Raw genomic sequence first — 288358 nt, forward strand, 5'->3', positions numbered from 1 at the left:
ATGTATTAATGAAATGTCAAACTTCGGTGAAAAAGGACATACGGTGAAACCCTGGTTATAGTAAAAAGATCAGGGTGCTAGGTCATGACACTAACACCACCCAAATTCGATAAAAAAAAAAAAAAAGAAAACGAGAAACAAAAACAAAACCCACAAAATACCTTGAAAATCGAGTTAAAACTATGAAAAATCAAATCTGTACATAAAATTTACAAAAAGAAAAAAAAAAAAAAAAAAAGGTGGGCGGGGGGGACAGAAAATTTAAAATAACCAAATCTATATAAATACATGAATCATGCTAACACGATGGCAGGACTGATTTGTTCCATATTTCAACACAGACAGACGAAGACCGTTGGGACGTGACACGGCCGCGGGCAGGGCAGCTCTCCCGGGCAGGACAGTGGGCTAGGACAGACGCGGGCGAGGGGCGCGGGGCGCGGGCGCGGGGCCGCTGCGCCCCCTGCCGGCACCGAAGCGCGGAGCACGCTGCAGGGGACGGCGCGCCACCTACAGACCCTCTGGGTTCGCTGGAGTCCAGGCACTTGGGGGGCTGGAGCGTCAGACTTCCGTGTGCTGCTGGGAATCTAGCGGAGGGATCGTCACCTCCTCGAAGTGGCCTTCGTCTCCGCTCTCGTAGTCACTCAGCATGACCTCCGACTCCGCTCCGCAGCAGGCCGACACGTCGGAGCAGGAGGCCGCGGCGTACACGGACAGGGGCAGGTGCTCCCCGGCGGGGGCGGCACAGTTTCTCGGATACCCGGGCGGGTACGGGGCATAGGGTTCTCTACACGGAACGCTCTCCCCGGTGCCTGCTTTCTGAGGTTCAGACATGTCGACGGGATAGAAATTGGGCAGATACTGGTTCAAGTTGAACCGCTGCCGGTTTCTCGAGGAAGAGCCCAAACTACCTGTCGCAGGCATGTCTCTGGGAGGGTGTATGGATTCGAACTGATCACTGAACTCGGGGGGCAGCGGTGGCAGCTCGTCAGGCGCGGGGAAGTCTTCCGGTGGGGGTGGAAAATCACTTTCAATGTCGTAACCTCCGGGGTAATAGTCTGTGTCGATAGAATTTGGATCGGCTGAGTACAGGGGCGTCTGCTCATCGATAACCTCGTAATTGGGGAATTCCTGTATATCTGGCAGAGGAACGGTTGGCATCCAGTCCGATGTATCCCAGTGGTAGCCTGGGTGGAAGAGAAAACAGATTTCAATGTGTTTCCTCCCAAGACTGTGCCACGGAGAAAGTGCTCAGTGCAAAGGCCTCACACACGTGAGCCCACCGTTTGGAAACCCCTGGGCTTTGCTTTGAAGACACCCTCGGCCCCAGCCCACTACTGAGACCCTCGAAGAACTAGGCTCACTGTCTAAAGCGTGGACTTGCAGTTTTATGCAAGTACCTAACATTCAAGGAAACAGTTCTAACAGAGGCAGTGGGCGAGCATCTAACACATGCACTTTCCTACCAGTGAGTCCAGCCCCCGGGCTTCCCTTCTGTGACGCAGAACCCACTGCTCTATGTAAAAAGGAGGGTTTAGCTCCATCTCAGGGTTTCAGCACAGAAGTCTTGTCCTTTCAGAAAGAGGTCTCCATGCAGTAAAATACCAACTGTCACTTGACCTGCACTAACTACTTGTCATTAAAAAATACTTATTAATGCAACTCTTTAAAATGTCAAAGTAATCTTTAACATGCTAGCATTAAAAAAACAAATATCCTGTATAATAATGTAATAACCTCAATATTTTAAAAGTTACACTATTTTTCATTAGCCCTAAGGAAAGCTAGAATCATTCACGAACTAATACAGGCGTGTATCAAAGCATGCTTCCAACCAAGCAGAACGCAATCAAGCACCAAAACAGCACATTTTTGACAGCCCTCATCCATCAATGTGTTACGTCTACAGATTATTTTAGACGGCATAAAAGTATTATTCTTTTCTTTAAACCCTCCCAATGTGGGAATAGATTTGTTCTCCTCTGGGAGCTGAAACCCTCTGGCAGACAGGGAAGGGGGGCAGTGGCCTTTGGGTCAGGGCACAGACAAGGGGTACTTGGTTACTGCGGCATCCACCAAGCGAGCGAGTGAAACAAGCCAGCGCTGGGTCAGCTCTTGACCACTGTTTTAGTGAGTATCAATGAACAACTGGCATGCATAAGTCACCTCTTGATTTGCTGAGGTCAGGAGCAGCCAAAGACTCTTTTGGTGGCAGAGTAGAGAGAAAAGAAAACATGTATAATTAAAACAGAAAGACGGCTAAAAAGGCAATAAAGATTAAGTACATAACACAATGCAAACTGTTTATAAAGGCCCCTCAGCTATGTACCATGCCTTTAAGCCATTAGCTATGAAAAGTCCAAACGGCTGGGAAATTTATGTAGCACAAATATAATGGGACATGAGAATGGAGAAAAAAAGATGACCGACGATGAACTACCAACTTTGCCCAAATACTCAAACATTATTTTACTTTCTTTTCCTTGTTTCTGGCAACCTAAACCTGAAAGTACAGAATTTTGTTAGGCTGCAATAAAAGACTGATTAAAAAAATTAGGAATAATTAAAGTATATAGGCTGTAATAAAAGATCGATTAAAAAATTGAAATTATACCTTCATGTTACCAAAAATACTATGAAATCATTTTTGTCTAATATCAGGTAGCATCAAGTTACTTAGATGATGACCCAAATACACATAAAGCTACATAATACTTAATAGAAACATTATACACTTCAAATGTATATTCAAGTCAGAACCATTCACGAATGAACTTAGGTATCTATAAGTAACTGGAAGAAAATCTAAACCTGCCCCCACTGTGAGTACGATTTTATATTAACATTGTTCACCTTTCCTTGGAGGGACCATTAGCTACATCTGCTCAAGCCGCCCAGATCTGTAACTACACTTGCTCTCTCCACTCTCAGAACCCCGCGTGGGAGAGAAAGCAGCTGTAAATCACAGACCCAGGGCGGGCTGCGTGCTCCAGCCGAAGCTCAGGCTCCTGGGTTTGAAGTGAGGGGAACCTCTGGCGTTACTACCAGGATTACGATAAGGCAGGTCCAGCTCTAACTGCGGCTACCACCGTGATTCTTATTACTGTGAAAGTTGTAATCATGGTAGAGGGGTGGTTACCTTAGTGATTTTCTAAATGCTTTCTATGCCTTCTACTATGTTCTTGAAAACCCATGTAATGAATTTGGGAAAAATCAGATTTGACTGATGGTTCTCTTCTAGGAATTTAAATAAAAAACAAAAAAGAATGTGGTGGTCCTAAAAAGTGAATAAGCCACTATTTCGTTGACATGTATCTACAGAATTCTGTCAAAAGTCTACTAAGAATGCAGTAATGCCTTTTTATAAAGAGGATTCACAACCTTTGTTAACAGACACTCCATAATTCTTAAAATTTAAGCTAGCTTTCCATTTTAAATTCAATTTATATTTCTAAATATGCCAAAAAATATTTTCCAATAAGAAGGTTGCAGTGAAAAAAAAAATTTCAATTCTGCTTCTTTAAACTCCATCAATATTAAAAATATCAGAATCTCAACATGCTAAAATGTAAACTCACTAGGAAAAAACACAGATTACTTTTTTATTTATTTTTTGTTAATCCTCACCCGAGGATATTTTTCCATAGATTTTTAGATAGAGTGCAAGGGAGGAAGGGAGAGAGAGAGAAACATCAATGTGAGAGAGACACACTGATCGGTTGCCTCCCACAAGACCCCGACTGGGGTCCCTGGGGATCAAACCTGCAACCCAGGTCCATGCCCTTATACGCCCTTGACTGGGAATCAAACCCAAGACCTTTTGGTCCATGGGGTGACACTTTAACTACTGAGCCAAATCGTCCAGGGCCAGGTTATTTTCCGATTCACCAAACAAAAGCTCGTTATTTCTCAGGAAAATAAGTGTAAGCCTCATCAGTACTGTGATCAGCACCACTCAGACCTCACACCTGCCCTACACTGTCAAGTGTGGCAAAGAACATCCTTCCTCTCCCTCAATCCTGACAACTGACGTGTCCCAGGAAAGCAGGTCCTCTTAAGCTTATGTACTCCTGGTGGGCCATGCCTCTGGTTCTCAAAGTGACCCTAGACCAGTAACATCAGAGTTAACTGGGCACTTGTTAGAAATGCAAATTCGAGGCCAGCTCAGGCCCACTCAATCTGAAATGCTGGTGCTGGACCCAGCCCTTAGGCGGGCTTTCGACAGGCCCTCCAGGGGGTCTGATTTAAAAACTACAGCCAGTGCAATGCGCGTGATTACTCAAACTTCGGTACACTAAGAAAGGACTGATCTAGCTTAAAATAATTTTAGGGGAGGTGGTTAATGCCCTTTATTATAATTTTGGACAGATACATGAAAACCTACCTTCTGCTATGTTCAACCATTTTCCTTGCTCACGCATGGGGAAAATCCAAAAATGAAGAGTCAGCTATAGGGAAGTATAGACGCTGTGTGTTATCTGATTCCTATTCACATGAACAGGAATATTTTATATTAAAATTGTTTTTAGGTAGTCAGTATTATTTCTAAGCTTCTAACCATACAAAGGCAAGTGGTCAGGATCCTCTGGGTCACCTCTGATGTGGAAATTCACTACAAATGACAAAAGGTAACCAAAAGACAAAACACAACACAAAGATGTATCTGCAATGGATCTGGACTGAGAATATACACACCTGGACAAAACAAAAGCCCCAGCCCCCTCAAAACCACAAATGATGGTTTCTAACACGGCAAGAGGTGGAAGCACATGACTGAAGCGACGGTCACTATGACATGAACACACGCACACGCATCAGGACTGTACCTTCGTTAGTCACCGTGTCAACCACGGCGCTGACAAGGTGTATTACAGTCACTATGGAAGCTTGTAAAAAGGCACAAAGGGAGTAAATTAGGACAATCTGCAATTTGTTAATAATAAGCACATTAAATACAGGATGTCTTTATGTAATTTCCACCTTGTAGTTTTAAAATGTGACACGAATACTTCAACATAACTACACCATATAATTCTGCATGACTCCTGCCAGCTCTCTTCCTGTTAGCTTGCTATCTCAGAGTTTTCTAATCAAGCTATATATTTGTTACTATTCATCAAAGAAATAAAGTAACCATATCATATTATAATTTAGGAAAAACTATTTAGCTGTAAATTTTTTCACGATTATGGATCAAGTCAGGACAAAACAATCCCTATTTTAACATCACACAGGTGAAAGACTTCACATTCAAAGAATATGATATTTGCTAAGACAATTTTCCAGGTCCTTTTAATGAACCCATACACTGTTCCAGGAAAAGAAATTTAACATAATAAGGTAAAATATGCAATATAAATACAAAGGTGGGGGTTGTCTCCATTCTGTGTACTCCCAGCCCAAATTTCTGGTCTTTTTGTAGACAAGTTAACAGCTGGTAAGCTAACACACCAGCAGACAAAGGCAGACTGTCTGCCTGGCTGTGTCCTATGTACATTTCATGTCATCTGGACATGAGATTGTTTTACAGCATTTATGAGTGAGTATGTGTGGTAGGGAGAAGATGCTCTCGGTGTCCACATCCCAACCCTGGGAACCTGTGCCTATGTTACCATCCACGGCAAGAGAGACTTGGCTGATCCAATCATGCTCCAGATGTTGTGATGGGGAGATTTTCCCAAACGATCAGTGTGAGCCCAATATGCTCACGCGGGTGCTCACAGTGCAGAGCTGCCCAGCGGCGCGGGGAGGCACAGTGTCCTTGAGTTTGCAAGGCAGAGGGAGGAGCCATGGGCGGGCAGCTTCCAGACACTGGGGCTGGACGCCGCCCCTGCACTCTCCAGAAAGGAAGCCACAGGTGGCCCCCCCGAGCTCGACTTCTCGACCTCAACCGCAAGGTAAATAAATGTACCCTGTTTTGTGCCACTATGTTTGTGGTCATCTGTTACAACAGCCTTAGGAAACTAGAAAGATAATTTAAGTATAGACTCAATACAGACTTAAATTTATAACTGATAATGATAAAAATTGTGATAAAGATTAAAATACAAACTCCTGGATATAACTTTTTCCTCCCTCACATTGTATCATCTGGCAATTAATTTTTATAGCTATCTTGATCATATTTAGGAGTGTTAAAAAGAAAGATGTTTCAAGGAAAAGAATTAGAAACTACTGAAATGTATTTACAAAGAGCATTTAGGGATCAACATATAAAGTATTACATAAACTGGCAGCTATAACATTTCAGAATTAGAAATAATGAAAAATTAATTCTATCTTGTTGTGGTTGGTTTAATAAGCAAAGCTATGTTCATCTACTGTATCACTAAATAATAAACACAGATATGCTTTTTTTTTTATCCTCACCTGAGGACATTTTTTTGTTTTTTTGTTCAGATAGAGTGGGAGGCAGAGAGAGAGAGAGAGAGAGAAACATCGATGTGAAAGGGACACATCGAGTGGCTGCCACCCGCACGGCCCAACCAGGGCCAGGGACAAACTGCAACCGAGGTACGTGCCCTTAGCGGGAACCAAACCCAGGTCTCTCTGGACCGCAGGCCGATGCTCTAACTGCTGAGCCAAACCAGCCAGGTCAACACAGATATACTTTGATATCATACATAACATGCTTGAAATCAGAAATGAATGAAACATACTATGGTCATCCTTAGTTTGGAACAGTTTAGTTTGCAATATATTATAGGCTATATGTCACTCTGGATTTAGAAACAAATAATTATTAGTGGGTTACTTCTTTCCACCAATAAAATATCTGAAATGTGTAAACACATTACATTTTATGTACAAAAAAAAAAAAAGTACAGTTAACCGTACTAATTTTGGGATTTGAAAATTTCCACTATAAAGTCGCTATTGTGCAACTGAATATTGACCATTTTCTCTACTGGTGTGTGTTATCACAGTGAAGCTGGCCATCCACGCAAGGTACCCGGGGAAATCAGATACACACGCCTGCATCTCAGAACCACTGTGAAACTTCCTTCAGGAGAAAGATAAGCAAACTGCTAGAAGCTCTTACACTGTGCTCAGTCAGTGCGCTCTGATCCAAGTGGGCGCAGGGCCGCAGGGTATCGGGAAGAAACAAACAAATCCTTGTAACACCGAAGGTGCTACTGAAGTTCCCACTGCAGAACATCGCTACTCTCAGAGGGTGGGGGGGGGAGGAGCGAACGAGGGAGGGGGTGCTGCATGCTCAAGAAAGTTGTTATTAGGGGTTTTTTTACAAACCCACCAAACTTCTAACATTTTCTGTTGGGGAAAGAAAGTCAATACCAGGTTGGCTGTATTTCTGTCCCGTTCAAATACCAACCCATGACAAACGTTTCACGTCTTCCCCTGCAGGTGCTCGTGCAAGTGTGTGGTGGGTGCTAACAGTGGGCCCAGTGCCACGTGGAAACGCCGAGCCTTCCCGAGGGCCCTGCGGGCTCCCACGATGGTACCTGAGGCGTGAGGGTCAGCGCTGGGCAACGGGCAAGCGGCCACGGGTCCTGCGCACTCACCATTGTCGTCGCACGACTCCGACTGGAAGGAGCTGAGGGACTGCACCTCCGACAGGCTCTCCCGGGCACTGTAGGGGTGAGAGGGCTTCTCCTCCAGAGGCTTCTTCGAGAGACAAGGATCAAGATCCACGACTTTGGCTGCGGAAAGAAAGGACCCACGGGAGCTCGTGAGGGCACGCCTGCGTTCTGTTCACGCTGCACCCCACGCAGCCAGCCCTGCCAAGACGGTCTGAGATCCATTAGTGAAAGAACGGTAAAAAGAAAGAAACATCTGGGGAAAAAACACGGAAAATCCAAACCAAACAACCTACAGCATTCTTGCAGATTCACAGAATAGAAATTCTCAAAAAACCTGCCATGGATCTCATTAGACAACACGGGGGACGAAAATTTTGTTTTAAAATGGTACATAAAGCTTTTTTTTTTTTAATTTTAATTTTTTTTTTTCTCTTAGCTTTATTTATTTATTTTAATTTTATTTTTGTTACAGATGTTTCTCCTTTTTTACCCCATTGGCACCCTCCTCCCGAGGATATGTTTTTATTGATTTGGGGGGGAATTGGAGAGAAACATCATGTGAGAGAGAAACATGGTCCACTGCCTCCCATAAGCACCCTGACCAGGGGTCGAATCTGCAACCTGGTTATGTGCCCTGCAGGGAATCGAACCTCACACCAGCCAGGGCCACGGAGCTTTCATTTAAAGCATCAGATATATGTTAGGCCACTGATACAGAGGGGTGAGCAGAAGCATGTTTACAGCCGTGTGACATTCTTCCGCATGAATCAGGCTGCTGTAATACCAGACCTGCAGGTGTTTTCCATACAAACTGTAACCTGCTCTGCCCACCTCTGTTCTGCCACTTTTTCTGGCCATGGTTTTTTTTTATAAATCCTGTGACACAAATGCCCTCCTGATCTTTTTAAATCATAAAAGCCCTGCCCGGCTGCTGTGGCTCAGCAGTTAGGGCGTTAGCTCACGGACCAATGAGTCGCGGGTTTGATTCTGGCCAAGGGCACTCACCGCGGTTGCGGGAGGCAACCAACTGATGTGTCCCTCTCATGTTGATGTTTCTCTCTCTCTCCCTCCCACTCTAGCTGAAGATAAACAGAAAAATACCCTCGAGTGAGGATAAAAAAAAAAAAAATCATAAAAGCCCCCCAAAATTATAGCTGAGAACCTGTATCAATTACGGAAATAAAATGATCTTTCCAGATTAACTGGAACATGACCCGATTCAATTCCATAATGAAAACACTATCATAGCCCTGGCCAGTTTGGCTCAGCGGTTAGAGCGTCGGCCTGCGGTCCGGAGAGACCCGGGTTCGGTTCCCGCTAAGGGCACGTACTTCGGTTGCAAGTTTGTCCCCGGCCCTGGTTGGTCGTGCGGGTGGCAGCCACTCGATGTGTCTCTTCACGTCGATGTTTCTCTCTCTCTCTCCCTTTCTCTCTCTCCCTCCCACTCTATCTGTACAAAAAAATGGAAAAATATCCTCAGGTAAGGATAAAAAGAAAAAAACAAAACAACAAAAAAAACCACTATCATAGCCACAATGCTCAGCCAGGGCTCAAGGCATTGGGAAAAGCTTTTTAAATCTTCACCAGGTCTACGGAGCATATTTATCACTAACAAAGACTCCACATTTGGACTCCGAAGACCAGCAGCTCCGGCAGAACCCGCAACCTCGCTGCTCATCTGAGCCAGGTTCCCCGAGCGGGAACCGGGGTTCTCACCGTCGTAGTCGAAGTCCCAGCTGGGCTTCTGGATGGAGTCGCTGTCAGACGGAGAGTTGGACGGGGGCGGGGGCGGCAAGTTCGGGGCGACGCTGCAGACGGCCACTGCCTTCCGGTGTCCGTGCACAGACTCTGGGTTAAAGGTGCTGAACTCGGGGTGCTCTGGGATCGCAGATCCTTCGAAGGAATTCCGGTCCAGATTGTTCCGGGAGTCGCTTGGGATGCTTGGAGTGTAGGAGATAGGGCGGACAGGCACCTGGGGTGGTATGTCTGAGTAAATGTTTTTATTTAGTTTTGAGTCAAAATACGGTCTCTGCATGAAGGCGGTGGTGGGCGCCAGGTGCTTGTCTTCCGGCGTGGCCTGCGGCTGCCTCCTCCGGCCGACCATCTTGCGGCAGAGCACGAACACCAGCACCAGCAGGAAAGTCCCGACGACAAAGACCACGATGCCGACCCCCTCGGCCAGCCCGATGTTCCAGGGGCTGGACACGTACAGGTTGGGGGCCGCGTCCTCGCAGTGCTTCCCTCGGAACTGGCGGCTGCAGTTGCAGTGGTAGGAGCCGTGCGTGTTCTCGCACTGGGCCCCGTTCCGGCACGGGCTCCCCGCACACTCGTCGATGTCGCTCTGACACCTGCCGAGAGACCAAGCATGAGGAGGGACCTCTGTCAGCCCTGTACTTCCTCCTTGTTTCTTTCAATGTTTTTATTGATTTTTTTTTTTTTAGCAAGAGGGGAAGGGAGAAAGACATAGAAACACCAATGTTGTGAGAGAGAAACATCGACTGGCTGCCTCCTGCACGCCCCCTCCGGGGACTGGGCCCGCACCCCGGGCATGTGCCCTGACGGCGCATCAAACCAGGACCTCTCAGTCCCTGGGACGATGCTGGGCCTGTAATTCTTACAGACAAAAGACCAGTCTAATCCCTTCTTAGCGTATTTCAAAACAAAAGCAAATAGATAACCAAAAACACCCTATTCACAATGATAACTATAAGAAATCTGTGGAGTAATTAATCATTTGTTTTCATACTTGATGCATTTGGGAGATAAACATGAGGTCAAACCAATTATAACTGCCATTTTTCTAGGATTCAACAATAGGCTCACTGGCAGGCTGAACGCCAGCTGTTTCTAAGGCTGGTCCAGAAACGGATAATGTGCTTTCTGCTGAATGGTATGCTGTAAACTGCTCTAAGAGGCTAAACTTCTAAGGAAATCTTCCACAGGGAATTGTGACAGCTCCACGAAGTCTGTGAGACCCTAGAAGACGCTGTCTTCCATGTTAAATTGTTTCTCTCTGGAAATCCTCCCGCAGCTCCTCACCTTACAGAATGTTCACCGGCAAGTCCCCTCCCTCTGCCTTTCCACATGGGCGTCTACCAGACACTTCTCAAACCCCTGCCCCTCAACGTGTTTCCACGTACTGCCCCCGTACTGACCTGATATTAACATTTTGATCACTGAGACATGTTTGTCCATTATATTAAGTACTAATGGGTTAGAATTAGGAAAGTCAACTGATGAACCAAGACCATGAGACTGGTGGCAAAATTCAAGACTACAACCAGGCTGGAGCAAAGCCACGTGGGAATACCCACACGCCGGTCCCACAGGGCCTCCTAACAAGGCTGAGCGTCAGGGATCATCGAAATGCCCAGCACTAGGCATTTACGAAGAACATCCATGGAGCTATTTTTCAAAACTGAACTGGTAAAAAATCTAAGGTGAATGGCATCTGGAACAAAATCTACTCTTTCGAGGTCTACCACCGGCACCTTAGTGCCTCATTTTTCTGCCCTGCAAAATAATGATCACTTCTTAGGATATGGTAAGGGTTACAGAAGATAATGAGAACTGGAAAAGGATTGTAGATGCTATAGAAGTGTTAGTTACAGCACATCATGAACAAAATGTTATCGTCAATGTCAAAGACAGCAGACCATAGGTGTGCGCTTTAAAAAAACATCATCATCTCACTCATTCACAAACATTTGTTTCCTGCAAAACCCACAGAGTCTTTGTTCACACAAAGTATCTTGAAAGTACAGAAGTAGGTTTTTTTCAAGCATTATAATATTTATCCATCTGCTCTTTTTTTATTTTTTTTTATTTTAAAGAGCAAAAAGAAAATTTGTATGAGGAGCTAATATGAGGATTATCAAATCCTGAAGCCACGTTGTCCAAATTACTGACGTTCCGTTGCATCTGTTTATCCCCGTGGCATTACAGAGGTGGACATAAAGTCATGAAAGAAGCCAGCTACCTTTCTCCCCTGAAACCGGAATCACACTGACACACGGCACCGTCCAGGCTGTCAAAGCACGTCCCACCGTTTTTGCAGGGTTCGTCCTTGCAGTACGGACTCAGCTGGCACCTGGGAATAAGGAAGAGGCATCAACCTAATACTGCTACTGCAGTACACACAGCAACACAGAAAACATTCACGATGAATCACAGAAAACATTCACGATGAATATAGATGTTCTACATACAAGATTACCTTTAAAAACGTCAAATACCATAATTCATTATAAAAGAAAGAAAACGATACATACCTCTGGCCAGTGTACAGCCCTCTACACTGGCAAACGAAGTCTCCACTGTCCACGAGGCAGGTGCCTCCGTAAAGGCAGGGATTGGAGGAACACGGGTTGACGCTCACCTCACAGTATGTCCCTACGTATAAGGCATTGCATTTGCAGTAATAACCTAAATTAGCAAAAGGGAACAAAAAGTCCTATCACTCAATAACTCAAAGTATAAGTCTTAGGCAATTGGTTTTTACTTTCACGTTCAGGTGAAGATTTCATTCTCTAAGACCTGAAAGCTAGGAAGATTCCCACTCCGTCCAGATAAAAAAGCTGTCTGTACCCACAAGCCACTGCTGGTATAACCAGAACGCAAAGCACTGGAGAGAGACCTCGGTAGCTTTAACTCATCACCATCTGCGTGAGCTCACTGCGCCCAGCACGCAGAACAGGGAGAGGCCGTCCTTCACCGGAGCGACCCATGGGCTGCCAACACCTAGGGCTTAACCTCTCAATTGATTTGCGGCTCACAAACTTTTAAGGATTAAATGAAATCGTAATAAACGGAAAAGCTTTGAAAACCATAAATTATCCTGTTAAGAAAGGTGATCTGCGAATCTATATAAAGGAGCCAAAGAAAAGTCAGACTCTTCATTTTGAAAAGACGGTGCCGGTCGGGTACCGCGGAGACCACCGGTCTTCAGGGAGGACAGGGACTGCACCGCACCCACGTCCACTCGTGGGATGTTCTCTGGCCACAGCTTTAGAAGCCACGTGTGGTCTCCATGCCCTCCTCCCCCTGCCTCTCTCGGTCCCAGCCCTGATGACACGAGGACAGCCTCCTTGGACATGTGACTGGAGCACAATACACACTTGTGTTCAGAGTACCTCTGTGGGGATAACCTGTGGGGATACTCTTTGCCTCTGGAATGCACAGACTCGTTCTAAAGACAACAACAGAAAACCAGGTCTTGGAAATCCCACTTAATTGAAGGGTAATTTTGATTTTTGCTCTATTCATTACACAAAGCTCTATTTATCGGGCACCACGACTGTCATTTTCATAACGGTGCTCTACGACTCCTCAGCGGACAAACGGTCCAGGATGCAGAAGCCAGAGTCCTCCCCAGTGCTGGGGACGCAAGGCAGGTGTGCCAGCGCTTCGGGAGGGGCCTGAAGCCTCCTGGGAAACCAATACTCCCTTCTACACTTAGCAAAACCAGGAGTCCTCTGCGCTGGGCCGCTGGGCAAAGGGGCACAAAGAAGAACCAAGGGGCACCAGTTCTAAACCCTGCAGGGCCGGTATCTGTTTGGCAGAAAGGCTCAGCATCAGCTGTGGTTGGCCCGTGGTACTTGGTGCTCTTCCAGGCCTACAGGAGCACAGGACTCAACACTGCTGGGACCCCCGACGACAGGGCTGAATGAAGGGGAAAACACACACTCGGGGGTGCCCTCCCAAGTGCACAGGTGTCACCTGCAGAAACTGCTGACGCCATGAAGCCTACCTCCGGCAGGTGACAGGCTGCACATGCCTCCGTTCTGGCAGGGATTACTGGAGCAGTCCTCCGTGGCCATTAGCAAGCACCCGGGAGACACGTCCACGGACTCCTCAATGTGCGCATAGCTTCTGGGTTTGTTATTTAAAGGGAGCTCCTGCCCGTTCAGATAAATGGAGTCCATACAACCCCTGAAGCCATTACCAACTTGGGGGCTTCTTCCATGCCTTGCGCCTTGCTGACGGATGTGGCCACCGAAAAACACATGGTTGTCCAGGTTTAGGGTTTTCAGAGTCCCCGGAGCTGTGCCCGACGCCGTGTGGACTTGGTCGAGAACCAGCCTCGCGTAGTTGCCATTCACTTCGAGAGACACGGCATGCCACAGCCCGTCGTTGACCTGGATGCTCTGAACAGACACAATGCCAGGCCCGCTGCCACAGTCGAACTTGTACTGCAGTCTTCCGTTATGGATCTACGACAGAAACAGTGACGGTTCCCATCACTCTGACAGAACCTGACTGCAGACCCCGATCAAAAACCCGAAGGAGATACATCAGGTCGCCGAAGGCAGGAAGTTCGCAGAGCCGTGCATATAAGTACTACAGACCACAGGCCATCTGCTCACTGGTCAGATATGACGGACCTCGGGGTAGAAAGTTCAAGTGCGAACTGCACGTCCGGAAAGCATCACGGAAGCGACTAATAAGGAACCATTAACTGAACCAAAAATACCATCCAGTAATGTCCAAAGTCAAAAGAGAATCAGGCTTAAAAAAGTTAAAAGGCAGGCAAGATAATTATCACTTCAAGCTTCCGTTGGCTCTCTGCAAAATTTGTGAGCTACAATCTCACTTAGAGTCTAAACGTTAACGGTCACTTGTCCCTAAAAATGTTTGTGGCAAACAGAGCAAATCGGAGTTCCCGCACAGCGAAAAGACTCCATCTCACAGCTGAGCACCTGCACAGGCATCAGTGAACTATTTACATGAGGAATGCAACCATTTTACTTAATTTTTTTCAAAAATGGCCAACCTGCACATGAAGTGAAATTAACATTTTTAGAGTGTTCCATGACCCGAGGCACAGAAACAAACCTCCAAGATGCTGTAGTCGGTCCCTCGCGCGTACATCACAACTGCATGAGCAGAATACGTTCTGAGCCTCATGGTCAGCTTCATCTCCAACTTGTTTTCATTTTCCTTTAGACGGTATTTCACAAAGCTGTTCCCAGTAAATGTTACAGATGAACTCCCTGTGAATCACAGAGAGGAAAAAATGAATCAGAACCACGTTGAAGCATTTTTTTTCTTTTTAATCCTCACCCAAGGACATTTTTGCATTTACCTTCAGATAAAGCGGGAGGGAGAGAGGGGGGAAGAAAGGGGGGAGAGAAACACACACAGCCCCAACCGGGCTAACTGAAAATGTTCAATGTAACATGATTACAAGGCGCTGTAGGAAAGTATTTATGTATCCTCAGGGTAGTTTGGGAAACCTTCTGAAAGGAGATATAAAACAGTCTGGATTCTCCAAAATGATGAAAATATTATCAATCTCCAGAGGTGGAAACTGTTATGTAAAATTATGCAGAGCTGACCTAACAGAAATCACATTTCAAAGTACAGGAGATACTAAAACAGCTCAGAAGACCACACCACACACAGCAGAGCAGACAGTGCTGCACCATAGCACACCCAGAGCTGCGCGTGTGAGAGGAAGAGACAGGCGAAATACCCAGACAACCGTGCACAGAGCGTGAACAGGCCGGAAGGAAAACCAACAGGCAATGAACAAAGGAAAAGACAACTTTCACAAGTAGCCAGAGAAATGCAAAAGGAAATAACTAGATAATCATTTCATGCCCACTGCTTGGGAGTTTCTACTTTTCAACCGAAAACCTTCAATATTGGCAAGAGAATGGAGACTGAATCCGCCGCACAGGACCAGGAGAAACAGGAACTGGTCTAAATGCTTGGGAAACTAACATAACATATATTTAAAAATTAAAGATGCAGTTAGTCTTTGATGTACACACATAAGGGCTCTTTCCTTTCAGCAGAAGGAAACGTTTCGAGCACCGGAGTCTCGGTACACCAGGAAAACGCTGATAGAACAGCGGCACAGCCCTGCTAGGGAACCCCGCACGGTTAGCGTCAGGCTACACGCATCACCTCGCAAGATGCCCAGACCAGGCTGTCAAGCAGGAAAAGGCAAGCGGTAGAGGACTGTGTGAGATACAACTTTTTAGTTTCCGTTTTAGAAAGAGAGGATGTGAGAGAGGAAGGACAATAAATCGGTACATATGGGACTACATTGTTACGTGAACACAAGTAAAGAAGGAAACACATCAAACTACTAACGCAGGTGACTTATAACAGGAAGGAAAACTTACTAGTGATGTTTTATTCATCTCTATGTTTGACAGGTTATAACAAACATAATTTTACAAAACACACTGAAAGTGACTTTTTAAAGTTAAAGTACGCCTCATGCCTGGACTCTCACCTGGGCACTGACCAAACTTGCCACCTGGACAGACACAGGTGTACTTCTCCTCCCTGGGATCAGCGATGCATTCTGATCCCTCGGGGCACGGACTGTCCTCGCAGCCTCGACTGACAGGTGGGCATTTCCCATCTTCAAAAAACAGAGGGGAGGAGAGCGAGCTGTTAATAGGGATTTCAAGAACACGATCTTGAATGTGCAGCCGTCAAAGACTGCATGACGTCACGTGTACTCCTATTTTCACAGACTCACGCGTGTTACCTCTGCAGAGACACACAGCTGTCCTTCGGTGGCGGGGAGTCACGAAGCTCAGCCTGGCCGTGCTGTGTGTTGACATCACACTTTCATCCAAAGACACCTTTTCGTCACAGAATTTCCGCGGGCACTCCAGCCCTGCACAGAGCTTCTGGAAGACATCCAGTATCCTGACACCGATGATTTCCTCGATGTCTGTCACGGAAGCATTGATCCTGTGCAGAAGCTGTCTTGAAGACACAGGGGCACCACCTGATTTCTCTATAAAGAGTAAGACCTCCAGGTGGGGGAGGGGATCGGAGGGCTGCAAGCTCACGATCTGGATGTCACTCCTCCGCACCCCCAAGACGTTCCGCAAGGCGCGCTGGAAGTTGCGCCAGAAGTCGCCGACAAACTCTTCCGGCGTGAGGTTGGCGAAGCGGATGGCGAGGGTGTGGTTCAACATCTCCTGCGTCACCTGTCGGACGTGCACGGTGATGTCGGCCACGGTTGTGAATCTCCCATCTGTGACGCTGACGTTGAGCAGGTACTGCCCCAGATCCAGCTTCTTGTGTGCAATGAGCTTGCCTCCCGTGCTGGAAACGGAGAAGAGGTTGTCCATCTGGGGATCGAGGCTGTAGGTCAGAGTGTCGTACACGTCTTGGTCTGTGGCGTGGATCTTCCCAATGACACCGCCTGAGTATTCCTCCCCGAAAGCCGTAATGAAAATCTCCAGGGGTAAAATTGCAGGAGGGTAGATACTCTCTTCGATGACCATGACGTCAATGTAGGTCAAGGACGACAACTGAGGCTTCCCGTTATCGGCCACCTAGGAGGAGAGAAACAAACCACCACTGTCTATGTCACTGTTGACCACGTCTTAGAAAAGATGCATTCACACTGTGCAAGTTCTTAAATATGACCACCAGGTCCTTATTTCCCCACAATAGAAACATACCCACAACTATGGCAAAGTAACCGCATGACTCAAAAGCAGCCCCCAAAGTGCAGTGCAATAAAAAAGAAGGCATGGCAAAACACAAAAAAGATCACAATTCTACCCGTTTTTGTTTTCTCACGAAATGTAAGCTGCTCACGTCCAAGAAAACAACCACCAAAGCAGCTCTCCTCTAGAACCCACCATCAAACCAGAGAGAGAGACGTCAGTACCTTAACGCGCAGGAAGTAGCGGTCCTTCACCTTCCGCTCCAGGGCAGCTGCCGTCTGGAGGACCCCTTGCTGGTTCACTTCAAAGGCGTTGTCATCATTCCCACTCTCGATAGTGAAGAAGAAAGGGGGACCGTTATGAGACGAGTCCTGGTCTGTGACCACCAGCTGCAGCACACTGAAACCCACAGGCTTATTTTCCTGCACAGGATAAAAAGCAAAATCAAACACATGTAACTTTCAACAAAACCAGATCTTTATGGGAAGAGGCACACGCGAGTTTTCTATCATCTGAAATACATGGAAAGCAAAGCCTGACCGTGGGTCATTTGAAAGGAAGGTCGAGGAGAGGGGGAGAAGGGGAGGGGTGAAGAGGGACGAGGGGCTGGAGGGCAGAGGGTGCTGTGGCATGGGAGAGGGGTGAAGAAGAGAAGTGGAAGAGGAGGAAAACGGGAGGTGGGGTGTTTGCAGCAGGAGTGGAGGGAGAAGGAAGGTCAAGAAGGGGAAGGAGGGACATCAGGGACAGAAGATTAAGAATCAGGCTAAAACCGAAGCACAAAAAAGAGGTAAGAGCTTGGCTGCATCTTCACCTTTTAACATCGATAACGACCCTTCTAATTTTACTCATTTCATTTTTCTAAACATAGTCTTTGGAAAAGGAAGACACTTCAGACAAATAACCGAGGCCAATGAAAGAGCTCGTTTCAAAAGGACCGGGTGCGGTGAACCTCCGGGCGCCAGATTACCTGGATGATGACACTGTAGTTTCCCTTGGAGAAGACGGGAGCATTGTCGTTGACGTCAGACACATCGATGTTCACTGTGGTGGTGTTGACTCTGGGTGGACTGCCGTTGTCAGCCGCCTGAACGGTGAGCGTGTAACCTGAAATCTTTTCGGGGATAAGACAGACAGATGGCATGTCTCCCTCCACAAGGCCCAAGAACTGGTTTAATCAGAAATGGACACCTGAGCCCTGGCCGGTTTGGCTCAGCGGTTAGAGCGTCGGCCTGCGGTCCTGGGAGACCCGGGTTCAGTTCCCGCTAAGGGCATGTACCTCGGTTGCAGTTTGTCCCCGGCCCTGGTTGGTTGTGCGGGTGGCAGCCACTCGATGTGTCCCTTTCACGTCGATGTTTCTCTCTCTCTCTCTCTCTCCCCCTCCCACTCTACCTGAACAAAAAATGGAAAAATGTCCTCGGGTGAGGATTAAAAAAAAAAAAAAGAAATGGACACCTGAGAACCTGGAAGGACAGATCTGAATACCTGTCCTCATTTGCATGTGGGCCCCTCACTAACCTACAGCAAGCACATTGCCAATAATGTAGCCCCAAATGGACTTTATCTGCTCAACAGAGGACACCAACAGCGACTAGATCCTCTGATGCCTCTCAGGTGTGTACTCATCCTGTTAAAGTGCTCAAACTTGAAAAACGTATGGATCTATTTACACAAATTAAGACAGAGAAGTAATTTAAATGATGAGAAAAGAATTTAAGGCTGCAAGCGACAAGGCAGGCACCCCTCCCGAATGCTCCTCAGCCAGCAGACAGACGTTAAGTCGGTTCCCACCTTTGAAGTGCTTATTAATTTTCAACACCTCAGAACCCTCCACATCACCCTCTCCCATCAATTCCACACCTGGACTGCACTCGACTCTCTACACCTCCCGAGATGACCCCTTCATGACTCCCTATGTGAAGTAAAGAGGGTCAGGGACGGCGGTTTCTTCTCCAGGGCAGATCCTGCTGGGCGCTCCCTCCGGAATGAGCGGCGGAAGGAGCTGGACGCTGCTAAGTCCCAGGGTATGTTCTGCCGCTCTTCTCATACCCGTGGTTTCCAAACGTCTGCCAGTATTTAAAACCCAGCTTCTGGCTCCATGATGCGCCTCAACCCACTGGAGCCAGCAGTAATTTCTTCCCGACTACAGACTTTTATCATCTACACGTTATGGGAGCGTGAAGCACATCTCTTATATTTTACTGCCTTTCCATGCTGACTGCTTTTCAAGTATTTAGATCTGCTGGTCAGTTCCCACCATGCCGGTGGGTGGGACTACAAGGTGCTTCTATTGACTGATCTGGTCACTTGTGAACAGTGTCAGGCAAACTTTCCACTTACGGTTTCCCGGTCTAGGAGCCTGGTCACCTTCACCTCTCCCCTGGCGGGGTCAATTGTGAATGGATTTCCCTGATTGCCATCTATAATTGAATAGTGGATGTGGCTGTTTAAAGGTCCATCAGCATCGTCAGCCAGAACCTAGAAAATACGGCACCTGTTCAGGAGCTGGCGAAGGCAGGGACAGACATCTTTAAGCACATTTCTGGCATCGACAGCTGGTTGTTATAGGCAATTACTTACGATAGAGTCAGTAAGTGGCCAAACAAAAGACATTTCCATATCTTCAAGATTTTTTCAAATGAAGCCACCACAAAAAGCTGGGTCAGTCTTACTAAAACAAACACCTCTCGTGGGGATCCAGGAGAAAACCGCAGGGAAAAAATACACACCGTAACGACGGGCTGCTCGAGGACGGCGTCTTCGCTGATCACGGCTGTGTAGGTCTCCTGGCTGAACAGCGGGGTGTTGTCGTTGACATCGGTCACATTCACGTTCACAGTCGCCACGTCACTCAGCGAAGGCGTGCCGCCATCGGTGGCTTCCACCGTCAGGTAGTACTCGTGAGAGCTCTCGTAATCCAGGCTCTCGATGATAAATATGGCCCCTGCGCGGAGAAACAGAGTTACTCCCAGCACTGGGAAATGCCACCGCGTTCTCGTGACCGAAACACACGCCTGGAAATAAAGTAAATGTTCGCTTCTGAAGTTTACTTACTGTGTATGTGTGTTTTCTAATTTCTTGACAACGAAAAAGTATGAACTTGCCCATCCTCAATCCTTATTTATTACTATTTTCCTGAGAGTCTTTGTGACATTTAAATTGCTTTCCCAATCAGTACCATCAACATCCTTGCTACAAAAATGACTACATTTCTTATCTCTCCTTAATCAGAGACTTCACTCTAATAAAATAAAAGCATAAAAATCCTCCTCTTTGGCTTTCAGTTTCCTCTTCCTTCTTATGCTTTTTCTTTTATAGAAGTATGCATCCTTATTTTAAAATCTCTAGATTTTATGTCTCATTATTAAAAAATATCCCTTTATGATTTAACAACCATTTAACATCTGTCCTTTTCACCTCCTTATTGTCCTTGCTTCTTAAAGGGCCCGGAAAGCAGGTTTTATGACATGTTAAAAATAAATTTAAAAATAGCATCCCCAACACTCTTCATCTAAAGTAGTTACGACAGAATTAAATACCGTTTGAATGGAGCAACTATGTGCAATGTTCTAAGACTTACAGCTATTTGGACCACAGGTTAACAAGACTAGGAAAGTATTTATGCAGCAAGAATCTCAGCTCCTATGACTTCTGACCTTGGTGGCAGTCATCCAGGCAGTGGGATTCGCAGTATTACAACTGTTACATATCACTAGCATAATAAAAAAGTCAGAGGACAATTATCAGCTGTCCCCATAGAAACTAACATCAAAGGGATGGAAACTACTGTTTCACTTGGGAAGCTTCTTCCCAGGAGTTCTACTTGGGGGGGGGGGCACTGCAGAAGGTCTTCTATTATCGCCCAGTCTTTATCTTCACTAATGTATTGCATCTTAATGTCTTTACTAAATCACTAGCATGCGGTGCTTTAGTTTTCTATTTAAAGTTAATTTGAGTATAGTTATAATGAATACACTGAGAACACATTTTATTATGTAGAACCACAGTTTAAAGTCTTTAAAACCACTTTCAATCCCACTTAAAATTAGACAAAGAAAACGTGAGTTTTATCTTTCTAGAGTTATCTCCTAACAGTTTATGACCAGTCACTCTGTATCAGGTCAAAGTGCTGAGCAATCCACCCTTTTTGGCGAAATCAACGGCATCTGCTGTTCGGTGGTCAATTACCTGTTTTAGAATCTATGCTGAATTTCCCATGCTCGTTTCCACTGATGATGGAGTAGGTGATGTCCGCATTGGCTTCGATGTCCCGACTGGCTGCATACACCTGGAGGACTTCGGTCCCAGTAACGACGTCCTCGGACACCGAGGCCCCATATTCACGGTATTCGAACACGGGTGGGTTGTCGTTTATGTCCAAAACGGACACAACCACAGTGCCGGTGGCTGTCAACTGCCTCGGCAAGCCCTGGTCTACAGCTTTCACAGTGAGGGGGTAGACGGCCTGCAGCTCTCTGTCCAGAGGCTTCTCCAACCGAATGATCCCCGATAATTCATTAATGGAGAACTGCCCATCAGCGGAGTGGATCAGAGAGTAGGCTATCTTCCGATTCAACCCTGTGGAGAGACGGCCTCGCGTCAGAATGTTTTATGTCAAAGAATTTAAAGAAATTGTGTTTTTGAAAAGCCATGTAGCATACATACAGAAAAGAAAAAATGCCAGCACACATTACTTTTCAAATCCTTATGACTATGATCTTAAAAAAGTAAACTTTCAGATACCGAGGTATGTGGTGTGACAGCAACCTTTCTGGGGTGTGGGGCGATGCTCCCACAAATGGAGCCACCTTGCCAGGGATCCCAGCAGCTCTTTTAAAATCTGTTTTTTATTCACCTTCAGTCACTACCCAGAATTTTCACGACACCACAGATACCTGACCACAGCAAGTTCAGGGGGCATGATTCTGGACTGCAAATACTCATTAAAAGCAATTTCATTCCATCTGTAATGCTCCGGAATGGAAATAGCCCAACGATGACGAGACCGTCGAGGCAGAAGAACTGAACAGAGCAGCCCGAAGACAAAGCGCCGCGCCGGCGGTACCTGCGTCCGCATCTGTGGCCTGCACTCTGGTCAGCGGCGTCCCGGGCTCTGTGTTTTCGAACACGGTGATGGTGTAAGGGTCGGCGGAGAACTCGGGCGCATTGTCATTCACATCTTCCAAGGTGAGCACGATGTCAGCTTGACAGAACCGTCCCCCGCCGTCTGTGGCCTTGACTAGGAGGCTGTACACTGCCTGCTCCTCGCGATCGAGGGGGGCTAACGTTTTCAGCTCACCTGGAACGAACATAAATGGTCGCACTTGAAATGTAGCATGTGAACTGCAATACCAAACCTCACATGCTCCCCTTTTCTTTTCAATGACAAAACCTGAGCAACAGCCTTCCTCTGGAGGAGTTTACCAACGACAGAGCCGGCAGCTGCGGGTACAGGGAGCCCCGGTGCACAGGCCCTGCCAGGTGCGAGCTCTTCCAGGCCCACAGATCTGGGCGCCAGGGCCCCTGCATGTACAGAGTGTCACGAAAGCAAAATCGCTACCTCATTTGCCAAATCTAAAGTTTTTAAAATAACTCATAATATTAAATTCATATGTTCATAATTAGTTTTTGGTAGGAGACAGCTTAATAAAAAACTATTACTTGACTCCAATTTTAACAAAATACAAATAAGAGGAAAACGATCTTAGCAATTTAAAGATGAGTGACATACCATGAATTACTTTAATGACTATGTGACATTATAAATTTACGGTCACAAATTTATGAAAACAAGCTACGTATAAAACAATTAAAGTGAAAGTTTGAAATATACTTTAGCTTCTGAGTCTGTTATGTTTTTTTGTGTTTTTTTTTGTTTTTTTTAGTGACATAAACAACTTAATCTTTGGTGGCTGACTTTATCTTACCCCAAATTTTACACATTAAATTGCTGTTTAGATTTCTAAAAGATGATAATTTATAGCATCCGAATACATTTTACAAGAACAAAATGAAATGTTAAATTTTGTTGAGTGACCTGAAGCCACCCATGTGCACGATTTTGTTGGAACACAGTTACTTTTGCCCCACACTCTATCATTACCTGTGTCTGGATTCAATTTGAATTTTTCTGCTCCTGGACCAAAGAGCGTGTAAGTGATTTCGGCGTTGGAACGGATGTCTGCGTCCGTAGCCGAGACCTGCATGATCAGCTTCCCAGGAAAGGTGTCCTCTGGGATCGTGTCTGAGTACAAAGTCTACGAGGTTGAAACAACACTGTTAACACAGCACCGCACAGCAACACACTGCCAAGGGGGTGCACGCAACCGATCACTTAACTTTGGCCACAGAAGCCATGGAGACGACCAGCACTAAAATCCAAGGAGCTTTCAAAACCGTTTTTCTTATAAAACGAGGAGCAGCCATGGAACAGTCAGTGCTCGGCTCCGCGCTGACAGTCTGACCTGACGTCTCACCCACGGGGTTCTGAACACACTGCTTTGTGTCTCTCCCGTGGCTGCATGTTTCGTTTACACTCTTAGGGGAAGATGTCAGCAGTGCTCCACATTCACCTAACGGCTGGGGAGACCAGGTGCCTGTCGTACCTTAGCTAGAGTTCCACTACGGAAATGTACTGTTTGCAGTCGCTCTGAACACAGATCCGAGTACACGCTGCCGAGAAAGACACGACCTTCCTGTCGGGAGCAAGCCAGACGCCCCAGGGCCACGCTGGGGGTGCCGCTCCGGCCAGGCTCTTCCATTACGTGCTCTGACCTCTCTCCCCTCCAACCTGACTCTTACATGACGGGCTGTTTCCCGTTCCAACTATTTAGAAATCCATGCCCAAAACCAAAACCTAAGACAGATAAGATTTTGTTAAATTTATTTCCTTAACTTGAACTCAATTAGGTGAACTCCATTTTATGACTCATGAAACAGAGTATTTTATAGCACTGATGATTTCAAATGACCTAGGGTCCTAATTTTATTATTCCAAAATTTGATAGGATATTACATTGAAATAATATGAAAATGTTTAAAAACAACAGAACACACATTTCAGTTCTGTAAGATATAAGTATATATGACCCCCACCCTCACCCCTGGAAAAGACCATCACCAAATGTCCACCCGTGGACTGGACCTCCTCACTCCCCAGGCCCCCTCAACCCCCGTTCCTGAGAACAGTTCGGTTCCTCTCCAGTGTCTCATGCTCACTGTGGCCTTCTCCAACCCCTGGTCCCTCTTCCAAATCACTTCCCCTCCACCCAGCCTTCCCACACCCGCCACACCCTCCTCCCCTGTCCCCCCTTCCTCCGCACTAGTGCTCACTGTCTAACCTCAAGCCATCCTGACGCTGAGACCGCCATCCGGAGCCAGTCACAGCCCGGTGGCCACCCGCCTGCTCAACACGCCCCCTCCTTCGCCCTCAGTAGTCCACTGACAGCAGTCCTACCGGAAGATTCCAGGAAGCAATGTGAGCCCGGCTGGTGTGACTCAGTGGCTGAGCATTGACCCATGTACTGAGAGGTTGTCGGTTCGATTCCCAGTCAGGCACATGCCCAGGTTGTGGGCCCCAATCCCCAGTTGTGGGGCGTGCAGGAGGCGGCCAATTGATGTTCTCTCTCATCGATGTTTCCATCTCTCTCTCCCTCTCCCTGCCTCCCTCTCTAAAATCGATAAAGAAAAAAGAAAGAAACCTGAATTCGTAATCTGGACATCTAAAGAAGGAGTAGTTTACCTTTTCACAGACTGGGCTGTTGTCATTGGCGTCAAGAACTTTCACCTCGACGGTGGCCTTCGACGCAAAGGTCCCATCGGCCGCGGTGATGGTCAGAAGGTAGCTGTCCCTTTGTTCCCTATCCAGAGGCTTCTTCACGTAGACCTTCCATTCACTCTGTATGTTTTCAACTGCGAACTGCCCCAGAGGATCGCCCCCTATGAAATCAACGCAGGAAGAGGTAAGTGTGTTAGAGAAAGAAATAAGTAACAGGAGAAATAAATTATACAATAGGCACAGAACGTTCCAGTTTAAAAGAATTAAGGTGATTTTCAAAAAAACAATTACATTTGAATTTGCTATATTAGCGTTCCCATTAAAATCTGTATTTAAACACATTAAGCCAAATAAAATATAAAGACTACTAAATAATGCTTTAGCCTACACGGAAACTATAACTTTTCTTTTTAATTATAATACACTTACTATACACTAAGCATAAAGTGCAACAGAAGAATAAGTCATGAAAACAGAAGCCGTCGAACGAACTGTTTCCTTTGCTCAGGCAAAGACGTTGAAATGCAGCTTAATAGATGCTACTGAGACTCGTTTCAGGTATCTAACTAAAGTCACCCCTTTATCTTCCAATTCACATAAAATATGTATGTCAGGATTTATGCTTCGAATATGCTTAATTTTAAATGAAACCATTTAGTTGACATTTTTTACCTGTTATGTAATATGTAACCTGTCTGTTAATCTCTTCAGAATCAGCATCTGTGGTGCTTAAAATGGCAATCACACCGCCTGGGGGGTCATCTTCGCTCACAGTCCCTTTGTAAATCTCCGCCGTGAATCTCGGGGGACTGTCGTTGACGTCGGTGACAGTAACGTGCACAATAGCCGTGGAGGACAGCTGGACCTTTTCACCATGATCTGAGGCAACCACTTTAATCTGGTAATTGTCTCTCTTCTCATGGTCAAGCTCCTTTAGGGTTGTAATCCAGCCCGTTTCCATGTTAACAGCAAAGGACTCTATGATTTCGACACTTTGTGACTGATCCAGACTATACATAATTTGGCCATTGGTTCCCGAGTCCAGATCGGACGCCCTGACCTGGATGACCCGACTTCCCCCTGGCTGGTTTTCAACGACGAATGCTTCGTAGGGGTTAGACTCCAACACGGGGCTGTTGTCATTTGCATCTTTCACTTGGACGCTAACATCCACGGAAGCCACCACCTCATGGTCATCCTGAGGGCACCTGGCTAGTATGGAAAACTGATACCACTTAGTGGTCTCGTGGTCAAGACTCTTCTCCAGTTTCAGCCTTCCGCTCTGTCTGTCGATCACAAAGACCTCATCCCTGTTACTTTCAGGGGTGTTCCCTTTGACGAGGCTGTAAAGAACAATCCCGCTATGTTCCGCTCGGATGAGATCGATCTCTGTTCCAATCGGCAGGTCTTCTGAAACCGTGTAGGTGTAAAACGGTTCTGAAAATTTTGGAAGCTGAATTTCTGGGGGGAGTATCTTAACGTAGACGGGAACGACAGACACCTTAGGTGGAGACCCATGATCCACAGCTCTCACAAAGAAAGTGAACAACTCGTTCTCCAGGCCAATTAAGCTTTCCTTTGTAGTGATGATGCCAGACAGTTTGTCGATCTCCAAATTCTCTTTGACACTTTCAGAGTCGGCCTCAATGGCATAGGAGACATCGGCATTGGACCCCTCATCAGCGTCACTTGCGAGGACTTTAATGACAGGTGTCCCTTTGGGAGCACTGGACCCGATGTTGACTTCATACCTGGTTGCTCGGAACTGTGGGGCGTTATCATTGTCATCGGTGAGGATGACATTAATGGTGCAGAAAGCAACTTTCCCTCCAGCATCCTTCGCCATTAGACGAACGGCAATGACTTTCTCCGCTGGGATTTCCCGATCTAGTTTTTCCAAAGTAAAGACCTGTCCTCTCTCATTTGTGTAAAATCTGTCTTTGGCAAAGTCGTTCACAATGTGGTACGTAACGTGGCCATAAATGCCAGCATCCCCGTCGGTTGCTTGGACCTCCACCACCAGGGTGTGCACGGGGGCGTTTTCGGCCAGCTCCACCTCGTACTCGTTCTGCAGGAAGGCAGGGCTGTGCAGATTGCCTCCAATCACCGTCACCTGGACCTGCGCCGAGCTTCGAAACACGCCGTCCGAAACGGAAACGTTGAGGCTGTAGAACGGCCTCAGGGTGTGCCGGCGGAGGTTTGAGAGCGTGACGATCCCCGTTTCACCGTCGATGACAAAGTTCTTATGATCATTGCCAGACAGGATGGAATATTCCAGCTTGTCTATATCTGAGCTGTCCGCATCATGGGCTTTCACGCAGGTCACAAAATGCCCATGCGTGGCGTGCTCGCTAATTTTGGCCTCGTACACTTGCTGGTCGAAGAGCGGCGGGTTGTCATTGAGGTCAGTGACGTCCACGGTGACAATCACCTCACTGCTCAGTGGGGGCATGCCACCATCCATAGCCCTCACAAAAATCTTGTGCTGATGGGACTGCTCATAATCCAAAGTTCTGACCAGTGAAATGAGACCAGTGCTGCTATCGATGTGAAAATGATCATGATTCTTGCTGTGATTCCCAATCAGATGGTAGGAGATGCCCCTGTTCGGTTCTGAGTCGGAGTCCGTCGCCCGAACCTGAACCACAGCCGTGCCGATGACGGATGCCTCAGACAGCGTGGCAGCGTAAGACGGCTGGGCGAACACGGGAGGGTTATCGTTGATGTCTTCCACCACGATGTCCACAAACACGTCGGCATGAGCGCCCGTCAAGGAGTCAGTTGCCCGTATGCTCAGTTTATACGCTGGGTGGGACTCGAAGTCCAGGGGAGCGACGACATTGATCACGCCGGTGTTGAAGTCGATGGTGAACTGGCTGAAAGGGTCGCCCTCGGTGATGCCGTAGAGCACCTTCAGCCCCTCCGGGCTGCTGGCCTGGACGTGCACCACGGGGCTGTGCAGCTGGATGTTCTCCGGGACCTCGGCGCTGTAGAAAGGCTTTTCGAACACAGGCATGGCTTTATTCATCACGGTGATGGGCACTATGACCTCGGCCGAGAAGGCTGGGTTCCCTCCATCTTTTGCAACCACTGTGACGAGATACTGTTTGTTTAAGGTTTCAGGCTCGAATTGCTTTTTCAGGGAGATGTCACCTGCGGGTCCGATCTGGAAGTGCTCGTGATGCTCCTTGAGGTAGTAATGCACCTGCCCGTTTCTGCCACTGTCTCTGTCCACGGCAGTCACGGAGCGGATGGTGTGGCCCACCATGGTGTCCACCTTCACAACAGCATAGTAAGGGAGGTTGACAAACACTGGCGCATTGTCGTTCTGGTCTTCAACGATGACCTTCACGACGACATGGGCCACTGCTGCAGGCTTGTGTTCTTGTGTCACCTCGACGACCACGTCAAACGCCTCCTGCTGCTCACGGTCAAAGGGTATGCCAGTGGTGGACAGGACGCCGGACGTGCGGCTTATTCTGAACCTGCGATCCGGGTTGAGGATGTGATAGAACAGAGGCTCATTGATGGGATTCCCAACAGCCGTGATGACAGCTAACGTCCTGGCATCGGTGGAGTTCTCTTTCACCACCGCAGAGTAGAAATCTTGGGTGAACTTGAGCTGACTTTCTTTGCTTTCTTTCACGTTGATTTTCACAGAGGAGAAGCTTGCAAATCTGCCATCAGAAGCGCGGACGGTTAACTCGTAGCGGCTTCTTAACTGAGTTGTGTTCTGCACCGTAACGGAACCAGTCCTGTAGTCCATGAGAAACTTCTCCCCGATGTTGCCTTCCGTGATGGAGTACATTAACCGTGAGAAGGCGCTTGAGTCGGCATCTGTTGCATTTACTGTGATGACTTTCACTCCTTTGTATGTGGGCAACAAGAGAGACGCTTCATACAGCGACTGGGAGAACACGGGAGGGCAGTCATTGATGTCAATCACATGTATAGTCACGTTCGCTGCATATTCAGCAAATAAACGTGGGGTTCCCATGTCATGCACCTGCACAGTAAAGTGAAAAGTGCTTCTTTCTTCGTAGTCCAAACTCAGCACTGTATGGATAGCCCCAGTGCTAGAATCAATGGCGAAATATTTGTGTACAGATGGTTCAACAATGTGATAAACAAGCAAAGCATTCGACTCTCTATCAGCATCGGTTGCTCGGATCACTAATGGGACGTTCTTGTCGGTCAGGACCACGCTGTTGATGGAAGCCGACTCGCTGATGAGCCCTGTGTACTCTGCCTGCACGAACACCGGCCAGTTGTCATTTTCATCCTGCAGGTGCACGAGAACCGTTGTATTCGTAGACAAGCCAGCCATGTTCGTCCCTTGCACGGTCACCGTGTACACGGGCAGCGTTTCAAAATCCAGGGCTTTCTGAGTGGTGATACTTCCAGAGTGGGGGTTGATATCGAAAGCATCAGCGACATTCCCATGCTTTATTTCATACACCACTGAGGACTGACTGTGCGCTGTGACCATGCCGACAAAACTCCCGACGCCGATGGTTTCACTGATTTCCACAGAATATTCTTTAGATGTAAACTTGGGAGACGCATTGTCAGCAATTGTGACAACGACACGCACAGAAGTTATCTCACTCAGTGGCGGCCTGCCTTTATCTGTAGCTTTCACCATTAAATCATACTCCACTTGGCTGCTTCGATCCAATTCTTTGGCAGTTTTGATGGAGCCCATGATGGGATCAATTGTAAAAGAATTTCCAATATTTCCTGGGAGGGGAAAAAAAAAAAAAAGGATGTCAGAAAAAGCTACAGAGATCAATAGAAGTAGTATTTGGAAATAAAGAAGCAAATTTAAAAATTATATTCTCAAATTAAAAAGGAAATTCGGGGACTACCACCATTTGCATAGAGTTTGCTTCATTTTTAGCCACCTAAAATAAGGCAGAATTTTCAGAGTTCGGTCCATAAATTATGAAAAGCAAGAAACAGAGGAAATACCAGTCTGTATCTAACACCAAACTCACTCTCTTTGCCTGAACCCGGAGCGTCTATGGAAGGACTCAGCGAGCAGCTGAGCTTCACATTCTGAGTGCCTCAGAAACCCTTTGGAACATACTTATACGCTTAGCATTTATCATTTGAAAATGCTCTAGGCTCTTATTTATCACAAAAGGAAAGACTTTAATTCATTAAGAAAACGTAACAAATTTGAAGAGAATTATTCCTCATAAATAAGCTTGTGTATAACTTGTCCCACTCATAGGTTTTGAGGTGAAATTTCAGCAATATTCTCTTCTTAATCTTTTTCAGGTCAATTTATTGTCTAGGTCAGTGGTTCTCAAGTGGGGGGGTCCTGCCCGGAAGGGGACAGTCAACAATGTCTGGACACATATTGGTGGTCACTCCTTGGGGGGTGGGCAGGGACCGGGGATGCTGCGGACGCCCTGCAATCCACAGGACGGTCCCCGCAGCAGAGTGGCTCACAAGCTCAGCAGGGCTCGGGCTGAGAAACTCCTGCAGCACAGTCTTTCCAGTGGCTTTTCACTGGCCATTCCCACCGCACTGTGCACATATTCTCGGCCGCAAATGCGACTCCACGGTGCTCCACTGTTGTGCACCATCCACGGAAGTCTTTCTGACGAACACCGGCAGTTAACTGTGGTCTAGCAGTTAACTGTCTTTTTGAATAGATCAAGGCAGTGTGAGGGTTCGACCCATCCACGAATCCATCATCCCTTTTCTGTTTTATAAACAGGAGTCCAAGTCCATTTTCCTAGACACAGAACTAAATCTACTTTTTCCGAATGAACAACTGCACTTGCCTACAACAAGCCTGGCTTGTCGCTGAGCTGCTCTCTCAAATCGTTCTCTAGGTTTGCAATCGAGCGTGGCGCTTCCCAGAACGGCGTCACTCAGTGTGATGGGCAAACCAGGGGATCAACCAAGCACGTCCTTCTCCACATCATCACTGGGAAGCACATCCTCCACAGCCCTCGTTTCCTTCCCTCGACACATTTTCCAAAAACCCACGGTAATTTCTCTGAGGCCAGAGCCAGTCTGGTTTTCATTAAGCCTGGCTGCGCATCCAGATCCCACGGCCGTGCCTCAGTCGGCAACAGGGCAGCAGAGGCCCGGGCTTTCTGCGGGCTCCGAGGCTCTGAGCTAGGCCCTGGCCTGTGAACAGGGTCGTGCTGCCTCTGCCGGGCCTTGCAGACCCTGCCTCTGGCCTGCCTGTGAGTCAACGATCCCAGATTCTCTCTCAGCCATGAAGGTCCTTCCTCATCCTACCTGTGCATCAGCCCACCTTCCAAACCTGCCGGGCTGCCTGGACCACGGAGGAGACTGCGAAAACCTTCGGATAACTGTCTTCATCCCCGTCCCCTGGACTTCCCTCTGTCTGTCCTGAAAAAGGCAGCTTACCTACCGTATTGTATATCAATTCACCCATGTGCATCTCTCTCTTACCACGGACAGTGAAATCTTAACACTCAAACCTGCAAGGCATCCATTCCCAGTGCCTAGAGGATAAAGACAGCGCGGACCCTGGCGCTGATGACAAGAAGGTGAACAGGAACCCAGCTAGTCAATTAATGCATGGATCCCACATGGCAGAACCCATGGCAGAAAGCCCGAGATCTGCAGAAGGGACAGCAACGTGGTGTGTATGTGGAAAAACAGGGAGGACTGCCCAATGGCTTGAACACGCCCGCCTGGCCCCGAAACAGGCGCGCTCACCCAATGCTGAAATGCACGCACGGCTCTTGTGAGCGAATTCGCAGGGAGTGGGAGAAGTCTGTACTCGGCTGGGGCTTAGTCTCCTTAGCTGGAGAGACGGATGATTTCTAAACAGCTTAAACGGGTCTGTTTTTCCAGTGGAACAAGGCCATCATCTGGACAAACGTGCACGTGTGTGCTCATCAGATACGACAGTGTTACACACGACAGCCACAGGGCACGTCAGAGAGCTGTGCACAGGAAACTGTCTTCCCACGGTGGACATGCTGTGGATGCTGACTGCCTGTCGGTACGGCAACCTATAAAGCTTCAAGCGCAATCACATTTAAGCTAAGTTTGGGGACGAAAACCAATTCCCATCAACGAGCATATTGATTGTCTTCTAATTTCCAGGTGTTACAACGGTTTTGAAGTTACAATAATTTACTTTAAAAAAAAATAAAGAGAACATCATGCTGCCCAGAATATGCAGTCAATATGTCTTCAAGCAGATAACTCGATTGTTATTGAAAATATCCTTTAATTGCCCTGGCTGGTTTGGCTCAGCGGTTGGAGCGTTGGCCTGCGGTCCAGAGAGACCCGGGTTTGGTTCCCGCTAAGGGCACGTACCTCGGTTGCAGTTTGTCCCCAGCCCTGGTTGGGGTTGCGTGGGAGACAGCCACTCAATGTGTCCCTTTCATATCGATGTTTCTCTCTCTCTCTCTCTCCTTCCCTCCCACTGTATCTGAACAAAAAATGGAAAAATGTCGAGGATTAAAAAAAAAAAAAAAAAATCATTTAATTCCTTTTCCCCTAAAGACTCCTAATCAGACCCAACCTTTTGCTCAATAAATTGCTGCTAATTAAACATGCAGTGTTATGGCCTGACTTCATAACTAATCTTTTGAACTTTATGAAATATAATCTGGCAGAAATTAGAAGCAGGTGATTATGAATAAACTGTAAGTAAGGCTGCATGACCATTTTATAGCTCCTGCTTCTAACAGCTTCACACACACCTAATTCTACAGCATTGAAAGGGAGTCGTTTCCTGCAAAGTAATTACGGAGCAGAATTTTTATATTACCAAATCGAAAAAACATATCTTCTGAAAAATCCAAGCTCTATGTCAGAATAGACCCTTGGTATTATGTATTCTCTGAGTGGAGATACAGTTCCATTCTTGGGATACCAAATTACTAATTCCATCAGTCATTACAAGCACTTAAGGAATGTACATGCCTTCAGCCAGGCACCGACAATCATATTTTAACCACCCAGTTGTTGAAAATTATGTGAAAGCTAAGGGAAAGTTTTACATTCTCTCCTACACAGACCCAGCCAGTTTGTCTCTGAGAAAGTTATTTTATTGGAGTGCTCAGGCATGCACAGACGGAATGCACTGTTTGCTTAATGGCTAAACTTCTGAACCGGTGGGAAACCTTCATCTGCAGGCAACGCCTAACTACACTAAAACACATTGTTACGCTGCAACCGTGGGCAGTACGTGAGGTCTTATTTGTGAATAATAGACACAACCAGGTCACTTTTCAGAAAAATAAATGAAACTTCAAATATATGCATAAATAAAAATAGTTTAACCACTTATAACATCAACTAAGTTGTTTTTTAAAAATTACTCTCCATTTGCTTGGCTTTTGATGAAATGAACTATAGCTAATTTATACCTCTTCCGTCTCTAATGCTTATGCTGGATACAATTTCTAAATATGTAAAGGTGTGGACTTACAAAAACAAGTGAAGTGGGTGATCTCAATACTCTAAAATCATTAGAAAAACACAACAATGACACTGCACTAACAATGACACTGAGAAAGATGGAAAAATAAAGTTGCCTTCTTAATATTTAACCACTTACTTGTACTATTTGGCATGAATCCCAAAGCAAGGTCATTTCTGACTGCACAAATCATATGCTCTAAAGCAGACCGACCCGTTTCAAGCAAGGGCAGATCTCTTCTGCAAGAACATACACGCGTGGACCCATGGTAACACTTGCAAGAACATACATGCGTGGACCCATGGTAACACTTGCAAGAACATACACGCGTGGACCCATGGTAACACTTGCAAGAACATACATGCGTGGACCCATGGTAACACTTGCAAGAACATACACGCGTGGACCCATGGTAACACTTGCAAGAACATACACACGTGGACCCATGGTAACACTTGCAAGAACATACACGCGTGGACCCATGGTAACACTTGCAAGGACATACACATGTGGACCCATGGTAACACTTGCATCTATCAAGTTCAAGTGTGAATGTGCCTAGCATGACACCTGGCACATAAAATGAACTTCATGAGTCCGTAAGATGAATAAATGAATGACTGAACAGCAGCATAAAACAGAACCGAGAACAAAAACATTCTGCTCCGCCACAAGTGCTTCTTGGTGAACCTCCTTCTAATGACCCCCAGCAAGACTCTGATCTCCAGCCTTATCATCCCTAGAACTGGCCACACTTCCAGCTGCCTCCCTGCCCTTGTTGCCTCTGGCCCAGCTCCAGCCCCTTAAAGTTTTCAACATTTCTGAGTCCAAATCCCACCCCTAGGACCTACTGCAACCACCCACGAATGACATGGAACTGTTCAAACGGCACGGGGCACCGGCAGCAGCCACAGCCCTCTCCGAGCTCGGCCTCAGTGCGAACTAGGAGTCCGACTCCGTCATGCAACGTCCTGCTCTGCCCAAGAGAAGACACTCTCATGTTCACAGACCAGCACTGTCCTAAGAGCATTGCCTAGCCTCAGAAGGAAATGATTGTGGGGCTAAAACAAGCTTAAAATATCAAACTGATGGAATGAAGCTTTCTTTATGGCAGGATTTCTCAGGCCGGAACTATGCTAATATTGTGGGGCTCCAAGAACCCGACCCTAACTTAGTTAGAACTCCTTATCCCAGCTTCCTGAAGTTAAAACATTAAAAAAAAAAGGTTTCTCCTTTCTCCTAACATGTAAGGGTCCATAGAAGCCAGTTTTACAGTGATACACAGAAATGTTGTAACGCCCAGAACTAATTTTAGAAAAGAACATACTTTTTAACAAGTACAAAGGTAGAAGCCCACTGAGTGCTCCCCAAATACCTGATTCGATCGAGTACAGCACTTCAGCATTTCTCCCTTTGTCCTTGTCCAGCGCTGTGACCTGCAACACCACTGAGCCGACCGCTGCCGATTCGTAAACCCGTCCTTCATAGGAGGAACTTGTGAACCAGGGGGCATGGTCATTCGTGTCGCTGACATTCACAACGATCCTCGCGAAGTTGCGCTTTACAGGGACATCCTGATCTCGTACCTGAAAGAATCAACACACCATCAATCCCGGTGGAGTTTTCTTCCTGATTTAAAGTCACTGTCCAATGCACAAAACCCTTCAGAAACCCAGTCAGCAGGAGGAGCAGGCGCCGTACCATGACTGTGAGAACGTGCTGGTGAGTGGCTTCGTGATCGAGGGTCTCAGAAGTGTAGAGAGAGCCGGTTGCAGGATCGAGACGAAATTTCTTGAGACTCAGTGGATCGACACTACTCTGCAGGGTGTAGATTAGTTTGTTTTTTTCATCCTTATCCACCGCACTGATTTGCAAAATTTCTGTTTCTGGAACTGTGTCCTCAGGAATAATGACTTCATACTTTGATGTAGAAAACTGAGGACGATGGTCATTGGTGTCTATTACTTTGATGAATACCTGTAATGACAAAATGACTCACATAACAATATTCCTAATTATGGTATTTCAATAAATAATCATGGAAAAGTCAGATGCACACTGAAAAATATAGATTCTTTAGCAAAATGAAATACACATGAGAAAAGCACCGAAAATCTAGATTTAAAATATCTTTGCTATTTTTTTTTATCCTCACCCGAGGACATTTTTTCATTTTTTGTTCACAAGGAGTGGGAGGGAGAGAGAAGAAGAGAGAGAGAGAGAGAAACACCGACATGAAAGGGACACATAGAGTGGTTGCCACCCACACGACCCAACCAGGGCCGGGGACAAACTGCAACCGAGGTACATGCCCTTAGCAGGATCCGAACCCGGGTCTCTCTGAACCGCAGGCCGTCGCTCTAACTGCTGAGCCAAACCGGCCAGGGCTAAAATATCTTTACATTTTTCATGAATATATTACCTCTCTAAATCTAAATGGACACGGTAACAAGGACCTTTCTAAATTCTTGAGATTAACTTTGGAGAATGTAGCACCTCTCACACATTTCTTTGTGAAATGCAGAAGAGATATTTCTAGATGACTCGTAACGCTAACAGATAACTTACTTGACCAGGATTTACCGGAGGCTAATTTCACGTATCAGCCTGAATCTGTAACTATTACGCTATTGAGGTGAGGATCTACTAGACTACCACAGTCTCTACATTTCTTGTTCTAATCTCTGGGACTCCAAATTCCTATTGACACAGTTCTTTTTATATTTATTTTAAAAAATTAGAACTGTGCTTTAAAATTCTTATAGTTTTATTATAAAACCTACGTATAAATAGTCAACACACTTATTTCCTAAAAGCAATTTAAGTACAATGAAAAGATAAACTGTTAATATGTCAACATAGAGTAACCTTGAGGGAAAATGCTGATGTGAAAGGCTCAGGCCCCAGGAAAAGGCTCTTCCCGGACAGGAGGATTAATTTTCAGACTGAGAGGTGTGCGTGGATAAGGCCCGCGGAAATCCCTGCCCACCACACACGAGGGCTCCCGGCTAGGACTGGCACACGGAGCAAGGAGTTCGCTGGTCCAGATGGCAAGAGGCCAAAGTCACGGGAACGCGGAGCTGGAGCTCTTGACCACACCGTAGGTGTGTGTGAGCTAGAGGCCTTTGCAAGAAGACGCGCCGGGCTCCTCACAGAACACTCACACCAGGGACGGGTCGGGACAGCCAACTTCGTAGGAAAGCGAAATGCAGCCAGCGAAGCACAGAAAGGTTCTGTGAAAGTTACGTAAATATTTAACCCTGCCGCTGTCTCTCTCTCAATGTCAGTGAGGGTCCAGAAGGGATGACTACACAGGTGACGTCTATAAATTAAATCATTATGCATTTATTTCCAGTATAAATTTAACAAGTATTTTTCTCGTGGAGTGTAAGCAGAAACAGTTCTCTCTTGTTCCAAGATCCACTAACCACAAGTCACCAGGACGAGCTAAAGTAAAAACAGCCATTTCTGATAAGGTCATTGGAGGGAAATATTTACTGGCCACTTACATGCTCAGCACTGATTGTGTAAAATAAATGTGACTGCCCCTGTCCTCGTGAAGCCTTCAACCTTGTGGGCAAAGTGTTGTACATACGAAGTCTAACGTGGCTTCACGCCGTCAAGTAGAAAGAGTCCAGACCCAGGCTGGGGCGTTCAGAAAGCTGTTCAGGAGGAAATAAAGCTTTGCTTGTATAGGACTGGGGTTGGTAGATGAATGGTAATGTGTTGGGGTAGGAGGAAGAGCTCAGGCACAGAGCTGAAGGCCAGAGGTGGAACAGACCCCCTAACTCTTAGAGATTGAGGAGAAGGACCTGGAATTGGGACAACACGTGAACACGCAGGGAGAAGGCGGGGGCGAGCATGCGGAGCCTGCCTCCTGGAGAGGCTGGAGGGTTTCGTGTCCTGTGTGCCCGGAACCTTCTGATGAGACGAAATTCACCTTTACCCTTCCTCCCCGTCGGTCAGACCACGGAGGTAGCAGAGGGTACAAGATGAATTGCAGAGACACAGAATGGAGACAGAGAGGTGATGCAAGTGTCAGTGGGGGACCAGAGCCCGCACCAGTGCTCATGTGCAACAGGAACACTTGGTGAGCGCTGACTGGTGACAGGGTCTGCGGGCTGTAAGAGCAAGCCCCCATGTCATCTCACTCAACCCGCACAAGAACTCAGACGACAGATGGGCACACACGGTGGACAGAGCCACTTGCCCACGGAGCAAGAGGCAGAGCTGAGCTCCGAGCCAATGCCTGCTCCGGAGGGTGCAGGGCTGACGCTCCAGAGAAACAGAATGGAACCGTGAAAGCAAAGCTGTTCCAAAGAGGAAAAAATGGGAACTGGGTTTGGTAAGTTACGTTGAGGTACCAGATAAAGCAAAGTTACTTGAATTAACATCGGTCAGCATCCTAAGCAGAAAAGAGCAGGACAGAAAAGCCAGGAGAGTGGTTTCAGCAGACACTGGTGCCCACTGCCCCTCAGGGGAGGACACACCCTGGCGCAGCCTGACAAGCTCTGCAATCCTCCAATCTAACACCTGCTGCCACTGACCCGGTGTAGCAAACCTGCTCTGCTGGTTCCTGAGCTGTGCCTACAGACTGGACTCTCCCTTTCGAGCTCCAGTGCCTATCACCCCAGTGTGACCCGTGCCCCTCCGCAGGTGTGACCCGTGACCCTCCACAGGTGTTACCCGTGCCCCTCCGCAGATGTGACCCGTGACCCTTCACAGGTGTGACCCGTGTCCCTCCGCAGGTGCCACCTGCTACTCCGCTCCTAACCCGACCGCCAGCTCCCCACTCTCAGACCCAGATGGAAATCCAAGCCCATGCACTGACTGTGCCCTTTGCCCTGCACCTTAACAGGTCAGCCCAGGCTCGGTCGCCATCCTCCAGCATTCTGACCAGCTATTCACTGGGATAGGGCCCTCTCTTAAAAGATTCAAAATCAGTTATAGAAGTTTAAAAGAAGCATTGAGCTTAAGATACTCTGTGTTCCTGGATTTTACAGGAATTCTAGTCAATCAACACCATATTTCATACCAAGCTGTTAACTGGACTAAAACTACAATTACTGGGAATGGGGAGGGGGGAGGCATTACTAACCACTCGCTGATGTAGTATAAGTGATAAATACTACAGGGACATATATATAATCTTTGTTAATGAGAATGCTTGGCACAGAGGGTCATTTCTATTGCTTATTAAGTTCCTTTTGCTAAATTTCTGGTTAACTGATTACTCGAACCAGTCTACACACTGCTATAATCTTTAAACCTTTCAGATCTGTCCTGTTAAATTCATTATAATTCTTGATGTTGTACCATTCTCTTTTTCACACCCTATAGTCTAACTTCTACAATGAGAATGATCACCAACAAAACTGAAAATGTAATACTGTACTAGAACTTTTTTTTTTCTTGGTATGTGCCCCAGCAGGAACTGAACCCGGGGCTCTCTGGTCCGCAGGCCAATGCTCCAATAGCTGAGCCAAACTGGCCAGGGCTGTACTAGAACTTTTTTTTTTTTTTTATCCTCACCCGAGGACATTTTTCCATTTTTTGTACAGATAGAGTAGGAGGAAGGGAGAGAGAGAGAGAGAAACATCAATGTGAAAGGGACACATCGAGTGGCTGTCACCCGCACGACCAACCAGGGCCGGGGACAAACTGCAACCGAAGTACGTGCCCTTAGCGGAAACCGAACCCAGGTCTCTCCGGACCGCAGGCCGACGCTCTAACCGCTGAGCCAAACTGGCCAGGGCTGTACTAGAACTTTTATATGACGAACCCAAAATAAAGCCAAGGCATGGTACCTATATCCATTTTAAGATCTTTAAAAGATCACAAACATTTGGAAAAAGGGATAAAACCTTTTCATAATTGGTTTTAAATGATCTACTCGTTTTTAATTGAAAAGCCATCACAGACTATAATTTTTATTCTTCAGTGCAACTACCTGATTAAGCAGATGATCTATCTACCCCATGTAAGATTTAAAACAGTGTGACTGAAGCCAGAAAGTTGGGGCTTCAGAAGCATTCTATCTTCTAACACGTAACTTCTTCCTTTTGCTTCTCGGCAGGCAGCCTCCGGCCTCCGGCTTGCACGGCCTGCGGCTTGCACGGCCTCCGGCTTGCACCGGCCTCCGGTTTGCACGGCCTGCGGCTTGCACTGGCCTCGGGCTTGCACGGCCTCCGGCTTGCACGGCCTGCGGCTTGCATGGCCTCCGGCTTGCATGGCCTCGGGCCTCCACCGGCCTCCGGCTTGCACGGCCTCCAGCTTGCACAGGCCTCCGGCTTGCACGGCCTGTGGCTTGCATGGCCTCGGGCCTCCACCGGCCTCCGGCTTGCACGGCCTCCGGCTTGCACCTACTTCAAGCTCCAGGGAGGCAAGCTTTTGCTTCCTGCATTCAGCTTCTAGAACGATGCCTGGCCCATAGCTAGTGTTCAACAAATTCTCAAAACAACCCACACTGAGACTCAAGGATAATTAATAGAACGGAATTTAAATGTAATTTACAGGGTTTTAAGATTTAAGTTTGAAATCCCAGTATCTGGCAGTCTCTTAATCATCAGGAACAAATAAAGATGTTAAAGGAATTATGAGAACAACATTATCAGTTATTTTACAAGGCCCTACCTAAGGCAGCCAAGACTTAACCAACTTCAATGCAAATGACTTGGACAATTCATCCTCAGCAGGGATACACTTTATACTAATGCAGATGAAAAGGAGTGAAATAGGAAAAGGTCTTGATGACATAACCATGTGGTTTTCTTAAGTCTTACAAAAATTTCAGAACTGGTTAATTACATGCAAAACCTAAATCGAGATGTGCAGTTAATTTTCCTTCCCTAAATGAAAGTCCTTGGTGTGCATAGGTGTTAGCTGTATCAACATAGTAACTTCGGATCCGGGAACCTCAGGTGGCAGAATTCACTGTTCATGTGGCCTGCAGACCCTGAGATCAGAATGTTCTGTGAACCCTCCTCTGCCAAACACACGCCTCATAATTCACTGACCTGAGTAAGGATAGTGCTGGTTCCATCTGTAGCCTCGACTGTGAGGTTATAGCTTGATTTCTGTTCTGCATCAAGAGGTTTGGCAACAATGATGGTTCCGGTACCCTTGTCCACGTCAAAGTGACTGTCATAGTTGCCACCTGGTTTAAATGAGGACAAATCAAAAAGTAAAATCAGGTAACAGGATGAAAACCTGCCAATTATTTTGTGGCTTTCTAATTCCTAATGGTAGTAAAAAAAATAGTCTGATATATTAATCAATATTGATCAAGGGGATTCCAAGGAGCTTTCATTGTGAAGACAAGGAAAGAAGAAATTGGAAAGATAGCTTTTCGTATCGCCAAGCGGAGCCCTAACTGTCCAGAAGCAACCAAGTGAAAGGAAGCAAGAAAGCAGCTCTGAATAAAGAAAAACATCGCCAATACTGCCAATGAGTTACTGCCCATTTGCTTTCCCAGGGGTTCTAAGTATCTCTTTAATTTATATCTCAGTAGTTATCTAAGATATCATTTAGTAACCAAGGTTGGCCATTTAAAAGTTTATTTTTATTTTTTTTACTGGTGACATGTTGGACATACTGCCCTAATAAAATACCTATTAAAAACAAATGTTAACTTGGGAAAAAAACAGTGGGAGTTAACAAGAGTTAGTCACGAGTCTTATAAAATATTTGAAATTTTTTCCATTATTGTCGAACAAAACATGATGAAGCAAAAATTTCTGTGTTGCTTACATTACCCAATTTACATTCTAAATAAAACTCTCTTTTCAAATCCATCGAACTTGAGATACTTACATCAATGAAATGGAACGAAACATGTCCTTAATGTCACAATGAAGTTCTATCACTAAATCGTACCGAAAAGCAAAACCACACACACACAAAACAAAGTCTTCAGCTAAGGATCTGGGGATGGACGAGAAGTCGGTATGTTTGCAGTGAAGATGGGTGACCGAGTGCACACGATGCAGAGAAAATGCAATGAAAGGTAGTCCCTGGCAATGAGACAGTTCTAAAATGATGAGTTTATGGTAGATCTCATAATCTGAGGCAAATTATGTGATCTCAGCAGATACCTTCTGTCCGAGAGCCTGGGAACTGGCACCAGGCAAACTGCTCAGCCGTTACCTCGCTTACCCAACCTAAACTCCCTCCCTGTTTCAGGAACTGTTTGCCCCAAACTCATAGATCAACTCCTGTCCCATTCTCCTGTCCTAGTCCAGGAACTGTTCGCTCCGGGACAATAGACTCACATTCCAGGGGCCCCCATGCGTAGCCCCTCAGGACCTAACCTAACAACAAGTTCCCTCTGCCACAGGCGCAGATATAAAAATCACAAACCCCAGCATCGGGCGCGGCTTCTCGGACTCAACCCCCCGAGTCTGTGAACCCGCCCGGAGTGTACCCAATAAAGCCTGATTTCTGCTTATTCGGCTGTTTGGCTCTCTGGTTTCTTCCCACCTCCCACCGGCGGCACCTGGCTACCTTACATCTGGTGCCGAAACCCGGGAGAGGGGTTTTGCGACCCGCCTCAGTCCCTGCAGGCTGAGGCGAGAGTCCCCCCTCTCTCTCTCCCTGCCTCGTGCCGCCCTCCACCGCTTTGAATTCGGAGCTCCCTGCAGATACGGCTTGCAACCGTAAGTAATTGGATCCCTTTCCCTTCCTGCCGGACCCCTGTGTCCCCGCCGGGGTCTCTCGTCCTAGACTTGGCCAAGCCGAGAGCCCTCCCCTCACGACTCCTGGAGTCTATATAGGGGGACTGATTGAACGGGACGCCTTTCAGTCACCCCTCTATCTCTATCCGGAGACGGGTATCTGGAAGGGACGCCTCCCTCATACCCTTTCTCCTCCGACACTTAGGGTTCCGGAAGGCCACTAAATTATGGGAAACTCCGAATCCAAAATAGACCCTAAGACTCCTTTGGGATGTCTTCTTATAAATTTCTCCAAATTGGGATACTCTCAGACCCTCCACAAGAAGAAACTCATCTTCTTGTCCCAGGTCGCTTGGCCTCAATACACCCTAGACAACCAGTCTCACTGGCCACCTACAGGTACTTTCGACTTTAATGTCCTCCGGGACCTGGCCAATTTTTGCCGGCGGACCAGAAAGGACTCTGAGATCCCATACATTCAGGCTTTTTGGGACCTCCGCTCCCGCCCTGACCTTTGCTCACACTGCTCTACTCTCCAGATTCTCCTAGCCCAGACTTCCCCTCCTCCAAAGGCACCTCCTATAGACCCCCCTCCTTACTCTCTGCCTGATGACCTCCCTGATCACCTATCGCCTCCCCCAACCCTCCTCAGAGAAGACCCCCCTGGTCCTGACCCGGCTCTGGCTGCCCCACCTCCCGCTGACCCCCTCGACTCTCCCATAGCAGCCCATACCCGATCTCGCACTCCCCAACCCCCGCCTGCTGTCCTGGCCCCTCTCCGCGAGGTGGCTGGGGCAGAAGGACTGGTGCGGGTGCATGTCCCCTTCTCCCTCCAGGACCTCTCTCAGATTGAAAAGAGGTTAGGATCCTTCTCAGCTGACCCCTCAACCTACATCAGAGAGTTCCGATACCTGTCCCAGACTTATGACCTGACATGGCATGACATCAAAGTAATCTGCACCTCCACTCTCACCCCTGAGGAACATGAGCGTATCCTCTCTGCCGCCAGGCAGCAGGCAGATAGAGACCACCTAATAGACAATACAGTCCCCCTCGGCAATGAAGCAGTTCCCCAGGACGATCCTGCATGGAACTATCAGGCCGGCCCTGGATCTAATATTCCGCGCCGGAACCTCATGCTCCAATACCTCCTTCGGGGTATGGACGCAGTCTCCAATAAAATAGTTAACTATGACAAATTGAGAGAAATTACCCAGCTCCCCGAAGAGAACCCGGCCCTTTTTCTCAACCGCCTGCAGGAGGCCCTGGTTCGCTACACCCGCCTAGACCCAGGGTCCCGCAACGGGGCCACAATCCTAGCCTCCCATTTTATCTCTCAGTCCGCCCCAGATATCAGGAAAAAACTAAAAAAGGCTGAAGAGGGCCCTGAGACTCCCATCCGAGACCTGGTAAAAATGGCTTTTAAAGTTTTTAACGCCCGGGAGGAGACGGCTGAAGCAGCCCGGCAGGCGCGGCTGCAACAGAAAGTTAGCCTCCAGACCCAAGCCTTGGTAGCGGCCCTCCGGCCGGCAGGGGAACCGGCAAAAAGACTGACCTCCAAAGGAGGACAGCGCACGCCCCCAGGCGCCTGTTTCAAATGCGGAAAGGAAGGCCACTGGGCGAAGGCCTGTCCGCAGCCTAGGCCCCCCACCAAGCCTTGCCCTCAATGCAAACAAATGGGCCACTGGAAGTCGGACTGCCCGACCCTGGCTCAGCCCTCGGCACCTCAGTGCAGGGGGACTGAGAACCAGACGTTCCCGGCCCTAGAACTGCTGGGGCTAATGGACGACTGAGGGGGCCCTGGCTCTTCGACTCCAGTTACCCTCGCTGAGCCCAGGGTCACGCTCCAGGTAGCGGGTAAGTCTGTCTCCTTTTTGGTAGACACGGGGGCTACCTACTCTGTCCTTCCCTCTCATTCGGGCATTACAGTTCCTTCCCAGGTCTCGGTCATGGGAATTGACGGATCACCCTCAACCCCACAACGAACGACCCTCCTTAACTGCCTATTTGAGGGTCACCCGTTCTCCCACTCCTTCCTAGTCATGCCCTCATGTCCAGTCCCCCTCCTGGGGAGAGACATTCTGTCCAAACTCCAGGCAAGCATCTCATTCTCCCCGAAACAGACCTTCTTGCTGGCACTGGTGCCAGGCCCCGACCTTGAGCCTGACCCAGACCCCAACGTCCAGCTCCTACCTGGAGTCCACCCCAAGGTCTGGGACACGGATACCCTCACCATTGCTTCCCACCACACTCCTGTTTTAATTAAACTCAAAGACCCATCTTCTTTTCCTAACCGCCCGCAATTCCCCATCTCACACGCTCATAGGATGGGACTCCTGCCCATCATCACCAGGCTTAAGACACAAGGCCTCCTGATCCCCACCAATTCACCTTGTAATACTCCCATTCTCCCCGTTAAAAAGGCCTCGGGACAGTACCGCCTTGTTCAGGACCTCCGCATCATCAACGCGGCGGTCGTCCCCATTTCCCCAGTAGTCCCTAATCCCTACACCCTTCTCTCTCACATTCCCCCTACCACCACCCATTTTTCGGTCCTTGACCTCAAGGATGCCTTCTTCACTATACCCCTCCACCCGGATTCCCACTTCCTATTTGCCTTTACCTGGGAGGACCCTGTTTCCAACACCGCTCAACAACTGACCTGGACGGTCCTCCCCCAAGGATTCCGGGACAGTCCTCACCTATTTGGACAAGCATTAGCTGCAGACCTACTTGCTTGCAATTTAACTCCCTCCACCCTTTTACAATATGTAGACGATCTTCTGATCTGTTCACCAACCAAGGCCGATTGCCTCACGGCCACCACCCTCCTACTGAATTTCCTTTGCAGCAAGGGATATCGGGTATCCTCCAAGAAGGCACAAATAGCCACCTCGTCTGTCACTTACCTTGGCCTCCTAGTCACCCCAACCCATCGAGCCATTACCACCGACAGGCTACAGGCTCTTCGGGGCCTGCAGCCCCCTAACTCGGCGGCTGAAATCCAGTCATTTCTGGGACTGGTAGGCTTCTTTCGCCACTGGGTCCCAGGCTTTGCCCTTCTAGCCAAACCCCTCTATCTGGCAGCCAAAGAAACGCCCGAGGGGCCCTTGACATCCCCCGAAGTTGTTCGCCAGGCCTTCTCGGCCCTCCTGAAGGCCCTCTGCTCAGCCTCGGCCCTGGCCTTACCTAATCCCTCACGACCTTTTGTCCTATATACTGAGGAGAGACACCACTTAGCTCTCGGAGTCTTAGCCCAACCGATAGGTCCAACTCTGGTCCCGGTAGCCTATCTCTCCAGACAGCTGGACCCCACGGTTCACGGATGGCAACCCTGTCTCCGAGCTCTTGCAGCTGCAGCCGATCTCACCACCGAGGCTCTGAAAATCAACCTCCAACAACCATTACAGGTCTTCTCTCCCCATCGCCTTACAGACCTTCTCTCACACCGGGCTCTGGCCCATCTTGGGCTCTCCCGACTCCAGCTGTACCACCTCCTCTTTATAGAAAACCCCTCTATCACCCTCTCGACCCCCTTAGGATCCCACTCTTCTCTGCCTGCCTGTCACCCTAACCCCCCAACTCATGGTCTACACACCTGCCGAATTCCAACAAAAATACATATATTACAACCCGAAACAAAAGCGGGCAATCTTTTTCCCCCTTTTAGTGGGACTCTCCCTCTCAGCCTCGGCTGTTGCTGCTGGACTGGGAGGGGGTGCCCTAGCACACTCCTTAGTCACCTCAGAACGCTTAGAATCTCAATTTCAGATTGCTATTGATAGCTCGGCTGAGTCCCTAGCTTCTCTCCAGAGGCAGATCACCTCCCTGGCCCAGCTGCCGATGCAGAATCGAAGGGCCCTGGACCTCCTCACAGCGGAACACGGAGGAACCTGTCTCTTTCTTGGGGAAGAATGTTGCTATTATATCAACGAATCAGGTTTAGTAGAAACCCACATTGAAACCCTCCACCAACTAAGTTCAGAACTAAAAAAACAAAAGTTCTCAGTAGATGCCTCCTCCTGGTGGAATTCCTCCATGTACTCCTTACTCCTCCCCCTCCTTGGCCCAACCATCATCATAATAATTATACTGCTAATTGCCCCCTGTTTTCTCCGTTTCATCCAGGACCGATTCACACAGCTCACACGGACAATAGAGGTCCACCAAATGATGCTACAACATTACCAGCCTTTGACCAGTCCCCGGGACTCGGACCACACCGACTCGGCACCCCTCCCCTGACGCCGCCCCCGTCCAGCAGGAAGTAGTCAGAAAGACGACCTGGCCCCTGTTCCTATATCACAGAGTCGGGAATGTCCGAGAGCCTGGGAACTGGCACCAGGCAAACTGCTCAGCCGTTACCTCGCTTACCCAACCTAAACTCCCTCCCTGTTTCAGGAACTGTTTGCCCCAAACTCATAGATCAACTCCTGTCCCATTCTCCTGTCCTAGTCCAGGAACTGTTCGCTCCGGGACAATAGACTCACATTCCAGGGGCCCCCATGCGTAGCCCCTCAGGACCTAACCTAACAACAAGTTCCCTCTGCCACAGGCGCAGATATAAAAATCACAAACCCCAGCATCGGGCGCGGCTTCTCGGACTCAACCCCCCGAGTCTGTGAACCCGCCCGGAGTGTACCCAATAAAGCCTGATTTCTGCTTATTCGGCTGTTTGGCTCTCTGGTTTCTTCCCACCTCCCACCGGCGGCACCTGGCTACCTTACACCTTCTGCTGTACAGTTCAGGTCACAAGTCATCTGAAAGATGTAAAAGACTTCTCTAGCAAGAGTGTCTCCTGGCACAGCCCCACAGAAGCAAGCAAGCATGGAAGAGAGCAGAGAACAGGCAGAGCCGTCAGTCCGAGGGTCCCGGAGGCAGGCGGGATCAAACGTGACGTGAGACGCCGCGCAGGGGCGGCCTGCCATCCGGAACTGTGACAGCAATTCAGACAGCAAACAAACGGTTCTGATTGTGGTTGAGTATGAAAATAATCTCCCCCTTTTTTTTTTCCTTTAAAACTAACCTGTAATGGTTTCATAGGTGTTGATGACATCCGCAACTTCATACACTGACCAAAACTATGAAAGTAGCCTGCCGGCCTGGTGTGAAAGTTCAAGAGGAAAAGCCTGTGCCCACGCACCCGTGGTCCCTCAGCCTATGTCCTACCAGGCTCCACGTGCTCAAACAGCATTTGGGAGGACAGTGGTTGAGGACAGATGACGGAAAAGGGACATGAAGGTCCAGTTAGAGATGAATTGCAATATATGCTTTTGATCTTAAGTATCCTTATAATTAAAATCATGTAAAGAAAGAGAATTTAAAAAGTGAAGATTTCAGCCTGCCCGGTGTGGCTCAGTTGGTGGAGCATCATCTCATGTACCGAGAGGTCATCAGTTCGATTACTGGTCAGGAGGGCACATGCCAGGGCTGTGGGCTCCATTCCCAGTAGGGGGCATACAGGAGGCAGGTGATAGATGTTTCTCTCTCATCAATGTTTCAATTTCTCTCTCCCTCTCTCTCTAAAATCAATAAAAACATATTAAAAACGAACAAAACAAGATGCCAAAGTCTAATGTAAACTCTTTTATAGTATGTTGGAATAGGGTATTGCATTCTATGTCTAAGCTGAATTAAATGACAAAAACTGGCTTAGGCGTGTAATTTTTATCACAGAGAAATTTAATCTAGTGAACCCTGCTTCCTACTGAATGAGGTAGATAAAACTTAAAATGTCACAGTTGGCACTATTGTTTTTAAGTTATAAAATTAAAAAAATTAAGCTTCTTCCCTGTAAAATACTTATGTGTGACAATCACGTAGGCATACTTAAACATTTTAAATCATATCCACTGAAAATGGTAATCATATTCACTGAAAACATGTTATGTATCAAGAAGGAAAAATTAAAAAGCTGTACTTTTGGACAAACATGGTTAGATTTCTCTGTAACTCCCTGAAGTACTTTTAAAAACCTTGGATAAACCACAGAACTTATATGCATGTGTGCATAACCAATGGACATACAAAGCTGGGGATGGGGTGGGGGTGGGGGGTGTCAATGAGGAAAAAAGGAGAAACATCGGTAACAAAAACAAATTCATAAAAATAATTTTTAAAAAAATCTTATTTTACATACAAAGCCCCTGTTTTAAACAAGTTTAATACGTGTTGGGTATGGTGATAAATTCTGCAATCAAAATGCTGCAATTTAAAACAAATTGGCCTTATTCCCAATTTTAAATTCTGAGACGCGGACAAAAATCAGAACAGCATCAACAGGTCCTCCTCGGCGGAGCCGGTGCAAGGACAATGATGAGGAATGCTTACCAATGATGTCAAACCAAAGAGGTGTTCCAGGAGGCTCAACAGAGATCACGCCAATCATGTGAGCAACTGGATCGCTTTCCATTACAGTGAAGGTGAAAAACGATTCTTCAAAAGCAATTGGCTCCGGGGATGGTTTGGGTTTGGAGATCCATTCAATATGGAGTCGAGTGGTTGACCACTTTTGGGGGCGACCATTGTCAACTGCCTTAATCTATAAAATATGGGCACAGGGGATTCAAACAGCCAATCAGGAGAAGTAACATCCCATAACTGAAACATAGATTGGCTCGGTCTTAGCCAATTTCAAACATTCAATATCTGCATTTGCATATTCATTCCAAGTGTTTAATGTGTGATAAAAAGAGCGACCTCTTCATGCCCCACTCAACAAATAATGATGGAGTGACCGCTGGAAAGAGAAAAATAAACCCACACTCACATCGTCATATGGAGGCCATGAACTGAATCAAGTTACAAGAGAAAGAGACGTAAGACTAGATTAATAATCAGCGTATAGGAGGTCAAGGCCTAGACCTTACTCACTGAGAGAATATCGTACTCCCCAGCTGCAGAGAACTTCTTGGATGACACGAGTCCAGTTTTCGGCTCAATGAAGAATTTGCCGTGCTCGTTCCCCTCCTCGATGCTGTAGGAGATTTCCGCGTTGGCGCCCCCATCTCTGTCCGTGGCTATGACCCGGTACACGGGCTCACGCCTGGCACCCCGTTCTCGCTCTGGCTTCTCCCGCTCTGGGAGGCGGATTTTGTAGAACTTTTGCAGGAACTGAGGTTTGTTGTCATTTTCATCAAGGATTTTCACAATCACTCTTGCAACCGTTGATTTGGGGGGACTACCATTGTCTGTCACGGTAACCTGGTTTTTAAAGGGGAGAGATCAACAAATGTTTCTAAAATACACTGTATACAAAGGGAACGTCTTCCTCCTATGATCATCAGCATCTGTGGAAACCTCCAGGGTTCACACAGCTTGGACACAGACCATCTCTCTCGTTCTGATAACAGCCCTGTGAGGAGGCAGGACAAGCTCTCTCGTTTCCAGACAGAAACTCAGGGAGGGGGGCAAGGGCAAGAGAGAGCTGGCTGTGAGCCCCACCCTCTCCTTACCAGGCACCTCTCTCCTTCACGCTACCGTATTTTCAGTATTGATTTGTGAGAGAGGAAGGGGAGAGAAAGAGATAGATAGATATATAGACAGACAGACAGATACAGAGAGAGAGAGATTTGCTGTTCCATTTATTTATGCACTCACTGGTTGATTCTTGCATGTATCCTGACCTGGGATTGAACCAAAAACTTGGTGTATCAGGATGATGCTCTAACCAACTGAGCTACCCGGCCAGGGGCCCTCACACAAGCATTACCATAGTGTGAACGTCACCAAAATGTTAAGCTATCCAAAACTTAATATTTTTAAGCCAAGGAAGAAATACATGAAGATTTTGCTTTAAATATCTAAAGAGTCCTCTTAAAATATATATATACACACACACTGCATATACTTAAAATGATCATTTTTAAGCTTCATCAATAAAATAAGCTGAAGGATCCATTTAAAACCTGTGTTAAACAGCTCATCTTTTAATACTAGTAATCATTATTCTATTCTGTTTGGCTCTTGTAGAGAAGTTTTCCATGTTTAGGAGGATGAACATAAACATTTAAATTTAAGACCAATTTATGAAATAAAATTTTCAGTAAAAGAAATGTAAAATAACTTTTATTCTAAGTAAATGATTCCTGTAATCAGTTTAGGAATAAAAACCAGGGATTCTTGAGGACGCCCTGGTGCACACTTCTAGACACGTTATGAAACGATTTCACCTTAAATCAAAGGCTCATTTTTACTTCAGTGTGTACATTAAAAGTAATGACCTTGCTAACAGTTATTCTCCCCTCACCCGCATCCTCCCCAAATCATTACTGAAATACTGAAAACTGGAGCAGACTGAAGTTTCTCATGGAACTGCTTTCTGTTTGAGGCTGGGTAGGTGCACACCCTGCTATTTGCACAAGCGGGACCGTATTCTGACAGTACCTGTCAGGAGGACTGAAGTAAAGTGGTTAATTTACTTCCAAGTACACAATTTACCTTCCCAAACTCTCAAAATAAAACAAAGTTAAAATTACTATTGTAATTTTAATGTCTCAAAATATTTCCTTTGGACTAGTTTTCAGACGGTATTTGGGGAAAAAAGAAAAACTGAAAAGAAATGCAAGCAAGGACTATGCTTTCATGGTCTTCATCATCAACTGTTCCCGGGCTTGGATTCAATACCCAATAGTCAGCAGCACAGTTTTTAACGTGTGACTGAAGAAACCGCGTTTCTTTGAGACTGTCAAGAATCGATGCCAGCACGGGCCGGGATGTACACCACGGAAGGACAGAAACCGTCTAAGCTGTGACAACGCACCACTGCGAAGTCTCATTCCCCGTCGATGTAGTTACAGTACCCTCGAAGCCTAGTCTCTGAGACCCACTCCCGCCCGCTGACCGTCGCTGAGAAGCGGGCTCCCCGGGGCGGCCGCGGGGCTGGGGTGCGCCCCGCTCTGGCCAGGGCAGGGGCAGGTGCCAGCGTGGACCTGCTGCTCCGGACGGTTCGCCACCGCTGGTTTCCCCGGCCTCCCCTGTCAATCACACGAGTGACTGAATGAAAATGAAAAACTCTTCTGTATCACACAGAAAAGTGATTTCGAGGGAACTACACAAGCACTAACTACACAGTGAGAGGTAACCCACGAAGAAGTCACTAACTGTAATTGTGGTTGTGAACCCACCTTTCCTAGATAGGATATTCATTCACACACCCTATATATAGCTACAGAATGAAATGCTTTACTGAGAAGTTAGAAAAGTTTGACTAAGCATGAAATAAAATTAAGCAGGTGGCATTAGCAACGGCCATAATGTAAAGAGGAGACAAAAAACATCGTAGTTTAGAGTTTCCTCGATCACGCACACGGAAGGGAAGAACAGCTGTGCCGGTAATCCAGCTAAACCGAAGCGCTGGTCTGGCTCCAACGCTCCACACCGGCCTTGAACTTGTGACAGGGACACCTGAGCAGGTAACGGGACTGTTCCGCTCGGACTCCCTCCTTGCGGCCTCTCCCGGGTTTACAGGCAGCGGCAGCCGCAGGCGCATCTGACTGAGGCTACCTTCCCCTCCGACCTCCTCCGATCCTGACCCTGCAGTGTGTTTCCTGTCCACCAGAAACAGCGCAGGCAGCAAAAGATAAGTGGTGTTTCTCTTGCCAAGGACTAGAGGCATTTTAAATACACCACAAAGATGAGATGCCTTACTAGAAAGCCCATCATAGACTTTCAATCTGCTTTTATTTTAGAAACTTTTAAAAGCATAAACTTTACATAATTCAGTTCAAAATGCATAAACAATGCAATTGTTTAAGAGTAAGGAAGACTGGAAACAAGCTAACTACAGCTGGAAAAGCTGAATTAGATCTATTGGTATAACTATATCTCAAAAGCATCAGACTGAAGAAAAAGACGTAGGAGACATACAAAAAAAAATTACTTCTGTAAATGAAAATAAAATTCAAAGGACTGGTTTCAGTTGTTTCCTGTGTGTGTGTGCATGTAAATTAGAACGGAACTTACGACCGGGGTCTTGTATTCTGGGACAGAAAGGGATGTAAAGAAGACATAAAATATGTTCACAATGTTTTATTTTCCCTTTTTATTAATGACAGGAAGCTAATAGAGCAAAATATTAACAGCTATGAACACTAATGTGAACGAGACTGCTCTTTCCCATGATAATGACTATATTTTTTTAGTAAAAGTGAAGAGATGCTTACTTCTAATATGTGTTCATCTTGCTGTTCTCGGTCCAGTTTCCTTGAGGTAGTTGTGATGAGACCTGTAAAAGGATAACAGTCATTAATCCTCACGACAAAATAAACCATAACCTCACATAACCATGCTCTGTATGTAAAAGTCTGAGCAAGTCTCTAATTTATTCTCAAGGGAAAAAAATGATTAATACAAGAACAGTTAATCATTTTATGTTAACACACTTTACACACTCTCTTTTTAATAATTCTTAAACACAATAGGTATATTACAGAAGTACAAAGAAAGTGAAAAAACTCAAACCTGTTACTTTTTTTGTGTAGCAGACTCAATATGCATGGTCAGAAAAGATTTTTAAAACATGAGATAAAATCTATTCAGAATTTCAACTTCATTCATATCTCCTTCAACTGATGCAGTGTGTGTGTGTGTGTGTGTGTGTGTGTGTGTGTGTGCACGCACCTGAAAATTAACAGAAAACATATCCCCGGGTGAGGATTAAAAAAAAAGAATTGACAGAAGTAACCTCTATAACTCTAATGAAAGGGTCACTGGAAAATAGGACGTTGACTATGCGTCATTACCTTTGCATCATCTCCTCTCAAAAATGAAGAATTATAGAAACAAATGTGATTTTTCCAGGTAATGCTGCTCAAATAACAATCATTTAATTCCCAGTAAAAGAAGAAAACAAATGGTCCTCAAAGAAATATCCTTATTTCTTTGATTTTTCTAGCAAACTACAACATATACTTTCTACCTCTCTCCAGAACTGTGATAACTGTCTGGTAAATTGTCAACATGTGTTGGTACCTAGAAGATCATTAAAATTGATTCAATTTATTCTAGTACTTCACAGAAAATACAAACAAAAGTCCCAGACACTACAACACCCTCCACAGCCTCTGCTGGTACGGGACAGGCCTTGCGGGCTCCAACATTCTCCAGGTCAGGGACACTGTAGCTGGAAAGACAGCTGCTAGGGCTGAGCCCCTCCTCCCGGCTTCCTGTGCGTTCTCTGCAGGGGACTATTTCAAATAACTCATGTTTAAGAACAGATTTTATTACTCTAGTTGATTTTCTCTATTATCCTATTTTCACAAGTCTACCAATTAAAGGGTATTCAAAAATGTTTCTCTAAATTTATAAATGAAAGATTTGTGTTTCCATGTCATTTGAAGGTGTTTTTTTCCCCTTAAATAGTCACTAAGAATCTAAATCAACATTCTCTTCCCCACACTTCAAGGAACAAGGCTCTCTTTTTAATAAGAACAACAAAAGCCTATTTTGTAAGTCAGAATATGAGGTTTTTCTCAAAGCATACTTACAGATTTTTAGAGGTTCAAGGAAAATGTTTCACAATGCTTGACATGGTGTGAAAATGTTGCTTTGGCACACGTGTGATTTTCATTCATTAAAAACCTTTTCAAGTTCTTTTTTTTTCTCTTTCCTATCAAAAGTTCACCACCCTTTGCTTGTGGTCTGAAATAGTCTGAGTGACAGGACATCACCATGAGTCCCACTTAATCGTCCCAATGAGCCCAACAAAGAGCTGTCATGGGAGCTAACCCCACGCGGCCACGGCTGGGTGTTCTCAGCCAAGGAGCACTCTGCCTCCATAGAGGACGGTCCACTGCACGCGTGCCCGTCGCAATACGTCCCCACAGCAAACACTGTCTGTTAGCACAGGGAAGTTCCCGCTTCACAGTTTACGTACAGCACACCCGACTGCTAATCCGATGTACCCACATCCACGCTGCCAGCTCACTGTGGACAGAGACCGGACCACCTCCGAGGTCTGGAATTATCTGCACGCTCTAACAGGCTTCAGATGAGCTCTCCTCGGTGAGCCCAAATGGAACCTTAGTTCCAGTCAAATGCAATGAATTGTCCCTTGTCATCCATGTTAGCCTAGCTACTCCTGTGCACTCGACCTCAGCTTCAATATGGTCCCGAGGCCTGGCCTGGGGTCCCACGGCTGGGTTCTCCGAGCTCTTACGTTTCCCCACAGTATGACAGCCGCTCAGTTAAGTCTTCTGTTGTGTGCTGCAAAGCCCATGAGAACAGAGACTTTGTCTTTCGTGTACATCTTGATTACACTGTTATACCTCTATTACTCTAAAACATACTTAAATGTGTGAGCACATGAATTTCTTAAAACTATAAAAGAGCTGAATTTAAAGTACGTGTCAGAGGAAGACAGACACAGCTACGCTGAACTTGGCAATAGTGATACCCAGGTACAGCATGCATCTGTGAGCTGAAAGAACCGCTTCACGTGTACTCAGAGCCCTGTGTCAGGCACTGTGACACGAGGCAGGGAAGGGGTGTGAGGCCCACGGACAGACTGGGGTGCACGAGCACAGAGGAGAGTCTGAAGAACCAGGAGAACAGCAGGCCCACCACGAAGTAAGGAAACGGTGGGCCAGTCTTATGAAGGTAAAGGCCACCCGTGTTTACAAAGCCCGGAGTAGCCTGTGCAGCAGTGGCTGGGACAGACCCGTGTGTCCCAGAAGCCAGGGGCAGAGAATTTCAAAGAGGAAACCCCTCCTCCAAAGACCTCGGGGAAGTAGGAGCCAGGGAGGCGACCTCAGGGAGACCAGCAGGGTGCTCCTTCCGCACAGAGGAGCCGGCTTCCCTGCTAACCAACAGCGGATGGGACGAGCCCCTGCAAAGCCGAGAACAGAGGACCTCGACCTGGGCCAGCTCACAGGGCAGCCACCAGCCTCCTGTGGCCGCTGACACTGACATGACATGAGCTAGCTCACCAAGGCGTAAGGTACTCCAGGCTGACAAAAGGCCTTTCTTTCTAGATTCACACTCCACCGAAGGAATCCCGTCAGATGCCACAGGCTTTCTCTGCCCGAACGCCATCACCAGGGACAGGCTGTGCCTCCTCCACGGCTGGCATGAGGTCGTGAACACCAAGAGACGCAGGAAATCGGGGAGCTCAAGGTCGCAAGACACTGTCCGAACACCCCACACTCCAGGCACGTGGATTTGGTGAAGAATTCATCATGCGTTCACATTTATTTTCATCTCTGTAACCCTGCTCATCAACCCTGGTCGTCGGCCCCCACCTGCTGCCTCTGTGACAAAACACATATTTCAAAAACAAACTCGGTGTATACCTTCTCTATCTACCGAGGTCATGTTATTAACTTTGCAGGTATTAAATAGCCTAAAAAGGGCATCCATTTCTCTCATTTTAAACATCCATGCTCATCTTAATGTTTATTACAAAATCCCAGAAAGACACATGCTTAATAGAAACAGTATAATATTTTCACACTGCAGAGAAACCTTTCAGAGGCTCATGAGCCTGAGCCAACGAGAAGCTAAACTGTTCCAAGGTCATCGTAAGTCATCCTCAAAGCCAGGATTAGAGTCGGGTTTTCCTGAGGCCGGGAAGAGACGGTTTCGTTGTTGGTTCCCCCTCCCCGTTACACCACGCGCTGCATAATTTATTGCATTATGGTGTTTCAACGCTTCATAAACTCTGAACTGTGACTTATATAAAAGTTAAGGGGGAAAAAAATGGCAACAGTTAATCATTATTCATTTAACAGGTCCAAAAATGCAAGTTAGAAGATGAAACAGTGGAAAGCGGAAAAATGCACACCCAAGTGCTGGCCTCTTTGACTCTGTGCTTTATCTGTCTTTTCTGCGGAGCACTGTTAAATTAAAAACAGAAAGGAAAAGACAAAAACTTGCTTTCCTTGGCCTAGAAAAACATCCCATTCTGTACACCAGCAATTTTCAACCTTTTTCATCTCGTGGCACTCATAAACTCATTCCGAAAATTCTGTGACACACAAAAAATATTATACCTTTTGCTGACATGACAAAAAATAGTTATAATGTCGATTCATTCACAGCGGACGGCTACTGTTGTGTTGGCCGTTGTCCTTTTTTCCTTTGACAGTTCAGTGCCCTGACTCAATAGTCAGGTGCTGCATGTTGTAAACATTGTGCAGCCCTGGGTTGCAGACCAATGCTACTCTCAATGCAGGTGAGCTGAGAAAACAGACACTGGATCTTCTCACCACTCAGCCGTTCAAATTTACCCCATACATGTGTGTAAAACTAAGAAACCAAACTTTCCTACGTTTTAATGAACATCATTGCAAACTATTCTGAATGCCACCCCCAGACATTCAGAGAAGAGTTCATTTAACAAGAGAGAGAATGGCGGACTAACGAATGCCTTACTACAAAATTTTATTCTTTGACATTTCTTACAAATCAATACCAAAAAACATCAACAAACTGCTCAGTTTAAGAGATGACACAGATGTCACAAAGTAAAACGCACAAACAGGTGAGTATTGAAGGATTAGCAGGTAAAGACGATGTGAGACAGGCCCCACCGGGAAGCTACTCCCTTTCTGCATTCACTCAGCTCCTTTGTGCTGGCCACCAAGGGAGCACGTGACTGAGACAGAGCCTTGTTGAGGAGACCAGGAGGCAGGGCAGAAGGCAAAGACTCGCTCGGAGAAGCGGTAAGACAGCCTCGCGTGCAGGGCGCACGGAAGACGGGATGGAAAGCAAGGGCTGTTGTTGAGGACTCTGGATTCCAAGGAGGTTTGAACCTAGGTGAGGAGTCATGTGGCCTAGTCGACCCCACTGTTTCCAGATAACCGACCACCCCATGTGCAAGTGGGGCTGCCAGGACCAGCCGGCCTCAAGTCCACTGGCCGAGTGACCACCATGCCTGAGAGATCAGCCAAGCCCGGGCAAGACTGGAACTGCCCACACAACCCTAACTACCCCGTGGCGGTGGTTTTAAGCCACTGAGTTTCGGGATGGCTTGCTATAAAGCAAAAGCTAATACATCAAACCACCTCAACTCGAAGTGTTACTAAAAAGCCAAGGTATTGTGCTATGGGCTTTAAATACTACATTATCTCATTTAATCCCTATGTATATATGTGGCAACACCTATACCGTGATCAATGAATTACTGTTTTTACAGGCTCAGAGCGGTGACGCTGCTCCGAACATCCCTAGGAAGGCGGCGGGGAGTTCAGTCGCCTGAAGCCGCAGGTCTACAGACACCTGAGGGAAGCGGGGACTCAGGGCTCTGAGCCGGGGGGAAGTGGCTGAAACATCAGCACTGCAGAAGCAGCGAGATGGCAGCTGGAAAAGGGGAAGAAGGATTTCTTTTTTTTTATTTTTTATCCTCACCCGAGGACATTTTTGCATTTATCTCCAGGTAGAGTGGGAGGGAGAGAGGGAGGAAGAGAGAGAGAGAAAATCGATGTGAGAGAGACACACTGATTGGTCGCCACCCACACGACCCCAACAGGGCAGGGGACAAACCGCAACCCAGGTACCTGCCCTTAGCAGGAACTGAACCCAGGCCTCTCCGGTCCGCGGGCTGACGCTCTCACCACTGAGCAAACCAGCCAGACCAGGAAAAAGGATTTCTGAACTTAATTACGGTCCAGCCACAGTGAGATCAAGTATCTGGGATCTGTAGCAGGAGTTTTCTAACCAGAACTGGAAAAGAAAAGGTCCCGGCTCCAAAGAAAAAATACTTGTTTGGCAGGAAATTTACTTTGAACCATTTTCCAATTTTTCTACTTGAGAATAAGTAGAGGGAAGTGAAAAGATAGGGGAAGAAATAAATGTCTGCTCACCTAACCAATGCTCCATTCCTCCGAACATTTCCTCTGTCCCCTACACTACTCGGGCGTTCTGACCCTCTGCACCCGGCAATGACCACAGACGCACACCAGCTGCACTTCCTGTGGCCACAGAATGTCCCACCCTGCCCTGTCCAGCACGCCCGCCCCCAGCGTGTGACCACTAAGCACCTTGGCAAGTGTGACTCAAGACCGAACTTTCAATTTAATGTAAATAATTTAAAGTCACCAGTCATCTCTGCTCCTTCAAAGTCTCCTATTTCAAATTACACCAAGAACTTTAACATGGACAACATCTGAAATCTTTCACTCTGGTTAAAATTTGAAGCAAGAATAGTGAAAAAAGCAAAGATTCTGACTGTGCCAACGGCTCTGTAATGAATGCCCCAGTGACCAGTCTCCAGCTCACTGGACTTGGCTGCAACAGAAAAACCTGTTTTGTTGTTGTTAGTTTATTTATTTATTTATTTTTTACTATTATTACTTTTTTATCCTCACCTGAGGACATTTTTCCATTTTTTGTTCAGACAGAGTGGGAGGGGGAGGGAGGGAGGGGGGGAGGGAGAGAGAGAGAGAGAGAGAGAGAGAGAGAAACATCGATGTGAAAGGGTCACATTGAGTGGCTGCCACCCGCACGACCCAACCAGGGCCGGGGACAAACTGCAACCGAGGTACGTGCCCTTAGCAGGAACCGAACCCAGGTCTCTCTGTACCGCAGGCTGACGCTCTAACCCCCAGCCAGGGCTGTTGTTGTTAGTTTACAGCTTCATCTCAACACCTAAAACTCCAAAGTCTGTATTTCACAGTGACTTTTGAAAAATCATTATCTACCTGTTTATATTTTTTGCCTCTGATGCTCTCTTGCTAATGACTAAATATTAATCAATGAAATGTATGTTCACAAGCAGTCATGATGTCATAAAGCTTACTAGCTGGTCAGCCTGTATTGTCATTCAACTTACTTTTCAGAATGTCTTCCCCAAATATTTCACTCTAAGTGCACGACAAGGCCCCTGTCCTCGACGACGTGCCATTTATTTAAGGAGACTCAGCCCTTACACCTACCTAACAGGGCAAGATGAGTATTAAACTACTCCCTCTTATTGTGCATTTCAGTCGACACTAACTGTGGTCCCCAGGATGTGGGCTAAGCATTTCACGTGCCTTGTTCCCAGGGAAGAATCACAGCACTTCTCTATGGCAGCGACCAATAGATGATCTTCATTTTAAAGGTATTTGATTGAGGCTTTGAGAGGCCAAGTCACAAAGCCAGTAAATGGCAAAGCTGAGATTTGACCCTAGTCTAATTCCAGAACCCGAGCTCTTAACTCACATAAATAACGGTGAGTGTACAAATTACAGTTATATATTCAATATATAAGGATCACACAACAAAATTATGCAGGGAAAACACACGAGCTTCTCCCCTTACTGCAGGGCTGGAACGTTCTCTCCACGAAGCCTGGCTCCTTCTGGCATCCTCAGGACCCCCGTCCTGGTCACCACGTTGTACTAACCACAGCACTGTTGTGACTAACTCTTGACCACAGACATGCACTCTAGCTACACCATTTTCCCCACTGACTTTTTAAAATTGATTTTAGAGGGGCTAGGTGGGAGAAAGATCAGCTGCTTCCCACTGCCTCCCGCAGACGCCCCAACTGGGGTCCACTGGAAACCTACGCATGTGCCCTGACCAAGGATCGAACTCTGCAACCTAGGTGTGTGCCCTGACAGGACCTGAATCCGCAACCCTTTGGTCTGCCGGACAGTGCCCCGCCCGACCGGCTGAGCCGTACACTGCCAAGGCCTCCTCACTGATTTTTCTGAAAGACTTTACTGTAGCCTGCCCCTCGTTAAGCTTAGGGACTTTAAGTGCGGCCATCTGGTGAGAGGGGTGTTTGTAAGCCTTGGGCATCTTCAGAGCAGACAAGGTAACTTCTGCAGTAGATGCTACTACCAGAATCTGGAAATGTGGTTTCTACCCTCCTACTTTTAACTCCTACTTTAGCAGGACACTTGATATGCTTTAAGAATTAGCCACAATTACAATAAAACAATTGTAATACCTCGATGAGTAGACTATAAAACTTAACGTTGCTCAAGCAACTTTTACACAAAGCATACTACAAAAACCAAAATGGCAATCTATATGACATGTAGTATGTGTACACACCTTCATGAAAGGTCAAACCCCTGTGGTTAGTCCTGGGAAATGGAACAGGTGGGTCAAAGGAAGAGAGAAAAGGGCACTTTCAAGTTTTACTTTACATATTTATTTATTGTGGTAATGTGTAACTTTTAACAGGTGTATTATTTAAAGAAATTTAAACATTAAACTATATAGAAATATATATTGCTTGAAAATTAATCATAGCTTGGACAGTCTCAAATAAATTATTTTTTTAGATCCTCAAATATGTGGTCATGTATGTAAAGAAGTGAAAACTTGTTAGAAATATCACAGTGGCTTATCTCTTACAATTTTTTTCTAATGTTTTTGAAGCAAAATTTTAATGAAATGTATCACACACTCTAAAATGTCCTCTTACTGTAAAACTAAATTGGCTAGAGCCAGAGGGTCTTTTATTTTTATTTATTTAAAAATTTTTTTTCATTGTTTATGTTAGAGAGAGAGCGAGAGGAAGAGAGAGGGAGAAAAAAATAGAAACATCAATGAGAGAGAACACTGACTGGTCACCTCCTGCACACCCCTCTCCGGGGATCTGGCCCACAACCTGAGCATGTTCCCGGACTGGGAATTGAACCCTGAACCTCTTGGTGCATGGGTTGACGGCTCAACCACTGAGCCACACGGGCCAGGCCAGAGGGTCTTTTAAAATAGTTCAGCCTAAATCCTACACTTTGAAAACAAAGAAGTGAGGTTCAGGAATATAAAATTAATTCCTGGAAGTCAAGAGTTAGCAGCGGAGTTGGAGCCAGAGTTGAACTCTTACCAAAAAAAATGTTTAGAAGTTTCTGTTACTCCAGCTCACTGCACCCAGAGGTGTGCATCAGAAGCAAGAGAAATGATGGGCGAACCACTTCCTTCCCTACCCCAAATCAGATCTCCGTGCACGAAGACCTGCCTGGTTCCGGTTCATGAGGTGCCCAGGTGACCTGGTGATCCATCCCATGTCAAACATCTTGGCCAAAAGCTTAAAGAAGTTGAAAAAATGCCATGCCCTCTTATTTAGACAGTTTCCTAAACACAGAATTGTTTTTAGTCGCTTTAATTATCACTATGGGCCATATTCAGGAACAAAGTATCTCAAAATACCATTTGAGACACAGAGAAATGTAACAGGACCACAGTGTCAGGAGACAGACAGTACTTAAGAACCAGATTTAACTCTGCAGACGTCACATCCAGAGACATGGGCAGGAGAGGACCCCAACTGCTGCAGGCTACTTCAGACCATCTCCCAGAATCTTCCCGACACATCGGCAACTGCTGACCCGCTGACCCGCGTCATTAAACCCTGTTAGAATGTGAGTCCGATGAAACGCAGTCTCTCCGAGACAAAAGGAAACAGCAACCTAACTGGCTGTATCGATTTTCATTGAACAGCATGTTTTCCTTCTCTTTGGAAACAGCTTTTGTAGTACATTGAATGGTGGCCTGTCCCCAAAAGCTGTGTCCAACTAAAACCTGTGACAACTATGACATTATTTCGAGGAAAAAAAACAGTCTTGTAAGACTTAATTAAGCATGTGCTTGTGATGGTGCGGATTTTACGGTGGGTCCTAAACTCAACAAGTGTCCTCTGGAGAGAACAGCAGAGAACGACACAGGAAAGAAGGCCAAGCGAAGACGGGAGCAGAGATGAATGACACTGTCCCAAGCCAACAACTCCAAGGGCCAAGAGCCACCAGAAGCTGGGCAAGGCGAGGGAGGACCGTGCCCTGCCAGCGTCTGCCATTTCAGACTCCTGGCCTCCAGAAGTGTGAGAATAAACTTCTTTCGTTCTAAACCACCCAGTTTGCGGACATTTGTTACAGTAGCCTTACATATTTAACACACCTTTTTATTTTGGGCATCAAACAAGAAGCACTGAAGGGGCCTCACGGTATAATAAGATTAATAAAAAATAATTTTCAAGAATACTATACCCAATACAATCTTCTGCTTAATCAGAAAATACTTACCTGTGCTTGCCTGACATTTGCCCAACCTATCCTTTCTATTTTAGCCACCACGACTTCTCAGCCTTCTGATAGACAGGTCAAGAAAACAACAGTACCATGCCTACGACCAGGAAAGATCAACATAAACTCTAAAATAAATATAAAAGATATGACAGGTTAGAAACTAAAAGTGTTTTAGAACTTCGAGATAGATACTGGATTCCTGAGGTTTGTTTTTCTTTTAATTTTCATGGTATACTACTGAACTGTAACATGCTTTGAATTAGTTACCGAAAAACTACAGGGACTACTCAAATGTATGGAAAATAAAGGAAGCAATACAGTTGGTAACTATTCTTTTTTTTTATCCTCACCTGAGGACATTTCTGCATTTTTTGTTCAGATAGAGTGGGAGGGAGGGAGAGAGAGAAAGAAACATCGATGTGAAAGGGACACATCCAGTGGTTGCTGCACGACCCAACCAGGGCCGGGGACAAACTGCAACCGAGGTACGTGCCCCTAGCGCGAACTGAACCCGGGTCTCTCCGGACCACAGGCCAACGCTCCAACCGCTGAGCCAAACCGGCCAGGGCCAGCTGATATCTATTCTAATGTTTAAAGTACATTATTAAAGCAAGTGCAGCACAGTGAAGCAGGGGAACAGGAGACGGTAACTACACATTCCATGCAGCACAAGACTGTCACTCTGTCCACACTTCACCCTCTACAGATCTGTACCCAACCACCTTCAATAAAGTAAAAATGTTCTCGAAACAAGGCTGTTTACTGCAGTTTACAAAGATCACAGCTGAAGTCCGCCCAGTAGGTGTACAGAGGGCACCCCCAGGCAGGAGAGGCAGAAACTAAACCAGGGACAGCTTTTTCCTGTTAAATTTTTTAAACCCTCTCTTCCAACAGTTGAAAAGGAAATCATGTCAATTTCCCTAAGTTTTAAAATCTGTATCAACCAACTGGAAAGTAAGTACTAAGCCAGCAAACCACACATTCGGTATCATGTTTGGGTCTATGGTAGCTGCAGCAAATGAATCCCGGGGGGTCCTGGCCCTCAGCACCCGAGCCAGGACTGGATCCCCACCACGCACAGGCAAGAGCAGCACCCACCCTGGAAATAAAGGCAGAGCAGACATGCAAAGACAGGCAGGGAGGCTGGGCATCGCTGCCGTTAGCCCCGTTCTAAAAATACAGATGGCCTAGCGGGACAAAAGCGAATGTTCCATCTTTCCTACGGTTATCACTCGACATCCGTCCCCTTGGAGCCTCAGGCCACGAGCCCAGACACTGCACAGCACCCGCTGCGTTCACGGAGGTGCTGTTCTGAGACGCATCTCCCTCAGCCTGTCTGGAGCTCTCTGGCAGCTGTGGCCATCTGAGCAGCTACTGTTTGTCACTGCAGTCCTGGTGCCGGCGGGATTAGGCTTGGAGCCAAAAGTGGAATTCTATTCCCAGACTGTCCAGTCTGGCAAGGAGCTCGGATCTCATGTAGATCAAACTTTCAGTCTCAGAGAAAAGGCTAATAAAATAGATCGAATGACGGAAGTCACACAAGCAGTGGCTGAGCGGGAATGACTCCCAGAAATCTCCACACTTCTCTTTTGGTTTTAATTTATCTCAGTCGCGGTTTCTCGTTGGAAACGGATGGCATTAAAACTAAGATACACGTAAGATCAGACGCCACATGTGATTTATTGGACACTGCCTTCATCATCCCTATAAATGTCAGCAGCAGCAGAGATACGGAGGGGAAGACGCCCGACACACTGTCCATGGTTCGGGCTAACCCTGTGTTGACGAGAAAAGGCTAAGTGCACCCAAGCACTTAAATGCAAAACCTTAATATACTGGTCTTTAAATAATTTCAGCAAATGATACTTAGCAACATGTTTTAAAAAACAGAAGACCACTTGCATCCTGAGGATTCAGTATTCGTAGATTTTAAAAGAAAAGCCTATCATCGTTTCAACATGTGTAGAGAAACTGGACTTCTTTCAGACTTTCAGGATAACACACTTCACTGTAAGATTTAAAATAAGCAGAACAGTTAAGAAGAGCCTACAGGTTCTTCCTTCTACTACTTGCATATCTTTGGGGAAAGACTACAGACAGGTAATCTATGCTTTTGTCCTGAATTCCTGCCATTGTGCAGCGGCTGGCCCTTGGCCTCCTTCCCCCGCAGCGATCAAATGCTGCCGGAAGCCCCGGAAGTAGTTTGCAGCTGTAGCCATTTCCTATTGCATTTTGTCCTGCCTCCCTCCCAGCCACAGTAAAATGCCACTTCCTCTGCTGGAGGAAACAGTTGCCACGTGATACTGGACCCATCAGCTATATAGAGCATTCTACGGCTTCACCATGCTTTAGGAAATACAACATACAAACTATGTGTATGTAAGTCACCAAATCTGTCTGTAATCAGATAATATTTCTTATATTGAACATAAAATAATTCTATATTCAATACTCTACCCTACATGTAAACAAATAAGCAAAAAACAGGCCACTGTATAAAGTTGTCCTCTACAAAGCATAGAAAGTTAGAACTTAGTAATTTCAGCATTAATATCTCGACTCAGAATAAGGGAATGAAAAATGGAGAAAATGGTAAAAACCAGGCAAGTCTACATATAGCCAACTGTGAGAGCTGAAATATTATTAACAGGACACACCAGCACAAAGAAGTATGAAAAATCTCAATTTTTATCTTCTAATGAGAAATAGTTATTTCTCAAAGTGAAATCTGACTAATGTCTATCATCAACTTGCTCAATCTCTGAGATTTTAACTTTGATAACTAATAGTCTACCTGGTCAGTCCTGCAGGCTCTCCCTGGGCTGGTTTCTACTATTCTGTAAAGAATCACTTTCATATGCTGAAGAAGCAAAACACAGATCATTTTTTCTAAGTATTCAGTGCTAAAAACATGGGGAATTTTTTCAGTTTTTACTTCAGGACTATCAAGTGGTCCACTCCTCCGAAAAAAATCAACAATTTAGTTCCATTAGTAACTACATCAACTTGTCGGGGATCAGGAGACCTCTGCCGGGCTGTTCTTGTATGGTGTGCAAGCTAAGAACGGCGTTCACCTTCTTAAAAGGTTGGAAAAAATCAACAGAATAATGTACTGTGAAACACGAACATGTAAAGTGCATGAAATTCAACTTCCAGTGTCAAAACAAGTTTTGTTGGAACATGGCCTCGACTACTCATTTCCGTAGTGTCCACGATTGCTTTTGCTCCACTGTGACAGAGACAATGTACTTGCACAGCCTAAGATGTTACTACCTGGCCCTTCAGTGATCCAGGCAGCACACGGTTAATATAACTGAGTTGACACATCTAATGTTCTTTTGAAGCACTGCTTTTTGGAGTCCAAAGATACCACAGAAATAAGATCAGCCTAAGAAATAATCATTACATAACACAGGCTCCTAACACAGAGAACAGAAGGCCGGGCTTCCAAACCACATCTGCACCCCAAGCCCAGAGGCACAGAGAGGGAATCTGGGAAGGCGCACCCCGAGAAGCAGTTAGGAAATCCCGTCTTGCTGGCTACCACCTCCAGGAAGCCTCGACCTCTCTGAAGCACAATCTGTAACACGGGGAAGACAGCAGTCTTGGTATCGGCAGGGCTTCTTGTGAGGCTGCTGGTAACACGCAGGGCGCGAAACACAGAAGCCACACTTCTCACTGCCCCGCCTCCTAGTGAAGGTTCCGGCCCAGCCTCATCGAAGTGAGGTCGCGGGACTGTAAGAGGAGCTCAGGAGAGATGGGAGGATAAGACAGAAGGCAACAAAAAAGGAACTGAGATTTGCTGGGTTTTCTTGGGCTGTCTCCTTCGAGGCCTCGGAGGTGACAGGGATCAGACACCCACTGGAAACCAGCCGAGGGAGAGCCAGCAGGACTGACCAGGGCTAGGAGGCCCTGTGCTGCAGATCCCGCAGTGAAGAGAGATTCAGAGACCAGCCTCCAAAACACGTGGAATTTTAACTCTACAGAATTGAAAAGACTGAAAACAGTAAGCTGAAACAGCCTCAGAATCGTTTGCAAACCATTTAAAGGTTCTGTCAAGTAGACAGAAATAGACCAATGACTGTCACAGAGCCTCAACCCTGTAAAGGTGCACATGCTGACATACACACACACACGCGCGCACGCGCGTGCGCGCACACACGCCGGCAAAATGATGCCTCTACTACTACTTAACATACGCTGCTGCTAAGTTTATCTTTAACTGTAAAAAAACCTTTTTGTTGGTGTATCTGTTCCCAAACAGGAAGCTGTAATCAAGAAATGAGAAGATATAACAAAATAATAATACATTGACAAGACAGTGTAAAGTCAGTGGATCAGTGAACAGATGCTGAAAGGTACATGGACATGCGCATCCATTTCTATTACAATGTGGCCAGTCCATCAGTGACAGTAAGAAAGTCCTTTGCTGCAGCACAGCATCTAGTGATGCCGGGGAAGCTAGCCCATCACTGTCTACTGTGCTGCCACCTGTGTTAAAAATGTTAAAAATGGCCCTGGCCGGTTTGGCACAGCAGTTAGAGTGTCCGCCAGTGGACCAAGGAGTCGTGGGTTCAATTCCCGTCAGGGGCACATACCTCAGTTGCAGTTGGTCCCCAGCCCTGGTAGGGTCGTGCAGGAGGCAACCAGTCCACGTGTCCCTCTCATGTTGATGTTTCTCTCTCTCTCCCTTTCTCTCCCTCTCCTTCCCACTCTATCTAAAGATAAATAGAAGAAGAAAAATATATCCTTGGGTGAGGATTAAAAAAAATTTTTTTTAAATGTATTTTCACTCACTTGTACATGAGTGGAAGAAACTGCAGACCCTAGTTTCTTCCAGGTGTTTTGCAATGTAGGCTTCATTATTATTCAGGTATGGTGAGGCCAACAGGTCAGGAGACAACCGTCCCTGAAAAGACACTTTGTCACTCCCAGTTCCCAAGGGGAGGGCGGCCCGGCCAACCTGGGCCCCAGTAGGCTGCACCGGTCGCTCGGTCAGAGGCAGGGGGCCTTCAGTGAGATTCACACAGAAAACACTGCCGGGGTATCTCCGGGGCTCTGGAGCTCAGGGGCTGCCCCTAGTCAGCTGGTCCCCGGCCCTGGGATGACAGGGGGCAGTGGTCTGACAAAGGGTGGTCCTAAGGATGGGGTGTGGACTGGCCAGTGGACACAGGCAAGGTGAGTTGTCTGCTGTCTGTACGAATCTTCGAGCCTGGCAGTCAGCGAGGTTCCAGAGACGAGCGTCATGAATACAGAGAGTAAAACAGAGCTGACATATTCGGGAAGAAAACTGAGTGTCTAGGGAACTGGATGGGAGCAAACATTTTCATGGAAATCTTTTTTGTACGTTTTGAATTTCGTACTATGTGAACACATTGCCTATTTCTAACAAGTAATATAATTTATGACGTTAACACACACACACACACACACACACGCCCTCAAACACCCATCTACTTTCTGGTCTTGGTGAGTAGAACATGACGACAATGAACGGCATTTTCAGGAAGGAGGACCAGCCAGAAATGGAGGATCACCACTGTGGGCTTTAGATACAATTTTGCAGATGAAAGTGCCCAATGATCCCTATTTCTACAAACTCTGGGAACATACCCAGGATGTTGCTAAGTGTCCATTTAAAATAAATCTAGAAATTCAATTTTTACTCCTTAAAAACACAAAAAAGCGTTGGTTAAAAAGATTCATATTATTTACTAAATGATGGTTTAACAGTGTACACATATCCGTGGCAGTTCTAAAATTAAATAGGCTTTTTTTCCATATAAAAAGCAAGAGTTGAACCCCCACTTCTCGCCAGGGGATGAGATGCACCCTCCAACATGAAACGGACAGAAAACCAGACAGAATAAGTGAGACGGTGGTTTGCGGGACACCAGAGAAATGCGGCGAGAACTGCGGCGAGTCCTGAGACGGGAGACGGAGGAGGGGAGACCGAGGAGGGGAGACCTACTGCCTTGAGACAGTCTCCGCAGTAACTCACTCCAAGCTGCAATCCGGAGGAACAGAAGTTTCTGTTCACAGAGACGCCCCTCAAATGCTCACGGCAGCTTTATCTGTAACAGCCACACTGGCCGCAGCACTAATGCCCATCAACAGGTAGCTGCGTGATCCGACTGCAGAACCTCTACACGAGACCCAGCAGGGCAGGGAGCCTCCGGCCACGGTCCTCACCACCACCGGCGTGCAACCTGAGTCTCAGAGCAAACACCCGAGTGCGAGAAGCCCGGTCACGAGCGTCCACGCCGTGTGTGTCCATCCATCTACACTTTTAGAAAATGCAGCACACACGGGGACAGAAGGCAGATCGAGGTGGCCTGGGGACGGCAGAGAGAAGGGACCGGTGAGCATGTTTGCTGCCGGGCCGTGGTAACAGTGTCACAGCTTTACAGCTATGTCGACACGTATCAAACTGCAGACTTCAAACGTGCAATTTACTGTGGGTCAAGTATACTCCAATAAAACTTTGCAAAAATGAAAAACATACTTGCTTTCTGTCCTAAACATGGAAAAGACCAAACATACAGATAAGAGAATAAAACAATGGTCTTTTCTGAAGTAACACTTCAAAACTGCCCATTATAAGTTGCAGATCACTCCTCAAACGTTCACATTGAAAACACCGGCTAAGACGACGCTTTTCGGGGGTCATTTCAGTTCCCTGAGGTTACTGGTGGACAATGCAACTCGGGAAGCACACTGGTCCCCATTGTTCGGGACGCCCCTCCTTCGCCGACCTTGACATACCACGAAGGAAGCTGTGCCCGTTTGTCTGCAGGGGCTGGGGCGGTGGAGGCTCAGACAATCTAACCTTCTACACTCTTATCTGTCTCCCACCCTGAGCAACTGCACAATTTATATTAAAAGAGGCAAATTCACCCTAACTGATATTGGACAAAATCAAACAGAGAAAGGTTATAAAAAATTCTGGTGTCAACAAAATTCTGTGTGTGTATCAGGAAAGAGAAATGGATCAAGTCCCTTTTGACTATACACCCTGGGGAAAAAAAACACCCCACCACCTTACTTATAAACAATATAATAAGAACCATCTGAGATAAAGAAAGACAGTTCCTGGTACTACAATCAAGCACAAAAACTTTGGCTAAGAGATGAAAAAAAAAAATTCAAAAATGTTCATTCAAACTTAGAATGAACCCAAAATTCAGATGATTAAAGCCAGTCCTAGGAAGATGTTCTGGTTTTGTTTTACTACTTTGCCACGTTATGACAAAAGGAGAAAAGGGGACTGTGGAAATGTTTCTCTCCTCTCCAAAATGACTTCGTGCGGCCACTGGATTTATGTTTACACAAAATGTTCCAAGGGGTTGCATGGAGACTCTCGAAAATAGGTCAGTTTATAAAAATCGCATAAATATGCCCCTTTAACCCTTGCTCTGGTAGTTCAGCTTCCCCACGGAGAGTAGCCATCTCCCGTATGTTCCTCTAACGTCATCCCTTGGTCTGTAACTCAGCGCCCCTTCCACGTGCCCCCACCGTGACGCGCGCCCCGCGCCCCGCTTCCTGCAGAGGGGTGCACAGCCGCCCGCTTCGCTCCGCTCCTTCGCCCACACAGACCGACAACTTCAGAGCATCTCTTAACAAACACACTGCCCAGGGCGGGGCTCAGTACACACTCCACGCATAAACCAACACGCAGCCTCTCTCCAGCCTGCCGGCCAAGCCCCAGGGTCCTCCGTTGACCTGCACCAGTGAAGAGCAATTTCACTTCACCAAAGCTGTTTATCCAACGCACAAGTACGCGATCCTCCGCACAGTCAACAGAGCAAACGTGTGCGAGTGAGGGCGCTGCGGCCCTGCCCCGGCGGGCTCCTGTGCGCCCTGCTCTGCACACCGGGCCTCACCCACCCGCGTGCACAGTGCCAGGGCCTGGAGGCCAGTGTTCCCAGGCTCCGGAGGTGGACCTCACCATCGCCCAGACCTCTTGGTTTCCAGCCCAGTAACTTTCTCACTCAGCCAGCAATGATTAAGGAACATGACTCAGGATCTCCAGGTGGGGTTCTGGGTCGTGAATCGCGGGAACCTTCTCCATCAGACTGTCACTCATCGGCTTCCCCAATCTGGCCTCCCCTCGCAGTGACCCACCACCACTAAAATCAGTCTGCTCTGCAGGTTCTGAGGAAGAAGTGCACTTGGAAGCATTGCATGTTGCCCAAGGGTCATGCCCGGATTTTTTGCTGAGTTGAGAGAATAAAGTCATCTAGAGACAGACAGACCTGGTGAAGCTCTATGTTTATCATATTCTTTTTTTTTTAATTTTTTTTTTCTTTATTGATATTAGAGAGAGAGAGAGAGAGAGAGAGAGAAATGTAGATGAGAGAGAATATCGACTGGCTACCTCCTGCACGACCCCACTGGGGATCATGCCCACAACCTGGGCATGTGCCCTGACCAGGAATCAAACCTGCGACCTCTTGGTGCAGGGGTCGACGCTCCACCACTGAGCCACACCGGCCGGGCTACCATATCCTTTAAAGATGCGCATGTCAACGTATGGTTACTTCTCGACCTGAAGAGACCTTAGGTGACTCAAGGAGTGATCAGTCTTCCTTACTAACCGTCCGGTCTACACCACACTTCACAACAAATACCCCTGTGTACCAACTGTAGTTATTCCCACTGTCATCTGCCTTCCACCCAGGGGAAACCAACGCTCTGTGACCCTCCATCTCCTGCTGTCCTGGTAGCAGGGCGCCTGCGCTTCAGCCCGGGGCTCTGGGGACTTACTCTCCGGGACCATGGGAAGAGGCCGGGGCAGACACCTCTTCCTAAGAGCTGTCAGGACAGGGACTGACAGGAGATGGCGATGCCACACCAATCACGTTTCATAACCACCGCAGTGATACCACTGTCTCAGCGCCCAGGGACCGCCAAGGTTTCGGGCCCCACAGCAGCTCTAACACAGAATTTCCTTAGTGTCTTTCCTCTCTGGTTCTCAAACACGCACGTCCAGACCTATCTGCGCTCGGACACTCAAAAGGCCATTTACGACGTCCCTGTCTGTCTCTTCAACAGGGAAGTTAACCTAATCTAAAAGACAACGTAAGAAAAACGAAAACGTTTGCAAGCCTAATTCTCCAAACAGTTTTTTAAAGGGGGCAGTTACGTTCAAGCTCTTGAATTACCTCTCAGGGCTTGACCTCCAGACTTCTCCAGGCCACACACACCCCTCACTGTGAGGCAAATATCCTCCTTCAAAAATCATATACACCCCTAACTTCTTCTGTTACATCGCTAGCGCTGTCTGCTCTCTTGGCCCTTAGTTTCCTTTCGGTGGACGTGACGAGAAGACTGAAGGCAGTTCCCACTGGTGCAGCAGAGTCCGCACGGCGCTGCGACGGATCACCTCGAGAGGCTGTGTCAAGGCTTCCTGTTCCCGAGTAATCGCTTCATTCCAGCCCTTTTCTGAAGCTTGGGGTCCTGTGTCATTCCCCTAATGCTTCCAAAAGAAAGGCCTCTCGGATCTCATTTCTCTCCCCTATAATTAAATCCTTATATGGCTCAATCCTTCTTAATAACCAACTGCTGGTTTTCTACGACTCCGAACTCCCTCCTGTGCTCCCTCAGAATGTGGCCAAACAGGGGACATTGCTGCTTCCTCAAAACAAAGGTAAACCCTGACACGTTCGAAACCCACCTTGAACTTATGTTCGCTTTTAACTCTCAAGAAAGACAGTCTCTGTGACTGCTGACAAGAGGTTCAACACTAACATTTTAACATGCCTTTTAAGAGACAAAATCTCCCCCCACACACACACAGAGTCTCTCTCTGTCAGGTATCTTTCTACAGACATCTGAGTATGCAAATGCTGAACTCAACCTTCTTTCCACTGTAAGGATTGCTTCCTTTTAAGTTCAACAAAGGGAATTATGAAATAAAAATGGTACATAAAAGGGACGACAAAGATTGCTAAGGAAGCTGAGAAAGCCTCTTTAATTCTGGGTTTTGTGTATTATTTCCTTGACACACGTGTCAGACAACCCAGTCCCTGAACAGGCCAGCTCCCCTGGAATAAGGAAAGCCATAATAAGCAAAAACATGACAGAGATATGCAAATTACAGTACATCTCCTTCTTCAGAATTCATAATTAGATTCTACAGGAAAGTACTGAATCACTGACCCGTCTGGGCTCACAGGCCAGTGGTCTATTTGATGAGAAGTTTCATTTTCCTGCAGATAAACTGTCCCCTCATGGCGGTTCTGGTTTCGCTCCCATCACGCAGCCGGAGCGTGGGACTCTGCCTGTGAAGGTTCCAAAGCATAAATGACACAAATGACAGCCAGCTGCCAGGACACCAGCGCCAGCCAGGCTGAACCTCTTTTTTAGGCGAAATAATAAAACAAACAAACCAAGGACTAAGAAGAGAGTAGATGCGCTGTTCAATGTAAGAGAACAAAGATTAGAAGTTGGCGAGGACCTTGGAAGCGGAGTCTGGAGCCAAGGAGCTTTCTGCTTCGAAGCAGGGGTCAGACACGGAGAGAAGATGGGAGGGCAACTCGAGATACCATTTAAGAAAGTCTGCAGCCTGCAAACAGTCTCACCCTGATCCTACGGCCTGCAGAGACTCAGCACTGTGCTGTGGAAAAAATTCCACACAACAGAACAACAACAACAAACCCACTGTGAATCGTGAAATAAATGCCTTTGCTATTCTTCATAAAAAGTAGTTAAGGAAATTGGGATACTTAGCAGCAGTAGGTTTTGCAGGAAGTTTAAGATATATCACTCACTTAGGAGTTATTACTGAAACAATATTTTCTTTTTAACCTGCAAGTGAAAACTCATGAGCAAAATCATAAAGGAACTTTACAAAAGCAAATTCAAAGGAAAAACATATCTGGAGTAATTTTTCATCTGGCAATACACTTGTCTTGGATAACTCACAAGGAAACCAACGTGTTACACACTAAAGAACAGCGGGACGTGCATGCTTGCATGTGCCCCCATCAGGAGAGTATAAACAAGAGCTGTTCACGCGGCAGTGCTAACACATACCTGTTTTTGGGTGGATTGCAAAGAACCCTTGTGGATTCCCACTCGTGACCTTGTACGTCAGCTTGTCATTAGAGCTGGAATCAGGGTCAAATGCCTCGACCTGGACCACAGACACGTCCTTGGGGGAATTCTCCACGACCTCCGGGTAGTAGACGGGCTCCGAGGTCCGCGGGGCGTTGTCGTTGACGTCCTCCACCTCCACGTAGACCTGCACGAACGACGAGAGAGGCACTACGCCCTGGTCGGCGGCGTAGACCGTCAGCCAGTAATGGGAGGCCGACTCGCGGTCCAGCCGGTCCGACGTCTCTATGACACCTGGAGAGAAAGAAGGAAAACACGAAACAGCTTGTCAGCAACAAGGAAGACTGCCACCCTGGGAAAGGGTCAACCTCGGTCACGGCTCTGATGTCTGAGGGCTCATGGGTCGAAGCTCTAAAGCCTCAGTTTCCTCTCGGATATCATGGAGATGATGAGGTACGTCCCTCCGAGGGGGACTGAATGAACGCACACACACATAAAGATTAGAACAGGACTTCGTACAAAACACTGGCTAGCAAAGAATTTGTCATTATTAGTATTGGGTGCCAGGTACTAGGTAAAGCACTTTACAAATGTTAGCTCATTTAAGTCTCAAAACAACCCCATGACACTGGCGGGAACTGAGAGGTTATCTAATGGCCCTACACTTTGCTTTTCCATGGATGAAATTCATGATTGGTTAAGATTTGTTGACTTTTCTAGATTTAATCAGGGAGCCAGAGACATGGCCCAAGCCTGAGTCCCCACAGTCTAGCACCCCTGCTCCCCACGATGCACTCATGTGACCCCCCCACTGCAGTTTGGAGGAAGAGGCTGGAGCAACACTCCCCTGCACGTCTTAGTTTGGTAGACACACCCTGCACCCTACACGGTGGCTGAGAGACACAGAGCACACACAGCCTTTCGAAGAATAAGGGACTGCTCAGATCTCTTGTGTACTGAAACCTTTCATTGCTTTTAATCACTTTAAGCAAATGGCAAGACAAACAGTGTGCTAAACGTATACCTTCTCCCACTTACACCGTAAGCTTCAAAAGGACAGAGGCCACGTTTCTCAGATATTAGTACACCCAGCACCTTACCCAAAGCTCAATAACTATTCCCTAAATGAACAAAAATGAAGAGATTCCTTAACTGGAGTTGGTACAGAAAAGTCCTCAATTAAGACCCAAATTTGGACACATATCTCATTAAGCCGACTAGTAAAAGACGGAGCTATATAATTACACAGACGAGGGTCAGAGGGTATTGTTTCAGCGTGGCCACTGAAATTAGTCGAAACCTCACTTGATCCCAGGATTAACCTCTTCTCAGGATGATGAACAGAGAAAAGATCCATTTCTCTTAGAAAAACTCAATGCCGTAATCATGTCCTCTGGCTTTCCCCAAATACATCACTGCAGTTTTCATTGTGCATTAACCATTCCGAACCAGTGCTACTTTTAGGGTTCAACACCATGGTCCTGGTTGGACTATAGAAATTCTACAACTCTTGAATCATGGAAATTTCCCATTTAATGCAATTCTGTTTTGAAAGTTTGTCAGGAATTAATGAAGAGACAGAAGTTATAATGCTTCTGAATAGCAATAAATATTCACTTTATGATCATTTATTTCACATTTTAATATTTAGCTAAGTTTACTTATTTTTAAGTTGTAACCCCTTTCGGGAGTGTTAGATATTATCCGATATGCAAAATAAATGAGATTTTGCTATTAATTACCTCAAACGGGCAAATATTTAAATCTGTAAGTGGACCTGGAACACTACTCAGAACTCCTAAATAAATCGAGCTAAGTGGTAGCGCCATGCAGCAGAGACCACTGTGAGATAAACTCAAACGTGTTTTCCTTTTTCTCTGGTCCAAACATAGTCTATGCACTCTAGTCACTAAATTCGTAACATAATATATTTCTAGATCCAAAGGAGAGTCCTCCTGGTAACCAAGAGAAAATAGTTTCTTCCAGTTTCAACGTGTCATCGCTCCCATCAACAGACGCAGGCAGCCAGAGAACCAGAGCAGAGCGCTCTCCCCCCAGGATTACAGAGGACAGCGAAGGCACCACGCTCCTCCTGTGCTCTGCCATTTCGTTCAACTAGAACATAATCCGCCTGACCGGTGAAACGCTATTAGAACATTTCAAGAGGACAGGTACACGGTGCTTATGTTCACCTCTCTCCAGCTCTAATCCTCAAGTAGTCCCTGCCGCTATCATCCACTTTTGTAAATTGTGTCCCTCGAACTGTGATTTGCAGGCGTTTAACGACAACAATAATTATGGATACAAATTTGTTCAGTTCACCGTATGCCAAGCACTATGCGAACTGTCTCACGGGCATTATCCTATTTAATCCTAACATCCAACCTGCCTACATAGGCGGTGTTATTATCCTCACATCATGGATGCAAACTGAGATGAACAGAGCCGAGGACTGTCCCCTGGGTCACAGTAAACGGCAGAGCTGGATTCAGACCCCATGGATCTCTGACTGCAGGACCAGGAAATCCCATCAGTCCTGGTGCGCATACGACGAAAGTGCAGTACACAAAATTTCACGTGAAAACTCTGAAAAATCAAGTTGAACCCTGTATTCTGTCCATTTTTTAACATGTCAGTATGCAGAAGGAGTGTATTTAAATGTTCATTCATGTATAATAGCTTTCTCTAGTGTCTGGGTGGAAAAAAATGTAAAATGAAAGTATAGTATGAAGTTTAAACCACAGGCAAAGTCAGCTATTTATTCTCCATCAAATTCCAGGTTGGAGTCTGGTCTGTGAGTGTCCAGACTGCACTGTACAATTATGGGATGCCTTCTAGGGGGAAGGGGAGGGGGAGGCAATCACAGCCTTCTCTGCATGACCTCCTTGATCCCCCGAGGGGGAAATGTTTTCAAATTTCGGGTAATCTCTGGACATTAATGAAGGTTAAAAGGGAGGCAGCAGCCCTGGCCGGTTTGACTCAGTGGTTAGAGCGTCGGCCTGTGGACCAGAGAGACCTGGGTTCAGTTCCGGCTAAGGGCACGTACCTCGGCTGCAGTTTGTCCCTGGCCCTGGTCGGTCGTGCGGATGTCAGCTACTTAATGTGTCCCTTTCACGTCGATGTTTCTCTCTCTCTCTGTTCCTCTCTCTCCCTCCCACTCTACCTGAACAAAAAATGGAAAATGTCCTCGGGTGAGGATAAAAAAAAAGTGAGACAGCAAAGTGGCTTTACTCAAATACGGAAGAAACCTAAGACTGCATTATTTAGCAATTTAAATATTAAATATGCATAGTGAGATACTCAGAGGTTCATATTTCATTAATTCCTGGACTATATCATAGAGTCATTTCTAAGATAGTAATGTTTTGATATGTTTTAATTACTATATCCTCATAAAAGAATAAAATTATTTAATACAGCTTATATGTAATTATAAAATAAAGTGAATTTTGACTATCAAAGGGGGAATGAGGGCACACTGAATAACCTCTTCTAACCAAAATGCTCAAATTTCATATTAATACAAGTATATTTACCATATAATTTAGCAATACAAATATTTATTGTATGCCAAGGACTTCATTAGGTGCTTTACATGCATTAAGTCATTTAAAGAACACAAAAGTTGTATGATTTTCATCCCAGCTTCAAGAACGAGGAAGCAGAGGCTTAGGTAAGTGACGCTTTAGAGCATAAGAAACGAAGCCACGGTCCAGTTACTTGGTAGAACTGGGGTCCGAGTCCGTCTGACTCCAGAACTCAGGCTCTTCACCATCCGGCTAGACCAGCGATGTCACCCCTTTTCATCTCATAGCACCCATAAACCAATTACTAAAATCCTGTGCCACACCAAAATCTGACAAAAAAAAAAAAGTACAATTTTGATTCATTCACACTGGATGGCTATTGATGTTGGCTGTGTCTTTTTTTTTTTTTGACAATCTAAGGGAATAAGAGGTCAGTGCCCCTGACTAAAGAGTCAGATGCTGCATGTTTTAAAAATTCCTGTGGCACACCAGTTGAAAACCGCTGGGCTAGACTGCCATCATTAGCCACAGCATCACCGTCATATACCCCACAGCACCAAGGATGCTGAGGACCATGGGGGAGGGGAGGCAATGGTCATGAGAGGCTACTGCTGAAATAAGGGTCCTCCCCACACTTAAAGGACAACAAAGGAGAGAAGATTTAAGGACTCTGCTTGGCCACAGAGGTTCCGAGTCTGCTGCCTCGGCATTATTCTAACTGTAGTCTAATTCTAAGCACTACACTAAAGTCATAAAGTAGGTGGGGCAGTTATTTGTGTTCTGCTTTTCAATTTTGCTGTTCAGTCACAAGATACACCCCCCATTCCCACTCTGACCCCCGGCCATGACCCCCGGGCACAGACTGAAGCCCTCCACTGAGCTCCTATCTGGAATCCGGGAGGAGAGAAAAGTTCAGGAAAGGCTAGAAACAGTCGACATAATCTGCAAGGAAAGACCAGTAGACCGAGCCTGAGCACCTCAGCATCAAGAACTGTAGACTGGCGACCTATTAGAAATCCTCAGTGCTACTCCTGTTTTTAAAGAAAGTTGAAAGGATGCGACCAACTTCAGGAAGCGGAGAGATTTCAGACTCCAGAGGAGACACCTCCTTGATCACAGCTCATCAGAATCCCAACCGTTGTCCACAGGGTCCTGGTTTCTGAGATAACCAGCATACCAGCCATCTAGGGAACTGGCCAGAAGCAGTGTATTCTTTCCGTCACACTTCAGTCCCCAGTCCCTCCTAACGCCACCACTAGCATTTATAGATGGGTTTCTTCCTTAACTTCAGCAGTCACCTGAATTTATAAAAGGGAAACAATTTTTCAAAATTATATTATGAAGACTTCTAATTAGTACCTTTAAAATAGAAACAAAACAATAACTGGACTCCTAGCCCTCATGGAAGTGAATCATCAACCCACTGGGTTCATTCTCCAAACTCTCCCTCACTGCTATTTCACTCAGTCCGTGATCACCTGCCATCCAACTTTCAGTAACTACTTTTTTGCACACTGGGTTATAAATTCCCTTTTCCAGAAACAATTCTCCAAGAAACCAACCAAAGTTTTACATATCTAAGCTCCAATTTTCAATATATTTCCCTTTAACACGTAGCACAATGATACTGCATCGCATTCGGCACGTATATACACCCATATGCTAACCCCGTGGTCTCCTTCCTGCCTTCAGATAGCTTCCCTTCTTTCTCCGCCATTCCAGCTCCTACTCTGCATTTTTTCTTTTACTCTCTGAAGCAACAAGATGCAACTAGATACCAAGCAAGCCCAGGCTTTCCAGGGAACTCCCTCCAGCTGCACAAGAAGAGTATCGATGTTGCAAGAGAAAAAGGAGAAGGCAGAAATGACACCTTTCTCAGCATGGGCTCCTGTGCGCAGGCTGCAGGCAGGGGCGGCGGCCGCATGACTCGACACTGTTTTACTCTGAGCAGAGACTCCACAAGTTCACACCATCTTGTTAGACCCCCTCCCCGGCCTGTTCAACGGAACCATGTCTTTGCGTCGGTGAAATATTACGAAGTGAATGCCTAGCTTTCCAATCTTACGAATACAATGCAGACATTCTCCAGAGAAGTTGTTAATAAGATGAAAAAAATGGAAAGAAGCTGAAATTTGGAGCTATATAAGTAAAAATGTTTATCATTCCAAACATACTCTCTAGAATTCCAAAGCCACCACCAGATGTCACTATGGAAACTGATTTTAAATGTGAATACAGTGGAAAAACTGGACAGAAGAGAAAACACAATGTTAAAAGAGCTTGGCCAAGGTAGCTGAAAATCGAGCTTGTGACAAAATCTCTTTCTAAAAGGATACACTGATGTTCATATACTGAATTAAATAGGTACTGATGTTGTCTTCCTATAGAGTGATTGTTCAAAGGTTATAAGATACACTATTAGGTGCTCCAGCAAGTGGTCCAAAAAGTACAGAGAGGTTTCAACGAATAACTCATTTCTGCTACCCACCACTGTCTACCGTTGCTGTTAACTCAAACTGTCCTTGGACAGGAAAAGCCAGCACCCACCTCCAACCGCCACGGGTGGAGCAAGATGCTTTCAACATAGTAATTTCTAGGGCAAAAATAAAGTTATATGTAGCCACTTCTCTGCCAAAAATAATTTAACGGACTCAAATTTCCATGGCCACAGAACTACCTTTCTTCTTGGAATTTTCCTATTTTCTTTGTTTAATAGGCCTTGGCCACCTCTCAAGTTCTAGCACCAAAGCTTTCAACAAAATGTTACTATTTCGGATTCTTCAGCTACTCCAACCCCAAAATACTTATAATCAGCAGCAACCTGGCAACTTAAATTTGCTTTAAGCTCTACCCACCTTTCTTTTTTTTTTTTAATCCTCACTCGAGGACATTTTTCCATCTTTTGTTCAGATAGAGTAGGAGGGAGAGAGAGGAAGAGAGAGAGAAACATCAACGTGAAAGGGACACATCGAGTGGCTGCCATGCACACAACCCAATCAGGGCCGGGGACAAACTGCAACCAAGGTACACGCCCTTAGCGGGAACCGAACCTGGGTCTCTCTGGACCACAGGTTGATGCTCTAACCGCTGAGCCAAACCAGCCAGGGCCCACCTTTCTGATATACCCTGCAACATACAGTTTTTGTGAGTAAGGCAAAGATTGGATGAAAAGCTTCTTTGGTCAATCACGAGATCAACTTACACATAAAATATAATTTTTGATGATATGTCCCTGTAGGCAACAGGAAACTGACTGCTCTTCTCTCCAATTCCACAGTCTCAACATAAACAGAATAACTGTTTTGGAAATAAGTATTTCCCAAATATAAAGGAACAAAGGTATCTCCTACATACTAGAGATATAATACCTGTTTTTGCAACTAATCCATAAATGGTTACACAAATTTTTTATAATTATAGAAAAAAATCATAAGTCCCACAATTGTTATATTAAATATTAGTCTACTATAAGACATTCTTTCTTCCTTGAAATTAAATTTTAAGAGTAGACTGTAAGTTCCCTGCTGAAACGCAAGCCCCGCAAGGGCATGGGTTTGCTGTGTTTGGTTCAGGGGCTGGTAAACAGGGGGTGCTTATAAGCAAATGTGGAAAAGGATGTATATCAAAACACAAGTATGAGAAATGGTCACAGCCAAGAGGACCCTAAGAAAACGTGACTGCTAAACAAAATGCAGGATCCTGGGTAGGATTCTGGACCAGAAACAGCACACCGAAGAAACTATGGGCTTCGGTTCATAAGAATGTATCAATACTGGCTCATTAACTATAACAAATAGACATATTAATACAATGTTAATAATAGGAGAAAGCATGTGTGGGGTGGGGGCAACATGGGAACTCTACAATCTCTGTAATTTTCCTGTATATCTACTTAAAATTTCTAAAAGGATATCCTGCAAAACTCATTATATGTAGATTCATTTGTTTCCTTCAACTGACAAAATTTTTTATTTATCTCATTTTCACTAACTACTAGATGTGACTGAAAATACAGTTAATGTTTCAACATCTTGAAGATACCTTCAGCAATCCTAATATGTACATAAAAATTCTTATATGTTAGGGCTAAAGATTTAAATAGCAATCCAATTATATCTGTTTACATTTAACGTCTAAATTTACTGCAAATTTAAGATAGATTTATTACTTTGTTTAGTCTTCATAGTATCAATGTGCAAAAATTAATAAAATAAGATTCTTAATATATAAAGCGAGTTTTCTGAAATTAACAACTTTTTAAATGACTACGTTAACTTGACATGCAATATTATCTAATATATCAATACCCTTTAATTCCTTAGGAAACATAAGTAGAGTAAAATACAATATATATATATGTACTGTGCCTACCAGCTTCTGCCATGAGTTGGCAAAACTGTGTTGCTACTGTTGACTAAGACAGAGGAACAAATGAGATAAGGGTCTGTTAAGTTGACGGCATTTACGATTCTGCAATGGCTATCAGTCCACATAGAAAATGAAAAGAGGAATGCTTTCAGCACTCAAATAAAAACTTTATACTTCCTTTGACCTCAAGTATATGAGACATTACTAGTTCCTTGACTGGTGCTAATAATCATAAAACATAAGGGAAACACAGAGTCATGTTTAATGGTTTATTTTGCAGAGAAAAATCCTCTGTAAAAAATTCTAGTACTTTCAAAAATAGAATGAAATACACAATTTTTAAATGCCTGATGTAGATATAATTAAAATTTTAAATGCTTGAGACCTCAAACAAGGTAACTATGCTATGTTTTTGTTTTTTCCTTTATTGATTTTAGAGAGAGAGCAAGTGAGAGGGGGAGACAGAAACATCGACGAGAGAGAACACCAACTGGCCGCCTCCTGCATGCCCCCCACTGGGGATCAGGACCACAACCTGGGCACGTGCCCTGACCAGGAATCAAACCGGTGACCTCTTGGTGCAGGGGTCGATGCTCAACCGCTGAGCCACACCAGCCAGACTATCCTATGTTTTTGATAATTTTGAAGAAGATCAAAATATGTAAAATGAAGTCAACTAAGAAGCATCCGTCATGGGCTAATAAGCGAACAACTTGGCAGTCTACGCATATACTGCACAGTTCAACAAACATCTCTGCCCTCTTACAGCCGAAACCAAGTAAACTGTGTTGCATAATCATCTCTCCAGTTCAAAGATATGGTACCAACTACTACCGTGAGCCAACCTTTCAAAACCAAGCAATTCCCATGAGTGTCATTTAGAGAGAAATATCTGGGATTAGGAACATAGCAACCCAGTGAAAAGGTGGTGGTAATAATGTTATCAAACAGCAAATACGTTTATGGGCTCAAAATGTGCCAGACATTATCTTAAGCACCTCTCAAATATTAACTCATTTAACCTTTACAGCAACTCTAAGAAATAATGTTTCATCCTGGTTTTACAACCAAGAAAGCAGTTCGACCACCTGGCCAGCGTCACACAGCTCGTCAGTGGTGGACTGCGATTCAACCCCGAAGAGACTGCTCCATCCAGACATCCGCTGGGACACCTCCAAGTCTCTGGCTGGGTCTTCTCTTTGGCGAGGAACATGAGAGCAACTGAACACAAACAGCAGTTTCCAGAGAAAGGTCCTGGCTTCAGTGGAATGTAAAACTGGAGTCACCAGATGGAAAAAACTGGTTTGGTTGTTTCCCAACATTCGGGGATCTGGGTCAAGTATCTGATGTTGCAAAAACCGTGCGGGTCTGTGCCATCAGGGCACTAAGCACATTCCATGGCGTCCAGAGAAAAGGGGACTGCTTTACTGTAAATGGCACCTATGATACAGCTGTGAAATAATGTGTGTATGACATGGAAGAATGTCAGTGACACACAAATTGAATGAAAAATGTAAATCCTTATAGAAGTGCCCAAGGTACAACCATGATTCTGTTTAGTTCCATTCAAAATTTTAAAAACTACTCAAACACACAGAGGGTTTTTTAAAACGGTCTAGAATACACAAGGTGATGAAGGGACAATAAAGATAATCAACCTAGTAAATTAAATTTTCTTTAATCTGTAGATTTCTATAACAATAAATTTTAAGCCATACTAAAATGGATACAATAAAAAGCCAAATAAAACATATCATCAAGTCCCTCAGTTTTGTTAGTACAACCTTCCTGTTTTATTTCCCCTTTGTATCTCAGATACAGATGCATTTCCAAGCATGTATCTGTTTCGCTGAATCTGAGTAGATGTTTAACAATGGATATTCTGACAGCTTTGACAATCTAATGTTTCAAAAGTATTTACATATCAAACTACTTACAAAGTTTTGGGTCTAGAAAATTCTATAATTCTAATGCTCAGAATTAGGCCATACATTATTATTAAAAGAAAGTTTTTTTGTTGTTTTTTTTTTAAATAGCAACTGTCAATCCATTTTTCATTATTCAGATGCCTGTTAAATTATTTTAATTAAAACGTAGATCTGTCAACTCTTTCGATTAAAATCATCGCAATAACTTTAAAATTAGCTGAGAAAGCTTTTTCAGTTATAAACTTGCTAGAACTTAACATTAATTAAGTTCATAATCAGATTTTAAGCATCATGTTTCAAGTCCAGGGATTTCTTGAGCTTTGCAAAAAGTCATCCCCACGGCAAGCTCAGCTAAACAGGGTTTTCATGCTTTGTTGAGAAATGATTCCAAGTTCTGATTTCCATGTCAGAACAATTAATACTGTTAATGGGGGCGTTGCTGGATAAGCTCTCTTGAAGAGGATCATCCTTGGGTATCAAAAATATCATCTGAACACGTATTAATTGGATAAAGCTACATACACAAGATAGTCTGTGGAGACATTAAAAATCAAAGGAAACATTTCACATGCCAATGGCAATGTTTCTAGCAGTTTGTTCGATAGTTTAGAAACTCATGCTCATTACTTTTTCTGTCTTGAATGCACTGGCTACACACTCAGCAAGTGCAACATATATGCCTACTGTTTAATCCCCACCATTATTTCTGTAAACTCGGTGGGTCTTCTCCCGTTTTCCATACGTGAATGCACAGGTTTACAGCTGAAAAATCACTGGTCTAAAGTCACTTACTCATCATTACAACAGTAATAAATCAGTTAGCAAATTAAATACTGCATTCCCTTACCAGTTAGCCACCAAAGTGCTTTACATTTACTAACTCATTTAAGACTCAAAAGTTAAGTAAGTTGCCATAAGTTACCCAACTAGTTACACAGAAGCAAGATGCAAAACACTCCACAGTCCAAACTCATAGCTCCCGGGAGGGGACGCTGCTTTTCCTAGCCCTATGGACTGGCGTGGCAGCGTGTGATTCAACAGTCATGTCTGACGCTCAGTCCCTGGCTCTTTCCTTGTAAGCCCATACGTAAATCCAATACTGTTAATGAAAAAAAAAAATCAAACACATCAACAAAAATTTACCAGCACTGGCCCACGGTGGGAGGAATAACGTGACTTAAAGTATAAGCCCAACTAACTGTGGGTCAATCAGATCCTTGCACAGAGTTCAAGAACCCAGGTGACCAAGTACACTTAGAATGAAAAAGAAAAAAGAATATGCAGTAAAATAGAATCTAACATTGTTTAATACTCAGGAGGTTGGCATATTTATCATACCACCTTAATGTAAAAATATAGACTACATTTATGTTAAATGAAACATAATACTGAAATCACGGGAAGATAATCTAAATCAAGCTGTGAATGCAGTCACTATTAACTTTAAAACACTGAGGGTGGATGGCAGACCCAGAGTTCTCAATCACAAGCCGGTTGTAACAGTTCTGTGTCAGATAAAAACGAATGTCTTAAGGAATATTCCTCTTGAGAAAGGAAATCTGGTGACTTTCTAATCTAGTGCCCAATACTTAAATAAGATTTTTTTTTTAAAAACCGTACCCTGTAGTAGCCCCTTCATTGAAAAAGGATTGAGTACTGTTGTAGTGGCCTCGATCTTGCTAGAAATTAATCTGGAACCTGGCATGGATTTGCACCTTGTTTAATTCATTCAAGAAGCACACGGTTCCTACTCTCCGCCAGGCATGGGGCAAGGTGCTAAAGAATCTAAGAAAAACAAAACCGGGTGTTACAGGAAAGACAGGTAGATAACAAGTAATTTATTCCCTGGAGCAGCAGGGAGAGAGGAGGAAAGCACACGTGTTCCAGAAGGGCAGCCGGATATTTCGACAAGCAGTTACATTAATAATTACTTCTCGTTTATTTTATAAGTATCTCTTACACGAAGGTCAAATAAACCCTTCTTAGGTGATAAGTCCCTGTCTGAATTTTTTGATGCAACATGTAATTATGTGATTTTAAAAAATAAGTTATAATTCCATTTTGTGAGAAAGACAGAGAGAAGATGCGTCTATACACTAAAAGTGGTGGATTACAGGGATGAATGAATGTTTTTTCTTTGTGTCAACATTGCCTAATTTTCTACAAGAAATACATATGCACTGCATAAAAATATTTTAAAAACCTACATGTATAAAGGATTAATCCAAAGTGTATTAACAGAACTTCAGAAATTTCAGAAATGTAAAAGCAACCTTTAAAGGTTAAGAAGTGACCTACAGGTTTCCATAAGCTGAGTAACAACTGCCTGAAACATTTGTATTGCAAAGTATGTCCTAGCATGAAGACAAGGCACTATTCAGTTATTAAAATGTCAGTTGAAATGACTAAGCCTCATGCCAAACTCCTTAAAGCACTCCCTTGCTAAAGAAGGAATGGAATGAGATTCCTCCCGCTACAGTCCTATCTCACACTGGTCATTGCATAAACACGCTTTTTCTAAAAGAGACAGTGTCTCCAGAGTCCTCGAAAGCACAAGGCGGGTGGACGAGCAGGTTGTCCTTTTTCTAAGGCTTGTTTAGGCTTCTGTCAAACAGATTCTAAATCCAGAAAATGCAAGTCGTACTTCTTTTCCTTAAAATAAAACCTAAGACACACATGCAGTCAGCTACGCAAAAAAGAAGGTGTGTTTTACATGAACTGAATACCAGCTGAAGCAAATAAAAATCCCATTTTCTTTTTGGAGCCTGTGGTAATGAATCGGTATAAATCTCCCCATCCCTTTCTTATCTACTCCCAAGGGGCAGTGTTCTTTAACTTCTGATTAAGTTAAAAAATAAAAATAAAAAAACTGGTTTCTCTATAAAATTCTATTTAACCATAAAGCAATTTTTAAATTTTAAAATCCAAATTACTTTACAAATTGAAAAGGTGTAATTTAGAGACAATATTCAATTACTTTTAATATTCAATTTGCTGCCAACCCGATACCTGAAGAACTCAGAAACTTGAGTTCGGTTGGCTAACCTAGTTGTAAACTGATTTGCTGACTCTAATAACTCAGGAGAAACTTCAGGAATACCATGTTTCATGTGAACCAACACTTCCAATTAAATCCAACACCTATAAATAATGACCCAAAAGCATGGCAAGATTTAACTATTTAAACCTTACTAAGAGTCTCTGTCAAGTCAAGGCAAAACATCAATTTGTAAATACATATCATGCCTTAATTTACCTTTCTCAATTCATGCTTTTTTAAAACTTCTCACCCAAGGATATTTTTCCATTTATTTACAGACAGAGTGTGAGGGAGGGGAGAGAGAGAGAGACAGAGACAGAGACACAGACACAGACACATCAATTGACTGCCTCCCGCAGGACCCTGACCAGGACCAGGAACGAACCACAATCGAGGTACATGCCCTTGACCAGAATCAAACCTGCAACTCGTTGGTCCAGGGACCAATGCTCTAACCGCTGAGCCAAACCAGCCAGGGCCACACCTTTTTTTTTTAACGGGATGACAGGTGTGAGTGACAGACTTGAATGTAGCTGAGGGTTACAAAATTGATACATTTTTAAAAATCACAAAGGCGGGGCACACCTATATTTATCAGTGGATTCTAAAATGAGAGGGAAACAGTCAAGACTGAACAAATCTAGACAATCCAGCATACACTCACAGTCAGAACAATCACAGCCAAGATTTCCCAGCAGAACTGTGATGCATACACTGGAATGTGTACAATCTGCACTCTTTCAAGCAATCAGGAAACATTTAATGGAGGACGTACTTTGAAACACTGAATCAAGGCACCTGGAGAAAGATTCTTGCTAATTCATCAGTTTAGAGACTATGGAGACAATTCTGGGCTATATCAAGAATAACTATTACACGTCTACATTAAAAAACTAAAGCAGTCCTGGCCGGTTAGAGCATCGGCCTGCGGTCCAGAGAGACCCGAGTTCGGTTCCCTCTAAGGGCACGTACCTCGGTTGCAGTTTGTCCCCGGCCCTGGCTGGGTCATGTGGGTGGCAGCCACTCGATGTGACTCTTTCACGTCGATGTCTCTCTCTCTCTCTTCCTCCTTCCCTCCCTCCCTCTCTCCCTCCCACTCTATCTGAACAAAAAATGGAAAGATGTCCTCAAGTGAGGATTAAAAAAAAAAACTAAAGCAAAGAACTGAATTGGAAGAAAATTAAATATACAGAATAAATAACTGCAATAGTTCTTCTTTCACCCTTGTTATTAATCCCCTCTATTGAGGCCAAAGTAGTTCTTTAATAAAGTTGTTCTTTAACAAAGTAACAATAAACATTTCACTTAAAAGTGAAAGCTTTTCTTCTCTAATTCTCCCAATCACTAATAAAATGAGGTGGTAATAGAAGATACAGAACATGAGAATAATTGCAGGGACATCATGTCGGCAGGCATATATATTAGAAATGTGTATATAATCAAACTATCCATTAGAAATTTAATAAAAAATACACAATGAATTTCAGCATATCAGTTATAATTAATTAGTGAAACAGTTACTAAAATATAGATTATATAAAAATATAAAAAAGTAAAAATAAAATCTTGATTAAAGGTATAATTGGTTTAAAGTACAAAACACTAAAAATATGTATCTTCCTTATTCATAGGTAAATGGCAAGTCAATAAAATGGATATATATGTTCAAAGGAAAGAGGCCAGATGTTGTTATCAGGTCTGATCGTCATTATTAAAGTAAATACTTAGCCTGGCCAGTGTGGCTCAGTGGTTGAGCGTCTGCGCATCACCAAGAGGTCACCAGCTCGATTCCCAGTCAGGACACACGCCCAGGTTGTGGGCCAGATCCCCAGTGGGGAGCATGCAGGAGGCGGCCAATCGATGTTCTCTCTCATCGATGTTTCTATCTCTTTCTCCCTCTCCCTTCCTCTCTAAAATCAATAAAGAAAAAAAGTTTTTAAATTAAAAAATAAAAATAGAAAGGATTCAATCCTAAACTCCTGGATGAACCTGCCTCTTCATCCAACCATTTACAAAAGAGGCAGCAAAGAACATATTTTTTCTAGTTATTTTACTACTTCTGCTGGTTTGCGGTAAAAGGCTATTTGTTAAAATCTGAAACTTAAAAAAATTTTTTTTCATTTAAAGGATCACTTTAGAGCCCTTGTTGGGTGGCTCAGTAGGTGGGAGCATCGTCCTGAACACCAAAAGGTCATGGGTTTAATTCCAGGTCAGAGCACATACCTAGGTTATGGGTTCCATCCCTGGTCGGGGCATGTAGGGGAGGCAATCGATCAATGTTTCTCTCTCACACTGGTGTTTCTTTCTTTTTTTCTTTCATTCCTTCCTTCCTCTTTCTCTCTCCCTCTCTTCCTCCCTCTCTCCCTCCCTCTCCCTTCTTCTCACTAAAAATCAGTAAAAACATATTATTGGGTGAGGATGAAATATTAAAAAAAAAAAAAAAAAAGACTTTAAATGACTGCTTTATAATTTGGTAAATTCTCAACCAACCATACTCGTAGATCCGATAAACTTACCCATTTAGTACCAACTATACCCATTAACAAAAGAAAATACGTAAAAGTTTCCCAAATGGTCTCAGGACGTGATTTTTTAAATTATGTTTATAAATTAAGTCTCAATTTAACCAAATACTTAGGAAACTTTAAAAATGTTCACTTCAGCAACACATTTTGAAGTAATTCTGGTATATCTGTGGCTTTAATCACTGTCTTTGAAAAGACACACAGTCCAACAGACTGACCTAACCTGACCAAAAGAAATGTGCAAGGGGTGGGTCGTAATCATGGCAAAGACAGCACTGATATTCTTAACAGTACTGATGCTCTCTAATAAGGTAAAAATAACTTATTCAAAGAGTCAAAGAATGGGACACACAACATATCCTTGAAATCTGTGTATGACTGGACTCACATTTGTAACTACTGATGACACCACCATCAACACCTTTACAAAGGCAACATATTTTATAAAGTTTCAAAATAAGGGAAGATCTAAAGCAAGGTATTTAGTTATCTTAAATGATCAAACCAAAGAAGCAGATAAAATTAAGAATTAAGAGAGAGCAATAAAAGTCATCTAGTCCTACCCTCTAATTTTACAGGTGAGGAAGCCAAGGTCTAGAGGGTAAGTGACTTGTCATTATGCTGCAGAGCCTGAATCAAAGCCAGGGCTGGAACCCCAGTCACCTGAAACCCCAATCCACCTAATAGAGACGTGAGATGGTGTCTGAATCCAAACCCCCATCGGAGTGAAATGTGGTTTTCCAATGATGTGAGAGCAACGACTGACGGCCGGAAAAACAAGCTCAGTGATGAGATCGCAGTGACTTGGAACAAAATTGTAACAAAGCTGACAAAGTACTCCTGACCCCACCTCCCTATGGTATCAATGACTCTGACTTAATCACACCTTCCAATCACTACCCAAGAGTATTATTTATTTCAGAAATAGGGAAACTGAATTTTCAGAGAACGAAAGTTTTATTCCTTCCACGTGTTACTTCAAAGTGCTAGTCTTTAAAAGCAATATAATCAATTACTCTTAAGTATTCTTGTTAACTGTCCCAACTCTGCATTTTAATAAATATGTGACCTTTGGCAATTTATTCCTCTCTATACTTCAGTTTGGGGAGGGGGAAGAGGTAGGTAGCTGTATTATAAGGATTAAATGATTGGTATAAAAATAAAGGTAATTAGTACTACTAAGTCTATTTTGATGCTAGAGACATGGGAGCAAAGTCAAGATTTAGAAAGACTCTTAAAGAGGTATGACACCTGAGTCCCCAACCTCTGTCCTGACAGGGATATTAACCATTACTCCAGAGGGAACTTGCTCACAGAAACCACACTGTTACAAAGGAGTGTTTGAAACGCAACTACTGGAATAGCTTGAAGACCAGGTAACTAAAATAATCCTAGTGCTCTGAACTGAGTATCACAGAGCAAAAAAACTTTACAACACTGCGGGAGCATTTTCAGTAGAGACATAGGAAGTTACAAGTGACAGGATGAAAAGTCTGTTACATGTGCACAGCACACATCCAACTGCTCAAGTGGCCAATGAGGTCTGTCAACACCTTCCTCCAAATCCCAGCAAACAGAGTGACTTTTATAGGACACTCTAAAGTCTCATTTCAAATATGACATGATCATCAAAACCAGGAAGAACTAAATTAGAAATTTCTGGAGCAAAGAAAGTACAGTATGTCCCTCTTTGCCAAGATACTAGCTCCTTATTTGCATCAAATTTCCAGGAGTTGTTACAGATTTACAAGTTAAAATAACCAAGTTCAATAGAAGACATTCCTAAAATATACCACAACTAAGAAAATTTAAAGCAGAAACGTTATCCCTGTATAACAGATCATCTTCAGTCACCTGATGTATGAAGTTATGAACATTATGTGGAGATAAGGAATGCTGAAGCACCCCCTTATCTAAGACTTGGGGAGAAAACCTAGGTCCCCATCCAGGTGCAGAAATAGAAGTTATACACCTCTCAAGGTTCTTTTCAGAGTATTAACCTACTTTCTGTCTCTAACACAAAATTTTCTAATGACATATATGCATATCATTATATGCATATAACGCTTCTGAGAAAAAACAACTTGCTTTTAATGATTTATTTTTTAGGGTTAAAACAGCTAGCGGATTTCAAGGGGTTAAACCCAAAAGAGAGTCTACCACCAAGGAGGAAAAGTGGTTTGGAAAACCATCAAAAATGAACAAGGCAGACAGATGGACAGAAGAGCATTTTGCTCCTTTTCTCCTTGTCACTGATCATCACCAGCGATCGCGGAGGTCCCCAGGGAGCCAGGCGTAAAGCTTGAACTGGGATAAAATTCAAAACAGGACTTCTGGGACAGCAGGCAGGCAGCAGCAGGAAGAAGAGGTGCACCTATCACAAAAGCAGAGGACAGGGCGACTCCTTTCTCTGGGACTGTCCTGTGTGCCCACCACTCACCTTCAGTCACAGCCCGAAAGCCACACATGACCTGGCCCCTGCACCTACCTCCTTCTCGGACGTCCACCATTATGAGCCTGTTTGTATTCTGGGGTCACTATTCCCTCTGATCAAAACCTGTCTTCACGTGCCCAGCACACACTTCCTCCTTAGAAGTCCTTCTCCGACCTGGCATTTCAGAGGCCATCCCCGCCCTGCCAACCACCACCGTCCCCTGGCCCAGGCCGTTCCCCCGCAGCACAGCTGAGCCAGAGGCAGGGCTCATCACATGTGCGGGTGCCACTAGCTTCTCATCCCAGAGAGACGGCTCCATGAAGACCACAGCACTGCGTATCTCCGCAATGAAGCACCCTCAGCACCGAGGACAGATGCGGCAGGTCGGAGTGACAGAAAGAACTCTTCACCAAGGCCTTGCTTTAGCCTTTCTGCCCTTGCCGCTGCGCAATCCTCCCAGAGCTCCCCTCTCAAATCCTCCCGCTTCGGGGACCAGGCAGACCGCGGGCAGCTGACACACAGACTCCCCGGCACACATTCCACCCCTGCCCCCAAGCTCCTTCCCAGAACGTCCTCCCAAGCCGCTGGACAGTCCAACAAACTGGTTCTTCTCCCTACGGGCAGACACAGACCCGCCAAGGATCACCAGGCTTGCTGCTTGGTTCTTCATCCCTTTGAAAAGGGTTAGAATCCCCACAGTGACCCCCAAAATGTTCACAACAAATTAAAACAACAAAAAAAATCACAAGATAATTTAATAAAACTGAGCTTTCCAGTAGTTCTCAAGAGTTATGTCATAGAAAGATGACTATATCATTAATTCCACTGTGCCAACACATTACCGGCACTAGACTCACTTAGGCAAAGAATTAAATAAGCAAATCAATCGTTTAGATAGAACTATGGACATAAGCTAGAATTTGTCATGTTTATTTATTTATTAATTTTTATTTTTAAAGTCCAAATAAGAGCCGTTTATTAGCCAGCCGGCGTCTGATCCCAAATACCCCTGTGACAGTCTTTGGAATCAGCCTTGTCATGTTTATTGTAGTTAAGAACATAGTCTGTAAGAAACTGCTTGTCATAGGAGCCTTACCGACTGCGCTCCATGCGGTCATTATGAACTACGTGTATTTGACATAATAAACAATATCTTCTTTTTAAAAAAATGTTTTAAAATTTTTTAAAAATTACACAAGTGTTTTTTGTTTTGTTTTTTAATCCTCACCCGAAGGCACTTTTCCATATTTCGTTCAGAAAGAGTGGGAAGGAGAGAGAGAGAGAGAGAGAGAGAGAGAAACATCGACATGAAAGGGACACATTAAGTGTCTACCACCCGCATGACCCAACCAGGGCTGGGGACAAACTGCAACCGAGGTAGGTGCCCTTAGTGGGAACCAAACCTGGGTCTCTCTGGACCGCAGGCCGATGCTCTAACCGCTGAGCCAAACCGGCCAGGGCTACACAAGTGTTTTAAAAAGTGTGATCTAGACTGACCCTCTCCTCCAACTCCAGCCCACCCAATGCAGACTGAGGTTCTACTGCCCGACCCATCGGTGCTGCCGAGCTGGACCGGTGGCTTCAGGGCCAGGCTGCGCCCTGAGCCGGTGCCTTGTGCATTTCCGGTTGGCTGGCACACAAGCCTCACCAGCCCCTGCTAACTGGGCTTCCTCCCCAGGACAATGTGCCTGCCTTCCGCACCTGAACATTCCAGGGCACAAAAAGTGGAACCGACACTTGGCCCACTTTCAACAGAACGAAATAACGAGCAAACTTCTTTAGGAAACTTTAAATAATTACCATGTATTTTTCCAAAGCAATCAACATTCCTTTCACAATTGAATGACCACATGTTAATCATTAACTTTGTGGGGTAACAGGAAAAAAAAAAAAATCCAGGTCCTTTAACCTACCAGTCAGTAGTGAAACATTTTCAGACAAATAATCTGAATAGTGTTAATAACAAAACTAAACACAAATTCAACAAATCTAAACAAGGGTAACTTTTGGATAGGATAACCTATTAAACAAAAGCAGTATAGTTTTCCTTTACTATTCTGAGTTCGATTTCAACTAACTAAAAATGTCATAATCTCTTATTATTTTTGGCAACTTCTTGTATGTCCCCAATCAAGGCGTGAATTTTAGGAATTCGGCGGGCCAGCCCATCTGTGCAAGAAACGCTGTATCTGAAAGGAAGTCGACCAGTGCCTCCTCCCTTAGGCAAAAAAGGTACAAGGGGTGCACAGCCAAGTCTCAAAGCCAGAAATGATAGAGAAGTAACCAAGGAGCGCATTCCTGTCTTATCTGGCCTGACTCTGAGTCCTCTCGCCTTTCTTTCATTACGGAAGGGGACTCCAAGGGCATCACCCTCCGACCAAACAAAGCATTCCAGCCGGCAAAGGCACTGACATGAATCCCTTCTCCCAGAGAAAGAACAAGCTTTCCATTTCATGAATGAATAAGCTGTAATGAAGCATTTCTGTGTCCTTCAATACAATTTCAAATAGCCGATGCTATAGGAAAGTGCAATCGGAGAACGTTAAATGACTGCAATGAGAGAGAAAGTTAATAAGAAACTTCCTTAGTTTTTAGGAAGAACATAAAATATATGAAGGCCTAAAAATTCCAGCTTCAAAGGAAAAATCTTCATGAAGATGTTCTGAAAACCACAGATCTTCAGCCCAGCAAACAGTGGGGCTGCTTTAGTGCCTCCAGTCATTCCGTAGGTAGGGATTATGCGTTCAACATATTATTTACTCCAGTTAAGTTCTCCTTTTAATACATCGCAGACGTTCCTTTCTTTAATGTTCTGAAGCTTTTAGCCAGTCATTTTCAACCTGTAAAATGCTTTCTATATATGGGAGCCTGCATTTAAAACAGAACTCAGCTTTCCACAGGGCCGGCATTTATCTGGTGACTGTGAAAAAGTGCAGATTTTTGCACTACAACAGATTATTTTATTTCCTTCAATGTAAGGAGCATTATTCTAGCTACTAAAAAGAACATACTGGCCGGCCCTGAATTCTCTGTTCTGTTCAGTGGGCTGTACTGTAACATATGAAAGTTTTGCTTGTGTATTTGTAGATGAGTTGATTTCTAAGCACCCAAGTTGTGGTAATCGGCTACAAAGAAATCTACTTCCCTTAAACAGTGTGATTGCAATGTCAGAAAATCTAACAAATTTAATCAACCTCAGATCCCTACTCTAAATTCTTTGACTCAACTCAGTTATGACAATCCATAAAGCTGGAATTTAAATATATACAGGAAGTCGGCAGTGGGAAATAAAGCCCTGAAGAAATGTAATCAACCAACTGTTCCACAGAAACAGACAACCACTGTCTGGTTTAGAGAAATAATGGAATTCCTACTTCCACATGATTAAAGATGTATCCAGTCAGTACTGTGCCTTTAGAATTAGTCCCCCGTGGCACGGTAAGGCAGAAAGTTTGTGTACCAATAATTATTTGTGAATTGTTTTCACCCAAACTCTCTAAAAACCTGTAGGAGATTTTTTTCCTGCATACTTCTTCCCACCTTTATCATTTTATTGGTAAATTAGACTCTAAAATGGAGTTTTTATGAGTTACTACAAACACAAGCACGAAACATAAAGGTAACAAAGAATAAAACATTCGTCAGTTTGTAAACGAGTGTTTTATCCAAGGGCTCAACCAAATCACCTCAGTATATTTAAATCACTGTATTAGCCTCCAACACCTGGGCCTAATCCATTTCCGTGCAGCACTCTGCCTCAATACAAACCTAATTTCCATATCTGATTCTTAGCTCTACTGCATAAGTAATTAACTTAGCCCGGGCCAGTTTTGTTCAGGGGTTAGAGTGTCGGTCCACGGAACGAAACGTCCCAGGGTCAATTCCCAGTCAGGGGCACATACCTGGGTTGCAGGTTCGATCCCTGGCCCTGGTTAGGGTTGTGTAGGAGGAAACCAATTGATGTGTCTCTCTCACATCATATTTGTATCTCCATATCTCTCTCTCTCTCTCTCCCTCCCTCCCCCCCTTCCCTTCTTCCCTCCTTCCCTGCTTTCCCTTCCACTCTATCTAAAAATCAATGAAAAAATATCCTCGGATGAGGATTAAGGAAAAAAAATGATCACTTTGCTCTTTTTAAAAAAAAACGGCCCTGGCTGGTTTGGCTCAGTGGTTAGAGCGTCCACCTGCGGTCCGGAGAGACCCGGGTTCGGTTCCCGCTAAGGGCACGTACGTCGGTTGCAGTTTGTCCCCGGCCCTGGTTGGTCGTGCGGGTGGCAGCCACTCGATGTGTCCCTTTCACATCGATGTTTCCCTCTCTCTTTCTCTTCCTCTCTCTCCCTCCCACTCTATCTGTGCAAAAAATGGAAAAATGTCCTCAGGTGAGGATTAAAACAAAACAAAAGAAAAAAAAAAACAAACGGTTCTTTGCCCAATGGTTTTGAACAGAAACATGTCTTTCATTTGGTTCAGTCTTTCCCAATTACTTGAGTTAATATCTAGCAAGGAATTGCTTATTGCCTAATAACAGATCTTTGATAATCTCTTATCAAATCACCCCATGAAAAAGATAATTTGTTTTAATTCATTCACACTATACTTCTATTAGTTATGAACATGGTGAATTAATTTACACTGATCACTATATTCTTAGTTTTAACAATAAAAACTTATTTTTTTATCTGAAAAGCCTCACAGAAGCTAAAATTAGAAATTTATACTGTGGATCCTGAGAAAGAAGATACCTCCTAAGAAGGGCTCTTGGCAGCTAACTGGGCTAAAATTCTAAAAACAGAGCCTAGCCCAGCCAGTGTGGCTCAGTGGTTGAGCATCGACCATGCTCTAAGAGGTCGCAGGTTTGATTCCCAGTCAGGGCACCTGCCCAGGCTGTGGGCCAATCCCCAGTGGGGGCATGCAGGAGGCAGCTAATCAATGTTCCCTCTCATCGATGTTTCTCTCTCTCCCTCTCCCTTCCTCACTCTCTAAAAAATAAATAGCCCTGGCCGGTTTGGCCCAGCGGTTAGAGCGTTGGCCTGCGGTCCAGAGAGACCCGGGTTCGGTTCCCACTAAGGGCATATACCTCGGTTGCAGTTTGTCCCCGGCCCTGGTTGGGTTGTGAGGGTGGCAACGATGTGTCCCTTTCACATCGATGTTTCTATCTTCCTCTCTTTCCCTCCCACTCTATCTGAACAACAACAACAACAAAAATGGAAAATGTCCTCGGGTGAGGATAAAAAATTTAAAAAAAAAAAAGGAAAAGAAAAAATAAATAAATAAAAACGGAGCCTAGCAGCCGTTTCTACACTTGGGCCTCTAATGCAAACCTCACTTCAGGGAGAAGCTAGCCCTACACTGCCAACAGGACTAAAGCTTTCCCAGCCAACGGTAGCCACAGAGCTGTATCCCCATCAACATCTTCACCGACATATCAGAGTAGCTCCATTCTGACCAATCAGGACAGAGTCTTTTGGACCAATCAAACTGTGAGGGTTTAGACTCCTCATCTGCATGAGGATGGCCCAATCAGGACCAGGGATGGGGACTTCTACCCCTGTCAGTCAGTCCCCTCGGCTGGAGAGTCCATGTTCCCTCTCCACCTGTGGCTAAAGGCTCCACTTCCCAGCTGCACCTGAAGCAATGCCGGCTCATCTGAAAGGGGCGTTCCGGCAGGGGCGGGCGAGCTGGCAGCTGGGGGCCGGGCCCTGTACCGCCTCACAGCTGTGCTGTTCCACAGCTGGGTCGAGAATGAACACCGTCTCCTTCTTCACTGCACCCCCAATTTGGGGATTTCTGTGACGCCAACAGCCATCAGGTGACAATACTAAATGAGCTTTTATAGAGTAAGCAGCAGCTAATCAAGTGAAATAAAAAGCCCCCATTTTGGTTATATTTGTCAAAGGACCTTTACCTGGTATATAAGGAGACACTCATTAAAAATAAGTAATTAATTAACAAAAAGAAATCAGTCTTGCCCGGCCTGTGTGGCTCCGTGGATTGAGTTCTCCCATGGACTGAGAGGTCCTGGTTTGATTCAAGGTCAGGGCACATGCCCGGGTTGGGGACTCGGTCTCCAGTGGGGGGCATGCAGGAGGCAGCCGATCGATGTATCTCTCTCACATTGATGTCTCTCTCTCTCTCTCTCTCTCTCTCTTCCTCTCTAAAAAATAAGAAAGAAATCAATAAAAAAAATGTTTTAAAAAAGAAGCCTTAAGATGCCAATGGGGACAAAGATCTGAAAAAGCATGTTAAATCAGAGTATTGTCTCAAAAGTTGGTTTATAAAAATAAGAATTTTCTCAACACAGAACCAGAACTACAGACACAAAATTAACAGTCATTGTTTTGATTAGGATAGTTCCCTGAAGGGGATCATCTTTCACCAACAATATTGGAACCTTTCTGGTTTTTGCTTTTAAATCCAAATATTCAGTTGCAGCCAAGAATGCAGAGATGAGTCCTCTCCAACTGCTGAGTCTGTTTCTTGATAAAAATGTGGTAATCTGTTTTGTATCAAAAAGCTTCCATTTTTATTTCCTTTAATCCACTAATTCCACTCTGTGGAATTTATGCTTGGGTGACAGCAAAATATACCGACAAGAAAATAATTTAAATATTAAAAAATTAGTTATTGTACATGTTACAGTTTATCTCTGTGATGGCATACCATGTTCTCTAAGTAATTCAAGAATCGTCAAAGGCTCTGGATATATTAAAAGGCAGTCAACAAATCAATATGTGCACTATATGTTTCCTTTTATTTTTAATCCAGCACCAAGAGCTTCAGAGAGAGGGGTGTGTGGGTGTCTGTACGTGTGCACACAAATATTGTGGAAATTTTCAATGTGCTCTAAGCAGTAGAGCTTTATGTTTCTTTTTTCTTTATAATAGTCAACATTTTCCCAGACTTCTACAATAGTTATATTTTTTTCATTGAAAAATAAAGCTCATTTTTTAAATGAGGTTAAGTCTCTGCCAATTTTGCCCAAATGCAATGGAAAGTCAACTCTTCAAAGAAAAGAATCAACATTAAGTACTCATTTTCAAACTCTCCTTCCAAGACCTCAAAGGGGATTTTTAAAGCTAACATGCCCCGGCTGATAATAAATTTGCAACTGAACGGATGCACCCACAGAGATAAGGCAAGATCCATCTTCAAGGGCTTTGGCAACAATTTCCTCTTATTATCCCTCCACTACCAAGTGCTTTTCAATTCACCCAGACGCCTAAAGAAGTTAATGGGTCCTAAATATGCACTCTGCTGCCTGAAGGGACTGCCCTTCATAAGGTAATAGTGAGACCCCATGTGGCCCTTTCACAGGGGCTTTAACAGATCCCCCCCACAGGGAGGTGGCCCCAGGGCAGCTCTGCTGTCCGCTGACCAGGCCATAACCTAATCAACAGGGTTCCAAGCAAGACAATCCCTCCATTCAACAGTCCTGAGAAATGAAGGGGAGAAGACAAGGGGAGAGAACAGGCTTTACTGAGGAATGCCATCTACCTGTCACAGTGATGATTCACCCAGCAGAGCTTACAAAACATCTCAAGCTGCTTCAACAGATTCCCAGCCAGCAGCAGGCCCAAAACAAACATATTTACTTAGGCTTCATTCACAACTTTTGATGTGAAACTGTTGAAGCCCAAAAGGAAACAGGTAGATTCCTGAGCTACTAACAGAGGTTGTATGGTTTTACCAGTCTGTGTTCATTTAAATGCCATGAAAATTATCCTGTGCATGTCCCAAAATTTACACAAAGAATTCCCGTATCTGAAATGTGACCACTGACTCAACATAAAGGCAAGTTTACAGAAGAGGGGCTACTTTATCGTCCTTAATTCCAAAGTGAAGTATGAAAAATGTGGGTTTTGAATGAATTACACAGGTTAACAATTTTGCAAGCCAACAGGAATTTGTTAATTACCCCAGGCTTTGTTTCACTTGGATATGGTGGGTCTCATCTAATCAAATCTTTTGGGAAATTACTCTGTAAAACAATGTCTTAAAAAGAGGTTTTCAACCAGTATGCTGCAAGAGTTTTTAAAACACGCAATATCTGACTATTTAGTCAGGGGCACTGACCTCTTTTCCCTTAGACTGTCAAAAAAATAAATAAATAAATAACAACAGCCAACACAACAACAGATGTCCAGTGTGAATGAATCAAAATTACCTATTTTTTTGTCAGATCGGCAAAAAATATATTTTTTGGTGTGCCGCTGAATTTTTGTAACTGGTTTATGTGTGCCAGGAGATGAAAAAGGTTGAAAATCACTGTCTGAAGACATCACATACTTTTTTTTTAATCCTCACCCAAGGACATTTTTTTCCCGATATTTTGTTCAGATAGAATGGGAAGGAGAGAGAGAGAGAAACATCAACGTGAAAGGGACACATCGAGTGGCCGCCACCCACACGACCCAACCAGGGCCGGGGACAAACTGCACCCAAGGTACGTGCCCTCAGCGGGAACCGAACCCGGGTCTCTCCAGACTGCAGGCCCACTCTCTAACCGCTGAGCCAAACCGGCCAGGGCTCACATACTTTCACATGAAGAAGATTCATGTCTCATTAGTAAAATAAATTTCTAATTTTTGGATTAGGATTATGCTACAAACCCTAAATAGGCCCCCAAAAAGCAATGTGAATGGGACTAGTAATAACCAATGTTTACCCTGAAGAACATAAAAATGAAAAAGACTCTTGATTCACTCAGAATTTTACAAAAGCTATCAGTGGACACTATTTAACTGAAAACACAGTTCTAATTTGAAATGAACTGTTCGGTTGTTCTGCGACATCCATTAACATAAAGCAAGAGAGCACCCAAGTGAAATGACTGCAAAATGAGTTTCCATCGAGCTCTGACACTAGTTTAAATCACAGGAATCGCTTCCGGGCAGTATTTCAAAAGCCATGCCAGGATCTACGCCATCGGCCTGTTTGACAGAGAAATTTTCTGCAACACCAGCGGAATGGGTTTTTATGGTCCTCACTGGATGTCCCTAGAAGAGGGTATCTGGCTACTACATAATACTCAACTCAACATGCACCCCTTTTAACTCTTCCCACCTCCCCTTCCCATAGGGTGTGCCAACCAATTATGGAGGAACAGACCATGGGGCATCACCTCAACCAGGTGACTGAGACTTGCTTTACATGGATAAAGATTCTTTAAAGTAGCTAAACTCTACATCGATCTCTGAACCTGTGCTGTGGAAATGGGCAGATGACATGTGCCAGAACACAGATGACCCTGCTTCATGACTAGTGCCAGAACAGAGAGCTTAGGCTGTTATTCCCGCAGATAACATGATCTTCTGTATACTACATCAAGACTCACTATTAAAATATCAGATTTTAGGTCAGCATCAGTTTCTAATGAAACCTGAACTAAACTTGTGTTACAGAACCTTGTATACCCCCTTGTATCTCTGGTTAATCTCACCCCATGAATTGTATTAGAAACAAGACCATTCATTTTTATATTTAATGAGCCCTGAATTCTTCTCAAGCAATAAAAAAACCCAACAGCCCTGCCAGTGTGGCTCAGTGGTTGAGCATCAACCCATGCACCAAGAGGTCGTGTGGGTTTGATTCCCAGTCAGAGCAGATGCCCAGGTTGTGGGTCCGATTCCCAGTATAGGGTATGCAGGAGATGGCCAATCAATGTTCTCGCTCATAGATGTTTCTATGTCTCTCTCCCTTCCTCTCTCTAAAATCAATAAAGAAAAATTAATTAATTAATTAAAAATTTACACTTTACCAAGGCCATTTATTTTTTTCATCTCAAATGTTGATTATTTTTTACTTCCTTATTTTTCTAATCTGTTTGAGGAAAATAATACAACCAGGGGTTTACTTACATCTTCTCTAAACACCCTGTTAAAGATAGCCCAAGTTTCCTGTTCCACAGTGTTCAAAGACACTGACTTCCAAAATGTCCACACAAAAACACCAGGATGCTTGGTGAATCAGCAGGGTTATGATTCTTTGTTTCAAATCCTAAAACTTCTATTTTAACTTCTCATGGGGCATTTTCCTGGTTACTCTGTTGCATACATGTCCCGTAACTCCAATACAAGCTAAACTTAATATAATACTAAGTGGCATTGAAATATATCTTTAGGTTATTTTTAATACCTTTCCATTTAAGCTGAAACTTGAGCAGAGCTATCAGGGATGTGTATGAAGTCTAAAGATACCAAAGCAACACTATTTTCTCCTGATTTCAGTTTCTATTTTCATGTCCCCCATGTCTTCCATCCACTTCCCATTCCATCTCCCAAATCTTCCATCGGCTAGAGCAAGCAATAGGCAAATGAAATCATTTGAGACAAATTAATTAGCAAGAAAAATGATGCTGAGAAGTAAAAGTAACATCTGAAAGCCAAAGGCAACTGTGGTGAACTCTTTGTGGTCTTTCACCATTCGGTATCTCTTCCTTTGGTATTAAAATGCTCTTCAAAAACTGGGATTCTCAATCTTCCTTGGGGGCAAGAAAACAGAAATCTTGCCTGTGAAAGGAACTGAAATAGAAAAGGAACAGAGAACTATTCCTTTGTTATCTTTAGACATCATGAATACTCCTTGCATCTCTGGTTAAATTCTAGCATAAATGGAAATATACTAAAAATAATGAAATATTTTAACACCATGAAACGTTTTAACAGTATTTTAAAACCTTATATATAGCTTACTATGTAAGATAAAACTTTTTAAAGACATCATAGATATTTTCACAGCCTTAAAATTCGTATGCACATTTAATATCCAAAGAAATTTCCTCAAAGGAAAAAAATCAGAGGAGTGTCTCTGTGGTACACTGAAAAGGCATGCAATACTTTGCAGCTCCTCCCATCAAGAGGTGATGTCTATTTTCCTACTTGCTGAATCACCTTATTCAGCCAATAGAATGGAGAAGAGACAATGCATGAGTTCTGAGAACAGGCCTCAAGAGATCTTGCTGCTTCTGTTCTCTACCTTTTGGAACCTTGAGATTGTCATATGAACAAGTCTAGGCCAGGATGCTGAAAAAGGAGACACACAGGGCCTAGAACCCCCCTGCACCCAGCCAACTCCCAGAAGCAGAGCCACAAGACAGATCAACAGCAGACCCAACACAGCAGGAGCCCAGCTGAAACTAGCAAAGGAAACACCCAGAGGAGCCCAGACCAAATCAACAACCTACTGAACTGTGACCTAAATGAATGGTGGTTGGTTGACGCCACTAAGATCTAGGGTGGTTTGTTTCCCAACAAAAGGCTAAATCACAATCTCTGTGAGCCCTTCGCGGTAGTTTATATCAGCCGAAAGGTAATAAAAAGTCAGTTCAGCTTTGGATCTGTCAACATTTACTCCACTGAGTCTTCTAACCTTCTTCATGGAACAAACTTAACCTAGCCATCATCTCATTTCTTACTGGTGAGCAGACCTCTACCCAAACACGTCCTTTCATTCTCCTGGAGTCACTGAAAAGCAAGTTCACTGGAGCGGTAACTGTCTAGTCTGAACGGTAAAGAATCAGATGCTCTAGGAAGCAAGAAAAGTAGACAAAGAACAAATAAGAGTTTGATTCTTTTAAAAATTTAGATAAAGTCACTAAAATAAGGAAAATATTTTAGTTTTGCACACATTCTCCTTAAAATAGTCTTGTCGTTGAATTTCCCTTCGTTCAACAAGGCTTTAAAAGAAGGGTCTGCTCCTACGTAAACAGTTCCCATTAACAAATAACCAAGATGTTTACAATACACAGCAAATGGTATTTTTTAAAGGTACATTTAGATGTGCTCAATGTAACCCAGGAAACTGACAGTTTCCAAAATACTCTGTGAAACACTTCTGTGGAACTCCAGAAGTGATTCTTTTAAACCTTTAGGAGATTCATTCATAAGGACACTAGCAAATAAAAATACACCCTACAAATCTGAAAGTCTTTCAAAGTCAAAAATGTACAATCTATGTGGATATTCATTTCTTTTATACTTAAAACAGAAGACAGATGTTTTTGTTTTTTTAAATCCAGAAGGTGATACGGGCAAAGTGGCCATTCCCTAGCCTAAGAAAACAGAGCCCAGCCCAGGTAAATCCTGTGAATTTAGGGTTCTAATTCTAGGTTTTTGTACTCAATGAGGTCGTTCTAGGAAAAGCAAAATACAAACAAAAGGAATCAATCGGCAGTGCTGCTGCCGTTCTGTCGTGGCCGCTGTTCTAAGGCTTTGTGGTCAGCGAGCCCGGGGTGTGGGGAAGGGAACTTTCAGCAGAAGAGCGGCTGTAACTGCACTGGAGGGCAGGCTGACAGACGTGGGCACAGCGCACCCCACGCCCACTTAGAATGTTCCCCCGATGTACTCAATAGAACACATTTAAAAGGCCTTTCCCGACCATAGTTCCTTAGATATAGGCTTCCCTTTATAACTCTGTAATAATCTATTTCCATTTGAAATCGTCCTCATCCATCAAGTGCTAGCGGGATGCCTACAATGTGCGGGCGCAGCTCTAGGGCGGAACGAAGCAAAGCCCCCGTCCCCATCCAGCTTTTATTGTGGTGGCAGTAAAATGAGAAAGCAGCTTTGTTTTATGACGTTAAGAGAAGTATGCACTATATGCAAAACTCATATTTTTTAAATCACAGGCCTAAAATTATAAAACTCTGTATTCTGCACATGTGATACTCAGTTTGACTTTTTTCTAAAACCAACGTCACTGAGCAAATTAAAACCAAACATGAATATCATTTGTGTTCATGCCTTCCTAATCAGCTTTCATCTACATGAGTTTATCACTCAAGAAAAAATACTGTAAAAAAATTTTTAGATCTTTTCAAAGTAACTGATTTCCATTCTGATGTTTCAACTGAGAAACTAACTTGGTGTTTACATGAACAACTCACTTTTTTTTTTTTTCATTTAAAAATGTAAACACCTTCATCTGAGAAACAAATTACAAAAAAGGACATCATGTGACAAACACTGTTTATCAAAAGATGAACATTACTGAGCAAGTATTTGCTAAGCACCAACAGGGCCCCGCAAGGAGATGAGAGAAATAAAGATGTTTGAATCACCTCTCTCTCAAGCCGCTTTAAGAGTAAGTAGCCAAGTAAAAAACTTAATGAAGAGCCAAAAGCAATAGATTTTAGAGAATCTTTTAAGTAAGAACTTACAGTGGAACTGCTTTAAAGTCATCTTCCAAAAAGCTGTTTTCAACTAAGAAAATGTCCTCAACTTGTGATAAAGAAAACATGTTATTTCAAGAAAGATTCCAAAATCAGTTTATTTTTTAAAACTGACCTTCTCAGAGGTCAAAAAACATATTGACTGAAAGTGATAAGAAAGTAATGCCCATAAATCACAGATCAGAAAATTTCACCACATACGCATGTATTTCATCTTTTACTGTAAAGTTGTTTGATGTTCTCTTTACAATGAACAGTAACCTTTAAAATTAGACATTATTTACCTTTTTTTTTCTTTGGTACTGAATAGGGGACTATTTAGAAAACTAAAAACGGTTTATTAAATCCCAAATGCTCTGATTTTTAAGTTCATTTAAATAAAAATGCAGTCAGTCAGGAAAGTTAACTTTTTTTTTTTTATCCTCACCCAAGGACATTTTTTTGGATATTTTGTTCAGATAGAGTGGGAGGGAGGGAGAGAGAGAGAGAGAAACATCGATGTGAAAGGGACACATCGAGTGGCTGCCACCCACACGACCCAACCAGGGCCGGGGACAAACTGCAACCAAGGTACGTGCCCTTAGCGGGAACCGAACCCGGGTCTCTCTGTACCGCAGGCCGACGCTCTAACCGCTGAGCCAAACCGGCCAGGGCAGGAAAGTTAACTTTATTATTGGAGCTCTCTGGCAGATTATTTCACCTCTGCTGGTAGTGGAGTAAAGCAGGGTTTCCGTGGGAAGCTGGCAACACTAGAGATCAAATCCTGGCCTGGAGGGCTGCTTAACTAAGAAATAGATATGTTTATTGTACCAGTTTAATTAGAACTGTTCGTCTTGTGAACCTCGGCAGAGACGCGATGTGATGATGCCGGTCTGTGAAGAACTGCAGGTTGTCTAATTTGAAGACAACCTTGACTGACAGTTTCTCCTGACTCACTTTGAGCACCCATATAAATCTATTGAAAAGCAATTTCTATTTGTTCCTTATAAAGTATTTATAACTACCTTACTTATAAACTAGAAATGAAGCCCCCTGTATAATAAGCACGTGTTAGACTAAGTGCCATAAAACATGCAGAACTACTTGCAGGCTTTAGCGAATTATTCAAATGCTCGTCTTGACCACTGCCACATCATCGTCCTCTTCATCGTCATGACCTTCTCCCCCCGCTCTGCTTGCCCTTTGCGAGAACGTCTGAGGGCTAGCAGCCCTGGAACCTTTGGAACAGAGAACTGAACACCAGGGGTCCAAGGACACAGAGCCCAAGGACCAGCACTGTTGGAGCCCTCGGTATTGTAACCAAATCACTGCATTGCTGAAGACAAAACATCTCAAAAGTGTCTTTGATGTCAAAAACATGAAGGACCCTTGTTTTGGAGACCTAGAAACAGGTACCAGACGGTGCAAGAAAGGCTTCACTCAGCCCTCATCAACGCCATTGTATAAGCTACAATCGGACTGTTTGTTGAACAAGGGCTACATCAGCCACTGTGCTCAGGAGAGGACAGAAAAGTGAGTGAGACTGTGCTCTGTCCTTGAGTCCTGGGAGACAAACATGAAGGAGGCAGACAAACAATACCCTGAGTCAGACATGATGACAGAAGAACATAGAGAGAGAACCGCTGAAACAAGAAGCAAAGGTTAAGTCCCTGGGTCTCGGGAAGGATTCTCAGGAGAGTCATCAACAGCTATCTGGCCAGCCTACCAAATACCTATTGAGTGCCTGCTATTTGAGTCCAGGAGTAAAAGATTTAGACTCTGTCCCCACAAGAAACTGGCAATTTAGAGGAAAAAGACATATACATAAAATTACACTCAACTGATACTTTAAATGTTTTTTAAAGTACATATAAGAAAAGAAGAATTAGCTCCATATGGAGAAGAAAGATGCATGAGGAAGCGTTAGGGATCACAAGAGCCAGTCAAGTGGTCAATGTGTTCCCCAAAGGCAGGAGACAAGAAATGAGGGCACAGAGGAGCTGAGGGCTACACAGGGAGGGCTGGCCCCGCTCGGCTCAAGCACAGGGATGAGTGGGAGCCTAGGGGAGGCGCGCACAGTTCACTGGGAAGGGAGGCAGGTTTATTAGGGTATCGTCGGCTACTGGCAACACAGAAAGGTTCGGAGGAGGAGGATTCCATAAGAAACGGAACAGCTCTGCTCGAGAATCAATTATATTCTCAGAATAGCCTCAAATGTGTCACACTTTAGCCCTGGCCAGTTTGGCTCAGCGGTTAGAGCGTCGGCCTGCGGTCTGGAGAGACCCAGGTTCGGTTCCCACTAAGGGCACGTACTTTGGTTGCAGTTTGTCCCCGGCCCTGGTTGGTCGTGCGTGTGGCAGCCACTCGATGTGTCCCTTCACGTCGATGTTTCTGTCTGTCTCTCCCTTCCTCTCTCTCCCTCCCACTCTATCTGTACAAAAAATGGAAAAATATCCTCGGGTGAGGATAAAAAAAAAAAAAAATGTGTCACACTTTAAACCACACCAATTTCTATTACATTACTTAATTTAAAACATTTTCAAAATCACACAAGGTCAGTATATCTCTTAATCCCCATGATCTGTCACTGTCTTTATAATTTAATGTAGGTCCTACATGAACAGAGTGTATTAGCATCTAATTTCACTCAGGAATTACTGTGACTGTCTAATGAGACAGTCCATGCAAAGGGCTTAGAACAGAGCTCATACACAGTAGGCATTCAATAAGCATGAACCAGAGTTATATACCAACAATGATAAAGGAGAAAATTCACCAGTGGTAAGAAAATATAACATGGTTAAATGACCACAAATTAGAAGGCAGTCTTAAGAAACTACAGAAATAGCTGGGTAACTTTTATCAAAAAAAGAAAAAGAAAAAAATCAATTAGGCTAAAACTTAAAAAAAAACACAAAACTACACAGACTTTCCCAGCATCAAACAAATAGACACATCTAAAGCATCTCTTTGAACATGTCAGTTCACTGGCCCCTTGGAGGCCGAGCAAAGAAACAGGTTCAATACAGTATCAGATCATCTTACGGGAGATGGTGTAAGCTGCAAGGCCAGTGAAGGATACATGTGAACAGCTTCCCAGACTTACTATCACTGCTATTAAACTGGATAACAGCCAATTCAACACATACAAACGTGTGCCCTTGACCGGCAGTCTTCCCAAGTCCATGTGTTCCCAGTAACAAGGCAGGAAAGACTGCGCTTCGTCGCCATTATGTCCTACACAGTGAGCATGCACTGTTTCTAACCAACAGGTTTAATTAAAAAAAAAAAAAAAAAAAAAAAGTGCCTTAAACGTAATGCAAAGTAACACACTGTGCAAAATACAAGCTAATAGATAATAAAAACTTTATAGGCCCAGCCTTCTGATCTGAAATAATCCATAAAGTCAAAACAACAGGAACTAAGTGGGTAAGAAAAGAATCCAACATGGATAAACACCTAAAGTTGAACATCGACTCACTTCTCGTAATTCGGCAAGGTGGGTGACACAGAAAGAAACAGACCAGATATTAACTGAGCATTAACTCTCTATACACAAGGCCACTCAAAGTTGTGAACACAGGTCTTGAACACTCTTAGAACATAAAAATGGTCCCCTGCCAAAGAGGGCTGAGGAGAGCATGTGCTCTCACATTCATGCCACATACCAGATGGCTGGGGAGCCAGCTGCCAAAGCCAGGGCACGGAGGCGGATGATCACAGTAACGTGCTTCCAAGGGGCAATGCAGACTGAGTTAACATCAGCTACCTGGTGGGTTCATTTGGTCCCAAAGGTGACCTAGAACCCTTAACAACCTAAAACTATGTTTTGATGAAGACTCCCAACTGACATGTGTACCTTTCAGACACGTAGTGTTTTTATGAGATCATACCTTCAGAACTGAAAACACAGGTAAGATGCCTGTCCACCTCCACTAGAGCGTGATTCACGCGCTACTAATCACTCCACTGCAGTAAGCTTACATTGTTCAAATGCCACCCCTTTGTAACTCTAAAATCCTGTTCTCCTAAATGTGGTAAAAGAGAGCTATCATTCTGAGAAAAAATGATGGAAGAAGATTCTTAGACTCTATACTTCAAGGCCAAGCCTCAAATCTAGGGTTCAAGTCTTCAGCCCAGCCCGACCCAGTCCAGCCCAGAGCCCTCAAGATCGTTCTAAGTGAGAAGCAGCAGGAGGCCGTGTCTGCACACAAGGCTCCGAGTTCCGCCACTTGGTACCCAAGTGTCTCGGGCCAGTTACTTAGCTTCTCTGTGAATGTTTCCTCTATCTGGTAGGTGTGAGGATTAAATAAATTAACGTATATAAAGTGCTTGGAACAACACCTGATTATAACAGTGTCTGTGGTTTATTACACTGACGTCCATCATCATTACTATCGTTATCACTGAAGGCATGAGGCCAGAGAGACCAGACTTGAGGCCGTCCCTACCCTGTTCTGGCCCTTACACACCTTTCAGGGTTATAAAAAAGCACTGCACAGCCTCACACATTCCACTTCACAACATGAAACCACCATGCATCCCAGTCCACGCAGCTTCACCACCCAGCTCCCCCGGTCAGTACGCCATCAGTGCTGGAAGCATCAACCTGTCGAATATTACGCAAAGAACTAAAGAAAAGCTGATCCTCTGTTGTCTCTGCAAACAAAATGGAATTTCCTGAGGATTGCTAATTAGACCCTCCTAACACCGAAACACCCTTCTGCTTCAGAGGAGGATCCTCTTCCCCAGCAGAAAGTATCACCATGCCCGGCCTTGACTCGGAACCACACAGGCAAAAGAGCAGATTTTCACTCCCAGGCACGGCCACAACACATGATCCTAACCGAGTCTCTGTCCAAGCCTGATTTTCAAGCTCACTGTGGCTAGGAAATCGGTTTATTTCCTCTTCTACTCTGCTAGGAGGACAAAACGTTGCAAACAGGACCAGCTGCAGCCACTTAGGAGGAGCCAGCCCTACAAAAGCCCTTTCTCAGCACATTTCCGAACTCCCTCCAGGGGCCTCCCACCAGTATCTACCCAGCCCCTGCTGCCAGGAACTCCAGGCCGGCTCCAGCACAGGTGACTGGTCCACCACGGGAGACCGCACCGCCAAGGGCCACTCTTACACGCCGTTTCGTCATGGTGCGTGAGCCCACTGATACCTCCACGTTCTCTTTCCTGTCGTGAGAGCACAGGCCTAGGAAAAACCCGGGGTCCCTGCTCACGTGCAGAGCATCCTTTTAGTGGAGAAAGGTGGTTTTAAAAACTTGAGTAAGTAATTAAAACAACGCAGAGTTCTGCCAAACCAGACAGAAGCCCCAGAAACCTTTTCCCTCGCTGGAATGCCTGCTCCCACTACGCAAACGCGCTCATGCCGTGGCCCGAATGAAGGCAGAGCAGGGGCCAGTCGCCAAGTGGGTAATCTCCCAGTGGGCAACACAGGAACGGCACGGCACACTCCCCCACAGCGAGAACGAGGCCAGATTCTCTCAAGAAAAATGGAGTCCTGATCCCCTCCCACATGTCACCAATGGTGATTTATCTTGTTGCAACAGCTGCACTTCCATATTAATTCATTCCAAGTCTTTTCATCAAAATGTCAGTTTCAATCCTGAAACCCCGACGAGGATGCTAAAAGTAACACAGCATTAGTAAGTATAGAATTTGCTCTTATCTTAATGAAAAACATGGTCTCCCCAAATAAGTTGTCAGAGGGGAAGACCCTCTTATTGGGCTGCATTATAAAAACAGCCAAACACCGAACCAAAGTACTCCGGACTGAAGGGAGAACATTCCATTATAATACATACATCAGTGGAACAGATCTACACAAGTTTCTATTAACAATCTGAAAAATCTTTGGCCAACCATAGTCCTAGACCTAGCCTTAGTTTTAATAATTAGCAAAAAGCTGCAACTTTTTATTGGTGCTCAAGTTATAATGAACGTGGATGGGTACCCATCAGCCAGGAACACTAAGCTGAATTGATTCCACAAATCTAAGGACCGAGGCTCAAGATTCTCTTCTGCTCAACTTTGAAGCTTACAACAAAGAAACCAGGAATGTATCTGAAGTGAAAATGGGGTGAATGCGGAGAAGTATAAAGTCGGGCAAATCAGAACGTAAATGTGAAATCACATATGCTTCAAAGATCCGTGCTGAACTCACACTCCTGTTAAATCTGCTTTATAATCATCACTGTAGATGTCGAGACAAAAAAGGGGAGAATCTTAATGACAGCACCGGAGATTGGCTCTCTAACAAGACTGACTTTCCAAATCATTTTCCACATCACACTCTACCCTTCAAAACCTCAAATGGACGAGCAATCGTGTGGGCATGGTTTGCCAGAACAATTCACTGACACCCACCCAGAGGCCTCTCCAGGAAAAACACATGATACAGGGAGAGATTATCAGATGAGTCAACCGCCACCCCCACACAGCAATTACCAGCTACCTCCCTGCAAAGCCAGCTAGCAAAATCCAGGCCTGACAGGACTATTCATATTTTAGGGAGTCCATAGAATTTCTATTTCTAAAAAAACAAAACTATTTTTCAGGGGATGCTTCAAATGTAAATTTGTTTTGTTTTTTAAAGAAAAGAAAGGATCTTAAAAATAGTAAGAACTAAATTCAGATTTCTTAATACATTCTCTGTTCTTTGAAAAGCATGCACATGATACACACATTTGACAATGTTGAAATAGGTAGAACATCCCCAAAACCTGGTTGTTACTCAGCCAACAGTATGGTTTCAAGTTAAGTCAAAGGCAAGAAGCAAACAGGTAGGTGGCAAGTTCTTGGTCTCCGGAGGCAAAGCCCTCCTGCCCAGGCCGCGTCAGACAGCCCGGCCGGGAGGCATGACCAGGAGGGAAGCTTGGCAGAAGCGGGCAATGAGCAGCCTCTGAAGTTCGAGGCAGGTGCCAATATCCCTGCCTCGGGCCAGGCCAACTCGTTCCACGCCCTGTTGGTGCTGGTCCTTTGCGGTCCCCACTGGTGTTCCTGGACTGCTCCTCCTTTTCCCCATCTGACAGGCACCTCAATGCACTTCCAGCCTGTCCTAGAAACTAGTCAGGCAAACCTCAGATGAAGAAATCAGCATATCTAATTTTAGTAATTCTACTGCACAAAACCTACTGACTTTCCCTGAAGGAATTCTACTTGATGATATCAGTTCACTTGCTAGGATTCTCTAAAATAACTTGGGCTGATAATTCTACTGCCAAAAATACATCTTGTAATGTGTACCAGGCCAATGTATGAATATTACTATATCACTTTTATTTAATTTCAAAAAGCATATATAAACATAAATCTACTGTACATTACATATTTTGCTCTGTAAAGCAAGGATTATGGTACAGGTGACCTAGAAACTGCCAACTTTTCTCTCACCTCTAAATCTCAATATTTACACAAATGCAGAACCGTTTCGTATATACTTCCCAACCCCACTGCCCATAATCCCTGGCCTCCCACGAAGCTGCCCCTGAAAGAGCCGGGCACTCACTGAACTTGAAAACTGCGGGAGATCGTGTTTGGTGAGTTGTTTCCTTTATTTTTTATCCTCACCTGAGGACATTTTTGCATTTATCTACAGATAGAATGGGAGGGAGAGAGGAAGGGAGAGAGAGAAATATCAACGTGAGAGAGACACATCGACTAGTTGCCACCCACACGACCCCAACCGGGGCCGGGGACAAACCGCAACCGAGGTAGGTGCCCTTAGTGGGAACCAAACCCGGGACTCTCTGGTCTGCAGGCCAACGTTCTAACCGCTGAGCCAAACTGGTCAGGGCCCTTTATTTTTCTTTCTTGGTAGTAAATTGATTTCTTCAATTTATAGGTGAAAAATATTTGTTTCTAAATGTCTTTAAAAAGCAACAAAAATAGTCTTTTCACTGGAAAGAAAAAACCGAAAAGGCAGTGCTCCTATAATTTAAGTCATCAAAGAAATGTAAATTAAGGTTTTGGTTCTATTTTCTGTCTGAACTTGAACTTACAACAGTTCTTTATAGGCTTGCAAAACCCACTTTAGAAAAGGAGAAAAAAGTGGGAATAACTGTCCTGAGGAAATTACAAACACTTCATAGTTTCAACTTCAGTTACTAACTTTTGGGTATTTTTCTGTTGACATTGTACCTGAAAATTCTAATTTACGTTGGAGAATATGACCCCCCCCCCAAAAAATCTATTCTTCTCTTCAGGTTAGTGATTACTAATAGCTGTTGATCATGCTATTTATTTTGAGCATTTTATGTTGGGTAATTAGATGAGTGGTATAATAGGGGATGTGTGTAAAAAATATTAATACATGCCAGTAGTATTAAATTCATTAGAAAAAGAATCTCTTGAATAAACTAGAGCACATTAAAAATATTACAGCATCTAAAATAACTTCTGGAAGAATAATTGTATTTTCATATGCTATATACCTATTTGATATGGGAGTGGGTACTGGCTTATGTATTGACTGAATATCCAGTGGTATTACTAAATATAAAAAAAGGTTTAATGGCCCTGGCCAGTTTGGTTCAGCGGTTAGAGCGTCAGCCTATGGTCCGGAGAGACCCGGGTTCGGTTCCCGCTAAGGGCACGTACCTCAGTTGCAGTTTGTCCCCGGCCCTGGTTGGTCATGCGGGTGGCAACCACTCGATGTGTCCCTTTCACGTCGATGTTTCTCTCTCTCGCCCTCTCACTCTATCTGAACAAAATATCAACAAATGTCCTCGGGTGAGGATTAAAAAAAAAGTTTTAATGTAATAAGAAAGCATCCTTTGTCGAGTAGAATTATCAGTAAAGGAAACATCCATGAGATGAGTAAACTGAGCTCCATCTATGGCTGATGAATGCGGACTGCCCAGTTTCCTTCTATTTCCACTATTCTCAGAGGGCAAGACATTCAAAGCCAAAATAATTAATTTAATCAGTCAGTCTTTTAACATTTAATGAACAGCTTCTACATGACGGCACCTTTGGCTACATGCTCAGGATAGAAAATGTATGCGCTAAAAACCTTCCCTTAAAGGTGGTTTGGGGGTAAATTATAACACCTCAAATTCATGTGTTGAAGTCCTAATCCTCGGTGCCTCAGAACGTGACTGTACTAGGAGACAGGACCTTAATACAGATAAATGTTAAAATGAGGTTATTAGCCTGGTCCCTACTCCAATACAAATGGTGTCCTCATAAGAAGAGATGAGGACACAGACATTCAGAGAAAGTCACGTGAAGACTTTCTCCAAAAGACATCCACCTATACCGGCCAAGCAGAGAGAGTGCAGAAGAAACCCGCCATGACAACACCTTGACCTTGGACTTCCAGACTCCAGAACAGTATCTGTTGTTTAAGCCACTCAGACTGTGGTACTTTGTTAGGGCAGCCCCAGCAAAGTATCAAGGCTCACATTCCACCAGAGGAGAATGACACACAACTATAGGAAAGAGATATGAAAAGCAGCTAAATCAAGACATACGTACCAAGTGCAAAACAATACCCACTCCAGCAGAAATCAGCTGTCTGGGATGCTCTGGTTGGGGACCTTTGTTGGGTGGAAGAATATCCTGACAAAGCACCACTATCACCTCCAAAACATTAACAGACTCTAACACATGCTAGGAAGCTTTCTCATGTTATTTCACTTTATCCTCACATCAATCTTGCAGTAATTTTGAGTGTGCCCACCTTATAGATAATAAAGTCAGTTTGAAGAAGATAATCAACTTGTCCAAGATCACCCAATTAACAACGGAAAGAACCAAAACTCCAAGCCAGGTCCTCTCAGCTCAACATTCTCGATCTGCCTCTCCAACAAGAGACGGCGCTAAGCAAAGGCGATCACGTGACAGAAGTTTCAGTAGGGTCTTCTCTCTGTGCACTGCACAGCTCTGCAGGTCTGCTCTAAAAGGCATGCTAGGGGGTGGGAGTGACTGTTCTAAGTCTGCAAACACACTAGCTGGAAAAACTGCACAGGCTTCAAGTTACAGCAAAACCACAATGATGCTTCTGGAAAAGCTCAAACTTAGAGATCAGTATCAGTGGTCATGATTTTGATGCTTCCTCATTTTTCACTCATTTTTTGGCAGCGCATCCAGATTCCTTTGGTTCCATCTTCACGACTATCTAATACACATACAGACACCTGCAGCAGGACAAGCAGCATGCACACGGGCTTCCCTCCTGAGCCCAACCGGCCAACAGGAAACTGTGGAGGAGCTAGCACAGGGCAGACATTTGCTGCAGAAAAAACGGGGAGGGAGATCAAACAGAGAAATAAAAACATATTTACCTGTTTCTTCATCTATTTTGAAAACACCAACACCAGAACCATCTCTAATGGAATAACGGACCTCCCCATCTCTTCCTGTGTCCTCGTCATGAGCTGATACTGTCATTACTGATGATCCAATAGGGACATCTTCTTTCACTACACCCTTTTCCACAAAACTGGAAAACACTGGTGGGTGTAAGTTCTCATTCACATCAATTACCTCAACTTCAACGTAGCAAGTGGACGACAGAGAGACTGGCTTCCCTTTGTCTTTGGCCCTCACTGTGAGATTGTATAGCTGCTTCTTCTCAAAGTCCAACTGCTGTACGATTCTAACTGCTCCGCTGAGTTTATCCACATCAAAGTTTCCTTCTCCATGGTCCATGAGACTGTATCTCACCTGACTAGACTGACCTAGGTCGGGGTCATAGGCCTCTAACCACATGATTATGGTTCCTTCGGGAAGGTCCTCTCGAACTTTCACGTGGTAATTAGGTGGAATGAACTTTGGGGGATTGTCATTAACATCCTCTACTGAGACCTTCAAAAGTACCGTGGAAAACAACTGGGGTTCTTCTGTGGCTTGATCTCTGGCTTCAATCTTTAAGTAATGCACATGCTGCACCTCAGGATCCAGAGGCCGCACAACCTGAACGACACCAGTCATGCTGTCGATTGAAAATGCGTCGGTGTCTGTGACGATAGAGTACGTCACCTGTCCATTTGGCCCTAGATCTTTATCTGTGGCTTCAACCTGGATGATTTCACTATTTACCTCCTTGTCTTCACTCACCTCAACGAAATAGCTCTCCTGTAAGAACTCAGGTGGATTATCATTGGCATCCAGAACCCTGACATCCAGAAGGTGCCAAGCGGACTTCTGCGGTATACCAAGGTCAAACACTGTAATGTTCAGGATATACTTGTCTGCTGTTTCCCGGTCAAGGGGAGACAGAATTTTTAGCATCCCAGTGTCCATGTCGATAATGAAGCAACTATCCTCATTCCCTCCAGAGATGGAGTAGACCAGCTTTCCGTTGAAGCCAGTGTCAAGGTCAGTAGCATTCACGAGAACGATGCTGGAACCCACGGGCTGGCTTTCCTTCACCTCAACAGCAGCTGGAAGACTACTTCTGAACTGTGGTGCGTGCGCATTGACGGAGTGGGAGTCGAAGTAAACGTCCTCGCCCTCCCCCTGGCTGTGCAATTTATTCGCCTGCAGGAGCTTCTCTGCCAGCATCTTGGCCACGCCGGTCTCTTCGCACTGCAAGTGTACTGGCTTGCGGCCGGCAGTCACAGTTACGTTGATATATGATGGCGTAGCGAAATTTTCTCCATCTGTAGCTGTAATTCTCAGACTGTGAAACACCATCTTTGCACCTAAACCATCCATTAGTGATTGCTTTAATGACAATACCCCGGAGCTGGGATTTAAGCTAAACAAATCCAGTTCATTTCCAGCTTCGATCTGATAGCGGACCAACTGAAGTTCATCAGCATCGATGGCAGACACAGTGGTGATCTGCTCCCCCACCCCTAGATCCCTGGGAATCGTGCCTTCACAATTTATTTTCTCAAACAAGGGCGTGTTGTCATTCAAGTTATTGAGAGTAATGGTAGCAAGGACTTCAACTTCCCGGCGGTAGGGCAAGCCCCAGTCCGACGCGCGGATCCGCAGAGTATACACCCGAGGCATCAGCTCATAGTCCAAGCTTTCTGAAGTACTCACAGCACCAGTGAAATGGTTGATCACAAATGGCACAGGGTTTAAGTTCGCGATGCTGTAAGTCACGTACCCATTCTCCCCCTCATCGGGGTCTACCGCACTCACACTCATGACAGTGGTGCCGATGGGCACATTCTCATCAAAAGATGCTTTGTATGATGTCTGGGTGAACTCAGGAGGATTGCTGTTGGCACTTACGACTTTCACCAAGACCCTGGTGGAGGCTTTTCTGTCACTTGTTGTTACTTCAAGTTCAAAATGGGATGCCTGCTGTCTTTTAATTGGTTCCAAAATAGAAATGAGACCAGTGTTGTGATTTAAACTGAATTTAGCTTTTCCAGGTGCACTTTTAAAAACATACCTCAAATGAGAATAACTAGGCGTGGCTTTTACCATGACCACAGGTGTGTTGGAAGGAGCCAATTCACTTATTTCTGCCCTGTAAACATCCTTTTCAAACCTGGCTGGCCCAGCTTTGAACTGTGGGGAAGTCACGTGAATTACTTTCACAGAGGAGAACTGGGGAGGAGTTCCTTTATCTTTAGCCTGAAGTGTCAGATTGTAGCCAAAAGGATGACTGTCCCAATCAACGTCCCCGACTGCTTTGACTTTATATTCTTTACTCCCTGGAGAGGACCTCACTGTTCTGAACCGCTGATGGACGTCACCTGCCACGATGCTTAAAGATGCCACTTCCCCATTGGCGCCCTGATCACAGTCCTCCACTGTTATGACTGCGTATGTTGGGTCCCTGTCCAGTTCCGACGGTGATAATGTCACCGCTGTTATCACAGGAGCACATTCGTTGGCCTGTTCTACATGAACTGTTAGTTTGGCCATGCTGCTGATACCACTGCTGCCATACAGTTTCATTCCACGGTCCACGGCAAGAATTTCCATCTCATAGAGCTGGGTCTCTGCGTAATCAAGTCTACCAGTTAAAACGACTACACCGCTTGTTGGGTGAATGGCAAACATGTCTGTTCGGTCTTTAAAGCTGTAGTAAAATTCTCCATTGGTTCCTATGTCTGCATCTGTGGCACTGACTCTGGCAATACTGGTCCTGATGGCTGTGCTTTCAGGTAGAGAAACACTGTACGAGGTGGGCGAGAACAACGGTCTCAAGTCATTTGTATCCAGCACTTGCACCCTGACCACTGTCCGTGCTTCAGCATTCGTGTTTTTTTCAACTGCTTTGACTATCAACGTGTAATGGTCTTTCACTTCTCTATTAAGAATAGCTGTGTTTCCTCCTTTGGTCCTTATTCTTAGAAAGCAAAAGTCTCCAAGAATGTACTCTTCAGCTTTGAATAGATTTTCATTGTCTCCAGAGACAATTTTGTACCTTAATTCCCACGATGGATTTGTAATGTAAATGCCCATCTTTACAGGATGCCCAACGTAGGTTTTGGCTGCAGAGTTCTCGTGCACAGTGACATCGTAATGGGGCTGTGTAAACTGCAGAGGATTCTGTCCAACTGTCTGGCTCCCAGCACTGTCTCCAAAATGCTGCAGGAGGAGGAGCAGGAGCACGGCCAAGAGTCTCCCCATTGCTCCACGCTCAGGGACCTAAAACAGGAGAAACAATAATCATTACTCCGGGGAAATAAAACCAAAACGTGTACATTGTTTTCTTACAGTTTGTTTCACACCTTACATTTTCATAAAGCATTTTCCATCTTTGTGCAATATGAAAAAAGGCAGTGGCTTTAGATTTTTTTTCTGTTTTCCAATATAAGTGTCAACGCTTTTTATTTGTTTGGGGATACTAAGTTTAAGAACACTCTTTTTTCATATTTTAATGACTCCAGTTAAAGAATCCTAATGAGCATCAGATGAAAGACTGCCAACTGTAACAACTAAAGTGTATTCTTTTTTTTCCCTCACCTGAGGACATTTTTCCATTTTTTGTTCAGGTAGAGTGGGAGGGAGAGAGAGAAACATCGACGTGAAAGGAACACATCGAGTAGCCACCTGCACGACCAACCAGGGCCGGGGACAAACTGCAACCGAGGTACGTGATCTTAGCGGGAACCGAACCCAGGTCTCTCAGGACCACAGGCCGACGCTCTAACCACTGAACCAAACCGGCCAGGGCACTAAAGTGTATTCTTATACTTAAATCTTCAAGGCAAATATAAGCAATTGTTAAACAAGGTGAGTACGTACATTGTTTACATTTCCTTACTTACAATAAATGCTCAAAAGCTCACAAACTTAATGCTGCTGCAGTATCCTGAGCATGAGAAGCTTCGAACAATTAATTTAAAACAACAAAAATACTTGACGGTGGTTTTATATGACCTCCCATAATGACAGATTGTAATCTCATTTCAAAATTATTCTGAAATTATTCCTTTATATGATTAAGTTCACTCCCTACATAATGTCAGCATTTACTGTCTCAGTGCTATGTAACAACTTAAGTGTATTAAAATAATTGTATCACTTAAGTGTGATAATGCGGTCATTTCTGAACTACGAGTGCCCCCCCAAAAAAAGTCTGTTTACCAAAGGAAACCCCACAACCTGATGACGAACAGAACTATCCCTCTCTAAGTCAGGGAAGCACATCTCACCAACCACGGCAATGTCCTATCACCACTCCTGTCAACAACCAGTGCTCACAGAGTGCCCACTGTCGCTGGGGCTCTGCACAACCTGTCACCGGAACACAACATACACATAGAGCCAAATCACCTAAGCCAACGCAGGGGGAGGGCCAGTGACTGCAACAAGGCGGGAGGCACAGCAGGCCAGAGGGAGAAGTTGGGAAGGGCGGCGGTCCATGGGGCTGGGAAGCAGAACCCTTATTTCCAGACCAACTGCTCCCCTACATGCCAACAAACTCGCCTAACTCAATGTAGCCTCACAAAACGTCCCAGCACTGAGAGGAGAGGACAGCACCGTACCGTTGGCAAAGTGACTCTCAAAGGAACACGCACCAGCGTGAATGCTCCCACGGGTGAGGGGAACACAGACTGGGGGCTGGTTTAGCAGCCAGGCTGGAAGTAGGGGGGCAACGTTAATTTACGGTATCTTAGCTCGCAACTGCCAACTCTGCCCCATTACTCATGTCACTAGGGAAAAAAGACCTGATACGCTGAAAGCAATTAGAAGCTTAATTGATACTGAAGCAGGTTCAAGTTTGGCGCCCTAACTTGTTCTTCAGGTATCATATCTTCGGCTCAGTAGCCGAAATTAGACAGGTTTCTGGCCTCTAGAAGAACTGTCTCTTAAACAAAATAACAAAACAGTTTCCTCCCAGAACTATTTATTAATTTGTTCAACAGTTCTAAAACTTAAGGAAATTTAAGTATATTGTAATGATGCAGTAATTTCATTAAAACAAATAACAACTTCAATTAAATTCCACATCCACGTACTGAAACTTGCTATGGGACAGACCATGCAAGGTACATGGAGTTAAAGATTATTTTAAAAGACAGAGATTCCCATCTCAAGGCATTTACAAACCAGGACTAAACATACACACATATATAAAATGCTTTAAAGAACACTTAGAAAGATGATATTAAACAAGCCCTGCCTTTGTTTCGGGAAACTTATCACTATTATCCACTTCATGACAAAGTATTATACCGGGATTCTGTTGGAGGCAATTAAAGTATTTTTACCTAATTCTACCTATAAAATACTAAGCAATAAAAAGATTATGGCAGCCCTCTATATGTTGGTATGTACAGATGTCCAGATACATTAACTGGAAAAACTAAACTGATCCTATTTATGTTTGTAAAAAATAGAAGGGGAGATAAATTGTATACAGAGTACATGAATGTGCTTAATAATGAACAGAAAAATTCTGGAAACAGATAAAAAAATAAGTTGCTAACAGTGGTAACTTCTGGAGAACAGGCAACTTGAGAAATGTATACATTTTCAATGGACTACCTGATTTTTTTTTTTTGCATATGTTAATCTTTATCATTCATTCCCTCCCTTCATCAATTATCTCATTCAGTCAGCACATATTTAATGAGCGCTTACCATCTTACCATGTGCTGGGAATAATTGTAGATGCTGGGGATATGAAAGTGAACCAAACAACCTACCAACAAATCCTCCTGGTGGTATATTTCCTGGTGACAAATAGAGTGTATCAGATGCTGACGATTAAGTGCTAAGGAGAAAAATAAAGAAAGCAAGGCAAGAGAGAGTAACCTGAAGGGAAAGAGAACCCGAAATGTAAAAGGACCAGGGTTTCTCAGCCTCAGCACTACTGGCATTTTGGAATTTTGGGGGGGAGAGGAGAGGTTTAGAGAGCTGTTCTTGGCATTATAGAATATGTAGTATTATTCTTGGTTTCCACCCATGAAAAGCCTATAGCGTCACCTCTCTATCAGCTAAAAATGTCTCCAGATATTGCCAAATGTCTCCTGGGGCTCAGAATGCCCTCCAGGAGAGAAGCCTCCTTAGAGAAACAACAAGGGGACCTGTAGCTAGGGCACATGGGTGAGGGGAGGGCAGGAAGGGGACCCTTCTTAAATATAATCTTGTAATTTTAGAATAGTTTCAGATTTAAAGAAAAGTTAGGAAGACAGTTTCCCTACGGTTAACATCTCACATTATTATGGTACCTTTGTCATGACTGATGAATTAATTTGATACACTGTTATTAACTATTTAAATCCTAATGCCCCTTTTCTGTCCCAGGATCCTATCCACCAGCACACTACACTGTCATCATATCTCCTATTCCTCTGGATTGTCACAGTTGCTCGAATTTTCCTTGTTTTTAATGACCTTGACAGTTTTGAGAAGCGCTGGTCATGTATTTTGAGAATCTAAGTGGAATCTGCTGATGTTCTTCTCATGATTACATGTGTTAGGGGGCAGAAATAAGGTTCGGGGGAGGAGGTAACGTGCCATTTCCATCACATCCTATCACCATGACTTCTCCACGCTGGTGTTGACCTCGTTCGCGTGGCTGACACAGTGCTGATCAGGCTTCTTCCCGGTGGCGTTGCTCTCCCCCCTTTCTGCACGGGGGGGCCGTCCCGATGCCCCGCCCACACTGCAGGGCAGAGTGTTTCACCAATTACTCAGCATCCCTCCACAGGGGAGCGTGTCCTCCGCACCAGCATGAACACGTGCTGGGGGGTGATGTAAGGACTGTGAATCTCACTTGCGGATGTGAACAGGGAGTGACACGGCTCCGGCCCCTGTGCGGGACAGAGCAGGGCGGCCAGGGCGAAGGCTGGAGGAGGCCGGCGGCAGGTGAGCAAACACGGGGCGCAGCCCGAACACGGTAACCGTGGAGGTGGGGAGCAGTGACCACCCCGTGGGTCTCTTCCAGGGTTTGCTGACGACCTGGAGAGGCAGAGGGGAGCACAGGCGTCATCCTCTCGGAAGACGCCGAGGACGGTGAGCTGAGCAAGAGAACAGAGCGCCGGGGCTGCGGGCGGAGAGCAGGGCGGGGCAGGTTTCCGGGGGCAGGTGAGCCCCCTTTCGGACCCGTCAGCGTGGACTGCGGGCCGCACAGACTGCGTGGGCGGTCAGATGTGTGGGTGCAGCCTGGAGACACAGCTGTGAGAACGGTCAGAATGCAGAAGACGGTATTCAAAACCACACAACCGGGATCACCAAGGGACAGAGCACAGACACAAGGCGACGACCCCCGTTGCTCTCCAAGATTTAAAGGACAGCAAAGGGGAGGAACCAGCAAAGGGGAGGAAGCCGCTGAGGGGGGAGGAGCAGCTCTGGTGCCACGGAGACTTAAGAAAATCCTTCTCTTCCAACATGTGAAGCCTGACATTGGGCCTGGGTACGAATGACCCACAGACACTGGCTGGCGCCGCGCTGCCCCGCCCCCACCGATAGGCTCTGCCCCCCCCATCCCCCACCCCTAAGGAAACACCACCTCCTGAAGTTGCTGCAGCGTTGTCGCCATGGCATCCCAGGCACTGGGTCCGGCCACGGCCTCTGCCACCACCCACTCACTTCTCACAGCTGGGTTCCCACACACCTCGGCGCCTTTCACAGCTCACCCACCACACTTCTCATGGACACGTCGCAGCTGGAACGAACTGTCTGCACCACATTATTGAGACGTTTAAAAACCCTGAACGTTCTGGGCAAAGTTGGCTAACAGAACACCACTGTAATGAGAATAAATTAAGTGCAGTTCTTTCGATCAGGAAAAAAAGTCCACTTTTTAGGAGATACTGTAACATTACAGTAATACAACCAGGAACTGTGAACTCAGATTTCACTATAAAACACCACAATCAAAAGCAAACAACAAAAAAAGAGCAAACAAACAAAACAAAACAAAACAATGGCTGCTACTCTATGCAAAACAAACAATAAAGCCAAAGGCAATGAAGTAAGATATTAATACTATTTCGTCTAAGAAGTTCACTATCACCTAAGGTGTGTGCTTATGAAAATTCAACTCCAGGAATCATTTTGGCCAAAGGCTGCCAGGTGATCGCAGGAACCTGGGGTCTCTTCCGGCATTCTCCAAAGTGAAAACCAAGAATGTTCACTTAGGGCGCCCGATAGGGAAAAGGTCCAAGCTTAAATATCTTTAGTCCAGATCTCTGAAAATCCAAAACTAAGAGAGAAGAATTTTCCTAGAACTCAGATACAATATGCTCGTCTTTTCGTTAGGGAGACCTTCCTGTAAAACGTTCCCGTCGGATATTCTGACCGCACGCCCTTCACCAGACACAGCCCACACTGAGGACGTGACCACGGAGGCTCAGAGGCAGAGCTGAAGATTCACGAGTGTTTCCTATGCTCGAACAGGTCGTGCCGGAGGACAGACACAGCGTTATGCGGTGCGCGAATTCGACTTAGTGTTGTGTATTTATTATTTAGTCATTCTAGCCCTCATGCAATAGGGAAACCGTATGAAACGCTCCGTGCCACATATGTTAAAAGACATGCACCACCACCCGGAACTCTGTGTTCCCTCCTCGGGCTCTCCTGCACCCTCCATCCCGTATCAACATCAGTGACGGTGGCACCAGAATGTAACTGACGACAGAAATTTAGAGCTTAATGTTCGGTTTCAATAGTGCCACATTTTTAGAGTATTTTCTAAAGATGTCTAAATTGCAAGGAAGATAACTGCACTTGCAAAGAAAAATGTCATGAAGTTGCCGGGAAAAACAAAATATGAAATTAAATGACTCCTGTTTTGTAAAAAATATCGTACATTAAATAAACATTTGATGATCTCCGAAATCACTTAATACGCGTTAAATAAAAGCATTGTATCTTACTAAGAAAACCTATTTGTTACTCAGCTATAATCAATTCACAGCTTCCAGATAACACAACAGGGAAAAAAAAAATCTGCATTTTTCTAATTACACTATAATAGTCATAGACAGTACTTGTAAGAGCTCTTGTTCTTACACTGAAAAATTAATGGGCAGATCTTTATTGTCCGGTACATACTAAATCACTTTTAAGCTATCTTAATACATTTTTTCAACAAAACTGGGTGGGGGCCCAGCTCGGAACGCAAATTGAACAGCAGCCTTAGGCTCAGTGTGCTTATCATTTAAGTACTTCGGGTAACTCCGGATGCTGTTCGTTTTTATCGTCGCTGCAGTAAGTCTGATCACTCTAGCAATAACTGAATTCCAACACTGCCTTCAAATGACCAACGGCTGATTCCAAGTTAACCGAAAGCAGTCCTTCGACTACTGATGCGACCTACCCGTGTGCTGCAGCGCATGGCACCTCTCGGCGTGTGAATGTCGGCGTTTACATGATTCAACTCATCCCAAACCATTCTTGTCAAGTTTTCTCGCCCGGAGAAAGTTAAACAGACTTCCTAATTTTTAAATAGCCTCCGTATAAAATCTGCCGTGTGATGTGCCAACGTAGGAGCCTATAAAACATGTCTGTGGGCACTGTGAAGAGACTATTTCCGCGGTTCGTGCCACCGTGACCTGAGAGCCCCGAAGGGCGACCCAGGGCTAGGTGTACATCTCTGGCTGGGCCCTTCCCTCCCCTCACATCCAGAAACATGACCACCATCCGCTGCTGGTCCTCCCACCCCTTCTCCCCGTCACACGCCAAGGCCCACTCTGCCCACAGAGCAGCGATGAACAGGCTGATCACCTCCTGTGACGTAAGAGACTCTCGCCCGATGTATTCTCTCTGCACACAGAAAGCATTCAAAGGCCGTTTTGGCAGGACAGCCACTAATTAACCGGCTGCTTCTTCCACTCCCAAATTAGTGAGGTTTTATTACAGGTCGAATTAGGGTGCTCCTGTGCATATAGGTACACATACGGTATTTCACTAAATAATGGATGGGTGTGAACGCTCCACGTACAGTAAGACAATGGACGTCATCAGGCAGAGTATCCCTCCTCTCCTCTCCTAAGAGGTTCTCTTCCCCTATTTTCTCTTCTTCCCACATTTCAGAGGAGATGGGAAGCCCCGGCCAGCTACAAAGACACCCGATGCCCTAAAATTCTGCCTCTTCCCTAAATTCTCTCTCCCACTCAAACACGGCCCTCAAATAACCCCTCACTAAAACCACCTTCCAGAGTCTACAAACACACACACACACACACACACACGTTGATCCCTCCCGAAAAAGAAACTTCGTTCCAACCTTCACTTCCTCCAAAAAAAAAAAAACTAACACCCCATTTCGCTCTTTCTCATCCTGGCAAAGAGTTCCAAACAGGTACTTTCTCTGCCACCTCGACCTCCTCGGCACCCCAAGCAGGTGACTGACTTTTCTGCCCCTGCTCCGCGTGGCCTCAGGTCCACCCTGGCAACAGGACCGTTTCCCGGGCACCACAAGCTACTGCCACATCAAACGGCCTTCTCCTCGGTACTCATCCCTAATCCCCAATACCCTGTGTCCTTTGTATTGTCACAAGACTGCCTAGAACAAAGAGGCAATCCATAACACAGACAATAAATGACACGATTTTCCTGATTCCCCTCAATACTTTTATACTCTACACCGACTCTTGCACCTTAAAGTCTGGCATGACGAGCCTCTGCCTGCCAGCTCCTTGCACACACGCAGGGACTACGACCCTGAAAGATCCCATTCACCAGGCCTTAATCGTAAAGGGTCACCGCAGAATCCTGCATTCCAGCCCGAAACTCCCTCAAATGCCACGGAACACTCCACCTGAGATGCCATCAGGCCTGAGCTATACAGCCCGTTCACCCACTCCCCACGCAAAATGCAGGTGCACTTGGAGACAGGGTGGATCCTGGTCCACAGCACCACAACCAAGTGACGATCGCAACAAAGCGAGTCACACAAATGTCCTGGTTTCCCAGTGCAGTGCATATAAATGGACTACGCTACATTGGAGTCCATTGAGTGTGTGATAACATTACGTCTAAATTAACAATGCACATACCTTAATTAAAAAGCACTTTACTGCTAGAAACACTCACCATCATCTGAACCTTCAACATAACCTCTTTGCTGGTGCAGGGTCTTGCCTAAAGGTTGATGGCTGCTGAAGGCTGGGGTGACTACAGCAATTTCTTAAAATAAGACAAGAATCGCCCTGGCTGGTTTGGCTGAGCAGTTAGAGCATCGGCCCTCGGACCAAAGAGTCGCAGGTTCGATTCCAGGCAAGGGCACGTACCTCGGTTGCAGTTCAGTCCCTGGCCCTGGTGGGATCATGCGGGAGGCAACCAATTGGTGTGTCTCTCTCATGTCAATGTTTCTCTCCCCTTCCCCCCGACTCTATCTGAAGATGAATGGGAAAATATCCTCAGGTAAGGATTTAAAAAAAAAAGAGAGAGACAAAACTCAAGGTTGCCACATTGACTCCTGCTTTCATAAGTTCTCATAGCGTGTGATACGGTTTGACAGCATTTTACCCACAGAGCTTCTTTCAAAATTGAAGTTCATCCTCTCAAATCCTGCCTGTGCTTTATCAACTAAGTTTATTTCAACACTCTTCAGAGAATCTTCACTGGGAGTGGATTCCATCTCAAGCTTCCCCTCTGTGCTCATCCATAAGAAGCAACTCCTCAAGGTTGACGATTTATCATGATGGCAGCAATGCAGCCACATCTTCGGGCCCCACTCCTGTTCTATTTCCACCACATTTATAGGTACTTCCTCCACTGAAGTCTTAAACCCTTCCCCCAAGTTATCCCTGAGGGCTGGAATCCACTTCCTCCAGGCACCTGTTAATATTGACATTTTGACCTCTTCCCACGAATCACAAATGGTCTTAATGTCATTTAGAATGGTGAATCATTCTCAGAAGGTTTTCAACTTACTTTGTCCAGATCCAACAGAAGAAGCACTATCTATGGCAGCTACAGCCTTATGAAATGTAATTTTTAGTAGTACGACTTGCAAAATGACTCTGATCCATGGACTGCAGAATGGATGTTGGGTGAGTGAGCAGGTGCACTGTCAATGAGCAGTACTATCTCGAAAGGAATCGTTTTTTCTGAGCAGCAGATCTCAACAGTGGGCTTAAAATACCAGGTGGGGCAAAAGTAGGTTTACAGTCATTTGTATGGAAAACAACACAATAATTAATAAATAATCACACAAGAATTAAACTCTGTGTTTCATATACTCACAACTGTAAACCTACTTTTGCCCCATCCCATATTCAGTAGATCATGTTGTAAACAAACGTCTGTCATCCAGGCTTTGTCTTTCCATTCACAGAGCACAGGCAGAGTAGACCGAGCATAATTTCTAAGGGCCCTTGGATTTTCAGAATGGCAATGAGCACTGGCTTCTAGTTAGTAACAGCTGCACTAGCCCCTAACAAGAGAGTCAGCCTGTCCTCTGAAGCTCTGAAGCCAGGCACTGACTTCTCTCTAGCTATGACAGTCTAGATGACACCTCTTCCAATACAAGGCTATTTTGTCTACACTGAAAATCTGTTTAGCGTAGGCACCTTCTTCAATTATATTAGCTAGATCTTCTGGATAACTTACCATTGCTTCTGCACGAGCATTTCTAGCTCCACCCTGCACTTCAATGTTATGGAGACGGCTTCTTTCCTTAAACCCCATGAACCAACCTCTGCTCGCTTCAAACTTTTCTTCTGCAGCTCGTTCATCTCTCAGTCTTTGTAGAGCTGAAGGGAGTTAAGGTTGTGCTCTGGATTAGGCTATGGTTTAAGGGACCGCTGGGGCTGGTTGGACTTCTATCCAGACTGCTAACACTTTTCTCCATATCCACAATGAGGCCGTTTTGCTTTCTTATTATTCCTGTGTTCACTGGAGTAGCCCTTGTAATTTCAAAACCTTTTTTTTGGAGTTCACAACTTGGCTAAGTATTTGACCTACCTTTTGTCCTAACTCAGCTTTCGACATGTCTTCCTCATTAAGCTTAATCATTTCTAGTTTTGATTTAAAGTGAGAGACATGGAACTCTTTCACTTGCACACCTGACTTCAACATTGTTGTGTCTCAGGGAACAGGGAGACCCGAACACACGGAGAGAGAGGGGAAAGGGCAGATCGGTGGGGCAGTCAGAACACATACATTTATGGATTAAGTTCTCAGGTATATATGGGCAGGGTTTGTGGTGCCCCAAACAACTACAATAGTAATATACAGACCACCAGAACAAACATAACAATGAAAAAATTTGAAACATTGTGAGAATTACCAAAATGTTACACAGCAACAAGTGAGCAAATGCTGCTGGAAAAATGGTGCTGACAGACTGCTTGACTCAGGGTTGCCACAAACCTTCAATTTGTATAAAACACAATTTCTGGGAAGCACAATGAAATGAGGTATGCCTGTAGCAAGGGTTCCACTGTACTTTCCTATCTCAGAGACATTTTACCTCTTCCAAAAACACCCAAGTTTGCAACCTAAGAAATTAAATAAAGAAGGCATCCGAAGACATAACATCTATGATCTAGCCCTAACTTTGTCACTAATCAACTCTGTGCATTGAAGGAAAGTACTTAATCCTTGGATGCCATTTCTTTGTTTGAAAAACTAGAGTTTGGACTAAAATCTTTTTTTGTTTGTTAATCCTCACCCAAGGATATGTTTCCATTGATTTTTAGAGAGAGAGAGAGAAACATCAATGTGAGACTGGGACCAGGCATTGATCAAATCTGTAACCCAGGCACGTGCCCTTGACTGGGAATCAAACCCGCGACCCTTCGGTCCTCAGGCCGACGCTCTTAACTGCTGAGCCCCACCAGCCAGGGCTGAACTAAAATCTTTACAGCCTCCTACCCTCCACAGATACATATTCTTAAACCACACCCCCAATACATCCTATCTCTCTCTCTGAAAACTCAGGGTTTCTATAATCTTTTTTTCTTAACTGCCAAACCTCCATGTCTACCAAGTTATTCAGACTTGACTTTTTTTCTCAGTTTCTCAAAACTTTCCCCTTTCCATTTCTGCTGCTGCCACCTAGTTTATTCACATCTGTATTTGTTCAGGCACAGCTTCTGCATAGCCTTCTGGTTTTCCTGCTTTCTGGCCCCCACATTATTTAGCCTATACACTGCCATCCAATTCATCTCATAAAAGCATCTTTGTAATATTACCCCCTCATTTATAAACAATCAATGTTCCCCCTTGGCCTGCTGATTAAGTATATTCTTCTCAGTCCTACATTAAAGACCTTTGATAATCTGACCACTACCTACTTTCCTAATTTAATCTCCCAATTTTACTTCCTATTTCAAACCAAAACGTTAGATCCCACAGGCTCGAAACAACCCAGCTGTCCTGAGATGACAAAACCACCTAGTGGTGGGGACACTAAACCTGCAACATCTCTGCCCCACACCTTCTAAAAGTTAATGCAAACTTACTATTTTTTCTCCTGCCCTTCACTCCTTACATAGAGTTTAGTTTTCACCTTTTTTTCCTTAACATTTCTTTATCCCTTCTCTTTTTAACCATGGCCCCATAAAGTTATCCTCCCTGCCTTTATTAGCCAATGTCAGCCCTATTCATAGATTTTCTGCTCTACCTACACAAAGGAAAAAAGACAATTCACAATAAAGTGAAACAAGAATTAAAGCAGCATTGATGAAAAACCAACCAACCCTCTTCCTAAAGATAACACAGGCATGCTTAGGTCTCAGGTCTCTTTTCTCACTATTTATCACACCCCAGGCAAGTCTCAACTAATCCTTAATCCTTAAGTAATACTTGACAACCAATTAAGTTTTCCACCAATGGTCATTTCAGCTCCTTGAATTAGTCCCTAGTTCACTCTCCCCTCAGAGCTCCCCCTATCCTAATATCCACTTACCCCACATCCCAGCTAACTAAGGTGTTGTGATATATTGCCCTGATCCCGATGGACCTCTTATCACACTGGATGTAACTGTTTGTCCTTCTCCCCTGCTGGACTACAAGCTCCTTGAAGGCAGAAGACATGATTTGTTCACACTGTACACTGTGTCCAGCCCAATCAACATCTGGTGCAGAGGAGATCGACAGTTGTTGGGTTCATAGATGAACAGATGGATGAGGATTAAGAATGGAGACTAGAAGCCAGGACTGAAGGAGGAGAGGGGAGGGAAGGAGGATAACATGGGATAATAATACATCCATTGCTCCCAAATTAACCGAAAACCCAGGCGCAACCACCAGGCCAGGAACAACACTGCAGATGACTGCCCTGATTTCCAGGCTCTAATTTCTAGCAGTTCTGAAAGAGTTTACCACCCACCTCAAAACGCTTCCAAATCGGCTCGAGGCGATGCTAGATCAGCGTCTATACTGCAGAGCTTATTATGAAGCTCTATAGTTGAATAGTCCATGCAGGGTAAGGATTAAATAATGACCGATTTCCCTAAGTACTTTGAAAACACTCAATTATATATGTATCGCCATATATATAATAAACTATGAAATTAAGCAAGAATTTTGGCAGTATACTTAAATATGGGACTTTAAAAAAGATGGACTTTTCTAAGAAATTTAAACTGTAAAATATACAGATTCTTCATCTGATTGAATACATTTCTGAAATAAAAAGATATGAGAAAATGCCTACTTTCTAATCTTAATGAGTTACCTGCACAACTCATTTCAAAAACTCCTGTCCAGTGCCTAAGGATAAACTAACACTTGCAAATTGAACAATTAAGTGAGACAGAAAGGTTTAGTTTGGCTTCATCATCTATATAATTTGGTCAAAAGAGAGTTTATCTACTGCAATTTCCCACTCATAGAGATTAAACACACACCTAGCCTTATGGCTTCCAGCCATTAAATCAGGTCCTTTAGACCACAAATTAGGCCACAGAGACAACATTTAATGCAACAATAATGAACTAATTTGATTCAGCTTATTGACTCTATGTACAATCTGCCAAACTTGAGTGGAAAACAGGTTGTGAAAACATATCTATATGATCCCTTTCACCTGTAACATTCAAAGAAATGCCTGTTCAAAGGTGGCTCAAGAGCTAAGGCTAAACCCCTGGCCGGTTTGGTTCAGCGGTTAGAGCTTCAGCCTGTGGTCCAGAAAGACTAGGGTTCAGTTCCCGATAAGGGCACATACCTAGGTTGCAGTTTGTCCCTGGCCCTGGTTGGGGTCATGCAGGAGGCGGCCACTCGATGTGTTCCTTTCTCACGTCGATGTTTTTCTCTCTTCCTCTCTCTCCCTCCCACTCTACCTGAACAAAAATGAAAAAATGTCCTCCGGTGAAGATAATAAAAAAAAAAAAAAAAAAAGAGCTAAGACTAAGGCAGGGGATCAAAGGAATGGAAACTGTTAGTTTGCACATAAGTTTTAAGATTCCTTTTTTGGCACCTGCCCATAATATAGATTTAAATGATCTATTTACATTATAAGAACCTACTGGGATACTTCTAGTAATCAATTAAAGATAAAAATGAATATATAGTTGGTCTGAATGATTTTATGAAGTCCTCTAACAATCTCACTTCCTTTCAGAGGGACAAAGAATTTGGCTCATTTGACATGTTCATTTTTGCAAGAAATGGGTACACAAATGCACACTTGATTCAAATCAAACCTTACACTGAACTTGTTAAGTGCCATGTTTGGCATAACTTGGAGTGACATCAACTGTTTTTAAAATTAAGTAATGTTTCAAGTATTTTTACATGCATCTGAAAGCTTATATATATACACCAAGGAAAGAAGATAATAATTGTGGAGCCAGAGCTGTTCTTCTGAAACACAAAGACAAATATGAGAATTAACCTTTACCATCGGAGAAACAAATTTCATGAGTAACTGTACTAACTAGATGTGCTGAATCACAAGCACAACTCTAAGAGTAATATGGAAAACCACCACCATATCTCATTTTAACATGTGCAGGTATCTTCTTAAAGCTATTGAAACCCACCTCTGAATATATGAAGACTTAAGGATCTGTATTTATAAAGATAAACAAACAACAAGATAACTTGCCTTTTAAATCTCTTCCTGATTGTAACAGTCACTATAAATATTGTTAAAACAACAACAACAACAAAAATCTACTCTACCAGGCACCAGAGAGTTGCTTAACAAATGCCACTTAATGAAACCATAGTTCAGAAGCATGGAAAAAAAAAAAAAAACTTTAACTGCATAGAAAATATTTATGAGTTTACTTTCCTAATGCATACAATCGGGTCCTTGTTTTCAAAGCCCTGCAGTTCACATCAGTGGGAACAAAAAAATTTTAGAGACAACAGAAAGTTAGCTTCCTACAAGAAGGCATTTTAAGGAAGAAAGAGCACTAAAGAATCAGAAATCTTTCTTTAAAAACAGATCCCACAAGTCTCTCTTGCTGAAAAGATAGAAACAAACTGATTTTTAAAAAAAACACCCTGTGCAAAGGCTAGCCCACAATTTATCAATCGCACCTATCAATTTATCAATCGCTCCTATGCACATGCACCCAGTCCGTACTGAAACCTCAGAGCAGCACTCCTCAGGGTGCAGAACATCTGGGAGAACTCTGCGCCTCCATTTCAAAGACGCCCTCTCTGGAGTGCTGACCCCTCTCCACCTCCCCTCCACTATGAATGCTGTTTCACAAACTGGAAGGATTCACCTAGCAGAGAGGTGAGTTCGGGCCTTCGCAGGCACGAGTACCGGGGAGAGGAGAGTGGAGCGCGCCGGGGAAGTTCCCCAGCTGCAGGGCGCAGCGGAAGTCCTGGCCCCCGGGCCGCCCGGTAGCCGCGCGCCGCGGCGCCGCTTTGATTTCCAGCAATGGCTCCAGCTCCAGCCCCGCGCGGCTGGCCGGCTGGCGGCAGCGCCCGGCGCCCTCATTCCCATTCCGTGCACGGCGCGGACCGTCCCCTCTCCGCCCCTCCGCCCCGCCTCCCCCTCGCCCGGCGCCGGATCCAGGGCCAGCGCTGAACTTTCCAGTGGGCAGGCGCCGCGGCAATGCCACCTTCCAGCCGGGCTCCTTCTTTCATCCCCTTTTCGAGCTCGGGCAAGGGCACGGTCCACAGCTGGGCAGCCTGGGGGAGCACCCACGGGGCCCAAGCCTGCCACTCCCACGCAGCAAGCTGCAAGCTGCAAGCCTCCCCGCACTCGCGGCGCGGCGCCCCTCCGCCCTCCGGCTCCAACTTCATTCCTAGCAAACTTACAGCAAAGTTGGCCTTAGGCGGCGGCGGAGCCTTCGGGGGCCGCGCACCTCGTCGCCTCAGCGCGCCCTCGAGCAGGGACCTGGTCGGCCGGGGGTCCCTCTGGGCCCGCAGGTCCGCATGGTGTCGCGGGCCAGGTGTCCCGGGACCTCCGCCCGCCGCTCGCGCTCCCCGCTCCCAGGCCGGCCGGCGCGGAGTAGATCCCTCCGCCCGCGGCCACGCCCGCGAGCGCCGGCGCTCGTTTCTCCGGCTCAGAAACTCGAGCCGACTTGCCCTGGCGGCGGGACTCGGAGTCTGCGGGTCCGGGGCAATGACGCCCCGCTACGGGTCAGCGCTCCCGCGCGGCCACGGCGAATGCCCAGGGTGATCTTGCGGCACTCCAAGGAACGGCGTGAGGCTCGCTCTCGTGCCGACGTTAGTTATGGCCAGCACAGATTTGTGTCGAAAATTAATACAGACTTTCTTGCTAGGAAAGGAGAAGTTAAAAAAAAAAAAAAAAAATCAGGTAAGGCAAATGAAAAGGCTTTCCACACCTCCCTTTTGAGTCTCAAGAACCCTCAGGGAATTCCTAAATCTGCATTTGAATGGCTCGGTTACGGGTCTGTGACCGCTTAGGAGGGAGGGAGGTATAAAATCCTCCGAAAGGACAGAAAGGAATGCAGTTAGATCCAAGTGACTTCCTCCTACAATCCACATCAAGATCCAGGAAAATGAAAGCGCTTCCTCCGCGACCTCTCTGCGGAATAATCATACCCCAGAACCTCCCCGACCCTGGTGAGGAACCCCAGCCCCGCCTCGCGGGACGGACACCCCCGACTCTCAGGTTCGCGGGACAAAAGGCAGCTGTGCCGCCTCGTGCGCTTTCCCAGCCGGTAAGTCACACCCCGAAAACTGCACCCATTCTAACTTGAAACTCCAAATTCCCTAGGGAGAGAGGGAAGTCCAGGGCGTCCAGACTCCCCCTCCGGGAACTCCCCACGCGGGGCGCGCACTCTGGAGTTCCCGGCCGAGCCCATTCTCAGCGCCAGCAAAGCTGCAGACGCGCGAGCTCCGCGCAGCTGAGCCGCCGCCGAAGCCTGGAATGCTCCCGGGCGTTGGAAAATAGCCCAGAGGAGAAGGTAGACATGACCTGGGAAAGTTTCTGGTGCTCGAACATTTTAAGTCAGCAAGGACAAAGAGATCTATTTCCCCGGTACCGGTGGAGGGGGCTGCAGGGCGAACTGCGAGGCGGTTGGGGGCGAGGGAGTCTAGGTTAAAAAGAGAATTTCCTTCGTTCAACGTTAATGCAGTCTCCTTTTAAACCATCTTAAAGAAGGTGATTGAAAAAAAATAAAGGTGTCTAGCAGGTTATGGTTGGGAAGGAAAATGCCTGCAGAGTGAGTGTGCTGAGTCGTACGTAGCACCAAGAAGAGTAAGTAGGTGGTGTATTTATTCCCTGCGCATTATTTAGAATACACACACATTCACACACCCAATAAACACTAGCAATACAAACACTTGGGCACGGCCACAATGCGCAAAGTGCTCCTGGAGTTATAGCTCAATTTCATACATGGAACACCTCGAAAGTAGGTGACCTGATCTCCAAGCTCAACCGGTTTGCGCCCTTTGCTGAATTCTAATTCTTAATGCAACCACACACGACACACCAACAGCTGGGGGGTTATGGGGGTGCAAAAGTAAGAAGACACTGTTCTGTAACATAAAATAACAAGATTTTTTAAATGGCACAAAAGAATTCCTGGAGAAAATTACCATTCATTAGTAAATAATAACGCTTACTGCAACTAAAACATCTGTTTGGGAATCCCCGTGTTCCAATTTCACTGAGAAATCTAATTGCCTGGAAGAAGTTGCTCTAGGTCGCCACAGAGACAGCCCAGAGCCAGAGATGGAGATTTCAGTTTACAGCGCTGCCACGTTTTTACTGATCCTTTAGCCCCAACGGAACGAAACAGAGCCGCCTTTTCGCAACCATCGAATTACCTTCACACGCAAGAGAAATGTAGTTCAAGCTCCACGTTGTCCTTTCCATAGTCGACCCTCCCTCCCTAAATCCTGTCCCCAAAGGCTCTTTTAAATAAGGGGGTTGGGGGATGATTCCCGAAAAACAAAAACGCTTTCTTCCAGCACCGCCTCTGAATGCAGTCCACTCGAGCTAGATTTTGTATATTACAACTAGAATGGACCCAAGTGGGTGGTAAGTGAAGTCTGGGGTGGCGGCGACAGAGCTCACGCCCACGTCCCAGGATCAGGTCCAAGTTCGCGGTCCGCAAGGAACCCGGCAAGGAGCGCGCGCCTTGCCTGGTGTCCGGCCTAGAGGGCGCTGCGCCACTGCGAATCACGCGGCCCCGGATGCGCCCTCCCAGGGCACCATTTCTATAATAAGTTACATTCAAAATAATGCACAAACAGCACATCTTTTCAACTTCTTTTGAACAGTGCTATGTATGTATTTTATGAATTCCCAAACCTATGCATACTGATCTTTCATTCGCGAGCCATGCACAGCCAGAGGGTCGTGCTGCTCGCCGAGAGGAGAGCCAGTAGGATGCACACGCTTCCCTGCACTAGCTTAGAGCCAAATACCCCACGTAATTTAATTTACGTTGAAACTTAAATACATAAGGCTTGCATTAAACAAAGAACTCACCAGTCCAGCCGAGTCCTCGGTGCTCCGCTTTCAAGTCCTCCGCAGCTCGGTAATCCCCACGCGATTTGGATATTTGTTAGAAACGGTGTCTGAAGTACCAACTTTGCCTCCCTCCGATCTTCAGCATGTCCCCCACGAGAGTGCGATCCACCCGCGCTGCCCGGATCCAGGTGGCCACATCTCCTAAGGCTTCCGTCCTGGGTGAAACTTGAGTACCAAAACGAGGCGAGATGAGAATGCGCGAGGGCTAGAGAGAGGGCCGAAGAGAAGCCAAGTTTGTCAGGACTTGCCCAGGCAGGGAGCCGCGGAGTTTGAGAGTTGCGGCCGGGAGCTGCGGCGGATCACTGCCTCTTCCCCCTCTCCCTCCCTCCTGGAGGAACGGGGGGAGGGGAGGTGACGTCAGCGCCCCGCCTTGCCCCAGCCCCGAGGCGTGGAAGGGATTCTCAGGCGGAGACCGCCTCCGGGACAGTAGCGGCGGCGAGCTGGGAGGCTGCAGGGGCTCACCTGCTGCAGCTGCGGTCCCTCCAGTGCCCCGCTCTACCCTGTCGCGCCTCCGGGCTCCGCAGACCGCTGGCGTTCCCCGCACGCAGCTCCGAGCGGCCCTGGGCCCCGCTGCGCGCCCCTCTCGGGCTCCCTACAAGCCCCCTCCGGCAGCGATTCCCACGCCTGGAACTGCAGGTGATGCTCTTCCTCTTCTGCAGCTGGAATTCGTCGCTTCGTGTCGCCTGCCGGGATTTTGCAGGGAGGAAGCACGAACAGCCTCTGCAGACTGGCTTGGACGACTTGTACTTTGTAGCCCTCCAACTTCTGGAGGTGATCTATTTTAAATACTTCTTGTGCTCTGGCGCTCTTTTGTGATCTTTGTGTTGAAAATCACGGAGCCATTTTTTAATTTTCCTTTTCCATACCGCCTACGTTTTTAGACCATACTCTGAAGCAGAGAAGGTTCCGAGGGGTGGGGAAAGAGATGGAGGAGGAGCCAATTTATGATGTTTCTTACAAGTCTTCCATCGTGATAGGGGCCAATACACAAATCAGTTGTCTATTCCTTGTAGTATAGACTAAGATACGTGCAAACACTGTTGATGTTTAATTTACAAATGAATGCGTCGTTTTTATGCAAGCGTCCAAACCCCAGGAAAATATAGGCTGTGGGTTTTTGTTTTTTTTTAATATAACTAAAGTATCAAAATAAAATATCTCCTGTACAGCGTGTAATTCCCAGGGGGCCATCTCTGTGCGTTGATTGACACTATTCCCAGAAAGTTAGCCTTAACATTGGAACATCCCTGGAAAGGGACTGGAGTGTGGGGGGCTGTGGCGATCGGCTTCTATCACCGCCTTTGCAGCCATCGATGTAAATCTAGTGGTCATTTTAGCTGATACTTGTCTTTGAAAGGTAAAGAGCAAAACACGGAGGACACAGAAAACAAGACAAGAAAATAAACAGGTAAGAGAATAAAAGATTAAATGTAGGAGTATCGTATGGGCTGAGCCTTGAGAAAGCCATATAACTTCTCTAAATACCAATTTCCACATCTGTGATAAGGGAATAATATCAGTTCCACAAAGTAAAAATGTATTCGTGTATTTATCCATTCAAAAAATATGTATTGAGTGTCATTTATTTGCCAGGGAGATAACATTTCATTCACGCAGGCAGCACCACTATTGAGCATCAATCATATCAAGTGTCTAGCAAGCACATAGTAGTCAATATTAGTTGTTGTTGTTTTTTCCACCTTCGTGCTTTGCAATGTCTCTGTTTTGTCATCTATAAGTTAAGGAAGAGTTAAAGGGAGGTTATTACAAATAATTCAAGGTAGTTTTTTATTTGGAACTAGGGGAGAGCATGGAGAAGCTAGGAGAATGGAGAGCTTTGGGAAAGGACCTTAGAGCACCACACACACACACACACACACACACACACACACACAGCCAGAGGCTGCCTGGAAAGATGCCAGGTTCTTGAAGAGGGAGGAGGCCACCAAAAGAACCACTGGCTTGAAAGGCCAGCCTGTCAGTGTAGAAGACTGACTCCTCATGCTTCACTGTTTCAACCACACAGGCTCGTTTCATGTCAGCAGTTGAAATTAAAAACCGACCATGTATTACAAGTTCTATAAATGACACACATAAATTCCCCCCAGACACTGCTGTGAAAGTCCGTTGGGTTTGCTGTACTAATCTTTAGAGTTATCATAGATAAATATAATTAGTTCTATATATAAAAACATACATGAGAGGAACTTAAATATAATAATTGATGGAATTAATCAAAATAGCTACTTTTAAAAACAAAGTGAGAGGGGCAGAAAACTTTTAATAAAACCTATAGAACTACCAGGTCCAATACCCCAGGTAGCCGCTAGCCACAAGTGGCTATTAAATTAAAATTCAGTTATTTAGTCTGACCAGCTACTTGTAAAGGATTCAATACATACTTGTGGCTGGTGACTACCATGCTGTTCAGGGCCGATCAAAGAACATTTTCATTATGTTCTTTATGAACAATACTGCTGAAGGCTGTGCCCTGGTTTTTGAAGGCTGCGTCAAGTACCATAATCTTGATACATCCAATATCAAGTCACTTCCAAAGTAAAAAATGAAACAAAATAGAATCACAGAAGTATTCACTCATTCCACAAATATTTATCAAGTACCAACAACATACAAAATGAAATTAGAAGGACTCAAAATGCAATGAGTTAGGTATGTTTGGTGATTAAGAAATACTAACATGGCTTGCCCCAGATGTGGGCTGTGGCTCAGTTGGTTCGAGGGTTATCCAGTACACCATACACCAAAAGGTTATGGGTTTGATTCCCATTCAGGGCACATACCTAGGCTTTGGTTCAACCCCCATTCAGTGCATACTGGAGACAACCAATCGATGTTTCTTTCTAACACTGATGTTACTCTCTCTCTCTCCCTTCCCCTTCCTCTCTCTTAAAAAAAAAAAAAAAAAGTCAATAAACATATCCTTGGGTGAGAATTAAAAAAAAAGAAATATTAACATGGCTTAACAAAAGTATAAATGCCTAAACTGGAGGACACTTGAAACCCTCGTGTTAATTCTTAAATGTAGTATTTTTAATGTATGAGAATTCAGTAGATAGGCAGCCATTTTTGTGTGTCTTAAAATAACTGGGGAAATAGTTAAAATTTTGTACATCAAGTGATTGCTGCTGAATATTGCAGGTAAGATGTGGTTATTTTTAGTTTATTTGAAATGTCGAATAACTGAAGGGGTTGGAGGGAGAGGGAGCAGATATTTGAAATTTGGAAAATCCTAAACCTCTGGTAAGAACTTGTAATTTTCGCTTACTTTTTTGTAAGAATATTCAAGGCTGATAGTTGATGTAGTTAAATTGAACCGTAACTATTCCTGGTCATGGGGCAGGTAATTAGGGCCCTCAGAGAAAGTTATAATCTAAGAACTTAGAAAATAAGATCCTGAAGTTTTTGTTTAATTGTATCAGTTTATGTATTTATGTGAATTTTTAAACTGCAGTATGTTTTGAATGAGGTTAATCTTGTCTAATAAAAGTAGACACGTCTGTAAACTGATTGCAGTGCTTGGAATTGTGTTCTTAATGGCTGTAGTGTTGGTAAAGGACTAATATGCAGAAAATAAAGGAATTTCACACATAAATAAAATTGAAAGGAAGGAAGGAAGGAAGGAAGGAAGGAAGGAAGGAAGGAAGGAAGGAAGGAAGGAAGGAGGGAAGGAGGAAAGAAAAAAGGTCAGCAAGGCTTAACATGCCCTTTACGTTGTTTTCCATCATTGCTGCGTATTAAAAGCAGGGGAGTCCGGCTGGTGTGGCTCAGTGGTTGAGTGTCCACCCATGCACCAAGAGGTCGCTGGTTTGATTCCCGGTCAGTACACATGCCCAGGATGTGGGCCCGATCCCCAGTGGGGGACATGCAGGAGGCAGCCAATCGATGTTCTCTCTCATCAATGTTTCGCTCTCTCTCTCCCTCTCCCTTTCTCTCTCTCTAAAATCAATAAAGAAAAAAAAAATTTTTTTTAAAAACAGGGGAAATACTTAATTTAAAGCCAGAAAGATTTCTAAGACATTTTTAAGAATAGTCCAAGGACTCAATAATTATAAGTTGGCTGACTAACTTCAAGCATGCTATGCTCTCAGTTCCTTTTGACTGCTTTCTCATCTGCCTGCACCCCTTACTACCTACACTTCCTGAAGTTTACATCTATTTATCCCTTTCCTCTTCCCCATGTTTCAGAATTATTTTACCCTTTGCATTGAAATACAGCTGTCCTCTGGAATCTGCCTGTACTCTCCAAGGGGGCAGGGGCATTAGAGCAGACAGCTAGTCAATCTGACGAGAATAAGTAGTAGTTAACTATAGGTATGAATATGTTAATAGTCCTGGTCCCTTCCAAGTTCACTAGAACAAGGATTTTCTTAAAGCCATACTTTAAAGATAAACATTATACCCTTAATGGTGAAGTTTCAGATGCCATAGCCAGCTGGGAAAATATTTGGATGCGTTGCAAATCACCTATTGGGTTGGCTAACTGTCAACAACAAAGAGGAAAAAGGAAAATTTCATTTTGGGGATAAATACATAGTGGAACAGGCTGGTTGTGGACTTTCGGTTCCTACAAATATAAGCTCAACATTGCCAAGTGGTTAGGAAACAGATCTTGCTGGAGAAATTCTAATTCTTGTGATGCGTTCCCAGCTCAGTGATTGCAGGGTTCTAAGCCCACCTTTTTAAACAGTAAGCAGTGAATCATGCAGAAACTTAAACATGTTTTCTCAATAGAGGTAGTCGAAAGAACATTACACTTGAGGTCCGTAAATCTGGTTTGAGTTTTACCTTTGCCACATAAAATCTAATGTGTGTGGTTATTACAGAATTTGGGAAGTCTTCCTTTCCTCTATAAAGGTGCATCTCTAAAATGATCTTTTAAAAATCTGCCTCTCTGACTGTGAGAGATACCAGTAAAAAAGGAAGATGACAACTACAATGCCATTATTCTACTCAAATGGACCATTTCTCACCCTACCATCCGAACTCAGTTATGAGGCTTTGTGGAACCAACAGCAACAAGTAACATTGTCTTTATATGCAGTATCTCATGCAATTTTTATAAAATCCTGTAAGATAGCAACTGATAGCCTACCTCCACGTTACACATGGAGAAACTGAGGCTTAAGTAGATGAGATAGCTCACGCTGAATCACCTTTTGGACTGAGACCCAGGCCAGCTGTTTCTACAGCCAAAATACTCTTGTCAGTGTAATACACTAGCTCCTTATACTCTGAACCTCATTTGCACACTTTATGAACCAAGGCTGCTGTTGTCAGCAAAGCTGTGGTTTAAGAAGCAACCTAGGAGGAGAACAAAAAACTAGTAAATGATGGCTGAAGGAAGATACTTTTTTCCAGCAGCTCCACTGAGTACAGATTTTTAAAAATTGTTTCAAAGTGAGTCTTTTAATCACGAGAGCATCAGTGATTGTGTTTAGAAATATATATGTAATACTGTACATCCGTCATTTGTTTGGCTTACCTATTTTCCTAGGTAGATATATATGCTCTTAAACACATTTCTTTTTCCATTCAAAATCATTGTCTGGCTTTTAACTTGTTTAGTCTGAACAGCAGAAAAATACACACCAGTGATTCTCAATGAATTCTGACAAGGACTATCTCACAGGATTTCATGATCAGCATTTCAATTTATACTTTGCTTTTCCCTTTGCTGGTCTGGACTGACTAATGTTCCTTGATCTCACCAAGTCTCCTTTCTTTCTTTCATTTATTCTTTCTCGTATGACAATATGGGACATTCCCTCTATCTATCTGTATTTATTTTTATTATTAAGAACTCATCTCTCCTCCTGGGAGAAATGTTTGGTCCTAAACCTAATCTGATACAGAAACTAAGAGGCTCCCATTTAGGAAATGAGAATTGTGATAGACCTCAACATCCTTTCTCGAACGGATGATCTATCTAAGCCCGTCGTGGTAGCTCTGTGCCCCTTGTCATGAGCCTGTGGACCAATTGGAGCCAGTCAGATACTAGAGAAAGTTTGCTGGAAGCCTCTGGAAAAGAAAAAGTTCTCCCTCCTAAGAGAGCCACGAGAGACATTGTGTCTTTCAATGGACATTGTCAGGTTTGGATGCCAGGCCCGAGGCTGCTACGACCATCTTACTTGCTGAGGATGAGGCCTAAACCAGGGCGGCAGATGAGGGTTCTCAGTGAATTGGGTCAACTCTCTCTGAAGACCATCTTCACTCAAGACTCCTTGTTACGGGAGAGCGTAAGCTTCCATCTGATTGTGTCAGGATTTGGGTTACTTGTACCTGATATCATCCCACCATGGCCTACTTTGTCCACACTCTGTCCTTTATTTGAAATATATATATATATATATTTTTTTTTTTTCCTTCATTTTAAATTAAGCCCTGGCCAGTGTGGTCCAATGGTTAGAGTGTCTACCCTCGAACTGAAGGGCCTCGGGTTCCATGCCCATTCACGGGCACAGTGTACCTGGGTTGTTTTAATCCGCAGCCCAGGTCAGGGTGTGTGCAGGTGGCAACCAATCAATGTGTCTCACACATTGATGTTTCTCCCTCTCTTTCCCTCCTTCCCTTCCATTCTGTCTAAAAATCAACAGGAAAAATATCCTTGGGTGAGGATTAACACCAAAAAATTAAATTAAGATGTGCTATGGTTGAAGATAAGGTTCTCTTTAAGTCAGCTTTGTTGTTTTGTAGGTTTAGGAAGGAAGGTAGTTTGCCCCTGTCTTTTTTCTAGGCAACAATTTGTAAAAAGTCACTTCTCCTGTGGGGTATGAGAGACAAAGAATAAAATAATGTTCCTCTTATTACTTCCATTCCACTCGATGTTTGTTCTGGAGCAGTGTTGAAAGAAAAAGCATTTATAACACTTGGTAGCAGCAAGGCAGACTTGATTCAGGACTGTCATGACAGATGTGGGGACCCCTGCAATGGCATTTTGCAGCAGAAAGAGAGACTGGGCTCAACGTGAAATACAACAAGGAAAAGTGGGAATTTGTAGCCAAGGGTGTGTGGGGGGATTAGTGGATAAGAAATTACTAAGAGGAAACCATCAGGGGTAAGAGGATTCTGGCTAAACCAATCGGACAGGATTCTTGCTGAAGACTGGCCAGGGTGATCAAATTTGATTAGCTCTTCAGGGTGGGGGATTCTGGCTAAAACAACTTAGTAGGATTCTTGCTAGGACTGGGTGATGCGGGCTGGATGAAGATGGGCAGCAAGCCTGGCCGGTGTGGCTCAGTGGTTGAGCATCAACCCATTCACCAAGAGGTCTCCGGTTCGATTCCCGGTCAGGGCACATGCCCTGGTTGTGGGCCAAATCCCCAATGTGGGGCATGCAGGAGGCGGCCAGTCGATGTTCTCTCTAATCGATGTTTCTGTCTCTCTCTCCCTCTCCCTTCCTCTCTCTCTAAAATCAATAAAGGGAAAAAAAAAAAAAAGACGGGGACCAAGTTCAAAGCCTATAGGAGGAGCCTGTCTAGAGTTTGGTCAAGGAGAGTGTTTAATAGCAACACTTTCCTTCTGTTCTTTCTACTCTCCTGTAATTGTTTCTTTCCTTAAAAAACAAACAAACAAAAGGAGAGAAACAATTGTTATTAATCAAGCATCTGAGAACCTTTGAATCTCAGCTGTACCTAGATAGGTGGAGGCAGTGGTGTGCAAGAAAGGAATTAAAAATAAGAGGATTTAGGTGAGAGTTCTGCCTGCAACATTTACTAGCTGTGTGCGCTTGGCAGGTTACTGAGCTTCTTAAACCGCAATGTGATTAGCTGGGTTCTAAGATGAGCCCCAGCGATTGCCATCTCCCAACACACACACCCTGCTGGTCTCCTCCGGTACCTCCCATGTGACAGTAGAAAAAGCCAGAAGTGATGGTATGTCACTTCTGAGATTATTTATAAAAGACCATAACACTTCTATCTATCTATCTATCTATCTATCTATCTATCTATCCATCCATCCATCCATCCATCTCATGATCTGTTCGGAGACAAACCAAAAGCCCACATGGCGAGAAGCTGAACGCTTCTTTCATCAGCCACACGAGTAAGATTGAAAGTGGTCCTTCAGCGCCAGTCAAGCCTTCAGATGACTGCAACCCCAGCAGATAGTTTGACAGCCACCTTATGAGGGACTCTGAGCCAGATCACTTAGCTAAGCTGCTCCCAGATTTCTGACCCTCAGAAATGATGTGAGATAATACATGTTTGTTATTTTAAGCTGCTAAGTTTTAGGGGGAATTTGTTACTCAGCAATAGATAAGGAAATTTGGACGAATGGCTTTCTACGAATAATATAGCGGGGACTCAGTAAACGCATGGATGAGAAACACTGGGTAAACTGCCAAGGGCTACATGAATGCTACGACCCTGTGAACAGAGTGGAACACAAAGTCCAGAACAGCACCATCCAAAATAACTCTATGTGAAGATGGAGATGCCCTGTCTACACAGTCCTGTGTGGCACAGAGTACTTGACATGTGGCCAGTGAAAAAGGAAGAATTGATTTTTTTTTTTTAATCCTCACCCAAAGATATTTTTCCATTTATTTTCAGACAGACTGGGGGGGAGGGGGGAGAGATAGAGAGAGAGAAACATCAGTGTGAGAGAGACATCGATTGGTTGCCTCCCGCACGAAACTGCAACCGAGGTAGGTGCCCTTGACCGGAATTGAACCCACGACTCTTTGGTCTGCAGGCCGATGCTCTAACTGCTGAGCCAAACCAGTTAGGATGGAGGAATTGAATTTTTTATTTTACTTAATTAGAATTCATTTAAATTGAAATTTAGTCATAGGTGGCTCATGGCTACCATTTTGGACAGAGCAAGTCTAGAGATTTCAAAACCAACAAATGACTATTCCAAAACAGAGTCAAAAAGAACACAGTACATAAAAATCACAAGCAAGTTTTCTTCTCCAGTTGTGACTTTTTTAAAGGACAACACATGTTGGTGCTCCCTCCCTCTTGGAGCACTTCCCCCCCCCCTTCCCCCCTCCAGGCTTCACCTTTCCCTTTCCTGCTCCTCAGCTCCAAGGGCCCTTCTTTAGCTTCATACCTTGTTTCCTGGGCCTAGGAAGCCCAGCTGGCTCACTTCTACTACCTCTGTACCTTTCTAAGTAAACTTTCTCTTGTAACTTGAAAAAAAAATTAAATAAAGGAAGACATGTACAAAATCTGGAAATTATGGATTGAGTTGAGTTAAGCCATTAATTTCTTCCTTGTGTAAAGAAGGGCAATCCATTTTGTAAAAGTAGGTTTTCTGGGACCACCAATAGATTTCTTTTTGTGTGTATGTGTGCAGTTTATTAGACATGAGATTATGGATTCAGCTGGCTACCTCACACAATTGGCTCATTTACATCATTGATTGAAAAGGGATGCAATGAATCCACTGTTACCTTAACTACTCGGGGCACTGCTGATTCATCCCTCTGGTGGGTGAGGGAGTTAATAACCTGAGTGTTTCTTGGAACCACTTTATTCAGTGATGTCATTTGGTAAATATGCAACTCCAAATGCAAAAAACACCACTCTGAGTTACTTTCAATGACAGTTAAACCTGACCGGAGATAGACTTCAGTGTATACAAAACTGGACCAGTTAAGGCTTGTAGGATGCCTTGTGTCTCATGCTGTTAGTCAAGTACAGATGTCCATCTGGATTCTCTTATTCTTTCTAAGTGATAGATGTTGGATTGTGCTGATTGTCTTCAATATTGACTGTATTTCTAACATAAGTCCCTTTGTCGTGTCAGATCCTGCCTTTCATTCTCAAGCTTGTGGTCACATTTATTGTAAAATAACTGCTTCTGCCCCAGACATTGCTCAACAGAACATGAAGGGGAATTTCTTATCCCCATTCATGAAAAAAAGCAAAATTAGATCCTTACCTCATACTATAATAAAAATTTTCTTTTGATGAATTAAGTATGTAAAACTCTGAGTCTAATTGTTAAAATAGTTAGAAGAAAATAATTTATTTGGATCTATGGAAGGATTTACTATAACAGACACCTGTTCTAATCATGAAAGAAAGATTGGCAAGTTTAATTACATAAAAATAAGAACCTCTGTGTATCAAAGACACCATTTTAAAAAGTGAAAAGACAAATTTCAGATTGGGAGAATGCTCATTTAACAAATATAATTGACAAAGAGTAATGTATTTAATATAAAAAGTTCTACCAATCAATAAAAAAAAAAAAGATTCAATAGAAAAATAGGAATGAATCGATAGAAAAATGGGGAAAATTATGAACCTGTATTTTGGAAGAGGAAATATAAATGGTGATTGTACATGTAGTGGATTTAATTATGCCCTCAGCCCCCAAAATTATATGTCCATGTTCTAATTTCCAGAACTATAAATGTGAACTCCTTGGGAAAAGGGTCTTGACAGATGTAATTAAATTAAGAATCTCAAGGTGAGATCATCCTAGATATTGGTGACTCTGAAATTCAACCACAAGTGTGCATATAAGACTCATTCAGGTGAGAGACACACAGAGCTAAAGGTCCATTGAAGGCAAAAGCAGAGATTGGAGTTATGCAGCCACAAGCCAAGGGTTGCCTGGCGCCACCACAAAGTGAGAGATGCAAAGAAGGGAGCTTTCAGAAGGGGCATAGTTCTGCCAACACCTTGATTTGGGACTTCTGGTTTCCAGAACTGGGAAAGAATACATTTTTGTTGTTTCAAGCCACCCAGCGAGTGGTCATTTGTTATGACAACCCTAAGAACAAATACAGTGCATAAGAAGAGATACTTTTGTTAGTTATTAGGGAAACGAAAGTTAAGTCTTCAGTGTAATACCCTTGCACACATACCACGTTGGCAACGATTGCGTTATCTGATCTGATCAGAAGAGGTGAATACACGGCCCACCAGGAGCTCTTCCGCAGTACTGGTGGGATTGTAAACTGGCGCAGCTACTTTGGAGAACAGTTGGCTATTGCCTTATAAAAACGAACCTACACATGTCCCAGAATCCAGCAATTTTATCACTAGGTTTAATGCACTTACAAGGGACTCTAAAACATGCACACCAGCAGAGGGCTAAAGAAAACTCACAGCAGCTTTGTTCATAACAACAAAAACCTGGGAAACACACAAATGCCCAACAACAGGAGAATGAATGAATACAATGCAGTATCTTCACAGTATGAAATATACACAGGAAAAATGAATATACATGTGACAATATGAATGATTTTTTAAAATAGAATGTGGAGTGAGAAATAAGATGTAGAAATTTGCTCAAAATCCAGCGAATCTAAACAATGTGTTGCTTAGGGAACATATTGTTCCTATGATATGTCAATATTCGTAAGATGCAGCATATTCGTTTTTAAAAAGGATAGTGGTTACTTGAGAGAATGTGGTAGATGGGATAGGAAATACGTTAAGGTACAGAAATATTCTAGTTCTGAGGTAGGGACTGGGTTCCTAGTTGATGGTATTCATTTGGTGCTTATTAATTTCAAAATATTTTACCTACACTATTTTATTAACATAATTATTATTAAAAATATTTAATACCAAAGCAAAAGTAAAGGAGAACGCTGTAATAATGAGGGTCATATAGAGAGATCATCTGTAACCTAACATTATCACGGTGTCCACTGAATACCCTTTGTTTTCTTGACAGGCATTAGAAGAAATGGGGGGTAGCAAGAATGGATGTAACCTCAAATCTAGAGACGAAAGGAAATAAAATAACCCTCTGCAAAGGTATTGGCGCAGCAGAGAAATGGGCCAAGATCAGAAGAAGGGAGATAGGACCGCTAGATAAAATTGATCCATCACAAAAAGCTTTCCTGGTACTTAAAATTATAAGAGTCCTTCCCTGGCCGGTTTGGATCAGCGGTTAGAGCCTCGGCCCGCTGACCAGAGGGACCCGGGTTCGGTTCCCGCTAAGGGCACGTACCTCCGTTGCAGTTTGTCCCCGGCCCTGGTTGGGATCATGTAGGTGGCAACCACTCGATGTGTCTCTCTCACATAGATGTTTCTCTCTCTCTCTTCCTCCCACTCTATCTGAAGATAAATGCAATAAAAATAATAATAAGGGAATTTCCTTTAAAATAAAATAAAATTGTGAAAGTCCTGCTGTGAGCAAAGATGAGTTCGTGGAATGAAGCTGGCGAGGCCACCAAGTGGGTTTAGAGAAAAAAACAAAAGTTTCAGCATGTACAGCTAAGATACCTAGCTAGTGTGCAGACAGATGTAACCTTGTCATGTGGGCTCGTGTCAGCCGTTTTAAATGAGTGTGTGGAGACGAGCAGAGCCCAACTTTTTACCTGTATGCTTAGATCTTCAGCACAAACCCAGGGCCTGACGAGATTCGCACACTCACCTGCTGTCTGTAGGGAGTTCACCCTGTTTGAAGTGTGCCATCTGTTTCCAGTTGGGACCCCAATTAATACAGGCAGGCCTATTAATTAACTCCCTCAAACCAGCTATTGGCAATCCTGGGTGTGGTATCCTGGCAGACACTGCCATACCATTTGCCTATATTCCTTGCAAACAAAGGTATTAGTATAGAGCAGTGATTCTCAAAGTGTGATCTCAGACCTCCAGCAGCAGCGTTTTCTGGGAAGTCGTTAGAAATGCAGTTCAAGCCCTGTCCAAAGCCTCCTGAATCCCAAACGCCTAAGGAGGGCCGAGCAATCTGCTCAAATAGATCCTGCCTATGATTCCGATAGGTGTTCAAGCGTGAGAACTTTCAGCATAGTGGAACCCGATCTAATCAGAGCTGCACAGATCTGACCAATCAGAGTGATTCTATTCTGACCAACCAGGACTGTGTACCTTTTGGACCAATCAAACTGCAAGGATCTGGAGTTCTCATTTGCATGAGATGGACCAATCAGGCACCAGGGGCAGGGACTTCTATCCATATAAACCAGCTCCTCACTGGTTTGGAGAATGCACTTTCCCTTTTCCCCAGAGATGGGAGATTGTTTCTCTGGCTCAACTGAAACACTGAAGATATCTCAGCAGACCAGAGCAGAGCAAGCTGTTGAGAGGGTCCTGGCCCAGGACTGCCTCAGTCGTACTGCGTCGCAGTTGAGCTGTTTTGCACTAAGTAAAGTTTTCTTCTTCCTCACACCCCAAATTGGGGATTCCCTTTAGCACCGAATTGGCACCAGTGACTGTCAGTTGACAAGCTAATAGCAGCTTAAGTGTTATTTTTTATTTTATCTTTAAAATAAAAACTGTTGCCTGGCTGGTGTGGCTCAGTGGTTGAGCATCGATCCATGCACCAAGAGGTCACAGGTTCGATTCCTGGTCAGGGCACATGCCCTAGTTGTGGGCCCGATCCCCAGTGGGGGGCATGCAGGAGGTAGCCAATCGACGTTCTCTCTCATAGACATTTCTATCTCTCTCTCCCTCTTCTTTCTCTCTAAAAACTAATAAAGAAAAAATAAAATAAAAACTGTTTATTTGTAAGGCATACAACATAATGTTTTGATATACACATATATACAAAGTAAAATGATTACCACAGTCCAGCTAATTAACATCGCCATCTCCTCACATAATGGCCTTTCTGTGCGTGTGGTGACAGCACCTCCCGAGGTCCACTCCGAGCACATTTCCAGTACAAACTGCAGTAGATGAACGACAGTCCTCATGCTGTATGAGCATCAGCTCTCTAGAACTTATTTATCCTACAAAACTAAAACTTTGCACCCATTGACCAGTATCTCCCCAGTTTCCTGGCCTCCCCACCCCTGGTCACCGTAGCTCTACTCTCTGATTCTGATTTTGACTTTTCTAGATTGCACATGTAGGTGAGATCAGGCAGTAGTTTTCTTTCTGTGCCTGTCTTCTTTTACTTAGAATAATGTCCTCCAGGCTGGTCCATGTTGTTATAATGGCGGCATCTCCTTCTTTTTAAAGGCTGAATGATAGTCCATTATATATATGGCTGCTTGCCTATCCGTGTCTTTTATGTAGCAGCGCTAACTGCAGATAAGTTGACAGTGAGATGATGGTACCGAAGGCAGGCAACACAGATTCTGAGTCCGGACACATTTTCTGGGATCATGTTAGGAAATAGCACAGTAATGTATCTCTGCCTCTGGATGACTGAGATCGATGGGATTCTTAATACTGCACAAGTGGAAGAAGGTATGAGGGCAGTTTAAAGACTCGGGGGGGAGTTTCCTTTAGACGAATTTAATGTGAGGTGAGTCTCAGGGGATCATTATACCATCGTGTTAAGAAAGTGACTCAAAGCTATTTCAACAATGTCCTACATAGATGACTTTATTGGTGATTAATGAACTGAGGGAGGCTATTGAAGAGATTTGTGTTAATGGGATCATCATCTAATTCTACAGCCCATACCCTCCCTAAATTTGGTAGTGAGTGAGGAAAAAATAATTTTTTTATTGACTTTTTTTTTAGAGTGAGAGGGAGAGAGAGATAGAAACATCAATGTGAGAGAGAAACATCATCAGCTGCCTCCTGCACGCCCCCTACTGGGGATTGAGCCTGCAACCCGGGCATGTGCCCTGACTGGGAATCAAACCAGGACCTCTCAGTCCATGGGATGACAGTCAATCCACTGAGCCACACCGACTGGATGAGAAAAAAATAACTTCAACATGTGATAGTTATTCTAGTTGTAACAAGGCAAAGGTAGACTCAGGTCTAGAAATTCAAGTTCAAGAAAGAACTTGGTAGCTTATTGAGGAGAAATGATTTACTATGTTAATTTTATGGGTTTGTCATTCCGAACCTTACTGGTGATAGTGGGGAGAAAAATGCTTTTTCTCTTCCAGCAGGATTTACCATTTGAGGGGAAGTTCAGGGGTTCTCAACCTCCCCCCCCTCCCCCCCCACACACACACACCTTGCAGTGCTTCTTTGAGACTTTGAGACGGGCTCAGCCAACAGTGTAAGTAGATGACAACACTGTCTGGGAAGATGCTCTGAGAGCTGGAGGGACCATTCTCTAAAGTCCTGTGCATCTCAGATAATGACACAAAATGCTCATATGAAAAACTGCAGTTTTCTCTTAACCTCACGAATTACGTAGCACATAATATTCCAGTATTGCTACCACCCCCACCTGGTCAGCTCCCAGGAAGTAAGGTCTACTTGAAGCTCAATATTTAAAGTCTACTGCACAGGGCATAGCTCCCATGCAGGGAACCTATCAAAACCTTTAGTTTAACAAAAATGACTATTTCTTCACTTTCGACATTTGGTTTTTTGTGTGTTTTGTTGTTGTTGTTGTTGTTGTTGTTGTTGGAAAGCCTCCTTAATCATGTTCCTTAATGTTGCTCAGAGGTAAAGTGTTTTCTGGCTAAACAGTCAGCCATAAAATGCACTGACGTGTGCTTCGCTGGGCGCGGGTTCCCTGACATCACAGGGTTTTGATATGAAATGAAAGGTTCTGAGAATGAATGGACTACTTTGCCTACAGAAACCTAAATAGCGGGCCTATCTCTGCTTGTATTTTGGTGGTTCTTTTCTGAACGTGCACATTTGTCATCTGTGGTCTGTTTATTTTTCACCATGAAATTGGACGCGGTGATAAAGCTCCGCCTTGTGTCTGAAATAAAGGAGATACATATGTATCCACTTTCCCAGAAAGGCTCTGGCTCTGAGATGTCCTGCTTAAGTACAAATGTGTATCATTTGCCTTTAGACTCTGTGTGTGTGTGTGTGTGTGTGTTGAACAGGTTTTGCGATGGGAATACATTCTGGTTTTCTTTTAGGTCCAAATGCTTCCTGTTGAATAGTTATTTTTGAACAGCGGTTTTATTTTAGTGCATGTTTTCAAACCAGTAAGTGATTCTGTTAAGAAGGCGAACGTTTTGGTAGACGTCTGTCTAGCGATTCAAGTAAACCCACTTCTGAAAATCTTCAGGAGGCTCTAAATTCTTTCTTTAAGTTGAATGTTCTGAAATGGATGATGAATTCATGTTCGGATTCCACGATGTACGCAACTTCTATTTGGTATTGCATTTTATTCTAAAAACTTTCTTCTGTAAAACATAAGCAATTTCACAGCTAGCGTTGTGGGAAGGTTTCAAAGAGAAGCAAGAGTCTTGTTCTGCACATCATAGAGTCTAGAGCACCAAGTGTCACCATGACTCGTGCTGTCCCACACAGGTGAGACACAGGACACGATGACTGTGAGCCTGGTGTTTCTGGAGAAGGAACAGGCAGACCAGCACCTGGGAGGGTGGCCCCAAATACTTTCTGTATTCATCATGCAGCTTCTTCCTAAATAATTGTGGCACTGGGATCATCATCATGGCATGATGCAGGAATTCATGTTTGGGTGAAATTCCTTAGCCAAATGTGGAAAGCTACTTTGAGACACCCACTTTGAAAAGTGGTGAATGTGTTTATGCATTCTACGAAACTACCTACCAGTTAACTTTATTTCGGGCTCAGATCTGAGCCTCGCTTGGGCAAGTTTGTATTGCACTTTCCTGTGCAAAGACTTCTTCTCAGTGCAGCTACCCATAACCATCTGTAGAAACCTAATGAAAAGATTGCTGCGCTGAAGTATACAAGGGATACACTGGAAAGCACGTGCTGTTTGCAGTCAGACAGGCCTGGGCTGGGCTGCTGCTTGTGATGTGGGACAAGTTACTGAACAACCTGGAGCCTTAGTTTTCTTACCTAAAATTGTACATAATATTTACCCAATAGGTTATTAAACTTAATGTGTAAATACTAACAAAGTCTGAAACATAGCAAAGCCTTAAATACAAGTCAATTTTTCCCCTTTTTAATATATTTCTTATTAACTGTTGTCAAATGTATTCAAATTCTATTTATTTAGTAGCCTAAAAGGCATAGATTAGAAGGTTGTTATATAGGGAATGTGATCTAGCATCAATACAACTCTTCAGGCTGAACTCTGATAAGCTTCCTCCTGAAGGTTTGGGTCTTTAAACTATCTTTAGCCCTGTTATCAGTGTTTCAGATAGGGCCATTTGGATGCAAATTAGCCAGAAAATGAACTCCAACAGGAGCATTCATTTAGAGACCAATATTGTGGTACTCTGATCCAAAGAGCTTCCTCACCAAATGGGATTACACAAAGGTCAGTAGTAATAAAACAAAACATAAATCAAAGTAGAATCTTCCTATAACTCAACAGCAATACACTCAGATATTACTCAATCCAAATTATTTGCAAATATGCCACTAAATAATGTAACATCTCTCTGTTCTTCTTCGTGTTTTATAGTTTATGCAAATTGCAAATACTTTACGACCCTCTTCGATACAAAAAGAATTCCATTGTTTAGTAAATATCTATCACCCACTTTAAGGACATTAAAGAGCACCCATGCTCATATTGCTTATCTTAAGATGTTAATTACTGCTAATCCTTTATTCTTCTGTGCTTTTGGTTCTCAAACTTGATCTGGCATCAGAACCACGAAGAGCTGGGAGAGCTGGCTGCCAGCCCATTGCTGGGCTCCACCCTCAGTTTCTGTTCAGTAGGTCAGGTTGTGGCCTGAGAATCCTAACAAGCCCCTCCCCCCATGCTCCTCTGCCCAGTGCTCAGAGGAAGTAGAGAAACCCCCATTGGTCTTCTCCTCCTCTTCTCTGCTCTCCCTAGCCCCAGTCTTAGAATTGAGCTGTAGCCAAGCCACTGTCCCACTAAAAGAAAAATACATGTTTTGTTTTGTAAATCTCCGAGATTTGGGAGTTGTTTGTTATCAGTGTGTTGCAGTGTTGTTTAAATAGTGACATTTGGAAATGATCTAAATATTCATTCAAAAGAATGAATAAATGAACTGTGGAATATTCAGATTGGAATAAAATAGTGCAGTTAAAGTGAGTGAATAAAGGCCATATCTGTCAATATGTAAATCTTAAAAATAATAATGAGGGTAAAAAAAAACCCACTGCAGGAGGCTACATACAATATAATACAATTTATATTAATTTTAGAAAGTGCCAAACACTATTCTGTATTACTTGTGGACATATACCATGTGGTGAAATTATTAAAATGTGAATAGAGCCCTGGCCGGTTTGGCTCAGCGGTTAGAGAGTCGGCCTGTGGTCCAGAGAGACCCGGGTTCGGTTCCCGCTAAGGGCACGTACCTCGGTTGCAATTTGTCCCCGGCCCTAGTTGGTCGTGCGGGTGGCGGCCACTCGATGTGTCCCTTTCACGTCGATGTTTCTCTCTCTTCCTCTCTCTCCCTCCCACTCTACCTGAACAAAAAAAAATGGAAAAATATCCTCGGGTGAGGATTAAAAAAAAAATGTGAATAGAATAATAAACTCTAAATACAGAAAAGTGGTTAGATCTCCAAAGGTAGTGAAAAGAGTTATATTAGTGAAGAGTGAAGAACAGGGAACTTTCTTTTTTAAATATTTTTATTGATTATTTTTAGGAAGGGAAAGGGAGAGATAGAAATATCAATGAGAGAGAAACATCGATTGGCTGTGGCCGCCTCCTGCATGCCCCCCACTGGGGATCAAGCCCGCAACCCAGGCATATGCCCTGACCAGGAACTGAACTGGTGACCTCTTGGGGCATGGAGGATGCTCAAACCACTGACCCACACAGGCTGGGTACAGGGAGCTTTTCTGTGTCTGTCAAGTTCTGTTCCTTAAAAAGATTTGCAAAGCTAGGTGATGGGTCATGGCTGTTCTTCTATTCTGCCTCTCTTATAGGTGGACTCGGTCGGAGGACAATAAAACAAATTATTTAAAGAAAAGAGCTTCTGTTAGTAATGTTTTATCAACAGCTTATTAGGTCCAGCAGTTTAGGTGTGTGGCAGAGAGAGGCTGGGATTTTGAGATGCTCACAGATTAAAACAACGAACAAGAGACATGAGTGGAATATTCAGAATCAGAAGACCAGCCAAGGTTAAGCTTCCAGCTTAAACATTTTATTTGTCTATGAATAAAAATGTACTCATTTATCCTGGCCAGATTGGCTCAGCAGTTAGAGTGCTGGCCTTTGGACCTAAATGTTACGGGTTCGATTCCTGGCCCTGGTCAGGGCACGTGCTGGAGGCAACCAATCGATGTGTCTCTCTCACATTGATGTTTTTTTTCCCTCTCTCTCCCTTACTCCCACTCTATCTAAAAAAGTCAATGGAAAAATATCCTCGGGTGAGGATTAAGGAAAAAAAAAAAATGTGTTCATTTTTTTGCATGCACTGTCATTTACTCCTAACAGTGAACTTGTGATGTACATATTATTCTCACGACAGATGTAGAAACTAAGAATTAGAGAGAATAAATAATCTGATGAAGTAGATTCTCAATAGATATTGAACAATGACACTTTGTGTGCCCCCAATTTTAAGTCACATAGAAATATTCAGTCAGTGATTTTTCATGTGTGTGTAGTAGTATTTATTTTTCATAGTTGAGGCTCAAATGATTTAGACATATGAAGTCTTTTGACGTTGTGAAACGTTGGAAAAGTTTGATTTCTCTAACCATTCTGAAAATTTTGCATCCCAATGCATACCATCATTTAAAAAATATAATAAAAGCATCTCTACAGAATAGATTCCTTCCCAACTGAATTTGTGTGTGTGTGTATAATGTATGTGTACATGTGTGTAAAGGTAAGTTTCCCAAATTTTCAAGAGAATTAAATGAATCGATAGTATATATTAGGTCTAAAATGTCATAAATAAAAGATCTGTAAAGTTAAAGAGGTCCAATTCATTTATTTAGCAAGTATGTAGTGAGCATTCGCTGCGGACCCCTTGGTTCCAAGCGAATTTGAATGTTTCGTGTGGTTTGAGAATTACCTGGACAGGATTAGTGTCAACTCCAGTCTAGGTGCTTTAAGATAGAGTCTGCTCCCTACCTGATTCTCGGGGTCATTGCCCTGCTAGACCACACACGATGAGTTTTGGCCTTGTGATCAACATCCTGACATCCGTGAGAAAGTTCAAAATGTCACGTCACGTGTAGTGCGTAGCAAAACGTTGCACATAATACGGGTTCCCTGAGAATAAGCATTGAACTAAAGCCAGCAGGAAGGTATGTTCCTTGAGGAAACAGTTGCCGGGTTTAAGGCCATTTCAGCAGGTGACATTTCAGATGCCAATAAATCATGTTACAAGGGCAATACATCTGTGTGTGTGTGTGTGTGTGTGTGTGTGCGCGCGCGTGTGTTTTGCCAAACTAAATATGTGTTGTACCAAAGATTTGAGTTTTCCTCATTGACAATGAGAGAAAGACTTTTGTTTTTTACTTTATACTTTTTGGGGAATCAAAGAAATACAAGTCTCTAAGCACGAGGAAGTCACCAGCCAGCTGGCATCAAGTGTCCTGTGGACGAACGACATTGTGAAGAAGGCAAGACTTTTTAAAGCCTTTTAGTTCATACTTTTTCAAACATTTTGATTACGTTATTTTATTTGCTTTTTAATGTCAACTCTCTTTTTTTAAACTTGATTTAAATGTTTTCCATTATTTTATTTTTCAGTTACAGTTCGCATTCAAAATTACTCTTGATCAGTTTCAGATATACAGCAGAGTGATTAGACAATCATGTACTTTACAGAGTGGTCCTCCCAATATTTCAAGTACTCCCAGGCCCCATACATAGTTATCACGACATTACTGACTATAGTCCCTGTGCTGTAAATTACATCCCTGTGACTAATCTGTAACCACCAGTTTGTACTTCTTAATCCTTTTCTGTCAACTCTTGAATGATGCTTTTATGTAAACATTAGCTTAAATGTTATGTGGAAGATGAACAAGCCTCATTTTGGGGAGATAGTGTCTTCCTGCTAAATAATGTAAGGAACAGAAGAAATAGAAATATACTCTGAAAGTAGCACTTACTGATACATTAGTGAGCCATCAACGGTTGCAACACCGACCTTGTTGGCTAACGTATCTGCTGTCCTGTGGGTTCACCTTTCGTGGTTACATCTGGATGCGCTGGTGAAATAGAAGGGACTTCGAGGGCTGTGATCAGAGGCACCTGACCCTGTTTTAAGTTGTATGACTATGGCCCTGGCCGGTTTGGCTCAGCGGTTAGAGCGTCGGCCTGCGGTCCTGAGAGACCCGGGTTCGGTTCCCGCTAAGGGCGCGTACCTCGGTTGCAGTTTGTCCCCGGCCCTGGTCGGTTGTGCGGGTGGCAGCCACTCGATGTGTTCCTTTCGTGTCGATGTTTCTCTCTCTCTCTCTCTCTGTTCCTCTCTGCCCCTCCCACTCTACCTGAACAAAAATGGAAAAATGTCCTCGGGTGAGGATAAAAAAAAAAAAACGGTTCCCGCTAAGTTGTATGACTATGAAAATGATGTCTTTACAAAACTGTTTTTCTAATTTACGGTGCATTTTAATAAGCTTAATTCAGTTGGTTAATTCCCAGTAGCACTGAGCAGAAAGCAACACTGTGGGTGGCTGATTAATATTTTACGTTTCTCTTTAGTAACTAACCATGTCAACCTGTGAGGATGGTCTGAAAGAAACAACCTATTCAAAACAGACTTCCTTTGCTATGTAATTTCCTTGGGACATTTCGTTTTTAAGTGTTTATATTAAAGCCTTTAAAATGTCATGGGGGCTTATCCAAATCGTTATTTGCTGCTCATACTTATATAATTTATTTAAGAGTGTGGCGTGGGAATGATTGGCTCGGTAACTGTTTGAGAACATTTTTTTCCTATTATCACCTGCTGTAGTAAAAACATCATTTTGAGAATTGTTTAAATCTTTATTCCTTAATATACTTTGGAATAAACTGTTTATGTCCAGGTCATTTTTTTTTAAACTTAGCAGAGTTTTTCTAGATTTTTCTTGTTGTTGGCAATAATCATGTTGTTATTTTTGTCTTGTACCATCATCATGCCCCACTAATTTATATTTTCCCAACTCCTCACCAAGAGCTTGATGGATCAAATCTTCCTTTTGCTGGTGATACATGTTATTTAGTAAAAGGTCTTATCTTTCTTAGAGGAAGGAATTTCAATCAATATCATCATTGATAGGATTCAGGTAAACTTATTGATGAGAGAGATCATATTTTATAAATATTTATAAAATATTCCAAATATTTAACAACTGATAAGGCTGGGGCACTGAGCAGTCAGAATAGCCATGAGCCATAAACCCGAACAAAGTCCTGCAGGCCCCTTTGGGTACAGACTTAACCGTTTAGTTGCTGGATCCTGAGAAGGGAAGAAGGAGGAGATGGGCCCAGAGAAAGGTGAGGAAGCTCCCGGGCTCATGATAGTGACTATGTACCAGGGCTTCTCAACGCCAGCACTAGTGACATTTTGGGACCAATAATCCTGAGTTGTTGGGAGCTGTCCTGCGCATTGTAGGAGGCTTAGCGGCATCTCTGACTTCTCTACCCACTAGGTTCTATGATCACTTCCCCCTCAGACCTGACAACCAGAAATGTCTTCAGATACTGTCAAATGTCTCCTGGGGAGCAAAATCACCCCAGCTGAGCTACTGTTACAGGCCATCTGGTACAAAAACACTTCACTATTTTAACAGTCGTTACATTCCTACCATCATACACAGTGTCTTGAACTGTTACCTACCTTGTAGTGCTTAATAAAGATTTGGTGACTAAATGAATGTTCATTCCATCAGTCAACCCACGGGGAACGACCTTTCAGGAAAGGTTGATTCGTAAGTTCTCTATGGTACTTTGAATGTGGGTACATCTTGATGTATGACTGCACAAGTGTTCAGTGAAACCGTTCACCATGTTGATCTCAATATTGAACCTGGGGTGCTGCTGAAGCAGGGGGCCTAGGGTTCATTGTCTGCAACTCTCCTCACTTTATACACTCTCTCTGGGTCACTTCCTCCTCTCTCACGGTGTTCACATCCATCAGACACATTCTGTATTTGCATCTCTATCTCTCAGCCTCTTTCGGAACCTCAGTGGCATTTCTGAAGCCGTGTATATATATGAAATGTACCGCAGAACTTTATATGCATGTATGCGTAACCATGGACATAGACAACCATGCTGGGGACGGGGCGAGGGAGGGGGGATCGGGAGGAGGGTGTCAATGGGGGAAAAGGAGAAACATCTGTAACACAAATAAATTAACAAAAAATTAGAAGAAAAGAAATGTAAAGAACTGAACTCAGCTTTTGACTCACCTCGCTGCTTCAAGACAAACTTTATGTCCTGTCTTTTCTAAATTAGTCAGATCATTATCACCCCCTTCATGGTGGTAATCTACAGAAATAACACTTTCTTTTGTAATTGCCACATGTAAGCAATAATCACTAAGTATGTCAACCTAACCACCAAATAGTTTGAATTTCATTCCCTTCTCTGTCTTCTGTTCTACTGGACTAATTCCAGTGTCCTGACTGGTCTTCCGGACTCTGGTGTGTTCTTTTTCGAATCCAAATGTCACACAGTTTCCAGGGTCATCTATCTAAATGGCAACATAGCACCATGTTGAAATGCATCCGTTTTCTAAAGGATAAAATCTAAGCAATTTAGCACAGCTGTCTCGGCCCTGCCCAAGCCGATCTCTGTGCAATCTGGGCGCCTCTGACTTGACATTTCCTACTCTCGCCATTCTGGGCAGCTGTCTCGTCACCGTCACCCCGCAGTCCACTTTTCTTCCACCACCAAGCAACTTTGTTACCTAAGTCCTCATCTTTAGACTTTGTTACCTACCGAAGCCTTTATCCTTCAGTTCAGGTGACACCTCTTCCAGGAAGTCTTCTCTGAATTGCTTATCCGGGTTCAGTAGCTCTTTCACATTTGCTACTCAGGACCTTCCTTAATTATAACATTGTCACCCTAGGTGGAAATAATCTGGTTACCTATTAACGTGATTTATTACTTGAGGTCTGAGACGATGTCTTCTTTCTCTTTAGATCCTTCGTCCCTGACATAGGTGCTTAAGAAATGTTTCTGGAAAAAATAAAAATAAATGAAGTAGATACACATTTAAAAAACAAACAAACAGTCGAAGGACATCCAGGTAACATAGCTAGATTCTATACTTTTGACACTTTATTGGCTACAAGAAGGAGTGGTATCAGGCAGATTCACATTTCTACATTATGAAGAAAATAAAGGTGGTTTGCAAATCTGGGGACAGCTGGAAAGAAATGGAGTGAAGAGGGGAGACAGAAAAGGGGACAACGGCAGTGTCAGAAGCATAAGCTTTGCTGGTCATGTAACCTTAACCCAGTGTTCTCCAAACATAGAACTCCACTTCCACAGGGGAGACTTTAAAAAGCAGAATAGAAGCCCGTTACAATAGTCCTGCTCTCTTCCTTCCTAAAGTGTGAACAATGCCCACACCGCCTTTGTCACCACCCCACCACTCTGGGGAGAAGAAAAAAAAACTCATTGAAATAAAAATTAAGTTTTGTGATTTTTTTTTTTCCCTGCTGCTTCCAGGACTTAAGCTCAATTGAGGACATAAGGCTAGCAGATGGGCATAGTTTTAAAGAAGTTATAATATTTGGGCTGAAATTCCCTACTCTGTTAATTATGGCCCTGAAGACTTCTTGTCACAAAAGCGAAACTTCACAACCCCGTGACATTAAGAATGTTGATATTCAGGTCCTCGAGCAGCTGCCTGCACATGAGGCCAACAGATGGGCCTGGTGTTAAAAAAAAAAAAGGCTGCATCGCTAAGGGTTGAATCCTCCCCAGTCACCGTGGCTCTGAAATTCACTGCGTGAAACTGGCTGCTGCTTCCTCACCCGAAGAACCTGTTGGCACTTTGGTGCCCTTCCTGCTCCAGCCCAGCTCCCTACTTGGAGCCCGAGGGCAGTGTCGAGAAACCACAGCCAACTCACTCAGTGCTTCTCAGAAGATGTTTCTGTGGCTGGCTTGTTATCAGGACCCCAACCCTCACCTGGTGCTGGAAGGAGACGTAGGAACAGGGATAAAGACAACTGCGTGGAAAAACAAAAGATGATCGTATTTTCATATCGTTTCCAGACCGTAGCATTAAATTTGCAAATCAGTGATGATCTACTTATAGTGTAGCAACAAACAATATAAGCACTACAGACCCTTCTTATTTACAACAAATTTTTAAAAGAAACCTTTTCTCCCAATTCACGTGCAAGTTTACTAGGTTGGGGACTATCGTAGAAGAGGGGCGGGGACTGTGACTGTGACTGGAACATCGGCAGCCTCCAGGCAATGGACTTCAGTCGCTGCAGGAACCCGGTCCTTTCTTCTGTGTGCTCTGCTGGGCGGAACATAGGTTTTCTTCTTTTTCTTTTTCTTTATTTTTTATTGATTTTAGAGAGAGGGAGAGAGAGAGAGAAACATCAATGAGAGAGAACATCGATTGGCCGCCTCCTGCACGCCCCCCACTGTGGATCTGGCCCACAACCTGGGCGTGTGCCCTGACCGGGAATCAAACCAGCGACCTCCTGGTGCATGGGCTGATGCTCAACCACTGAGCCACACCGGCCGGGCCAGAGCATAACTTTTCATGCAGTCAGATCTTGTTTCCGGGACTTACCAAGTCATGGGACTTTAAGTAAGTGACTTTATCTCCTGACCCCCAATGTACTCGTCTGTAAAATAAAGAAATCATACACACACCCATCCCAACAGATCTCAATGAGGGCAGTGATTTGTTTAAGGTGTTCCTGCTCATTAACTGGTACATTCCTTATGCAGATTCACCTGTTCACCACAGGCTCACACCTGTGTTTCAGAGGCCTCACCCACTACTCAGGCCCTGGGTACCAGGCTCCTATTTCCCGTCTCCCTCTGGGGCTGGACTGGAGGCTGCAGTCCTGCTCGGTTCTGCTTTAGCTCTGCCCCCGAAGGTTGGGGTAAGAGCTTCACAATATGGGTGTTTTAGATGTGTATCCTTTTATTTTCTGTTTTGAAAGAAGTGACATACAAATAACTAAGGTTTTTGTGTTTTGGGTTTTTTGGGTTTTTTTTACTATTATTAAAATTGATTTTAGAGAGGGAGGGGAGAGAGAGAGAAAGAAAGAAATATCGGTTGCCTCCCATACACTCCCTGACTGGGGATCGAATCCACCACCCTTCAGTGTACAGGATGATGCTCAAACCAACTGAGCCACACGGGCCAGGGCCAAATCACTAAGGTCTGAACTTCACTTATATATGTAGATAAATTTCCTTGCCCAATACACTGATATTAAATTTTTATAGGGATGAAAACACTAGCTATGAAGAAAGTCTAAGGATATTAGAAACCAAAGATATTTTTTTCTTTAACAATTTACTTTTCAATTACAGTTGATGTACTATATTATATTAGTTTCAGGTGTACAACCCAGGGATTAGACATTTCTTTAACTCACGAAGTAATCACCCGATAAATCTAATACCCGTCTGGCACCATACCTAGTTATTACAGTATTATTGACTATATTTCCTATGCTATATTTTATATCCCTGTGACTATTTTGTAACTACCAACTTGTGCTTTTTAATCCTTTCACCTTTTCACCCAGCCCCCAATCCCCTCCCCTCTGGCATTCGTCTGAGAAACCACAGATACTCTTGAGATTAGTACCAAAATATTAATTGACGATTACATGGATTTTAATTGGGACCCTAAACATATTGGCCAAAGAACCTCCTCGTGACATGCATACTAATAATGCTGGTCTATCTGCCAGGGGTTCCAACATGTATGAGCGGTTACATGCAGTTTGTTTTAGTTAATGAGAAACTGAGTACAGTGGAGGGGGAAAGACATTTAGGGAAACCCTTTGTTCCTACTAACTGATTCCAGAAGAAAAGCTACAGCAAGCCCTACCTGTCCTTCCCAAGGCTGGGGTGACCCTTCACTAGGGCAGAGAAACTCTCTTCCTTGTTTCTATTTGCCACACTCGGAGGAGGCTATGGGATAAGCCAGGAGACTTAGTTTAAGAAAAAGGGCTGAGAAACTCTCATTTCTATTTATTTATTTATTTATTTATTTATTTATTTATTTATTTATTTATTTTTCTTTATTGATTTTTTTAGAGAGAGAGGTCGGGAGAGGGAGAGAGAGATAGAAACATCAATGTGAGAGAACATTGATTGGCTGCCTCCTGCACGCCCCCGACTGGGGATCCAGCCTACAACCTGAGCATGTACTCTGACCAGGAATCGAACTGGCAACCTCTTGGTGCCCGGTCAACGCTCAGCCACTGAGCCACACTGGCCGAGCCGTTCTCATTGCTTTTTCCCCTCAGTTTCACTGAAATATAATTGACACACATTACTGTATAAGTTTAAGATATACAGCATAATGTTTTGGCTTACATATATTGAAATGTAATACAATAAGTTTACTTAGCACCCATCATCTCTTATAGATATAATAAAAAGATAAAAAATGTTTTTTCCTTGTGATGAAAACTCTTAGGATTTACTCTTTACAACTTTTGTGTAAAAGTTGGGCAAAAGTAGGTTTCCAGTTGTGAGTACATGAAACACAGAGTTCATTCTTGTATTACTATTTATTCATTATTGTATTATTTTCCATATAAACAACTGTAACTCTGGTCATCCTGTTGTTTATTACACCCCTACTACTCACTGATGTCACACTGGCCGTCTATACTTTGTGACTACTTTTCCCAGTTGAGCTGTATGTCATGAGAAGCCCTCGTGTCTGTTGACTCTTCTGGACTGATTACCAGCAAGATCTGCTCTCCCCTTGTGGGGTGTGGAACGAGTCCTCTTCTACCCATTTGTCCCCAGAGAACAGATGAGCAAATAAAACTCTCTGCATTACACAAAAATCATATTTAATACAGGTTTATGCCTCAGCCCCTCTCACTCCTGTTCAACCAACACTCCTGTGCAGGTCTAATGTTCGAACCCTTCTGAAGCCTGCAAACTTGTCTGTGGGCCCCCAGCCTTTACCATTATTTTTTATTTGTCTGTAACCCCTCTGGGGCGCATTTTCCCCTTCCCTAACCCCTCGAGCTCCAGTGTGTCTGCTCTCCACTGGTTCCCGGGAATATTCTGAACTCCACATGTATCATTTAATTTCAATTTTGAAAGGGATCAGAGGCACTCAGTTATCATGCAAAGGCCCAATTGTGACACGGAAGGTTCTCCCGTCTGCTAATGGGATGTTCAACACTGGCAGGCTGCTATGGAAAAATGTTTCATGTTGGAGGGGTGGGAAGCTGGGATTTCCTGACTAACGAAGTGACTGAACATAGATTTAGTAAACATTGGAATGCATGCTTTGATGGGCTGAATTATTTTGGGAGGACACTGGGATCTCCCAAATTTAGAATTTGCAAATGATTTTCTTGGAAAATTCGGAGTGAATGGTTAATGAATGGAGTACAGTTTGCTCAGCTTTATCCTATCAAAAAGATACCACCACAAATCATGTAAATTCCTCCTTCCCTAAATTTGCCGTTGTTTCTTTCTCTCCGTCTCTCCTTCTCTACGACTCCTCATGTCAGCGTGTGCATCAGAACTTCAACAACACCGGCTCTGAAATACTTTTGCGTGGTTGCAAAAGAGAAGAGTTTGTTTTGATTTTGACTCAGTGACCTCTGTAGGTGTTACCTTGATTCCATCATACATGGCATGTGATAAGAAAAGTCTCTCTTTGAGACCTCTACGTGAAGCCCATGGGAAAGGTACCAAGTGTTCTGTTAGAGAGCATGCCCCTTGGGTGCACCGATGCCACACAGAGAACCTCGCCATGCCAGCAAGTGCTTTGCTCACCTAACCCTCTTTTCATCATTCGAAAAGCAGCAACAACAACATTCACCAAACAGCAGCAACAATGTTACCCAAACAACAGCTATCATTGGCTGAGTGCTGACGCCAGGCAGTATGCCTCAGCATTTTCTATGACCAAACTCATTTAGTCCGCCTGACATTTAATCTGCACGACAATCTTACAGGGAAGGTACTAATCCCCTACTCCTAAGGACGTGCACTGTGGCCTGTGCCAGGGTCTGACTTGTCTAAGCAGGTGTCAGATAGCGTGCTGTGCCTTCGGCCTGGTCCAGGAGCAGTTCTCTGACAACCAAATGCCTATAGGGATCCCTACCGACGTGTGACCCAGGGAGCCCGAGGCCAACATGGATTTGTAGGAAAGTTAACGTAATCCTGTTCCTGGGCTCTGAGCACATCTTTTCTCTTATTAAGAACGGTGGATTAAAGCAACTAAACAGGGTACTTAAATCAGATCCAAAAGCCTCATTAAATGATTAAGCACTGAACATGACCTATTGAAAGCCAAATACATCATAATTAATACGAAATGAATGTCTGCAACACATTTCTGAAGGATGCTTTGTTTTAGTACCTACCATCATCGGATTCAACTCTGTACTTCACTTTATTTTTTTAAAAGAAGGCAATTGATTTGCTGAGGAACTGACGGGTGTTCTAATGATTGTTTTTGCTTAGCTTTTTGCTCTTAGAAACCATTAAATAAAATATTTCATGAATAGCATGAACTACAGATTTTATCCAAAATGAACTGACTCCATTTCCTTACCTTGCCCACTATACTGCTGCTTCATAGACTCTGGGTTTTGACTCTGGGTTTTGATCTGGTCTCTACTTGCAAAACTTTGCTCAGGAGGAGGATTAAGATGTGGCTAGTGAGGGTTTAGGTAGCTGCACACAGACGGACTCAGACGAGTGAGCTGGTGCAGGTGGAATTCAGAACTGTGGGTTGAAGTGAGCAAGGATTTGTTAAAGACATTAAGGCTTTGAAGCTGGAGACTTGGCTTTTTCTCATCATGGCTAAAGAATGAGGTTTTTTTTTTTCTTTTAGCAAAAACATACACTGAGTGATAAGATAATTTAGGTTGATCTTTACCACCAGCCTCACCTTCTACCTATGCCAAAGTCCTTTGAAGTCTGCAAAGTGAAAAAGCCAAGAAAAACGGGCAATTGTGAATCATTACTTAATATTCATGAGGTATATGGTGTATGTCAAAGAAAGGGATTAAAAATGTTTGATGTCTTCTGTCCGAGAGACAAACGTTACCCTGGCGCATGTGTACCATCGGGTAGAGAGGAAAGCCAGCAGCCGTCATGTGTTCTGGGCCCTGGAGCAGAGGATGCAGGTTTGAGTCCCACGGACAGAGCAGTGCTTGGAGGCAGGTGTTTGCACCTCTCTGCTGAACACAGGGCGACCAAACGCTGCCCGAAACCTGGGGGTCGGAGCGGATACTAACATGTGCCCTTTCGGATTTCTCCCTGACATTTGGAGAAATGCAGCTTCTCCAAAGTGCAGCTTCTCCTTGCGGGAGAACTTGAAGCTCCCAGTGTTTCAGGTTAGGGCTTTCGATAGAACAGCGCCTACTTCAATAAAATAAAATAAAAAGGAATGTGGTAGAGGTCCTGCTCCTGAAGGCGCCCACCGACCTGCTCGCCTTTGTCAGTCAGGGGAGCCCCCAGGAGCCCGGGGGGCAGGTATCTCCACCCAGCCTGCCTCCGTGTCACCGTCGGGGTAACACTGCCACCCCAGTGGGCCTAGAGGGGACTGTTCTTGAGCCTTAAGGTCCAATGGAATTTCCCTTGTTAAGTTTTGGGTTTACTCCATTCATCAGCTTTTCTTTTTCCATTTCTGCCTTTGGAACGGGAACATCTCTCCTGTGCCTGTCTCACCACTGTGCTTCGGAAACACGTAACTTGTCTGGTTTCATCGAGCCATGGCTGGAGAGGAATTTTTGCCTTAGAATCAATTCTATTTAAGTCTCACTCGTATGTGATTCAGATAATATTTAAATGAGCCTTCAGACCTAGACTTTACAGTTGATGCTGGAAAGAGTTAAGGCTTTGGGGGATGTTAGGATTGAATCAGTGCATTTTGCATGGATTTGGGGAGTTGGAGTTAAATGCTTTGAACTGAATTGTGTCTCTCCACTTCCAATTCAGGTGTTGAAACCCTAACCCCCAATGTGGTGGTATTTGGAGGTGAGGCCTTCAGGAAGTAATCAGATTTACATTAGGCCGTGAGGGCGAGACCCTCGTGATGGGGTTAATGCCATTATAAGGAGAGACTGCAACTCGCCTCCTCGCACTTTCTTTCCTCGCCAGTGAGGACCAGTGAGGACCAGTGAGGACACGGAGAAGGCCCTCAGCAGACCTCAGTCGGCCAGCGCTTTGACCTTGACATCCCCAGCCCGGAACTGTGGGAAACAATGTCCGCTTCTGTAATAGCAGCCCAAGCAGACGAAGACATCAAGCTTACTAGCTTTGAGCCTTGAAGAAATAGGATAGTGTTTGCATTTTAATCCTAATAATTATTATAATTATAATAGTAATGGTCAACATGAGTTGGACACTTACCATATTCCAAGGAGGGTGCAGGGGTGGGAAAGGTAAGGACCTGGGCTTGCTGGAGCTCTCCAGAAGGAATCTGGGGGCAGGGGAGTGGGGGACTCCTAGGGCTAGCTACAGGAAGTGAGAGGCCTGACTGAGTTCAGCTGCTTCGCAGACTTGTATAGGGCAGTTACAGGTTGTGATGTGTTTCTAAAGAAAGGGAGAAAGTTTTGAAATCTCAAATAATTGTATGTTGACTTAATCACTGATCTTGATGGAAATTTTATTTAAAGTATGTGATTTCCATTTCAGATATGGAAAAAATGAAGTACTCTCTCTGCATGATTTGTAAATAATAAGCTTCTGAGTACCAATAATTTGACAGTGATGGGCTGAAAAAATAAGCATTTTGGTCTCTATTCAGAGAAATGAACACCTGTGAGAAGAAGAATAAAAATAAATTGTAGGACACACATATTCAGAGATTGTAACTGCTTAGGAGGAATAAAAACCCCAAAGATAATTGCTACGAATCATTGTGGTAGGTTTAGAATTGTTTTAGATTCTTAGTCTTTAGTTTTCGATGTTAATGAGTGGCCTTTTTCAAGCAAACAGTGAAAAAGAGAAATGTTTGAAAATTTTCAACTCAGGCAAAGAACATGGGTCCTTCATTCTGTCGCCATGTTTCCAAACGGACTGGATTTTTCTGCAAACAAAGCGGAAGGAGAAAGAATGATATTAGGAAAAGATAAATCAAGCTTGCGATCTGTAATTATTATGAAATATGACTCTCCCTTAAAACTTTGCAGAAGAATATAAAAAGTAATAAACACTTCTGAATTATTTATTCTTTCTTAAGATGCTCTGATTTCCCATTTCTGCATTCATAAACTTTGATTTTATAATCTGTTTATTTTTGTTTACTGAATTAGAAAATAATGAATAATATCATTATTGTGCAAATGACTTAGACTATATAATAAGCTATCCTTTGGTTATTGTGGCATGCTTTAGGACTGTTAAGAAAGGCTCAGTGGATAAAATTGTATTATCATTGTAATTAGCTAGTTATTAATAATAGGAAAGGAGCAGAAAGAAGACCAGACATTATAGGCATAGCCATCAGGGCAGCTTCACCAAGAAGCTGCAATTTCATGCTCCGTTCCCTGCAGATTACTGGGGGAAGGGGGCTAAAGCAAGGGAGATGGGCGCATGTGCAGTGAAGTAGGGGCGATGTAGGAAAGGTACCTGTCAGTCTAACCTGGAAACAAAAATACTGGCTTAGGGGTTGGGGGGAGGTGGGCAAGGCCATTGCAACTACATGAAATCCTGAAGGCTTAATTGATTATGTTCCTAGTGAAAATCCCCAGACAAAGAAATCCCCTCTCTTGTTCCTCGTGCTTCTCTCCTGCTTCCTTGCACCGGCCAATGGACTACAGCTAGGAACACAAATTAAGCTAGCCTGATGCTGGACTGGACTGTGCAAATATGGAACGGGGACTCTGGACAGTGGCTTTGATCCTGGCTCTTCTGAGAACACAGCTGGACTTCTTCCGTGGTGGGACGGAAGGAGAGGGGACCTTGGAAACTCAGGGATTTAATGCCACGCAAATAAATGCCACTCATTCTCCTGTGCAAGTCTCAAACATTCCTTTTCTCATGACATTGCAAGAAGACTTCCATGGGCAAATGACAGAGACACAGAGAGTTCCCCACCGATAACGTAAGTACCAGATGTCCTGCTATGACCGAGGACTTCCACAGTCCTGAGTGTGCCCAGCTGCCAGCTCTGTGGGTTTCTGAGAAATTCTTCGCAGTGGTGGGTGGTAGTTGCACCTGCAAACTTTGTGAATGTGTCTGGGGCTGGGCTGGGCACAGCTCGGCCTCAGTCCTCCAGTCACGAAAGACAAGTGCGCTAGACCCTCCGGGAAGGGTTGCCGTGGAGCGGAGCTGTGGTCCTGGGTGCTGGAGTAGGCTGTGTCCATTCCATAGCATCACATGTAAGTCAACAGCCTTCTTCCACTCCTGTAAGTTTTTCCTCCTAAAAGGGAAAATATTCTCGAGCACATATGTAGCTGGTACAGATTTTTTTTTTTTATCCTCAATCAAGGACATTTTTCCATTTTTTGTTCAGATAGAGTGGGAGGGAGAGAGAGAAACATCGACATTAAAGGGACACATCGAGTGGTTGCCACCTGCACGACCCAACCAGCGCCAGGGACAAACTGCAACCGAGGTACGTGCCCTTAGCGGGAACTAAACCCAGGTCTCTGGACCGCAGGCCAACACTCCAACTGCTGAGCCAAACCGGCCAGGGCCAGATTTTTTAAATGTAGCACAGTAGATGCAGTCACTTTGTCTTGGGTGACTGGCAGAACTCCATGGCCTGTGTATTCATCTTGAAGGCCGTCAGGAGGACTAAGGGAGATGAATCATGTTTGTTTTCTGCGGCCTCGTGGTCGGGTTAGTTCTTTGCGTCCCCCTAGTTCTGTCTTCCTTCTGATGTGCGGGGTGTTCTGCATTCCAGCGTCCGGCCCATGACAGCCTTCATCTGCGCCCCCTGCGTGCCCTTGCCCTCTGGCCCTGCCAGGCGTCCTCCTGGGAAACGGCCTCAAACCCCCACATGCAAGTTCATTAAAAGCCCCGTTTCTCTTATACAATCAAAGCACTTGGTCTCTCATTGATCACTTCACAGACTCACCAGCCAATCGAGAAGAAATTCATCTTTGTCCCCAAAGGTTTGCAGTGTTTGGAAATTATTGAACAGGAAGTAGATATTTTCTCTATTTATACTAACAAAAGGCTGCCTGGGGGTTGATGAGGATCTGTGAACCAAGGCTACCCAGACTGCTCTAGCACACATACCCTGACAAGTACATGACCAGGAGCACGGGCGTATTTACCTTCTCGGAGACCAGAGCGTGTCAGGGAGCACTTGGCATCATACCTGTTCTTAGCTGGTAACTTGCATGAGGACCGAAGGCGGCTGTTCTCGGTTTGTTGTCCCCAGATCCCTAAGGGTCCCAGAGAAGCTTTCAGCGGGTCTGTGCTGACAATTATTTCACTGGTCATACGGCGATATCTCTTTGACATTTGAAGTGCTTGGGCTAAAGCAGAGAGGTGGGTAGAAATGTTAGTGGCTTAGCATGGATCAAGGAGTCTCCTTCACTGCCAGAAAAATGCCGGTTTCCCTGCAAAACAGAAAACCATGCTGATCATTGAAGCAGTAACAATGATCCACATGGTTCAGTCTGGAGCCTTAAGCACAGCTGCTTCACGTGTACAACAACGAGAACGACGCGCAAAACACGCATTTGGGTGAATGTTTGCGTTGGAGAACTGACTACTCAGTTATTATTACTGTTTTTCAATATCACACCGTTTTCATTTGGAAAAAAAACAACTGACAACAAGCCATGGCGATCCAGACACAGGTACCTGGCAGACGTTTTCTTGAAAATGAACCAAGGAAGCCTGCTGCCTGAAGAAAAACAACGGACAGTTCTCGCCAGAGATAAAACTCAAGACTTAAAGAAAAAAATTAGAATTGGAAAACTTGAATCTGTCACTGTGGGCTTAAGAGAATCCCAGTGTTCGAAGACTTTTCTGCTGAGATTGGTTGTGCTCTTAATACACGTTTTCAAATACTGTGACCAAATGTTGCGACAGTAAAAAGATGGGCACAATTGAGTGAATCAGTATTTTCCAAATGACAGATGGACGAGGTCACAAAATCAAAGTGCAAGCGAGGCCAGTGGAGTCCCACGTGACAGAATATGAAAATGTTATTCATATTGCTGTTCAGAGGCTGATTTCACTGTAATCAACCTTTTAAAAAGCTACCGCTTGTCAAGCTGTGGTCGAGTACTAAATAAGCAGATCCACGATGATCTGAGCAGTCTTTTAACACCGTGGCCCTTTTCACAAATATGTGGCTGTGTGAAGATGCTCTTCTTCAAGCTTCCACCAAAATAACGCCCACAGCAGACCGCGTGGGGAGGCAGACGCGTCAACCCAGCTACCTTCTGTTTATCAAGTCACTGAAGGGATTTGCAAAGTGGAAAACAATGCCGCCCTTCTCACTAAACTTTAACTTGAGTTTTAGAAAATAGAGCTTGGGTTATTATTGTTGTTGTTTTAAACAATAGATATGGATGTTCTTATAGTTCCAGAGACCGGAAGTCCACGATTCAGGAGTCAGCAGGTCTGGCTTCTCCGAGGCCTCCCCTTGGCCTGCAGACAGCCACCTTCTCATTGCGTCCTCACATGGTCCTCCTCGCACATCCCAGGTGCCTCTGCATGTCCAGATGTCCTCTTCTTAGAGTTATTTTTCATAAAAATCTATTTTATTTATTTATTTTTATCCTCACCCGAGGATAAAAATTCCATTTTTTGCTTAGATAGAGTGGGAGGGAGGGAGAGGAAGAGAGAGAGGGAGAAAAACATCGACATGAAAGAGACACATCGAGTGGCTGCCACCCGCACGACCAACCAGGGCCAGGGACAAACTGCAACGGAGGTACGTGCCCTTAGTGGGAACCGAACCCGGGTCTCTCTGGACCGCAGGCCGACACTCTAACAGCTGAGCCAAACCGGCCAGGGCAAAATCTATTTTATTTATATAGTTGAAAGTAATGGTTCTATTGTTTCTAGTAGGCTAAATTATGGCTCCCCAGAGATATTTCCATCTGAATTGCTGGAACCTGTAAATATATTACCTCAGATGGCCAAAGGGACTTTGAAGATGTGATCAAGTTAAGGATCTTGAGAAGGGGAGATGTTGTGGGTGTCTTGGGTGGGCACACGTCAGGCTGGACTGTCTGCCCATCTCTGGGCTGTCTTTTGTGTGTGAGAGAAATAAACGATCTTATTTAAACTGTGCGTTTACAGTCTCTTTGTTGTAGCACCCCAGCCTGTACCTAAGTAACACGAATAACTAACATTATCTTGTATTCCCTTCTACCTGTGAAATCCCTTTTCAACATCAATTTTCATTGATCTGATGAAGATTTTAAAATCTCATCTGGTTTTTAATGACAAAAAGACTAAAATAAAATTAGAGATAGTTTTAGAAAAAACATGTATCCTTTTTCTATTAAGTTCAGTGTCTTACTAATATTTCTGTGCCTTAGAGGTAAAAATGACTTTAATGGGATTTTCTTAATCCTTAGATTGAAATGAGAATTTTTACCAGCAGTTGCTGGTGTGATCTCTTGCTGTGAACTCCTTTGTTAATTTTTGTGACTCTTTGGACCTATCAGCACATTGAAATCATTTTGAGGAATTAAAATAATGATGCCTACGATTTTGCCTTTGAAAGTACTTTGATTTTTTTTTTTAATCTCTAACCACTGGGAAGGCACTATTTCCATTTGACCAGTGAGGATGTACCAGAAATCCAGAAAAAGTAAGAGACTTGACTAAACAAAATAGAACTACCTCATGGCAGGGCCAGACCAAAAGCCAATTATATGCACAGGTACTAAATACATCCGTTTTGTTGAGGATGCACCATTGGTTATTTTCAGAACACTTGGCAGGTTATTCAAACTAGTAACTGTTTGAATTAGAAATAAGTGGTTTCCAAATATCTAATAATATGTCTAAATAGCTTTTTAAGTGTGTAGCCTCATCCTATCTGACTTCCAAGGCATGACAAAGGCAGGGGATACAGGAAGGATCGTTAGGATCACAATGGAAGCACATGAACACATATTACCACCATATCCTCAACTGTGCTCTTTACCGAAAACAAGACTCAAGGTCCGGGAGCGTGAACCGAACAATGTGAAGCCCAGAAACGTTACGTCACTGAAGTACAAATAAGCTGGAAGACTTAACTAGTTAGAAAGACCACCAAGTCTGTATATATAAAAAGAAGCAATGAGAATAGACAACATGTCACATCACAAGACATGTCCTTCATGAGAAAAAGCTAAGAAATTAAAAACAATGTCAGAAAAAACTTGCAAAAATTCACATGGCACATGACATTATGATTATTTTCTTCTGACAGAAATAAATTATATAAATAGGACATCAAAAGGAGTATGTAGCTTTGATCTCATTTCTAATTAATTGCTTCCAGAGAATTATCAGATTACATAAGTGAGGGATAGTAAGTGTTACTTACGTAAATAATTAATAAGTATCTATGATCTATTAGGCTTTTATCTGTCATTCCAAAGAAAGGGAAGTTAACTCTGATTCTGCAACTGAAGTCTCTTTCCTAGGCTTATTTCTTTGCAACTTGGAGAGCTTTTCCTCAAGAGCAAAGCATTTCTATCATCTTATTTAGAACAGTGTGTTATAGAGCATAAGCCACAATTAAGAGTTTCTTTTTAAAGATACTTGTGGCAAAAAAAAAAAAAAATGTTCGGTTTGCCACCAGCATCTGCCCTCTTCTTCCTTAGAAATTGAACTGTAGCTGGGATGTTACTGTCCCGAAAGAGACTACATTGTTTAAGCCCCTAGCAATGAAGTGTCCACAGGACACATCAAAGGAATGTGAATGGACGCAGGTCTTCCCTTCCTCCTAACTTCCTTGGAGGACATTTTTGCCCCTGCGCAACTGGTGGTGCCTAGAGCCACCTGGAAAGCCATGTCTTCGAGATGGCGAAGTTGTCACCTTGGGACCCTGAAAGACTACATGGAGTAGGATCTCCTTTTGACAAACTCTCATCTCAGACTAACAAAAAAGAGAAATAAACTTCTTTGTCCCTTAAGTCACTGCGTATTCAGGGGCTTTGCTACTGCAGTTTAGCTTGTCAATACACCACAGAATAAGTCAACTTGTATCAAATAAGGTTTTTATATTCTTTCTAATCCTTAGCTACATTTTATAAAACCTAATCAATCGAATTATGCTTTCTGTGAAGTTGGTGAAATCTACCTATAAAAGTGGATATTGGTGGCTCAGCCGGTGTGGCTCAGTGGTTGATCGTCAACCCATGCATTAAGAGTCGCTGGTTTGAGTCCTGGTCAGGGCACATGCCCAGGTTGTGGGCCCGATCCCCAGTGGAGGTATGTAGGAGGTGGCCAATCGATGTTTCTATCTCTCCCTCTTAAAAATAAATAAATAAATAAATAAATAAATAAATAAATAAATAAATAAATAAATAAATAAAGGAAAAAAAATTTTTTAAGTGGATATTGGTGACTTACCACTCACTGTTCAGTATAGATTGTGTTGGGAGGGGGAAGAATAAAAATCGAAGCCATTGTTAATGGGCAGACTCAAATTTGCTCCCCGCCAAAATCTCTGTCTTAAGAGATCCCCTTTCGATATTCTTTTCACCCGAGGTCTTTACCTCATGCCCTTCAGCCACTGGCTTGCTTTGCTCTGTACCCTGTCTCTTAGGTATATTCTCCTCTTTGGTCCTTTCCTCCTCGTGCTGAAGTATACTCGAGTCTTCCATATACTCTAAAGCACCTCCATTTCACCCCACCACCTTGTCTTTTGCCTTTCTCTATCTTTCTCCTTTCTCCTACTTTATCATTCTCAAAATTCTCAAAAGAGTATTTAACTCTTCCTGCTCCAAGTTCCTGCAATTTGCTTTTTTAATCCCATCCTTATACAAAACTTCTTTACCTGCTATTCATGAATCTGATTCTATCTGCAAGTGTTCTTCTTTCTCAACGCTGACTGCCGTTATCTTCTTCTTCTTCTTCTTCAACCGCTCCTTCTGAAGTCTCCACTGTGTCTCAGCACCACCTGGCTCACAAATGTATGTCATCTCTAAAGGTCTGTCCATTAACCTCTTTTCTCTCCCTTGACTGTTCTATCTACCACCAGGGGTTCTGTGATGGGGTGAACTTCTATGTAGTGTGTGTTAATGTATTCACTTGGATACCTTACCAGCAACTCAAGCTCAAATTCCCCAAATGGAAACCACCCTCCTCTCAGTCAAATTGCCTCTTACCCCTGGCTTCTACATTTCTGTTCATAGTTACATAGTTTCCCCCACACTCAGGTTTAAAATTTCAGAATAAATTTTCAACAAGGCTCTCTCTTTTTCTTCTCAACATTTAGCTATTGACTACATCTTGTCTTTAATTTTAAATTTTTTTGTCTTTTTGTTTCTACTTTTGAAATAATCCTCCTATCGATTTCTGTGTTTACCTTTCCCCTCACTGACACTCTAATGCAGCTTCAAAAATCTGATTTTTCCTAGGCTTTTTCAATATGCTTCTCATCTCTAAATCCTTCCCCTTTCAACTCCATTCATATTCCATCATAGTAATTTTCCTTTTGTGCAAATCTCAGCATGTCGTTTTCTCAACGTAACAAAATCGTTAGTAGCTCCCCATTGCTTACTAAATAAAGTGAAGACTTTGCCTGACTTACAAGGTCTTTTTTTTCTATTTATAAAATGGAGATAATATCTGTTCTATTGGGATTTCTCGGAGGAGCATATTATTCGACTATGAACGTGGTAAAGTTTGGTAGATTATTAAATATTTTTTAAAAATTACTTGTTATGATTATGATTATTTATTATCGGAATCTTACTTTTCCAAGTATATTTAAAGTTTCTACAAGCAGGAATAATGTGTTAAGGTTTTTATTCTCTCCTAAAATAATTATCGGAGTGAACTAGTACATAGAACTTGCTCATTAAGTATTTGTTAAACAACAATAGCGAAAACAAACCTAGATTAAAATGATACCTGAAAATTCAGGTAAAACATTTGAATGATCTGACTATCTAATACTAAATACCTGATAGCAATAAAGCAGTTATATGACATTTTATTTTTGGTTTCATAGTCCATGTTACATATATTGCTTACGATTCAAAATGACTATCTATTAGCCTACAGAACAAGGGAAAGAGTAGACACAACTGTGCTCTCTCTCAAATATTAAAGCACCTAACGTACCTTAGGCAAACACATCGAAAATGAAATGATTTTCCTCATCCTTAAGAAAGAACAAAGATTAAATGCACCTGTAAATGCCACAGCAGAACATGATGCCTTTGGAACACCGGGTGAACGGTATTCATTAGCCCCAGGCAGATGTGAGCGCGTGAAATCATCAGCCAGGCATTTGTTGATATCGCACGGTGATTTGTATAAATCAAAACAAGAACACCTCTGTGCAGACAATAAATTCCTCTAGAGGTTGATTAGAATAAGAGAATTTTGAAAAGAGGATTAGAAGACAGTTTTCGGCAGGAAGCAAATAACACGAAAAAATATAGCCATTAGCATTCTCTAGAGATGAATAAGAGTTCCACAAACTGGAATGAATAAGGCATTCTGATCTCTGCTGAGGGGCTTCGAAATTAAATGCCAGAACCATCTTATTGAAGACTGAGCACTTTACAATAGCTTTACTAGTAGGTTTATTTCATGCCAAACAATTTTTAAATTCATATATTCCAAAGTGAGAAAAATGCATTTGTGTCCACATGAGCATATGTTATGATAAGAAACTTAGAATTTTGAGTATTTTGTTTTTCTAACAAAATGAACTGTGTTTAGCACTTGAACTCAGGCTAGGTGAATGACTATTGATTTATAGTCAAGCCTCTCAAAGGGCAGGGGAACAGGATCCTCCCCCACACTGCTCACCCCACCCGCGCTCGTCTTTCTTCCCCGATGGGCACCCAGGCCAGGGAGGGACACCCCATCGGCTCGCCTTCAAGCACCTGTCGGGACTGTTGCTGGTAAACCCCACGCGCTCCCTGGGCCTGGGTGGTGTTGCTCCATGCTCAGGGCCACCTCTCCTTCATCAGCCTTCTTCTAGTTTTCTGTACCGGGCTTGGAATTTTCTAGAATCTCCTCTTTGAATTGTTATCAGGAAGCCCTGCATTATTCCCACTGCTGCTGTTCTCGGATTTATCCCTCAGAATAGCAGCACCAAAACACCCCTGGGAAAGAGCAGGCAGGTGGTTGCTTTTCTTTCCCGGTGGTTCCCAAAGAGGTGCCTTTGCAATAGTTTTTATTTTTTTTTATTTTTTTGCATTTATCTTCAGATAGAGCGGGAGGAAGAGAGAGAGTAAGAGAGAGAGAGAGAGAAACATCGATGTGAGAGAGACACATTGACTGGCTGCCACCCACAGGACCCCAGCCGGGGCCGGGACAAACTGCAACCGAGGTACCTGCCCTTAGCGGGAACTGAACTGGGGACTCTGGTCCGCTGAGCCGAACCGGCCAGGGCTGCAATACCTTGTGAAAGTAAAAGGTGGGCCTATGTTAATGTAACAGTTGTTAAGATTAAAATGAAAAGAGGTTAGAGGAAATAATGTGAACACAGATTCAGAAATCCACCCAGAAGGGAGTTTGGGGTGTTGTCTTTTTCTTTGTTCACTTTCCCACAGAACACTAGTGTGGGCGCATCACACTCGCTCCCCGGGCACGAGGACCCGTCCCTCCTCACCCCATCCCATCCCAGGCTCACTGCCCTGAGGCTAGATTTCAGCTCCTCTGAGCAGCACCACCTCTCTGTCATGTTTCTCCCGGCCCAGGTTCCCAGATGAGGGCTACAGCTGCATGTTTGGAAGGTGAGGAGCAACTGTTTCCTTAAGCAATGCTGCGAGGAACTCACGTGGCAGGCAAACTGACAGACCCAAACCTCAGGCACTCCCTTCCCTGAATGAGCATGATCTGGCCATAAACCAACCCCTGGGTCCCTCTTCTTTCCCTTTGTCACCTGCTGGGGGATCTTCCCTTTGCTGGCTTTGCTGTTTTCTGTGCTCCCTGGCTGCAAGTGTGGGGTCCTGGATCTCAGCTCCTGGTTTGGATTCTCATTACATACACATTTTGCAGTATATCGATCTGCTCAAATGTTCAGTGGAAACTATTTCACAAACAGAAATACAGTGTTTCACTTTGTTCAGAAGAATGCTATTGGCATATTTAGACTCAAAATAACATACTGGGAGGAAATGCATACATATGGACACATATGCCCTTGAAATGTCCCATGTATTTCTCATACAAGTTCCTTTCTTTTCTGACTTTGCAGTTAATATATTCCAATACTTGGGGACAAAAATGTGACAGGGTGAATTTTGGAAACTATTCTTCATTTAGTGTGTCGGCTCAGAGTTGCAAGTCATTCATTTATTTGTTCACCAAGCAAGAGTTTTTCTGCTGCCAAAGTGGTAGGCACTCACAGGCTAGGGGGTGGGGGGCATGGGTTGGGAGAGAAAAGACAATCTGTGTAAGACATTAGCTGTGCTGTGGAAAACATAATTTAACAGGCCAGAGGAGAACAAAGAGATGGACGTCAATAAATCATTTTACTGTAACTCATTAAGTGATGCAATAAAAGTTGATAGGAAGTCCTGAGTCAGTAATTACCGGGGAATGACCAACCATGGCTCACAGAAACTGGAGATGCCTCACAGACAAACCTGACAATTAGGAGGTTTCCGCTGCTGTACCTACACCGTTGTGTAAGATTTATGCCCAGCCTAGAACCTAATCTCCTTACATGCTTGCGGCTCTCCTTGGGGAAGAGGATGAAGCAAAGGTGATGAGGTAGAAATGCTTTGGCCACCCTTCTGCCCCAGGACCGTGGCCCTGCCTGGTTTTGTTAACTTTCTCATCAGGCTTCCTACAGAAGAGAAAGTTTATGCTTGGAATGACAGGTGAAGACGAGGCCTAGCCTCCAATAAAGAGGAGCCTGGATCTCTCCCCTTGGGCCAAGTATAGACCTGGAGAAAGTTGGGGGTGTGGAGAAGGCAGCTTGTCCCTGAAGGCAGAGAACATTCATCTGGTAAACCCTTTTGACTTCCCACAATGCCCGAATGTGCGTCCAATGCCCATCTGAGGTGACTCACTCAGAGTGACAATAGGTGGGCCTGTACTCTCTTGCTGAAATAGAAACTTGCCATATTTGCATCAGCAATCTTTCATTGGATTTACTGGTAAGGAAAAAAATGCATTTCTTAGGCTGTGATGTTTCCTGCATTAGGCCGTTCAATGTATTGTGCCCATCCGGAAAATCTGACATTGAGCCCGAGACCTGGCAATGCATATGAAGGCAATTTGTCAATGGCTAAATCGTGAATGACTCGATCAATCAGTATTATCTTTAGCTGTAGAGATCCCCCTTTGAAGTCGATACAAACCATGCATATTTAGGGTGGCGAGATAGAAATATTTTGCAAACAAATTTTAGAAAGACTTTCTTCTCTTGCCTTTCCTGTGATGAGAATGTGGTCACACATCTGCTATCCAGGCCTCAGGGCTTTTGACTCACTCGCTACAAGTGCTTTTTGGGCAAAGCACCGGAAAGAGTTCGAGAGCTGGCTCCCAGCAGTCTTTGCACCTACTGCCGCTCGCCAGGGCTGGGGGGCGAGCTGCGTTTTTCCCGAAGGAAGATGTGTGTTGTCATCCCAAACAGAGGACAAGTGTTTATCACATTCTTATTTGCTCTTTCATTTCATCTTTCAATACATTTTCAATCTCTTTCCTCAATCAACCCAAATAGTTTATTTTCCTCCAAAAACCACAGAAATGCCATAGCCAGCTTGTCTTGTCGAAGCCTGTCCCTCTTCCTATAACAGTGCCTCCTTTGTTAACAAAGTCCACGTTGCTACTTGTCTTCTTTGAGTCACGGACCACAGTGTTTAACATAAGGCAACTGCTGCAACCCTTCAGGAAATGGAGAACATTAGTGACATTCCTTTCATTAAGAAGAGCAAATAAAAAAAAGAAACAATGTCATTTTAATTTAATTATCTAAACACAGAGATTCTTCACTTATTAAATCCCAGCAGAAGTACTTTAAAAAAAAAAAAATGTAATCTCAATTAACCTATATTTTATTTGCTTTGGCTCACGTGTGACACCTCAAGTGGCAACGTGTCAACGGTCAACTTTCTGATTTATTTTCTCTCCATTGTACTTTTAGCTCTTGGATCAAAATATCTGTCACCCTTTTTGTATTTTGAATTTTCAAAAACTTAGCTTATCATCCAAGGACTAGCAGACTCTCTATCTGTTTCTTTGCTCCACGCTCCATCTTCTTGTTATGCCTCCACCTTCCAGGGACCTGCGTTCACTTTCTTAGATGCTAAGAATTACCTTTGTGATAATTAATTTTGGTCTTTTTTTTTTTTTTTTTTTTATCCTCACCCGAGGACATTTTTCCATTTATTGTTCAGACAGAGCGGGAGGGAGAGAGAGGAAGAGAGAGAGAGAAACATCGATGTGAAAGGGACACATCGAGTGGCTGCCACCCGCATGACCAACCCGGACCGGGGATGAACTGCAACCGAGGTACGTGCCCTTAGCGGGAAGCGAACCCGGGTCTCTCCAGACCGCAGGCCAATGCTCCAACCGCTGAGCCAAACCCGCCAGGGCTGGTCTTTTCTTAATTAAAGTCACATGCTAAGTAATATCCCTCAGAAAATACTATTTTACAGTGTTTACCCCCCATACTTCGTACTATGCACGGTAACTACGGTACAACATGGCTCTGTGGCAGCCGGTCGTTGCTTTTTGCACGGACCATACTTTAGGCTGGTGGTTGCAACAGAAAGAACACTGGTGTTACTAGCCACACTTCCAGCCGCCACTCTGAATCACTGTCCTGTAGCAGTTTTTTTTAATCCTCACCCAAGGACATTTTTCCATTTTTTGTTCAGATAGAGCGGGGGGGGGAGAGAGAGAGAGAGAGAGAGACAGGGCCGGGGACAAACTGCAACCGAGGTACATGCCCTTATTGGGAACCGAACTCGGGTCTCCCTGGACAGCAGGCCGACGCTCTAACCTCTGAGCCAAACCGGCCAGGGCCTGTAGCAGTTTTTAATGTAGCAGTAAAGCTGCATTTCAGTTAGAAAGTGATATCACTGCTCTGGCGGCTGTGCCAGTGTAGTAAACGTTTCAAAGGTAAAGAAGATACAAATTACACCTAAAGCTCCTGGCAGGGCCGCCTGTGTGAAGGAGAGAGCCCCGTGCTGGTGGCCATCCGGAGACGGATGCAGGAGCCCTGCCCAGCCGCAGGCTGCGTGACATCCTCCTCTCACGACCGCTCTGCGTCCTTCCCGCCGTGCACCTGTATCTGGGGTCCTGGTCCTTCCTCCAAGGTACCACAGGCAAGCCAGTGTAAAGAGATGACCCGATAACCTAATTTCAGCATTAATCTTAATGATCCACCTTGTTTCCTTACCCACATGTCTGCATTTTCACCACGGTTTTAGGGTTTGGAATCAGACAAATGATCAGTGAGGGGATGTAGATTCTCACAACCAGATATGCACACTAGGATATCCAGAGAACCTTTATAACTTTCAACCGTCAAAAGGAATGAGGAGATTTGACCTTGGAGGAAAGTCATGCCCACTGCTCCTAGGGACTGTCATGTCTTCCTCTTCCTCCCATTCACTTGCCCACAGTCCTCGTTTCTACCTCGTGTCTAGCACTGCATGAGGATGTAGCAAAGAACAAGACACTAAACTTAAAAACTAAGAAGTGTTCCACCCTAGTATATCAGAGTCCAGAGATTCCTTTACCTTCCTGGTCCACCATCACAACATGAGTTATTTCCTCATGTCCTACAATGTCATTTTCTAAATGTCATGTCCTAAAATGTCATGCTCACCTTGGGGTGAAGAGTGGTCATGTGACCTAGTTCTGGCCCACAAGAGCTCGTCAGCAGTCTCCTGTAGGGCTAACAACAACAAAAAAGTATTTTTTTAAAAGAGAATGACTCAACCTGGTCTCTCTAGACCGCAGGCCGACACTCTAACTGCTGAGCCAAACCGGCCGGGGTGGGTACAGCATATTTTAATGGAGAATTGGCTTCATGAGTTTGCATTTTTAGCACATTCTGGGTTTCTCCAATGGGGACTAAAGAGAACAGAAAGAAATACGAAAATACCATTTTTCACCCAGAGAGGAGAGAAGCGATGTTAGCTTGGACTGGGCTAGAACAGGAGAATGGAGAGTTGCAGAATTCTTTAGGGAGACAGGACTGAGTGGCTGTTTTGAGGTGGTGTGTGGGAGGGGAGGTGATGAGGGAATGAGAAAGGACGGCCTCGGGGCATGCCCAGGTTACTGACTCAGGAAAAGTGGTGGTGTCAGTGCCGAGAACAGGGACTCGCCCTTGGAGGGAGGGTGAACGGGGATGCGTTCCATCGCAGACACTGGCATTTGAAGAGTCTGCTGGGTACTCAAGAGGCTGTCTCCTGCACGGTTCGATATTGGGTCTAGAACTTAAGAAAATCCAAGAAGACTCAGCTTGGATTTTGTGTGTATGGATAGAATGATCATAACTGAAGCCACAAGAACGGATGAGAAAGCGGAAGAATGAGAAGCTCGGGACAGAACTGCTGTTTTTGCACTGAGGATATATTAAAGTAGGGGCTGCGGGAATAAAGGTAAGTTGAGAAGTTTCCTCCAAAGGAAGGACAGAGCTGAGAGACAGTTTCCAAATGAATAACAACACAGCATCTTGTTCTATGTGAACAAAGGTGAGGGGTGTTGCAGATTTCAGGGAGTACTGCCCTAGCAGGGTAGAGGTATCAGCCACGCCTAGGCAAAGTTGGGCAGAATTTAGGCCAACACACTTGGTCCCCAGCCATGAAGAATATTAAGCACCGAAAGTGCATCTGCATATCTTCAATTTCATCAAGAAGGGGATAGGCAGGACTTTGGAAAAACTCGTCCTCTATTTCTTCACCTTCAGTGCCCTGCTTTTATTTCTGCTCCTATTCTATGTCTCGCTACAGAAATTTCCATTGAAATAAGACAGGCTCTAATTAGTTATTTACTCTTTGTAGATATGTGTGTGTGCTGGAGTGTTATTGTCTAGGCTTAAAATAAAAGCCCTTACATTTCTAATTGAACATTAAGATTGACTTTATTTTAAATTTGTACATGAGCACTGCAGGCATTGGGACAAGGGAGGCTTTGAAACCATTTTCAGAGTGCGCGGGGGACTGGGTAAGAGCATGTACGATACGTGTTCCTCCCCAGCCTGACCCCTGCCTACAGAGGATGACCTCTGGACACAGTGCTGGGGCTCGGGGCTAAGGGCTCTGGACATGTCTGCCAGGCGTGGCTATATTTCCAGTCTATTCCTAGAGAGTGTCCCCTTCTTCCTTCTTCACTCTGGTCCCCTCAGCCCCACCCCATCTCTCTGCTTCGAGATTCCCAGATGTGAAGAGAACATTCTCCTGGTGTCTTTCTTCTCTTTCTAACCCTGTGATCCTTGGCCCAGATTTCTCACTCTTCCGGGCCAGGAGACTGGAGAGATCCCTGCTCCCAGGGTGCCTCGGTTGTATGAGAAAGTCTCCGTAGACAGTGGACGGGAACTACAGCCTTTTATAAAGCACAGAGAGTCTCAGCCTTTAGGGCTCCTAGAAGTGACAGCGGATAGCAACGAGAGTAAGCCTCAGTTCTTGAGAAGTTCTATCCCAGGGCTTGGCCTGGCTGCACGTGGAGGATTTGTGTGTGTTTATGTGTGTGAGCGGGAAAATGGGTGACAGGATGGGGTGGATGGGACTGGTTGGTGCCAGGTTGATCAAAATAAATAAAAAATACATGGTTTCAGATGTCACATACTATATTAGATTCAGATTTTGGATATTGGAACATAGAGGAAAAAAACCCTTTAAAACTCTGGTTTTATTTTTATTTTTGCCATTAATGTGAACCCTTTTTAACATATATTCCTGCCCAGCCAGTTTGGCTCAGTGGTTGAGCGTCGACCCAGGCACCAAGAGGTCACCCGTTCGATTCCCGGTCAGGGCACATGCCCAGGTTGTGGGCCAGATCCCCAGTGGGGGGCATGCAGGAGGCGGCCAATCGATGTTCTCTCTCATCAATGTTTCTATCACTTTCTCCTTCTCCCTCACCCTTTCTCTCTCTCTCTCTCTCTAAAAATCAATAAAGAAAAAAAATTTTAAAAAATAACACATATATTCCTAATAATTACCTAGTATGCATTCTATAGTATAATATGTCTATCCTAATGAATAGACAAGGATATATACATACACACATTTAACATATATACATTGATGACACACACATATATAACTCTTCGGCCAATTAAAAAGTTTCTTATCAGCTGGAACTACCTGCCCCTTTCTTTCATGTCTCAGCAATTTCCCGGGGCCATTGTCATTTAAACCCCTGACTTCCACGACTTATATATCAAGGGCTCCAAAGCGAAGGTCCACTCTCTGCTAATAGGTTCATTAAGTTCATAATCATAGCGTCTGGGTTACGAGGTGCTGCTCTCACTTTTTTTTTTTTAAATCGAATTGTTTGAAAAAGTGGCATAAAAGTTACAACTGAATTCTCGCCTTCTTTGCTGTCGTCTCAGACAGCCTAAATGAGAACCCGCCCGTCGCTGAAGCAGAGGGAACGCCCTCCAGGGACGCGTGCGCCCCGGGACCCCGTTTGCCTTTGGACAGCCAAGCTCCAGCCGCATTCATCTGTGACCATAAATTTAAGGCTTACACCAGCGAACAGACTGGAGGGAGAAAAATAAAACCCTTTGCCCGGGAGGCTGGGACAGCTGTTATTTTTTGTTGGGAGTGTAAGAGTTTGTCGGAAAGTGCCCCTCAAAGAAGGGAATGCTCACGTGGGCGTTCTCTGCAGATGAAGCTCTGAGGGAAACCAGATAGAACCCTGTAAATACGCACCACAGAAACACACGTAGGTGCTACTGCAATCTCTAAAGTGCAAATCAGAAAAGTGCAACAAAGAACTGTCTTCTTCTGTTTTCTTTTAAAAGTCGCCTATTTTTATACTTGTGTTCTCAAAATAATGTCATGACAGGCCACGACCTGAGTCTCTCCATCCAAGAAGACCTGTACCTGCTCCGCTAGAGGGACTGGTGTTCTCATCTGCGGGGTGGGGGTGCTGTCCTAGGTACAGTGTTCCTGTCCAGCATGTTTAACAAACAACCTAGTTGATTTAAAAAAATTTTTTTTCTTTATTAGTTTTTAGAGAGGAAGGGAGAGTAACAGAGAGATAGAAACATGGATGAGAGAGAACATCGATTTGGTCGCCTCCTGCACCCCCCCCCCCACTGGGGATCAAGCCCACAACCTGGGCATGTGCTGTGCCCTGGCTATGGGAATTGAACTGGTGACCTCTTGGTGCAGGGTCGTCGCTCAACCACTGAGCCACACCTGTTGAGAAAACCAGTGGATTTTAATACAGGGATTTAGGAAATCATGCCAAGTAAACACGGCGCAAGGGTTAATCTTGTAATTAATTAGTATTGACAACTAAAAGCATTTCTTCATGGGAGGTGAGGAAACAAACAAACAAAAGCCCAAACTTGAAACTTCAGGGAAACTTTCACATTGAAGATTATTTTCTAAAAATGTCCCCCCTCAATTTCAAGACTGCTCTTCCAGGTGGTATCCTTCTCATGCAATGGTCCACATTTAAAGTTCTTTATTTCACTTCTGAAGAATCACAGAACGCTTGAGTAGCAGCAGGTAAGACCCGGCATCACTATGGGCTCCGTGTGCACCTTCTCGCTTTAGCTCCAAAACTCAGCGCACACAACTGAAATTCATTTATGACTGGAATTCTGCAGGGTCTGGCAGCGAAGTCATTGTGGGTGCCTCGAATTATTTCCTCAGGCTGAATTCCTGAAAGTAGAATTTCTGGATCAGAAGCTAACGTTCAATGTGAAGGCTTTGTATGTATTGCCAAATCATAATATTAAATATAATTATAATAAAGTAAAACACATGAACGCTGACAGTGTTAGGCACTCTATGGATCTCAGTCATCACTACAACATTACAAATTGAATGTTATTGTTATACATATTATAACGGTGATTTAAAATGAGGCTAAAAGACCCTGGCCAGGTGGCTCAGTTGGTTGGATCATCATTTTTGCATCAGAAAATTTGCAAGTTCAGTTCCAGGTTGGGGCACATACCTAGATTGCAGATTGGATCCCTGGTTGAGGCACATATAGGAGCAACTGCTCGATGTTTCTCTCTTTTATCGATGTTTTTTTCTCTCCCTTCCTCAATAAAATAAATAAACATATCTTCAGGTGAGGATTAAAACAATTTTTTTAAAATGCGGCTTAAAGGACTGCTTACTCAATGCTTGCACCTACATGTCTCATGGACAAGGTCACATGACCAGTAAGTATGTAAAACAGAACCAGGACTTAGGTCTTCCTTTCTAAGCCCTTGTTGCTAACCAGCAGACTACGCCTGACCAAGCGTGGAAACCTGCAACCCTGGCATATGGGGATGACTCTCTAACCCACTGAGCTACCCAGCCAGGGGACAGTAGTTCTTGAATTCACCTTCTACCCATATGCTGCAGAGATTAATTCTTTCCCAAAGGTTTCCTACAGTGTCGTTGGACTCAGATGCCAGGTTATAGTCTTTCTATTCTTGATGATACAATGGCTCTCAGACTCTATGCAATGCCATGTTTAGTTGAATTAGGTGGCACGGTGGGACTGAGAGCGATGATTTGGGGGAAGAATTTTAACTGGCTGTACGATCTATATTTATGCATGACTTCCAAGCTCAACTGCTTCCAACATGGATTTGATACTGCTTTGAATATTCAAATACACAGTAAACAGGAAAATGTACAAGAAAACAAAAGAACTAATTTTAACTAAACAGAAAGAGGAAACAGAAATATCAGCTGTAGGGTTTGTTTGTTATTGCAGCTAAGTCCTAAATTTAGCTCTGCGTTCTTGACAAAGGAAACACAGAGTTCTGTGGCGCCCATTGTCCTCCCAGAAGGCAGCAGTAAGTTCTGGAGAGCGAGCTTTCTCGCTCTTCAGTGAGGGCGACCAGGTAAAATGATGGCTGATGCTTTCAGACCACAGAGTTGAAAATAGAAATAGTCTTCAAATGAGTATTTTTTATGTTTGATACTAATTAGATACACTTTTATTTTATTTTTCCTTTATTGATTTGAGAGAGAGAGGAAGTGAGAAGGAGAGAAAGATAGAAACATCGATGAGAGAGAACATCGATTGGCCCCCACTGGGGATTTGGCCCACAACCTGGGCATGTGCCCTGATCGGGAATCAAACCAGCGGCCTCTTGGTGCATAGGTCGATGTTCAGCCACTGAGCCACATCGGTCGGGTTATATATACTTTTAAATATATTTGTCAAAATTGTCTAAAAAAGAGTTTAGGAAAATGAGGCCATAACCTACTTCAAGTGGGAAATCATTGCCCCAGGGACTCTTTCTACATGATTTAATACCATCAGTTTTCAGATCCATGATTATATGGGTGCCACAATGCCACAATGTAAGCAAGGGGTTGGTGGTCATTGAGTAAGACACTGGAAATTATCTTAATATGGGCCATGCATGCTTCAAAACACATTATTTTTTAAAAATTTTAAGTGTGTCTGAATGGTGAAAATTCACATATTTTTCTCTAATCACATTAAGCTCATAACTTCCGCATAAAATCCACCCTCCCAAAAAAAAGATTTTGCTGTGAAGAGCTGTTTTCTGGATATACTATATTATCTTAGCACAGGTCTGGGGTTATTTATTTCCAAAGCTCAAACTGGTTACCAACACAGTCAGAGTCGGACTGTTAGCAGCTGTCCTGTCGTCCAATTTCCAATGTGGTATCACCAGTTTTCACTAAACCTTGTTTAACTGTGTCTGGAGGTACATGTATATATATTTAAATTTTATAGATGGTAATTAAATTACTTTGATAAAACAGGCATATATTCCTTAAAATATAATGTTGAAAACTTTTGACCCAATATTTTAACTCTAGGATTAAAAAGTTTATTCTAAAAGGTTATTTAAAGACTGCCAGTGTGGCTCAGTGGACTGAGTGTTGCCCCATGGACTGAGAGGTCCTGGTTCAGTTCCTGGTCAGGGCACATGCCCGGGTTTTGAGCTTGATCCCCAGTAGGGGGTGTGCAGGAGGCAACCAATCAATGTTTCTATTTCTATCTCCCTTCCCCTCTCTCTAAAAAAATCAATAAAAACATATTTTTTAAAATGTATTCAAAATGTAGGCCAATATTTTCATCATTACTAGCACTCAATGTAACATGATGAACTATGAACCCTAAATGCCTGATAGTCTAAAAGTATTTAATTATGTTCCCTGGAGTATTTAGCTGTTGATTATGGTTCGAGAGCTTTTAGAATGTAACTCCTTGAAGAAGGTAATTTTGTGTTTTGTTCTTGTCCATACCCCCAGTACAAAGTGCTCATTATGTTCATATGTGCACTCAAGAAACCTTTGTGGGATGAATAGATATTTAGTCATTTATTAACTAATTTTTACTCAGCTAAGCTTAAGTAGGCACCTGGCATTTTCCTAAGTACTTTAAACATATCAATCACTTTAATCCTCACAACACCACCATGAGGCAGTGACAATTATTTGCTTTCCCAACAGGAACAGAGTGACACAGGCAGTTAGAGAACGTGTTCGGGGTCACGAAGCTGTGTTTCAGCTGCCATTTGAACTCATGTTATTGCCAGTGTCCATGTTCTTCACCACCGCGCGGTCTTAGATGTGGAAATGGTCGTTTGAAAGAGGGGGGTGGTGCTCCACTCTTTCAAAGTGGTGTGCTGGTTGGACTGTAAGATGTTCCTTCTTGACAGAACAGATTAGAAAATCCCTGGTCCTTTTCCGCCTGCTTCCTCCTCCCCTCCCCCAAGCCAACCCCTCCAGGGCTCCTGCTAAGCCAGCGCCTGTCGCCTGTCGTCTCCTTCCTGCTGGCGCCAGCACCCTCAGCTCCTGGGACCTCAGGCCAGGCAGGGATGTTCTCCAGTATCTGCACGATCTGGGAGATTGCAGACGGGCTGTGCCTGGGGCGGAGGGAAGATGATCAGTAGGACACAGGGTAACACTGCTGACTGGTTTGCTGGTGGAAAGGCCAGAGGGCAAAGGTACGAGAGCATGGTCGTGAGTGGTGTGATTGCCATGAGCCATCATTTGCAGGAAACCAGCTTCACACAAGGAGCCTGCAAGGAGCACATCCAAGACTACATGAAACGTGAGGAACAGAGACTACAGAGAGTAAAGCCTTTTATGACGGGGACTGCAGAACAAATCAAGCCCATCCTTGCGAATGCGGAACACTGCCAGTCCTCTGTTGGTGAGAACATGAATCCAGATGCCACGGTTGCTCTGCGGGGCCGCCGTGAGGATGCTGTGACCTCACATTGCGTGTCTTTAAGGGTGGTTTAGAAATGGGAAAATGTTCACAAATCTGGCAAGACAGGATCTATCACCTGCCATCATATCTGGCTGCTGCTTGTCATCCCCACACCAGGACTAGGACACACGGGACTGATGGTATCTTGAGCTCTTCATTTATTTTGACCTTGATTTATTTGGAGCAGAGGCATTGTTTGTAAGAAAAACAAAACAAAACATGTCATGTAGGTTATCTAAAAAATGAAATGCGTTTAAATTTTTTAAAAAATTTCCTTCACTCTGTCCAAAGGACAGTTTTTGAATGAAGGACAGAAAATGTTTTTTAAAAGGCTGAGTTGAAAGTTTAAAACTGAAATAGTATGTTAATATTATACGTATTTACCTATTTCACAATAGCCTGGAGGTAAACACAAGGTTACCATAGCAGAAACAAAACAGTTTCACTGACTTCCTAGCCTCCCCCATGGAAATCCCACACAACTTAAATTTTACCCCAAACACTTTCGAGATTCCTTTGGGGTTGATCTATGGGGAAATCTCAGGGTTGTTCTGATTTTTTTCTGGATGGCTCTTCCTCTTTGTTGTGATGAATTCTGCTGAATCTGTCTCGAGGACCCTGCCTGCAGGCCTCTCTGGCCCTCCAGTGGGTGGCCCAGGTGCCTTTCTTAGTTCACGAGTTCCTCCTTCTAACACTCCAAATCGAGCTACAGTCTTGCAGAAATGATAAAGTGGTATTGGCTAATAGTGCTTTTGTTCCTAATGGGATTGTAATAAATGGCTCTTTCGGGTTTTAGTCACTGTTTTATTGCAGCTCCTCTTCCTAGAATTGAGTCCTGGGTGCCCTTGTGCTGAAGGAGTAACAGAAACCTGCTTGTGCTCAGACTCACCTCTGCAACCCACTCTGCTGTTCTTTCACAAAACACGCACTTCGAGTGTGTTTTCCCCTAGGTGAGTATATTACAAGAAGCCTTCCCACCTGTCATGTAAATAAAGCTCTACTAGGTCGACCTGCCTAGTCTTCCAGGTATACCTGACATGCTGAATCCTGGATTTATCATTATTTGGGTTCGAACGGAGGTTCATGCCACACTAATGCAAGAATGTGAAAAGTAAAAGTGATCGTATTTTGCAGACACTCTTGTTTTACTGTTCTTGATAATGTCCCCTTCAACAGAGAAAAGGTTTGCCCTCTAGAAAGTTACACTTGGAGATCAATTCTTTAATCCGTCATCCCATATCACAGGGAGAAAGAGAATGACATTTGGGTCTGGGAGACAATAACAACTTGGAAGGAGTTACCATCTCTAAGGGGAGAGAAGAAGGATGTCGATCAAAAAGGTGCTGGGCAATATTGGAAGCTGAGAAAATTGGAAGTTAAAGGAGCCAGTGATGGCAGAACCAGCCAATCACTCTTACAGAAAGAGAGCCTTCGGTCACCAGACTTGCAGTATTCCTGTCCTGTTAGTAAGGCCATCCCTAATGAGGGTGGGTTGCCAGAGATCTTTCTGCACAGACTATTTGAACACCATTGGCAACACTGTCCAATTTGTGAGAGTGATGAATGAGATTATCACGCCTAATGCCATGAAATGCTTAGTTCCGTTACTTTCTCTTGTTCTGATTCATGTACTTTGATATCACAACCCTTCCTATGGCTACTGCCACTATTGATCCTTTTGAATGCTTAATGTGTGATAGCATTTAAAAAATTATCTCATTTAATCTTCAGATCAACCGGAAGAGATGTAGACCGTTGTTCCAATGATTTGGGTGCAGAAACTGACTCTCCAATATATGAGTCCAGATTTGCCTAAGTGAATTCAGTCTTGAACTTGTCCTTTGACTTCCACATGTGTCTGTTTGTAGGAAAATGAGGAAGGATCAATGGAACACTAATTTCTCTTAGAAAACAACTAAATTCTTCTTTGAAAACTAAGTGACTCACAGGCCGCAAGCAGCAAACATTGCATGTTCATTAGGGCCAAATCGTTGCCTGCATTTCTAAAGTAACAAGATTTTATTTCCTTTTGGTAAAATTGGATTTTTAAGGTATATGTTTGCTTCTTTTCTTGGATGTTATTTATTGTTTTAATAACAGGAGAAAGTATATAGAGTGTAAAATAATCAAAAGCTGATTTACTATGGAAATTGGACCAATGCATCTAGGATTTATTGCTTTTACCCTCTCAGGTTTGTATTTTTCTATTCTTTGGCTTATGGTTTCTTTCTGTCTTGACACACTTCATGATTATTTTGCTTTTAGTTCCTGCCCAAAGTTAGAATTGATTTTTCTGGACTTCCAATAACAATTTATATAGGATTTAAGTCCAAGATGGCATTTCCAACTGAAGTGCTTAGCTTATATCTGTTAATTTAGTATCACACACTACTTTCTTTAGCACAATAATTTGTTTCTCAACAGAGGATGTGTGAAGGACAAAAAGCGTGCTGCACCAAATGGTGCTATTTCTGCCAAAGTGTTCTTGAGACATTCACATTACATATGGAATGTAATGGCCACTATCATGAACTCAGAAATGCTTTGATCTCTCACTAACACATTTAACATTTATACACAATGCTTCTTCAAAATGTAATAATTATTTATTGAATTAGTTACCAATAATGTACTAACAAAGTGCATACGATTTGCTCTTTCATAAGCAACATATGACTGTGTGTAGATGACATTAGTCATAAATTTTGCATTAGTTTGGTTATGCTATTCTTTGAGTCCATTTGGCTGTGTTCACTGTCCTTATTTTGACATCTTGAAAGGCTCCATGCAGACCCTGCTATACCCCTAACCCTATACATTGCTAAATACTCATCTAATGAAAGAGGGACACTTTTCAAACTTAGAAGAACACAAGAGGAGTCTTGTTGATATATTCCAAATGTTTTTCAATCATGCTAGATCATGAACTTTTTTTTTTCTTTTGGTGCATTGTTGTTGTTGTTGTTTTTATAGGGTAACAATTGTTATTGTTCTTTTTACAACTAACATTGACAGTGCAGGGACATTACAGGGATGACCAACATTGAAGTCGTTGTTGGACTTACATCCTAAGGATTTGTTTCTGAACTATTTTGCAGTATTGTTAAGGAATAGTTGTGATCATGCTTTAAAATAAATAAATAAAACAAACCATTCTGAGTCTGTTACTTCAGTGTGTCTATCTGGCTTTAAGTCACCTGTAAGTTAGGACTCATCTCGATATTGACAGTATCACTGAAAGAGATGAAAGAATATCAACTGTGTAGACCTGGGTTCACCTGAGGACAAAATACTGATGTTCAGGAGTCAAGTATTATGTTGAATCAGCTGTTTTCTTCTCAAATACATCTTAGGAAGTCATTTTAAAAGTCTCTTAGGAGCCTTTCAAAGAAGATGACAGTATTATTAAGTTCAAAATATCTGAGGTTCTGTTTTATTATTTGCCAAGAAAATGGGCAACATTTTAGTACAAAGATTATACCCTGCTCAGGAATTTCTGCAGTTCCTCTAGACCTTTAGGCAAAGCATGAGGGTTTCATTAGACCACTGAGCTGCTTGTGCTAGTTTTTAAGCTTTGTACCAACGGGAAGGCCCGTAAATAAGAAACTAACCCTTAGTGCCAGGGAATAAGCCTTTTCAAGCGTGAGGCTTCTTTGTTCTTTGCCCACTTTTGTACTCTGTTAAATATTCCTTGGGTCCTTTTGGTTTTCCCTGTCCCCCTCCAGTGGGTCTGAATTACTTAATGAGTTGAAGACATCACCAGTCTGTTCTGAAGGGAAAAGTTAGTATAGTACAGTGGGTTTTAAATAAAGTCATTATGGGTTTCATCTTGAAAGATTGTTCCTGATTCTAATATTTGCCCCCCTCGCTAGTTTGGTTAGAACTTTCTTTTTTTTATTGAAATATGATCATTGTTATAATGATATTCTTTTCTTTCTAAAAACATTTTAAGGTGACAAAGGCTTTTAGGGTTGGTAACTCTACATTAATCCCTAATGTACGTTTAAAATTTTATTGATCTATGAAATTCAAGGTTTGGCAACCACAACTAAAGACAAAAATCTATAATTGAGTTGTAATACTTCCAGATTTCTCTGAAAGAGAAGACACTGGCAACAGAGATCAGAAAAGCTTTCAAAGATATGACAGATGACTTTTCATATCAAGTAGGAGATAAGTCACCACCTGTCAAGTTTCCACTTGACCATCATCTTTTATCCAACATTTGCCCTCTCCGTACCTGGTAATACATCATGGCTTCAGAACGTTCATGTTTATGCTGGAGACAGTCACCCTGGGGTCAGACTCCCAGAAAGAAGGCTATCGGATGTGTTTTGTCTTGTGGTTCTCATATCCTCTCATCTTAAGGTGTGATTTATAAATGATGTTGCTTGAGCCTGGATGTGACTCAAGCCACAAACGTAAGAGAAGCTTTTAACATCTTCTTCCAAATGTTAAATAATCACCTGAATGAAAATAGAACAGAGTTGGAGGATTGCATTGCAAGGTTTATTTTGAGTTACGGTTTATGATGAGTTGGGGATATGATTTTCTCTATAGTTTTCATCAGAAGAAGATCACTTGGGAAACCTAACCATCTGCAGGAAGATAAATAGGGATTTTTTTAGTCCCAAAAGTTCCATTAAGGTGACATTTGATCTTTTCTCCACCTACCTGCTTAGTGTAATGCACAGTGAAACAGAAAAAAATGTGTGGTTATTCCAAGTGCTAGTTATGGAAGAAAACTCTCATATGAAGAAAGTAGAATGAATCTATAAAGTCTGGGGAAGTAGTGTGATTTTCAAATATAAAATGTAACTTTTAAATATAACAGGCAGAAGGGGTTATCTAATCTGAATCCCTGCATAGGCATTAAAAGTATAAAAAGATTACTTTGTTTACATACCACCATGCCTTCTACTCGGAAATAACTAAATAAGACCTTTAAATGGTGGAATGAATTCTGTTTATATCCATTTTCTTTACCCATGCAAACTATGCAAAATTATGTTAAACAAAATCATACATTATCTTCTGTCAATAAGAATCTATAATTTGCCAAATGCTTAAAAATCCATAGAGAAACAAATAAAATACTATACATTATTCATACTTCAAATAACTTGTTATTGTCAGAGTGAAGTCATATGTAATTTGGTATTTATCTTAATTTTTATCCATAAATGATACTTAAAAGATAGCAATAAGCAAAGCAAATTTTGAGATGGATTTACAGTAATCCTATATAGTTCTACAGGCAAAATTTTGTCTTTCAATTTTTTTTTTCCATTTACACTTTATGGTCTGTGTCTAGAGTAACCACAAATCAAATAGCAATATATAGAATTAATTTTCAAAATCTGAGGAAGTTACACATTGTGGAAAGAGTTATTGAGTGGCAGAAAGAAGCTGTAAGGTAGATCTAGTTATGCCTTTTTCTTTATAAAATAAGGCAGGTGACTACAGCATCTTTGGTATTCCTTCAGCTTTCCATTTCTAAACTCTAAGAAAGATGCTTGGAGCATTAGTTGAAAGGGTTGTAATAAACAGTAAAAGATTTATCAAAATATGAACTTTCTTCTATAGTTTGGGAACAATTGTTTTGATTAAATTCTTTCCATCTCACTATGCCTTCTCCCTATTCCTTCTCTAACTTGCACAAAAATTTGCTTCCATTTTTTTATGGGACTTGTAGGATTTTGTGTTTTGCATTTTGTCTACAGTGACATGTACATTAGTTATCTTCTCTCCCAAAGCACAGCTACTTTGCCACACTTTGTTTAGCTTAGTACCCCACCAACAGTCCCTGGCATAAGTCTTGCCCAAAATGCTAGATAAACATTCATTAAATAGTTGATTGAAGTATTATGGAAGGTGTTTGCCAAGGGTTTACTAGATAAACCGCAGCATTCAAATTATTCATTTATTTATTCAACACACATTTGCTGAAGTGTACTGTGTACCACACACTGTACTTGATAAATACAGTTGCTGGAAGTAACACACACTATATAAAGATAAATACAGTTGCTGGAAATAAAGGAGCTCAAAAACTCACAGGCTGACATTTAACCAATAAATTACTGTATAGGAAGTGATGGTGTGTGGATGACATCGAAGATTTCCTGGACGAAAGGATGTGACTTCTGAGCTAGGTATTAAAGGATGACTGTGTCTGTGAAGCAGACCCTGTGTACTTGCAGTGTGCGTGTGTGTGTGTTGTAATCCGGAGAGAGAGAATGATCTGGGTCTTCAGAGAGGTGAGAAACTGCATGGCATGCCGGGGGCAGGCTTCGTGGAGCACAGGGTATCACAAGAAAGGCTTAAAAGCGGGGTGGTGGGAGATGAGGCTGTGGTGTAAGTGAAGGGAGACAGTGGCAGGTGTCAGACAGGGCAAGTACCAGTCAGTCACTTCATTAGCACTGTGGAGAGGGTCAGGGTCCAGAGATTTCAGAGGTAGGAAGACCTACTTGGGATGCCATTTCGAAAGCTGAGAGATCTTGGCAAGAGATAACCTAAGGGCTGGGTCTCTGCTGGTGCCCTGATGGTGTAGGGCGGCAGAGGGCTCCCCGGCTGTTGGCTCCCTGAAACAGAAATTTTAATTTTCACTCATATTAACTTGTATGGATTGTTTTTTCTGGAAGTGTGTTTAAAACAATAGATACTTCGTTTTAAGATTTGATTATTAATTACCATCTGCCACGATAAACAAACAAGAATGTATATACAGCCTTGAACATATGTTTTCTCTCTTGGACATTTTTGAAGAAAAACTACGTTCCCTGGAGGCTGTTAGTGCCTGTTCCTTGTATTACGGCAACATTGCTTTTTAAAGTTTTACTTCCTAGACTACTTATTTAAATATTTTACCTTAGTAACAGGTTGTTTACATTCTGATGACATCTTGGAAGGCATCTTAATTTTATTATTTTTTATTTATTTTATTTTATTTTTTTATTAATTAATTTTTGTTACAGATGTTTCTCTTTTTCCCCCCACTGATTCCCCCCTCCCCCTCCCTCCCTGCCCTTTCCCCAGTTTGTTGTCCATGTCCACTGTTCATGCATACATGCATATAAGTTCTGTGGTTTATCTCTGCCCCACCACCCCCCCTTTAAGGGATTGTCAGTCTGTACCCCACTTTTGCGTCTCTGGGACTACCCCATTCCTCAGACTGTTATGTTCATTATATTCCACAAATAAGTGAGATCATATGAAACTTGTCTTTCTTTGTTTGGCTTGTTTCACTTAGGATTATACTTTCAAGGTCCCTCCATGTCGTCTCAAAGGATAAGAGATCTTTCTTTCTTATAGCTGCATAGTACTCCATTGTGTACATGTACCACAGCTTTTTTATCCATTGGTCTACTGATGGACACTTGGGCTGTTTCCAGATCTTAGCGATTGTAAATAGTGCTGCTACAAAGCTTCTGCACAGTGAAAGATACAATCATCAAAACAGAAAGGCTACCCACTGTATGGGAGAGCATAATTCCAATGATATATCAGATAAGGGGTTAATTTCCAATACATATAGAGTGCTCATACAACTCCACAAAAGGAAGACAAAGAATCCAATTTAAAAATGGGCAGAGGAACTGAATAGACACCTCTCCAAAAAGGACATACAAATGGCTAAGAAACATATGAAGAAATGCTCATCATCACTAATCATCAGAGAGATGCAAATTAAAACAACAATGAGGTGTCACCTCACACCTGTCAGAATGGCCGCCATCAACAAATCATCAAACAACAAGTGTTGGTGAGGGTGTGGAGAAAAGAGGACTCTAGTGCACTGCTGGTGGGAATGCAGACTGGTGCAGCCACTATGGAAAACAGTATGGTGCTACCTCAAAAAATTAAAAATTGAACTTCCATTTGACCCAGTGATCCCACTTCTAGGAATATACCCTAAGAAGCCTAAAACACCAATCTGAAAGGCATCTTAATTTTAATTAGTCACAAATCCCTTAGTCACATAGTAACGTTTTAAATGACTTTTTTTTTTTCAAAGTACAATTTCAGTAGAAAGCTCTTGACCTTTGGAGTGAAAGAAATGTTAAATTCTGTTTCCAGGTCTCGCTAAGATATCAGGCCGGTGGCTAACCCTTTGTCACTTAGCGGGAACTCGGCAGGCGATGTGGCTGTTGCGAGTGGGAAGCCCGGTGGTGCTCAGCATAACCACGGCCCAGCTCAGGCCAGCTCCGCTCCGCTGCCTGCGCTGCCTGCGCTGCCTGAGCTGCCTGCGCTGCCTGCGCTGCCTGCGCTGCCTGCGCTGCCTGCGCTGCCTGCGCTGCCTGCGCTGCCTGCGCTGCCTGCGCTGCCTGCGCTGCCTGCGCTGCCTGCGCTGCCTGCGCTGCCTGCGCTGCCTGCGCTGCCTGCGCTCGGGACGTGGGACCAGAGACACAATCTTTCTAAGTTCCAGTTGTTTCATCCGAACAAAGGAATTAATAACAATACTTACCTAATTGGGTTATTTTATTAAGCGAAAAAATTAGTAGGATTTCTAATACATGTTACTATTAATCTATGGGTGAATATCTTGGTACTAATAATAACAATATCAGCAAAAAATAATAAAGTTTCTTTAGATGCCAATAGATAAATAAATGAATGAATGAATAAATAAAACTTAAAACTGATGGCCGAGAAGACAGAGAATGACAAAGGTTATGGTCACAGAGAGAAAAAAGTTGGAGATAGAAAGGCAGGATAAGTAAATTCTTGCTGATTAGGTTGCAGAACACGGTGAAGAGGTGTCCTCTTAGTCCTGTATGTGTCAGAGCTGAAAGAACAAACAATCGAACTCTTTGGCCCTGGCCAGCGTGGCTCAGCTGGTTGGAGCATTGTCTGGTGCTCCGAAGGGTTGCTGGTTTGATTACCATTCAGGGCACATACCTGGGTTGTGGCTTTGATGATGCTTCTCTCATACATGAATGGTTCTCTCTCTCTCCTTCTCTCAAATCAGTAAAACATATCCTCAGTGAGGATAAAAAACAAAACAAGCCCTGGCCAGTTTGGCTCAGCGGTTAGAGCGTCGGCCTGCGGTCCGGAGAGACCCGGGTTCGGTTCCCGCTAAGGGCGCGTACTTCGGTTGCAGTTTGTCCCCGGCCCTGGTTGGTTGTGCGGTGGCAGCCCCTCGATGTGTCCCTTCACGTCGGTGTTTCTCTCTCTCTCTCCCTTCCTCTCTCTCCCTCCCACTCTATCTGTACAAAAAATGGAAAAATGTCCTCGGGTGAGGATAAAAAAAAAACAAACAAAAAAAAAAACAAAACAAAACAAAAAACTACCTCTTTGGTCTAGTTGACCTTATTAGATATAAACTAAATTATCAATGTCAACATATTTCTGTGTGTGTGTGTGTGTGTTGGGGGGTCATTGTAGATTTTCCATCCTGCAGATGTAGGGAGTAGCATTCACAGAAACCTCTGCTGGGCGGGGGGCGTGGTGAGCTTCACACAGCAGCCTGGAAGAAGAGGGTTGGTTGGTTGGTTGGTTGGTTGGTTGGTTGGTTGGTTGGTCAAGGGGGGGGGGGGGGCTGGTAAATGTGAGGTGGGTTTGGGAAGGAAACGGAAGTGTGCGATGTGGAGCACAGAGCTGCAGTAGTGCTCTCTGCATGAATCTCCGGAAGAGAAATCCTAGCTCTTCGGTGAAAGAAATGAAGGAAGAGATGAAGCCCAGTGCGCCTGAACTTGACCTCTGGGTGCAGAGGACGTGTTACTTCAATAAAATGCATGTAGAATTGTGGGAAGAATTTTGAGTTTTAAGAACAAAACACGAATCATACTAGAAACAAGCAGAAAGCACAAATTCTATAGTTCTCGAACTTTATTAAGCAAACTTACTTAGATTAAAAAAAACCCTCTGTTTATTACTGCTGACTAGTGAATTATTATTTTTTAAATATTCTTTTCTTTTTTTAAAAATTGATTTTAGAGAGAGAGGAAGGGAGAGGGAGAGAGAGATAGAAGCATCGATGAGAGAAAATATTGATCGGCCGCCTCCTGTATGCCCCCCACTGGGGATTGGGCCCACAACCTGGGCATGTGCCCTGACTGGGAATCAGACTGGGGACCTCTTGATGCAGGGGTCAACGCTCAACCACTGAGCCACACTGGCCGGGCATGAATTATTTTTAAGCCAGTACCAGAATTAATTCTATACCTAAATAAATTACTTATGTCTATTACTTTTCTTAATCACCAACAATCGATAAAACTAATCATAAAGAGGCATCCTAGATTATATCCCATATACATCTTTAACTTTTTATTATGGAAATTTTAAATAAGTGCAAAAGCAGACTCTACGTAATAAATCCCAATCTACCCATCACCAAGTGCCAATATTTATAATTTCATCACAATCTTGTTTTCTCTTATCACTTCTCCTATTACTTTTTAATTTTTAATTTTTCTCCCTTTATTATTTTGAAGCAACTCCTAAACACCATATCATTTCATCCACAAAATTTCAAAATGTGTCTTTAAAACTGAGAATTCTATTTTTAAAAATCATAATACCTTGATAGCATTTATAAATTTACAATACATTTATTGTTAATAAATTTATTTGTTTATTAACCAGCTGGTGTGGCTCGGTGGTTGAGCGTCGACCCATGCACCAAGAGATTGCAGGTTCAATTCCCGGTCAGGGCACATACCCAGGCTGTTGGCCCGGCCCCCAGTGTAGGGCATGCAGGAGGTGGCCAATTGATGTTCTCTCTCATCGATGCTTCTATCTCTCTCTCCCTCTTCCTTCCTTTCTCTCTCTAAAAACCAATAAAGAAAAAAAAAACAATAATTCTTTTCTTATTGATCTAGCCAGAGCTCTAATTTCTAATGATCTGTTATGTGTCATAACTACAGAAGGTCCCTGCTTACGTTGGTTCACCTTAAGGTTTTTCAATTTCCCAATGGTGCAAAAGTGATAGGCGTAATACATTATACGAGATATTCAACACTTTATTATAAAATAGGCTATGGTAGATAATTCTGCCCACCTGTAGTCTAATTTAAGTGTTCTGAGCACAATGGAGATGGGCCAGGCTAAGCTGTGATGTTTGGTAGGTTCAGTGTATTTTTAACCTACAATATTTTCAACTCATGATGGGTTTTGGGGGATGTAACTCTTGTAAGTCGAGGAGCATCTGTAAATTTTTAACTATGTGTTTGAGTCCGGACCCAAATAAGGTAACCCCATTGCAATTGCCTACTGTGTTTAAGTCTTTATTAATCTGTAGGCTCTACTTCACTTCACTAGTTTTCCTTCAACTTTATTTAGTTAGGACACTGGGGCATTATTCTATAGAGTTTCCCCCAGTCTGGTTTTGGGGGTTGCAGCCCCATAGTGTAATGTAACATTTCCCTTTGCTTTCTGCAATCCTGTGAACTGGTCATTGAATTCAGAGGTTAGAGCAGATCCAGGTTCAGTTCTGGAGTGCGGGGGCAGGGGGGGGGCGAGCAAGACTTCTTCATGGATGAAGTTGTTGTTTTTTCATAATGAGACTTGCAACTTCGGTGTGTGTTATGTTAACGGCTGTTGGTACACGATGCATAGACCTCCACATAGGTTTTTTATTTTTTTATCCTCACCTGAGGACACTTTTGCACTTCTCTTTAGATAGAGCGGGAGGGAGGAAGAGAGAGAGAGAGAGAAAAACATCGATGTAAGAGAGACACATAGACTGGCTGCCACCCACACCACCCCAACCAGGGCCGGGGACAAACTGCAACCGAGGTACGTGACCTTAGTGGGAACCGAACCTGGGTCTCTCTGGTCCACGGGCCGATGCTCTAACCTCTGAGTCAAACCAGCCAGGGAGCACATACATATATTAATTTTTAAAGTTTTGATGTAAAAACTATTGAAATGGATTTTCTGAACAATCAAATTTTGTTCAGAGAATATGGGTCAGTGCCACCTGAGACTCACAACAACAAAAACACTTTAAAAAAAACCATGAATAACAAATAATTGCTAATGACCCCCATCAAAGGTGTGTGTTATTTATCCAAATTATATGCCATGGATCAACAAGCACCTTGACGAGGAAAGCTCTTTATGTGTGCTATAAATCACCAAATGCTTTCTCACTTAAAAACTAGATGGTGATCATAGCTCTGTGACACTGTAAATTTGAGTTCTTAATATTATGCTGAAGAACATAAAACCTGAATATGCATTATAATGTAGCAATAATGTATCTTTTTGCAATCATTGACAACTAAATCTAACTTGCCTATAGCATGCATAATAAGTTTGCAAAATGATCAGAATTTTAAATTTTAATTCACCTGCAATTCAAAACCCTACAGCAATTAAAGAGAAAACCACCCATAGCAAACCAACAAATGCCTTAACTGAGTAGATGCAATTTACAGGAAGGGTGTTTTCATCTGCCCTTCGAGGCTATCACAAAACTGGCATCCAGTAGTGTAACTGCATACAGAAATAAGCCCCGACTGAAATAATTTACTTCTCCCTCTTCTTTACAATAAAGTCATAGAAATTCAATAAAGAACATGTTAGTTTGGATGGCTCAAATTATTATTTTCCCATGTTCTTGGCTATTTTTATGGAGGCAATATGAAGTAAAAATTGAGATATTTATCTGGATTGGGAGTTGGCAAATGTCTTCCGTAAAAGTCCAGCATGTAATATTTTAGGCTTTGAGGGTTATGTGGTATCTGTCACGACTACTCGACTATGCTATCATAGCATGAATGCAGCCTTAGGCAATATGTAAATGAAAGAACATAATTGCAGGTGAATTAAAATTTAAAATTCTGATCATTTTGCAAACTTATCATTATGCATGCTATAGGCAAGTTAGATTTAGTTGTCAATGATTGCAAAAAGATACATTGTTGCTACATTATAATGCATATTCAGGTTTTATGTTCTTTTGCCTGTGTTCAATAAAACTTTATAAAAACAGGCAGTGAGTCTTATTTGGCCTGATCCTGGTCTAGGTAATTCAAGCCAAATCTTTTTTTTCTTAAGCCAACTCATTGCCTATTGAAGAAAATATATTTTTCTTCCCCTAAATCAGCGGTTCTCAACCTGTGGGTCACGACCCCGTTGGGGCTCAAACGACCCTTTCGCAGGGGTCACCTAAGAACACGGGAAAACATATTTACGATGGTCCTAGGAACTGAGACACCGCTCCTCTGTCCGTCTCCAGGCGGGTCCGCCCACGTGCAACATGAGGAACTGGATTAAAGGGTCGTGGCCTTAGGAAGCTTGAGAACTGCTACCCTAAATAGTCAAGGTTGTGCCCGGGCCAGTTTGGCTCAGTGGTTAGAGTGTTGGCCTGTGGACCAGAGAGAACTGGGTTTGATTTCTGCTAAGGGCACACACCTCGGTTGCAGCTTGTCCCCGACCCCAAGTGTGGGTGGCAACCAGTCGAAGTGTCTCTCTCACATCTATGTTTCTCTTTCTCTCTTCCATCCTCTGTCCTTCCCTCTCTATCTGAAGATGAATGCAAAAATGTCCTCAGGTGAGAATGAATGAATGAATGAATGAATGAATGAATAAATAAATAAATAAATAAATAAATGACTAACATGTTAAAAAAAATAGTCAAGGTTGCCCCTTGCCCCCCGCCCCCACTAAAGTTCAACAAAAGGTAGCTTAATTTTCTACTTTATTTGATATGTGTAGACTCCTTTGAGAAGGCTAGCCACCTGTCGGAGTTCATTGGAATTAATGAGGGATAAGAACAGGTTGTCCTATGCAGAAGGAAAGAAATCTGCCAGAAGGAAGTTCCATGTTTCAAGGAGGCCTCGTGAATTTTTACTGGGTTTCAGAAAGCAACCACTTCACAGTTGAAGACAAAGAAAAGTTGGACACTAGAGAAAGGAGAGAGAGATTTTATTTTTCAGGGAACAAGTCATTAATTGTAACATTAAAAACGATCTTTGTGTCCCGTTACTTCAAACAACAACAACAAAAGCCTCACAATTCATTGAAAGCAGGCAACTCACTTTAAAGAAGCTGGATATATTGTTCCATTGTCTGCAATTAAAAATAAATATGTTTGATAGATCTTACATTTGTTTGCAATTACTTTGTATTACAACACAAGATTATTCAATTGTATAAAATATTCATTCTTTGCAAATTAGCCCCTCATTCTTAAGAATTTTAAAATACTACATTTTACTGTAATTAATTTCTGAGACCATTTGAGTATGCTCCAAAGAGAAAAGATACTTTATTACAGTCTGAAATAAAAAGAAAAGGTATCTATTATTTGTCTTGTATTTTCTAAGACTGATTTTTTGTCATCAGATAAATCTGGCAGAACCCAAATCAAGATCGCTTTTTATTCTTTTAATGCAAACTCAAGGGTAGACACGCAAGAAAAATGCATTTCAAGTTGTGATTAATGGTGATGAATGGAGACTTGGAAGTTGTAGAAACCTTCCCTTCTAGAGGAAGGTATTCGCTCCTTTGAAGCTTAGACTTGTTTCCAAAGGACATTTTCTGGAAGATTGTCCAACTTGTTCTCTTAATGATAAAAAGGTAACTCACAAACCTTCAACAAATGAGCTAAACCTTGCAATCTGCATTTTCTCCAGTTCTATGAAGTGTCACAGGTTGAAGACTGCTCTGCGGTTCATAGGCATTCTATTTTGGTTCAAGGGGTAACTAGATTTTTGAAACATAGAAAAGATTTTGCAATGGTGTGTCTTTTTGTTCAAATGAGGCTTGACTCTCAGGCTTGACATATGAAAACATGAAGATAGAGGACATACACGAATGATCCTTTTATACACAGAGGAAAAAAAGGAATTGGTAAACAAGCTTACAACTGCTGTTTATAAAACCTGCTAATGAGCTTGCTAATGGGAGACAGATTAAGAAATGGATTTTCCAAAGATTTGTCCCTGTAGCAGTGACAGTGAAGAACTGATTTTTTTTGACATCCAGTTCTTAAGCTACAATTTCTGTAACAAGAATGAAAAAGCAACAGCGATGACATAGCAATGGACAAGTGCGTGCTTGTTAATTACCTGTACATATGCACAGAGGTGGTCTTGAAACAATGTCAGCACAAACTGGAATGTCAAGAAGCATTTTTGTGTAACAATGAAACTCAATATGGACCTCCTCCTCAGTGCTCATTCTGATCCCATCCGGGTCGTGCTTGTTTTGAGAGGATTTCTGGCTGTTCTCTGCTTATTTGCACAGTCTTAGATCTGATGACCTTTAAATTTATGACCTAGTAAATAATCTTCCTCAGCTTTGGAAGAAAAAGAGATGGGTCAATAGAGTTTTAATTACAAAAATGCTGCCAATGACCCTGCTAATAGAACACAGATTCCACAGCACATAATGCAACCTAGTCACCCTTACACTTGTTTTCATTTGGTTCCGCCCTAGGATGTTACCAACAGAAGGAATAAGGCTTTGGGAGCACTGTGATGAAAAATGGCTCAGACGTTCATTAATTCTGAGACTATTCTTATGTATTTGGTGGAAGCACAGACAAATTTTCAATTAAAGATACAGTGCTGTGTTTTGAAGTATATAAAGTGTTTTCTGGGAAAACAAGGAGACATGGTAATGTCTAGGATAACTAGCTTTCTTGTGTGTCTCTTTAGTTTTATATGTACAATTGCTGTCCATTGCTGAGATTGCAAGCATTTCAGGTTTAACTATGTTGTTACATACAAATGAATAAGTGAATTTGACCCTGGCAAGGGTGATATATTCCTGATGTGAGGAATTTCTGACATAGTGTCAACGAATTCTTTTTTTAATTTTTTTCCTTTGTTGATTTTAGAGAGAGGAAGGGAGAGGGAGAGAGAGAGAGAAACATCGATGAGAGAGAACATCGATTGGCTTCCTCCTGTACGCCCCGCACTGGGGATCCAGCCCACAACCTGGGCATGTGTCCTGACTGGGAATCAAACTGGTGACCTGTTGGTGCATGGGCCGGATGTGTCAACAAATTCTTGCAGATCCAGATCAAGCCAATCACAAGTTGGGGTAACAGAAGCCTTTCATGATGCCACAAACAGATGATTTCCAGTTAGAGACTTGTAGTTGAGGGTTACAATGTGAGGCAAAATGACTGAGTTAAAATACTTTGGAGAAAAATCCATTTTGGTGTTGCTATTTACTTTTTAGGTCTTACACTTGGTCATGGGCTGGGGTTTCCTTTAAAGCTGTAAGAATCTCATCTAGGAGTCTGTTTTAATTGTGTTTGTTCATTCATTTTGTTCTTTAGATTCCACATGCAACAGACGGCTGGATGCCAGGGGGGAGGGGGAGGGGTCTGGGTGAGAAAGGTGAAGAGGCTCAAGAAGTACAAGTTGGTGGTTACAAAGTAGTCGCCGGGATGGGGAGTACAGAATAGGGAATATAGCCAATCATTTCGTAGTAACTACGTATGGTGCCAGGTGGGTACTGGAAATATCAGTACAACTTGTAAAGGATATGATTCTCTCATTGCTGTGCTGTACACCTGAAAAGAATGCAAAATAATACTGAATATAAACTGTAATTGAAAAATAAAATAAATAAATTAAAAATATATATATATTTGTAGCCAAAAAAACCAAAAACAAACCCTGTAAGAATTTTAAAGGAGTATCTTATATAACAGAAATGCCCTGATTCAAGAAAACACTTTGGGGAAAGGAGAAATTATGAGAGATATTTATCAAATAATGAAGAGCTCAGAGGAAGGCGGGACGTTCTGGCTTTGTCCATGCAGCCCCTGGGGTTTGTGAAGTCACCCTGACGACAGAGGAGTCGCGTTGTAAGCACACATTCTGAGAAAGGAGGCTGCGCCTACAGTCCTGTCTAGTCAGTGTGGGGATTTTTGTAGAAATTAGTGGGTAAACTGACTTGTGTCGTTTTTATTTTAAAAACCTCTTCATTAAAGTACATAGAGAAAAGTGTACATATTCTGAGTGTACAGAGCTTGATGAATTTTCACAATAGTATTCAGGCCCCACATCCAGAAACTTAACATTTGCTGCATCTGGGAACTAAGCTCTGTTTCTTTCTAGATATTACTAATTCTTAAGATAACCACCATCCTTATTTCTCAGTTAGATTATTTTTTATTGTTAAACTTGATAGAAATTGAATCATAGTGAATGTACTCTTGTGGGTCTGGCTGCTTTTGCTCAATATTATATTTGTTAGATTCATACATATTACTGTGAAGAATTTTAGAGTGTTCATTTTCATTACTGTATGTATTTTATTATATGACTATATTATAATATATTTATTCTACTACTTTTAGATAGTTCTCAATAATTTAATTAGTGCTATTAAACATTAGACATTAATGTACTTATTTGTGAATATGTGTATATATTTCTATTGTATACATTTTTTATCTCTCTCTATATATGTCATATATTTTTTTAAATTTTTTCTTTATTGATTTTTAAAGAGGAAGGGAGAGGGAGAGAGAAATAGAAACATCGATGAGAGAGAACATCGATTGGCCACCTCCTGCATGCCCCCATGGGGATTTGGCCCACAACCTGGGCATGTGCCATGACTGGGAATCGAACCAGCAACCTGTTTGTGCATGGGTGGACGCTCAATCCACTGAGCCACACCAGCTGGTCTATTGGTCATATTTTCTTGGCTCTTATATGTCTAGTAATTTTTTATTTTATGCTGTACATTATAATTAAGAACCACTGAAGCTCTAGATGACTTTGCCTTCCACTAAAGAGTGGGCAGATAGATACCAAGTAAGGGGAATATCATTTTAATCTGATCAGAGATTGGTTTGGGGTAGGTTTTGGGTGGTTTGCAGTCTTGTTAAAAATCAGTTGAAGTCTTGCTTGCTCCCTTTCTTTGAATGTGGTCTTAGGGTATTTCGATTGAAAACCTGACAATTATCCCTTTCTTCAGACATTCCTAAAAGCTCAGAGGTCCAGCTCGGTGCTTGCTGAGCTCCCAGTCTAGCCCTCTAGCCACGGTCCCAGCCTCTGCAAGAAATGGCAAAGATCTGAAGGGAGAAATTGATCACATGCTTGAAACTGTTCTCTCCCCTGGCCTGTGTGTATGCTGAGCCCTGTGAAACTGTAGGGAATCTCATTCTGCCTTGTAGACTCCTAGGTCCACAACCTCCTGCAACAGGCGAACTCAGCAAACGTCCCGGGAGGTAAGGTAGCAGTTATTTGTGGCTCCTCACGTTTCCATTTTGTGCCCTGGCATTACCCAACCTCTAAGTGCTTTTCTGGTTCCCTCTTCCATGATAATTATCTCTCTTTGGGCCTCACTCTGGACTCAGGTGAATACCCTTATATAGCTCTGTCTCACTGGAATTTTAATTGGTGTACTCTGGGTTTCCACAACCTCTGATGTCTTTACGAACATATTTTTAAATGTATTTCTTGTTCTACTTTGCAATAGAAGAGTGGCCTTTCCCAGCCTACTACGCCTTCTCAGAAACAGAGGCCAAGTAAATGAACTTAAACGATATGTTGCATTATGTAATTCTTTATATTTTACAAAGTAAATACAATATCCCCTATGTGTTCTCACAGCAATCTTATGAAGTAAGCAAGGCGCGCATGGATCTTTCTGTTTTATGGATTAGAAATTAAATCTCTTGCAAAAGATCAGCCCTCCAAGGGGCAGAGAAGTATTTTGTATCTTTTAATTCCCTAAAGTCCAGTATTATTTGCTTCACACCACACTATTTTAAACTAATAAATACAACCATAGTCGCAAACACTTTGTTTACATGTCAATCACAGGCTTGAGGCCAGCAGGACAACTTCATATGCCTGGTGTTTTAATTTGCTACCGATAAAGAACAGAACAACCCGGGAAGCCGCGGACGTGAGGGGCTTACAGGACAGTGGAATCTACAGCCTCGCCCCCAGTCGCTCCTGCTTGACTGTCACAGATCTGCCTGGACTGTCATATTCTGACTTTGTACTTTCGGGTTAAATGGAGTCTGAGACTCCTTTTTAAAAACAAACAAATGTTTGAAGATCCATGCGGCTAGACAAGATGGCAAGGCTGAGTTTCTAGAACATTTTATTTCTTTAAATAAAATGAGCAAACACTTAGGGTGTTTTCAAACTTCCTAATTTGGAAACAACTAGTTACTTGGCTCAAAAATAGTTTGTTTTGCTACAACTGATGTAGCAGATTGGAATGGAGAAAGGAGAAGTAAAAAGGGATGGCATTAATCCTCATGTTTCAGACCTTCAACCATTTAGAGGTCATGGAATATAGTACAAAGTTCTAATTTCTTATAGGGAAAGCGTTTTATAGGAAAAGAAAACAAAACTTTTTGCCTCACAAGGCAGCCATTCCTGTCCCAAATAGTTGTAAATAGCATCCAATTCCTTTCTAGTGCTTTGCTATACATGGGACCTATAGATTGTGATAAACCCATGTTTCTTTAAAGAGCTTTAAGTTTTAGTTCTCTTTTACATGTAGGTGTGATTCATTTTGAGTTAATTTTTACATATGGTGTGAGGTAGGGGTCCAGCTTTGTTCGCTGCATATGGCTAGCCAGTTGTGTGTTACTACTGAACGTCTTATGGGGAAAGAAATAACCCTGTAGGAGAGCTGTTCCTTTTCCAAATAGCTATACTTCCTAGCAAATGTCTTTCTAACACCTTGGTACATATAAGAATGTTATATCATAATACATTTTTAAGAAGTTTGAGTAATACGTGTTGACATTTGAACCTGCCTTCTGTCATTGGAAAGGCTAATGTATTTCAGGATGCATGTTAAGTTCATATTATTTAACAATTGTTTATTAAGGGAGACTTATTGGTGAGGCAAAGTGTATTGAGAGAATATCTTGGGCTTTGGAGTTCAAAATGAATTGCTCCCACACAGCTGTATGGCAGTAAAGAAGTTACCCAGCCTTCCTGAGCCTGCTTTTCATATCTGCGAGAAGAGAGTAACAGTGCCTGTCTCATATGCTGTGTTATGATGGTTAAATGTAATAATGTTTGTAAAACTGCCTGGGAAAAAAATAAGAGGTCGATGAATATTCATTTATTAGGATTGACTTGGCTCTAAAACATTCATTTTGTGATGTAGATCTTCATATATTATTTTTCAGAGCAGCTTTATTGAGGTACAGTTGCTATTATAAGCGCACATATTGACATTAAATTGCACATATTGAAAATGTACAATTTGATATATCATGATGTATGTATGTATCCACGAAAGCACCGTCGCAATCAAGGTACTGAGCAGATGCTATCCATATAACACATCCTCTTGTCTCTCTGTAGTCACTTTGTCCTGTGCTCCTTGTCCTTCCTGCCCCGGGCAACGCCGGGTCTCTGATCTGTCACTATAGATTAGTCTGCATTTTCTAGCATTTTGTATAATAGCACTGTGCAGTATTCTGTTTGGTCTGGATCCTTTCATTAAGTAGAAGGATGCTGAGATTAGTACTTATTGTTGAGTGTATCAGTAATTCACTAATTTTTATTGCTGTTTGTAATTCACTGTGTGGATATACCATAGTTGTTTATCCATTGACCTGTTGATGGATACAATTTGTTTTTATCTTTAAAAATAAAGATGCAGCCGTTGTGGCTCAGTGGTTGAGCATCAACCCCTGCACCAAGAGGTCACCGATTCGATTCCCAGTCAGGGCACATGCCCAGGTTGTGGGCCAAATCCCCAGTGGGGGGCATGCAAGAGGTGGCCAATGGATGTTCTCTCTCATCAATGTTTCTATCTCTCTCCCCCTCTCTCTTCCTCTCTCTGTCTTTCTACAATCAATAAAGGAATAAATAAATAAATAAAGATGCGGGAGGGAAGGATGAGTAGGTGGAACATAGGAATTTTAGGGCAGTGAAACTACTCTGTGTGACATCATAATGGTGGCTATATGCCATTATAAATTTGTCCAAACCCGTAGAATGTACAACACCCAGAGTGAAACTAATGTCAGCTATGGACTTTGGGTGATAATGATGTGTTAATGTAGGGTCATCAATTGTAACAAATATATCACTTTTGGTGGGAACGTTGGTAATAAGGAGGCTATGTGTGTGGGGGTTGGGCACGGTGTATATGGGAAATCTCTGTACTTTCCCCTCAGTAATAATCTGAACATACAACTGCTCCAAAATATCAAAACTATTTTTAAAAAGTTACAGTGAACATTCATGCACAGCTTTTGTGTGAGTGTTTGCTCATTCATTTCTCTTGGGTAACTATGTAGGAGTGAACTGGCTGGACCATGTAGTATATATATGTTTAACTTTTTAAAAAACTGGAAAAATATTTTTCAAAGTACTGTAGTTGTACGATTTTATATATCCACTTGTGTATGTTTCAGTTCTTCCACATTCCCACCAGCACTTGGTACGGTCAGTGTTTTACATTTTATCCATTCTAATTGCTGTGAATTAGTGTCTCATTGTGCTTTTAATGGGCACTTCCCTGATGACTAATGATGTCGAGCTTTTATTCATGTGCTTGTCGTTTGTGTATCTTCTTTGATGAATTGTCTATTGAAACTGTTTGTCCAATTTTTTATTCAGTTTATTTTCCTGCTGGGTTTTGACATTTCATTGTACAGTCTAGATAGAGAACTCTTTAACAGATGTTGGCTTTGCAAATATTTTTTTCCTAGTTTGTAGCTTGTCTTTTTATTCTCTTACTGGTACCATTCAAATAGAAATTTTTAATATTGATGTGATCAAATTGACCAATTTGTTGTTTTTTATGTTGTATCTAAGAAACTTTTGCTTAGCCTAAGGTTACAAAGATTTTCTTTTAGGTTCCTTTGGGGAGTTTATCATTTTAGGTTTTTTATTTAGGTCTGTGATTAATTTTGAGTTAATTTTATATATAATGCAAGTTTATATACCAATAGTTCTGGTACCATTTGTTGAAAAGGCAATTCTTTCTCCACTATTTTTTTTCCCTCTTTTCAAAAATTAGTTGTCTATAGAGTCTATTTATGGATTCTATTCTGTTCCATTGATCTAATTATCTATTTTGAGGTCAATAACACAATATCTGATAACAGTAGCTTCAAGTAGGTCTTAAAATTAGGTAGTCTAAATCCTCCAGTTTTGCCCTATTTTTTTTCAAAGTTGTTTTGATTTTTCTAGGTCCTTTGAATTTCTACATAAACTTTTGCATTAGCTTGTAAATTTCTTTAACAAAAAAAAGCCTAGCCCTGGCCGGTTTGGCTCAGCGGTTAGAGCGTCGGCCTGCGGTCCGGAGAGACCCGGGTTCGGTTCCCGCTAAGGGCATGTACCTCGGTTGCAGTTTGTCCCTGGCCCTGGTCGGTTGTGCGGGTGGCAGCCACTCGATGTGTTCCTTTCACATCGATGTTTCTCTCTCTCTCTGTTCCTCTCTCTCCCTCCCACTCTACCTGAGCAAAAAATGGAAAAATGTCCTCGGGTGAGGATAAAAAAAAGAAAAGTAAAAAAAAAGCCTACTAGATTTTTTTTCCCCCCAATGATATTGAATCTATAGTTCTAGTTAGGAATAATTTAAATATTAACATTAATTAGTCTTTTGACACATAAAACTAAATTTTTCCAGTTCTTTCAGTTTTCTTTAATTTTTCTCAGGAATGTTTTGTACTTTTTGGTATAGGTATTTATCCCTAGTTATTCATGTTTTTGATGCATTGCTTGTTTCTAATTTTTTGTCACTAGTTTATAGAAATAAAGTAGATTTTTCTATATGGATCTTGTGTCTTGCAAACTTGCTAACATCATTTATTAGTCTAGTAGCTTTTTTTAGATTCCACTGAATTTTTTACATAGACAATTTTTTCATTTGTGAGTAAAAACAGTTTTACTTTTTCTTTTCCAATCTGTATGTATTTTATTTCTGTTTCTTGCATCATTGCACTGGCTACAGCCTCCAGTTCAATATCAATATTGAACAGAAATAGTAAGAACAGATGAGCTTGGCATAGCTTTCTTTGTGTTTCTTGAACTTGGTGTTTGTTGAACTTCTTAAATCTGCGACTTCATAGTTTTAAACGAACTTGGAAATATTTGGCCATTATTTTTTAAAACATTTTTTCCCTTTCCTCTCCTTCAAGGACTGCAATAAAACAGATATTAAGCTTTTTTATGTTGTTCCACAGTTCACTGATGCTTTTTCACTTAATTTTTTCCTTTGTGGGTTTCATTTTCAATAGTTTCTGCCTTTTTGTATTCAAGTTCACCGATCTTTTCTTTTACGAGAAGACAATTTTTAAAAATATCCCCCTCCTCTACGAAAGCCACACCTTTCTGAGTATTGGACCCATTGCCTTAGCATCATGACGTTCTCCAGCACGGCCAGGAGGAACAGAACCGTCCCTGCCTCTGTGTGGAGCCTGGCTCTGTACCTTTGGTCCTTCCAGTGCCTGTCCCCCCTCTTGGGCGGCTTGGTCACCGATCAGCACTCTGCTGAGTACTCAGGGGGACTCTTGACAGGTCTCCATGGTCCGTTTCCTACTGGAGGGATGAGGGGCCAGATTCCTCCAACACTTGTAGGCAGGAGGTTCTTGGGGACCTGCTGAAATAAGAATTTCCAGAAGTTCCCCCGGGAGAATGAATGGTCTTTATTGGCGTGGAGTTTTATCTATTTCTCAGGTTGTGAAGTCCCAGGTCCCTTAACCCAGTCCTAGAAAAGGGGCAGCTGCGAGTTCAGCAAAGGTAGAAATACGGCCACAGGCCATGGTGCCACTGGGTCCAGAGCAGGACCAGGCTAGATTCAGCTCATTAGTCCACTGTGGAGGTGCCACATGGCCGTGGCCACATGTGTGTGCAAGCATGGGGGCCCTGCAAGCTGGGAGTCTGGCACAGGCAGAGGTAGGGGAGAGGGGGAGGGAGAGGGAGAGGGAGAGGGAGAGAGAGAGAGAGGGAGAGGGAGAGGGAGAGGGAGAGGGAGAGGGAGAGGGAGAGGGAGAGGGAGAGAAAGGGAGAGGGAGAGGGAGAGGGAGAGAGAGAGCGCTTTCCTTTGTCTAGGGGATTAAATATTCAGGGTTCACCGGCTTGCGGTGGCCATGTCTACTCTGGCCACTGACTCCCTCTCAGGTGTGACGGACAGGTAGGCACCTCCATGTCACTCAGACCTTACTGGGCATGAGTCTAAGCTGCCTTTGTCCAGTCCCCTCCCACACCTGTTAGCAGGGAACAGACCTGGAGTTTATATTATCGCTTTCTAACAAAGGCTGTATAAATCGTATGCCTATATTATCTGGTCTTCCCCTTAGTCCTTTCCTGTTAAATAATAACTAAATTATTGTGATGGTATCATTTTCTCAGTGTGGTACTTGGACATCTGTACCAAGGGTGCCCCTTATAGAGAGGTGCACACTTCATAAACCAGGGTCAGCACATTTCTTCTCTAAAGGGCCAGATGGTTAGTGTTTTAGGTATCGCAGTCCAGATGGTTCCTGTTGCAACTCGTCACCTCCCCGTTACAGCCTGGCAGCATTCACAATATGTAGATGAATGGGTGTGGCTATGTTCCAATAAAACTTTATATACAAATGCAGGGGGCAGGCCAGATTTGGCTTATTTATGGGCCTTGATTTATTGACTCCCGTGACTGTCTTCTGGATTTTGTTTTGTTGCTGCAGTTGTTATTTCCTGAATGGAATGTAAGGCAGAAAGCTTTACTTCAAATTTAAAGCAAAAAAGAAGAGCCCATTGTGGTGGAAACTTTTTAGATTGGTGTACACCGGCACTTGGGTTCATTATTTTTGCTTCTGTTTCTGCAATGCTAAGTAGTGAATCCTTTAATGCTGACATTTCAGCTAATTGCTCTTTCACGTACATTTGACATATGAGGCAACATATTGCAATCTAAAAATAATTAAGATAAATCATTTGCTTATATTGTTGTGGAGAGGACAAACCATTTTTCACCTCCCTCCTGTACAGTGTCTGGACCAGGGGTTTTGCAGTCGCCGTGGAGAATCGGTACTTGTCGTTCAGCTCCGCCTTGTGCCTCTGGCGCAGGGCCTCGGAGCCTGTGCAGAGCAGCAGCGGCAGCTCCCAGGATGCTCTCTGTCTCATCAGACCACCTCTCCAGATGGGGCCTCATTCCAGGGTCGGGGCTCCCGAATTCCTCTGGAGAGCTTTTGGGAGGCAGCCAGTATGTGGTGAAAGATTAGATTCTGTCTCCCTCCATCCTACATAAACCCTCAGAGGATTTTCCTCTTCAAGTTTGAAAAGACTGGCTCCAACCAGCAGTTCCCACAAGTGGGCCCATTTGTGAGTTGCCTGTCTGGGGAATTATGGTATACAAATAGGTCATAGTTGAATGACTATACGTACAAATTGACTTTTCTCATAGTTTCTCCAGGGGGATTATGCCACCATATAACAACTGTCACGAGCACACAATACATTTTTGTGTAGAATGGGTCATTTGTCTCTCTGGGCACTTTGTTTTTAGTTATAAAGTTAGCTGATCATATTTCAAAAGACTGTGGTGAAGTATGTTCTTTAAAGGAAAGCCTTTTCTCCATTTGTGCTGGGAAAACCAAGGTTTCCAGCTTTCTTCTATGTGATTATATTTTATGAAATCAAAAGACCATCCGTTATATTTATACAAAGGCAATTTGTTCATTTTTTTTTGTAAATATAGATTTTGAGCAAGCTTAAGAGAATGCATTTTTCTGTATTGTAATCTTCCTTGAAAAGAAGTCAATTTTATAAACAGATTTATTACATTTACCTAATTAAATAAATATTGATTCACACGGATTATGTGTAATGTGTCTTTGCTACAAAGTAAGCTCTACCATTGATATGTGTGTCTTTTTCATCACTGTAACCTTAATGGCTAGATGTACCCAATATGTAGTTTATAGCATTCAATATGTGTGCAGTAAATGAAGGAATGAACATAACTGATCTTGCTGGATGGGGTAACTAAATAACAGTTGAAATGAAAAAAAGGTGGAAGTGTTTACAAAATATAGCAACTTCTTTTTACAGTGTGTAAGAGTAGGGTCTTCTCTGTTGAGTGGAGCTTAACTGTGCAGTATAATCTTTCTAGAAGGTCAATGGTGGTAAGACAATTTATGGAGAATGCCTAAGAACCTTCTGTGAACAACTTGAAGAAAATAACAATAACGGGAGTGTGGTGGAGGAGGAAGTGTGTAGGGTGTATAAAACAGGACCTCCTTGGCCAGATGGTGTGGCTCAGTGGACTGAGCATCATCCCATGGACTGAGAGGTCTCGGTTCGATTTTCATCAAGGCACATGCTCGGGTTTCAGGCTCCATCCCCAGTAGGGGGCGTGCAGGAGGCAGCTGATCAATGTTTCTGTCTCTCATCAATGTTTCTATCTCTTTCCCTTCCTCTCGCTAAAAAAAAAATAATAATAATAAGTCATATTTAAAAAATAAAAGGACCTCCTTTATTTAATGCTACATGTTTGTTCTTACTCTCTCACTTTTCTAAATATGTCAAGACTCCTAGTTCAAAAAGATACTTTGTATTTTCTTTCATGTGTATTAAACAGTCCCCTAATATAGAATCATGAGGACATACAGAAGTTCAGGTAGAGCCAGCGTTATATTAATGCTGTACAGTAACTTCATAACAGATTTCCAGATGAATCAGTGCATACTTAGTTCAGTTGAGGAATTTAACAATTTTTTTTCTTTTTCATGAAGTGGGAAGCAGTCAATCAGAAGAAACTGTATCAGGTCTCAGTTTCCAAATGCTTGTGAGTTTCAATCCTTTTCGATGATTTGTTACTAGTTTATCTCTTTATTGAATTGTGGTTAGAAAATGTAATTTGTATTATGGTTCTTTGAAATTTGTCTTATAGATTGATATTTCTCTGCTTCTGCAAAGTGGCTATCCATTCACCCTGTTTTACCTTATCATTGATGTTACTGGGTCCTGATTTTAGGCAGTGATCTCAGACCCTGTACACAAGTGAAACCAAAGTTCTAGGCCACCTGAAACTGGTAAACATGCCCAGGTCAACTGTCGGCTCAATTGCTTATTAACCTTGTATGACCCTTGTTTTAACTTCTTTTCTAATCTTATAGGAATTTCCTAATTTTTTTTTACAAGCTCAACCATTCATTCATTTAAGGTAGTGTGGATATTTCATCAACACTCATGTGTTTCATAACAAAATGTTTGGATGTCTTGACGCAACACTTTGAGACACAGAGATCTCCCGAGGTTCATTCTCCCTATGTCTGTAAGGGCAAGGAGGGATGAAAAAAAAGTTTAAAAGTTAAATAATAAGCACTCAGTTTTGATCATTACTATCTATTCAATTGATACAAGGTTTAATGGTGATAAAACTTGATAATGCAAGAAGTAGGAAAGCAGGAATTTAGTTCAAAAAATATGGTAAACTTTTAAACTGGTAAACACCTTTTGATTTGTTTTCTAATGGTCAGCTATCTCCTTTGCCAAATGGGAGTGAGGATCGACTAGCTAGTTTCTAACTTTGTTTTCAATGTTTAAAATGAGAAAAGTGACGTCTTAAAAAATCTTAACATCCCATTGAATTTTATCATCTCCTTTTTTCATTGTTTGAATGAATAACTTAAATTATTTTACTTTAGGAGTTATAAATTCTTCTTTTTTTATTCATGTGAAATAATACAGTCTATTACTATGATTTAACATTTTACTTAAAGCCATCACCTGGCAGTATATATTTTTAAATGTTGTTTTCGTCTTCCATAAATGGGGATGGTATTAATTGAGTTGAAATTGAATTATTATCACTGTACCCCAAGTTGTATTGGTAGTATACTTTGTATGTATTAACATATTTATATTCCTCATTCAAATTTATATACACTTTTTCCAAGGGGTGTGTGTATGTGTGTGTGTACCTATTTTCCAAGTTGATACACAAATAATAAACAAGGACCACAGTAACACAATCATAGAGCAATTAAGTATTTAAATAAAAATAACTTTTTTTTGTACTACTAAGGGTATAAATGGCATTTATTGTAAGATCCACATAAAAGGAATTAGTAAACCCAATGTTTAGCAACTCAGCAGCTACCTCTCTTACACAATACAGATACTCACAGTTGTAGTGGTTTAATAGTTATATAGTTGTTATTCCGATGAGAATTTTCCTATGCCTCCAACTTCCTTATTTCTATAAAATATGCATTATTTTTAGGAAATTATACCCATCCCCTAGGTAAGATTTCTTCCCTTCCCTTTCCCTACATATTCATTTAGTCATTCAAATTTGCAATATCTCTTTCCATTTGACCTCTCTTCCGTTCCTGCTGCTCTCAGGCTTAATAAGCACTGGGCTGACTAGTTTATCTTTAAATTCTTGGCCATGGACTTCAACTAACTCCTTTATTTTGGGGGAACGTGACACTACATCTAGTCCATTCACCTTCCCACCTTACTTCTCACTTTCTCTCTCCTCCAGACTCCAGCACTCCGCCCCAGCTTTACGCTCACCTGATGACGCTGCTTCCCACGTCACTGGGGAGACAGGTGCAGTCCTGAGGGGACTTATGTCGCTCTGCTTACCACTGTATAGAATACCTGCATATTCTACTCTGCTTCCTACCTAAAACTGATAGAGCAGTTTCTGTGGTAGGGAGAATAGCCACTCCACCACACATATCTATTCCCTAATCCATGAAACCTGTGAATATGTTATGCTATATGGCAAAAAGTGATTTTAACAAATATAATTAAGGTTACAGACCTTAAAATAGGGAGTGTATCCTGGACCACCCAGGTGGGCTTAATCTGAACACATGAGACCTTAGAAGCAGAGAACTGTGTCTAGCTGAAAACAGGAGAGATGTGGCAAAGGAGAAGTCAGGGAGATTGGATGCCTGAGAACGGGTCCACGTGTTGTTGCTGGTGGACCTGGAGTGGGCAACAAGACAAGGAATGTGGGTGATCCCAAGGAGCTGAGAGTCTCCTGGCTGTCCACCAGCAATGAAATGGGACCTCAGTCCTGCAACCACAAGGAATTTAATTCTGTCAACAACCTGGGTGAGCTTGGAAGTGGATTCTCCCCCACAGTCTCCATATAAAAGCCCATGCTGGCCAACACCTTGATTTTGGCCTTGTAATACTCCTGAGCAGAGGAATCAGCCAAATCTATTCAATCCGGTCCCCCTCCCCGACTCTGACCTTCAGAAACCTCGAGATAAACAGTGTGTTGTTTCACGCTGCCAGCCTGTGGTAACTCGTTATGACAGAAAGCAATACGGAGCCCATTGCTGCTTGCTTACTCAGTGATGTTGAACCCCAGTAACTCTCCCCTCTCTCTTTAGCATCATCAGTTTTTCCTTTTCATGGATCATTCTCATCAGCGAGTGAAATGACATTATTTCTTCTTTCTTACAACAAACAAGCAAAGACTCTACTTTCTCCTCCAGCTACTGCTTTAATCCCCTACACTTTCTGCTCTTCCCTATGTATATTCCCTACCCCTCCTTCAGTTAAAACTCCTTGAAAGCCTTGGCCGGTTTGGGTCAGTGGTTAGAGCATCAGCCTGTGGTCCAGAGAGACCGGATTCGGTTCCCGCTAAGGGCATGTACCTCGGTTGCAGTTTGTCCCTGGCCCTGGTTGGTCGTGTGGGTGGCAGCCACTTGATGTGTCCCTTTCACATCGATGTTTCTCTCTCTCTCTCTTCCTCTCCCACTCTATCTGAACAAAAAATGGAAAAATGTCCTGGGGTGAGGATTTAAAAAAAAAGAAAGAAAGAAAAAAACTCCTTGAAAGAGTTGTCAGCACTTGTCTTCACTTTCTCTTTCCATTTTTCTCTTCCCACTACAAGCAGGCACTTGTCCCTGTCCCCAATCCCCACCCGCGACGGTGGTACACTTAAAACCTGTGTGAAAGTGTCACCAGTCACCTCCATGATGCTAAGTCCACATGTTCAATTCTCAGTTCCTGTTCTACTTGACCTACATCCAGCATTTGACACACTTGATTCTTCTCTCTTCTTTGAAACACCTTTTTGATTCGTCTTTCAGAACCCCACAACTTGATTTCTTTCTTAAGTCACCAGTTTTCCTTCTCAACTTCTTTGTTTGGTATTTCTTTACTTTCTTGGGTTCTTAATGTTTTACTGTCACAGGACTGAGTCCTTTGATCTCTTCTTTATCTAAACTCACCCCTTTGATGTTCTTATCTGGTCTTTAAATACCATCTATATGGTCAAGTCTCAAATTTAATTCTCCAGTCTTGACCTCCACTTTGAAGTTCAGACTTGTCTATTGAAATGCCTACACAGGTTTTCCCCTCTCGGTGAATTGTAATTCAGTCCTTGTAGAGGACAAGATAACCTTGGAATTGCATGCATGAGAAATCGCTTGCGCTTGGCTACCTATCCTTTTAACCCATCTCTTACTTTAAATAAACATGGCAGCAACCAGCTTGCACAAATTTTCTGCATTTATTTGGCCTCATTACACTGTATACATCTTATTTGCCTCTCTGGTGCTCTTCTGACAGCAGAGCCTGGGCTGTTTGCTCTCATGTATGCCTAAGAAGGGAGTGGAAGGCAATTAACACCCCACAGGGCGACCCATGACCTGTGGGAGAAGGACTCAGAGTCGAAAGGTCAGCTTTCTGTCCCACGGGTAGGACTCATGGCTTCTCCAAAAATTTCAGCTGTTGAAGCCCAAATGCCATCAGTTGTAACCAACCGGATACTGCAACTTAATATTAGCTTTCCCCTTTATCCTGTTTTATTTTTTCTAGTTTATTTCACCTGTTTACCAGCATCTGTTTCCTAAATAAACTACCTGTATAGAAACTTTTGTTTGGTATAAGAAGTGGCTTCAGAATTCAGATCTTAAGGGTGAGGATCATGAACTGGATCATTCGCAGGTCAGGTGGGGGTAAGAGCATTGCTATTGGCATAGTGGGGTGACCCCTTGGCATGCAGGAGCCGCACAACTACTCTTAATGCTGGTGGATTGAGATACAGGTTGATGGAGGGGCATGAAGTTATGTGTTAGTTTGAAAGGTGGAGAAGCAATAGTGACCATGATGCTCGTGAAGTCAGCTGGCTTTTGTCCACTGCTTCAGAAGCTTTGAAAAATAAAATGACAGGCTCAAGATGGTAACCTGTCAAATCAGGGACTGCGATGAAAATCAAAACTTTCCAGGGCAGCGTTCACAGAAATTGTGTACCCAGTGGTGTTGGAGAAATTCGTCACGAATCCCTGGAGTAACATCACACAGCACAGACTCCTCGGGTTCTGGAGCCAGATCATTCTGCAGCACAGGAACATGTTGGAAAGGTGGTAGGACAGTGTCACTGGACCCTAACAGAGACCGAGCACCTGACTGCGGACCATCGTGACTCTGATGACGTCCATTATGCACTGAATATTATCGGTTCAGCTGGGTATGGCAGTGATTTCTCTCTTATGATGGAAAGGACACATTTGCAATGAGCCCCAAGCAGGCCCAGGGGCCACAGGTAAATTATATTAATATGGACTTAGATTTCATAGTTATCTGCCTCTGTGTAGTTAGTGCTTAGGTTACAGCTATGGACTCGTGGGGGTTCCTATGACTGACAGAGGAAAACAACGTAGGCCTGGTTACCAGATGGGTTGGCTCCGCTGCTTGGTGCTGTCATAAATGGACGCTCCCACACACCAGCACCGCTGAAGGATGGACTTAAGGACGATGACGGAAGGAGCCCCCCCGGTGGACAGAAGTGCAGTGCGCTGGAGTATTCATGTTCTGTGGGGTAGGAAACATACCTGGGCTCTTGAGTAGCAGAGGATAAGCAGTTGGTCAGGGACCTGAGAGGAGCCACACCGGACAACTGGAGAGAAGGACACCTGGGAACGACATTTGGTGGGGAAGTGGGGAAGCACGAAATGTGTGCACCTTTGTGTCTCAGGGTAATGCCCACGGAGGACATCAACACCCGGCTCTGGAATGACCAGTTGATTCTGATGACTCACCCAGTATAGGTAGCCAGCCCCTGTCCTTGGTCACACACTTCTTATATGATGGACCTATGAGTAGCGTGGCAATAGTGGCAGGGGCAGAGGCTATGCCCGGGCCCAGGCTGACTTAGCTGGTGCCAGCATTCAGTGCCCCAGTGGGCTGCAGGAAGGACTGGCGCTGGGACCTCTGTGAGGAGGCCGGCCAGCCACTTGCTTGCAGTTTGATTACACTGAGCCCTCTCCTTTGGCAATAGTTCCTCACCAGAATCGATGTGCGCTCCAGCTAGGGGTTTGCCTCCTTGGCCTGAAAGGCTTCTTCCAGAACCCCCACCCGAGAGCTTTCAGAATGCCAGAGAGACAGCACCGTTTTTTTTAGCAACAGTGCCTCAGATCAAATAACCTATTTGGGGGCAAGGAAATACGACAATGCGCACATGACCTTGGGATCTCCTGGGTCCTGTGCAGACATCCAAGAGCAGCTGGCCCAATGGGGGCAAGAGATGACTTGATAGAGAAGAATTGGCTGAGGTGCCAGTGTGAGGACAAGAACAGAGTAGGTGCGTCTCTGGGATGAGGTGTATTAATGGAAGCGATGAGCATATGTGGTACTTGGTCTCTAACAGGATACACAAGTTCAGGAAGTGGGAGGGAAGATTGGCTCCTGTCACTGTTACTCCAGTGACCCACTTGCAGAGTTAGTGTTACCTGTCCTTGCTTATTTCTGCTCTATAGGATTAGAGGTCCTGGTTCCCTAAAAAAAAGTGGGGTTGCCCATATGGTGGATGATACAACAGAACTTGACACTATGAAACTGCCTGGTGACTTTGGGTATTTCATGGTAGTGGATCGTCAGGCAGAGAAAGGAGTGATGTACTTATTACCTTAAAGACTCAGGGTTACTGTTACGCAGCACAGGTCGAAAGAGGTATGTCCACAACCCAGGAGATTCGGTGGGGTCTTGATGTTGCTCAGCCCAGCAATACCTATCACTGTCTAGCAAGAGTGAGGCAGCTAAGTGCTCAGCTCCCTTAGGGATGAAGAGCTGGGTCACCCTGCCAGGCAAGCAACTGAGAGCTGCTAAATGACAGCTAAGAGTGACAGGGATTTACAGTCGGTGCTGGAGGAGGCATCATTTGGAGAGGTGGCCATGGAGGCTTGTACACTGTCCCTCCTTTATTCTCCCCGGATTAGGTCTGTGGGAGAGACTGTGGTCTGACCGGTCAGACATCACAGATTCTGCGACAGGCCCGCCGTGTCCGTGGAAAGCCTGAGTAGATCCAAGAGAGAGCGGATCTGAATGACCATGGCAGGCAGGCAGGGAGGGTTCTGCAGGGTGTGGCAAAGTCGGTTTGCAGTTGTTTGTATGGAAAATAATACAATAATTAATACATGATAATACAGGAGCAGACTGTGTTTCGGGTAATCCCAATGTGGACTGGCCTTGTGCCCCAGCTCACATCCTCTTGGACCACATGCTACTCCAGTCACATTGCAGCCTTCAGCTCTGTAAGGAGACACTCCGATGAGTGCTTGTCTCAGCCATGCTCTGGAGCCTGGGGTAACTTCGGATGAAAACTTAATGTGCGTGCGGGGGTATGGATATGAAACGTGAATGGCTGGGGGGTAAAGTGAGGAGATGAATATTCATCAGCAAGTATATGGTTTCCTGATCTACATGAAAAATTCAGGCCAATAAACCAGGTCATTTGAGCGATCTTTTTTGTTGTTAATCCCCATCCAAGGATATTTTTCCATTGATTTTTAGATAGAGTGGAAGGGCAGGAGGGGGAAGAGAGAAAGAGAAACATCGATGTGAGAGAGATACATCAATTCGTTGCCTCCCGCATGACCCCAACAGGGGTCAGGGATCGAACCTGCAACCCAGGTACATGCCCTTGACCAGGAATTAAACCCATGACCCTTCTGTTGGAGAATCCACGCTCTAACCATTGAGCCAAACCAGCCAGGGCCATATGAACAATCTTTACTTTAAAATATATTAAATTAAAAAAATATTTGTCAAAACAGTTTTTGGGATTTGCCAACTCTAACATATGAGCAGGAACAAATGGTCTGAAATGGTTTTCTAAAACTATAATGCCCTTAGTAATTATTTTGTTTGTCTTATTAGGTGTTAAATCTGTTGAACAGAAAGCTTGTATACTTAGAACAACTCTTTTTTTATTATTTGACAACACTGGCTTCTCAAAACAAAAATCTTGTAGTGTTTTATTCTGCCTTTTTCTAAAGACTCAGTAATTAATTTATTTTTAGATTAATTATTCTTGAAAAAATTGCTAACTCCGCCTGGCTGGTGTGGTTCAGTGGCTGAGCATCCACCCATGCACCAAGAGGTCGCCGGTTTGATTCCCGGTCAGGACACATGCCCAGGTTGTGGGCCCGATCCCCAGTGGGGGGTCATGCAGGAGGCAGCCAATCGATGTTCCCTCTCATCGATGTTTCTATCTCTCTCTCTTTCTCTAAAATCAATCAATAAATAAAGTTAGTGCTTTCCACCTGGTGGTTTTCTAGTTATTCTACTGGCTAGAATCATGCTGAAGATCATATTACTTGAAAGAGAGGTATTAGAAAAAAAAAGAAAGAAAGAAATAGTAACCCCAACGTGTTCTGGAAACATCTTGCCCCTTTAAATCTAGATAACATTTATTTAAACCTTTGTTTTCCCTAGAGAAAATAGAAAGAGCAAGGCTGTATCTAAGCTTTCTTAAAATCCCTTTTGCTTACAGTCTCGTATCCCTTTCTTGTTCTTATCGCCACTGAGTGACTTCATCCAGGGTTGCTCACCATTATGCCCTATGATTTGGGGGTTCTTATTGACCTGAATATTAAGCTCCGCATTAAAAAATGTGCACCAAACACTTTTCTTTTACAGAGTGTGTCTGTATGGAAGATTTTACTGACGGTCGGGAATACTGCTACAGGAAGGAAAAAGTAAATTCTGAGCATTGGCCCAGCCCTGTGTCTTTGCATCGGCAAGTTGATGTGATACGGTCCGTGTGCCCAGATGTGTGGTCCTCCTCTCCTCCCACGTGTACCCCTGATTGCGAACTCGGTAGTGTGCAGTAGTTGGGTTATGCAATGTGTAAAGCATTTGATAGAGAGTGAACTGTTTCACCTAACTTAAAAGAAAGGATTACAAATTAACATAGAGAAATGCAAAAGAAAATGCGAGTTATGAGGGAGAGAGAAAGAAAGGAGAAAGATGTTCGTGATTGAAAAGGATGCAAATAGTAGATGAGAGTGTGGGGAAACAAAAACAAAACAAACCCAGAAAATTAAAAAAAAATTTTTTAATGCACACATTTCCCATCAATGGGAAATAATCAAAAACTGTTCTTCAAATAAACTAATGTTATTGTAATTATGAATATAATTGTTTTATTTGAATTCACCCCATTCCTCACTACCATGAAATCCTGCCGGAATAAAATGCACTGGGAAACACGAGTTTGGATAAACATCAGAACAGGAGATCGGAAAGAATCGGCGAGACGTCAGCAAAGCCTGGTTTCCATCCTGACTGTGATGTCCTCTAACCGGTTGACCTGTGCTGAGTCACCTGTCTGTCTGGGCTCTGGTGTCATCACCTGCAAAGTTTGGAGGTAGGAATGCATCATCTCTGAGGGTATTTCCCGCTGTAAGGATGCCATATACAGTCAAACTGATGAAAGACGGATATTGCACTTTGATATCTAAAACCTCGTGTAACTCATTGTACTGCTTCTTTTCTCTGATACAAGCCCCATGAGAACCGCTAATGAGGAGTCCAAGTGTCGCAGTGAGTTCTACCTCAAAACGCTCGATTCTTTGAGCTGCTTATCGTCACGTGTTAATAAACAGGCACAAAGCGACAGGAAGAGGAGCAGTGAAGCGTAGAATGAGAAAGTGGGAGAACACGGAGAATGGTTAATCCATAACCTGCCTCACCTGCTGTTGGACAGCTGGGGAGGACCATCCATTGTGTCTAATTGCATTCTAATTGGCTAGAGTTAGAAGGAGCTTTTTAATGGAAACTTTTACCAATTGGATTTATAAGAATTGTATATCAGGACATGGGAGAAAGATTACTATGTGCCTCATATAATTTTTGTACTAAAATCCATAGTATGTAAGGATTGGGGGGGGGGTATTCTTCTCCCTCTTTATTTGTTTACGCTTATTCATTCAATTTGGATTATATCTTCTGGGAGAAAGCATGAGACCTTGTGTATCTTTCAGAAAATGCAATTCTGGGTGTAGCATACATAAATATATTACCAATCAGTAACATGACCGAAGTAGGAAGTGAATCAAGTACAGGATTTATGATTTCTGAGCATATTCTTGGAATCTAAAAACATACTTTGTATTTAACTAGTATAAAAACATATATTGTAAACACAGCGTGGTTTCAGAATAACACTGTATTTCAATCTGTTAAAATAGCAGCAGATACGTACTGCCTGGCACACGGTTGGTGAATGAAAAAAATGAATGGGAAAAAGGATGGATGACGGGCCCTGGCCAGCGTGGCTCTGTGGGTTGGAGAGTGGTCCCCGTACACCAGGGGGTGGCGGTTCGGGTTCCCAGTCCGGGTGCAGAGTGGGGAGGATGGCCCATCAGTGTTTCCCTCTCACATCGATGTTTCTTTCTCTCTCTCCCTTCCTTTTTCTAAAATCAACAAAAATAAAACAAAAAAACATAATTTTTTAAAAAAGAATGAATGATGGGAAGTTCACTTCTTATCAGAGTCTTTCTAGTGACTAAATTAATGACTAAACATAAAATGTCAAATTCCCCAATACAGAGCAATGATGACCATGAATCTTGAGGCTTGAAGAATTTTGTCCATTAAACATGATAAATTTATTTGGTAAGCAATTCTTTGTCTCATGCTTAGTAACAATGGCACAGAATAATAGTATTGACTGAGTGATCACACATTAGACTCATAGTACATATTGAGGTAACTGAGTGATTGAGACCATACACTTGTGATGAAGGGCACGGACTCTCAACCAGATCGCCGCGGTGAAAACCCCAGTTCATTAGCTGGGTAACCTTAGATAAGTTTTTAAAAATTATTCTGGGCCTCAATTTCCTCCTCTTAAAAAGAGGGATAATAATTTTGTCAACTTCATAATGTAGTTTTGAATGAATCCATGAACATCCCCTAAGACAGTGTCTAGGACAAAGTGAGCATTCAAGAATGCTGGTGATTCCACACCACATAACCTGGGTGCTTGCACAGGTTATTCCCATTGCTCATAGGAGCACAGCATAACCTCATGCCTACTTCACAGATAAGAAAACTGAGGCTTGTTGAGATTTTTAAAAAATCACCCAATTAAACAAAGACCGATTCAAGTCTAGAGCTAAATTCTTTTGTCTCCCTGTCTTCATCCTTCCTCCCTCCTTGCCTCCTTTTTCTCCCTGATCTGTAAGAGATAAACAGTGTTGTCTCTTTACAGTAATATTATTCCTGATCTGTAAGAGTAACCAGTGTTGTCTCTTTACAGTAATATTATTCCAGGCAGAACCAAAGATGCCTGACATTTCAATTAGCTTTGCAATGAATGGTATTGGAAGTAAACCTGCATTTTCTGTTTAACTCTTAGAAATACGGAAAATGGCTTAAGAAACTCTTTCTTTCTGATTAGGAACCCCTGTTATAAGCAGTTCATGTAAAGGAAGTTTCCCGTTTCCTATTTCATAATTCTTAACACTTCAGTGTTAGGTCAGTCTTTAAACACAGCCATAAATACGATTATGAAGGAGGGGTCGGGGGAGTCTTGTTGATTTTTTAATGGAGAATTCTTGATTTCATGATTTTCTAAATATTAAGAACACTGCTATTTTCAAAAGTAAACATTACAACTGCCTTGAGGTACGAGGAAGAACAATTTGTGCAAAGATGACTCCACCGCAGCCAGCTCCAAACATTCATTCTTTCCGTTTCTGTTTAAAAACAAAAGGAGCAGCCGCACCGTGGCCGCTGCTCGTCCCAACATTAACACTGAGGTTCATAATCCATTTTCTGCCTTTTCTGGCTGCTGCTGTTATTATGAAGGCGCAGGCTGGAGGAGCTCCAGGGCCACCCACAGCCAGCCTCTGTGTGTGACAGTGTCTGTTCTGTGCCGCGAAGGCAGCACACGCCCCTGCACAGGGCGGGGCAGAGGGAGGCTGAGGGGAGCAGCCCTGTGTCCTCTGTACCCGCAGAACCAGGGCAGGGCAGCTGGGCTGGCGAAAGTAAAAGCTGGGTCCTGGGTAAACACCGTGAAGTTAAAATGTGCTGACTTGAAGAAGACTAAGGCGATTTTTTTTTTTTTTTTTTAAGTAGAACCTACTTACTCATGCCTCTGACTTCCAGGCATGGTCCTTTATCAGCCGTCTTACCGCTCCCGCTGGGTCTGTGCCGTAGGAAACACCCTTGGCGGCCAGCCCTTCTCCAGCTGCTGAGTTCACAGTCCAAGCTTCCCAGTCGCTGCTGCCCCACCAGGCGGGCACTGCCTTCTCCCCAGGGTCCAGAGCCCGTCCTCTGCACAGGGCTCGGTGTCCCCGCCCCCTTGCCCTCGGTCCCCTATCCCCCCCCCCCCCCTCCACCTGTTGCTTGCTCTCCCCGCACTTTGGCCAAACTCCTTCCCTTTTCTCTTTCAAAAGGTTGTAGGTTCCCCATCAGCCCTGGAATTTCTCCAGGGAGGAGAGCCCGTGGCGGCCCCCTCTCCTGGATTGCACACCCCCTGCCTCCGCGCAGCTGGCCTCCCCGACGGCACCAGGCAGGCCTTGGTGACACAGTGTGGCAGGCAGCCCTGTTCCCCTGCAGCTCCTGCCAGGACACATGGGTCTCTCCAGTGGCCCCAGAGGAACTTGTCTCGGAGTAGTATGTTAAAATGCACAGGTCACTGGTAAGGATAAAACCATCAATTAATTTCTATCAGAGCTGTTGATGCTTCTCGAATCCCCAAGAATTCAGTGTCTAAGACAGTCTTCCTGCTGTCTGAGTAAACACAGGAAGGTGATCGAGGCCGGCGGCATGAGAGGCTGGGAGGCTATTAGACACAGTTCACATTCCTCGAAGTCTTGCCCAGGGCTGGCTCTACTGGGCAGAAACACGTTCTTAAGCCAGGATGCCAGTGCCAATGACCTTCACTGAATTACTCGATCTGGCTGCCATTATCCCCACTGTTTTTTGTTGCTGTTACTTTATGCCTGTAAACATTTTAGAATGTATTTTCTGAAATGTTCTATTTTTTTTTTTTTTTACAAGGCCTTAAGCTCTTTGGAGTAAAAGTACTACGTGAAGCTACTGAATCAATCAAAATGGCAGCACAGCTTTATGGAATATTTTTATTAGTGATATAGTTCATTTTTTACCCCCAGATTATATATGAGTTCTGAGGTGAACTTGGACACCTTTTTCCTTTTATTAAAAAAATAATAACTAGATTATTTCTTATAAAAATAGTACATGTTCATGGTAAAATCAGACAAAGAAACAAAAAAATATAAAACATAGTTCAGGGTAGAAGAGATGAAAAGTAAAATCCTCACTCCTCAGAGCAGTGGTTCTCCACTGGGGACAAATGTGACCCCTGGGGGCATTGGGCGATGTCTGAAGGCATTTTGCTGGTTGTCCCTGGGGCAGGGGTCGTTGCTGAGGGCATTTAGCAGAAGGGTCCAGAGTACCGCAGGGCACCCTGGGTGCACAGGAAACCCCCCCACAAGGAATTATCCAGCTCAACGTGTCATTCATACCTCTGCTGAAGGACCGTGCCTGCGGTGACAAGTGCCAGCTATGGTTTGCATATTCTTCCAGAAAGTTTAAAATATACATGGATATCTTTTCACAATTTTTTTTCCTAAGAGGGAGGAAGAGAGAGAGAGAAACATCGGTGTGAGAGAGACATATCGAGTGGCTGCCACCCACACGACCCGAACCAGGCCGGGGACAAACTGCAACCGAGGTACCTACCCCTAGCAGGAACTGAACCCGGGTCTCTCTGGACCGCAGGCCCACGCTCTAACCGCTGAGCCAAACCAGCCAGGGCACTTTTCAGAATTTTTTAAAAACTCAGTTGACCTCAGCATTTTCCTGCTAACCTGCTGGCAATGCCTTGGTTTTTCCATTTTGGTGCACACAGTCCACCTCATGGTTTGTAACTGTTGGAACAGTCTCAGGGGGCTCACTGGACCGCACCATATTTAACCCGCTCTTAGACATGGATAACTTTGTTGTCTGTAATTTTTTCTTTGTTGTAAACAAACCTACTTTGGAGAGAGGACTGAAAGAGAAACTGCAAGGGCTGGACTCTGCCTGCACTTTGACTTCACTTGCTTTACTTTGGCTCAGAACCTGACGCAGACGTTCCCTTCGGATGGGAGGTTGATCAGTTTCTTTCTCACAGGCCGGGCTCCCTCCGGACCCAGCACCCAGGAGCGTGGGAGGAGGAGCGAAGGGGACTGTTTTGTGCATCAGGCCCACCGTGGAGTTTCTGCTGGAGACATTTTTAACGTCTAGCTCACAAGCCAACAAATCATGTCAGCTGTGGAAATGTTAGGCTTAGGGGCCTCACCATATCTGAATCGCTTCCAGAATTTCTTGTAAGGACCTGGATTAGTTAAAATATGCGAGAGATTCAAGCTGTCCCTTAGAGTAATAAAGAAACAACCACTTCAAAGCCGACCCCTCATTGTCTAAGTTGTTTCTTTTTTCCCTGCTGTGTGCGATCAGCCAGGAGTCCAGTCAGGTGACGGACATCTTTTGCTGCTTTCTACGTCTACTTTCTTTTTAGCTTAGACAAGCGAAGTTATAAAGAGAACATCTGATTCAAACCACACAGTGTTGCTGTTGTTGGTCCAGGCATGCTGACCATTTACAGGCAATGTTATTTTCCTGACCCCCAAAGAGGAGGCTATCGCAAGGAAAATACTATGCAATGGTTTCCACTTTGCAAGAGCCCAACTGACCACAAGTCTAGTACATTCCAGTTCTTACACCATGTGGACTTATCTATTTCATCTTACTTCATGCAGCATGGAATGCAGTTTTCTTTCAAATTAGTCTCTGTGAAAGCCAAAGTTCACAACCGGAGGAACTGCTTTAAAGGAAGAAATATGCCCAACCAGTATGACTCAACGGACTGAGCCTCGTCCCACAGACTGAGAGGTTCTGGTTTGATTCCCGGTCAGGGCACATGCCCAGGTTGTGGGTTCGATCTCCAGTAGAGGTTGTGCAGGGGACAGCTGATCAATGTTTCTCTCTCACATAGATGTTTCTCTCTCTCTCTCCCTTCCTCTCTCTCTAAAAATAGAAAAAATCAATAAAAAGAAATAACTGCTTTAAAAAACTGTTGCTTCCCACCTTTAGGGGTTGCAGGATTGCAGGCTTCTTTACAGATATTTGTAACTGTGGTTCTGCCTTAACCTGATCCACCCTTTCTCCGCCTCTGCGTTTCATCCACAGCAGCAAGCCGCAATTCCCATATAAACAGCTTCCTGCTTTTTCCAGAGAGATAAAAATAAAAGAGTAAAAATGACCAGCTCTCTTGTAAGGCCTCATATATAAATAGGATTGCTTTGCAAGGCTCCGTGGAACCTTCTGTAAATAGCTGTAGGTCGTGAGGAGCTGGTGCGGGAGCCATCCGCTCCCTGGTTAACACCTTGGAGTTTGGGAGGAGGAGGAGCAAAAAGTGTAAGTCCTCGTCCTGCTTCTTGTCATCACAACATCATCTAAAGAGAAAGATCTCTTCATCCTTCACTCCAGTGCTGAGTGAACTGAGCGCTTAACAAAACAAAAAAGAAACCTTCTTTGTGCAATCCAGGTCTTCAAGTCTGCATACCTAGAGGGTTGCATAAAAATAGTATGGGCTGAACCTGCCAGTGAAGTTATTTTTTCTAACAGAACCATCTCTGAAAATGGGGACTGAAATTACAGTTTGCATGTTGCAATGTATTGAAGTTCCCTTCTACTTTCCTCTAAATAGCTTTGTCTCTATCCAATTGCAGGGATGGATAAACTACCACAGGAGACTTCTGAGTGTCATTTTTATATGAAAATGCTGCCTGTTACAGGTGGAACTTCATGAATGCTAAAAGGTAGCAAACTAAGGTGACATTAGCTGAGACAATGCTTTGTGGATTACGATTTTTATTAACAGAAAAACAAATTTCCCATTCTTTGGTATACATTCAAATATGTGTATTTATACTATTCCACATATACACACATATTAATCTATATATTATATGTTTATGTTTACTCACATCTATTATAATTTTGCTACTAAAAGCTGTGTCATAAAGACATATTCCTACAACCTTTTTAAATTAAAAGCTTTTGAACCAAAGAAAACTTAAAAAGAAATCACTTTTTTTTTTTTTAAACCAGAAACAGACCAAAATTTTCCATTGGCATAAAGCAGTTATGATTTATAAGCATAATTATGTCCTAGAAGGGGAATCTAGGAGAATTCAAATTAGTTTTTAAAAAACGACCCCCAATTTATTATATATCCTCTGAAACTATTAGCAGCGCGCTTTTCCTAATATGCAAATGTCCCTGTCTCCCCCATCCTCCCACAACAATTTCTCTTTGTTCTGTTTTTTTATTAATTAATTTATTTTTGTTACAGATGTTTCTCTTTCCCCCCCCATTGATTCCTCCCTACCTCTCCCTCCCTGCCCTGTCCCCAGCTTTGTTGTCCATGTCCATTGTTAAAATTGAACTGCCATTTGGCCCAGTGATCCCACTTCTAGGAATATACCCTAAGAAGCCTGAAACACTAATCAGAAAGAATATATGAACCCCCATGTTCGTAGCAGCACTATTTACAATAGCTAAGATCTGGAAACAGCCCAAGTGTCCATCAGTAGGCCAATGGATAAAAAAGCGGTGGTACATATACACAATGGAGTACTATGCAGCTGTAAGAAAGAAAGATCTCTTTGTTCTGTTTTTAACACCTCACCCGTGTTCCTGCTGTTCGTCAGAAGGGGCTGGTGGGAGCTCATGGGCGGCACACTTTCCGAGATTGGTTCATTTTCTTGTGAGCTTTCATAAAAATCTATATTTGTGTTACTTCTTGATTTCCTGATGTGATTAAAGCAATGCTGTTCAAAGTTAATGTCACCAATAATGGGCCAAACTATCAGGTGCCTTATGACATGAAGTAGACCCCGTTTGTGGTATTTCTGCCAAAGGTGCATATTCTGACCGCAGTCGTGAAGAAACAGCAGACATCCTGAGCTGGAGGAACACTCTACAAAATAACGGAGCTAGACACCTAAACACAGCAGACTGACGAATCGCAGAGGGAAGGGGTGTGGGTGGGACGAGAGTGACCAAATAAATTATATGCACGTATGCATAGCACGTGATCATAGACATTAGTTCCAGAAGGCCTGCGGTGGGGCAGGAGCGGGTGGAGGGAGTCAATGGGGAAAAACGGGGGACTTCTGTAATACTTTCAACAATAAAGAAAATTAAAACAAACAAACAAAAGATCAGATGAAACAAAGACTGACCGAGTGACTATTCCAGACGGAAGGCCACTCAAGAGACATGATCATCATATGCAATGTGTGATCCTGGCTTTGATCCTGAGTTTGGGAAGAAAAAAAACACTCTAAAGGATATTATTGTGACAGTTGGCAAAATCTGAATATAGGCCATGATTAGATAATAGTAACAATGCTAAATTTCCTGATCCTGAGAATTGCACTGTGGTTCTGCTGGTGGCTAAAGCGGCACCAGAAAGGTGCTGGCAACCTCTGTACTGGCGTCTGGCTAAGAGGGAATTCAGAGCCAAGACTCAAACTCCAAGAGAAAGTTTATTTGGAAATTCACAGAGGTAACGCGAGGGAGCCAGCTGGGTGTGGGCTCAGGAAACTGGTTACAGAAGCAAAAGAAGGGCCCTTGGAGCTCAGGAGAAGGGGGGGGGGGGGGGCGGGCAAGGGAAATGTGCCTGGGGGAAGGACTTCCCTGAGTCCTCCAGCCTAAGGGCTTTTAAGGTTGGGGTTTTACGGGAGGTCCCAGGGAAGGATCTCAGTAGACTATTTATCAGGTTTATAGGTGTGTCCTTTCAGGGTCTGTGTTTCCACGGGCTGGTCAGGGCTGGGGGAGGGGGTGTCAGTCATTGCCCATGGTCCTGATATCACCCACAGCAGTGCTCCCTCTGGCTTTGCTGCTTTTCTGGGCTTGGAGCTGTGACACGGTTGAGGTCTAGATGTTATCCCCAGAGGTTAATGCTTAAGGGGGTGCTCGTGCATGGGAGTCGCATGAAGCCGCCCTTCAGCCCCTTGTTCCTGCTCCAAGAGGTCTACCACGTGGTTAGCAACATGCCAGGGGAGGAGAGGTCGGGGGAGGGTCTGAGCCGCATGACCAGCAATATGAGCGGTCAGGGGGTCTAAACCACATCGCCAGCATTATGCTGGGCAGGAAGGTCACCCTGGGGGCGAGGTCCTCATTTTCCCAGTTTTGCCCTCTGCTAGGCACCCGGGGCTTTCTGCCTGGTGACCTTCTGGACCTGGCCCACCGTCCTTGCTCTGCTCTTGTCTGCTTAACTGCCTACCACAGTTTTATCAGAGAATGTCTTTGTTTTTGGAAATACATACTAAAGTTTTAAGGGTAAAGGGGCATGGTGTAACTCACTCTATGATTTATATATATAGTGAGAGAGAGATGCAAATACACGGGTTTGATGTTAACAAATAGTAAGCCTGTATTTACTGGGCTGAATATTTTTTGCAACTTTTTAAAGTTTGAAATGATATCAAAATGAAACTTACTGAAATAAATCATAAATGTACCCCTGATTTTATTATATGCTTCACCTTTCTTAGGGCATAACTTAGGGCTCACTTTGTTGGGGAATAAGAATCTTTTTGTTTATATCGTATACCAGAAGCTTTTCCAAAACCTTCTGCTATAATTAATGAGGAATCTGGTGAAGTGTTAATTTTGGAAAATAAAAAAAAAAAAAAGAAGAAGACGTGTTGAATGATAGCTCTGGCTGACAAGAGGCATTAATACTGTTTGGTTCCATGCAGGCAAAACGCATCCAGATGTGAAGGTCTGGGAGGCTCCCAGGGAGAAAGTTTAAAGAGAAGCTCTATAACACTCACGCAGTCTGGAAAATAAGGAATGCTAATCATCTTTCAACGGTTTTGGAAGCAAATAAATTCTTAGCAAAATCATTTCAATCAGAATAGAAAGAGAAGTGCGAGAAATGTTAAAATTTATTTAATTCGTTTAGCTTCAGAATGAAATTTATTTCATTCTTTTATGCTATTCTTAAATTCTTTCTGTCTTTTGCTTTCTGGTCAATACAATTCTCTTTATATTTACAATTACAATTTTTTTTATGTTTAATTTATGATCCAAAGAGCAAAGTTTAGCCTTTTTAATTCAGTAGGGTGTAATAGCTGGGAATATATGTAAAAATATTTGTTTAACATACTGAACTATATACACGGCATTGAATTCAAACAGATTCTAAAGTTACAAAGACTAATAATATAAGGTCTACATTTTGTAGGAACATACAGTTCGAAGTTAGATGTAGAGAGGACAGACAATTAAACAGACTGTGAGAAGATTAAAATTCTCTACAATAGATTCAGTGCTGTGATGGGCATGCAATATTCTAGGGGAAAGATAGAAGGAGCATTTGGAAAAGAGTGGTTATTAGGGGAAATCTAGGTTATTAGGGGGAAAAAAGAGAATTTTAGGCTCAGGTAATAGCAAAGAGGAGACAAAAGAAGTGAGAGAGAAGATGTTCAGCATTTCTCCCCTTTCTATTTTTCTGATCCCTTGGAAGGTATAATCCAGGGATTTTGAGACACCTTTTCTGCCTCATGGCATTTAGACCTGTTGCCCTTCTGGCTTTTTGGGGAGGTCCTTTGAGGCCAGTCCAGCAACTATTAAGTATTCATTCCTTCTTTATTACTGGTAACTTCTAATGAGTCTGGTTTTTATCATCCTGGTACTATCCAAAAGACCCAAGGGCTAAAATGCCACAGTGCACTCTGCCCATGGGGTTCACCATTTAGAAGGAGCTTTGTCATTATCTCTTTAATATTGTATTTTCAACTAGTTTCTGTTTTTTGAAACTCTGTTTGAAAATAAGGTAGACCTTCTATATTTCTAATGTCTTTTCAATACTTTTTTTTTTTACTCCATTAGCTGAATTCAGGATAGTTTCTTTGAATTTATCTTCCAGTTTCCCAATTCTCTCTCCAGCTATATCTATTCTATATACTCTGTCCACTAAGATTTTAATTTCTAAAACTTCTATTTGATTCTTTTAATAATATACTTTCTGTGTATTTAATAGTTTCATGTTCCTGGCTCCTATCTTCAAGTCCCCTTCTTATTTTATTTTAAGTTTACACACATAATTATGTTATATTCTGGATCTAAAAATTCCAGTATCTGAAGTCTTTGTGGTTATTTTCTTCTGTCTGTTGTTTTAGTTGACTCTACCATATGTTTTGTGACGACTTTTACTGAGAGCTCATATTCTTTTTAACTATGGAAATTCATTAATGTCTAGATTAAAGTAATATTCCTCAAAATGGAGTTAGCATTTGCTTTTGTCAGACATCTTAGGCACACATATTCTTCAACTGGAACACTTTCAATAAAATTACCTGCTAAGAGTTCTGAATCACATGGTAGGTGAATTTGAAATTCAGTGGTGTAAGTTCTCAAGATATTTCCTTTTTAAATTTTTTTATTTATTTTTACTTTGCTCCAAAGTTGAAATAGGCACATTTCTGTGCTGCCCATTTCTGTGAGGTGGGAAGTGGATTTATTTTTCACTTGTCCTCAGCCTAATGATGTGTAGCTCTTTCCCACCTGAGATGTGTTTTTATCTCTAGTCCTCCATACTCCATGCAACTGTTACGGTGGAATCTCAACGTCTCCAGGGTTTAGCACAAGCCCTTAGAAGGAAAACTGGCATTGGCACTTGCTTAACTTATGGGTTTCTGCTTTCACTTTAATTTTGGCCTGTGTGGATTTCTTTCTTTGGTGCTAGCCCAACAATACAATCATAGGTCGATTTTTTATTAGGTGAACTAAGGGTCTTTGAAGTGATCTGGTCTACAATAGTGCCAGAAACAGAAGTTGGCTCTAGCAGCCAATGAGAAGAGGGAGATCTAATCAATTACGTGGTCTCAGAGGCCAGGAAAATAATAATTCACAGTTGCTTTGGAGAGGCACAACCATGAGATCAGACTGGGTTTTTCCTCAGCAGCCATTCCCGCAAGCACCATAGTCTTTCTTGTTGCTAGGATGGCACAGTCTGACCAGGAAGCTACACCACCAGGCTTCAGAACCGAAGTCCTTAGAGTGTCAAAGCTGGATGGATTTTAGTAGTGAAAAAGACCCAGGAAGATAAATCACTCTTCTCATCTGTTATACTCAGTGAGCTGGATTCCAAAATGATATTGCTCTAGAAAAGGTTTCTGAATCACCATGCCTATATTCTGAGTTTCTTAGACATGCTCAGATAGATTGGAATCTTTTACAGCACAGGCATGGAAGATAATATTTTCCTTAGTCAGTTGACCTCTAAGTGACATGGGTGGAATTGGTCTACTATCACTATCAGTAGTAAAACTGAGTCATAGTATCTTCCCCACCTACTTTATGGCATGGTCCAACCACTCTGAAAACACATCTCTAGATAAGCTGAAATCAAAGATCAAATGTTTTGCAGTTAAAGAATACCTGCTATAATTGTTAATCATGATATTTGTTATATCCTGTTCTAGTTATATTTTAATTTAGTTTCCTGGTAAATAAAGCCTATGAAAGTGAAAGAGTACTTACTTGATTAGATGGACTGCTAAGATTAAAGATTTTAACAGTTATTAATTACACCAAATTTTGAGAGTTTTGAATGATACATTTTTGTTGTTGTTAATCTTACCCAAGGATATTTTTTCATTGTTTTTTTCTTCTTCTTTTTTTTTTTTTTTTTTTTTTGAGAGAGAGAATGGGAGGGAGGGAGGGAAGAAATGGAAAGGGCGGGGGCGGAGGGGAGAGATCAACTGATTGCCTCCCACACAACCCTGACTAGGGCTGGGAATTGAACCTGAAACCCTGGTACTTGCCCTCGACTGGAATCAAACCCTCAACCCTTTGGTTCATGGGCCAATACTCTAACCACTGAGCAAAACTGACCAGGGCAAAGTTTTGAATGATACTTGACTAGAAGACTTATTTTCTAGAATAGTGAAGAGATTATGTGACAGATAAAATATGAGATTTCTGTTTAAATTTAAATAAAAGTATATGCAAATATGAATAAAAATATATTTTCAAGGCAATGCTAGGTGAATATTCAGAGAACAGCACTAAACACATGGTTATTTAAAGCTTCTATACCTGGAAGTGTTGAGAGGAAGAAAAACTTTACATATAAAATAAGAAAAGTTCAGTGAAATGATAATACCAATCATCAAGAGGGATTTGTGAGATGGGGGATAAACTTCAGTTAAAACATAAATAACTGCCTCTCAGTTTCGGCTGGATTTTAGTAAAGAAACAAAGGGGTCCAAACAATTGTGTGGTTCCTCATACCTTGTGTAGTGAGACAGAACTAATGTTCTTAGAAAGAGATTTCTGTCATATCTCAGAAATGACAAGAAGTACTATTAGGATTTCATGAAGTCAATTTGAAAGATTGTGAAATATATCACACCTTATTGCTTGGGACCCCTGCTAAAGAAATGTCTTTCATGACAGATTGGGGATTCTGGCCACATTGTGAGTTTATCCAAAGCTCTTACCTATTTCAAAAGCTGCTGGGTGCAGTAAATTTACTAAATTACACTCTTTCTCTTAATTTTCAACCCAGTTGTTGTTTTCTCATATAGCATGTGCAATAACAGTGACTTTAAATTGACAGTCATGCGTTTGTTTCTCGTGGTTTCTCTACTTCTCTGTTCTGGTTTCTGACCATTTTTCACCCCCCTCCACAAGTCCTCCACGATGCACGGAGGCTCCGCAGCAGGCGGAATGTATAGAACACCCTTTGCTTCATAAGCAGGAAATTACTGCTCCTGGGCTCAGAGGTTTCTTTTTCCCGTCTCAGATATGAGAAATCCTGTCTGCCAGCTGGAAGGGCCCCTTCCTGAGCAGCCGGGTTCACTGTGGACGGTCAAACCTGCAAGTTCTCATTCCACAATTGGGTCAACGTTTAAAGAAAGCGAGGAGAGCCCTGGCCGGTTTGGCTCAGAGGTTAGAACATCAGCCTGCGGTCCTGAGAGACCCGGGTTCGGTTCCCGCTAAGGGCACGTACCTCGGTTGCAGTTTGTCCCCGGCCCTGGTTGGGTCGTGCAGGTGGCAGCCACTCACTGTGTCCCTTCACATCGATGTTTCTCTCTCTTCCTCTCTCTCCCTCCCCCTCTATCTGAACAAAAAGTGGAAAAATGTCCTAGGGTGAGAATAAAAAATAAAGAAAAAAGCTAGAAGAATAACAATTTCTTTTATTCATTTCCACTCAGTTTGAACTGAATTCATCCCAATAATAGTATCATACTGGTTTCTCATTGACCAATTTTATGTGACTTTGGAAAGCACATGAAGAAATAATTATTTATCTAAAGCAGTTTTAAACTATGATAGAAGAATAATCACCCGGGCTTTCAGTTTTTTTGTGTGCTTATATTTTTTTATCCTTACCCAAGATCGTGATTAGGGAAAGGGAGAGAGAAAGAGAGAGAGAGAGAGAGAGAGAGAGAGACAGCGCTATGAGGGAGAAACATTGATTGGTTGCCATCTGTATGTGCTGTGACAAGGGATTGGACCTGCAACCCAGGTATATGCTTTGACCGGGAATCGAACCAGCAGCCGTTTGGTGCACAGGACAATGCTCAAGCAACTGAGCTCCTCCGGCAGGGCTAGTTTTGAACCTAATGGTTTTTGCTATTTTAAGAGGAGAAGCAGGGGTGACTAGTGATACTGTAAGTTTAATAATTAAATGGAAAGATTATTTTAAATTGATAGTGTAAACTAATGTGAGATTCCTCATTTTTTTTATTTATGCAAATGATGACGTTTCATTAGGTGGTAGTTTATTTCCCACATTATAAAGTCTAAGTGGTAAGTGGTCCCCCCTGCCAAGCCTTGGGTATAAAGTATCAAGATAAACCTGATTTATTTTCTATTTAAGCATTATAGTCTCCAAATTCATGACTTTCTATTAGTCACACGATTTAAGAATTTTCAGAAAATGTCAAATGCCACCCATCCACATAGGAAATATGATATACAAATGACCATCATGCATTGGTTCAGGTGCAAATGACCTTTCGGTGCTGAAGGACCGGTTTAAAGGTTTCTACAAATGGAAAGTGGTAAAGAACTGTAGCGGTCACCCCCTTGATTGGGGTGATCTTTCCCACAGCGTGAAAGTCTTTTCTCTGGGGCCTGTTGCTTCGTCAGGAGGGGAGAACTTCTGCAGGGCTTGGCGGAAGCTGTCGTTTCTGTCTGCTCAGCATCATCCCTCGTCCTCCTCTGCTCCTCCCCACTCTCTCTGGTCCAGGTGGCAATGTCAGTCAGAAGGGCCTGTCCCCTCTTCATGAGTGAGCACATGACCGAACCTCATTATTGGAGTGCCAAGCATTGATTCAGAAATGTGCACATGACTCAAGAAAGATACATTAGTATCTTTTCTGAGATTGATAGAGGGCTTTGCTGGGCGGGGGACATCTAATTCCACGACTGCTCAGCAGGGCAAATGTGCCTCTCGAGCTGAGGGACGTCATCCTGTCTGATACACACAGAAAAAGCCTGCCTATGATATAAGTGAAGATCAGCATAGCTGACAGGTGGAGGGATGAGAGAGACCCCCCCCCCACTATCTCCCCTATAGTATACGCAACAACTACATGAGATATTTTGAAGTTTTTATGCTAATGTGAGTAAATACACCATAACACAAAGAATGATTTCACAGTGCAATTCAACTCCAGATTCCCCACTGAGAAAACACAAAGATGTTTGTCATTGCCCATGGCCTTGTGTAATAACTTTGGGTGTAATGCTTTCATTTACAGTTACTGTTGTGCGGAGCCGAGAGCAAGCTGGGAGTTGACCTGTGGGACAATGTAAAGAGGAGCATATATTCATTCGAGGCACTTGGAGCTGTCATTTTATTTTTTGAGAGCTATGAATGGAGGTATTGTTGCAAACAGCTGTACCGTGAAGGCGTTTAAGCCACTTATTACTGCCTGTGGTGTCTGCGCTCAAAATGTTGCAAACACTGAAATTATGATCTACAGAGGTGAAAAATGTAAGTTTTATAAGATCTAGCTGCATGCCTGGCTCCGTCTCTTCATATTATTTCACAGATTCTTTTGCAATGATGATTCTAGAGCTGAGTGCTTATAATCCCAATTAATTCAAAAGAGAAGGCCAGCCCTGGCCAGTTTTTGCTCAGTGGTTAGAGCGTCGGCCTGCGGTCCAGAGAGACCTGGGTTTGGTTTCCACTAAGGGCACGTACCTTGGTTGCAGTTTGTCCCCAGCCCTGGTTGGGTTGTGTGGGAGGCAGACACTCGAGGTGTCCCTTTCACATCGATGTTTCTCTCTTTCTCTCTCTTCCTCTATCTCCCTCCCACTCTATCTGAACAAAAAAATAGAAAAATGTCTTCGGATGGGGATTAAAAAAAAAAGAGAGAGAGAGAAGGCCAGAATGTATCATACACTGATGTAATAATATTAATTTGGAAAACAGTATGGTAACACTAATGTTATTTCAAATATATTTAATTGTTTCTCGATACATTATGCTAAACCTATATTATATGAAACACAATCTGAAAACTTAAAATACAGTAAAATAAGTTCTAAATTTTACATGTTAGACAATGATGAGTTTTGTTGAACTGAACTGAAATGACAAATATATTTTAGAATTGAAAAAATAGTAATTTTGCATTTCCTGAAGGAATTCTTTGATATATTTTCCAATAACTTATTTCCTTCTAGTAACATGACCATCTTCAATGCCCAGAGATCTGTTTTACCCCCGGCTCCATGGACAAATTCCTGCTAAAATTCCTTCTTTTCCTCATCTCACCCAGATCGTGATGGACCCCCCCCCCCCGACCAAGCTCCCCCTTTGGTGAGGATTGACGGGGAATTCCATAATGGGGTTGCCCCCCGTGCTTCAAGGCTTCCGATGGTGAGTCACATCCCACTTCACTGCTTTTTGGTTCTTGGGCCAATTAAAAGCTATTCTCAGAATATTTGCCAAAGAGGAAGTTAGCACAATATGTATTTACTATGACAAATGGCATCAAATAAAGCATGTGCTGATCCACTTATATATGTGATGTCCTTTCAGAACTCTTCCAAATTGTCTTCAGAGTATGGCTGACACCTTAAGAATTTGCTCAGTCTGTAACACTTGGACAGTAACAAGGGGGTGTCAATAGCAGCGATCATGGGAATGCTGATTGTGACTCACAGTAAAAACGCAATATTCATTGTGTTGCTTTGTTGGGTCCTTATTTTTGTCCGACAGCACAAATCCCAAGACCAATTTTTCACTTGCTTCCTAGACACGGCCTAGAGAGGCCCTGTGTTCTCTTATGTAGCTCCCCGAAAATCCGAGGTAACTTGGAATAACCCCAGGAGGTAGGATTTGTTCATTACACCCATTTGCAAATGAGAAAACTGAGGTGTAAGGGAGATAATAAATTTGCCGAAGTTCACACGTCCGGGAGAGCTGGACTTTGAATCCAGGAATCCAGGTCGTCTAGGTCAGGTGCATGCTCTTTCCCGGCAGACTGTAGAGTGGTGGTGCATGATTTTTTTTTATTGTCACCCGAGAACATTTTCGCATTCACCTTCAGATAGAGCGGGAGGGAGAGAGGGAGGAAGAGAGAGAAAAACATCGGTGTGAGAGAGACACATCGAGTGGCTGCCACCCACACGACCCCAACCAGGGCCGGGGACAAACTGCAACCAAGGTACGTGCCCTTAGTGGGAACCGAACCTGGGTCTCTCTGGTCTGCGGGCAACGCTCTAACCACTGAATAAAACTGGCCAAGGCAGTTATTATGATTTTAATGTGTTATAATAAATCAAGAATTATTTCCCAATATCCTTGTACAGTGAGTTCTGTAGAGCAAAGGAGATAGCATAAACCAAGTAAGTAGCGTAAAGTAGTATGTGGCAGTATATAGAGTTTATGGCCATGACCTTAAGTTCTGCTCAGTTGCTGATAAATGTGGGATTTAGTTTAAGAAAGGCCTCTGGCCTGCTCCAACAAGGACTGTAAGCCACCCTGCTCTGTGATGCCAGTGTTGCTGTTCTACCATGAGCTTGATAGGCCCTTTGAGTTGGTTTCACGCCTTGCGTACTGTTATGTTTAAATAATGTAGTTTTTATCTGATTATCTGTGGTCAATTTGCATTGTGACGGCTCAAGGTTAGGAATTTGTCTATGGTTATGAAACCACACATGATCACCCTCCAAAGTACCAAAATGCCAAAGGTCTCCTCCACGTGTTCCCACCACTCTTTCTAACCAAAGGGCAGATGCTGTGTGATGACAGCAACGTAGTGTCACTGTAAGTGTTTGTTTTACGTTATCTCTTGAGTACTTTCTCATCCTGAAGATGAAAATGATAGGCTCTCAGTCTCAGCCATCATGGCAGACAATTATTTACAATTTTTATGTATTCCCTTTCAACCTTTGTCTTTCTCCGGACAGAACTTTGTGTTTATAATCTTGCTGTATATATAATTTTGGATCCTGTTTGTTCTTAACGTTTCCCATGCTGCTACAATTTTTATAATTGTTCTTATCTCAGTGGCTACATAATAAACCACTGAGTTGATTATCATGTTTTATGAAAGTCTGTTGTAATTGTTGAGATTATTGTTTAAATGTTTCCCATTTGTTTGCTGTTAATAAACAATACCCTGAAGCTGGGTTTGGGCCAAATCCTGTCCACTACTTACTTTTGTAAATAAAGTTTCATTGGAACACAGCCACATGTACTCATTTACATATCGTCTGTTATTGCTTTTGCATTGTAATGTTAAAGCTGGGTAGGAACCTTATGGCTTGCCAACTCCAAATTATTATTGCAATAGCCAAATTGTTTTCCTTACTTTGGATAATTTTATTAAGATCAAGTCCCAGGTTTGAAATTATTTGGCTCAAGTGTATGAATATAACATGGTCTCCAAGAGTATTTCCAAATTGTTTTCTAAAGCTGTTATATTGATTTATAATGCTACCAACAACATACGTATGCTGCCTTCATTCAATTTTGTAATTGGGCTTTATCACTTTTTTCTTAATTTAATGATTATTAATAGTACATTGGTCTTTTTGTTTGCATTTCATCATTATGAAATAAAGCTACTTCTCTGTATATTTATTAGTTGTTTTTTTCTTTTGTATAAAATATCTGATCATGTTTTTTCTATGCTAATCTATTAGAGTTTTATTGCTCCGCTTGTTAATTTGTACGAGCCTGTGGATGATTTTCTGACTTACATTAGAAGAACGAGCAATAAGATACGTTGGCTGATGACTTGCTGCACACGGACAGACATAACTCATGCGAGCGTTCATTAAGGCAGATAGAGAAGTCAGGCTGGTAATAATTATGAATGCCACCTTTTAAAGCTAGAATATCTGTGTTACTGATGTAAATAATACTAGTAGTTCTTTTATTACTCTCTAAATCTGTAAGCTGAACTCCTGTAAGGAAAATATGTCTCCTTTATGTAATGAAAATATTTGCCTATGTAGTATTAAATTTCTCATTTGTGTATGACTCATTAAAGTAGGCATCTAACTCAGCTCTGGTCGTAAATAAAAGAACCTTGTTACAGTAATCTTTTTCCTCAAGATGTAAAATGTTGACAAGCTTGAGTCTCTCCCACTCTAGCTACAAAAATTAAAAAGGGCTATAATAAAATCATAGAAGGCAAATCACCAAATATAGGACTCGGTTTTCGACTAAAAGGAAGAGCAACCCCAGGGGGACGGGAGTGAGGAGAATTTACTTATACTTATTTATGACCCTCAGGAAGGTTCTCAGGCACATATCCGGTGGTAATATTTTGAAGATATCAAACCAATGAACTTTAATTTCCCATTTAACACTGTGTTCCCGGCCAGCCGCCCACCAGGATGGCTGGGCCCCGAGGTGCATGCCCGCAGACCCAGGGGCCGGTCCTGCCTGGGGCACGGACACTGGTCTTTCGTTACACAGCTGACTTTCCTGGGTGTGCGGTCAGAAACTGTTTCGAAAGCCAGACTTTGATGAGACAGAAGTGCCATTTCTAACATTATTTTAGCTTCCCTTAACATAAAACCTTGGTTGGTCATTACATGCAAAGTGCAGCTGGAGCTCAGCGTCAGAGACGGGGTGAAGCAGTGCCTGGGAGGAAGACACAGCGATGGTGGTGGGCACGATGCGGGAGGGCGCAGCTGGGGGTCACGTTCAGCCTCGGGGAGGAGACGCAGGGCCTAGTGATTGAAGAAGGAGGTGCCTGAGGCAGGTCTTGTTCCCAGGCCTGTAAGGGACACCTGGGACTTCCAGCTGTTCCGATGCTTTGGAGAGGGACAAAGGGATGCTGAGAGAAACTGAGCAGGAGATAAAGGGTCATAGTGTTTGGGAAGTTTAGTGTCCAGAGGCCCTAATTAGGACCATGGCACCTGCTGGTGCTCGCCAGCTGGACGACCAGAGGGGACCCACTGCACCTCAGCACCCAGCAGTCGGGGGAGCAGGTGGCACCATCAGGGAACTGGAGATGGTGAGGATGTGCGGGACCCGCTGCTCAGTGCTCTGCACACGCAGACCGCTTCTGGGAGTCAGTCAGGTGCTGTGGCTGAGACACAGGCTCTCAGGTCAGGCTGACCAGCTTGACCAGTGGTTCCGACACTAGTTCATCAGCTGCCTAACCTCAGTCAAGTTACTCGTTTCTGCGGGAAAGACAGGGTTGATATATCACTTTAAATAAGGTAACTTTTTTTTTTAATCCTACCCGAGGATATTTTTCCATTTATCTTCAGATAGAGCGGGAGGGAGGGAGAGAGAGAGAGAAACATTGACTGGTTGCCACCTGCACGACCCCCAACTGGGTCAGGGATGAACCGCAGCAAAGGTGCATGCCGTTGGCCGGAATCGGACCTAGGACTCTGGTCAGCGGGTCAACACTCTAACTGCTGAGCCAAACCAGCCAGGGCAATGAGGTAACATTTTTTATAAAATATTTAAAACGCTGCCTGACAGTCGCATTAATGTAGGTTGCTACTGGGGAGGAACATTTACTTGAGAGACTGACTCACCCAGAGAGACCATTCAATGCACTAGAGAAAGAGAGCATCTCTGACAATCAAGTGTATTTCACAGTGCCCCGTGAAAGGTCAGATTAGAAGAAGTCACATTATTTTTGTGTACCCAAGGGTAGTACTTGTGAATTTGCCACCTCTGTACAGAAATGTAGGGCCACGCACCGTACCCCAGTCTCTTGCGCCCCTCTGGCCAGTCTCTTCTTGACTCCGTGGCCAAACCTCTAGAAAGAGTCTGTTCATTCAAAATCTCCACTTCCTCACTTCACAGCAGGACAACCCAGCACCTGCCCATCACTCCACCCAGACTGCTCCCCCGCACCACCAATGTCCCTCTTACTGATGCATGAGCTACAACGAACAGTTTGTGAACAATTTTTCATGCTGTGGCCCTTGTCCTTTGTCCTTGCTCTGTGACACGGAGCGTTGTTGCCTCTGCCTCCGCTAGAGGTTCCTTTCAGCCTCTTTCAGCAACCCTTCCTGTCTTGGTCCTCGGAACGTGATCTTCATGGTGCCGCGTTCAGCTCTTGGTTCTTTTCACTCTCTACTGTCCCAATTCTGCAAGTTATCATGTCACCGATGACTCATGAAGGCAAACACATCTAAATCTTAAACCCAAGCCCTGTTTTGAGGGTAGATACATATGTTAACTTGCCCAGGAAATGTTGCTTCTTACTCGGGCATCTCGTGGACTCCTCAGAGTCAGCCGTCTCCGGCTAACCCCACGTCTTCCAACGTTCCGATCAGTGTCGCCTCAGGAAGGTCTTTTAAACCGCCCTCGGGTCCACACCTGCCCCACCTCCCAGGGTACACATTATTCTACTGCCCCACGTTCCCTGTGAAAAAACGGATCTTTTGAAAACTACAGTGTTTGTTTCATTTCACGGCCTTTCCTAATGAACGATAACCTCATTGAGGGCAGAAATTCTAGTTTTCTGAATAAACCCTTCCTCGATGACCCAATAAATAAGTCAAGAGACCTGGCTCGTTTAAAACTTTATAGTCTTTCCTGGTGGTTTTGCAAGTTTTCTTGGTTTTGCGTGAGGAGTCCTCCAGTCAAGCGTCAGTGCCCTGGAACTGTGCTCTTACCCTTGTCCCTGGATAGGGACCTCCAGCTCCCCGCTCCAGCCCGAGTGCAAACAACGCTTCCTCTTTGCGCCTCCCACAGATTCCCCCCCGGTCTTCTGACAGGCCTGCGGGCTGTCGGTCCCCTCCTGCACCCTCCAGCCAGACCTCTTCACTCCATGACTGACGTTTAGCCCTCAAATATGGTTGATTTCTTTTATTTATTCTTTTTTTAATTAAAAATTTATTGAAGTATAATTGACATGCATTTTATCAGTTTAAGGTGTACACTGTAGTGATTTAATTTTTGTCTATACTGCAAAATGGTCAGCACAATAAATCCAGTTAACATCCACCACTACGCATAGTTACAATTTTTTCATGATGAGAACTTTCAAGACTACTTTCCAAGTCACTTTCAAATATATGATATAGCATTATTAATTATAGTCACCACGCAGTACATTACATACCCATGGCTTTTTCATTTTATAACTTGAAATATGGACTTTTGTCTCCTTTTGCCTCCTTTCACCCACACCCCACTCATTCTCAAAATGTACAAGATGTATGTTTCTCTTTCTTTTTTTTTCATTCTCATCTGAGGCCATTTTTCCATTTTTTGTTCAGATAGAGTGGGAGGTAAGAAGATGGAGAGAGAGAAAGAAACATCGAGGTGAAAGGGACACATCGAGTGGCTGCCACCTGCACGACCAACCAGGGCCGGGAACAAACTGCAACCGAGGTACGTGCCCTTAGCGGGCCAAACTGGCCAGGGCTGTTTCTCTTTCTTTTTCTTAGTTAAATATTATCTAGACCCCTTCTAAGTTCCATGGTTCCATCAGTCTAAGGTTCAGCTTTCCTTCCTTGCTGTAAGCCCTAGGCTCAGCCTCCTGGTCACAGAGATCGAAGTGGCACCTGCTCTCAGATGATCATCGCCAGTCTCTTTGTCCGATACTGACTGCTCCAGTTTCTTCTGACTGTGGAGGGACCGGGCTCTTCTCGGCGGTTTCTCTTACTTCAGGAGAGCTTAGCAATGAATTTTCCTTCATGCAGAATTCGTCTCGCTGCCAGAAGCAGAAGCCACCCTTTCCCCAGACAGACGGTAAAGAGACAGTTGTCACAGTGCTCTGTGGTTTTGAACAGTGCTCCATGCACCTTGTGGGCCACCTCGGTAGTGACCATGCTGGTGTTGATGGTAAAGGAGATGAATGGAGTGTGAACAGAGAGATAAGACTCCAGGCCTTTCAACCCAGCTTTGCAGAACATTTATCAACGTGGTCTGCATGTAGAATGTTAATGACAGAAGGGTTCCACATCTTCAACATTTGTTCCATTCAAATGAATGATTTCATTATTCCCAGTTAAGTGTATTCAATCCACTCAGCCTTAGAAGTTCTTTGTGATGATCTAATGGCCTTTTATTTATTTATTTTTTATTTAATTAATTAATTTATTTTTGTTACAGATGTTTCTCCTTTTCTCCCCACTGATTCCCCCCTCCCCCTCCCTCCCCGCCCTGTCCCCAGCTTTGTTGTCCATGTCCATTGTTCATGCACACATGCATACAAGTTCTGTGGTTTATCTCTCCCCCACCACCCCCTCTTCTGGGGATTGTCAGTCTGTATTCTACTTCCATGTCTCTGGGACTACCCCATTCCTCAGACTGTTATGTTCATTATATTCCACAAATAAGTGAGATCATATGATACTTGCCTTTCTCTGTTTTGCTTGTTTCGCTTAGGATGACACTTTCCAGGTCCCTCCATGTCCTCTCAAAGGATAAGAGATCTTTCTTTCTTACACCATACACAAGAATGAACTCAAAATGGATAAAAGACTTAAATTTGACTCATGAATCCATAAAAATCCTAGAAGAAACTGTAGGCAACAAAATTTCAGACATCATACACAGCAGAATTTTCACTGATACATCACCTAAGGCAACAGAAACAAAGGAGAAAATGAACACATGGGACTAATGGCCTTTTATAAGTATAGATTTTTAATGTCAGAATAGTGTGACCACCCAGAAACAAGAGCAGAAACCCCGCGAGAGAAGAGAGGTCACTGCCTCGCAAGAGGGACCATGCCTCAAGGGAAGATGGGGCAGGGGGTGATCAGAAGGCTGGGTAGAGATTTTTAGGCGAAAGACTATGTTGTTTTAAGATATAATAGTAACGATAATATTTAAAATGTCATGAAGTGTGTGATATTCCTCTAACTTTGGTTCATAGGAAACTATTCATGCCATCAGATTAATTAATTTATTCATGATCTAACACATATGTACTATGAGCATGGTCTTCTTGGAGTGGACCTGCCTACAGATAAATTGTTACACCTGATTTCATCAGCCCATTTTTAGGAGTCTATAGTAAGCTAAAACACATACTGGAAAAACAAGTATATTAAAGTCAAGATTTGTATCAAAATATCAGGTGTCTCTTAGAGCTGAGCTTGGTAAAACCTGCAGAGCTTGTTGTAGTTATAGAAGAATCTCTTCTTCTGCAAGATCTGAAAATGTACCAACATACAATGTTACACTATTTTGGGTGTGTTTAGAAAAGCAGCACCCTCTGCCAGACACATAAATATCTATAAAGATTCTCAGCCAATTTTATTTAACCCTTACAACTATTGAGCAATTTTCATAATTCATTTTAAAGAATGAGGTTCAATAACTTGATTAAGGTTTTGTAGGTTGTAAATGACAGAACTAAGTTTGAAACTCGTGTCTGCTTGCAAAACTTTTGTGTATGTATATATGTAGGTATGAATATACACGCATATATGTGCATACCTGTGTGTACGTACATATACGTACTGCTTATTTTTAAATTTTTATTTCATATGTGTTTCAGGAGTACAGTATAGTGGTTAGACAATTATATAATTTATAAAGTGATTCCCTTGCCCACCCAGCACTATACATAGTTATTACCATATTACTGACTATATTCCATATGCTGTACTTTACAATCTGTGACTATTCTGTAATTTTTTTTTTTTTATCCTCACCCGAGGACATTTTCCCATTTTTTTGTTCAGGTAGACTGGGAGGGAGAGAGAGGAACAGAGAGAGAGAGAGAAACATCGATGTGAAAGGAACACATCGAGTGGCCGCCACCCGCACAACCGACCAGGGCCGGGGACAAACTGCAACCGAGGTACATGCCCTTAGCGGGAACCGAACCCGGGTCTCTCAGGACCGCAGGTCGACACTCTAACCGCTGAGCCAAACCGGCCAGGCTATTCTGTAATTTTTTTTACTCCCTTTACCTTTTTCACCCATCCACCACCCCTCCCGTTTGGCAAACTTCAGTCTGTCCTCTGTACACACTGCTTAGATACTGTCTTGCCTCTTTTGGTCATAACCATCATGAATATAGTTGTCATTATAGCGATCATGACTCAAATTTCATAGTTAAATACGACTCATTTGCATCTTGTATTATGGAGCTCTACTACCATTTATCATGTTTTTGTTAACTGTTCTCTAGATGGAGAAAGCGGAGTGGAGCTGTCTGCAGTCACAAAAGAGACCTGGCTAAAGTGACAGCCTGGAGGCCCTAATCCCATCACATCCTCGAGGAACTTCAGAGCCATCTTTAACTTTTGCTGAAAGTATTTTATACTAAATTGTCAAGGAAAAGCCAGTTTTGAACATATTAATGCAAGGGAAACCTATCCTTTTACATAGAATAATGGGATTTCTAATCCTTTTTTGGTGCTATACTTAACAGCTCTCCCCCAAAAACCTTCTTAAGTGCATGCCATAAATACTTTTGGAATACTTCACCTTTTTTTAGGACTGTCAAATGTATTTTATAACTTATTTGAGGAGCATGTGGGTAAACTCTGCCTAATGGCCAAAGAAGCCTAGCAAATTGTTTTGAAAAGTAGAATAAGCCCCAGCCAGTTTGGCTCAGCAGTTGAGCGTCAGCCTGCTGACCAGAGTCCCGGGTTCGGTTCCTGCTAGGGGCACGTACCACAAAAAAAAAAAAAAAAAAGGAAAGAAAAGTAGAATAAAACTCTGTTATTTTTGCATATGATTCTTCTTTGTCCTGTATTTTATAGTTCTCTGATTTGTATATAAAATGAGAGAAATGCATTGTCATGTTGATGATGTTATGTTGATGATACATAAAATCTGCCTTTTTAGTGTACTTCATGGTGACAGTGTTAGGTGCTCAGGGGAAGTGACAGAGAGCTTTCTGCTTATGTCATCAAACTTAAACCGCCTTCCTTTACAGCTGTAATTGTAAACTAAATACCTAAATATATCATTTAAATATGAAATTTAAATCTACAAATTAAAATAATTAGAAAGTTAAAAAATCTTAAGGATCATATATTTTATAAGCAAATAAAAATACAAGAGGAAAATAAGGTGGTTGGAGAAATTACTTGATCAGGAGACAGGAAACCAATACTTTGATTAATCCATTTATGTCATTTGAGCCGTCTGTATGTTTTCAGAACAATGAGGAGATTGCACCCCAAAAATATGAACTTTTATACTGATGTTTACTGCAGGTGAACCATTGATATAGATGTTACTGGCAGAAGTCCCATAAGCGCATGGAACGGAAGTGTGAGTGTGTGTGTGTGTGTGTGTGTGTGTGTGTGTGTGTGTTGGGGTGTGACTGTCTGAGTTCTGGTCTTATAAATCATTTCCCCTGTGAAACCTTTGCAGAATTCCTTGTACTTTTAGGCTCTAACTTAAAAATCATTATTTAGAGAATTTCTAAAATCCAGCTCTAAGTGTCTGCTGTTTTATGAGTTCTTGGCTAGTTAAAGAAGACATGCAGGGACTTGTCTAGAGTTTACAGCAATCTAGAGTTGCCCAAAATATTTTGCTTAGAAACTAGCCATTATGATTTCTCAATGTAACGTTAAGCAGTTTTTTTATATCCATGTGTACGAGATATTCAACTATAAATCAAAGAAAACATTGAAGAATCTTACATTTTTATATAAGTAACTCTTTATGACTATAACAGAAAGGCCAGGAAAATATAAGTGCTTTAGGAACATAAATTAGGCTCATAACAATTGTCACAATCAATTACACAGTTTATGTGACTAAGAGAAGGGAAAAACACATCCTATTTGGGAGAAAAAGCATTTCCTGGGAAGAGACAAAGGAATAATAATGAGTAGACGGGAGAGCTGTTGGTTCTAGAATCGGGACAAACATGCCGAGAGGGAAACCACAGAGATTATGCTTAAGGAGTGTCGGGCAAGCTGGTTTGCTGTGACCGGGGCTGTGGGGAACATCTGCTTTCAACACAAAAGGCAAATATCATGGCACCACCTATTCTAGGCATTTTACCAAGAAGTCTCTTTGCTCAAGCTAATGCTAGATGCACGTTTCCTGTTTCTGCTGGAATGCTAGGCAGTTTGCTGATTTGGTCAACAAGCTGATGGCATGGGAGATCAGATGGAATCAGAGCGAGTCCTGTGTCCCGGCACACACAGGAAGGCAGACTCTTCTAAGGCCTGCAGGGATGGGCTTAGACACATTTCAAGACTCCATGCGGCGGAAAGAGAATGGCCGAGGACGGAGCACAAGTTCTGCAGGTCTTCAGTGATTGAGATAGTTAAGAAACACTATTAGAAACCTGGCTTCAGACCATACTTCCTTCCGCTGCTCCTGCAAGGAGCTCTTCTCACACAAAGCAGCTTTCTCAACGTAGCGTGCAGACAGCAGGGGCCACATTCATTCACTGTGGAGGTACATCCAGGAAACTATGCGAGAGAAATGGAGCCATTCTGCAACGCAGTGCGGTACTAAGACGTGACTATCCCAACAGAAGATCCACATTTAGGATTTTTGTTGCTGATACACCTGTCTAAATTCTGCTACCTAAGAAGCTCTCAGTCCACCAAAATAATTACAGTAACAATATTAAACTAATGCAGCACAACCATCAAGATTCTCTCAGACTGTAAAGAGCAAAACAATCAGGCAACTTGCAACTAAGTGTACAAAACCATCTACAAATATTTGATCTAACAACAAAGAAGTCAAACCCATCACAAATGAGGATCTACAATTTCAAAAACATCTTATTAATATAACTAACAAGCCATCCTGAAGCTAGAATAGAAAGACAGGCTACCAATAATGAGATACTAGATCGGGGTGCGTCATCAGTATTGAAACCCATTCCTGTGTTTCAGCTCCCTTGGTTCTGGAAGGTGGGAAGCTGGATGAAAGAACGTTTTCTAAGCAGCTCTGCCGTGCCGGGCTGGCGTGCAGGCAGGAAATGAAATGCATTCCTATGCAGCTCTGGTGGGTACAGTTTGTGAAATGCAAAGAAGAGCCACAGATGAATCAACAGGCTGCATAATAATAAGAAACGTGGACAGAGAATTGTCACGTAATCCATGAGAGAGAAAACAAAGCTAGTAACAGGCTGTTTTTACTTATAAAATTTGACCTTCGCATGAATCAATAGAGATGACTCTAAAGTAGTCTTCTTAATAATTATTAAGCATTATAATGTTATACTAAATAACTATCAAGTAATAATAATTACTATTAACATTATAATTAGTACTTATTATTCTAGAAAGTCCAACATATCTATAAAATTTATAATTGAGGCCCTGAGTCGCCCTCCCCCTTTATTAATCCTGTATATACACTTGGGCCCTAGGTGTTTCTGGACCTACTATCTCTATGGGGCGCTCCCAAATGCATGCCTAATAAATTCTCACCTGTTATCCTGCCTACTGTCAGTTGAGTCATGGGTCTTTCTTTACCCTCAGCCTCCCACCGGTTGGACCAGCATCGGTAGAGGAGAAGTTTTCCCTTCCAACAGTGAAAACCTCACAATTGCCGTTGCTAGGCATAGACACTGTGGCTCATGTGGCTGACATGTCCATCAAGGGACATGGCACAAAACCCTGCCTTTGAAATCAGGTGTAGCTGCAGCATCTGCAGGCCCCTTCTCGCGTGGCCCACTTCTGCGTGGCCCCTGCTCCTTCCCGTCATCAGCTGCTGGTTCGGGGCAGCGGGTCTGTTGGACTGCTGGAGCCCCGTCGTGTGGCGGAACCCTCCAATGTCCACACCTCAGCTGCAGGGCAAATGTCGAGTAGGAATCACCAGTTTCAGTAACAGCAGCTGGGCTCTCTCAGAAGGTTCTGAATACTTCTTAAAGGAAGAGCGTTTTTGTTTTTCTTTTGGTTCCCCTGGAAGAATAAAACAACCCTTCAAAAACACTGTAGAGGCAATGAAATCTGCCAAAGAAATGTTCACCTGGATTTAAGGAAAGAGCACATTTTCTTTTTTCTTTCGGCTGGACATTTAGGAATGTTCATTTCTGATCATAGACCGGACACAACTCAAGGCATGAAAGTGGCAACATGGCATTCAGCCCTACACATAATTTATGTATTAAGCACCGGGCATATTCAGTGCAAAGTTTACGAGTCACAACAAGATTGCTCTAACTGTCAAATTAGCAGCTCAGGGTGCTATGTGCAAACAATTTTTGCTTTAAACATCATTACCAATAATAACCCGTGGGATCTGAGCTCGGCCGGATATTTAGCTGGTGATGTGTGAGGTTGAATGGCATGCGGCTGACTGCTCACCAGCCCGATCAGCGAAGCATGGCTGAACAGGAGAAACTGGCTTTGTGAGCCTGTCCAGTACAGGTAAATATAATTTCATATAGCCACTTATGAGTCTGGAGACACACGGGCTGTCTAATTAAAAATGCCCTTTTGTACAGGCTCTTTGCAGACCCAAACTGCACTTTCATTCAAAGGAATGCATAAATGTACATGATAATTGACTTTAATGGCAGGAAAAGAATGTGATGAAACATTTCCTGATAAAATCTAGTCTGGGCATGCAAAGAGGATCTGGACTCTTCAGTCACTGTGATTTACAACAAAACATGAACTTCGAAGGGCGAAGGACTTTTGTTCTAAATGCAGAGTATTTGTATGAAGACTAGCAGAGGGCCTTTGTGTTATCTGGACAAGGGCAAATTATAAATGTTCTCTAGGTGGAAAGGGAAAATCCCATTTGACAAGCCCACTTTCCTTAATGGCCTTTTTAGTTTCTAGGTAGCGAGTCAATTTTTCAATTCCTCTCTCAAGTTGGTCGTGCTCCTGGTTACACAGCAGTTGGGCTGAGGAAGCAGCATGAAAAGGACATTGTTTCTGGGCTCTCGTCCATTGTTTCAAGCATGCCTCTAGCCACACTTCCTCTCTTCTGTGATGAAGCTGGCACTCTTCAGAGGCATGGAATGCAATTATAATGATCAAGCGTCTGAGTGTTGGAAAATGAATCTTTAAAACTAGACCCAATTGTTAGAACGCAACTGCAAGGCCTTCGACAAGTGTGCCATGCATTTGGAGGGAGCAGAGTTGCCAGAGACCTCCTGGCACATAAAGCTGCCTATATATCAGTAAAGCCCAAAGTGACAGTTGTCAGAGGGATAGTTGATCTGATTTCTTATCTTCAGTCATTCAGGGTTGAGCTTCTCACAGAAAGAGCTCCAGTCTCTTAGGAAAAGAAATGGAAAACAGACACAAACAAATAAAACTGTGGGGCAATGAACAAATATTCCATTTGATTCAAAACCAAGGATTTCGGCAATCAAAATAATCAACAGGACAAATACCTCGATACTGCGTTAAACAGCAATCACCTGGCAGAGTTAGTGCTCACAATGCATATTTATAAGAAAAACAGTCAGTCACCTGCTTTACACATGGATACACTTTCTTGTAACCATGTAGGTGGGTTTTAGTAAAGGATATGAAAATATTCCTAGCCAATTTAAAAGATATATTCTCAAGCAGTGCGGATTATTTACCCAAACAGACTTCTGAAATCATATTACGGGACTTGTCGCTCATAACTGTATCAAAATGCATAAGCTTTAACTGCTATCCGGTCAAGTTAAATATTCATTCTGTTACTGATTTAAGAACCAGATGGCTATGGCTTTTAAAATGGACACTGTGGCTTCGGGGTCTCTCTCTCTTGTGCTTTAACCAGTTTTCTCTCCTTTTTTCGCTCCAACAACCGTGATGAATGAATCCTTCACTTTAGAAGTGGCAGGGACTATGGCTTTCTGGTGCACACAACAGGCTCCCGGAAGATGGCACAGGGCCCGCCACGGTCAGTAGAACATCAGTGCGAGAATGAGGTTCATGGTGCCTCGGAATTATGGTGGCAAGTTGGAAGTAGAGAATGCTTCCTCCTCCTCACCTCCGTCACTCCTCCCCCTCGTCTTTAGCTTTCCTTGGTTGCTCACCTCCTTCCCCGGGGCTTGGGGAAAGCCTACCAGTCAGAATAACCTTCGTGTGAGTGAGCATCATCCATCAACCCTCCCAGAGGGGAGCTTGCATTTAAACAAGAGTGTAGGGGCGGGCGGGATAACGTCTAAGGAAGGCTTCACTGTGAGAATCTATCTTTCTTGAGTGTACTCCCGAGCTTTTACTCCCAAACTGTTCATAACATCTTTCTTCAGTCATTCTCATTCATCGACTGTACCTGGCTTCCTCTGCCACCATTTAGGGCTCCTCTGCCCACATGTTGGTGCCTCCCCCTAGGTTTCTTTCCTTCACTACTGCTCTTCTCCTGCCTTCTTTCTCTGGTGACCACGTCCATGTTCATGGTTCCAAACACCCACGTCATCTCCAGCCAACACCTTCTCCTGGGCTTCAGACTTATAGCCAACTCTGTTCTGAAAATCTTCATGCCATGGACTGAATGTTTATATCTCCTTAAAATTCAAATGTTGAAATCCTAATCCCCCAAGGTGATGCCAACAGGAGGTGAGGCCTGTGGGGGTGATTAGGTCATAGGGTGGGGCCCCTGTGAATGGGATTAGTACCTCTCTGAAAGGTTCTGGCTCTGGAGCGGTTCCTCTCTTCTGCCTCGCGGGGTTACAATGACGAGACACCATCCATGTGCCAGGAAGTGAGTTCTCACCCGACACTGAAGCTGTCAGCCTCTTGATTTTGAACTTTGCAGCTTCCAGAGCTGTGAGAAAGACATTTCTGGCGTTTATGAGCCACCTAGGTTATGGTATTTTATCATGTCAGCCTGAATGGACTGAGGCCCTTCAGCTATCCTCCAATCATCTTAAACTCCACTTTCTCCAAACTGAATTCTCCATCTTCTCTTGCACCACCCTGCTCCCTTCTGGTTCTGGCTGGTGGCATCTACATGGGCACACAGGAGAGGCACTGAGAGCAGGGCTTACATCTTCACATGAGAGATGGCTCTCGGGCAGAGTGAGACCTGGGCGGGGGCAGAGAGGAAGAAGGGGGAGCTCTTTGTTTTGAGCTGGGGTTTTTGCTTTCCGGTTCTTCACTGACACGGAGGATGGCCCTGAGCCCGAGTGAACCTGCAGGCAGGAAACCTGGCATGGCAGGGAGAACGGTTTCGTTTTTATGGTGAGGGGAGGCACATCCGTTTTGACTGGTTAGGTGGTAGTCATAGAAACCTGAGATAACACTATTGTAAAGAAGAAGAGGTTTATTTTCTGGAAGGAATTGCCAGTACTGTCGATGCAGCCTGGGGCTTTTGTGGCGGTGCCATGTGGCTTCAGTCCCCCGCTGTGGTGTTCTTAAATCTTTCATCCTTAGTCTCAGTGCTCATCCTCAGGGTCCCCTCAGGGCCACAGAGAAACCTGCTGGAGCTCCAGCCATCGTACCTGAGTTTCGTTTAAGAAGACAGGAGAGCGCCCTGGCCGGTTTGGCTCAGCAGTTAGAGCGTCGGCCCGCGGACCAGAGAGTCCCGGGTTCCGTTCCTGCTGAGTGAGGGCAGTTGCCAAGGCCTGCCGATTTTAATTCCCCAAATATAAGTTGAACCCATCCCTTCCATTACATCCCTGCTGCCACCTCCACGGCTCAGGTCCTTGCTCTTTTCAGTTTGATTATTGCAACCACCTCTGCCTGGTCCCTTCTAGTCAAGGCAGGGAGATGTGTTGAGAATGCCAACTCTGGCCCTGGCCGGTTTGGCTCAGCGGTTAGAGAGCCAGCCTGCAGAAGAATGAGTTGCGGGTTCGATTCCAGTCAAGGGCACGTACCTCAGTTGCAGTTCGGTCCCTGGCCCTGGTCGGGGTTGTGCGGGAGGCAACTGATTGATGTGTCCCTCTCACGTGGTTGTTTCTCACTCTCTCTCTCTTTCTCTCTCTCCCTCCCTTTCTCCCTCCCCCTCTATCTGAAGATAAATGGAAAAAAAATATCCTCGGGTGAGGATTAAAAAAAAGAATGCCAACTCTGGAATTGGAATCCTGGTTTTTCTGAGTAGATCAAATAAGATAATATAGAGATCACTTGCAAAGTTCCTGGTTCTCAGTAAGCATTCAGTGTGTTAGCAGTTATTCCTCTCTCCCTGTAAAGTAATTCGTTCCCGTGTTGTATTGGGGCAGTTTGTTTAAATAGCTGACTCTTTCACTCTTTCGTACTTAAGGACAGGGGCCTATCGTATTCATCTCTTATTCTCTAGCTCCTACACAATCACTAACACATGGTAGGCTCTAGGCTGTGAGCCCTGCGCGACCTCTGGAACCCTGGACCTTGTGGGCAGCCAGGCAGCTTCATGGAGTCTCAGGTCACACATACTGGTGCCTGCCTGGTATCTCTGCTTATTAGTCTGGTGTTGCCAGCAGACCCACTGTCCTTATTTTTCATGATTTTCCTCCAATTTCAGTCTTTTTTCTCATTTTGGGCTCCTGATATTGCCTCTTTGAATGTTTCCCCAGTTTTCTAGGAGCCTCTATGTGTGTGTGTATGTGTATGTGTGTATATGCGTGCGCGCACACACACACACGTACAGATAAATACAAATATATCATATATTTCCCAGGTGTGGTGCTTTTATATAAAAATATATAAATAATATAATATCTTAGTACATATTATATAATATATTACTATGTTTTATATTGCTATATATCATATATATTTCTTAGTATCTATTTTTTATGTAGAACTGCATACCTAGAAAATAGTTGTAGTAATAATAATGGTAATAGTTAATATTTCTAGCACTTCTTTTGTGCCAGGAACTCTTAAATGCCTTGTCTCGATCGATGTATGTAATCTTCACCACGGTTCTGTGAGGCAGGCCAGTGCGCAATCTCCACTTCCCAGGTAAGGAAGGACACACTCCCGAGAAGAGAGACAATCTGCCAGTGTCTGGCCTCTAGGAGGGAGACTAGGTGTTCACGGGAAATTATTTGAACCTCAACCTCCCTATCTTTCTTCCTCATGACTTTGATATTTTTGCTCCCTGTATTTCTAAATATTTTAAACTCTCAGTCGTATAGTGTGCCTGAATTTCTAAGTCACTTTCAAGGAAACTATCTCATTTGATCTCCATAACAACTCCCCGAGATGGGTAAGGTAGATGTGTTTCACTTGTACTGCACTTGACAAATGAGAAAAATTCTGTTCACAGGCATTGCTATTCAGAAGGACAGGGCATTCATTCTGGAAATGTATTAAAGAATATCTGGCCCAACCCACTTGTTTTGAGGAAATTAAGCCTCAGAAAAATTCGAGTCTTTCCCTAATTCCCACACCTGGCCTATCTTTTTTAAAACTTGGATTTATCGGAGTGACCTTGGTGAATAGAATTCCTAGCTTGCAGGTATACAGTCTATCACCTGGGTGTTGCAGTGCGTGTTCACCCCCCACCCAGGGCTGCTTGGCCTCCTGCGAGTCCGTGGTCAAGCAGGGCCCTATGCGAGTTCTACCGACGCATTCCAGTTCTCTGAGCTACACTTTACTTATTTATTATTAGTTACCTTACAACTGTTGGGAAAAAAGAGTTGAAATTAATATGCAACCGGCCTACCTCAATCCAGACGCCTGTTAAGTATTCAACAGATACCAGCTTTTTCCTCTCTCAGTCTTCCCTCCGTCCTCGCTAAGGTTGCTGGGAGGATACAATAGATAAATCCGTTTTTCATGTACTTGATTTGATCCCATGCCGGAGCGAGAAAACCCCCAAGCCCCACATCCTCCTCCCCGATCTCCTTTTTGTTTTTTAATTGCAGTTTACGTTCGATATTGTTTTGTATTGGTTTCGGGTGGACAGCACAGTGGTTAGACAATCGGGTGCTTTACAAGGTGGTCCCCCGATATTGCCAGCACCCGTCTGGTACCACGCACAGTTATCACAGTGCTATCGACTATTCTCCGGGCTGAACGTCATATCCCGTGACTGCTTTGTGACCGCCTACTTCTGAATCTCCTCGCCCCTTTCACCCCATCCCCGGACACCCCTCCCCTCTGGCACCCATTAGTCTGTTCTTTGTATCTGAGTTGGTTTCTGTTTTGTTTGTACGTTTCTATTGTTTAGATTTCACGCATAAGTGAAGACTCCCCTTTCTGAACCGGGAGGTCTTCTTTTCCTCTAGCTCAGATCCTTTTAACTCCCCGTGATCCCACAACTGCAGCAAAACCTCGGGGCTCCATCCATCAAGTCACCTCCACCCTCGCCTGGGTCCGTTTCGGGCCGAAACCTACACTCCATCATTGCAATCACTCTTGCCACACTGTTTCCAGCCTCTTGCCCTCTTTGCTCTGCAGAAGTCCAGTCCTCGATCAGCCGGCACACGGATTCCCCTGCCTCGCGTGGGGCAGCCCCACACCGCGCTTGCGGGGTCTCGCCTCAGCTGCGCCCCGATTGGCCGCCACTGCTCTGGGTTCCAGTCCCAAGTCCCTCCGCGGCTCTTCCCAGTTTTCATCTGGTCCCTCAGGCCGCCGACCTCACCACCTCTCCCCTCCCTTTCCGCAAAGGACTGCTTTCAGCTCCGCTGGGAGCACCCAGCTGGTCCCTGCGAACCATCGCCAAGGGCACCGAGCGCCGACTGTGTGCCAGGCACCGTGCCCGTGTGCCAGCGCCTCTGGGCACCTCAGCCCACCCAACGGCCGCCGGAGCTCCCTCGGGGAGATCTGGTCACTGTTGTCCGTCTAGGGCCGGGAACGCAGAGGCCCAGAGAGGTTGGCAGACTTCCCCGAGGTGGGGGTGGCAGCCAGATTCAAGCCCTCATGGATGACCTCCAGAGCTCCCCGTTTCGGCAGCGAACAACGGATCCTTCCACTTTCTCTCCCATCCACGGCAGACGTATCTCCATGAACTTAAAAAGAATTAGGTTTCAACACTTTTTCTGAGTTATTCATGCACGTACTTGAAGGAGGCAAACAGTCATGACAGCCCAGCCATCCCTGGCCTTCTTATCCGAAATTTCCTTTTCCCCAGAAGCAACCACTCTCAGCTGGCTCTTGGGCACATAGGTCCATGTTTATAAACACCAGGCACATGCTGCTCCTCACTAATCTGTTTCAGCCACTTCCTATTGGCTTCTCACAATGAAACAGGAGCATTTAACTCTTGCGTATAGCAAAACCCCATCCCCTGAACACACACAGCGCCTTTTCTTTCCTGTTTCCTTTCCCTACAGTTTCTATTCATCTGCATAGTATAAAATGTAACTGCTAATCTCGACGATGCCATAAGCCTGAAGCCACGTCCGGTGTTAATATTAGGTGACGCCTTGACATCTGGTGAAACCCGGAGCGCCCCAAGTGGTCTGAGTCTGCTTCCCTTCCCCACTCTGCTCTCATGGATACCGCCCCCTAGCCAAACAACCCTCCTTAGCAACAGTCAGGTGCAGTTCCCGCCTATCCTTGAGCCATACATTTCGGTTCCCTGCTAGCACTCAGAATTCTTCAAACAAGCTAATCACATCTTCCTGCGGAAACCAGGGGTCACCTCACTCTTTCGCTCCTACACAGACTGCCCCCCACCGCCCCTGGTGGTTCCCTCGGCTGCTGTGTGCAACCTCTGTGTGACCCTGCAGGGCCTGTGGTGTCCTCCCCCAGGCTGCCTTTGTTACTCATAAACTGCTATTGATCTCATCTGCCCAGTGTCGGCTAGCTTGTGTTCAGCCGACCCGTAACCCTAGGCCGGGAATTCCTTCCTCACCAAAGGGATGGCTGGGAGGCAGTTCAAACACGCCTCTGTCTGTGTCTAGGACTCATAATAATCTACTTGGTTTTCCCTGTTCTCTTCCCAGCTGCACAAATCTCTCCATCCCTTCAACCCTTAATGTTACGTTTCTTGGAAAAGCGTCTTCTTGGAGCCTCTGACCTGCTCCAGTCTGGCCTGGTTGATAACTATGTCACCTTTTTTGAGATCTAGTACATCTGAAAATGTTCTTCTCTTACTTGATCGTTTGACCAGGTTTAGCATTTTGGCTGGAAATGATCTTTCCTCAGAAGTTGGAAGCTGCTTTCCCTGTCTTTTTGTTTCCAGCACTGCTGGTGAGAAGTCCAAAACCACTCACAGCCCTAATCCTTTGTATGCGACCTGATTTTCCTTCTCGGTGCAGAATTCTCTCCTCCTCCTCACCGCCCCTCCCCCCTTCCTCCTTTTAATTGGCCAATGAAATGTACGGTGGGTTCTATTTTCATTCATTGAACTTGGCACTTGCTGGATGTTTCTAATCTGGAAACTCATATCCTTCAGCTCTGGGGAAATTTCAGTCTTATTCACTTGATGATTTTCTCCATTCCATTTTCCTTTCTTATTTTTTCTTTCTGGAACTCTTATTATATGGATATTGGCTCTCTCGAATAGTTCTCTAATTTTCTTACCATTTTTTTCTTTTGTTTCTTATTTCGTCTGTTTTCTAATTTTCTTCTGGTGTCTAGACTTCTTCACCTTATCTTGCAATCTTTCTATTGAGTTTTCCATTTCTACTGGTATATTTTAAATTTCAAGATGGTTTTCCAGTGTTCTTTTTTTGGGCATCTTTGTGCTGTTGCTGGGGTTTTGTACATAGTGGGCTTCACTCTAAGGTGAGTTGGCTGGCTATTTTCTTGAAGAAACCCCAATGTCAGTGTGTGTATACACACACACACACACATTTTTTTTCTTCTTCTAGGTGACCAGATCTCCAGGAAAGGAAGGCTTTCTCACATTCTTGCCTGGAGGACCACCCCACAGTGCCCAAATGTACATGAGGGTTCCCCGGATCCCAGAATCTTCTGCAGATGGGGGGATATACACTCGGTTATTTTTTCGCTTTCTCCACTGCTAACTTTTTCAGTTTTGCTGTCAGTTACCACTCACTTATCTACTTCTCAATTTCCAAATGTACACTGTTGACGTTTACCTTCCTTTTGGGTTTTAGCACTTTTTATGTACTAATTATTGCTATCTCCATGGAATTTGGGAAAGAGTTGAGGCTATTGCACCTGTTTAAGTTTTGCCTCTTTATTTCTAGTCCTACCTCTGCTCATTACCTTTTATTTTAGTTAAAGTCTTTTCTAGTCTAAGGCTATTACTTTACCTAATATTCAAATTCAGTGTCTTACTGTCTGCTCCAATTGCCATCCCTTCCCTGTCTTGTATTTTTGAATTTCTATTGGCTCTTTCCTGTCAGCTATGAACACATTGAGCTAATTCCATCTTTAGACATTCCTTTGAACTAATTAATACCTTCCTCATGCTCACGTCTATTTTCCTCAAGCTCCCGTATTACTGCTTCTTTTTACAGTCAAGATTGTTGAAAGCATCCCCTGCACTTGCCCTCTCTACTTCTTCTGAGCCCAGTTACAATTCCATCCATCAAGGAAGGAAACTTCTAGTAAAATCCCCAAATGACCTTCATATTGCTAAACTAATAAACACTTTCTTCTCTTAAGTTTACTCTACGGCTCTGTGATATTCTTGACCACACTGACCTTCCTTTTTTCCTTATCTTCAAAAGGAAGTTTGTCTACAGTAAAAAAAAAAAATCAATCACATAAAATTTGGGAAATAGAAAAAATGTATGAAGGAAAAAGAAAATCTTATCTCTAATTTTCTACCACAGATTAATGCCTGTTCAACTTAAGATGCTCTCTTCCCAACATTTTGCTGAGTATATAGTATTTGCATAATTATATATATATATAAAGTTATATATTCTAATGTTATAAAAGGCTCTGTTATCTCTATATCCAATGGTCTTAAATATCTTTCTACTTTGGTTCTCCCAGAAGCGTCAAACTTAATATTTTCAAACAATTTTCCAGAAAATTGGTTGATTTAAAATTTTCTGTATTAATCAACAAATAGCATCACTGCTCAACCAATTGATAAAGCCAGAAACCCATGTGACGTCTTTACTTTTCTTCTCTCCTGCACCATTTGCATTTAGGAGACATGGAGTCTTTTGAATTCTACCTCTTTAATAGTTCTTGTTTAGTTATTCACTTCCTCTATCTTAGCATCATCATTTTAGGTTAAGATTTTACCCTTTATGCCTGAATTATTGCATTCACCACCTAATTAAAATCCTTGCCTCTCTTTAAAACTATTATTCATAATGCTGTCAGAACCATTGCTATAAAGTACTTGCCCAAGCATGTCATGAACTTATTTCAAAGCCTTTCAACATCTCTCCATAATCTGATGAATAAAGTTCAAATTCCTTAGCCCGGGACTCATGGCTTTTATGTCTTTTGGAAGTGTCTTGCCTCTTTCTGTAGCTCTACCTGTTTATCCTAAGTCTCTTTGGTCACGCCGTTCCCTTCTTTTAAAGCTTTCTTCGCTCTCTTCTGTTTCTTCCCCTTCTGTCTAGCTAACGTCAACACAGTCTTCAAAAGTATGAGTATCACGTCTTCACAGAGTTCTTCTCTATCTCTGAATCTAGTTTAGAAGCCCCTCTGAGGAGCTTCCAGAGTACCCTGTGCAGATGCTATCCTCTCATAAAACGATGATTTATTTTGCTATTTCGTCTACTAAAATATATGCGTCTTCAGAGTCAACACTATATAATTTGACTTAGTATTTATGATGCCGAGTCCAGAACTTGACAAAAGATAGACTCTCAATGTTTATTAGAGGGGTTGTTCCCATTCTGATTTTCATATGAATGCTTTGTTTTCAAGGGCAGCCCTTAATGAGTATGTGAGGAGACATTCTAGTGTGGGTGTGAGGGGAGAGCGGAAGGAACACACAAGTTCACAGAGCTCATCATAAAGGGTTATTCCAAATCACCCTTACGGTTTCTCATTCTTGTTCTTACAATAGGGCTAGAACCCAACCAAAGTGTGGAAGTAAGAAGAGATAGGAAGGTGGCTCATTTGAAAGTCTAATGCAATGAATTATATGTTTTCAAAGGGAAATCTTTAGGAAGTAGTATCATTAAAGTACTTTAATAGAAAACTGTTAGTTTGGGTTTGTGTGTGCATTTCTTTGCCAAATTACATGATACAACAATAAAAAAGCTTATCATTTAAAAGTATACATTTAAAAAATATTGAATACTAAAACTCATATATAAGTTATCCTACTAATGGTTGAGCTGCATTAATTATCCATGTGTAAGTTTTGTCTCTATGTTTACACATGAGGTTTTTGCTTTACAGGGTAAGGCTCATTTTCTTTCCTGTGGTGTTTCTCTCTTAGTTCGCTTATAGAGTAAAACATTTCACACTGAGACCTGTAATTTCCTCAATTGCATTATCTCAACGTGAAGGTTACGTGGTTTTGGAAAGAAGTCATCACATATGTTTCTTAGCAATCTGTTGGGTCCAAATCATGACATACTATTTATTTTATTGACTTCATTTTTGAGAGCTGTTTTGGGTTCACAGAGAAACTGAGAGAAAGGTACAGAGATTGCTCATAGATCCTTTGCCCCAACCCATGCATAGACTCTCCCGTTATCAACATCGTCCAGCAGAGTGGTACGTTCATTACAGGTGATGAACCTACATGGACACATCATTGTCATCCAAGGTCCATAGTTCACATTAGGATTTACCCTGGTGGTATACATTCAGTGGGTTTGAACAAAAGACAGATGACGTGTATCCCTCATTATGGTGTCATACAGAGCAGTTTTACTGCCTAAACATCCTCTGTGCTTCACCTATTCATCCCTCCCTCTTCCCAACCCTTGCAACCACTGATATTTTTACTGTCTTCACAGTTTTACCTTTTCCAGAATGTCATAGAGTTGAAATCATTCAGTGTGTAGCCCTTTCAGATGATGTCTTTAATTTAGTAATATGCATTTACAGTTCTTCCATGTCTTTTCATGGCTTGAAATCTCATTTCCTTTTACTGTTGAATAATATTCCATTGTGTAGATGTAACCACAGTTTATTTATCCATTCATCTACTGAAAGACATCTTGGCTGATTCCATGTTTTAGCAATTATGAAGGAAGCTGCCATAAACATTCATGTGCAGATTTTTGTGTAGACATAAATTTTCAATTCCTTTGGGCAAATACCAAAGAGTGCAACTGTTAGATCACATGGCAAGAGCATGTAGTTTTATAAGAAACAACCCAACTGCCTTCCAACAGGATTGTACCATTTTGCATTCCCACCAGCAATGAATGAGAGTTCCTGTTGCTCCGCATTCTTGCCAACATTTGGTGTTCTCAGTGTTCCAGACATTGGTCATTCTGATAGGTGTACACTGGTATCTAAATGCTGTCATAATTTTCACTTCCCTATTTTTTTTTTCCTCAGGTAGAGGCATACAATGTTAGAGACAAAAGGGATTCTAAAAATGATCTAGTCCAAAGATTCTCTATCAGGAAGTGGTGGGGATGAAGATGAGGCTGATTTCTATCAAAAATGCCTTAGAGACTTTTTTAAGACATCGAACCCTGGCTTCTTGATTTCCTTCCTCTTAGAAGTCTCTTAGTTGGCAGGGAAAGCCACTCAGCTAGTTCTCCAACCTCACGTGGACAGATAGAACTGTATATTCTTTTAAAGATGGGTTTGTTCCTTCTTTTTTTTTTTAATCCTCACCCGAGGACATTTTCCCATTTTTTGTACAGATAGAGTGGGAGGGAGAGAGAGGAAGAGAGAGAGAGAGAAACATCGATGTGAAGGGACACATCGAGTGGCTGCCACCCGCACGACCAACCAGGGCCGGGGACAAACTGCAACCGAAGTACGTGCCCTTAGCGGGAACCGAACCCGGGTCTCTCCGGACCGCAGGCCGACGCTCTAACCACTGAGCCAAACTGGCCAGGGCTGTTCCTTCTTTTGAGGCCTCCCTAGATTCAGAGCTATCTTTCTGACATTCTTATAAGCTTGGTGTCAGAAACACACACACACACACACACACACACTCACTCACTCACACACACTCTTTAGATAATCCTAGTATCCTCCACCCTCTGACATGAGAACTATTAATTTCGTGTAGCTTTTATTTTCAAAGAAACTGAAGCTCAGAAGCTTCAAGTTTCAGTGATTTGCCTTGGGTCATGGAGCTGGTTAATAGCAAAGCCAACCCTAGAACCTCTATCTCCTGCTATTAGAAAAGTGCTCCTTTTACTATATGCACTATTTTCCTGATCCACTCTTGAAACCACCTAAGGAATCTAGAGGTATCCTTAGCCTGACTCAGGATCCCACAACATTATTCTGATCTCCTGCCTTCGCTCTATTTCCACGGGGCTGCCAGGGTCTCAAACGGCTGGAGAAAGCTCCAGAGAATGATTCTCCAAACTAGATCAAGGGCTAGCGGAGGAACTGGAATTATTATTATTTTCCATCATACCTTTGAATCTAGGGAAGCCTTAAAAGAAGGAGCAAATCCATATTCAAAAGAATCCACAGTTCTAGTTGTCCAGATGTGCTTTGAGAATTAGCTGAGTGACCCTCCTGGCCTACTACAAGACTTCTAGGCCTGCCAATCACTGTTTGCCGCCAGGAGTAGAGAATAAGCCGCAATTCTGAGACCTGACATCACCAAGCACGGTTGCTGCGTTGCTCTGGGAAGGCACAGAGACCCTTGTGGGCAAGAAGGGATTGCTGTGCACAGTGAGCACAATTTTGCCCCATAGTAGTCTCCCTCTCAAAGGAAACATCTATTTGGCAAGAGAACATGCTTGGAACTTTCTTTTTATTTTTATTCCTCACCTGAGGATATTTTTCTACTTATTATCAGTTAGAGTGAGGGGGAGGGAGAGAGAGAGACAGAGAGAAACATTGATGTGATAGAGCCACATCGACTGGTTGCCTCCTGCACAATCCCACCAGGGCCGGGGATGAACCGCAATTTAGGTACGTGCCCTTGGCAGGAATCGAACCCGTGACTCATTGGTCTGTGGGCCGATGCTGAGCCAAACCTGCCAGGGCACATCTTGAACTTTCTACGTGCACCAGCTGCACCTCTCTCTCCTATTCTTTCAAATGCCTTCCCACATAAGTGACAATAAAAAATACTATCTACCAAAGATTCTTGCTACAAGAAGAAAAGCAAAAAACCAACCCAAAATGTCACTCAAACATTTTAGAACCCAGTAGCGGGAGTCGTAAGATTTGGGGGATTAGCTGCTCAGCCTTCAGTCTCTCCACAGGAAGCCAGAGGCCTTTAACCGCAGAGACGCTTGCTGGGGAGAGCACACCCCTCAAAGGGGGGCCAGAAGGGAAGGGGACCCGTGAAAGCCAAGTGGTCAGTCTCCATTCAGCGCGGGATAAAAGGCACTTAGGACCGGCTCCATCAAGTGCTGCCGTAAAAGACAGCTGTGGGCTGGGCGGGCTGGGAGGCAGCAGCTGCATCTCACAGCATCACTGGGAGCGCAGACTTCAAGGCTCACACCCACACTTCCCTCACCCCACACATCTTCACGCACCCACGCGGACACACACACGTACACGTACACGTACACACAATATGAAATGCCTTTGCTGTGGGCTGAACGTTGATAAAGCCGAAGCGACTGCGTGGCAGGGGGTCCTAGCGCCGGCCCCAGCCATCCAGGAAAACAACAGATGGTCGCAAGTTTGCTTATCCTGCTGCAAACCACACGGAACAGGGCAGCGAAGCTGCTATTTGCATTTCAGGAGTTTTGTTTCGAACGACTTGGATTTATTTCAAACGGTGATCGTAGTCCTGTGATGCGTTTGAAGGCGGATCCCTGGACGGCCCCCCCCACCACCCCAGCATCAGAATAGGCAGCGGCTCGGCCCTTCGGCAACATCCCGCCTGAAACGATGAAGCAGGACGGACTCGGACTCGGAGGCGACACGTTGGTCTTACCTGCTGTCCTCTCTGACTCCCCAGCTTGAATCAAAGCCCCCTGGTCACCCCCTGTGACTCCCACTTATTTTCTGCTCCTCTGACGCTATCCCAGAGTGCCAGGTCCCAACCCGCGCCCTGAACAAGAATGACCTGAACCCAGCTCTTCCCTCTCCCTTGCCTTCGCCGTCATGTCATCTGAGCCTCCTAGCAAACATTTTCCCCAGAGCCTTCAAGGACGCCCCTTTATTTGTGTAATAAAACCCAAATCCGACCCAGCCTGCCATCCCTGCCCCCCTCGCCTGTCACCTCTTGGCCGTGGTGTCTTCAGACGTTTTAATGTATAGTCTCTTGCCTGGGCCTTTTCTTCTTCTACTTCCGATTTACGAAACCCACTTTCCCTCTCCGTTGCTTGTTTCCAGGCCTCCCCCGAGCCCTTCCAGAAGGAAAGCGGGTCCCCCCTGTTCTCCCGCGGCACCTTGGTACACTCTCGGGGTTGTGGTCACTGCGGGTGCCTCTGACCCTCCCTGCACTGAGTCCCTGCAGTGGGTCAGGGGTGAAGGACGCGGTAAGAGAGTAACAGGAAACGACAGGGTGAAGAGCAGGTGAGGGCAAGGTCACAGTGCAGCAGAGAGCGCTCACCTGCCACCACTTCGTATCTAGGGGTGATCACAATTCATTGTGTAGACGAAACCCCGTATTTCCAGGGCTTATGATTACTAAAAGCAACATTTGATCTACAACCAAATGTTCCGTAACATGGATAAATATGTAATGCTCAGCTCTAAGTAGGGTCCTGCCATAGAATAGCATCAGGTATTATTCTAAATTGAGTTATAAAAAATTAAATGGCTAAAAATACCCTAAAAACCCCTCAAAGGATTCTATGTAATCACTAATTTTTAATGGTTGAAGAAAGAGAGGAAACGCAGCAAATCAGATCAGATTTCGTACAATGAACTTTAACTTCTAGATAGGCAGAAAGCTTGCTATCCACTTAGGTTTCTTGTTTTAAAACAGAGAAGTTTGTACTCACCATTTCTCAATATTTATTTATGCAGCGCAGACATGTGTCACAAGGTTACAGAGATGAACCCTGATTTATGACAACATCAAAAAAATGGCTAAAAGTAAGTGTGTCTCAGGATGACTCAAAGCACAATAAGGGAATTTCCAGTGATTTGGTAACAAATGTAGCAGTCCAACTGCATTTACTTTCCCAGCAAATATTCCCAAGGAGCATGAAAAATGACAGCTGTGTAATCCGAACAGTTAATGTTTTCATGTTAGTTAATTCAACCTTTCGTGTCAAAAAATGAAACCAATGAAAGGAAAAGCAAGAGACCATGAGACTAATAGATCAAGTTTGAGTATAAACAACTTTGGAAATAAAATCAGTGGCCAAATATTAATATTCTAGTCATTGAGCCTATTTGCCGAGAAATGATACAAGAGACAATAGGAGGAGGCTATGGTCTTGGTGAGGCAGCTAGGTGAACATTACAAGTGCAAAACCTTAGCATTGAAAATACTGTATCACTGATTTCAGCCTCCCACCTTGAACAAGAATTGTCTCCAAAACACTGATCTATCTCAGAAGTAGAATCCAACCTGTTAAATACTTACACCAATGGAAGGCTTGCTCCTCGGTTTCCAAGGGCTCTGGTAACAAGTTGCCATACATTTAATGGCTTAAAACCAACAGTGATTGGTTACCTCCTGGTTCTGGAGTCCAGACACTTGAAGGTTGATCAGGCTGCCTGTGCAGAGGCCCTGGGGGACAATCTGCCCACTGCCTCTTCTTTCTGCTGGTGGCTGGTTTCCTTGTTTTGTGGCCATAACATCGTAACCTCTGGTTCTGTCTTCACATCGTCTTCTCTTTCATGTGTTTCTTAAAAGGACCTTTGTCATTAGATTCAGAAATCAATCAGATAACCTAGAATGAATTCTTCATTCCAAGATCTTTTAACTTAATGACATTTTCAAAGACCCCCCCCCGCCCCTTCACCTAACCTGAGGACATTTTTGCATTTATCTTCAGATAGAGTGAGAGGCAGAGAAGGAAGAAGAGAGAAAGAAACATCAGTGTGAGAGAGAGACATTGAGTGGTTGCCACCCACACGACCCCAACAGGGGCCTGGGACAAACTGCAACCGAGGTACTTGCTCTGGTCTCTCTGGTCCACAGGCCCATGCTCTAACCGCTGAGTTAAACCGGCCAAGGCTCGAAGACCTTTTCCCCCCCCAAATAATGTAATATTCACAAATGCTGGGGATTAAGGCATGGGGACCAGCATTCAGGCTGCTACAACTTCCAAGAGCAATCTATTAATTTTTGGACAGATCTTCTTAGAGTGGACGTTTGTCATTTTGAACAGTGTCTGTACATCCTTACTGTTTGGAAGTAATTCTGAGCTCAGTGGGGAGGTTCCTCTTTCCCACCCTCAAACTTGATTCCCATTCCTGTTTTCCAAGCCATACCGCTCTAGATTTGTCATAATTGATAAGAATTCCAGACCAGTTAATAGTGTTGTTATGTTTTTTAATATAACCTTATTTAATTATTGTGAACAATTTTCTATCAAAATGATCAGTGATTTCACAATCATGAAACTACCTTCTGAAACCTTCTGCAAGGAAAGAGCCTTCTAGAAATATTAAGGCCCATGCTCTGCTCCTGCCAAAGCTCCTCTTTCTGTCTCTAGCCAGTCCCCCAACCTTCACGAACCCCCTGACTATGGGCTATTCCCACTTCCAGGTCTCTACTCTGGAACACCCTTCTCTCTTCTTTGGACCTATTAATCAGGTGTTACCATGTCCCCAGCTGCTTCCCAAATATTGATCTTTTAGATAACCATCACTTTTTGCATTTTGGCCATATGCATTTGATTATAATCAATTTAGAGCTTTACAGTAGGCTATTTCAGTTTGTTTCCCCAAATTGATTTATTTGCAAGCCTGATGTTCCCAACAAAATTGTAAACCCCCAGAGGGAGTTTGTGTCTAATGGGCACAATAGACCTTAGGTTTGCCTATTTATGAGCAACCTGATAGTACATGACTTGCAAACATTTGTAGTTTTGCTGAAGCAGGACTTTTCTAATTGTAAAAGTTAGATAAGCTCTTGAAAATGAAAGTTCCTGAACCATCCCATCTTCCAAACCCACTTGACTTTAATTTTACCAGAATTAAAGGTTTTACGTATATTCTTTGATAAAATTTCAAATACAAGCATATTATCTCTTTAAAGAAATACAAAAAATTATGTATATGTATAACTTTTTTTTTTTTTTTAAATCACTATTGCCAAATTGTCCTTTGCAAAGTTTGCATGACTTAAGAATTTCAGTTTTCAAAGGCTTTAAGTTCGGTGGGTGGAGCTGAACCAGCCCAGCTTCAGTATCTTATTCAGGCTTTTGATTCCTTGTACTTTACAGATACATAGCATATAGTACGTGTTTATTTAACTTGAGTTGAGTTTTTTGGAAAGGAAGTCAGTACCGGTACTGATGGTAGCAATGAAGAAAAATATTGTCTAAAAATTTACCATGCAACATTATTTCTAGGAATTTATCCTACAGAATACAGCAATAGGGATATAGAAAAGAAAAAAAAAATTGAGTATTCTTGGTAAGAGTAAAAAATTAGAAAAAAAACTAATTTTTTGAGTTTGGGTATTTTAGAATTCTTTTTGGTTGTGTGAGCGAGAAATAAAATGTGATATGTTTACAAATCTCATAGACCTCCTGATGGGAATGTTAAGAATCTTTTATTTACAAATGAATAGCATTGAATTTACTGACAAAAAAGAAACATGAACACAGCATGTTGTATCATGGATCATTGATACACTACTGGCCACTAAAGGGAAATAAAATGTATAATATATATTCTATACTTATAATATTATACTTATACATCTCAAGCCCTCTGATATTTCACTCATGTGAGAAAATGAATATTAACATTTTGCTGTTTCTAGATTTTGTGACATGCTTTTAATGTCATGGAATATTTTCCTATTTTTAATCTAGAACTTTTATAATTTTACTTTTTCAGGCTAAACATCCTGCTAAGTCTGGAAATCTTGTTTGCTTTGGAATAAGAAAAGAAATTGTTATTTAATTTAGTTTTTTTTTTTTCAATTCATAATCAAATATGCTAGTTGCTAAATAATCTATTTTTCTTCCTATTATTTTATAATGCCACCATTATCCTACACTAAATTTCATACATGATCAGGTATAATTTGGGACCTTATCTTTATATTCTTGAGCTAGTATCAAATTTTATAATTCCTACAGTTTGACAGTTTTTAATATAAAGAAATACTTGGTGATTTATTATAAAAACTTGATATAAACATGCACAAAGCAGTAAGTGAAAGCCTTCCATGAAATCCTACTTTCCAAACACCAACACTGTTCACAGTTTTGTGCATATTCTGGAATTTATGGAATTTTTTCACACAATCTGTGTAAAAATGGAAAGATACCTTGATCTGTAACTTTTTTCACTCAACAATCTATTATGGGTTTCTTTTCCCCACTCAATACAGAGAGAAATAAAATCTGCTTTTATCCACATATGTCGTTGTATGGCTATGCCATCATTTATTTATCCATTTCCTCATTAAAAGCATCTGTGATATATTTTAGTTGTTCACTTTTACAAGAATATCCAATTTTTTCCTTTTCTCTATCTTCATTGCTGTATTCTGTAGGATAAATTCCTGGAAACAACGTTGCATGGTAAATTTTTAAATTGTGACAGATATTTCCAAATTGTCCTCCAAGAAGACTGATTTGTATTTGGTAAAGCAGTGACAGGGGCTCATGGAGTTCTCCGGTGTCCTGCAAAGATGGGTCAGGAAGACATAAAGACTAAGAGAGAGCAGAGTTGAGAAGGAAATACCTTAACAGCTGTAACTTTCTCACAGATTAGATGTAAAAGAAAAGAAGGTGTTGGGAATGAAGTTAGGTTAGGTAAGAAAAAAACCACTGATTTAACTGTGTCTTTCCATAGAATCCCCATTTGGGAGTCGTCCAGTGAGTACAGAGGAAATAGTTACAATGTATATTGGGGGAGAAATTCTCTCAAAAGCATTCACCTAAGTGTTATGAATCTTTTGATTTTTTTTTTTTCCATAACGGTGGGGTTTTTAGTATCAAAAAAAAATTAATAGAAATTAAAATAATCAGGATAAATATATCAAAGGGGAAAATACCCACTTGCTTCAATGTTAAAGAGAAGCACAATGTCAAACAGAAAATGTTTGTTTAAATAACAATAGTGTTCAGCATAAAGAAATGCTAGATTTTACAGAGTAAAATTTTACATTATCATATAAACAAATAATTATTTTACAATTTTTATTTTATTTTTTGATGAGCCAAGGACTATTCAACATTGTGAAATTATTTGATAGAATTATTTAAATTAAGACTGTTATTCAATGTTGTAGTCAGTGTTTTGTTGTTTGTTTGTATTTGTACTGATACAAAATTCAGTATTTTTTTTTCTCTTTGGTGGTGCTGATGAGGGAGACAGTTACAATGTGTGCTGTCTCCAGGGGACCTTTATCCAGGTGTCTCTGATGTTAGGATGGCACTGCCTACCAGCCCCGGGGCTGTGAGGGACTCTGGGGCTTATTTTGTAAATTGTTGTATGAGAAATGTGCCCATCAGGTCCTCGATGGAAGCCAGAGAGAGGGCCACAGAAAGAGATGATGGTGTCAGTGCTGGAGACAGGAAACGGATATTGGCGACACTTCATTCCACCCGGGCTGTGCAGACCTGGGAACAGATCAAACACCAACAGCGCTTCCAGTAAGTTGGTAAGCTTTTGAATGATTTATCTCTTATTTTTCAATCTTTATTTAACATCTTCTTGTTTTTACAATAAACATTTTGGAAAAATTTTTTCTGTATAGCTTATGCAGACACTAATAACATAAAATACCAAATATAATTTTAGACACATTGAAACACATTCGTATTCTTTGAGATTAAATACTAATACCAATGCCAGATAATGTGGCCATTGATGGTCAGAAATTCTGTTAACAATACATTTTAAAAAGTATTTAATTCCATATATACAGCATACTAAATACAATCTAAATAATATGTATAATAGAATTTATTTTATTGGAAGGATGGTGTCATCATTAGGAAATAAAGTTTGTTTAGATCATTTCTAATTCTCTATGGTTGTGTAAAAAAGGTAAAGTTTTTTTAAACTAAGAGTGGTATTCAAGTACTGAATTATTCTAACATAAAGTAAAACTTTTCCGTCCAGGTTATTTTTGTAGGTAGCTCATTTTATGGGTGCTTCAGTAAAATAATTAAAGAACTAAGATATTAAATTTTTCAGTATTAAATATTTTAACTCTTAAGGAAAACCTTTGAATTTGTAAAAGAATTAAGTTCATCTTTAGAAAGGTAGTAAATATTACAAGTAAACCTTGATCAATCAGGACACTAAATGAGGAAGTCAAAGAGCCTCCTACGTGCATGTTCTGTAGATCATGAGGGCTCATGGAATTGACTGAAATCTGTGGCTGCAGGAGAACAAAACTATAAAAATACAGGTCCTCTCTTTCACCTCTTTATGGCTAAGTGGTCCCAGAGTGGTGTCCTGCCTCCTGCCCTGTCTATTCACCTTTCCTTCCTTTCCCCCTCTCCTTCCCCCCTCTCTCCTTCCTTCCTCCCTCCCTCCTCCCTCCCTCCCTCCCTCTCCTTCCTTCCTTCCTTCCTTCCTTCCTTCCTTCCTTCCTTCGCTCCTTCTTTCTGCCCTTTTCTCTATCCAGTCCAGTCAACCTTTCATTGTTTCATTGGGTTAGCTGTTAGCCATCATTCATTTTATGTTTAAAAATCTGTATTTCTGGAAAGAGTTCCCTGGAACCTAATGTCTGGGTTGCTGGGTTGCATCCCTTATTGCCTCTTTTCTTGTCTGCTTACCCCATACAATGTCTGTACCTGCCTCGTTCACTTTTGTATCTTTATGGTCCAGTGCAGTGTTATGACTAGTAAGAGCTGAACATGATTTTTTATGAATGAACATCTAATCAATCAATCAATAATTAATTATAGTTTTTTTAACTTTAGTAGGCAATGTAAGGCATTTGTCTATCTATTCACTCATGAAATGCTTATTAAATGTCTGATTGTTATTTCAGCATTTCCATTAAGACTTGGATAAGATTCTATTGAAAAGAATGAAACCACATATTTAGGATTTTGCTTATTTTTTCCCTCTATCACAACTTAATCCATTTTTATTCTGCTCAAGTCATAACTATACATGCACAGCATATTTTAATTGCTTTTTTTGTGCTTTAAAACATACTACTTTATTTCCTTTATTCGATGACATATTCTTTTCGTTTGCCCACTGACGATGGGTAGTGGCTGGAAACCCTAAAGAACTATGGCCTTATCCGAGCTGAGTATATCCTGAGGTGAACAGTTATAAAAGATCGGTCCAAAGAGAAGTAACTCATATTTACATGGATGGTCACTCTGGCTAGTTAATGTGGGAGGAAGACAGAAAGGAAAAGAATGCCCTAGGTATTTTCTTTTTGATCTGTGAGCACGGAAGCTTTTATTGCCGAGATCCTGATGATTAGTGAGTTTACAGGGAAATGTATAAAGTGATAAAAACACTCTGCTAAAAAAAAAAAAAAAAATCGGTGGCTTTTCTTGACTGCCTTTGCTGACTCGTTGCCATGACAACTCAGTTGCGGTAGCCGGCGAGGTAGGGCATGTCCTGGTAGTAAGAGGCGTGTGCACAGTAGGTACGTTCAATGTCAGAGTGAAGAAGTTAGAGACGTTCCTCGTAGTTAATAGGGAAAGCAGACGCACGGCCTGGGCGCTCAGGTGTCCGCAGGGCGCACAGCGCAGTGAGCACGGCCGGCAGCGCGCGTGTACCTTCCGTCAGTGCCCCACCCAGGAAAAAGCACGCGGCGCTCCGAAATGAATTCTTTGTGTGGGAAACGGTGTGTGACTCCAGGAACACGTACATGAAACAGGGTCAGAAACAGCAGTGTTGCAAAAAGTCTGTAGAGCCCTCATCTACGAGATTAAAACAATCAAGGACAAAATAGAAAATGTATTGCAGAAAAAGGTTTCATGTTCTATAGTGCTTAGAGTACCACGCATGTATCAGCTAGATTTGACGGAACAAAACATCTACATCAAAATATCACCGCGTTCCTCACCTATTTTCTTCGAAGTTTATTTAAAAAAATTATTGTTCTTTATTGATTTTAGAGAAACAGGAAGGGAAAGGGAGAGAGAGATAGAAACATCGATGGGAGAGAACATCGACTGGCCGCCCCCTGCATGCCCCCCACTGGGGATCAGGCCCACCACCTGGGCGTGTGCCCTGACCGGGAATTGAACCAGCGACCATGGGTCAACGCTTGACCACTGAGCCACACCGGCCGGGCTTTCTTCTGAGTTTAATAAAAAATAGATGATAAAATAGTTTATGCTTATCTATGGAAGAAGGATGGGAAAACGACAGTGGTGACCTGGATGGAAGAACCGAAGTGAGCATCTGGAGTTCAGACCACCAGAACTGCTTTCTACCAGGAATATTCAAAAGCGAATGTGTTGTCTTTCTTTAAGAGCTGTCCCACGGGGTCACCCCACGCGCCGCATCCTCTGCTTTTCACCGGTTCCCTTACTCACTGCTTTCATGAGCGGGTGGCCTTCGCCGGTACACACGGTACTGTTTTCACATGAGCTTCCTGAGAAGCGTGGTTTCATCTCTTGTGAAAGTGCTGATGAGTTATGCTCTTAAAAGAGTTTGTGAAGTGACCTTTTCCCTGGTGTATACCTTAAATATCTTTGCCTGCATTTTCCTGGAGTGGAGACACCAGAGCTGTTCTCTCTCTCTTGTGAGTGGGCGCAGAAAAATAGGACGGAAATCGGAGTTGAGGACAGGGAGGCTGTAATTCATAAAGTATACATCAAATGCTATGACCTGGTGGAAGGGTTGACCTGAAGGTTTGCATTTAATGGGCACAGGATAGAACGTACAGGTAGAAATGAAGATGTTTGCAATGGGCAGTACACCATGTACTGTATGACTCAGTGGGTTAGCACCCTCTGGTACCTGTAGCAGAAACTGACCTGGGTGACTAACTCTGTCCAGGACTTAATGTCTCAACATATTTATTCACAGACTGGGAATAACCGCAGTGACCCCATAGTGTCATTGTGAGAAATGAATGAGGTACCGGACAAAACATCTAATAAACAGGTGATAGTTTACACTCTCTAAATGACAGCCGGCATAAAAACAAATATATCTAAACTATAAAGCCCTCTAAATAAACGAAATAGGCTTCTCAGGCAGATTTTCCTGATATTGGAGGTGTTTGGGGGAGAGGTTGTTCAAAAGTTAGACACCCAGTTTTATGAGATTCAAAGGGTAGGGTTTTGCAGCCAATTATGTTATCCCATCAGTATGAGGCAGATCCGAGGTTCTCTTGGTAGGGACATGCTACCAGGATTTCCCCCCACAAATGCTGAGCCTTCCTGCCACAGATTCTTCATTGTCTGTTGATCACTGGAAGGATCTTTGTTCTGGATCTGACCAGATCCGAAGTAGTGTGTGTCTGCTCTGTGCTCACATGTGTGGCCATCATCAGTGAGTGGCACTCGGCCTTCATCGCTACATGACCCGTTGTCACCGATGAAGTTGACGTGTCTTGCTCACTGGTTTCACTTAGGGAAATCTGGCATTTTTATTTAGTCCGTGTACTAATGGTAATGACCCCATTTAGAACAGCTGCCTCCTGATTTAAAGGTGTCTAGAGACTTGGCTTAAGTAGGTCTCTAGGAATGAAGGCGTGTGCAACCTTCTAGTTCAGTGCTTCTCAAAATGGAATGTTTGGGTCTTTCTCAGATGTGTTCTTTGGGCTCTGTGAGGTCTCTACAAGCATTTCTAAGTGATGTTTTTGTTTGTTTGCTTTTATGACGGCCTGAAGTATATTCTGCATTATCCCAATGGCCATTTTATAACTGACTCCTGTTTCCATGGCTGCTTCTGGGCTTGTGTGTGGAGCCAGACCGGTGCCTACAAAGAGCACTGAACTGTTGTGCTGGGATGCGGCTGCTTTGAGGCAACACAGAGTGACAACTACCATGTGGGTCCAACATTGTGTTTATGGGGAATTATTTTTTCCATTTGCAGAGACAAAAGTGATTTCTCTTTTGAGATTAAAATTGGCAATTAGAAGTACTTTAATTCTTCTTAATGGGCTAACTGGAAAATAATAGAAGTTGACCAAATGTGTAAACACTGTTGTCACAGCAAAGAAAGCCAAGTGGAGGTCAAGCTTCGTGAGATTTTCCAAGTTGAACACAAAGTGTGAGCAATGGTAAGAAAACTTGACTCATGCTCAAATTATCTTTGGATTGATCTGAATGAATGCTACCTACCATTTATTCCTTTCTTTCAGTGGGTTGGTGGTAAAGTTTGTGCTGAAACTAGAAATTCTTTCCAATGTCAGTAAAAATTGAAAACTCATTTCAAGTGATTATCTTCCTGATAGATCTCAATGATAATTGAATTGGTTTTGCATTTCATGCAGATTTCAATAATCTCACCATGATTTCCTTATCCTTTTAAAAAGAAAATTGAGGTTAATCCAGATAACTTTTTTCTTTGGAAGTTTCTCACACACTAAGTTTGAGAACCACTGGCTGGACCAAAGATAGGAACAAGCCAGCTATTTAAGGGACCCTTCTGTCCCTTGCCTAATTTTATGATCTTAATATAGCTGGACATTTGCAAATGTTTTCTTCTCTATATGTAGTATCTGTATTGCGTTGAATCATTTCTGTGTTATAAATTTACTTTCTTAAAATAAAGACTCGGACAATGGCAAAAGAATGAGAGGGTAGCTCATAGGCTTTGGAGAAGGAATTTAGAGAATTAAACTCAAACATTTAGAAGTAAATTAACTATCTGACCTCAGGCTAAGACCTATTTCCTAGCAACTGTGAACTGGGAAGAACCTGCCAAGGATCTTCTTACTTTCTGAAATAGCCAGTGATCAGAGACACCAATCTGTGGTTTTATAGTATAACATAATAACTTGCTGATAGCAAAGCTTGAATTAGGTCTGTCTATAATTTAGTCATAGCCATCAAATTTATGACCAGTAATAACATTATAAATTTTATTGTTATCTTGTATTTTACTTACTCCATAAGTAACTTATGTCTTATGGCATACTTTAATGTAATTAATTGCATGGGACTTTCTAAAACTCATAGCAAAAAAATTTACAATATTTGTAAACAATCCATGACAAGTTTTGTGCCCTTATATTTTGTAGTAAATAAAATATTAATGTGTCTATGGACATATACATATTTTTTAATGAAAAAATAATCTTTTACTTTATGTTATGGTGGAATTCTTAAAACCTTTGTTGATACAAAAAAATTGAGAAGCATATAATAGTAGATACTCATGATTTGGTAGGACTATAGTTCTTGAAGATTTAATGTTGCCCATGGTTAAGATTCTAAGTGATAGCCCTGGCAGGTTTGGCTCAGCGGTTAGAGCGTCAGCCTGCGGTCCAGAGAGACCCGGGTTCGGTTCCAGCTAAGGGCACGTACCTCGGTTGCAGTTGTCCCCAGCCCCGGTTGGGTTGTGCGGGTGGCAGCCACTCGATGTGTCCCTTTCATGTCGATATTTCTCTCTCTCCCTCTCCCTCCCACTCTATCTGAACAAAATATGGAAAAAAAAAAAAAAAAATGTCCTTGGGTGAGGATTAAAAAAAAAAAAAAGATTCTAAGTGATAGTGAAGAGCTCCCTGGGAGAAGGAAGTCACTTTGTGTCCGAACAAGGTATGTTTGTTGATACAGCATGGTTGAGCTCAAAGGGAGGGCTTTTATGGAATTCTGGCTCAGCATTTTTCAACAAAACAACAAACACACAAAAGTGGAAGGTCCCTCTATGTAGTACATTTTTCTGGATCATCTACTTGGCTTTGCCTATTTTTTCTTTTCTTCATACAACCTTTCCATGGATTTTACCATCCATAAATGCCATAGTTTAGGTACATTTACAAGTTATTTTGCTTCCTTTTGTAGAAGATAGAAGACTCTCATGCATTCAAAATATATTTATTGAGTATCCATTATGTGACATCCATATGTTAAAGGCTAGAGACATCAAATAAAGAAGCATAGTTTATTGTCCCTGCCTTCAAGGAGCTTAGATAGGGACACAAACATATCCATTCCATGGACACTTTGCCTGGCAACTTAGAGCCCTGACTACATTGTCATGGGGCTATTCTACTACTCTGTGCCTTGGGAAATCAAGCAGAGCTTAACAGTGGACATTGTATTTCGCTTAGATTTCTGGGATAAATAGGAATTTAGCAAACAAACAAACAAACAAACAAACAAAACGGGGAGATTCCATCCAAGTACGGGCCAGAACATATGCAAAAGCATAAAGTTTTGAAAGCTTATGAAGTGTCCAAAGAACTCAAAATGACACAATAGTTATTTTGTCCTTTTGCCCTATAAGAAAGAGATGAGACCAAAAAAAAGACAAAGGAATAAGCATGGAAGCACAGGTTGTATTTTTTAAAAAATAACTCGGCGGCGGGGGATACCTGGATTTCCAAAGTAAGTGAAATAACTCATTTCAATCAACTTTAAGTTTTGGACTGTATTGATATATAAAAGAAGCGGGAAAAAAATCATATTTAGGGAGGTAAACAGAAAGAACCAAAGTCCAGAAAAAGGTGACTGATGATTGGGAGCAGCAGAAACAAACAAAAAGAGCTTTTATTATTGAATGATAATAACAAGCATGATGTATTGAACACTTACTGTGTGGCTGATATGATGTAAGCCCTTTATTGACTCCTTCGTGTCTCTTAATAGTACTGCTCATCAATAGGCATTATTATTCCTTCCACTTTCTGGAAAGACAATTCAGGGCCAGAAAGATTAAGGAGCTAGCCCAAGTGTATATGTTTGTGAACAGGTAGGTACAGGATTTGATCTCAGTTTGTCTTCCTCCAGAGGCCTCAGGCTTAACCACTGTGCACACTGCCTCTCTTACTCACAGGTTTGCCAAGGTGGCCAACCCCATAAGAGGCAGACTCAGGATGAAGAAGTTAGAGACTGTAGCTATGTAGATGCTGTAGGAGGCAAACCATGATGCACAGAACAAATACAGAAGAAAACCAAGAACACAAGCAGTAACAACAGTCAACTGTTGGTAGCAGACTATGGACATGTTGGTTCAAAGAAGACCTGGTTAAAAGCGTCACAGTGATGTGGTGAGGTCAAAATAAACCGAGTGGTTCTACCTTTGGGGTTTGGGTCAGAGAGGAACAAAAGCATCAGAGTTTTATAGTGATTATACGCTCAATGGAAAACTGTTTTGGAGTAGGGGGTGACATTAATTGTAATCTGTGATGAGGATCATCGGAGGGAATAAAAACACGCATGCACAAGTCCATGCATGGCTATTTTGGGGCATTGGTAGTCTCTTTCTCTTCTTTTTAGCCATTTTATTCTAAAGAATCAATTAGTTTTTCAATCATGCCTAGATCCCTTTCTTATTCTCTTCCTAGGCAATCTTTTCTTTTGCATGATTTCCTTGCTAAGTAACACATGTTGACAAGCCCCGCATCGCAGATGTATAGATACAAGGACTGCTGTGGGGAGTTGTTGGTGGGACAGTGAGCGCGTCACCACGCCCGGATGACAGGAGGCAGGCAGGCTTGAGTGGGACGAGAGTGCTTTGTTCTCTGCTGGAGAGAATAACGGCGGGGTACCAGGGACCGGGCACCTTGGGGGGCTGCCTCTCCCCTGGGTCAGGGCGGCTGATTCAATGATGTATTCTCTTGGTTCAAAAGATATTTCCGGTGAATTCAGGACATTTATTGATCAGGTGGAAAGCCCAATTCTCACTCAAGATGCAGGTCTGGGGGTGTCCTGTACCCATCCGGTCAGTGTGAAGAGGTGGGCGCATGCTCTGCGGCTTCAGAGCCCCCGAACCCCAGGAAGTCCATGGCCGGAGGGGCCTGGGGAACGCCCTCCTGGCTCCGCCCCTTACTCTTACTGGCTGGACTTAGGGGCGAGGGAGGGCCAGCAGCCCCGAGACGGGTCACAGATAACAAACACGCCTTCCAACGAGACCGCGTGTAGAAATCAGAGGAAGCCTTCTGACCTCTCGGGGAGGAGCAAGACAGGGCTTCGCAATACACAAGGGAAGTCCAGACGCCATGAAGCTGCAGTGAGGGGGAGCCACACAGGCCACGCGAAGTGGGGACACAGGCACGGCTGTCACCATGATCTTAAACAGTGTCAGAGATGAACTGCCACTTTTTATCAGATTCCCGGTGGTCCAAGCAAAAAGGTTAAACAGAACGATTTACATGATTTTTACTATTTAGAAGGAGGAAACGCACCAGGATGTCAAATGTTAAAATCACTTTTCATCACAGTTCAAATGGAAAAGAAGGGGGGGGGGGGCAGGGAGAAAACTGAACTGCCAGCCAGCGGACCTGCATGACCCCCTTCTTTTACTGGTATGTTCGAAATCCTCAAAAGTTATTTTTCTTTGACTTTAAAGACAATACTATATTCCCAAAGGTTCTAATAAATTTGCTTAAAAAATAAGCAGGAACGTTTGAAGTTTCCTAACAACTGTATTCTGTATATCGAGGCAAATGTGATTTTACCAGACTCTGACATTCTGGTTACACTGAGGATTCATCCACAATAAAAATATACTGTCGATAATAGATGTATGGCCACGTGGTTTCTGTTTGTTAGTATGAGGGACAGAGCAAGTACAGGACAGATAAGGAAAATATACATTTGTCAGGGAAGGATTCTTTTCACATTGCCTGTCACATTCTGAAATGGAATGTCATTAATTTCTCGGCGTTCTCAGTTTAGTGCGTTTATTTTCTTAGCATCTGTTCTCCGAGTTAGTATTAGAAAACTAGGTCCAGCTAAGTGCCACATTGGAAGTAGCTGAATGGACGGCCCTGGCTAACACAATGAGAAATTGTAGCCCTACAAGGAAGTCAAATCTGAGAATTCAACACAGCAAAAAGGAGAAGAAAGTATGATGCAAAGAACTTCCAGTTCTTTTCACTGAGAAAATGTGGACTCATCGTTATTTAATAATTGAATGATCTACCTTGGGGAAGTGAGCTCAGAGGACACGCCCGGGCAAACAGCCCTTCTGCGCCCAGTGCACCCAGAAAGAGATAGGAGACCCTAAAAGGCAGCTCTGGTTTCATTTGGACCAAAATTTAGTGAATGCTATTATTATACTGCTCTTTGTAGTGAGATGCAAAATAAAAGGCATACCTTATTAGTCTTTGAAACCATTTCATATGGATATGCATTGGAAGGTTTCATAATGTTGAAGTTTTAAATGCTTTGCTTTTGAGAGAGTGTGGAAATCTGAGAGTAAAATTAACCCTTTTGTGTGGATGTATTCCATCCTGGCAAGCAGTCATGGGGATTATTTACATTCTGAAATAAAGAATAATAGAAATAGACACAATAATATATTCTTTTTTATTGTTCAGTATATCTCACCTTCATTAAAGTCAATGTATTGAAATATCAATCAATCCAGCAAATTTTTTTTGTTACATGTTTCACACTATATGAGCAACAAACAAGAAACAAGATTAGGTCTGTTATATAAGCGGTTGATTTTTGTCTCTAATGAATTCAGGTAAAATTGCATATTAAAGTCACACAAACCACAGTTAAGCCATTTGTAAAAGGCAGTTCTGCTTGGGTTTGTTAGTTCAAAGTAACCACCTATGTGCACATGAGCAGAGATCAAGCCGGCTAAGTACCTTGTTGCTAGGACCGCCACGAGAACCCCATCGGGCTTCCCAAGCCACGGTCTTCCTACCCTGGAAGAAATCATAAAATGCCAAAGTCAATGTAAACATGAGAACGAATCTGTTAAGAATGATTCATGATGTTTATTTTCTTTTGATATAAAATCGACAGAAAATGACATGATCACTAATGTTGCCAACAAGAGATACATTTGGGGGTTAAATGGAATAAAGAACGTTCTTTAAAAAATACATATTTTTCATTAGTAGATTTTGTAGATTTTTGTAGATTTTGAACCTTTGATTTTTTTTTTTTTAAGTTGGTAAAACAATATGTATGATTTACTTCCAAGGTACATTTACTTCCAAGGAACATTACGATTTCTTTACACTTGCAAACACATGTATTATTTTCTCTATTAGTACTTTTAAGAACGGAAAAGCAATCACCTATCCTGGGAGTTTCTGATCAATATGACCTTTTCAAGTCACATGGTTAGTTTTATTTTATTTTCACAAAATGGTTTTCCCAGATAATTGTTTTCAGGAGAATCCTTTAGTTTGAATACCCTAAATGTTATTCTCACCAACTAAGAGATTTTTTTCCCCAAGGAGTTTAGTTTTCAAATATATTTCCCAGGTCAGTCTGGACTAGGAAGAGAAGCTCCATGCTGTAATGAAAATTCCAGTTCTTCTAACTACCTTTCCTAATGTCACTTTTACATTCCTTACATAGCCTCAGCAGCATGACAAGTCCTCGTGGTCTAAATGCTAGTTTCTGCGGAGCACGTGAAAACCAATTTTCTTGTACATAACTCAGTCAAAATCACTTAACCACTGAGGACCTTCGAGATGAAATGATATTCCAGATGCAAGTCTTAGAGTGAAGGATAAGCTAGGGATGAAATGACACACTCTCCATCCTCCCACTTTGATGGTGGTCCTCACTAACGTTGACCCCCATTCGCTAATCCCCAAAAAAAGAGAGAGAAAAAGTACAAACTACCCCAAGTTCATTCTGAAGTGTTCTAAGGGAAAATACCTGTCTGACCTCATTGTGGCAGCCTGGTAAATGTAGTAACATGATTTCACCAGAATAAAAGCAAATAATTCCATTTATAGCCTGAGATCTCAAGGGTGTAATAAAGGAAGTCACATATTTGAAAATGATGTCGTATCACTTCCTGCCAGTGAGATGCTGGGCTTCAGAATGAAAAATCAGTTTTAAAAATCAATCACTTAATATTTCACCGTGTATTGTACTTCTAGACTTAATGAGATTATACTAATAAACTTCAGAAGTTCTTTATTTATAACTTTGCTTTCTAGGTACAACCTAAGAAATACATTTTTGAAAGTAAGACATTGGCTTTATGAAGAAGGAATTTTAAAGGTCCCCATGGAAACATCTTATCGATTGTACAAGTTTTGTACATTTTTAAGGATTGCTAGCGTACAATATGTGCTGATAGCAGAATTCTTTCCGATCTTAAATACACGAAGGTAAATGTAGAAGCTGTATGAAACGGAGCCAATCAACCAATATTCTATAATGAAGAATACTCTTCTTAAAGTTACCCTTTAGTGCCCGTTAGGAGTATGGTTTCTAGTCTCATGTTACAGACACAAGGTGCTATAAAAAAATTTGGCTACTGAGTTGGAAGTGTGCTAAGTTTATTATATTTACCAAAGTAAAAGATGATGAAGACAAAGATGAGGAGGAAGATGAAGAAAGGAAATTATTCAAATCCTTAAATATCTTTACTTGAATATGTAGATGTTTCCACAAAATTGTACTTCTCAGATAATTGTCTCAATTTTTCACTCAAAATTATAAATACATTTCCAAGTTGAGTTCAAATTAATGTTGTTTTCTTATAAATCACTGGGGGAAAATAAACCTTTTTACTGTAATTCATTATTTTACCCAGTTATTCTAATTATTTATAAAAGTTTAAGCTTATAGGCAAAAACACAATATTCGTAATTGCTTCCTATATAATCAGTCTCAAAAATGACTTATGCCATTTATCAATAGAAGGTGTTTATATCTGATTTGTATTTGTAATCATATGCCTATGAAATGCAATGAAAATCCAATTAGTTCTTTTTTTCATAAGTGGGAAGAACCTGGTGGTTATTTCTAACCATAAGGATAAAATGTTAGTGCAATTTTTCTGACAAAAATCGCAAGAAGCAAAATGGTCTATGAGTATTCACTTGGTAGTTGCTCATCTGTCTTTATATTAACATTATCTTTTCTTTAGGTTTTGTGGCTTGACAGATAGTTAACCTGGGAGATAGATTAGGCAATAGATTCAACCTGAATGTCTTTTATTTCAGTCTACAAATGTTTCATCAGGCTTTGTCATAAATGCCTCTTTCATTTTGATGAAGCTTCTGATAAAAGCAAAAAAAGTACAATGCTATCATTATAAATCATTCCATTTCTTTCAAACTATTGATTTTAAGAGCATAACTTATATTGGAAGAGAGCCATATGAGTAGTTAAAATGAATTAAAAAATTTGGTATGAATTTTTCATTAGGATGATTTAGAATGAAATATTTAACTCTCTAAAAGACCTTGGGCTGAATCATACATACTCTTTTCAACTTCTCATTTAAAAAGAAAATAAGATTGGTCCTGGCTGACCCACTATTGAAAAAAATGTGTATGTATGTGTGTTTTGGGCTACTATAACTTCCAGCTTCTAGACTTAGAAAATTCACTTTTTCTATTCTAGATGAGTGATTTAGTCTTGACTTGTAAAGATGGAATACGATTCTGGTATTTTTTTTAATAAACAAAAGACTATGTACTCTAGAAGATGGAATTTTTAGATTTCACTAAATCTATTGTTCAAAAATGAAAAGGAAAAGCAGGCAAGAGAATCTCATGTGTGTTTTAATAATAATAAATTGAATTGCCTTCAGTAGACTGTTATGTAGCACACACCAACTCATGCACTTATGAATTATGTTTAGTTCGAAGCATAACATAGATCTGTGTTCTTTCTCAAGGCTACGAAGAGTCATCACACTAAGGTGTTGATGTTAGGGGAAGACCACTTCTGACATAGTAAAACCAGTTTTGAAGCTTAATTCTTTCCACATTATGTAGTTGAAAGAAGAGGTTTTATTTAGTACATTAAAGGCGAGTGATTTCAGTGAACTCTGATTATGACTGAATCGCCCTCTCAATTCTCCACAAGAAATGATTTACCTGTTAATTGAAGGAAAGATGAAACAAAGCAAAGTTTAGAGAAAGTGATCAGAAATTATGTAAGATTAACAAAATGAAGCAAAACAAAGACAATTTTTTTTATTAAAACATTATTTTTGTTTTATTAAAATAGAAATTGGAAATTAAAAATAAAATCTAAGGACAATATGAAAGAGTCCCTCTTATTGTGTCTTTTAATGAAAGCATTGAGATTTTTTTATCCTCTTCCAGGTTTTAAGTTTACCTTTCACATTCTTCTCTTCAGAGGGCTCTTGAATTGTTACTGTTATTGTTATTATTTTGCAGGAGTTAGAGAACTCCTGGTAGAACAGAACGTCTTTGAATAATCACTAACTTTTTGTTCTACAGGGAGCGTGGCCACAGTCTGAGCCTGGGCTGGTGTGTAGGGCCCTGGGAGCTTGTATGGACACAGCTTGTTCCTGAATTGTTGCATAGTTAGTGAGAAGACTATGAATCATGGTTGAGAAGGGAAACAAAAGTTTGAAGCCGTACCAAGGCTTGATGGGCAAACCAAAGAGGGAGATGATTCACAAGGTCAGAGGCTAGGAGGGGTTGAAGCAGGACAGAAGGGCAGAGCCAAGTGAGCCCAGAGGGTGGTTGGCACTAAAGTCAGCGCCAAAGGCCTGAATGTTGTGGAAGCAGCTGGAGGAGCTGGAGGCATGAGCAAGTTTCGAGGGGAGTCCTGCCCCTGAATGGTTTCTCCGCCAGGGTGACCAACTGCCCTGAAGTGAGGGTTAGGCAGGGTTAATTATAGTCTGTGCTGTTGTTATCAGTGTGGTGGATAGAAATAACCAGCTTCCCGGCACCACCGTGAAGGGGACGAGTGGGGCGAGGAGAGTGGACGTTGGTTAGGAGGCTTTGGATTGCTTTGTGCAGCAAATGCAAGTGGCTTTGGGCCTTGAGAACAGAGAAAATAGGAGTGTTAGAGGGGAGGGACGGGACGTTCTCCTGAGGCCCCTGGGTGAGGGCCCCTGGGTGAGGGCCGGCCACGGGAGGACGTCCACAGGCTCTATCACAGGGAGGAGGAGGACGTGGAATGGACTGGCGTGGAAGCCTGGCTTCTTTGACCCACATCAACCCCGACTTTGAGTAACTTAGTTCTTCCCAGCTGAACCTGGAAGGTTAAGCCCAACCAGGTTCCGGCTAGTGCTGGTTCTGGAATTGAGGAAATCTACTTAGCGTTTGACCAATAAAAATCACTAGCAATGCTCTTTCGCTGCTGAGTTCGAACATCCTTATTCTGTCCCATAAAGTTTCCAGTGTGTGACTTCTGTGGAATAATTGTGTCTCTGTTAGTCCAAGGTCTCCGGCCTGTTGCTTTCTGGGACTGTGGGTTGAGCCTCAGTATCTCTAGTTTGGACTTTAGATACCTGTTTTAGAGGCATGTATGATAACCAAAGGATGTTGGCTGAACATTGTGGGTACTTTGACCCAGACACAAAGCAGTGTGGGACTTGTTGAGTCATCTACTCCTGGAGTAATTAAAAAGT

The 288358-nt window shown here is 43.2% G+C and overlaps 1 protein-coding gene and 1 pseudogene across 1 annotated transcript; one reads left to right on the top strand and one right to left on the bottom strand.

The window, feature by feature from the left end:
• Nucleotides 1-541: 541 nt before the first annotated feature.
• On the bottom strand, nucleotides 542-135375 carry FAT1 (FAT atypical cadherin 1). The gene is made up of 27 exons (XM_036250376.1): nucleotides 135030-135375; nucleotides 114121-117397; nucleotides 72836-73150; nucleotides 52004-52065; nucleotides 48714-49043; nucleotides 48171-48381; nucleotides 40185-40324; nucleotides 34870-35145; nucleotides 34544-34754; nucleotides 25413-29480; nucleotides 24705-24901; nucleotides 23067-23220; nucleotides 22029-22262; nucleotides 21152-21541; nucleotides 19693-19907; nucleotides 19304-19441; nucleotides 17934-18077; nucleotides 17191-17388; nucleotides 16048-16849; nucleotides 15787-15918; nucleotides 14376-14533; nucleotides 13291-13753; nucleotides 11813-11966; nucleotides 11521-11631; nucleotides 9258-9889; nucleotides 7524-7661; nucleotides 542-1187 (listed from the first exon to the last, which is right to left on the bottom strand). Exons 2-27 carry the CDS (start codon nucleotides 117377-117379, stop codon nucleotides 562-564), a joined length of 13758 nt encoding a protein of 4585 aa, XP_036106269.1. The 5' UTR covers nucleotides 117380-117397; nucleotides 135030-135375; the 3' UTR covers nucleotides 542-561.
• Nucleotides 135376-188025: 52650 nt separating this feature from the next.
• LOC118623009 lies at nucleotides 188026-190299 on the top strand (annotated as a pseudogene).
• The last annotated feature ends 98059 nt before the right edge of the window (nucleotides 190300-288358 follow it).

Source organism: Molossus molossus, unplaced genomic scaffold, assembly GCF_014108415.1.
Source record: "Molossus molossus isolate mMolMol1 unplaced genomic scaffold, mMolMol1.p scaffold_m16_p_9, whole genome shotgun sequence".
Taxonomy (NCBI): domain Eukaryota; kingdom Metazoa; phylum Chordata; class Mammalia; order Chiroptera; family Molossidae; genus Molossus; species Molossus molossus.

What these genes read in the sequence shown, in the direction of transcription:
- FAT1 (XM_036250376.1), bottom strand. Translation starts at nt 117,379, where the DNA reads ATGGGGAGACTCTTGGCCGTGCTCCTGCTCCTCCTCCTGCAGCATTTT. An exon ending in TCTTTGGTTTGACATCATTG is followed by an intron (nt 40,325 to 48,170) that starts GTAAGCATTCCT and finishes CATTTAAACCAG; the next exon opens with GTGGCAACTATGACAGTCAC. An exon ending in ACAGCCCAGTCTGTGAAAAG is followed by an intron (nt 23,221 to 24,704) that starts GTAAACTACTCC and finishes TCAACCTCGTAG; the next exon opens with ACTTTGTACTCAGACACGAT.